This window comes from Melanotaenia boesemani, chromosome 6 (genome assembly GCF_017639745.1).
Source record: "Melanotaenia boesemani isolate fMelBoe1 chromosome 6, fMelBoe1.pri, whole genome shotgun sequence".
NCBI lineage: Eukaryota > Metazoa > Chordata > Actinopteri > Atheriniformes > Melanotaeniidae > Melanotaenia > Melanotaenia boesemani.
This window is the reverse complement of record NC_055687.1, coordinates 18,000,576-18,267,102: the sequence shown is the minus strand read 5'-3', so window position 1 is coordinate 18,267,102 and position 266,527 is coordinate 18,000,576. Positions and strand designations below refer to the sequence as shown.

Below are 266,527 nucleotides of genomic sequence, written 5' to 3'. Positions count from 1 at the left end.
TGTCAGTGCACACTGAAAGCAGCACAACAAAATACAATTTAGTATATAATCTGATCTGGAAATGCATAAAAACATACACAAAGATCAGAGAAGAATAGTCAAAAGAAAATTTGAGAAATTTCTGTAGTCTCATTGCATCTGATGTTATTTGTGTGCTGATAACAGGAATAACATTTAAAATTTAAGTGTGATGCCACACTTGGAATAAACAGTAACCTGGTGGATCTAATGCCAAATCCAGCAAGTTTGCCTGCCAGTCACTTCAGTATCCCACAGTTTTCATTGGAGTGAGACCTGATGTTGACACTAAACTCGTACATACACATATGTTCTGCTGTGATGTGCTGTGCAGTAGCAAGGGCCTGTTTCAGGACCTTAACCCATCCAGTTGGACTGTCTCTCCAGTCAGTTATTTGGAGGTGGGGGGAGGGCAGGACTAATGGCAGAGGGAGAGAAGTGAGGCACGATGGAGGGAAAGATGGACGAGTGGAATGAGACTGCATGAAATGAAATATTAGTCCAGACTGAGGGGCTTAAATGAGCCAATCGATGTTCTCCAATGGAAATAAATGAGCGTTGGGAAGGAGGGAATACATGAAGGCTGAGTAGGGGAAAGGATGGTTTTAGAAGCTGTGAGGGTAATCAGTGTATTATCAGTTTGTAAGTCATAGTTTAAGAATGGCACCATTGCACTCCTGTTTTTCTTGCCTTGATGCTAAGTAAGGTAATGTGATAGAACAAACACTGTATTGCTAAATAAGAATAAGAAAACCTTTATTAGTCCCTCAGTTGGGAAATTGCTTTGTTACAACAGTGAAGGTGATATCAAACAAGAACACACACACAAATAATAGCATGAACAGTATATGGTCTGACAGGGTGAGTATGAACAGTATATAAATATGTACATAAACATGTATAGAAATATGTAAAGACAGTTGACATGCATCCATTGTAAAGTCTGACAGCAGCAGGGAGGAAAAACCAGAGCAGGCAGGGCATCCTGCAGGGGGTGGGACTCATGGTCCAGCACGGATGTCAGTTTTGCCAGGACCCTTTTATTACCCACCTCCTGCACTGACTCCAGAGAAAAGCCCAGGACAGAGCTGGACTTCCTGATGACTTTGTCCAGCGTCTCCCTTTCTGTGATGCTGCTGCTCCAGCAGACTACACCGTACAGGATGGCTGATGCCACAACAGAGTCACAGGAGGTCCTCAGGAGTGCCCCCTTCACTTCAAAAGACTGCAATCTCCCCAGAAGATGGAGCCTGCTCTGACCCTTACTGTACAGTGCATCCATGTTGTGAGTCAAGTCCATTTTATTGTTTAGGTGAACACCCAGGTACTTATAAGAGTCCACTCTCTCAATGTCCTTTCCCTGGATGTTCATAGGTGAGGGGACAGCAGACCAGCGTCCGTGAAAATCCACCACCAAGTTCTCTAGCGTGTGATGTCTTTGGCACTGGTACCACACATGAGGTCTTCCAGAGCTGTGGTACCACCTTCAGCTTGAGGCTCAGCTTGACGATGTCACTGCTATTATAAAACTCAGTATGTTTTTTATTTGAAAATGTAAGCACAGACCAATGAATCTAAAAAATAAGCTTAACTCTTTATTTATGTAATGCTTAGGCAAGGTTATGAGTGAAATTACAAATCTAATTAGTACATTTTGGTCTGCCACATGTAATCAGTTGGACTGGTGGAAATAAAAGGACTACAGCCAACAAAGAAGAATTATTTAAAATAACTTTTACCAAATCTGCACTGTCAGAATTTGGGGGGTTGGTACTGAGTTACAGATCAGACAAGTTCATATTGTTCAAACAGCTCTTCCTGTATTCAGATCGACCAAAATGAAACTATGCAAAAAGTATAAAATGCCACACAGGCCAACTGAGAACCATTAGAGCTTTTGAGCAGCTGATATGTAAGAGCCACAGCATGTTGCTAATTATGAAAATATTTGCTCTTTTATCTGGTTGTGCAACTAGTAGAGTGGCTTCTGTGGAGCCTAAAGTCAAAAAATTGGAGGGATGACACTGGTAATGAGGAAAAAAGCTCCATCACTGTCAATAAGACGTTTATTGAAGGGCTGAAGACTTATTGCTGCAGCATGTCCTTATTTTTATCTTTGCATTTATTATGAATTTATTTAAGTGGTGTGGCAATGTAACACTTGTAGTGATCAATGTTTGTGCTGTTCTCCTACATAAGGTAACTTTAGTAGCTAAATGTGCCCCACATGGCTACATGGCAATTTGGTCAATACTACATGTTGGAAAAGTAGCTTAGATCAAGTAAAGCTGGTTTTACTGTCTTTTTTCTGCCCTGGTTTCTTTCTGTTTTTTTTTTTTTTTTTTTAGAAAATGTCACAAAACTTCAAAAATCAGGCAGTGTCACTTCACTGAGAGAAGACAGCTGACTCAGGAATTCTGCAAGTTATATCTCAGTGACACACAAACAGCAATCTTGGGTAAATTTCACAAACTGTAGCTTCTTAATTTCTCAAACTATTTGTGTTTACTAATATGAGCACCTATGCTGTATTCACATCATTGTAAGCTTTACGTAAGGATGTGAGACATGAAACACAAGGTCTTTGATTATCTATGAGGCCCTTACTGTTTCTTATCTTCTTGCATCATCTTGTTTTGTCTTTTTACTCTGTCATCATGCTGATAACATGATTTCAGCTAAACAAAACCAGGCTCAGTGATGTCTGAACAGCTTAAAGACACAGGCCAACCTGTTGGGGATTGGTACATTTAGGAAAACTGGTACAGGTGTCAATAAGATCAGTGTAGGTGTGGAATTCGTGGTAAGATGCAGGAATCTAAACAGAACTGTGCTTCCTGCTGATGCTGTTGATGGGACAGCTAAATGTGTATGAAGGTGTAGATGGTAATGTTTGCTCCCATTTCACATTGTTCTTCATCTCTACAGTATGTGGATGTTTTTGTACCTTTTTGATAATTTCTATTTGATGTTATTTATCTATTTGTTTGTTTTATCATTTACAGTAACATCTCATTGCAGTTGATTCAGAGTTTCAATTGTTTTGGGTCACTTTTATGTAGATTCACATTATTAGTCTTCTTTTAGTGCTTATGGTTTCTATTGGTATTTATTTGTTTTTATTTAAGTCGCTTACCCTTTAAAGTTCCCACAAAAAAAACAAAAAACAAAGGAAAAATGTTTCTTTGCTTTTTGTAATTTCCTTGGGACAATGATAATAAGAATATATGTTTTATTTAACAATTTTTTTGAGATAACAGATAACAACATATATAGTAACATATTTAAATGGTCAAAACTTATAACAGTAATGGGTTGGGAAAACAAACACTTCTGGTATTTCAACATTAGAAATGGCATTTAGAGTTATGGTTGTTTTATATCTGACTTTAATTGTTATGGATATATTTATTGCCATTTAGTTTAATTTTTTAGTAACTTTCATGTTATTTTGGTAAATATTTTATCTTTTTATCATTAATTTGTCATGTCTTTTGTTGCTTTTTTCCCCGTTTTGGTCATTTTGTGTTACATTTTGTCTCACTTTGGTCATTTTGTGACTCCCTGGTCTCTCGACATGTCTCTCGGGTTGTTTTGCATCTGAATTAGTCATTTAGGTGGATATTTCTGGTAATTTTATGGTCATTTGTCTCTTCAAGATTAATTAGCATTTTGGTCTCAGTTTCTACTATGTTTAGAAATCTGTACATTTATATAATGGTGATAATAATATAGTTAGTTGCTATGGCTTAACATTGCAATTATCAGTAGGAAAAATGGTATTTAATTTTAGTATTTGTAGACTTATAACTTTGTAAAGATCTTTTAGAGGCAACTGGAGCAGCAAAACCTGGGAAAGCAGCAGATACTGCCTGAGAGCATTCAGCCAGACCCTGAAAGCCCAGTGTTGGATTTCATTCAAAGTGTGAAAGCAGAAATTGTTGCTTAGACAATTAAGTTATTGCACAAGATGTTCAAGAATAACTTCAGCCATTGTGAATAGTCTTTGGACTTATAACATGTTCTTCAACAAAATCCAAACTAATCAGTAATAAACTAATTTCATGGCTGCGATTCATGGCTAACCTCCAACCTAAACGGACATTAAAGTCAGCCATTTGTCACCAGAGGGGATTTTTTTTTTTCCTCTTTGTTAAAGTGTCAGGAACAGTGTGTATGAGTGGAAATCCGGCAGTGTCACAAGTCTGCTGACTGGTGTGTTTTTCAGCCAGAAGACAGCTGACACAAACACACATTCAGTCCATCAGCATTGCCACAGCACACCCTGTGCCATCATGCTGACTGTGTAAAGCTGCAGATATCCTCTAAACTCTTCAGACATCAAGTAACATGAAAAACTGCACACCCTTTTGAGCAGCACATTTAACCGACCAGCTCTTCAGTTTGGGGTGAGATGTAAATATGACCATATACCGTGTCTTTTAACCCCTGAAGAAGAGACTAATTAGTTTGGTGTGTCATATCTTTTCTGGCAGACACAGTTTCTAATAGTTTCTAATAAAGCTGTGTCAATCCGCTGGCTGTGCATGTGTTTGTGTGCCAGTGAGTGTGTCTGTCTTATTAAAAGGGCACAGTTGTTTGGAGGCGAGATGTTCTGCACTGATTGCTCACCACTTAAATGGAGGAGCAGACACATTACCCACAGCTTTCTGCAAGCTCCACCATTTATTCCCCCCACTACCACCTCCATAAACCTCCTCCTCCCTTGTACCTTTCACCCCCTGCAGTCCCCCGCTCTCTGGATTTGATTAGTCTCTCAGGCAGCAGGACCAGAGTGCTGTTTGCTACGCAGAAATCCATCTGCATATACAGCAGTCGGTTTTAGGCAGTGGGTTAGACTCCGCAGCTTTCCAGCCTCAAGTGCAATCTGAGCCATTAGGATACAGTGGAAGTAGTGTAGGGCAACGATTAGGGCATGTCTGATAGCGTGAGGCCAGCTCAGCGGTCTATTAAGAAGAGCCAGGCAGCTGAACAATGCACTTACTCATCACTTCTCTGACATTTTTCATAAATGCAGTCACTAAATGGGTGGCTTGGTGAAAGACAAAAACTGTCTCTCCATTTCCTTTTTTTAACAGAGTGGTCTTGTAGACTGTCATAAAAAAAAGTTGAGCTGCTGTGTAAAAAAGACAGAGAAACCGAATGCAATGATTTGCAACTCATTTAAAACGTTTAACTGACAATAGTACAAAGACATGTCAAATCTTGAAATTTAAATATTCTTTTTCTTTTAAACCATTTTATGCCAGTGCATGTTTGTAACACTTAATGTCAAATGTGAGGAATTTTCAATTAAATATGGGCTTTCACTTATTCTAAATACCATTCACACCATCTTCTGAACACGTTTTTCTTTTTTTGTTCAGAGTGGCATGTTATTAAGTACAATATTCATAGCATTTGTATATTTATACTTGCAAAGGAAATGCATTTCATGTCATTTTATTTCAGACTTTATATTTGTACTTGATGCTGCTCAAGAGAAAATATTGTAATTTCTACCCCCTTTCACTATTTTTCTAAGAGCAACAGTTAATTAAAAGTTTGCTGATTTAAATATTAAATGTTTTTTTGTTTTTTGTTTTTTTATATGAAACAAATATACTGCTGTTGGCCCTAAGAAGTCATGGTAATTATCTGTTCTTCCCAAGTTCATTAAAATGTCTCTCATTAATCCATCTGGAAAGAATTCGGTCATCAAATGTAATTATGACATCTGAATACTAAATACTTTTAATATGTACAGTAAACATGCTATTTTATTCATCTAGTTGTGCATTTTCTCAAGCAAATTTCTGAGTGTGATAGTGCCCTTTTTTTTTTTTTAGCTCCATGTCTTTTTCAATCAACTCTGTCCAGCTCTGTCCCTGAGGAAAATCATCTCTGTAGCATGATGCTGCCATGATGTTCCACGGTGGAAATGTTCAGGACGATGTGCTTTGTTAGTTTTCACACAGCATTTTTGCATTTAGGCCAAAAAAGATCAGCTTTGGTCTCTTCTGACAGAAGCACCTTATTCCACATTTTGCTGTGTCCCTTTCAAGCTTGTGGCAAACTGCAGATAGGACTTTTTTATGTTTTTATATTTTCTGGTCACTTTTCCACAAAGGACTAATCTTTGGAGTGCACGGCAAGTAGTTGTGGACAGATTCTCCCATCAATGAGCTGTGGCTCATTGCAGCTCCTCCAGAGTTAATGTGGACCTCTTGACTACTCTTTCCATTTTTGGATGAGATGTTCACAGATTGAGGTATTTGTTTTAATAACCTAACCCTGCTTTAAACTTCTCCACAACTTTATCCCTGACCCGTCTAATGTGTTCCTTGGTTTTCTTGATACTGTTTGTTCACTGATGTTCTCTAACAAACCTCTGAAGGCTTCACAGAACAGCTGCATTTATACTAAGAATAAATTACACACTGGTAGATGCTATTTACTAACTGGGAGACTTTTGAAGTCATCAGAGTACAGGGCGCTAATTTTTATTTGATTTAGAAAATCATGTATCACTTTCTTTCCACTTCACAATTTTGCTTTGTGTTGGTCAATCACATGAAATCCCAGTAAAATACATTTAAGCTTGTTGTTGTAACATGACAAAGTTTAGAAAATTTCAAGCTGTGAGAATGAGTTTGCAATGCACTGTAAATACATGTAAATATCAGTCACTTTATAAAATAAAAGAAGACTTTGTATGATAGCAAGGCTATTGGAAGAAATAGCTTCAGTTCATAATACCATAACTTTTTTGCCTAGTGGGCAGATTTTCATTTCCCTTCAGCAAGGCTTAGCTGTGTCTTTGCACCATGATAACAGCTTTAAGAAACATGAGTGGTATCGATCTCCCTTCCATCCAGTCATTCCTTTTAAGTAAACTTCTTCCAGCCCTCTTGATGGGGAGATGTAACAGCTGAGAGAAGAGAAAAGGTAACATTGTCTTCTGAAAAAATACAGTAAAAATGAAAAGTTCAGAAAGATATGTGGCATTAAATGTGAATATTTCTGTAAGAAAGAAATGGTTGTGATTATTGTTTTCATGTGTGTTCAGTTAGAATTTTATCAGTCCCTATCTTCTTTTTTAACAACTACCCACGTTTCCTTTACTACTCCCTCTTCTCAGCCCAATCCTCATTACTCTCTCGCTTTATTTCCTCTCCCACCCACCTGCCTATTGCGTCACTAAGAAGTTTTATGTGATTTATACAGTGTCATTTCCTGTAGCTCAGCTTTGATGTGGCTTTAAACTCCAAGGGAGATCAGAATGAGAGATATATCAGCTGGAATGAGAGCTCATCTGAATACTACAGCGTCGGCATAGCAACTATCAACCCACTTTATTATTCCTCTGTATTCTATTATTCACTTTCTCCCTCACATATTTCTCTCCTTCACATTTCTGAAACCAAACATCTGATATATGCTGCAGGTCAAAACTGTTTACCAACCTTTTCATCCAAAGTGCCGATCATTTCTCCTTTCAGTCACTCCCCTCTGCTTTCTTTACTCAAAACTCTCCGTCTTCTGCTGCTGACCACTAACCTCTGTTGAAAATATTAAGACTTGAGAAATATATACAGTGTGGCCTGACACCATTCTTATTTTCTGTCAGTTCAAATATCTCCCTAGCCCTCTGGCACACCCTTTTTTCCATTTATTCAACCTCATCGTGTTGTCAAACCATGTCTCTCTTGCTTTTTTCACCTGTGTTTTCAAGACTGAACTGAGTTGAGGTGTTTAGTTTATATACATTTCTTAATGGTAAATAAACAGGGTTTAAAGAGAGGGTTGCCTATGCTACTGTGCTGACCTTTAATTCATATAAAAATAGACTCAGGCCCTTCTTTTCTTGGTTGCTTCTATTCTTTGATAAAGACTGTTCACTCTATATGCCTTACATATTCCTCCCCACTGCTTTCTAATCAAACTACATTTTAATCAGTAGAGGTGAACTTGTGATCTTTGACCTTTCCCCAGGCTTAGATATAAAGAATTTCCAGCTTGTTGAACTGGCCTCTCTCCATCACTGACCCATCACGAATCTGCCCAGGGCACAAGCAGCACATTACTGTGAATATTCCAAGCCATGAGGAAGGAAGAAATTAAATAATCCACTGCCAGATTCAGAAAGCTGTATGTAGAAGAAGAAGAAAGATGGAGAAAACATATTGCTGTATACTGACAGCACAACCAAATATATGAGTCCAAGATTATTTCCACCACCCTTAATGGATTCCTGTCTGTCTTCATCACACTTTAGCTGTACAAATAAGGTGTTGGCATATGGCTGATGTTGCTTGGACTGTCCACGATTTTTTTTATTGATGTCTGTCAGGTTGCATAATGGCACGATATCTGACCTGTTGTAAGTAAAAAGTCTAATCCTCTCCCACACAGTTCCATTTCTGCTCTCATCCGATTAAGGTGGACAAAACAGACAGAAAGCAAAAATATGAAACAATTTAGGCCAAGTAGAATAGTCTAATTATGTAGGATTATGGTCTTGACCTTCCCATATAAAGTGCCCTGAAAGGAATTATGATTTGATGTGGCGGTTACAAATTCAATTAAATCAGAGGTATTATAATCGATATACACTCAGATGAGTTGGAATTATAAACTAATAAAAAACCGAAAAAAGAAAAATATGTTTTCATCTCCTGTACATTTCGCTCCTCAGAATAACATTGTTCTATTGGATTCATGAAAGCAGCTATCCCAATATAAATACATGGTATAGACAAAGAAGAAGAAAACTATGACCTATAGTATGTTAATGAGCACGTGCTAATAAAACATACAATGAATTCTCCATGGGGACTGAATTACTCTTTTCTTTTTTGGCTGTTCTCTTTAGAGGGTCGCCACATCGATCATCTGGCTCCATCCGCGGTGAAAAGATACGCCGAGATGCGCCCCGGGAATCTCGGCCGGGAGTGCATCGCCGCTCGAGCTGGATCCTCCCTCTCTTCTCCTGCGTCCACTTCTGCAGGAGCCTCCCGCCACCGCGGAGACCAACGCATCGAGCTCTGATGCGGTAGACTGCCCTACCGCTACCCGGAGACTACCAGCGGCTGGTGCTGGCCCTTGTGTGCTCATTGTGGGGGGTTCTACTGTCTGTCATGTCCACATGAACAGGTGCAACACTTCCTGCCACTCAGGTGCAGTACTCACTGACATTAGCCACTCCGCCCACCAACTTTCTCATCATCACCCCTCAGCTTCCACCATAGTTATACATGCAGGCACAAATGATCTTAAGTTCCAGCAGTCAGAGACACTAAAGGTGGATTTTATCAACCTCATTGGCAATATCAAACAGTTAAATAAACACTGCATTATTTCCGGTCCACTACCTTCACCCCGTTATGGAGACATTAAGTTCAGCAGCATCCAACAGCTTCACATCTGGTTAAAAGGTTACTGTCACTCCTTCAACTTCCCATACATCGACAACTTCACCACATTCTACAATAGACCATACCTTTTCAAATCAGATGGCTTACACCCAAATCATACAGGTTCTCATCTTCTCTCCATTAACATTGACCTTACCCTCCAGTCCTGAAAGCTTTTTCAGATTGACGGTCCAGCCAGTATACACCTCCCCCAATTAAAACTTACTCTCTGATATATCACATACCAGTACACATCACCAGCAGACAAAACAGACATGTCCGTCCGCATTCACATACTCTTACTGTCAGATGTCTATGTCCCATACATACAACTCCCAGTACAGAACACATATCCACAACTTCACAACCAAACTTTCCTGCAACATTTAACATGGCTCTTTTAAACATCAGATCGCTGTCAAACAAATCTTTTATTGTCAATGATCTGATCTTAGATAATAATATTGACTGTCTCTTTTTAATTTAAACTTGGCTCTGCACTGATGCTTCAGTAATCCTCACCCAGGCATCTCCTCCAAATTTTAATTTTTTTATTTTCTATCAGGGGAGGTAAAAAAGGTGGTGGAACAGCTTTGATTGCTCAACAGTCATTGACAAACTTTTCTTCATTTGAGCATCACTCATTTGTTTTTAACAACCCGCCTGTTTTATCCAGTACAATTTACAGACCACCTAACCCTCCTTCCTGTTTTATTAAAGAGTTTTCAGAGTTTTTATCAACCATACATATTAAATACAAGAAGATTATAATACCTGGTGATTTTAATCTTCACATTGATAACAGTAGTGAATCCTATGCCAGTGAGTTTCTAAACATTTTAAACAGCATGGATTTTAAGCAACATGTAACACAGCCTACTCACAACAGAGGACACACCCTGGACCTGGTCATTACCTATGGCCTGTCCGCTGGTGTGTCCTCTGTTGTTGATCTGGCTGTGTCAGACCACTACTGTGTGTTTTTTAACATCATCAGTTTTAGCCAGTGGGAGACCTCAGTGAGAACTGTGAGGAAACGATACTGTAGTGAGTGGGCATGATGACGTGCCCTGATTACCAGAGTGGGATCACCTGTGGTGGAGGGGAGTGGTGAGAGGTATGAAAAGGAACTGTGTGTGTGTGGCCAGGGGGATCTGGAGAGTGGAGCTTGGCGTGTGTCAAAGGGGAAACCCCGCCAGGCAAACCGTAAGCGTTCACGGACTTGGACTGATTGGGAGGGTGCCGATCGCAGCCAGGTAGGGCTGCCGGGGGCGAAGATAGCTAGAGGGGCTAGCGGGTTAGAACCGCCGATAGGCAGGCTAAGGTGGGTTAGATAGGGGAAACTTAGGAGCGCGACTGTGCCACTCTCCAGCGGAAGGAGGACCCCTCCTGCAGTCAGTGGAGGCGTCTCACAGCGCTGGACCGGCATCCCGGGGAATTGTCATATCTGTTGAGCCGGACCAGCGCTAAGCTCAGACCCCGGGGGAGGGTCTCGCAACCCGGGAGAGTTAAGTGTTTTGTTTATTCTTATTTGTTATCAGATGTATGTGTGTACGTGTGGGAGGGTGGGGTCTTATTAGTTTTAAATACGACAGCCGCTTCGCCCTCGGTGTGGGAAGCAGTGTTGGATTGGAGCGCGCTGGGCCTGAGGTGCGCGTAGCTTGCCTATTCCTCACAGGTGTTAGATTCTTCCGGTTTGGGGGTAGAATCCTGAATGGCAGATTGATGTGCAACCAGGGTGCGAACCACAGGGGAGCTGGGGGAGCTATAGCTCCCCTTAATGAAACATGAGCTCCCCTAGAAACAGGATTTATGAAATGTTGGGGGAGCTATATAATACTGACAATAAAATGTATGCTGATTGCTCACAAATTCACTGTAGCCTAAAGTATGACTATGGATGCTATAATTGTTGTGACCACTGAAGCGTGGCGGCGCTCCAAGTTAAACTTCCTGTAGATCTACGTTAAATACAAAATAAAAGAAGTAAATGCGTAAAAGGTAAGGTAAGACCTGCTTTAACTATTTACAATATGGGAAACTATCATTGCTCATTATATTGTGTATGGCAAGCATCGCTGTGTACATGTGTGATATGTGGGGAATATTAACTATGTAAGTTGATCTTCGCAAAAAGAGTGGTAAAATTTTTTGCACCTGTTATTTATTATTGTTGCATAAGAGTTGTTAACCATTATGTATTGGTACGCCTATGTTCTGTGGAGCAAGCTGTAATATCAGCTGGCATCATGTTCTTACTTGCTGAAAAAAGATAGGAAATGCAAAAAAGCGGCTCCCCCTAAGCCCACGGTATGGTTCGCACTCTGTGTGCAACTAATGTGTGGTGCAGTGCCTCGCTTTATAGAGGGTGGTGTGACACTGAGTGGCTTGCGGTGTACCCCAACGCAGGCTAGGTGTGTGTTTGGAAGCAGCACATCTCCTATCTGTAATACTGTGGGCTCGCCGGGCTAGCGCGAGCTGTTTTTATATATGCGTGCAAATAATAAAGTGTTGATTATTTTTTTGATCTCCTTGTGTTCTCTGCTCCTGGTATAGTAACCTTCAGAAAGGATTCCTCTAAATTACTGAGTACTACAATACATTACTTCTGAAGCGGCTGCAAATTTTATTAACATTTTAAACCAAACTCCTCCTCAGATCTTACCTGCATCGTGTGATTTTATTGTTGACCATTTTAACAGTAAACTAAAGTCAGTCATTGACTCAGCAGCTCCACTTAAAACAAAAACATTAGGAGTTAAATCAAAAACACTGTGGAGAAGCCAGGAAATTAATGAGTTAAAAAGAAACTGCAGGAGAGCAGAGAGGAAGTGGAGGAAAACTAAACTAACAGTCCATCATGAAAGTTTAAAAGAACTCAAAATCTACAATAATTCAGTAAAACAGGCAAGAAAACTTTACTACTCAAATCTCATCACAAATAATAAAAACAACCCAAAATTCCTTTTTAAAACCATTGGTCTTTTAACAAACACAGATTTTAACAAGTCCTCCATGCCTCCATCAGACATTGCATGCGAGGACTTTGCAGACCACTTATATCAGTCTGGTTTTAGGACAAACCACAGTACCGAGAAGGCCCTTTTAAAAATTGTTAATGACCATAGACTTAATTTAGACTCAGAAACTTTCTGTCCTGGTTTTACTGGATCTTAGTGCCACCTTCAATACAGTTGATCACCAGATTTTACTAGACAGACTCAGAAGTCTGGTGGGCCCCTCAGGTACTGTTCTTAAATGGTTTTACTCTCACAGATTGCTAATTCTTTGTAAGTATGGATACATGCTCCTCAAGGGTGGGGTTCCCCAAGGATCAATTTTACGCCCAATACTTTTTAATTTGTACATGTTACCTCTTGGGGATGTCATCAGGAGACACAGCACTGATTTTCACAGCTATGCTGATGATACACAGCTTTACATAGCCGTGTCTTCTGATGACTTGGAGCCAGTTAATGTCCTTTTAAACTGTATTTTAGATATTAAGTCATGGATGGCAGATAACTTCTTACAGCTCAATCAGGACAAAACTGAAGTTTTAATTATCGGTTCTGAGGGCAAGAGAGAGATCATTTTATCAAAACTACATCCTTTTAATCCCGCTCAGTGTGTGAGAAATCTGGGTGTTCTTTTTGACTCTGGGCTGGATTTTATTACACACATCAGAAATATAACAAAAGCTGGATTTTATCATCTTAAAAACATTGCCAGAGTCCGCCCATTTCTCTCCCTTGCCAGCACGAAGGTGCTGATGCATGCCTTTATTTCAAGTAGATTAGATTACTGTAATGCCCTGCTCTCTGGTCTTCCTAAAAAGTCCATCTTAAACCTACAGCTACTTCAGAACTCAGCGGCACGTGTTATGACAAGGACCAGAGGGCGGGAACACATCACACCAGTTTTAAAATCGCTGCATTGGCTCCCCGTGCGTTTCAGGATGGATTTTAAGGTTCTTTTAGTAGTTTATAAATGATGGTCTTGGGCCATCTTATTTATCAGACCTTCTTTCTTATGGTAATGAACCATCGCGGACCCTGAGGTCCTCTGGTAATGGCCTTTTAGTTGTTCCAAGGGTGAGGACCAAGACATACAGCGAGGCCTCTTTCCATTGTTACGGCCCTCGTCTGTGGAACAGTCTGCCAGAGGGCCTCAGGGCTGCAGAGAAAGCTGATGTTTTCAAAAAGAGGCTTAAGACCTACCTTTTTAGCTTAGCTTTTAACTAAATTTATTTGATCTTAATTTAGTTTACATTATTTTATTTCACGTTATTTTATTTTCATTTTATTCAACTGTGTACTAATTATTTATTTATTCATTTACTTATTTATTCATTCATTCTTAGCTGTTCTTATTGTTTCTTAAGGTTGTTTAATTTTAATTTTAACTCCAGTGTTTTCCTCGTGGGGATCCTCCTCGTCAGGGGTTTTGCCTGTTCGGTCTGGGGGCTGCTGTCTTGGTGATTGCACCTATTTGGGGTGGCTGGGGCCCTGCATTGCGGCCTTTTGGCTGTGGTGTGGGCCCCGGTCTGTCCTGATGGGGGTGGTTGCCGCTGTTTGACATGGGTGGACTGGGCCCTGGTGTGGATGGATCCCAATGACACTGATATTGTTTCCTCACAGCAGCATCAGGCCGGATGCTTATCACTTTTAGTATTTTATAATAACATTCAGTTTGAGACAGAAATAAGAGAATCATGTTTGTATAGATTGGGGAGGGAAGGCTGCTTGGCGTGTGTGCGTGTGTGTGCGTGTGGCTGTGTGAAACAATTTGGTGAGTGTTTCTATTATTATGTATTCCCACTTTGTTTTGTTTTATATGCATAAATGTTTTTAATCATGTAAAGCACTTTGTGTTGCCTGTGGCATGAAAGATGCTTTATAAAGTTTGATTTGATTTGATTTAACTTATCCTAGGCATCCTCTTCTCTTACATCTACTAACTTCATGTCCTAATTCACTAAACCATAAATATACCTTTTTGTCTCCAAGATGTTCAAACCATCTTAGTCTGGTCTCTACGGGGGACCGAATTATTAACAGAAATAAAGCATTTCTTGCCATATGTTCGGTATTTATCTTAATTTTGCGTGGTTTGCGTATGTTGCGGTTTTTCTTTGTGTCCAACCTCTTTAATCGAGGAAGCTCTTTCAACAGGTGCTATAAACGACCAAATCGGTGGCTCTGTCTCCGTTACGGAAACAGCAGTTGTGAGTGCCATGTGGATCATATTTTCTGAGGCTACACTTAAAATAATAACCCCGAAATAACCTGGGTACAATAAATCAAACATCCGTTTGGCGGCCACATTTTCCACAAATCCTGCCACCTGTTTTCAGCGCTTTTTTCGCCTCTGATGCCGTCCAATAGGAACGAACGGCAGGTCTGGAGGCGGAGAAAGGAGGCAGAGAAGTTGGTGGAGAGTGAGAGACGGATTCGGAGAGATGGGGAGCAGTAGATTGGAGTGCTACTCGGTGTTGTCACATATTGGATCACAGACTTTAATGTTAATCTCTGGACTGTTATTTGACTCCCGGGCTCTTTTCTCCCTGTATGCTGTTGTACATTTTTGACGCGCAGCCACAGGTTGGCGATTTAATCCTGTCACCATGGATTATTCCTCCCCACCTCGTGCCGATCTTCCCCGACTGGATGGAAACGGGCACCGTCGATTTACCAGAGATGATTGAGGAGGAAACAAACTGTTCATTTTAAGTAAGTGGAGACGGAGGCAACATCTGTGGGGAAGCGACGCACAATTTCGCGGGGCGAGGACCTGTGGAGGATCTGAAAGAAGACGAAGAGAAAAGATGCTGGGATGGCTGTGACAACATGAAAAAGAAAAAGTGTGTTTGTCGGTTTTCAGTCAGCTAGTAATTGAACACAACTAACCTGGGGGACGGACTGAGAGAAAAAGGTCGGAGGTAGGTAGAGGAACAGACGGTGAGGAGGGGGCCGTGAAGGTGTCTGGTTATATCATACCGAAAGTAGGTTATTGTTTTGGATCAATCACTGGCAACTCATCGCAGCCAACTTATGGTTATTGAGGCTTTAACACACTCACACTTCTGCTATGAAAATTGACAGATGTGAAATTATTATCCTTGAGTCTCTGAGCCTGATCTCATTTCCATGATGTAAAGCCAGAGGATTTTCACCCTCCTCCTGGCTAACAACAATGTAACACAGATGACATTTTATGGAAGAGATTGCTGGAAGCACTGTGGGATGTGAGAGAACAAGAAGATACTGAGAAACGGAGAGAAGGAGTGCTGAGTTAGGCTGACTGGATAGCTGACTCAAATGTGACTCAAGGAATAACATATATCCCAATTAAGACAGCTTCTCTTCTCTGTTTCCCCTCTTTGTCACACATCCTTAGCATTTGGTATTACCTGTTACCAATTCAGTTTACCAAAGATCATAGTCTTATCTCTAACATGTGTCCTTTATTACTACCATGATGAAAAATGTGTGTTTTCCATCATTTTGTGCCACTCCTCGCAGTATTTATTTATTATTTTTTGTGTGTGTGTGTGTGTTTGATTGTAGACAGGTGTGTGGCCATAGCTCTGACCATGGAGCCTCCCCCCTCTCTCAGTTTGGCTTTGCTAGGAGGAAGCGAGGATGAAGACCAGCGCTTCCTTCTTCCCCTAGGCAGCATATCTCATCCCTCCACTGCTGGCAACCAACCAGGATCAAACCACTCCAACCACATGGGAGGTTCAAGCCTCGACCGCCTAAATGGCAGCACCCCATCCCCATCACCTGCCACACCCAGCTTGCCTCCAGCATCACTCCCTAAGCTGCCCCTGTCCTCCTCTGGAGCCCAACCTCTGCCTCCACCCATTCCCAATGCTCTTCACCCCACCAGCACCCCACTCTCTTCTTGCCTTGGTTCACAGCACAGCCTGAGCGGAGACAACTCCCCAGTCTACAACGCCCTCTTTTACTCCTCCCACTCACCCTCCATGGAGCGGGAGAGGGACAGAGAGCGGGACAGAGAGAGAGACAGGGGCAGCAAACACAGACAGGCCAGCCCTCTAGTTCACCGAAGAGACAGTAACCCCTTTACAGAGATCGCCATGAGCTCCTGTAAGTACACAGGTGGAGTCATGAAGCCTCTGAGCCGCCTCAGCGCCTCACGCAGGAACCTCATTGAATCAGAAAGCAGCAGCGAAACCAAAGAGGGCGGTGTTTCAGCGGTTGCAGGGTTAACAGCTGCTGGTGGACACGACAGACAGCGAGACGCCCCACCTACCTGCTCGGTGACCCAGTCCTCCACTAATCAACCTTCGATTCAGAGTCCCCCAGAGATTGTGATTTCATCCAAAGAAGACTCACCATATCCCAGAGGAGGATATGACATCACCGACTCCACATCCAACCAAATGTCCATCTACCATCAGAACCATGCACTAGTGGAGAGCAGGCGGGCGCAGCCTGGACGGGGCAGTAGGCAGGGTGGGGTTGGGGCAGTGGGCACCACAGCCAGGGGCAGCACCTCGAAGGCTCCCAAACGAAAAAACCAAAACATTGGCTATAAACTGGGGCATCGCAGGGCACTGTTCGAGAAGAGGAAAAGGCTGAGTGACTATGCCCTCATCTTTGGAATGTTTGGCATCGTCGTCATGGTGATTGAGACAGAGCTATCATGGGGCGTGTACACTAAGGTGAGGGAATGGGCCACTGATAGAAAGCCCACTCTAATGTTTTTAGAACTTGTATTTGTTTATCTGTTATGTGGTGCTACAGTTGTTTCACATGTTCGAAGTCTTAAGAATAATCCTGAAGATAATGTCATCAGGGTTCTCTCAGCTCAGGCTTGGATTTTTTTTACAAGTGTTGCATTACAAACTGGGAGTGTGGAAAAATGTGGCGATTTATAAGGCAGTAAAAGAATGGACCACACAAACAAACAGCATTATGTGAGCTGGAGATGTTAGTGTTCTCACATAGAGGGTGATGTGAATACATGCAAAAGTGTGGAAAAAATACTCTGAAACTTTTAATTCATATTGAATGAGATGATTATTCAAGCTTCCACAAAATTATGAAAAATATTAACCTTAATGGGTAAGTAATGGCACTTTTAAGATTTTTTCAAGGAATAGATTAAAATGGGAAACATTAACAGGTACAACAAAAGTCAGCCAGTGAGCGTCAATACACCATGAAGTAGATTACAAACATTTTTTTTTAATTGCTGAATTCCTCTGATATTTTTCTCCACACATTGTTTCTGAGGTTATCTATAATTCTTTCTCTGGTCATACAGGGATGGATTTTAAACACTAAATAAATGAGAAATGCCACATCTGCTGGTCTGTGACGAAAAAAAAAAGCTTTATGGCACATACATTTGGTCTCGGTCGGAAGTTGTTAATTTATGACACAGTGGTTTGAAAAAAAGGTTTTGTTAGGCAAAAAGATTGCACATAGAAATGGAGCTTAAAGACTGCAAGCAGGTATATTTTGCCTTGTGCTGCTCTGATTTTGACTAGATTTCTGACTGTTTTTGTTTTGTTTTTAAATATGTATCCCCATTGCTCTGCAGCCTTTTGTAAGTATAACACTAAACTGCTGAAGTGTCTCTTTGATGTGACATCCAAGTCGACAAATGTCACACCAAGCAGTCACACAGTGGTTGTAGTTTCCTGCTCTCTTGCTTAGCTGGAACCTCATGCATGGACTTTGCCTCAGTTCTGCATTTGTGATCTACATTTATTTTCATTTCATTGGCAACCAGTGAGAAGCAACGCAAAATGTTGACAGGAGGACTTGTCCAAAGGTCACCAGTCAGATTTAAACCAGGAGCATTTGTTTTGTTGAGCCCCCAGGTCACTCACACACACACACACACACACACACACACACACACACACACACACACACACACACACACACACACAAACAAACACCCTGCTTTAGGTTTATTTGGATGGGTCAGTGGCCATTTTTACCAGTTAGCGGCAGTTGGCTCTGGACTCATTCTCAGCAGAACCAAATACATGTTGTTGGAGGGGGGTTGTGTATTGTAATGACCAAGCTTGACAGATGCTGCTTCCGGGTGATATAAGGCAATGATGCAGAGGACATGGGGGGGGCAGATTATCAGTGGGAGGCCAGGATCTCATTTGTCTGTGTAATGGGCAGTGTAATAAGCTGAACTGGCCCCTGGCTGCAATTGTGTGTTTATTTTCGGTGGGTGTGTTCGTGTGTTAAGGAGCCTCTGAGCATCTTTTAGTTCACCTCCCTGATGCAAACACTCCTGTCCTTGTCCCATTCTTCTTTTCACTCCGACCTATCACAGAAGGTTGTTTTTCTATAGCAAATGAAGTGGAAACATTACTTCCACTCATGCATCTTGTCACAGATGGATCATTGATCATGTGACAGAGTGGGTGGGATGATGTGAGTGGACAGATTTACAGGTAGCCTGTAGAATAGGACTGCTAGGTATGTCTCCCATCTCTCTGTTTGTGTTTTGGTTTGTGGTCCCCAGTTGATACTGGTAGCCCTGTGTTAATGTCATTGCAGGGAGAATCTGCGTGTTCTGTGCTGCCAGCTTCGCCTCTGTCTCCCACTCATTACTTTATGAAAATGGCTGTTTCAGAAGCAGTGTCTTTTTATTAATGAAAATGCATGGGTCTGAATTTCTCTTTAATCCCTCCTTGTCTCTTTTCTTCGCTTCTGTCGGCCCATTCTGCTTCTTGAAGGAGATGGCCGACACTTTAATGTTCTCTTCCTCCGTCCGTCTCTTTTTTTTTTTTCTTTTTTATTTCAACTCCATGCATGCCTCTTTATCCTGCTTCCTTTATTCCTGGATTTCTTTCATTATTTTTCCCCTCTCTTTCTCACTCCCTCTGCTCCTCTGCTCTTGCAGTGGGCGTCAAACTGGGGGAGTGTGATCGGAAGAGGGAAGCGGCTGGGCGAGAATGAAAGTCTCTGGAAGGAGAGAAAAAGAAAAAGGCGATAATGAAAAGCCTGATTTAGTTCCTTAAGTTACAGTCAATACAGTCCTCATCTAAAACTGGCTGTGTTACCTATCAAAACAAATGATTGGACATTCATTAATTCTAACACGGTGATCAGAATTAGTCAGTTCTGTCACTATATTGATTAAATTTTTAATCTTAAATGACCTTGTTTGGAGATGGATTTAATATAGAATGGTATGGAAAACATCCCAGAACCTCAGTATATTTTAAAAGAAAGATTTTAGAAGGTTAAATTATCTCTATCAGTTCATTTTAAATGCAGGTTTGATTTGGTTTGGGTCCAACAGACACTGGAGACCCATCAGACAGCTCAAACCCTCACTTACATAATTGAGGTGGATAGAAGCCCAGTGGTTGTTCTTGTGAAAAATGAATGGAGATCATAAAGATAAAAGAGAGGTCAGAAAGAGAGATGAATGGGAGGGTGGCTGAGAGAACAGTGGAGAGGTTCAAGCGGTGTTTTAAACCAGTCTAAGGGTGGAAGCTTTGAAGGATTTCTTATATTGATTACTGATAATCAGTCGCCCCCTCATGCTCTATGTACCCCCATATGCACATGCTGTACAAACTTGTACATCGATGATTGCTAACCCCCCTTCCTATTCTTTGTGCTGTATATTGACAACTTAGAGGTAGAGGGAGTGTCTGTGGCAAATTCTAATATTTAAAGACAAGTTTTCATGGCTGAAATTATGTATGATATTTGGACATTTAACATATTATGACATTAGCTATAAACTAAATGCTGCTGTACTGTAAAGTGTATACTTATAGTTTAAGCTCCTACACCACTTTTAGAAGGTCCAGCTGCTCAATCTTGCTCCCAAAAATAGAGATGAAGAATAAGAATGGAACTAAACAGGGTGGGTTGGATTGTGTGGTGTGAGTGTGTTGCTGTGTGTGTGTGTTAGGATGGATAGAGGGAGAGAGGTTAACCGTGGAAGACATTGTGTTCGTGACTGTGAGTATTGTGTGTACATACAGTGCATGTTTAAAAACAGATTTCAAACCCGTCAGCACATTATGAAGCTACGGTTGTGATTTCTCATTCATTGCTTTCATTGCTTTGTGGCCTCTATCTTCATTCATCATCTATTTAATTCCATTCAAAACCATGTCCTGAGGTCTGAGACCAGTGTGATAAGTTTTGGTTACAGGTAAAACCTGTTTTCATTTATGCCAAGCAGTGGCACTAAACTCCAGTGCTGTAAATATCCAGTTAAGCAGCTAAATTATGCAGCGAGAATATTGTATGATAAGATAATTTATAAATATTAAATAATTAAATTTGCCACTGGGTGCAACAATTTTCACACAAAAAACACAGAAGATCAAAACAAAAACTTTCAAACTGCATCCAAAAGGTAGTTTTACATCTATGTGTTTGGCCACCTCTTTTCCTGATCAGTGTTGGCTTTAACAGCAGTATTAGGACAAGTTGTCTTATCAAGAGTCTGTTATGGATTTAATTTTGAACAAGAGGCATGTCTGAGAATAACGGAGGCTTTTGGTTACTTAGACCTTAACATGTGGCCTGTTGACATCAGATCAGGGGATCGTTTTATCAAGGCCCATATGACTCCTTGTGGCCATGCTCCTCAGCATGTTTTAGGCTTGCCATGCAACATGGCTATTCTGAGGGAATGCACAGCTGTTGTTAAATTCACCTGTCATACTGCCGTGCACACCCTTGACAGGTGTGTGATGCAGAGGGAAGGGATGCCAAGAGTACTTTACCCGCTTTCCTTCCACACATGCATCTGAATACATTTTTATACAGTTTTTATGCAAGTCCCTTCCTCCGTAAATTGATTTTTTAACCTTTTTAACAGCTAGCCCCCGACAGACCTGCTAACCCATAGCTATCCTCCCCTCATTACTAACAAAACCTTCTCAATTCATGGTGGGTAGAGATTTGAGCAGTGCTAAATTAGCATATTAATAAATCCCCATTCACTTAATGAGAGTCATATCCAGTCTGTTTTAAGGCCATGAAAGTTTTTTTAATGGCAAAAACGGCTACATGTACAATTTGGAGAAACTCAGAAGAGTATTTAGGGGATTAATTACTGCTCGAGTGGAACTTCAGATATTACTTATGGGAAGGTATACAGAAATAGCTAAATTCATAAGTTCCTCAGTGTGAAAAAAACATTAAGTTGGTTTTTGCCTTAACTGAGACAAATGTTAAAGTATCACACTTTTAACTCACATTACTGATCAGTTGAGTCTGCTTCTGAAGAAGAAAACCAAAAAAAAAACAGCTGATGTAAAAGAACAATTACATTATGTCCAAATGAAAACAGATGTTTTTTCCAAGCTGCACAAACATGGACAATATTGCATGGCATGCATATAATTATACAAAAGCCTACCTTTATGTTGTTGCATCAAATGCTAGTATTAATGTAAGAAGAAAATAATAATCTGCTTTCTTAGCTGAGACAAAACACAAAGAATTGTGTTCTGACTATTGATTTACCCACAGCAGCTTAAGAAAATGTGCTTTTAATGTTGCTGGGCTACCTGCTGCCACATGTTGCTAATTATCTTAATGTGTTACAAGGGCATGTTACATTGTAATTATGGGAATGCACCGATTTTCATAAAAATGTGGCACATATTTGTTGTGAGATTATGAAAAAGAAAACCTCTTTGCAATGAAAACTTAACATGACAGAAAATGATGCTCATTAATAAAAGGAGATTTTACCAGCATGAAGTTTAGGACACAAACTGAGGACATCCACCAGTGAATCATTTAGCTTTAGCTAAGAAACTGTGTGTGACAGCATATTGGTTTGAGAGGAAGTTCACAATGTCGTTTCACCATTGACTGAGCCTCCTGATTTGACAGGGTACATACCAAATAGTTATTCATATTTAATGAAGTTCCAGCGTTGTGCCATGTTCATTAATGCACAAACCTCTCACTGCTTCGAGACACTAATGCTGCAGATATTTAATAAACTCTGAAGAACGAGATTCCTACAAACAGCTTAAAGCAACAAACAACTTCAGCTACTAGTAATGGCTTTTTGTTTGTTTCATTTTTAAAATTTGTTTTACATTTATTACTGGTGCGTTTCATTACCATAACTTTATGCCAACTCTACTTTCATTGCAGTGAATCTAAATAAATTTTATTTATTTGGTTTTATTTTATTTAAAAAAAAAAAAAAAAAAAAAAAAAACGTAAGGCAAAACTACAAAACTGAGTCGTAGTGGTGATCGATGGTGGTGCTGCATTGGGGAAAAAGCCTGATGGTAAATCTTTATTGCTGCATGTGTGCAGACCAAAATTTTGTGTAACACATACAGCAATAGGTAAGGCTCTGAGGTTTCCTGCTATTTGGATTTTGGTGAAAGGTAAAAATATCTCTCACAAAAAATGGTTAGGAATTCTGGAAAAATCAAGCATTATGATTTTTTTTCTTATGTAAGTTTTATATATATATATATATATATAATTTTCCCCTTTCCCAGCCAGAGGGACCTTTACATCTTTGGAACCAGGGATCAGCGCTCCATTGAGCTTATGCATTTGTTTCTTTTGAGTGACCTCCATGTTGTAGTCATGTGTAATGTTGTCTGTATTGCCTGTAACTGACAGTACTATACAGCCTAGCTAATTCACTCCAGGTCAAACAATTAAAAAAAATTCCAATTTGTATTATTTTAAGTTAACTTGAATTAACATTTGCAAGTGCACAAAAACATGACTGATTATTCTTTCCCATTCTCCACTTTTTCCACTTTCTTTCTCCATCTCTCTTTAGGGGAGTGTTCATGTCGCTCCTCCGGGCGAGTCTCAAATATGTCTTTATTTCCCCAAGGAGGTTATTGCCATCTCAGCAAGCTTACAAAATCTCCCTCACCCCCTGCACTTATGTCATCGCTCTTCCCATCCTCCCTCTATCTATGACATTTGTTGCGGACATTCACTGGCCGGCCTTTTCCAAACCTTTCTTCACTTGGCCACTTACAGAGGCTGCATGTTGCTTTTCAGATGGTACACTGTGATGATGATGATGATCAGGGAATTAAACTCACCAACTGACACCATATTCTCTAAAGGAGCTATCAGCAATCTCGGCACTTCTGTGCCACTTCTTCACTTCTACCTGCCCCTCCTCCTCCTTTTTCCTCCACTCCACACTCCTTTCATCACAATCTTCTAAGGCAGTGGTCTCCAACCTGGAGCTCCAAGGGGTTCCCCTAAAGAACACAGGGGGTCCCCAAGACTTTGATTGTTTAAAGCCAGTTTGATTTTAATTAAGGCCATGTCCATACAGAGACTGGTTCAGGTGTAGTCGCTTAAGTATTTTTTTTTTATCATTTGGGTGTTTCATTCACATGAAATCAGTGTTTTGGGAGCCTAGAAACACTAACTTTGCACCATTTTATTATTGAGAGATGGCGGCTAGATAGCTCATTTGGCAGAGCAGCCATCTCCCATGTGGGACACCAGAATTTGATTCCTCCAACGGATGAATAGTAACACCTTCCAGTTGGGTCCTTAAGCAAGACCCTCAATGCTCCTCCTAACCACTATAAGTTGGTTTGGATAAACGCACCTGCGAAATAATTGCAATGTAATGTCTGAGAAATGCCACAGTGCAGATGATTCATCCTTATTTTGAAAAAAGAAGAAAAAAGCAAGGCTATATGTTATATGTAATTACCTTAACTTTTGTTTTTATCAAAGGAATCAGCCAGAATGCATCATGTATGGTGAGAAACCAGCTAATGAAAGCATAAAACCAAGTATAGTTTCAACAGGAGGCGGGCAGGAAGTCCACAGCTTTTTAGTAGTTGCATGAAAGGGGTCCTCATGGAAAATGGGTTGGGAACCTCTGTTGTAAGGGGTTGTAGATCCCTCAGGTCTTGCTACTAACAGGTATAAATAAAACCATTTATTTCAGTGTAACAAGGCTAGGCTACCTCTGTAAGTGTGAGTGTGTTAGTACACATAGGTGTGTTAGCCTTGCATCATCCAATGGTAACAAAAACATTTATGTCAGAGTCTATATTATCTCCTCTGTGTATACACACCTATGTGTGTTTCCATGCCATTTTGTATTCAGCTTCATCAAAGAATCATAAATGGATGCACCTGATAATGTGTGTGCATTCACATCTCTCTTTGTCTGGATAAAACTGAGTGTGTATGGCTGTAAATGCGTGTGCCAATGTGAAGTAGAGTGTGTGTAAGTGGTGTGTGTGTGTTTATCCTGGTAAGGTGAAATCACTTCTCTGCCTACTGCCTGTTTCCCTGGAGACTGATTGCAAGAAGGCATCACTCTGACAGGAGAGAATCCCAAGGCTAAGTCATTAGAACACACACGCACACATTCATATTCATTGATATTCATCATCAACACATGTAGTGAGCGACTTATCACTGCAAGAGTAATGTGTCGGTAATCGACATGTAGTTGCATTTATATCTGTGTCAATGAAGTGGGGACAGTTGGGGAAAGCCCTCCAGTTACCTGTGTGCGTGGTTGTGTCTGTGTGGATAAGTGTGTTGCTGCCTTCCAACTGATCTAAAGAAGTTGGAAAAAGCTCATTATCTCTGCATGCTGTCAGCTGAGGCAGTGATCAATACACACTAATCGCACACTTATGTGTAGCTGGGCAAAAAAAAAAAAAAAAAAAAAAAAAAAGGTAAAAGAAGAAACACACATGCACACAAAACAAGCACACATGTACATAAAGACAGAATATTATATTATATTATATTATATTATATTATATTTAGGGCTGTCAAATGATTAAATTTTTAATCAGATTAATCACAGCTTTCAAATTAATCATGATTAATCACCATTCGCGACTATGCCTGAAATTTGTTTTTACTGCATTGTATGAACAGAACGAGCCAATGCTTACAAATATTTAGTGTTAACTGGCCTTCCCTTGGGGAAACGTTGGATGTCAGTAAATGCAGCATGTAACGTACCACATGTTGTTCTAAATCACCTCTACCATGTTCTAGATCATAATGCAGAATTCATATATCATCATCTCACCAACCATCTCCATGGTAATAGTATCTGTAATAAAACCACCAGATGTGACGACTGAAGTTGAAAAGCCAACATTGATGAGTAAACCCTGATAAAACATGTTTTTTCTTTTATCATTGAAGTGTACATGTTTGTGCTGCAGTGATAAAACTACAGAAACATCACCCAAAGTAAACACTTGTTAATAAACTAGATCATTGGCTGTTTGTTTTACTAGTTTTTCTTAAATTTTTTTTTTACATTAGATGTTCACTTTAGTTGTAATAATGAGTTCAGTATTTCATAAAATCTAGACCAAAAAAAGGTTTAATTTGTGCCCCCTTTTGAAGTGTCTTGACAAAAACAATACTTTGGGGTAAATATGTGAAGGTATGAACCATAAACCACTAGGATCCTCCTTCTCAGCTGAACGATAAACAAATGCAGTAAGAGAGAAAAGCCGATCAGCTGATCACCAACAGCTGTCATGATTCATGGAACAACATGAGAGGAGAGGAAAGAAGCAGCTGCTGCACAAACAGAGACGACCAGAGCGCTTCTAGAGCAGACACATTGGTGCAAACCTTGGTGCAGGATAAGTGCGTGTGTCTCATCTTTTCCATCTTTCCTCTCCACGTCCCACCGTCATAACAGAGAAATAACGGATTTATGGAGCTTATCATGGCACACACGCATTTATTGTGTTTAAAATATTAACACAATTAATTACATAAATTAGTTACCACCGTTAACGCATTATTATTGACAACCTTAATTATAACACACTCAAAAAGGGATTATGAGTTGTGGGTATTCTGCATTCAGTAACCTATAGCTTCAGAACCAGATGATATTATATTATATATATTATATTATATTATATTATATTATATTATACACAAAGGTTTGCAGTATAAATCTTACAACTAAAATAATAACAATATATAATAGATGATAACATAAGAACACAATAAAGAATAAATTAACAATAATATACAGTAGAGGTACAACATCTCTCAAAACAAGTTTATATAATTTGTCTTTGGTAAACAAATGGAAGGTGAAATGAAATAGGACTGGGCAATATGGCCTAAAAAAAATCTCAGATTTTTTATAACAAAATCCGATTTCCGATTTTAATCACTTTTTTTTTCTTTTCTTTTACAAAACATAAATAAACTTATTTAAAATTTTTATTTGTTTATATAGATGAATGCCAGCAAAAATAAAGCATATTATGTCATAGCTTTTCCTTCATATAAATGACTTCATATCTTACATAGAAATATGCGACACAACTGCATCCGTGATCTCTTTCCATCTGGATTCTATCATACAGGATCCACTGCAGAAATAATTCCCCTGATGAAGGTTGTCTCTTAACTAGGGTTTGTGGGTTAAGTTGACTTCTGCATCTCATACAGAGCAGCATTTCTCACTGCAGTTATACTCACAGCTAAATCCCAGGCATGACTGAAGGGTCACTTCACTTAAAATCTGTCAGACAAACACTGTTCTGGTGTGGAAGGAGGGCTAAGTCTGCTGCTAACTAAATATGGAAAAAAATCCAGATTTTCATAAAAATAAATCTCCAGGAAAATTCGATTAATCGATTTTATCAATTAATTGCCTAGCTGTACCATGAAAGGAAAAACATTAATATTTAAAAGATACAGAAATGCCTTGTCTTTTTCTTGGCACACATTTTTAAAGGTGGACTTAGAACCAAAGTTAAAAAAAAATAGCAGTCTAAACAAAGTGTAAAATTTTGGAATTCAACAATCTTTTTGACTACAGCACACATTTGTGCATGGCGTGAGTGAAGACATCATTAATGCTTACCTCTATAAAACTTTTTTTTTTTTAGCAAACTTTGGATTTTCATATATTATCAAGGTCAAGAAAATCCACCCACTGCAAGTATCACAACTGAATTGTTTCACAGTAAAGGAATTCAGACGTTACCAACGTAATGCATTCTTTGCAAATGAAAAATAGGACAAAGATAGCCACTGAGAAACTTAAATTCTGTATCAAGCAAGAGTGGGAAACCATTTTACTTTCTAAACCACAGGATGTGTTATTAATATGAAGTAAGGTGAGGTGATCCACCAAAGTGGTAAATGTGTCTTCTTATTACTTGTATGCACACACGCATACATATCGCTTCTTATTTATTTATTTAGAATGTACAGAAACGTAGAGCTGTCCCTTAAATAAAACAAAATAATTTGGACTTATAACTGATCATTTTATTGTAAAAACATGAAACATATCATGTCATAATGTGATCAAATTTATTGAACAAAACATGAAACTTATTACATTAAGATGTGATCCGTTTAGTAATGAAAACTTTGAAATAAAATGTATTAGTCTTTGAATGAGGAAACGGTGCATACAATAGATCAGAGAAATTGCCTAATTTAGCACATACTGTTGTATGTCGTACTAGGCTGAGAGTGGAAGTGGTGAAGCTTGGAGGACACTGTGATACTGTTGATGTTGCAGACAGTACTACTTCTTTGTGTCAGCATCTTAATTCTTTCAGTCCCAGCGGTGCATGTAGCCAAGGCCTATATTATTTTAATTTTAGTTTTCAGACGATAACTAGGCCATGGGCATAACTGATATATGTTAATCAAAAGCAACACACACACCCAGACACACGCAACCACCCTCTCACTGCACGCAGGCAGGTGATGTTCCGTGTTGCTGATAAATGTCCCGCATTCCTGTGTGTACAACAATAAAATCAGAGTAGAGCAATTTATCATTGACAAAAACAATAAAAAATAAAAACATAAAATGTATTTTGCTCCAATATTTGTAGTTCACAATAACATCTGCATACAATAGGTTACTTTGTGTTTAATGTTCTTACAATAGCTAAACTTAAGCTGTAACGTAATATTTTTCACATTATTACAATAAAACTTATAACGTTATAATGTATTAAAGTCCCAATTTGGCATCAGGCATTTTTCCCAAGTCACTAAAGATAACTGCCATTAAACCTCACCTAAAGAAAAGGACTCTAGATGCCTCTATAATGAACAACTATAGTCCTGTCTCTAACCTCTCTTTTATATCCAAGATTATTGAGAACTTTCGATTTAACCAGCTTAATGACTTTTTAAATGAAAGTGGAAATCTTGATAAATTTCAGTCCGGCTTCCGACCTCATCACAGCACTGAAACAGCTCTGATCAAAGTGTTAAATGACATTAGGTTAAATACTGATTCTGTTCTAGTATCAGTCCTGGTTCTGCTGGATCTCAGTGCTGCATTTGATACTGTAGATGACAGAATCCTGTTGCACAGGCTGGGAAACTGGGTTGGACTTTCTGGATCTGTCCTTAACTGGTTCAGGTTCTATTTAGAAGTTTTTTTTTTGTTACAATTGGCAGCTATGAATTGGAGTGGCCATGATTTGTGGAGTCCACCAGGGGCCAGTGCATGGACCTCTTATGTTCAACTATGCTTCCTTTGGGTCAAATATCACAGAACTTTATTCTCAATTATCACAGTTATGCAGACAATACACAACTTTATTTGTCTCTGTCACCAGACGACTGCAGCCAATAGAGTTACTGTGTCACTGTCAGGAGCAAATAAACACCTGGATGAGAGAGAATTTTCTAAAATTAAATCAACATAAAACTGAGATTATTCTGTTTGGTGGCAAAGAGAAGAGGGTCAGCATTGGCAAACACCTTGAGGTTTGGGCTCTTAAAATCACGACCAAGTTTGTAACCTTGGAGTGTTATTAGATCATCCATTCATTCATCTCCAGTAGACCAGATTGCTGTAATGGCCTTTTAACAGGACTTCCTAAAAAGAGCATTTGCAGCTCATCCAAAACACTGCTGCTAGAGTTTTAACCAGGACTAAGAGATCTGAACAAATTAAACCAATTTTATTAAATCTTTACACTGGCTTCCAGTCAGTCACTGAATAGATTTTAAAACCCTTCTGATCGTTTACAAATCCCAAAATAGTTTAGGCCCAGAATAAATCTGTGATATGGCCAGAGAATATAAACTTAGCAGAGCTCTTAGATCCAAAAACTCAGGTCAGCTAGTCCAGAACATAGTCCAGACTAAACATGGGGAATCCAGGTATAAAAAAAAAATTTTCTCATGCACCTATGCTTGAAATCTGCATAGTAACTTGTAACTTACCTAGCTTTTAATAATGTTAATTTAATTTATGATTTATTCATTTGTTATGATTACTAAGGCATGTTTGCCGTGCTTATTTGTATACGACCAGAGAAGTTAAGACAATTTGAGAGATTTGATGGTCTTGTCTGCCATTATGTTGGCATAAGTGTGTCCACATGTGCACTTGGCACCAGGACACTCAAGCCCTCAGTTTGATGATCAACTTTGTAGTCGTATCATTGGACATGTGGCCACATGTCTTGGACACTGGGGTGAAGAGAAGGGCTAAGCTGTCAACTTCATCACTTATGCCTGAACATGGTGTTCATTTTCAGGCATAAGAGTGGCAGGGATTGTCCATAACGAGCACAGAAGTCCAATAACAAAACACCACTTGGATTCAGATCAGGTTCACCTCCCAATCACGCCCCTCCAGGTCTCATTGTCATTTCCCACGTGAGCATTGAAGTCCCCCAGCAGAATGAGGGAGTCCCCTGACGTGTTGCTCTCCAACACCCCATCCAAGGACTCCAAAAAGCGTGGGTACTCTGAACTGCTGTTTGGTGCATAAGCACAAACAACAGTCAGGACCCATCCCCCTCACCTGAAGGCAGAGAGAAGCTACCCTCTTGCCCACCGGGGTAAACCCCAATTTACAGGTGCCAAGTCAGGGGGCAATGAGTGTGTCCACACCTGCTCAGCTCCTCTCAGCGGGAGCAACTCCAGCGTGGAAGAGGGTCCAGCCCTTCTTGAGGACAGTGGTTCCAGAGCCCAAGCCGTGCATCGAGGTGAGTCCAACTATATCTAGTAGGAACAGCTCAACCTCGCACATCAGCTCAGGCTCCTTACCCGCCAGAGCGGTGACATTCCACGTCCCTAGAGCTAGCTTCTGCAGCCGAGGATCAGACCGCCAGGGTTCCCGCCTTCAGCCACCACCCAGCTCACACTGCACCCAACCCCTATGGCCCCTCCTGCAAGTGGTGAGCCCACAGGAGTAAAATAATTAACTATGAAATTAATCTGAATATCTGTGATTATGCATCTTTTATTTTGCACATTTTTGTCTCATAAAACCAATTTAAATCACATTAATGCAATTTCCTTCGACATTTAATTGACAATTAAGACATTTCTTTTTTCATCAAAGACCAAAGATACAGCAAAGCATGTTTTTCAGAAGTTAAGAATATTCCATCTTAGTTACTTTACTGGTGTGCAGTAACTTGTAATCTTATACATATTATATGTGACCAAGTACTATTTAACGCAGGAAAACACAAAAATAAACTGGAACATGAGACCACTATAAAAACAAATTATTTATAAACAGAATAAAATCCTTTAAAAACTTGAATGTTCCGGATGTTGGACCAACAGTATAAGGAGGGTGGACAGTATTTCTTAAGAGTGGGTGAAACAGTGGCTAGCACCTCGATGTCCTGGAAAAAGAGCAACAAAGAAAATGGAATTAACATAAAATAAAACTTAAATTGACAAGACAATTGACTTTTTCATAGAAGCACCGGTGTCCACTCCTTTCTCTCTGGCATGCAGGCACATGCAGGTGATTAAAAACTGTTTAAAACAATATTAAGCATTCTAATTAATAATGAGGTCATTTGCTGCTGCTGCTTAGGCATGCCTTGTATCCTGGTTAAAGCCGCCACTCAAGATTTTATCTTGAACATTAAATTCCACCACACAAAGCCCTCTGCTGCATGCTACTCTCAGGTGCAACACGGAGAAAGACCTAAGTGAACTTTCCGTCCCCCTTACATAGACTCTGCCCTCTTGGCTCAACTCTGCCATCTATGCTTGCAACTCACCATCCCCCATATATTTCAAAAGTAACCCTTTCAAGACTGCATATGGTAACATAATATTAGAAATATTTGGCAACACCAATGGCTGGCTAGTGGCAGCTGCAAGTCCCCATTGGCTAGCAGCTGTTTGCTCGTCCCATCTCAGAGGAAAGTGGTTAACGCTTGCTCAGTTAGCCTGGACTGCCCCTGTTAGGCTCACATATCATTTAAGGGGTTCCTCCCGTTACAAACAAAATAGCTGTACAGCTTGATCCCACAAATATTCAAGGCCTGTTATTCCTGTCTTCTTTGTGACTTCACCTTTTTTGAGACTGTAAGTGGCTCTCTGCAGGTTAAAAACACAAATTCCTTTGACAGAGAATGTCTAACTTGGTCAAATAAGTTTTATTTGGCCAGTCACTATGACGACAGACCTGCTGTACAATGGTTAGCATTGTTGCCTCAAGGCAACAGAGTTGGTATTAACCTGTTAACCAGCTGGGGATTTCATGGCTTTCTGTGTATGTTGCATGTTCCTGTGCTTGCATGCTTTTTCTCCCCCAATAACCTCAAACAGCTCCGGACATGTATATTAGATTTATTGATCATTTAAAAATTTCCGTAGATGTTTGCATGCATGGTTGTCTATCTCCATGTTTTCCGCGTCTTGAACTGGCCCATTTTACCTTTCCTATCACCCATTGTCAGAGAAGTTGCTCCTCTGCACCATGCCTCACAACGAAATTTGTGTCATAATTTTACTAGGATATCATACTAGCATAAACTATTTTTTACATGGCTATGAGTGACCATATATCAGAAAAGTAAAAGTAGTTTTTCATCAGTTTTTATTATCTATCTATGATATAACTGTTGAAGAAAAATAAATTGAAAACCACCAGGAAAATTTGTTTAAATAAATTAGATGTCATGTTGTTTAGTCTCATAATATTAAAGAAGAAAGTAAGTCACGTGATGTTTTTTTCTTGAAAAATCTGCTTGTGAAACCACTGTCATTAATTAGTGGATTTTCAAGGTGCTGGTAGGTGACAGGTTTTTGAACTTTGCACACAGCACAACAGCTTTTTCCCCAGCTTCCAGTCTTTATGCTAAACTCCTGCTCACTCAGCAAGACAGCAAAGATATTTCAGATATTGTAAAACTTTAATTAATTAAACAAATACTACAGTTTCCACCTGGCTCAATACGAAAAGATGTTTTTTTTGTTTTGTTTTTTTGTTGTTTTTTTTTTTAAGTGCGCCAACAGCAAAAGAATCAGATAGTATATGCACATATTTGAAGGGCATATGCACAAATTGTAGAGTAGGAAGCATTTGTGCTGTCTGCATGCAAATCTACAACTGTCCACAATCCACATCTGTATTTACTGACAAGAATTTAATGGTGATCCATTCATGTAGAACAGCTTGACCAAATGAATCAGATATGTCTGCTGATGGAAACTAATAGTCCATCTGCAGTCCATTAGAATGGCATATTTGTGATAATTGTATTATGAAAAGAGAGACATAGTGCTAGTGATAGCAATTTTTTAAAAAGATTTTAAAGGCAAAACAAAGAAAAGAAAAAAAGAAAGAATGGTCAGCAGACAGTAGAGAGGTTGAGAAATTAGCCGGTGGAGAGAAATGACATGAACTCAAAGCAAGTTACATTTCAGCTCACCAAGTGTGATGTTTTAACCAGAATCACGGCTGAGAGCCAACGCTGAAACCTGCATTTTTCTCATTAGCACAACAGTGTTGGCTTTCTTTGCTCCTAGTTTGCTTCGGTGAGTACAAATGAGAATTTAGCAGAAGGGAGATTGAGAGAGGACAAGCCTGCACAAGCAAATAAAGAGCAGAAGACAGATAGAGCTTTGGGTAGGCTGATAGAAGAAATCAGTGAGAGCCAAAGCGTAATGGTATTTTACCCAGTATTGCGCAGTGGCCCATAACCACACTGATATTAGCAACAAATGTGAGTGTGTCTAGATGTGTTTGTCCATTTTTGTGTGGTATAAGTGGTGAAAAAGCACACAGGTACTATTTAGTTATTTCTGATTTGAATAATTATAGAGGAAAAATTAATACTGAACCAAGAAGTGTGTCTGTATAAAAGAACAAACTAGACCCTGTCTGTTTGACTGTTTGTTTGATGTTTAGTTAATACTATTACAGCCAAGGCGTATCTACAAACTCTAAATAAACACAGTAACACACTAACACCCTATTTTCTTTGAGGCTGACTTGTAATATATATTCATGAATCCAAAGTGCTATGTGGATTCTGCTTAATAATGTCATGGAGGAAAGGCTGAGTAATATGTGTCTAAACTCAGAGTGCAGATTAAGGGAGTGTTTGGTGATGCATGCTTAACAGCCATCCTATTTAACCACTGACATATCTGATATGAAATGTAGTAATCTTAAGGTGTCTCTTGAGGAGGATATCAGGCTGCAGCACTCATTGTGTGACCTTGCTGATCTGGAGGATGAATGTGTTTTGGAGGTTTTTTTTTTTTGTTTGTGGGGGTTTGAGTGAATTGATTCTGCAATTCAAAACATGGTCCTTGAGCTGATGTGGAAAAATGAAGCAGTTTAGCAAGTATAACGTCCAGAAAACAAAACGCTGAATTCTAAAGACTAGCTTAATTTATGAGACACAGAAGCTTTACTTGAACTGAAATGAACCAGACGGTGCTTTGATGAATTTGGTTAAATAACAAGATCTCAAAAAATGTTTCAGGAGAAACTTGTTTAGCAAACCAACATGAATATAAACCATATTCATTATTCCTCATGTCTTTCCTCATTTTTAGAAAAAGGAATAGACCGTGATAAACTAATGTTCTATGTAAAGATTATGCAGTTTTGTTTGTCAGTGGCCTGTTTTGGTTTTCTTATGACTAAGGATGAATTAAATTATATATATATATATATATATATATATATATATATATATATTACTGAACTCTGTGTCATTCATATTGACATGATGGCATTACCATTTTTAGCATAAAAACAGATTATTTTATTCACCTGTAAGTTGAATCTCATCACTTTGGACAAGGTTTGTTGTACAGGCAAAGCAGAAGACTCAGTGGGGTAGGTGTGGCAAAAGCACACGCACATTTCTTTTAGACTGGATTATAATTCTGGATAAGAGAAGGTTGTGTTCAAATACAGCTAACAAGATAAATCTGTCAAGAGCAGAGCTTAAGCTTTATATAGTCATAAACCAAAAGGCTAGATTGGGGGAAGATGTTTACCTGATAATAGGAACTGATGGATGTGCAGGGGTTAAACTTATTTTCATTTAAACATCTGGAGACTATAAACATCTGTGAGAACAAAATGATGTAACACTGTTCTTGTGATTTTGAGAACAAGAAAAAAGTTCTTGCTTCTTGCGGAGTGTGTAACAGTCTTAACAGACTGTGACCTGCTCAGTGTTGATTGACCAATAGGATCTGCCCCAAGGACACACCTTGAAAGGCTGACCCCCTTTATTACATAATGAGGCAGAAAACATGCAAATGTAAAAAAAAATAATAATAATAAATAAATGGAGGAAGGAAGTTCAAGATTGGAAATAATGAGGACGTAAATATGATTGAATAAAAAAGTGTAAAATAAATAAAATTTTAGATGAAAATAAAATATAGAAATAAATAACTGTAGAGATAAGAAAATGTAAAAGGAACATAATACAGAAATGAATACAGCCATAAAAATAAAGGAGGAAAAAAAATGTTAAAATTCAGCAAATAAAAAAATAAATATAACTGATGGAAAAGTTAAATATATACTAATGTTGTGTTTTATAAGTTTCTTAGTGGAAAAACTATTTACATTTCTTTTTTATTTATTTTTTTTTTGTATATTTATAGGCATATCAGTTTGTATACTGATACATTTTTATATTATTATTTTATATGATATTTTCTTTTATTAACAATCAGCTCCAGGGGCTCCAGGGTTCTACAGACTACAGTTTGGGGATTTTCTTTGAGTCACTGGCTCTGATGCTGCTACCTCAACAGACAGCTGCAAAGAAAACAGCACTTTCTATCATAGAGACCAAAACATTTTCAAGAAATAAAGTTTCATACAAATTTTCATTGTACACCAATATTAGCCAAGCTTTTCCAGTCTGGGCCAAAGTATGGTTACACCCAACAGACAGACTGATTGACAGACGGCAGGGCTTTTGGAATGGCAATGCCCCAAGCATGTCTCTGTACTTCCTCATGCATGACGAAAATGGATGAGATGAGCAAAGAGTAATAGCACTGGAGTGAAATAGTATGACATCTCCACCATTTTCCTCTCTCACTGGTATGCCAGAATGCTTCAGAGGATAAGATTTAAAATAAACTCTTATATTATATTATAATAATATATTCAACATAGTCAGTACACGTAGGCCTACACATTGCTGGTTAGGTGAGTTTATCCAATGAGAATTTTGTGGGGCATCATTTCATTATTATTACCTAAATTTAAATCTACATTTAAAATAATAACCATAAAAAAGAACTATAACTGTTTAATAAACATCAGTTTGCCACTCAGGAGTCTAAATATCTCACGGCCATCATTTCATAGTAGAAATACTCTGTTTCATAAGTAAAACATATGCAAAGATTTTTTTCTTCAAGCCCTTCAGTGTTTTTTCCATACTGGTTATGTTGTAGAACCTTCCTTCCTTCCTTCCTTCATTCCTTCCTTCTTTCCTTCCTTACTTTCTTCCTTCCTTTCTTCCTTCCTTCCTTCCTTCCTTCCTTCCTTCAGAATGAATTACCAATCATATATATTCTGAACTGGCTAAAGTTAAATCTTGCAGACGTTTTAATTCCTTCTTCTAGATCAGGTTTGTGCAGTCCTGTGTACTAATGTGTGAATGTGTTTGTGTATATGTGCAAACATGCGTATAATATCTCAAGTAAGTGTTGCTGTGCTCTGTGTAAGGTGAACAGGTTAAGGAAGCCACTGAAGTGTTATGAGCTGTATTGATTGGAAGTTCCCCAGTGCATTGATTATAAGCTCAATCACACCAGACAAGCAGATGATTTAAAGCTAAACTCCAGGCAAATGTTGATGGATGAAGTACTGCAAATCTACTTCTGTTTATACTGTTCAAACTGTTGAAATGTTTTAAATGATATGTAGCTTTTTCCAGTGTTGAGAAAGGCAGGTGTCCTACATTTGTTAATATAGCAATGCTAAAGAATATAGTGAGTGGTACAGTTTTTTAAATGAAACCCACTACTATAACAGAGTCCACCTCAAACTTGTATTCATGAAGCAAGTCTCTGATTATAAGTATGTCTATTTTCTCTCTGCAGAGCTCCATGTATTCCCTGGCCCTGAAGTGTCTAATCAGCCTGTCCACAGTCATCCTGCTGGGGCTCATCATTGCGTACCATGCACGCGAGGTTCAGGTAAAACCATATACATACAGTACATCTGCAGGCATATGTATTATTAGAAACTTGATTTATTAAACTGTGTAAATTAGCTTTTGGTTCCATTTCTGAGGGTGTGCTAAGATTATCTGGTATGAACACAGGCACATTTAAATAATGACCAAAATCATCCACCAAAAGCAGGACAAATAGGCATGGAGTCACAAACAAGCAGATCTTTTGATAATCTGGGGTAGGCAATAAAATAACAACACACGCACAGCTTGTTTTCTGCATAAGCATAAACATGACCCTGCTAATTGACCCTTTTTAAGTTGCCAAATTGTGTGGTATGCTTTCAGTGTTCAGCTTCATGTTTCTTATTGTTTCTTTAGAGTTCGTGCCTAACTTGCACTTACATTCCTCATTAGGGCTCCAATGATTAGTCGACGTTGTCGACAATAAAAATAGTCGACAACGAATTTACCCATCGACTATTGTTGGCAAAAACAAAACAAACCAAAAAAAAATCCTACAGAGTGAGACATTGTCTACTTTCCTATCTCTGCTGAGAGTTGCTCAATGCACATATACGTATATATGCAAATAACGTCTGCCAGGGACCGACCAGGGAATAAAACGGCGGCAGAGGATGTTAAAAGTCTGAAATAACTTCACGTTAAACTTACAAAATAAATTAAATACATGTGAGATTTGTAAAGCAGACCTTTACCACGAAAGTACGTCTGCAATGCTCGAACATTTAAAGACGAGGCAGGTCGGACTTACATAAAAATCTCATGCAAGATTTCAAAGCAGAAAGTGAAATAAGATCCATTTAATAATTATGAGATACATAATCCGATTGGTCGACTAGTCGTTTTAATAGTCGGTGACTAATCGACCATCAGAATAGTCATTAGTTGCAGCCCTATTGCTCATTAATATCGGTCCTCACTTTTACCCCTCACTGAATGAAATGACCAGCTGAATGACTGAATGTAAATGGTTCAGGACCATAGACAGTGCACAGGATTGTGATGATTATTTACGTTTTATATTAAATTGTAATTTGAAATAAATAACAAGAAAAGAATACATGCCCTCAATGAACTGAGTTTATCAGTGACTGGACTGCCTTTTGGCCATTTTGTGTACTTTTCTGCACTTGGGGACAATCCAAGTAAAAATGTGAACAATACAATCACAGCTACAAAGTTATGGTAGGAATAAAAGCAAAAACAAAAAGAAGAATTAGAAAATAAAGAAAAAATCTTGAATAAGTGCTGCAGGACTTGTTCTTTTATCACTTCTCTGCTTGAGTTTTGCTTTTTTTCGTAAAATTTTTAATAGAGTTAAGAGAAGTGCTAAATAAATTATGTGTACTATTATCATCATTTTTGTTATAATTGAAGAGTTGTCTTAGACTTTCTGCGGTACATTATGATTAATGTGTCTTGGAAATCAGTATGTGCTGATAACAGCTTCCTCTACCATTACAAATACATTACCAAGCATGAATCATATTCTCTGTCCTCTACCACATACTCTCTGTTCCTGTCAGCCATTGCAGCCATATGAAAAATTTATTATTTATTTATGTTTTATTCTTGCAGTAAATAATAGCACATGGTTTATTTAAACACTCTCCAAATCTTGAACTCTAAGAGGGAACTCTGTCATGTGACTGAAGTATTGACTTAAAAAAATCCTGTATATTTAGATATATGTCTTTTCCTTTTATAATGCCCAGAATAAATTTATTTATCAGAAATTAATCCACACAGATGAACAGATTAATTATTTGATTTTGGTGTCAAAATATCAGAACAATAAATGTTAAATTAACAGACATGATCAGTGTGATGGTGTAGTTGCAGCCAACAGTTTGTAGACTTACAGGTTTTAACCCATTCATTGGTAAAATAGCTGCATGAACATTTAACATGACAGATGTACAAACTTACCCCAAACATAAGGTAAACACCGATGTCTGAGAGCTGGTCAGCAGATTGTAATGATCTAACTTATTAATTAGTGTTTTAGCATCATAATGACTCGTCACCTCTCTTCTGAGCTACTGAGGGGATATTTTAGACATTTTAACACAGTTTATTCATGAGAAACCTGATAATGTAGACATAAGCAGTAGCCGGGTGTCCCCAAAATGGCACACAAAGCTGCAGTGACTACTTAACTTAGGTACCAATAGGCAGGTTAAGGCACTGTTTCCACTAACAGGTCGGGGTAGGTACATGACTTATTAATTTATTTATTTATTTATTGCATTTCTACAGTCAAAAACAAGCATGCCAGATCCTATATTAAGGGTCAGATCTTACCAAACTGTAGTTGTCTGCCCTTGGTTTAGGCCCTGTAACTGATTGGTAATGTTTAGGTACCATGCTTGCTTGGCAGAATTTAGGCACCAAAACTAACCAGATAGGTGTACAACTGCTTTTACAGGATATTTTTAGGCACCAATGCTACTCAATTTGGTAGTATTTGCAGTAGGTTTAGCAATTGCAATTTTTCAGTAAGGTTTATAAAAACATTATGAGTGAGGTTAAATTATAATTTTACCAACAAGCCAGATGGCACACTATTCACATTTCTATTTTTAAAAGTACATTGTGCTTGAAAAAACAGGTAAAGCACTCCTGTCAGAGAATCTGTATTATGTAAATAGGATGTTATAATGAGTTGGACAAGGTCTTTCCACCCCACCTGCTCTCTGTACGCTAAGCAATCAGTAGGTAGTAGAGAGTGTTATCAAAGTTGTCATCTAACTCTTGGTAATATATTAAATAAAAAAATAACTTCTTTTTTTTTTTTTTTTGCCTTTTATTCAGGAGTGATTTATTTTAAATACAAGCCCATCTGAGGTCCATCTGAGCTCTGTCCACATTGTACACATTATGTTATCCCTCAGGCTCCAAAGATAAACCCAGGACCCAGGTGTGTGTCGACTCTAGCCAATTAATGGCATTAATGAGAGTCTTAGTGGGATCGACAAAGCAGTCTGAACGGCTTGGCAGCAAGTAGACACACACTGAAAGGTAAATACGTGTTCAGCCAATAATAAAACAGTCACTCAATTGATGAAAAAAAGAGTGCACATCAACCTGTAAACATACAGAAGTCACACACAGTTTCAACCTCTTGTAAGGCTGAAAGAATCAATCATAAATGCTTTCATGCTTCATTATATCTGTTTTGCTGCTTGTCATTTGACTAATACAATAGTACCACAGTCATTTAGCTGGGGTTTTCATCTGAAGCCATTTGCAATCGATGCACATTGACTATTTATGGGAGCCTTACGGGACCTAATGAGTGCACCCACATCAGCTATTACTCCCACTAGCTAAGCCATGGAGCCACACTCATCTATCTAACTGAATGTTAGCCTAAAGCTTGGATTTTTATCTTGATTTCATCATCACAGCTTTGATGTTGCTGGAAATATCTATTGAAGTACCAGAGAGCATGTGATGGAGATCCTGGTACATTCTGTTCTGTGGTTCAGGCTCTGTTTGCAGATCACTAGCCATCTTATTCACTGTCATACACTGATAGACTGATAGAGCCATAATCAGTCCATAGTGGGGAACTGTTGTGTATTAAAATTCATGGGAAAGGCGGCGCCAGCTAAGAGTTTGAACATATAGCCCACATACATAAATTTGTATTTTCATATATGGTTTATGAACAATTGATAAAAGAGCTCTTGTGTCTGCTAATCAAGTTTGATGTCACATTTAAGCACAGTCAGTAATCAACCCACGCACACTGTGGCTGCTGCACGTGACAAGGAGGCTAATACCAACATGAGATTGAGAGCATGAAAGGCCAACAAAAAGAGACAAAATGGTCTTCGGTTAATCTACCTGAGAAATAATTCCTTTAGATTAAATTAGTTAAGAGTTTGGGGTGGGCAATGTCAAAACATGAGTGGGAATCCCAGCAGGCTGGGGGAAGTGATGTTGGGATTTAACCTCAAAGCACTTTTAATAATAGCTGGCGTTAGGAAGGTGATAATATGTGAGTGTTATTGCCCAATCGCAGATGACAGCTGGACAGGATGATTCCTGTTTACAGGTTGAGTCTTTTTTTTTTTTAATCATATTTGTTGGTTGCAACACTTTAGTTCCAAAACTGAATGAGATTTAGAGGATTAAATAGGCTTTTAATTTAACATATAACTTTATACTAATTATTAAAACAACCTTATTAGTTCAAAGCATAGGTAAGGACCTCTGAGATACTGGTTATAATTGAGTAGTGCTGAGGAAAACCATGTTTCTGCTATACGTAAGCCTGGTTAAAAAATAATGAAAATGTCTATTTTTCTGCAAGTCTTATCTAAATAAGTTTGACCAGTGTCAGCTGTTTATAGCTGTTGCAGTATTATTAGTCAGCTTTAGTGAATACAATGTTGAGAATGGTGAAACAATGCCTGAAAAACACTGGAATGACCAATGCAATACATAGAAGGGGCAGTAGAAACTATTTCTGAACAATAATATAGCATTTTTTAGGATGCCACGTGAACTGATAAAGTTAACTGCAAACCTCCAGCAGATATGAAGCAACTATAAGCAAAAAAAAAACCTAGAAGAAAGAGGCCTAGAAAGACAAAACAATAACATGGTTCAAACTTTCCACAGACACACATAACTTTAAGTAATGAATCCTCTGTATTATTATCTGAAATACAAATTTAGATCTGAAATTCAAATTCAGATCTGAAATACAAATTTAGATCTGAAATTCAAATTCAGATCTGAATTTGAATGGAGAGAACTGAAACTGAACTATGAAAATGAATTAGGGAATGAATTTTTTCAAATACAAAAGTTTCAACTTTACCAATATACACATTCAAAAAACAAAGATTCAATATCAAATATGGTCATTTGGATTCAGTTTTTTAAAGCAATTATTCAAACAGGCATATTCAGATTCAAATTGAATGATTCAAATTCAAATATAAAGAATTCAGATTCACTCCCCAGTGGCACAAAGTTTATCCCATACATACCTTACACTTGTTATAATAAAGATGCTATCTTATCATTCAGCAACTGTTTGCCAGTGCCACCCCTGTTTACTTATATGCATGACCAGCTTAAATTTGCCTGTTATTCGTTGCCATTGTTAGACAGTTCAAACACAAACATATCCACAATATAAGAAGCAATGCTATTTAAAATGAAAGGCATTGTTTACTAAAGCCCTCGCTCGCAGATTGGACATACTCCGCTGGAGCACTTTGAGCTGCATATTACTAGGGATGGAAATCCAAAACCGGCTCCACTCAGGAGTCAGTTCCGCCACTGGGCTTATCAATTCTTCTATCAGTACCAACAGGTGCTGGCCAGCTCACTGACTACAAATAATGTAGGACATGCGCGTCTGTTTGTTGCTGGAAGAGGCGGTGTGGCTACAATTCATTGAGAAATATGAAAATGGCACAAACTCTAATGTCTGTATTAGAAAGACCCATAATAGTAACAGTTCATAGTCTGTAAATCTGCAAATACAGTCATTTGCAGGTGCTTACCTCCAAAGCGACTTACATCTGAAGGTGGTTAGGCAGAAGCGTTAAGGGTCTTGCCCAAGGACCCAACTAGAAGGTGTAAATATTCGTCCCCTGTGGGATTCGAATGGGAGACGGATGCCCTGCATTGAGCCATCCAGCCTACTCTTGTGCTAAAGAAAAGGTCTAAAAGCTGGCAGAGCGCCACCCTAATATAATTGTTGGGAATCACTGTGATGAAAAAGCATTCAGAAGCCAGATGTTAGGATTTTGCATCACTCATTTGTTCACATGAGAAAATTTGTTTCCATTTTTGTATTAATAACCATCACAATACAATGTTAAGTGTTTATTTTATTACATTCTTGGTTGAATTTATGTAAACATCTACAGAGTTTATATTAAGTGATGTATTATTTTCCCTTTTTCGGAACCAATCTGTAGTTTTGGTATCCATATCAGTTTGGATATATTATTGATCGAATGGTTTTCTTCACATTGTTTGTGTGAAGTTGACAAAGATTCTCAAAGTTGACTTCTTTTAGATATTAAACAGTCAGACAATTTTTTGACACTATAAATCTGCATTGTATACTTGTTTCTTGGTAGAAAATTGGGTCTGGAATTGTTAAGGGGATTGATAAAGAACCGGATCTATAGGCAGACTTGAGGCATTGATATCAATAACAATGTAGCAACGTTGCTACGTCAAGGTTCATCCACCACAGCAAACACAACGACTCAGTAGTCAAACTTTTATTATCAGGGAATAAAATCTGAACATCTCTCCACTCTGCCTTCTTCTTCCCCCTCATCCGAGGCCTCAGCGCACTAGTGCAGATAAAGAGTTCTTGATTAGACATGTGTTACAGCTGTGCCAATCTGCTTCACCTGCTGCTCCCTGAACCACCACCTTACCCATCCTTCCCACAGCTGAGCCGGAGCCACGCCCACCACCACAAACACCTTATTAATTTCCATCCTCATATGCAACAGGATATTTCTTGGATATGCACACATACTACATGCATGTATTTATGCGGTACATTTATTCTTTAAACATCAGAACAATATTATGAGATTTACTGGCATTTATATCACCTCTCTTTCACTCCTTTCTTTCTCTCATGTCGTTACATCTTCTGTTTCACAGTAGTCTGTTTACCACCATCAGTATGCTTCACTTTGTCTATCTTTCTTCTTTCTTTCACCTCCTGCTTCTCTGTCATTATTAGATTAGATTTGTCTCCCTTTTCCTCCATTGGGCCTCAATTCAATTTTGATGCTGAGTTTTACATCCTTTCTTCCAGACTGTTCTACTCCCTTGTTACACGGCAGTCAGCGTATTACCTTTTCTCCTTTTCTCCTGATGTACTTTTGTCCATGCCTCTCTCAGAAAAAAAAAAAAATCTCCCTCCTTTTTCAGTTTTTATTTTTTCTATATTTTCATATTCTGCTGTAGTCACTGGGGATAGGGACTGATGAGATCTTACTGATATGAATGTTATTATCAAATCTGCCTATAGATCCGGTTCTTTATCAATTCCATGTACACAACATGGATTTAAGGTGTCAAAAAATAGTCTATATGCTGAGTGAATTCAAACAACTTGCATGTAGGAGAGGAGTAGGAGAGATGTACCATCAATCTCAGACTGGCACATTCTCGACCAAAGCGGCAGCACATACACATGTTTCCTTTACTCAGGCAGGTAGATTAGAGCGACACTATTCAAGTCAATATAGTGTCAGTAATTTATTATTATTGTTTGAGTAAAATTTTTCCAGAAAAAGCAGGAAAAAATCCATTAATTTCACTACTGGATTGAATTTAAAGAAAAAAAAATATCACAGCTGCATATCAGGCAGACCTCCAGCAAGTACTCTACTTTACTGACATAAGGAGCACGGAGCAGAGTAGCGATTAGGCTGCAGACTCCTACGTGCAAGGATATAGGTCCGTCCTATAGATCTGTTACTGTCTTTGGTCTTTCGAATACAGACATTGGAGTTTGTGCCATTGTCATGTTTCTCAATGAAATGTATCCACACTTTTTATCGCCTCTTCTGACAATAAACAGATCCGCATATCAGACATTGTTTGTCTATAGTCAGTGAGCTCGCCAGCACCTGTCGGCACAGGTAAAGGCATTGATAAGCCCAGTGGCGCACGATTCCCATGCCTTGGAAAATTTGAAACAGGCTCCTTAGTGGAACTGGTTTTCGATTCCCATCACTAGTAGCACCTTGCATATTTCTTTTCTCTGTCCACATTTTTTCTCTTCCTTCTCTTCAGCTTTACTTTCTTATCCGATCTATCAGTGGACAGCCCAAACTAAATTGTGCTCAGCATGAAAAAAATAAAATAATCCATCTGGTCAACAGTGCGCAATTTCTTGGTAACCATCACAGTTTCCAAAGGGTTGGTTTTTCATGGCGGTTAAAGAAAATAAATTGAGGTCTTACTGGTTTCTAATAGTCTCGTTAAATAAATATCAGCGAACAATGTGACACTGGAAAATATTAAATCTGAGAAACTGTTGTGAATTGCTATCACGTTTTGATTCAGCTGTGGTCAAAACTGCCATCCAAGTGAAAAGAGGATCCAGTGATTTGGTTTTGTTTTTTGTTTTTTTGTTGTTGTTGGTTTTCTCCTGTGTGGGACAAAGGGTTTTGTTAAGCCAGCAATGCAGTGAAAAGTGGCAGTGATAAGTGACAAGAAGTTGACATGAGACATGTTAGAAGTGTGATCTTTGCAGTTTTGTGCTCCATCATCTGCATTACTGACACTCCAGTCTTAAACGTGGGGTTATAAGTCTAATGTGAATGACTTTCAAGCAGTAAAATGGCATACTTTTCACCTAAAACAGTTAATTAGTCAATTAGAGTTAAATAAATAAAGGTTTAGTCTTCTCTTGCTGAATCCTGTTGGCTTATAAGTAATAAGTAAATAAATAGGGAAAAGAAAAAGGAAATATATAGAGAAAATAATAATTAAAAGAACAGAGAAAAATGCAAAAGAATGAAATTTTGTAAAAATTAAATCAGTGAAAAAATATAAAATATCTGAATTTGTTTTATGTATTAGTCTAAACATTTCCTCATTTATTTCCTTATTCTTTTCCAGATATTTTTGTGGCACTCCTATCATCCAATAGGTCATCACAGAAACTAACGAACAAACGTTTACCAGGCAAAATGAAACAGGTTGAGTTAAACATGGAGGAGTTAAGTTTTCAAGCAGTATATTTTAGTAACTAAGCAGGTGAAAGGGATCGCATTACAATATCTGACATGAAACAACACTTTTCAAGAATTGATAGACAACATTTGTCCCCTCCCCCACCCCATCTCTCTTTCTCTCACCAGATGAGTCCTCAAGTGTTTTTTGTTGTTGGTTTTTTTTTTGTTGTTGCTTATTTGTTTTTCTGGTGGTTATTTGTGTATCATTTCTGGTATTTTCAGCCCCGCTGCGTGATTTGCATGTAACAGAAGTGCTGCTGACACTGGCTGTGAAATTATATCTAAGCTCTTAAAAGAATTGTTTGTTCCTCTGAGCTGACATGTATTCAGTGTGATGTTTCATAAAGTTTTCTGGCAGTTATTTCATTGTCTCTTTAACAAATAACTGTACTAAGTTAATTAAACTTCTAACACTTGTCTTAGTTAGTATCAGTTGCCTCACTCATGATTTGATTAGACTCCCATATTAGACCAATTCACTGACTTACCTCTCTATTGTGTGTCTTTGCAATCAAATCTCTGTTTTCATGTTTTCTCCTGTTGACATTTTTTAATTAATTTGCTTTATTTGTCTTTGCACAGTGCTGATGCTTAAATGATAAATCATGCAACACACTCAAAAGAGGATTATGGGTTGTGGAGTATTCTGCATTTAGTAAACTATAGCTTCAGAAACAGATGATATTATATATATATATATATATATATATATATACTTAGTATATTACTTTGTCTGTTAATTCTTCCAGTAATCTTTGTCAAATGTTGATGATTTCTGATAATTTACATTTAGCACTAACAAGGACCATTGCTGTTACGGTCACAAAAGGATCAGCTCAGACACTGTTACTATGGCAACAGTGCCATGTGACAAATCATTTAGTGTTGTATCTGCCTTAGGTAAGAAAAACTCAACAGCTCAATAGAAATTTGGAGAAGAAAAATGAGAACCAAGAGTGACTCAAGTACAAAATGATATGAGCTTCTTCTCCATAATCCTGCAACATCAAAGTTAGTAGAGTCTGATTTCGGGTTGACCCCGTTGACGGGGTCTTTCTTGAAATCACTTCAGTGTTTGACAAATAGTCTTCCTCTGATGTGTACACAATTTGACTTTTCTTATTCTCTGCACCTGTGTTTAGAACAATTTAAAAAAGTTACAAACTTTAATATTGATTTGCAGCAGCAATTGTAAGTCCCTCCATAAACCAGGAGACATTTTGAGTTTAGTGATTGTCTGGCCTGTGAAATTACTTGCCATTAGATTTAACAGTGTTTCCAAATGACTAGGATTGCTCAGACATAATGGAGAGAGAAGTGAAACACAAAAGCTACCCAAAGATCAATCAATTAAAGCAACCCGCAAGACAGTGGTTGTTATTTATCGATTATTAAGGAGGTAATTAGAGAGATAATTCAAATGGTAAAAACTAAAGCAGGCTAAATGTTTGTGTGGCATTCAGGATCCTGAATGCTCCCATGCTGGTAGCACCACCCCCATGACCTGTTAATTATTTGCCACACCTGGGAGTATATAAGGGGCAGACAAAGAGTTTGCTTGGAAAGACCTAACACAAGTCAAGGGAGGCCAGCCACGACTGAATTACAGATTTAGTTGTGAGCAGTTAAGGGAGAGAGCTTTTAAACCAGAACCTTACACAGAAATCTGCTCAGCAAAACGACTGGCCGCTACTGTTTCTCCATTTTGTACAATTTTGATTTTTGCCAGTCTCATTTTTATTTACGTAAAAATGACAACTTGAAGGACAGTATGTTTGCTTTTTATTTTTAATCTCTAGGCCTCATCTAAGATCCTCTTTTTGTTTATGGTCACCAATGGTTTTAATAGTTTTTTACTGGTTTAATCTTTTTAGAGGACAAATTCATTTTGGTTTTAAACAGAGGCCCATGTTCATGTTCATGAGTTCTGCTCTTTTATGTGTATCCTAAATTTGCCAACTCACAATAGGTCATGCCTTCTTTTCTTCACACATGCAGACACACACGCACACACACACACACACACAAACTTTTACATGCCCAGCAACAACTTTAAAGCAAAAGGGTTCATTTTAACCCATACATCTGAAATAAATGCATACTTGAAAGGCAAAAATTGAATTGTTGTTAAAATTAATCTAATAGAAACTCTAAAAGAGTGTGTGAGAAGGAGATGTTTCTCCAGTCCATTAGTGCACTTTAAGCATTAGTGACTTGTGTTATTCAGTTTCTTTTGGAGGGTTTTAGAGGTGCTCCATTGATCAAGAAGACACCAGATTGGCACTCACAGCCACTCCAAGGCAGGCGAGAGGAAAATGAAGCATGTGGTTGTCTTCCAAGTGGGATCCGTCCTTTCATTTAAAGTGAACTCCAGTCTGGAGATGGATCATTCTTGGACTGTCATTTAATGATGTCATAGTGCATAATGTATGCTTTATTCGCCTCTTAAATGATAATGGAAGCGAAATATGCCAGAGGAAAACCGCAGCATCTGCTTTAGACTCTAAACATGAATAAAGTATTTCATTCACTTATTTCCAAGAAATGTTACCTTATCGGATGCCATCCGTCTCATGCTTGCCTCTGGCATTTTGGTAACACAGCTTATCTTTCATATTTGCACTGAATGAAGGAAATTCCCGGTCTCCAGGCATCACTAGTGGAATCCTCTCTCCACTCTCTCCTAGTTACTGTTTTTAGAATTTCTACTGGTATACCGGGATGCATAACACATGCACACACCCCAGTCATGAACCTCTCCTCATATTCTCACACTTTCCAGCACTTCCTTTTCACTTCACTCTCCCCTTACTTTCTACTACATGCGTACAAGCAGCCAGAGGGGTGTTCCCTCAGAGCTGCAATTACAGTCAGGGAAAGTGTGTTATCCTCCTTGAATATTCATGTATATCAGGGTGTGTGAATCTGCGCTTGTGTGCTGAGTATGTGTGTGTGTTTGAGTGTTTGGCTTGCCCCACTTATTTTCTTCCTGTTCCAGGGATTTCCATGCTGCAGGATCCAGACATTCCCTAGAGTTGTGACTATGTGTGTAAAAGACTGTGTGCATCGTTTCATGCTCTGTCACCATCCCCTTCAGTGATAAGGACTGTCTCTTTTTCAGACTTAGGTTTAGTCTGTTTTCCTCCCTTGGGAAATAGAGACTTGAGCCTTATTTGTCTGCATCTGCCTCTTTTTTAGTCTTGACGGGGCTGTCTGAATTCATATGTGCGTGCATGTCCGTGCTATCGTGTGTACAAAACTCTCCCTGTGTGATTCTCTAGTTGGCTTTAGCGGAATCTGGCCAGGACTTTGTTTGGTTTTATAATGCAAAGCATTTGCAATCAGGCACTTAACATGATTATAAAGGTGTGATGGCCTCTGAGAAACCATAAGAGGTTACATGTTGAAGGGCCACAAATTCCTCCAGCAGGCTGCAGATGTAGCATCAGAGCAGAGGAAAATGCCTGAGAGTGTCTTGTCAGACCTCACACCTTAAACCGTGTAGACACCTCAGCCTATCTTTCGTGCTTATCATTTTCACACACTTATCCTTTTTTTTTCCTCCCTCTCTCCTGTTGCTTTCACCCTTATTTTGTCCTCCTTCTGTCCCATCTACTTTTCATTGCCTTTCCTTGTTCCTAGCCCTCTGCTCTGTGATGCCACAGTTTGTTAAAATGAAAGAAAATAAGACACTTTTTCCCCCATGATCTTGTTCATCCTTCCCTGTGGGCTTGTTCTTTATGTCAAAGTTGATTTAACAGTTATCTGACCTTCACCTCTCTTTATGTGCTCTTTAAGTTCTCTTACACAAACATGCACACATAGATAGACAACTCCTACGGACTTTTTACTTCTCATGCCCTTCTTTATTGAGAATAACTAGTTTTATAATGGTCACATATGTGTAGTTGAAATACTTGTTCTGTATTTAATGTCAATGGCCAAATGTTTGCCTGTTGTAAGCAACAGCCATGTATGTGTTAACAGTGTATGATTCAAGAGTGTGCCCTCATTAAGCACTGTAAAAAACTAGGACATCTGGTATTCCTGTGGATTTATAAGTAGTTTCAAGCTAGCTCTGCTAACACTTCGCAGGATGTCCCAGTTGCTCAGGATCAAATGTTAGTAGAAATTGACATAAGTAAACACATACACTTTGCAATAAGAACAATTCATCATAGCTGTTATATTTTTTAAGGTTATGCTTGATAATGTTATCAGCCTCTCTGGTGCATTTTTGTGTTTCTCAGATAACAGTTTAATAAGAACAGATCAGTTGTACACATTTGCAAATCCCAATTTTGATCTTTATATGTTGTAATATACATTTGCAACCATTTTTAGGCAAATTTCTCTGTGCAGTCTTTCATCATGCTGTGCCTCTGTCCTGTTCATGTAGGGGTAATGGCACTCACTCATTCCCATTGACAGATTACTCTCCTAATGGAATTTAATTATTTATCCCTTCCTCATGGCGATTTAGCCAGGAAAAGACCAACAGCAAGAGTGTGTTAGAGGAGGAGGGAAGAGGAAGGGCGAAGAGTCATTTCCTCCAGTGGCACTGGAAACTGGATCACCTCCGTTTTGATTTGGAGAAATGTCATTTTGTGCAGAAATAAACTGGAGTGAAAGATGTTGGAAGGAGAAAAAAAACAGAAACCTGGACAGAAGGGGAGCATGAATGAATATAAATATATTTAATATAACCAACACACAGACAGGAACTTATTTTCGTCACATAAAAGGACATAGCAGTGACACAAACTGGACTTACCTAAAACTTAACCATTGACATTTCAAACCTTTTGAAGCCAAAAAGAAAGAACGCTAGACAACTAAACAACACTAAGCTTAATGACTGTAAAATGTAGAACACAACACAAAAACATGTATGATGCATAAGTTGTTGGGACAGCTTCTTGTCCCCAAATGTGAAAGTGTGAATAGATTTTTCTCAACAAAATACGAGCAGCCACACATATGTAAACCTTTGCAAATCTCTGTAGAGAACACAAGTGTCAGACAACCTGTGCTCTCTGTACCTCTTCACTCACTGTCGTACACCTTAGGTTTTTTTTTTCTTGTTCCTTCTTTTTCCTCATCTCTCCTTGCAGTTCTCTCTTTTTGACTCTCTTTTTCTCCCTCACTAGGGATCCTAATTAAGCTTGGCTGCTCTTTGATGTTGTCGCCTTGGCAACAGTCACCATGACGAGGCTGGGTCTGCGCACTCTCTCTCGAACTCACTCAGGCACATACAAAAACACACAATTACAGTATGTACACACACACACATGCAAATGCATGCACATGAATCCTCTCCGAAATCATTAAAGAATGCATTCAGCTTTTGACCCTCTGGTTCAAATGATAGCTTACACAACAGCTCAGGTGTGTGTATGTAAGCTATCATGTGTGCACACATCATTGCCATGTGTGCACACACATGTAACAATAGAATAACAAGGATAACACAAATACCCTGCTGTGCAGGATATAAATAATGATGAATTCTGTAGTGTGTACTTTCACAAGTGGTTGAGGAAGTGGCAGGGCTGCAGTCTGACTTCATCATGACAGCCATCAGTTGGCTTAGACACACAACTGTCATGCCCACTTGCTCTGAAGCTTGACCTGTTTTTGTACTTGTTTTGCTTTCCTAAATAAATGTTTGTGTGGGTTAAAAGCCCTTGAGATGAATCATGTTGTACAGAGCAATTGTTAGAGCACTGGCTGTATCTCCAGGCAGTACAGCATCTGGTAAGCTCAGCTGATTTACAGCAGGGGAGTTCCTCATTTCGCTCCCTGTGTCCCGACCTTTCTGTTTGGTCTCTGTTTTCTGCTTCTCCCACTCTATCTTTAACCTTTTCTGTCCACACCGATAATCTAACTTAGAGACATTAGATTTCACAATGGAGTTGTAAAGTTCTGATTTAATATAAAAAATATAAATATAGTCACGCCACAGAATTCCAGCCCATATCCATCCCACATCTGCATGGCTAAGAAATATTGTACAAATGTTTTAATTTATTTGAACTTTTGTGATGCCTTTGCAGAAAATCCCCAGATTACTTTAGATTTTTCCTTTCCCTGATATTTCATCATTCCTATATATTTCTTCATTTTCTCTGCACTTCATCCATCTCTTTCCACTGCCCTCTCCTCTCATCAGCCCCCCTACCATCCCCTCCTTCTCCCCCAGCTCCTGTCAGCACCGTCTGGAGGAGGGCCCCTGTAATGAAACTTGTTCTTACCACTTCCTTATAACGGCAGCTTTGGTGACAATATCAAGAGTAACCACAGCAATTACGAACACAAAACATCCACATACAAGGAGGGAAAACTGCAATTAAAGTAACGCTGCTGGAGAGAGTGGATATTTAATTTCACTCTGGGGAAGACAATAAACAATACATTTTTGCAAGATCAATTCCTGCAGGGAACATAAAAATACTGTTCATCAAATTGAATTAACCCTTCCTAACTATATGTCCTAATCTATGTATAGAATCTACACATGATGGATTATACATATATATATATATATATATATATATATATTCATTATAATTTAGATGATTATGGCTTACAGCTTATCAAAACCCAAAAATCGAAATCTCTGAAAATTGTAATATTACATTAATACAAAAAGGATTTTGAATGCAGAAATGTTGACCATCTGAGGAGTATGGTAATGCATATGAACTCAGTTTGGTTTGAGCCACTTTAGCATGAATTACTGCCTTAATGTGGCGTGGCATTGATGTTATCAACTTGTGACACTACTGCGGTGTAATGGTAGACCAGTATGCTTCAATAGCGGCCTTCAGCTCTTCTGCATTGCTTTGTCTCATGTCTTCCTCTTGACAATGCTCCATAGATTTTCTATGAGGTTCAATTCAGGAGCATTTGCCTAGGCGATGGCTTGGCTATTTAAGTGTACCACTGTCCTTGTCCCAGCACGCAAACCTTTAGGTGGAATTGACATATCAATCAAAGTATGTTTGTCCTTAAACTACAACAACATGGCAGTATGCCCTCTGTCTTCTTTTTCTTCTTGTCCTATTAGATCATGGACCAAAACAATTGACAAACATTTATTACTTATTGTAATTATTACTATGTAGAGAAGTGAATTTAAATATTCTGTGCATTTAATATGCTATGTACACTTCACTTTTACATATGAGATGCACATTATTTAAGATTATTATCAACTTCTTGTCTGTATGCTGTTTTTTTTACTACTTTCCAAAATGCACTTATTCTACATATGTCCATGCAAGCAGATAGAGACTACTGTTACATTCAAACACTATGCAGCCAGCGTGGGAAATGGTCAAGTTTGGTCATAATGTGTTGTGTTTTCATCAAACCTTTGCAACCAGTCCATGGTCATGGTGTCCATATGACAGCAATGGCTGCATTTTTAATCAAAATACACTTTAGTCCAAGTTACTGTTGTTTTCTGATTGTATAAAAGTTATTTTTGTTTGAATGCAACCAGGAAGTAATAAAAGTATGAATGTAAATTGGTGTATTGTTACTGATGAACATATGTTGGTATTGAGGCATGTGCCTAAATGCCTGAACCCCTTCATCCATCCACCCTCCTTTTTGCAGACTTTGTGGCTTGTTTAAACAATAGATTTGACCAAGATGACTGCTCCAGTGTCAAAACACATTTATAAGAAGCTTTTTTTTTTACTCATGCTGCTTGTAGAGACAGTACTCTACATGATACTATTATTAGTCATATTTAACGGTGTAGAGAAATGACAGATATGACTGCTTCAGTTAGTGGAATAGTTGCTGTGAACAGATAGATGCTAGAGAAACTCTGAGCTACATTATCTGGCTGTGTTTTCCTGTTTCGATAAATTCGGTCTAGGGCAATTTCAGTCAGACAAACCCATTTAGGTATATTTTAACAGACCTGAGATTTTTTTTTCTCATGTTACTTTAACATAATAACATAACCATGGCACATATTTGCATACCTGCCTTCCTGAAAATTAGTGGAAAACTCAACATTGAATGACGCTTTTATTTATGGCTAGTCTTTGTACCACCAAAGACATACAAACATGACACAATGTGGCATCTTTGCTTACAAACAAGATTAAATCATTTTAATGGAGCAAACAACATGCCCTGTGGTCACAGTTTTGAATGTGTATTCTGTTGCTTAAAGCACAGAAAAATATCTTAAGGTTTGGGGGCTCATAAGAACTAGACCAAGAAGGAGGGGGGCTTCTGGACCCTCTGCCCTAATCTATTCATAACTGGTAGGCTTGTGCCCATGAGACCAACAGAAATAATAGCGCAGTGGTAGTTGTTCTTATCTAAGAAATAAATAAATAAATTTAGTTATTTTGGTAATTAGAAACCTGTTTTACATAAGAGTCAACGCTCCAGATGACTCAGCATCTCTGATTTAATTTTAGTGGGACAAGCCTTGCAGGTTAAATGAAAACGAGCCAAAGATCTGTATGGCAAGTGAACTGCTGATTAAACAGATTTGCTTTCCATTTCAGGAAAGACATTTAGTCTGATTTGCTGCAGGTTTCTATAATCATTGCATCAGTCCCACCTTATTCAACAGAGGACTGTGCCAACAGAGGATCATGATGAAGTTTTAACTGGGACGTATTAAAAGAAGTGCTTCACCTTTACTCGTTTGACTCTTCTCATCCCTGCAGCTGTTTGTCATCGACAATGGGGCAGACGACTGGCGTATTGCCATGACGATGGAGAGGGTTCTTTTGATCGCTCTGGAGCTACTGGTGTCTGCGGTGCATCCTGTGCCTGGGGACTTTAAATTTCAGTGGCGGGCACGGCTGGCATTCTCATATGCACCATCACAGGCCGAGGCTGACCTGGACATGGTGCTGAGCGTGCCCATGTTCCTGCGCCTCTACCTCATTGCCAGAGTCATGCTTCTTCACAGCAAACTCTTCACTGATGCCTCCTCTAGGAGTATAGGTGCCCTAAATAAGGTCAGAAGGGGTTTTTGTTCTGTTTTGTTTTGTTTTGTTTGTTTCTTTGCAGGTGTTCATTATTACAACATGCAGTCGAGATTGCCATTGTGAAAGGTTTAGCTGGAATGACTTTAGGAGTAAAGGTATTAACAAGAGCGCCTTCCTCTAAATCCAGTCTGTTTATTTTGTCCCCTCTATTCTGTCTTTAAATATCATATAGTCCTCTCTCCTGTCCTTATAGACTGCTTGTTTCTTTTCATCTGACAACTGAAACCTGTTCCTCTCCTTTTTGTTATTGTGCAAAGCGACTTAGATGTAAGCTATGGTGGATCTTTCATAATACAATATAAGATAGTAGTGTGAAATGGGAGCATGATATTGCATCTGCTCAAATGGGCCATGAAAAGAAAGTCTAGAATGAAATTGGAATATGAGTAGGGAAAAAAATGTGTACAAGTCATCCAATATTATTGTAAGATTAGAGTGTAGGGATGTAGCTCATTGTAGAAATATGCAAACTAGTTAGAGAGGGGAGAGCAGCAGTGGAGATGGAATAGACTTAAAATGAATAATCTAGAAGTTTGCTTGTATATGTGCAGTGGCATTGCTCTGACCCTCTGGCTTATGATGACAAGGAGAAAAGTTAAAGCTGCCACTGAAGTGCTGCTTTAAAATGACAACTCATTTATCAGCTGTTTTACCCTTCAAAGGCTCAACCATCAAAGAATTCATCTGCCAGAACTTGATGGTTTGCTCTTATTGACAACTGAGCCACGTATAACAGCTACTATAAAACAGGCAAATTACTCAAAGACACTGTGTAGCTTAACCCAAGTCCGAGGGCAAGATATGATCTTGACCCCAATTATAGGGAGAATCTTTGAGTTCTAGCTCCATCAAAAGCCACTCTGAAGACTTAATTAGTAAAACTTTAAGTCTGTACGAGAAAGAGCTCTCTAGATGAGAATTCCTGGGTGGACTTTACTATTACTACAATTCACATGTGTGAAACAGCATAATTTATCAGCACCCTTTTACTGAGTGTGCATGTATGTGTGTATTTCAGGTCCATTTTAACACACGGTTTGTAATGAAAACCCTCATGACTATCTGCCCCGGAACGGTGCTGCTGGTCTTCAGCATCTCTCTGTGGATCATCGCTGCTTGGACCGTACGAGTGTGTGAGAGGTCAGTGCAGAAGCTGGACCATTTTAATGTGTGTTGGAGTTTGATAGGTAAGGTGTTCAATGAAGCAATTACATGTACCAAATACAGTATACTATCTGACAGTATTACCTATCATTTTACATGATGTTCAAAATGCTCAACATGTTATGAGTATGGTTGTTAACCTTTATTGTTCGCACTAAGGAAACAGTAATGGAAATGTTTTTATTTGCATTTTTTTCTTTTCCTTTGGACAATAATAATAAGAATCAATGTTTATTAAACAAATGCCTGACATGGCAGTTAATAATAAAGTTAAATGTAGTTAAATGTAGTAAAACAGTTAAATGGTTGAAATCTGAAACAGTTATGGGATAACAAACACTTACTTGGGGTATTACATACCCAAACCAAGTGGCAGATATTTACCTCAGACAGGCTTACTTCCACAAATGTTTAGCAAGATTTATTATAATCACTGAGAAATTTGCTGCTCACAGCTAATCACAAAAAATGCTGGACCTTGACCACAGCAAGCATCTTTGTGGGTGCATCCTGGATTTTCTCAGTGAACACCCACAGACTGTGAGATTCAGTCCCTACCCCTCGACAACACTTAGTACGGGAGTAATTTGCAGATGACAACCGTGGTGTGCCGCATCTCAAATGGGAATGAGGTCGCTGAAAGAAACGTGATGTTCTCCTAACAACCTCTTCCTAAACATTAAAAAGACCAAAAAGCTTGTTATTGATTTCAGACGGAAAAGGGTGGAGCTCAGACCATTGGACATGGGGGGATGTGGCAGTAGAGAAGTTACCCGTGTTTTTTCTGGGGGTGAACAGCGAGAATCTTAAATGGTCTAAGAACACTGCTGTTGTAAAAAATCAGAGGCTCTACCAGTACTTCCCCAGAACACGGAAGAAAGCGCATTCGCCTTCAAACCGTCTACAGTCTTTCTACTGGTGCTCAGTGGAAAGTGTTCTAACTAATGCCATCACCTGCACTTTCACTACCTGCAGCTGACAGAGCTGCTCTTCGGAGAGTGCGGAAAACAGCCCAGAAGATCATCTACCCTTCTCTGCCCCTTTCTAGATGACATCTACCGCTCCTGAAGTTGCAGCAGATCTCTTCTATTGTTAAAGACATCTCCTACCCGTTTCACTACCTGTTTACTCTGCTGTCCTCTGGTCAACAGTAAAAGTCACTTAAACACACAATGTTAGCCTCTCAAACAGTTTCTACCCAGCAGGAGTAAGAATACTAAACTCTCTCTCCTCTTCCTGTTCCCCCCATGCAATACATTACACCAACAATAATAACTGATTAATGGCACAAAAGTGCAAAATGTGCTACTTTGCACTTACGTTTAACCTCATGCTGCTATGAGGTAAAACATAGGTGCAAACATCTACCTCAGTTTTTTGCACTTACCTAATTTTCTGTTAGTTTATTGCTGTTATTGTCTATTTTTTTTTTTTTTTTTTTTTGCTTTTATTGTTTGTTAATGTTTTTTATTGTTTATTTTTAATGTTTGAGATGGGGGGGGGGTATTATGTGTGATTATTTGTAGGTGACACGGTGTAATTTCGTTGCATGTGATACATGCAACAATAATAAAGAGCATTCTGATTCTGATTTTACCAAATGGTAAAGCAGGCAGTTAAATGGTTAAGAGCAGGGATAACAGTGCTGAGATAGTACACAAAGGAATTTGTCATATTACATTATCAGCTCAGTGTGAGGTCTGCTCATTGAATAGAAAGTTGTATGTTGATGTTTTAAAAGAGAATTGTTAAAGAAAAAAATACCCTTTTACCAGCATATTACAATGCTGTTATCTTCAAAAAATACATTTTCATTTCATCTATAGATCCTAAAAAGTGGACCAGTGGGATTCAACTAAAGCATCTACACACAAAGGAAAAATATTGCTTTTTTCTAGTGTTAAAATCTTGTTTTTTTTATATTAGTTTTTTTTTTCTTTTTTTTTTTTTACATGCAAAGAAACTCATTGTCCTTAAAACAGCAGTAAACATATGGCTGTGCAGACTGCGTACATATCGACCTGTCTTTGATCCAGCAGCCAGATAGAAAATGAAATAACCTGCAAACATATGTCTCTCTGTTTTTGAAGAGCACTGTTGCAAACAATCACATTGTTCTGTTACGATTAATGGTTCATAAAGCAATTTTTCAAACTTCTGAATGCTACTGATGCACTATCGTACAGAAGGCAAAATATGACTCACTCTTCTGATGCGTTCAAATGCTTTTGGAGATAATTTAGGAAATTAGGGAAAATGTCAGTAGCTTAATATGCTTGATTACATTCGACATTGGCCATCTGCTGGGAAGCCTTTGTTTGTTCTACTATTGACTTTAATTGGCATTTTCTCTCCTCTCATAACCAAAAGTAAAAATACAATTAAATGCTTCAAACAAGTTGTTTATACAGGACTTTGGATCTAGGTCTCTTTGTGCCAGAGCTTGGAGAGTCAATGTATCTATTGCTAACATTCAAGGCTAAATTTTTCATTTATCTATTGAATGACTTTTTTTTTTTCTTTTTCTTTTTTTTTTTTTTTTTTTTTTTTTTTTTTGAAAGAACAACTTTGTCTCATCGGATCTGCACCAGGTTTGGTTGCTATGGTAACAGTGTTGTGTAGTGCAGGAATGATGGAGGCAACAGATACAGTTATGTATTATGTTCTTTATCTGAACACGTGTTTTAGTTGTGACGCCCACATTTGCAGACAGAACCAGTGGGCCATTTGTTTTCTGTTATTATTTATAACTTTTACTATTGGCTGACTTTATTCACTAAATGCTGGGGGGTATTTCTTTGTAGGTATCACGATACTCAGGATGTGACCAGTAACTTCCTTGGAGCCATGTGGCTTATCTCCATCACTTTCCTGTCCATCGGCTATGGAGACATGGTTCCTCACACATACTGTGGCAAAGGAGTCTGTCTGCTTACAGGCATCATGGTCAGTACATTTCCTCTCCCTTCTCTTCTTTCTCCCTCACATTCTCCCTGAGGCGGTGTCCTCGCCCTGTCCAAAGGTCAGCAGATTAGAGAACATGCTGTCATTTGCAAGAGAAATTCTGCCTTGTGTAATTTAGGCAATCCTTTCTGAATTAGCTTACATCTGTGCTTCTGTGTGTTTTGAGTGTGTAGGCGTGCAAACAAGAGCCTGTTAGTAGTTGATGTGTGTTTCTCTGTGTGTTATTTTCTTGTCTGTCCTCATTGCATAATGAAGGTCCTACCTTTCAATGTGCCATGTCCTCCCACTCTCACTTTCTCACTTTTTCTGTCAGTCTTCCTTTCTTCACCACTATCTACCTCTCATGTTTTATCAAATTTTTACTCTTTCTCTATCTTTTCTATTCTCCATCTCCCTTTCCCAGAGGGCACATGTTTATTTCTATGTACTGTCCATCTCCTTGTATCAGTGTTTAAGCGGCTGATTTCCCTGCTTGCTTCACTTCATGGGGGTTCCTCCCCTCATCAACTATTTCTTTCATTTTAGATCTTCCTTTATTATCTTTCCCATCTACTCTGTCATACAGTCTTCTTTTTTTATTTTTACTTCTTTCTATTGGCTTTTGGCAGTTACTGTATTTTCAAATGTATTATAATTAGATTTTTAATGGTTCTGCAGCTGAATGTCACATAATCTCATATTAACTATGAGTGTGGTAGCTTTTTGTTGTTTTCTTTATAACTTCAGGGAGGAAAAAATGAGACCCAAAACGTACATGTTTCCTGAGAATACTTCTCAGAGGATGGTGTATTTGCATGATGTAGCACTTGAGTGTATTCGAAGACTGAGTCTTCTGTCCAAGTGCTCATTTGACAGAGTGGAAATGTTTAATATTATAAAGCAGCTTGCTTGAAACATTGGAAGCATAATTTAAAAAAGAAAGAAAAAAAGAAAAGAGAAACAATAAAACTATGAATCAACATGAAGACAAAGGCATTGGTACATTTGCGTGTGAAGACTGCGATGCCTACTGACTGTGAGTCAGTTGTTAGACTATTATAAACTATTTAACAAACCCTTTTGAAAAATATCTTCATTAACAAATGGAAAATTAAAACTAATCACTTAAACAGTTCACATCAATTAATATCAATATGCATTGTTTCTTAATTGTAATTATTATTTATTTGTTTCTTTTGTAATTTCGTTGCACTTGTTGCAATGACAATAAAGTTCTAGTCAAAAAAAAGAAGATAATAATAAACTTAATTGGTACATAGCTGCTGGACTTAACCTAACTTTAATGTGTCCTAATCGAGCCGAATAAAATAAGTATATAAAATTATTAGACCCCAATCACCCAGGTTTTTAAGATAAACCAACAAAAGAAGGTAATAGTCTAACATAGTGTTGACTGCTGTTACCATTACTGCAGCAATTATTGTATTTCATTTGCAAACTTACATAAACTTCACTTGACTGTTGTTTGATTGCACCAAAAATAGTGAGCAATACTGAAAAGGATTCAAGAGGATTGTAGAAAATACCTACAATTACTCTAAAATAGAAAACTCCTGTCATGTTTAACAATGCATCTTCCACTGTGTTTGTTTATCTTTGAAAGCATTCAGTTAAATAAAGATAGATGATTCAGGTGGATTTCTTGGCCCCGTAACTCCTGTAATCTGCATGTGTATTCTTTCATCTTCACTGAGTCCAACCTCTTTATATTTGCCAGCTCACCTACTTTCTTCACCGTGTGGTCCATTAAATGTGTGAATAAACACACACTTTCACAAAGAAACACACAGACCCCCATTTGCTCGGTGAATCATCCAATGAATGTTTGAGATAGAGTACATCTCTAACTGTAACACACACAGACATAAAACAGGGGGTGGATACAGAGAGTCCCAAACCCACTGCTACAGACTGCAGCCCCCACGCAACACTGACACAGAACTTGACATACACACTCATATTTCTCCCACACATGCTCTCCCCTCATGTCACACACAAACACAATGTCCTCAGAGTGGTCAGAGTGTTTTATTTTTGTTGATCGTCAGATGGGGAGTGGGGATGTGGATAGACAGAAAAAGATGTAACTTCTGCTTGAGAGAGACCAAGTGCAGCAGGTCGTGGAAAAATAACATTGAGGTAAAAAACAAGATTATCTTTTTTTCAGATGAAAGATAATTTGATGCTGGGAAGACAGGTCAAGGCAGAAAACAGGACTTGACTTTTTTTTCCTTTTTTGGTTGGTTGGTTGGTTGAGAATTATTGTAATGACTTCCTATGAGTGAAATCCTCACTGATGTTTCTATGACAACCCATTACGACCAACATTGTTAGAATATACCATTGCCTTGAGGCTACCTGGGGGTGTTCCGGGTGTTAGTGTGTACATGTGGGTGGCTGTGAGTTGTTGTCAGTGCATGGATGCTGGTAGGGTAGACTGCTACAAAATACTGTGAATACAATTAGTTATATTTTGCATTTACATCCTGCAAAAGGTGAATTTCTAAATTGAATCATATTGGATAATGGTGTTCTGTTGTAAACATATAAGTGCTTATTAATGCAACTGTCAACAACATGTGCACCAATAAGTAGGGACAGGTGTGTGAGCACATAAATCAATGACCATGTGGTTGGATGCAGTTGTTATAGGGAGGTATGCTTGTCTAGGAGTTATACTTACACGTAAACCCTGATTATTACAGAAAATTCTAAATTGAGGCTTCATCAGCCGTTGCTTAAATATCCTTGGACTGTATGTAAATGCTAGAAACGCAGCTCAAACAACCACTCCAATGAAAATCGAGTTCTGACTTTGTCAATAGGTCCTCTGTGGTGTTTTTCATTAAAGCCTGATGAAAATACCAATAAGCACATCTTAGCCTGTGTAGATACTCTGAAATTTGTGTTAACTCTAGTTGTTTGGCAGAGAGGCTGGGATATTGTTTAAACACTCCCTGTACCATCTGCAGTATTACATCTGAACAGGTTGTGGTGTGGAGTCGAGCTGAGGCTTCTAACTAATTTGTGAAATATATACATTGATTAAAAGCTTTATAAACAATCCAATTCTTTTTGCTTTTTAGGATAATTCTAACTTATTGCATGTATATGTATGCATGTATAATTTTATGAAGAATGTCATCTTTTATGTCAATATCATAAATTTTAACTCCCTAAAAATCTGCATCTTATCAACTCCATGGATACAGCGTGTGTGAAATTAGCAGTTAGGGTCATGGTTGAGAATTTCAACGGCATGCTGAGGAAAATTACCATTAAAATCTTTACTTTCGATTTAGTTTGAATTTTGTAAAACACTAAGAAACCAATCAAGTCAAGTTGCAAAAGCCATGACAAAGTTGACAGCATGACACACGTTATATTCAACATTAAAAACCTGTTATTGGCTGTTTGATAACACAGTCATGAGTGTGTTTGAGATGAACAGAAGGTAAAGTAGGGTTAATTTCAGTATCAATATATGTGCACATATTAAATGAAGCAAAGGTGAAGGGTTTAATCTACTTGGCCTGAAAGCATAAAGGATTTATTTTGTTTTTAAATTTATCAATTTCATAGGCAGAGATTACTTTTCAAAGGTTTAATTAAAGTGGGGGAGTGGGAGTATATATAAAGTGTTTCTATGGCCTGTGTGTAAAAGATGGTGACGACACCTATTTCTTTGTAGACTACAATTTTAAAGAAAATCAGAAATTATAAGATGTCAAATTTAGGCATGCATATAAGGTAGAGACTTGTAAATTTGTCAATTGTTTTCTCTAAATGGGACCATTTTTTACAAAAATTAACATAGTAACCTATTAATGACTAGCAAATGAGGCACTTAACCCCTTATGAAAATGTTTACAGAAGAAACAAATCTTGTGAAAACTGAGGTTATATTCTCATAGAACTTTTAATAGTCAGTAATACTTTTATCCTCCTGTTGAGCAGGTTCTTTAATTTAATATCTTTAATTTGCTGTGTTGAGTTTGAAGTTGCACAATAAAGGAAAACATTTTTAGTGTGAATACCCACCCCAAATCCCCCTTCTATGTCTCCCCTCTGACCTGTTTTGAAACTATTTTCTGCTGTTTGTTCTTCTTTGCTCAGTGCAAAAGTTGAAAGACTTTACCTGGAGTGTGTGGATATAACAGATAAGCACAGATGGGTGATTCCCCATTTTCTGACAGCTAGGTAGAAGGCTGTGCTGCACTGGAGGAAGTGAAGGAAACACCCAGACAGGCGTAGGAAACAAATCACAGCAGCACAGCCATCGTCAGCCGTGTCACTGTGTGGAGATTGTGCAGGGAACCCTGCTGGAATTAAACGGATGCAGGCGTAGACACAAACACACACACACATACACATATATATGTGTGTGTGTGTGTATGCTTATTAACACAAGCATGCACATACATACAGAGCTTGTCTTGATCAATCAGTCTCCTACTGTTTCTGACTGAGGAGAACCATTTTGAACACATGCACAGAAACAGTGACTGCACGTGTGCATGTTGCACTGCTTGTTGATTGAGGGATTTTTTTTCCTTAAGCACAGTCTCATATGAATGCTCTGCGGGTTTTCCTTTGGCTCTCATCATATTTTATTCATAGTTTTCATATAAACACAAATAGACTGGGTGAGTATATAGTCGTGGGCACTAATGCCTGTTTGTGTGTTGCATTTCACCGGACCCAACTTATTTTTGGCAAATCTGCGTTGTCTTTTCAGAGTGTGCACGATAAAGTCTTAGCTATTTTTTTACACATTTCAAGAAGGATGCATGCTCTATTGAGTTAGTTCTCTAACTCCTGTTTTTCTCTTTATATGCCTTTTTTTTCTCAAACTCTTTCTCTCCCATTATGAGATGCATGCACTTACAAGCAGGAAGGATGCCACTTATGCACTTTCATTAAACACTCTTAATCTTAATTCATTGCTTATCAGGAGATATGTGACCTCATTAACATTGACTTCTTCTTCATCTTTCTCTCCTTGTATTGCATGCACGCATACCCTCGCCTCCTGCATTCATCCCTCTTCTCAACCACCCTCCATGTTTCCTTCCTTCCCTATTTATATTTACTCACAGCTCTCCCCTCTCTTCATCTTTTCTTCCCTTCTTTCTTTCCTCTCGGTGCCTGCTCCTTCAGAGGAACCTGTGAGCACTCAGCAGCCCCATTCAAAACAGTGTCTAATCTGAAAGTTAATTAAGTCTGTCTTCCTCCTTGTGTTCCTGCTCCTCTTTTCCTCTCAAGCATGTCTTTCTGGTTGAGAGACTGCTGTCACTCTCCCAAATGAATTTGCCATATGTCCCATGTGGGTTGAGTTGGAATACAGACAAACTGCTCTGTGTTTTACACTTTTGCACGTCCTGTAGGCCTCAAGCCTCTGGTGAGAAGCGAAAACTGACACCATGTAATTCAGATCGACAGCATATAATTAAATGAAAGTAGGTGGTGTCAATCTTAGATTATTTTTTTATCTATAATGGGCATATTTTTCAGCTACATATAGAGGCAATGTAGAAGGTATCTCACAGCAGATGGATTGGTAATGAAAATAGACTTGGCTTGCCTCTCAACATGAAGAAATGTGGATCTGCAACAGAGCTATCCCTCATAATCCTCTCCTCTCTCCAGTCACTTCTCCTTCTGTCATTCGGATCCTGTCCTTAAAGTTGTCCTTGCTTCCTGAAATCATCTGGGCTAATTCTCTATCCAAAACTGACTACTGACTGTTTTCTCCTCTTCTCCTTCTCCCACCGGCTTCCCTTTTGTCTCGTAGGGTGCGGGCTGTACGGCTCTGGTCGTTGCCGTGGTAGCCAGGAAGCTGGAGCTGACCAAGGCTGAGAAGCATGTACATAACTTCATGATGGACACACAACTTACCAAGAGGGTGTGTAGGCTTTTGTGTTGTCAGTGGTGTGAATGAGGCTGCTACACTGTAGCTATTAGTTAGAGCATACATACTTTTGGTGTTTCTGCACTATATTTTTGTATTCATGTGGAGTTGAGAGCCTGGTTGAACTGATTGTTCACCCTCCCTGACCACTTCATCACGCTATCAGCCTGTGTTGTTGTGACAAAGTGCCATGCTATTTGAGTGAGCGAAGGCAATAAAAGGTCATCTCTATAAGGCTCTTTCTGTGCTGTTCTCACTTACCATCTCTCTTTTTCTTTCCATCTACGATCTTTCTCCTCCCACATGGCCATCCTTCCACCTTCCCTTTCCTCTGACATTTGTCTCTCTTACAGTAAATCCTTCTCTCTCTCTCCTTCACTGTCTCTGCCACCCTCTGTCCTCTCCTTTTCTTGCCCCCTCCCCACCTCCCCCCCACCATCTCTCACTCCCATCCTCCTCCAGTCCTTTTCAATTTTTCATACTGCTGAAAGACCCAAGTTTTAAAAATAGCTCTCATATCAAATATGTAGGGTACATTATGGCAGCAGGGTTCTCTGGGTGACAGAGAGGGGAAGAATGATCAATAATTTGAGTGTGGATAAACTATCGACAGAGGAGCCGAATGTATTTATTGGAGTCAGACTCTCACCTCATCTGCTGTCGCTACTCAGATCAAACAAAGTCTGTTTTCACAAGACATTTAACACCCATAATAATGTGCTATATGAGTGTGTGTTTGTGCACATGTTTGTGTGTATGATCTGGTATTTAATTATATGTAAAGCAGGGGTGCTTTTCTAATGTTGACTGTAAAAATTACAACAAGTAATTACTGCTACCTTTATAGCATGTTGATTTTAGCCTTTTAAAGTGGAGTGCTATTTTTCCAAATTGTTTCTATTGGTGAAGCCACTGGTCCACCCCTTTAGTCCAGGATTTCTGCCACTATCTGTAACTTTTTTGGCTTTTTGATAGATTTTTTTTAAACAATGAAAGGATTTAGCCTAATATGTAATTTTTATTTTTTGCAGTTCAACTGATGTTTAGAAGTTAACAATATGTTTAACATATTGCTGTTTGACCTGACAGACCAGATGGTTTGCTACATCAAACCATATGGAAATTCACTGTTGAAGCAGCTTGAAATTAGGCAGTTGTTCTGCAATATTTTGCAGGTGAAATACAGTATGTTAATCACCCTTTATATCAGAATATTTTAATACTAAAACCTTTCATTACACACCTGTCAGAAGAAAAGAAAAAAAAAGCTTTTTCCAAAGAATGATACGCTCACTGTTTTTGCTTTGCTTTTTTCAACTAATAAAATACTATCCAGCTCTTATAAAAGTAATGCTATATCATCTATTATAACATCCATATAATAATCACTGTTCTGTGTCGCGCCTGAAATCCATCCATAGCGGCTGGTCCCCAGTATAGTTAGATGCACAGCTGAGTTATCTCTATAGCTTGTCATGGCCATTTAATTGGACTATCATCCTTGTCCTGATTTACATACATAAAATGGAGTTATTGACCGAAGTATATACCCAAGTACATTCATTCATCCATCCATCTTCTAATGCTTATCCGAGGTTGGGACACGTGCAGCAGCTGAAGTAGAGAAGGGCAGATGTCCTTCGCCACTTCTTCCAGCTCATCCAGGGGAATCCTGAGGCATCCAGGAGGCCTCCTAACCAAATGCCACCTAATCTGGGTTTTTTCAAAGTGGAAGAGCAGCAGCTCTACTCTGAGCCCTCCTGGATGACCTAGCTTCTCACCCTATCTCTTAAGGCGATCCCAGCCACCCTGCAGATAAAATTTTGGATGCTTGTTTTTATTCTTTTGGTCACTACCTACAGATCATGACATTGACTAGGATGGGAATGTAGATCAACTGGTAAATTGAGAGCTTCCCCTTTTGGCTCAGCTCCTCTTTCACCATGACAGATGGATGCAGAGCCCAAATCACTGCAGGCGCTGCACCAATGATCTCCCACTCCATTCTTTCCTCCCTTGTGAACAAGACCCCGAAATACTTGAACTCCTCCATTTGGGGCAGGATCTCATTCCTAACCCAGGAAGGTCATTCCACCCTTTTTTGACTGAGGACCATGGTCTCAGGATTGGAGGTGCTGATAGTTTCCCCAGCCGCTTTACACTCAGCTGCAAACCATTTCAGTGAGAGCTGAAGATCACAACTTGATGAAGCAAACAGGAACACATTAGCTGCAGAAAGCAGAGACTCAGTTCTCAGTCCACCAAACTAGACCCCCTCAACACCTTGACTGCACCTAGAACTTCTGTCCCTAAAAGTTATGAACACAATCGCTGACAAAAGAGCAGTCGTGACTGAGTCTAACACTCACCAGAAACAGTTCCCACTTATTGCTGGCAATGCAGACTAAGCTCTGACACTGGTTGTACAGAGACCAAACATCCCTTATGAGAAGGCCAGGTACTCCATACCCCTGAAGCACTCCCCACAGGACTCCCTGAGGGACACAGTCCCTTTTCCTTCTCCAAGCAAATCTATAGTTTAAGGAGATATTTTATCTTTATCTGAATTGGGTTTGTCTGCCATCTCACCTGAAGTAAACAGTTGCCATCTAAATCTGGAAAATTAGGGGGAAATTCAGACAGGGGAAACATTAAATACTCTTATTAAGGGGTTTGTGCTAATGCTATTCATTCTGTACATAAAAAAATAATTTATCTTTTTATTTATTATTATCACTAGTTTTCAGTTAAGTTCAACTAAGGCTAAAGAGGTGATTGTGATATTCTCAAGCATGCAGAGACAACTGGCAGAGGCTGTTACCACCACTATTCGAGGGAAACTGGTGTAGATAGTGGGGGAGTATGTGGGAACAGTCTTTGATGGTCTTCTGAGGTTTTCCACAAACACAGAGGAGATCCTTAAGAAGTGTCACCAGAGACAATATCTTCTCAGGATGCTAAACTCCTTCAGAGTAAAAAAATATATTGCCTTGACCTTTTGTCATTTGTGCTTTGAGAGCATGCTGACTTTCTCTTTCATCTCCTGGTTTTTCTCAGTCAGCCTGCAAGATCGATCACATTTACTCAACATCACTACTATTTGCTCTAAAATCACTGGACACCTTGTCAGAGCTCTGGTTGCCTGTAGCCGACGAACAATGCACACAGCCCACAGGATTATACAGGACCCATCACATACCCTACACTCTTCTCTGAGTGGCTCCTGTCAGGCCGCAGGCTGCGTTGTCCACGCTGCAGAACACAAAGGAGAAGGTCCACCTCTGTCCCCACTGCAGTCCAGCTCTTGAACACTGACCCCACTCTGTTCAAATATTACACTCCTGCTCCTGAATGCACATAGTACTTCAACCTAAGCACAGGACACTTTGACACTGACAGCTCCTGGAATGGCTATATTCTGATTTTAGCATTTTCTGTATGCTTTTAAGCATCAGACACTGTGTGTGTTGTCTGATGTCCTGTCTGTCCTTTTAATCACACTGCTCCTTATGCAATTTAATTTAATTTAATTTAATTTAATTTAATTTAATTTAATTTAATTTAATTTAATTTAATTTAATTTAATTGTCATTTTGGCTGTGCATATAAGGGGTGGGACCAAGTCATAGTTTTCTAAGTGGTAAGTCTCAAGTTTCAAGTCAAGGCAAGTCCAAAGTCCTTATTTTTTTTATTAAAGACTAAAATTTTTTAATCCCAAACAATATGCTTCTCACCAGGCAACAGTATACATCAGTAACAGATTCCAAGCTACATTTAGAAATTAGTCATTGATTTTTAAAGGATTATAATTTCCAACTGCTTATCTGGCTATCAGTAAACCTGGATACACTTGACTGTATTTTGGCCTCAGGCTTAAAACAAATTGGTTTAATCAAACATACAGTAATCTGGCGGAAATGTTTTTTTACTCCTACTTTTTCATAATAATTTCTCCGATCATTTCCTTTTGAAGGCAGTTTTTTCCGTCTTGTTTTAGCAGCGCTCTCTCTCAGTGTTTTTAAACTCAACTAACTCTTTTTGTATAATTTCAATTAAAATTTGATGAAGCATCTTTTTGACAAATTTTGCATTATTAATAATTGTTCATTGTTAACCACCTCCCTTTTTAATTTGTATGTTTATGAGCTATTGTACAGTTTTTTTTTCCCCCCATACCTTTTGGCAGTTAAATACAAATACACATTGTGGTACACCTCACTGGGAATCACTGACATTAAGATCAGGAAAATTCACCAGAAGTCCAGAGGTCTTTAATTAGTTTCTACAATATTAAATATTTTCTAAGGTATATATTGCAAAAATGTAGAAAGTACTGTCAGTGATCACATTATATTAGTTCATAAAAAGATTATATCTTCCATTTTAAACTGAATATCATGCTTAAATGAGTAAATTATGATCATAACAAAACCAGTCACCAAGTCACGGAGGTGTCATACAACAATATAACATAATACAATTTGCATAATACAACAATAGCTTGGTGACATTTCCTTGAAAGGGTCTACGGTTTGTGTAGCTGTAATTATCTCTTTCCTTCTATCATTTACAGACCAATGAATAAAGCTGTTGTGTCTTCATTGATATACATTACAGGGACCATTCTTTGCCATATCATCGTAACAAGGGAGCATAATCAGTCCAAGCTTTGTAATGAATAATGTAACAATAGCACCTGCCATCATATGTGTGAGCGCACATAAATAGACAGAAAAACACACACACTGGCTTTCTACCTCAGTGAAACGCTGTCACATTCCCTTTGAAGGATTAACAGGAATGTCAGTTAAATGCCAAAGAGGGAAGCATTCAGCTGATCTGATCAAGGCCGTTGTGTAATGAGTCTTGGGTGTGGCTGTGTACCAGCACCCAAACTGCAGCAAGCCAAGCCACCCTGGCTCCCTCATCACACCACAAGAATAACTTTTTTTCCTATATTTGTTTAGTAAACTGATCATTTCTAGTTGAAACACGTGCAGTTTTTTTCTTTCCTTGACACTGGCTGACACAAACTTCAGAATATTTTCCCTTTGAATCATTTGAGTGTTCTGTGCTTTCATCCTCAGATCAGATTTTAAGACATCATGAGAGAAGCTGAAAATTTAAATTCATGTGCAGTGCAGGCGGTAAACGGAATAACTGATAACCTTATCAGAGAGGGTGATGGCTCATTCAGAGTTCAATGCACAGGGTTAAATTTCAATTAGCGCTCACTCAGGCAATCTCCCTTGATGGAATTAAAAACAATGTTAATTAAACAACAGTTAATGCAACTTGTCAGTCTATGAGGTATGAAGTGCTCATGTTTGATGTAAAGACTTGTTTTCTTCAGGCTCTGCGTTCAAGGTGTGTTTAAAAGGCAGTAGCGTTCTGTGTCTCAAGCTTATACTATTGGTTATTTCAGAGCTCTGCTGGATGTCCATCTGCAGAGATTACCTCAGACATTCACAGAGCACACTCCACGCTGGAAAATAAAAGCAGGGCACACTTACTGCAGTTGCCAAGTCATCTGAAAGCCATGTCCATCCTTTTCATCACACTGCAGTGTTTATTAAATGTATCTCATTGAAGCAATGAGCCAATTGACTGAATATGACAGAGTCAAGCTTTTGAAATGTTTCTGAAAAGGTGGAAACGGTCTATTCAAGATTACACACAGAAATGTATTCCACTTCCACAGTGGACCATTGGTTAATTTGGAGCACATTTAGACATCCCTGTGGTATATTTAGGGCTGCACCCTCTCTGAATATTCAGAGAGTACTCTGGGCTCTGGCCAAAGAGGAGGTGCTGCAATGCTTTCCAATGTTTACACCACCAGTCAAATGGGAGCAATCTAACCCCTGAAGATTTCTTGTAAGCTAGCTTCCACTTCATACTGTAAAAATAACTCCTCTTTCTATAGCTTTTCAATTCACACTCAAGCCAGATGAATCACAAGTTGCATAGACTGTAACACACTATGAATGAATTCATTCAGCTCAATTGATGTTTCCAGTTTTTCCAGACAGAACCTGTGTTTACTCAACACTGTGGGGGTTTATGTAGCTTCTTTATATGGTGCTTTGGAAATTACCTAGTATTTGAGTTTTTACTAAATGCAGTTAAATTATTGGGTTTATCTTTGATTTGCTTTTAAATGTATCCTCCTGCTCTTTGCCTCAGATTTGGAGATATTTTCCTTTTGTTGGCATGCACAAACATGTGACCAGTTTTGTTTTCCTAAAGGGTTGTGAGACCTGTCTCTTCTGTTTTTTACCACATCAGTGAGGGGAAGGTCAGAGCAGGTAAGGCCACGTGTCACTATTGCACATGGATGAGGTTGTTTCCACGGTAATTGACCTGTTTGTTTTTGTTTTTCCTCTCCTAGAAAGCACCATGACACCTCATTGCTAATTGCACGCACAGGCTGTTAAGGCTTACATATGTCAGAAGGGTTTATCACCTTAACTTTTTCTGTGCTGATGTCTTTATTTAAAAAAAATTCTTATTTTGCTCATTATTTCTTCATCCATGATAGTAGTATTCATACAATTTAAGTCCATTTAGGAGTATACACAAAACATATATTGTTACTATTGTTACTGTTTTCTGTTACTACATCTTTAAAAATTTCTCTATTTGTACTGATTGATTTATACTCAGCAATATGTCATCAAGTGCCTAACAAGCTGAGATGTGGGAACCCCTCAAATAAACAGATTTCACATGTACCTGCCATAAGGTGTGCTATGTAGGGGAGCAGCCAGAACAGATCTTTGACCCAAACCGACCATATGGCCACAACTTGGTTGTTCAAATTCAGTCCATATGGTGCAGGAATGGCTGCTGCTGCCATCGTTTGGTTCCTCACGGAGTATTGTTAGCACTTCATGTTGAGTCTTTCATTTTCATAAATGGAGTTGCCATTTTTGCTGCACTTTTTTACTCTCATTCCCAGGAAGAGAGAGTAAATAAGTAGTGTGGTAGTATTGGCGAGGTGGGGGGTGGGTATCTGGAAAATGCAGTCTGGTGTTATCAGTGACTGTTATTTGCACATGAAGCATGTCATCATTTATCATATTTCTCTAACCCTGCAGCGACTGATCAAGCGATAGAAATGAGCTTTGCAAGATGAAAGCCGTTCGGTGGCCTTACATTTCTGTGATGCACATTAGATGCACATTCATTGTCTTGGAATTCAAATTTAATGAAAATACATGTACTGCAGTCACTATTGCTGGGCTATATAAGTTTATCAGGACTCACTTTATTGTTGAACAGATACAGTATTCTCAGAAAACTCTAAATGAAGCCCGTTTTGTCTTTCTCAGAGGAATGTATGAGTGTGCACTGTTAAGTAGTTTTTAGGTCTAGAATTATCCCTAATGTCCTGAAGTACCATACATTGAAAAGAATTTTTTTCTGGTTCGTTTGTTAAATTTTTAGACCACCATAACTAATTAATGTAACACAACCAGGTGAGCATTCAGTCGTCTTTGAGGTCTTTTGTTGTCTCAGCAAGCAATTCAGAAGCATCTTTTAATGAAATCTTGACTTCCTTAAAAGACTTCTATCTGTATCATTGTATGAAGAAAGTATATTCCAAATAACTTGCAGCAGATTTGGGAGTTGATCTTCAGTCCATACTTAACCTAAAGAGGTCCAACAAGCTTATCCTAAAGGGTGGCACTCTTCCTCTCTTAAGTGTTGCCCATTGTCCATTAGTGATCAGCTACAGATGCATCCGTCTGCCCTATCTAGTCACTCTCATGTCATCTGTTCATAAAACCCTTCAGAAAATCTGTTTTACACATTTTTTACGTAGTATTGATACTTCAACTTGTGAATCTTATTCGGTGGAGGTCATGTTTTATCCTTTAGTTTGGCCATGTCGCTAGACACTTGTATGTATGGATACTCCAAGCAGGCTGCTGCAGTGACTGTCGCTGGAGTATAAACACTGCAAAGCTGGAAGATTCACATTTTATGATTATCAAGTCTTCTGTTTGTAAGATCATGGTGTTTACTATAGTTATTTTCTCAAATTCTTAACTATCTCATGAGCAATAAATGTGTCTGAGTGGTAGTCTACAATTTTACCTTGCCTAATGATTATGCACACCTTGGTATGAGGTGTTAGTCACATTTGGTCACACCTTCCCTCGTCACACACATACAGACTAACTGGATCTTCATATGAATCGGTGTTATAAAATAGTAATAGAAATTATTTTATTTGTTTTGATAAATAAAATATGAAAACATGAAGAAGTAGCTGAATGAGGATTTACACTCAAAATATCAGTAGAACAGCAGCTCCTTTTTGGTTTGACATCCTCTGTGTCATTGAAAACACATCTGCAAGGCCCACGGCCTTCTACGCTCTTCATGTGTCGCCAGACGTGTGTGTATGTCTGCATGTGTGTATGTGTAGGCGTGTATATGAGTGAGCAGTCCTTGACTGGGGTGTATGGGTGCTGATTAGCCAAGCTGCCGGGGTCTTTTGTGCTCTTCAGACGGGGGTATAATTGTTCTTTGTTCCGTGTTCAACATCTCTTTGAAGTCTCTCATTCAATTTATGTTCTTACAGTTTCTTTGTGCCTTCTCTCTTCACTATAGAATACACCCTCGCCTTCTTCGTTGGGTGTCAGACCCTTGTGTTGTAATTATGTTGCACCCTATAGATACATACTACATGAAGCGGATATGGATGTACGCAGATTCATGTTAAAGAGTCTTGATTCTTTTACACAGATAGTGACCTGGTGTTAACTTGGAAACTTTGAATCAGTTTTTAATTTTAACACATTTAGATGGCCCAACTAAAAGCACCCAAAGTGCATGGAAATTGAGAAAAATAGCCTCTTTGGACTGGCTTTTCATTAGACACCATCTTTTTATTGGCCATGTCTCTAATTTTTCTTCTCAGCAGGGATGAGAAATGTCTTTGGCAGGTAGTTTAAGAGCAGTGACTCAGCCACATTAGTTTCTCTTATTTGTAGTTATGATTAAACAGGAGATCACTGGTTTTAATAAACTATGATGGGACTATGGTGAATTACCTAATCCAGCCTAGATAATGCTGTCCATCCAAATAAGTATAATCTGGCATGTAGACATAGCAAGAGAAGAGAGGAGTGTGTGAACGAGGGACTCCTGTTGGTTCTTATTGCCAATTTCCCTAAGGACAGAGCTGTGAATGCCCACATAAAAAACACTGGCAAGCATGCTGGAATATTTATTTGAGACAAAGAGAACAAGGGCAGCCTCTGAAAAGACAAAAAGATAGTTCAGTGTTATTTTTCTTTGCAGAGACAATAAAGGAGGCAAAAAGAGGGGGAGAATAAGACCAGGCAGACCTGTTGCCTGCTTTGGTTGCCAAGGACTACCTGTTGCTAATAAATGTTTTCATACATGTTTTTTGTCTGGAGACAGATAAAGAATGCAGCGGCTAACGTGCTGAGAGAGACCTGGCTCATCTACAAGCACACCAAGCTGATAAGGAAGATCGACCACTCCAGAGTCCGCAAACACCAGCGGAAGTTCCTCCAGGCTATACATCAGTGAGGCGACACCTCACACACACCCACATCCACATGCTTGTGTGCATATAAGCACGTGAACACAACTGTGCATGCCGCTGAGCAGATGAAGCCTTTGAAATCAACTGTACTTTCTGTCCGCCCACAGTTTGAATCCACACTGATAATCAGATGAAATGCACTAATCCCCACACACACTTGCAAACACAAAATTATTCATTATCTACTAAAGGGCAAGTTCACTCTAGCCAAATACAATTGTGCGGCTGGATGGTCAGTGCGCTGTACTCCATTAGAGGCACTCTGATCATTATCATCTGTAACTATGAGCGTGAAAGATACACGTACATACATCAGAACTTAATCACACACTTTACTAACATGTTTCACTGATCCCGTTAAATTCTAATTTTGCTAAAAGATGCATAAATATGCCCAGTCCTACCATCTAAATTACATGTTCCTTTATTATATCTTGCTCCTTTCATCTCTAACAGTTTCAACACATAAGTAAGTGCCTTCAAAAGCCAGAGTCAAGAGACCCAAGTCTGTTAATTGTAACACAGAAAAGCTGCTCCTGACACATGTGGACTGTAGATGGGAAGAAAGCTCTGTAAGCACAGTAACAGGTTGATTTTGAGGGTGAATACTTAGCATTAAGTACATTTTCAGGTTTCAACCTGTCAGTAATAAAGAAAAACAAGCTCATGGAGGATCAGTCTGATAAAAGCACTCTTCACTTCATTATAATGGAGGTCACAGGGTTTGATGAAAACATAGATTGAACCATTCATTATTGTACTGTGTTGTGAGTGTGAGACATGGTCTGTTTTTAATTGGACTGAGGTAAGATGATTTACTGTATTTAATTTCACTCCCGTAGTTTATTTCCCTGAAGGCTTTATTCCCCTTTAGCTTTTTTTTTTTTTTTTTAAATCAACCTCACTCTTACTGTCGATGTTGACATCTGTGTCTTATTCCTGCATTTTTTTTTCTTTTTATATTTATCCAAACATTAACGTTATCAGAGCACGTTATGTGCTTGCTGTGTTTCTGCATTCAAATCCAGGAACTCTGCAGGTAGAAATGAGGTTAAACTAGGCAAGGTGACCGCTTGTTGTCTAGACCCAAAGGGATTAACTCTGCAAGCTGACCACTGTGTATTTACAGGGCTTCAACTCTGTGTGTTTTATGTGTGTATCTGTTTGCAGATTACGCAGTGTGAAAATGGAGCAAAGGAAGCTCAGTGATCAGGCCAACACACTAGTGGACCTCTCAAAGGTGAGACACACATATTGTACACATCAGGGCTCCTCACTAAGCTTACAGGTTAGTAAACCATACCTAACATGCCTTTGCCCCCAAAGAATATACCACGGCATTCCTCTGTTTCCATGCTGACCTGCCCATTTCTGTGGCTTTGTGTCTCCTAGCAACCAGAACAAGTGTTAAAGCAGGGATGACTGAGTGAGAGAGAGAGAGAGGAGGAAATGAGGGGAGGGAGGGGAGTGCTTGTGTTTTTCTGTTACTGTGTGGGTGTTTGAGAATGTGAGCGAACATGTATGTGTGTGTTTGTGTGTTTGTGAAAGAGAGGAACTCAGAGGAGAGTGAAAGAGATACAGGATTAAATAAGAGGTAGACAAAGATTGAGGAAGGGTGTGTGAATGTGTGGGTGTGAGTGAGCATGTGCAGCTTTCCAAAAAGCTATGTCTTTAGCACTAAATATTTTGCCATTATGGCATCTCAATGACTCCATCTGAATTGGCTACTTGCGCATTTACCATGGTTACAGAGAGCAGAATAAGCAAAGCAGGGACACTGTGCTGCCTTCCTTTTATTCTGCAGCGACTCTCCTCTCACTCTTCTTCAACTCTTTCTTCGCAGTGTTATATCACCATGCCACTTCTTCTTTCTAGCTTCTACTCCCTGTTGGATTTTTTTTTTGTCTTTTGTTGAGTGCCTTACTAAACCTAGACAGCTTAACACTAGTAAAATAATTGTTCAGATGCTTTACTGAAGTTAGAGTACCAATACAGCAATAATAGCCATCAGAAGTAAAAGTACTGCATTAAAAGTACAAATGTAATGCAACATTAATTATAAATTTTCAAGTGTAAGTGTGTATGTGGAGGAGGTGTACATGGTTTTATATACAAGGACACCAGATAAATCTGGAGCGTTGCATAATGATTAATATGAGCACAAAGAAGAAAAACAAAACTTTCTGAAACATAATATTGATTTCAATGTTTGAACTTTTTCTCTAGTCAGATGTTTTCATGAGATGTCAGATTAATTGAAGACTCACTGAAATAAAACTATTTTGAGAAGTTTGGAGGGAAAATTACTATTTTTTTCTCCCACAAATCCCTTTAACCTGTGCAATTATAACAATGAGCTGTGTAAGGCCAGAGAGCTGCATTTATCTGAAATGATTCACAAAAATGTCAACAATGCTCGCACTCTGTTTGCAATGACTGACAAATTTACAAATCCTCCTTAACAGTTCAGCCCTGAGCTCCTTTCCACAGAGAAATTCAACAAATTTGCCAACTTTTTAACAAACAAATTTAAACAATTAGACTAAATACTAATGCCACACAGTCAAACAAGAAAGCTAGTCTGTGTCCAAAATCTAGAAATAACTCTGATGTTGTGTCACAATTTAATATGGTTGATTTAAAAATCCTACAAGAAATAGTTTGGCATCTGAAACAACAACATGCACTCTGGACATGATACCATCTGACTTTTTAGAAACAGTTTTTACCTCAGTAGAAAGTGATCTTCTACTTATAGTTAATAGTTCACTGGCATCAGGCATTTTTCCCAAGTCACTAAAGATGGCTGCTATTAAGCCCCTCCAAAAGAAAAGGACGCCGCTATAATAAACACCTATAGATCTATGTCTAACTTCTCTTTTTATAGCCAAGATTATTGAGAAAGTTGTGTTTAACCAGCTTAATGACTTTTTAAATGAAAGTGGAAATCTTGATAAATTTCAGTCCGGCTTCCGACCTCATCACAGCACTGAAACAGCTCTGGTCAAAGTTTTAAGTGACATTAGGTTGAATACTGATTCTGGTCAAGTATCAGTCCTGGTTCTGCTGGATATCAGTGCTGCATTTGATACTGTAGATCAGTGGTTTTCGAACTGGGGGTCACGACTCAATTTCAAAATATATAGCCTACATTTATCAAATAAATTTGGGATTTTCCCAGGGCTGTCAAAATCAAACCATTAAAAAATAGATAAATCTTTGAAATTAGCTAATTAAGTTTTTAACATAATAATGCATAAACAACCAAGTTAGTACACAGGCCATATTAAAAATATGAATTTGACATCATTGCTTTCTGGATTGGTTCAGGTCCTATTTAGAAGGCCGGAGTTATATTGTTACAATCGGCAGCTATGAATCTCAGCGAGTGGCCATGACTTGTGGAGTCCCCCAGGGGTCAGTCCTTGGACATCTTCTGTTCAACTTGTATCCTTATAGAACTTTGACATCAATAATCACAATTATGCAGACAAAACACAACTTTATGTGTCTTTATCACCAGATGACTGCAGCCTGAGAGTAAATCATATTGGGCAGCAGTCATCAGGTGATAAATCTGTGTCACTCTCAGGAGCAAATAAACACCTGGACGCGAGACAAATTTTCACAACTAAATGAACATAAAACTGAGATTATTCTTTTTGGTAGCAAAGAGAAGAGGGTCAGCATTGGTAAATGTCTTGAGATTCAGGCTCTAAAAATCACCGACCAAGTTCGTAACCTTGGAGTGTTGATAGACTCAGATCTGACTTTCAGCAGCCACATCAAAGCTGTCACTAAGAAGCTTTTTACCAGCTCAGAAACATCAACAGAATTAAAAGTTTAGTCTCCCAGACTTAAGTAAACCAGGAGAAATGCAAGTAATCTCCAGTAGACGGGATTGCTGTAATGAACTGTTAACAGGACTTCCTAAAAAGAGCATTAAACATCTGCAGCTCCTCCAGAATGCTGCTGCTAGAGTTTTATGAGATCTGAACACATCACACCAGTTTTATTAAATCTTTACACTGGCTTCCAGTCAGTTACAGTCTAGATTTTAAAACCCTTCTGATCTTTAACAAAACCCAGAACAGTTTAGGCAGAATACATCTGTGATATGTTCAGAGAATATAAACCTAGCAGAGCTCTTAGATCCAAAGACTCTGGTCAACTAGTCCAAACCAGAGTCCAAACTAAACATGGAGAAGCAGCATTTAGCTGTTATGCTGCAAACAAGGGGGAACAAATTACCAGTGGAGATTAAACTTTCACCAAATGTAGACACATTCAGGTTACAACCATTTCTTTTATAATGCACCTATGCATGAAAACTGCATGGTACCTTTCAACTTGTCTTGCTTTTAATAATTTTTTATTTAATTTATTATTTTATTATGATTTTTATTGTGATTTTTGCTATCTGTTGCTAAATGTTACGTTTTAATGCTTTCTTTGCACCATCTGTAATGTTTTTAATGTTTTATATAACACGCTTTAAATTGTCTTGTACAATTGCCTTATTTAGGGCAAAATAAAACATGACTACACATCTTCCTTTTTATCTTTCTTGTTTTTTCTGTTTTTATTTATTTATTTATTTATTGTTATATATAATATCCAAAAGGTTTTTAAAAAATCTGGTTACATTTTTATTCTTTCTTCTTTTTTTTTTAATAAATGGAAATTACGAGAAATAAGACAATTTGTCCATTAATCCAAGTTAGAAGACTGGCTAATAGGTTTCTCCTCCACTTTTGCAATCTTTGATGCCCTATTTATTAAAAGAGAAAACAAAAAACTTGTTGGTTGAGCTCACTCTGATATTTAGATTTAATTTCAAAAGTTTGACTTAATCCAGGAAAGCTTATTCTCATTGCAAGTTAGACTTTAGAAAACTGAATGCTGAATAATAAAAAGAAAATTCTTTGTCTCATCATTTTTATCCACTGTAGCTTTGATCTTCAGCTGTACCGCATTGTAAAACCTTGTTTTTTCATTCATTCATTTAAATATAATTAGTGGTGCTATAGTGTTGAAATGGTCGTTTTATGATGTACAACAAACAAAGTAAAATACGAGTATTTGCAAACTGTAATTGAATTTTTTACTCCGCTACATTCTGTCTCTACTGATTTGTCTTTCCCACTTTGGCATCTCTGTCTTACCACATTTACTCTCTTTTTAGCAAATCCCAAAGATTTTTTTTTTAACAAGCAGTAATGAAACAACCCTCCAAATGGTCGTCTTTGCACACATGCTTTCTGTCTGCTGGTCTTTTCAAATCGTTCTTGATGCACTGAGACATCTCTGACTCTTCTCCACAGATGCAGAGTGTCATGTATGAGCTCATGTCAGAGCTCAACGATCGCAGCGAGGACTTGGAGCGACAGATGCTGTCTCTGGAGCAGCGGGTGGAGCAGCTCACTGCAGGCTTCAACGCTCTGCCTGCACACCTCTCTGCCACCCTTAGCGCCCAGCATGCTGCCCTGGTCCACCTGCTCCGAGAAAGGGATGCAAGGGATGGCAGAGGAGGTGCAGGTGGAGGAGGTGCTGTGGTCCCGCTGTCCCAAGCTGCGTCTTTAACCAACGTGCCAGGTTCAGCTTCTCCAGTCCAGGTCGCAGCTCCTCCTCCGCCCCTAACACAGGTCTCTACTTTGTCTTTAGAGTCCCCTCTGTCTCCCCCACCCCTGAGCCCAGAGGTAAGCCTGGAGGCTAGCCCCAACCCCAACCCCTGCACCTCTAGCTGCTGAGGACAGCTCTGAGAAGCAGCAGAAGACAAATATGGGAGCAAAACAGGGAGAGAGGAGGAGGAAGGTTATTCCTCTCACATCAGACTAAAGGAGAGAAATAGGGGAAATCTGTGGAAATCTTTTGAAACTTTCACTCCATGAGAACAGGATGAAGATGGCAATGTCAGGAGAAGTAATGGGATAAAGATGGACCACAGTCTTAAGGGATGAGACATGTTCAGGATGTTGGAGGAGCTTTTTTTTTTTTTTTTTTTTTTTTTTTGATGAAGGCAAGAGAAGAAAAATGGAGACAAAATGAAGACTCTAAAAGGTGTGAGGGGGAGGAAGGATGTCAGGATGGTGAGAAATGGAGGTAGAGAGAATGAGGAGGGGGTTGAGACAGGAGGAGAAATAACTAAGAATAATTATACGAACTCCTAAATGGAATCCTCTCCAATAACTGCAAAAGGCCTTTTATTCTCTCTCTCTCTTTCTCTCCCTCTTTCCCCTTCTCTGAATCTCTCACTCCCTTCATCAGGAATTAATGACCATGACTTTTTATCCTTATGATGTATTTTCTATCTGAATGCTAATTGTGTGTTAACAAGCATCCCTTTAACAGAAGGTTCGATCAATACGACCGTGATGCTAAAAAAAAAAAAATGAAACTAGCGGCATGCACCACACACACACACACACACTCTAACACACACACAACATGCAATACAAGTTAGTGCAGACATAATTACACCATCTCTCATAAAAGCAGGCCCTCTTTCCACACACACACACACACGTAAAAATGCACTAGTCCACGTGATAACACTAAAGCCTATACTGCCAAGCACTTGATGCACTGTCTATCTCCATCAAGCACTGCCACACTGTAAAAAATGTTCATCCAAACAACGTTTCTCCTGTGGGTGTGAGCTAATGCAGCAGTTTAGACTTACGATGCATAGTTGTGACATTTTAACAACTCAGCTGGGAGAACTGGAACCAGTCACTGGGCAACACAAATTACAGATGAAGCTGAAATAAGCAAAAAGAACGTGAGTCATCAACCATTAGTGACGTTGAAGATGGTAGCAGATGGTGCAATAAGATAGCACAACTACAACAGGGCTTTATTACTGCATTTACTAAATCACACATGAACTTAAGTGATGTTTAAGTGTACCCATATGTTTGTTGTACTGAGATGAGACTTTGATGGTGTTTTGCAGGGTGGCCATAGAAAATGGACAATTAATAGTTGTATCAAGTGCATTAATTTTTAGGTGGTTGTTGGAAGAAAGAAGCTAAAAATAAATTGTTTATGTTTTTATTGCTTATTTAAACCAGTTCTCAAAATATTTTCAACTGTTTCAAAGATATGAAAAATACTGACTCTGCAAGTCAGTTCTTTGCACAGACTTGATGCTCCACATCTAGTGTGAGTTCTTACTTGTTATTAAATTTACAATCCAGAGGTCTACAGCCAGTTAGCATAACAATCAAAGCTCTCTCTAACTATAAAATATTGTTTAATTTCTAGTTATATGAATTTAGAATGACTGAGATGCTTCAGAATATTTTACTTCCTTTGTTCTCTCAGATAATGTGTGTAGAATGGCCTAAACATTGACTTCACACAGACTATTTAACTGACTTGATAACAAAACAACACTGACTTAGCTGTATTATTATAAGTTTACATGATTAAAATGTTTTCCATGCATGGCTTTGGCCATGACCCTCACTTTACTGCCATTCTTGTCAGACTTGGAGTCCCAAAAACAGCTCACTGTTATCATGAATGTATTCTGTGCAAAGAAAAACACTTAGAAATACACCTTTGCTTGCTCGATCATGTAAACTAAGACGCACATACACAGCTATATTCACACACACACAAACACATCACACACATCAACAACCAAAGTGCTCTCTCTTAAATGGACTTCAATAAAAGGCAGGGAACGCTGCTGTCACTGGGGACAAAAGATAGCAGAAGCAGGCGTTGCAGATATCTTTGACAATATTTCTGAGGGAATAACTGTGAAAAAATGGGCATGGACATGTTTGAGTGGAGCACATGGACTGCTCTAGAAGGAGGTGGACTACGGATGATCATAAGGGAACACAAATAAACCTTTCAAAGGATCAATGGCCATGAAGGAACAGCTGTTCTTGAAATAAATAAGATTTATCTGAAAGGAATTCTAAGGGTGTGATGGGAAAAGAGACAAAAATATTTTGCTTTGGAGACAATACTGAAAACTATCTTATAGCGACACGCTGTGGCCGGAATACTGAATTACATGCGCTTGGAATATTGTACAGTATGCTCTTAACAATTTTAGCTTTGTATTGCTTAGTCTTTTCTACCATTATGATTAAACAGTTTCAGCTGATATCTAACATTATTAAACTATAGTATTCTTCTCATTCGTCATGACAATTATGATATATGTATTATCAATATATAAATAATTATGAACAAGGAAAGTGCCGTTTGAGGTTGAAATTATTTTGTAATTTTATTTTATCAGAGAGAATTAATAAAGTATATATCTATAACATAATAGCTTCCATGTTTTCTGAGTCACAGTTATTTATTCATCTTGGTTTTTATTGTTTTTAATTTTTTTTCCATGCGTCATATATATATATATATATATATATATATATATATATATATATGTATATATATATATATATATATATATATTTGTCAGAAGGTGCGCCAACAATACGCACATTTTGCCTTAAACAGGATATATGTGCTTCTCTGTATTGTAGACACTAAATTTTGAATATCTCATTTCTGGAGGACACGTTTTTTTTGTTTGTTTGTTTGTTTTGTTTTGTTTTGTTTTTTTGTTTTGTTTTGTTTTGTTTTGTTTTTTCACTTTTTTAATTCATGAAGGAACTGTTTGCTTCATGAGGGATATTTTATATTATTGGGTTTCCATGGATTTTATCTGTCCAGTTTTTAACTTCCCTGCTCTTTTTTCCCCCAAACACATCAGCCTTGGAAAAGTAATGGTAAGTTAGAAAACTGTGTACACATCAGCAAGCCATAGTGTGTTTATCTGAATTAATAAATACATGTTCAGTAACGAGGCAATGACATTTGGCTCGCTAGAAACTACAGCCAAGTAATAAGCAAAACGCAATTAAAGATTAAAAAGTTTGGATAAGCTGTGCAAGTAAACATGCTGGCTCAAATGCAATTATTTGTAATAATGTAAATTAAAATTAATTGATTTCAAAGTGTGTCGGATTAATTTTAACTGAAAGGACAGTCATGTTGTGTAAATAAAAATTGATTAAGTGTTTGTGGATGAGTGGGTGTGTAGCTGTTTGTGCTTGTATTAATCTTTGTGAGGTTCAATACACAAAGTTTTCTGACCCTTTAAACTCTTAATAATGTCTCTGAGTCTGTATATGTTTTACATGTTTTTCTCAAAAAAAAACAAAAAAAATCAAGTTTTATGAACATTGTTTTGAAATCCCTTGCTAAAGACAGAAAAATACTATTTAAATAAGTATTCACAGCCTTTATACATAGTTTTAAAAACAGTTATGTAAACATGATGTCTTCTTGTGAATTGTCCTACAAGCTTGGACCACCTTTCAAACGAAGGCTTCTTCCATATTTGTTGGCAGAAATAATTAAGGTGTGCCTAGATGGATGGGGAGTGTTAGTGCAGTAATGTGTTCAAACTCTGGCTGGGTTAGTCCAGCACCTTTACAGTTTTCCTGAAACCATTCCAGTGTTTTTATATCTGATGCTACAGTGTGTATCATCTTGAACTGTGACCCTGAAAACAGCTTTCACTAAGGATTGCTGTTTGTTTTTCTATGCCTGTTGGCCCCCTGTCCTGACTTTTTTCTAATGTCTTGTCATTAAAAAAACAAAAAAAAAAAGAAAGAAAGAAAAAAAACATCCAGACACAATCATGCTGCTATCACCATGTTTGACTTTTGGGATGGTATTACTGAGGTTTAACTATTACTACACAAGTTGTCAGGAATTATAGTAGCTCAGCTTTTGTTTAATCAAATAAGTAGATACTACTTTCAATAGTCTGGGAGTCATTTAAATGTCCTCTTGTGAAGATCCCAACAGACCAGTGTACCTTTTAGAGAGATCAGCATTTATCCACAATAAATTAATGATTGTTTGAGTGCTGCAACAACTGTCCTTTTGTAATGTCCTCCTGTCTACACACACACACACACACACACAAAGAATTTAATCAGTTTATAAACGAGACTGACAGAACAAAAGGAAGAAACTTTAAAACACAGAATCTTAACCCGTTAAGGCCCAGCCCATGAAAAAATGGCAAGAAAAGTCCATTTTTTAAAAATATGAGGTCTTTATTTGGCCATTTAACAAAATGTAACAAAAAAATTTACATTTTTTTTGGGGGGGGGGGGGGGGTTATCTATCATTTATTACCATGTGATATATTAAAAATATTATACTATGGTTTTCTGCTTCTTAGTATCTATTAGGGGACAGAGGACAAGTATCAGATTGTGTTCAACGGGATTTTAAGCAAAGTTTATACCATAAATTGAAGCAAAATGTCTCAGAAACTGTATGTGACAAAAATGTCACGTTGGGTTCTTATGGGTAAACAGTGAGCGTTACTGACATCCTCAGATGGTACTCCCATCCGAAGGTTCATCCACCCAGTGTGTTATCATGATACCCCTGATGATCCACCTCATCCCACCATAAACTTTTATTAAATCATTCAACTCACATTGTTGTCATGTGGTCTTTGCTCACGAACTCCTCTGTATACTGTCGTATCCTTGAGTCAAATGTCTGTATGATGACTAAAGCTTGGCAAAATTTGAGTTGTGCAGTGGGACCATGGGTCTCATTCACACATATTTTTGCAAAATCTTCATACGTTTATTCTTAAATTGTATTTAAGATGTTTTTATAGAAACCCCTCGTGAGACTGGCAGTCCATGAACAAACATAGACAGAGAGGAGGAAATATAAGCAGATGAATGAATGTAAATAATAATAAAGATGTGCACTGAAACTTGTTTGTCCTCCTTTTTAAAGTGATGCACATGGTTATAAATAATCACACAGTGACAATCAAATTATAAAAAAGCAGCTTTATGTTGCCAATGAGCGATTAATTGCTCCTGAACATCAGACAGCAAGATTACTGATTGGTCCCATCAGCGATTCAGGGCGCACAGCTCAACGACAAAATGGAAACCATAGAATATATTTTCATCTCGTTTTACATATTATTCTTTCTATAGTTTGTAAAGCAAGTTACCACCTACTGTGTCCAAACACATGCAGCATCCTTTTCATATGTGGTGCACCGATGAAGTGAGCGCATGCATCTGATGGAATAAAACCTCTAGGTGAGTCTGAAGGTTGGTCAGTGGTGTGATTAAGGGATGGCAAGGCAAGTTTATTTGCATAGCACAGTTCATGACCAAGATAATTCAAGGTGCTTTACATTGGCGATTTTAAAGTGGGGCGCATAAAGCATTAAAAAGTACATGAAAAACAAACTTTGAAAAGAAATAAAATCAATTAAATAAAAACAGAAAAGGGGAAAACACAACAAAGATTAATGCAAATCTTCTTGCACCAAATGAAACCAATTATTATAATAAAAAGCCATTGTTGTAATAAATGTTATTAATTGAAGATCATATTCTGCGGGTGGATCTGGGAGTTGCAGATGACTTGGACATTTATGAAGTGATATTTCCATCTTTATATCTGTTGAAGAAACAAATATTGGGAGGGAGCTTTAATGCACAAGTGTATGCAGTCCACTGCACCAGTGGTGAATTCTGTGTCTTTTTCACCTGACTAGGATTTGTTTATTTATTGTTTTAAGAAGATCAGTTTTATCAATAACTGTTGAAAAAGGTTGAAATCTGTTTGCTCTCTACTTTAAAACTTGTTTGCTTAAAAGAGTTCTCACTTTTTCGTCAAAACAGACTAACCAACAACTTTATTTTACTGAGATTATATTAACAATATATTAAGGACAAGCAATAGAATTAAATCCCCTCTTGACTGCGACTTATTCTTTAATTAATTAAATGAATGAACAATGTTAGGACATGATTTGCAATATCTTGTAATTTATTGTTAAATAACAAAAAAAGCTTTTCAATTTACCAAAAAATGCTGTATTTTAAAAATCAGACTAAAAAGAACATTACTGTAATTTTAATATGATGCCATCACTCAGATGTTTGGAAGAGCATTCCTGGGTGTCTGTATGATATTTTAAGAACAGTAGAAGTAGATGGATTTAAAAACAAATTTGTTCATAAGAACAGTTGGTAAAGTATTATATCAAGTCTACAATGTGTTGCAATGATGTTTTGTTTTACATGAAACCTTAGAAATAAAAGAGGGTTTATTTCTTTTTCACATGACTATAATTTATATATATATTTTTTTTTTTCAAGGGTGTCAATTTTGATATTGACAACTGTTCAAAAAGGTAGAAATCAGTCTGCGCTCCACTTTAGTTTTAAACCTTTTTTGCTTGCTTAAAGATATTTTTTCACATTCTCATCAAAACAGACTTACTGTATAACTGTATTTTTTACCCCAAGTGTTTTATGCAAATGTTCATGTGGGAATTAATTCACTTGAGCGTGAAAGCATCATCACAATAATTAAGATGACTCTTCTCAACTAATGCAATAGATTATTTTCAATGAAAACAAGCTTCATATAAATCCAGCCTGTTGTGTGTTTTGCTCAACGTGAACAGAGGTGTGAAAGATATGCAGCCTGAGGTGTTGCCATCATCAAGGCAACACACATACCCATGTGCGATGTGCTTGTCATCTATGCTATTTACTGGCAGGTACTGCTGCCCCCCCGGGGGCTTTCATCATCTCTTATCAGGCTATGTGAATTTTCATGATTGTGCTCTATAATTTAAAAGCCAGGGTAATGTCCTTATTGGTCTCTGCATCTCTCTACGTTGTTCAGGAAACCCATTTACATTCTCAGGATTGCTGTCTGAGCCAAGACGAGCAACAGATGCAGATATAATAATGGAAATTGGGAGACGGTTTTAGTCATATTCCAGCCAAAAATAATTAGATTACGTCTACTGGAAAACTTTATTACACAAGAACATTTTACTAAAAGCAAAATGAAGGAACTGCCAAGAATATGACATCAGAAAGCACATAACCAGAGTGAAGAAAACACACTCTTTTTTTTAGGTTTTATTATGAAAGAAAAAGCGCTAATGAAGCTGATCACTTTCCAAAATTAATTTAGTTACATTTTTCAGATATTGGCAGTTGTGGCTCAAAAGGGGCAGGTTGTGCACTGATAACACAGTTTGCAGGTCAGTCAACATATTGAGTAAGACAATAAACCTCAAATGGCTCGTTGCCATAGACGCAATGCCTGTGGGTGAATGAGAGGCAACACATTGGATAAAAGCACCACACTGTAGAAATACAGTCTGTTTAAAAACATCACAAAAGACTTTGAATAAGACATTAAACCTGAGAATGACACAGGTAAACTGTCTAGACAGAATGTGCCTATCCTCATCTTCATCTTCATCACGAAAACCCATTCCTGCAACTTTTCTCCCCTTCTTTGAGGATTCTAGTGGTGGAGTTATTGTTATGCATTGCACTAAACCCAAGGTTAATGTGTTTGAATGTGGCAGAAGAACAAGTATTTTGAATACATTTTAAATACATTTAAAAAACAGATGCTACCCTTGTGATAAAAGCTTAAAAAAAAAGAAGGCATGGCGGCACCTGAAAAATAACAACTTTACTAACAATAAAACCTGCTAACCTCTACACTGCTTTCTAGGGATGTTTTTTTAATGGTATAGATGTCAAAATTCAATTCTTAAAGAACATTGGAGCATTTAGTTTGTGCCAACGTTTCTTTAATTATTAGTTTACAGTTCTTGAAAAATCACAGGCTAATGTTGGTTTAACATTTTGTGTGTGCTGTTAAATTATGAGGAAAGATTTTATTCTCCCCAGGATAAAGGGTACAAGTGTTGCTCACATTTCTGAAAACATTTCTGGCAGTCTTCAACAGACTGCTGTTTTCTTTAGTCTGCTATAGGGATAATGTTGCCCCACATTCCTTACATTTTTTTCTGGGTGAAAACTTTGATGCTTATCAGTATAAATGTGTGGTGGCTGTAGCTCAGGCGGGAGAGCAGTTGTCTGCCATCCAGAAAGTTGGTAGGTGAATTCCAGGCTTCCCCTGACTCCTGTTAACACAATAAGTCCTGAAATAAGTTTTCCATACTGGGATCATTAATCCCAATAATTATCTGACGGCTGTTTCAGTTGGAAGGTTGAGTTCAACAGTTCAACCCCCGCAGCAGACTAACCACTTACATTTCTGTAGGTGGGTGTTTTTTCTATGGTAGCATTGCTTCACATGACTGTAGCCACAACCAGTGACTACTAGAGTCACACATGCATGGTGTTTTGCAGTGCAGACTTGAATTCTGGGTTCATTGCTCTGGTGGAGTATTCACTGGAAAGTTGAGAATAGTTAGATTGATTGCCATCTGTATGAATCCTGCCTTAAACTGTGTAGGACTGTGCCATGTCGAAAATGTGTCCTTGAGAAAGTTTCCATTGGTCTACAGCTTCTAAAACACCCAGTTTAAAACATTCTCTTGCCAATTACTTAAATATTTTTAGTGAAAGGAGCTCCAGCGCATATGGAAAGTTCAACGGGATACACAACACAACCTGTAAACAACCATGTAATTTGAACATCAAACTATTTTCTGCTGCTTGCTAAAGGATAGACAGCTGCCATGAGTTTGGTTTCCCTGTGTAGAAACAACAGATAGAAAAGAGACTGTAAAGATAAAACACACTATAAACTCAAATGGCATTATCACTTTACTTCCTGTCATCTTGGGATTTTTTTTAAATACAAATTTGCTAAATATAAACAGGCATGTGAATTATGGATTAAAAACGTTTGGGTCAGTCTCAATGGCTAATTGTGGCTTGTAGTAGCTTGTCATTTCATCCATTCTGTAGAGCACATGCTAAATAGTTATACAGTCCCACTACCATCCCTCCCAGTGCAAAAACCTCCACTTTTAAAATGATAATGGTGGAAAACGGATGTGCAAGCTGTAACTAGGTTGCAATGCCTGTAGAATTTGATATTACAAGGAAATCTGGGACAGGTTGTGAAAAAAAAACAGCTGTCGACTCAGAGTTTGGGCCTACTGGACAGATTTAAGACAGAAAACATGAAAAATGTGCCATGTGTCCTTTTGTTTGTGGTTCTGTTCTGCTTTCCCTCTATGAAGACCAGTTGTTTTTCAGGACTAAAAGCAGAAACCTAGTCCCACAGGCCTGCTGTGTCAGTGAGGATTGCAGTGAGGGTCGTGTTTTTGTAGTGTTTTGTCTAACATGTAAGCAGAAGAGGAGGAACACATTTGGTGTTAGAGGTTGGCTTCCATTATCGCTTGCCTGTGCTGCTCTGATCATGTGGTTTACCTGTCAGATGTAATGTCATCATTTTTACAATCAGCCTAAAGGCCACCAGGAGACTTATCACAGCTGTATCTATTACCTCTGACTTCACAGTGCTCAGCTGAGCTGTGCTAGAAGTCTCTTCTAACTCTGTATAATATAGATCTTTAAGCAGTTTGGCAAATGCAACACATGAGAACTCACATGTATGTTTGTATCTCTGTATATATACTGTATATGTACAGGTGCATCACTAAGATTGTGTTCATTGTTCTCATGTGTGTAGCTGTGGATGTGTTACTAAGTGCCTGAGCAGGTAGTGTGGAGGTTTCATTGTGAGCTGGACTGTGGTGTTACCGTGGTGATGATGAAAGGAAAAATACTGTTATAGTAAGAAATGAAGCTGCAATTCACAAAAGCAATGCACTAGACCCTCAAAAAACCACCACAGGATGGTTGCATGCGCCATACACACACAAACAAATAATGTGACAAAAATGTATTCCTTCAAACAAATGCAAAATAAATATATCTTAAAAAATACTAATTAAATAGATTTAAGAAATGGTTTGTTAGTCTTTTCATCAAAAGCGCTCAGATGTTTCTTGCCCTCCTCTGCAAGTCACCTGATGCTTCTGCCAACACACGTCCCCATCATCAAGAGTATATGTGCATAAACTATTCTCTCCTCTGTACCATTTTGTCTTTGTGTACTTAGCTTCTACCATTAATATGCTCCATTAGAGTCTCAACACCTCCACACTTTTAAAGCTTTTCTTAACCTCAGCACTTTAACTTCTTACAATAATGCTCACCATCACTCACTCACTCACTTCAATCCTCCTTTCACAGACAACCGCATAGACATTTTCACTCCTAACTTGGAACTTATTGTGCAAAATAGATGAGTAAGGAGTTTGTAGGAAAATGCTTTCAGCCTTTCTTTTTGTTCAATTAACTTTTTTTGTGCTAAGTCCATTAGCGATATAACTGGATCAGTGTAACTCTGTTGGAAGCAATGCTTTTAAAGTTCTTGAAACGTTAACTTGCGCTTTTGTTGGTGTAACCAATCAGTTTGCAAGCTCTTGAATATTTACTCCAAGCTTTAGTTTAGTGTACAGTCAGCTTCCAGAGCATTAAAATCTAACACACTGTAACAATACTGCTGAGCCTTTGATTTTTTTTAAATCGATAAATGTTTTATGTAGTTTTATTGCCAAAACTAAGAAAGCCTGATCTGCAAATAAAAATTCATACAGACATGGAGTGTGCATATATTTCCAGCCAGGCACTGAATTTAAAAGGATAATGGCTCCTAGAAATTGAAAGCATAGTTAAGGGATACTCATCATCTCTATGGGGAGCTGGTTTCTACATGACTACAGTTTTTCCCCTAAAACTAAAAATGACGTGATTGTGTGTGGTTCAGGTTCCTGTGTAGACAGCAGCAGTGGGGCCAAGCCATACCATTGTCACCTTTAGCTGGTACAGTTTTGGCTCCATGGCAACACTGACCACCCACACTCTCCTCAGGCTGCATAAAGAGGACGTGACGGCATGTGCGTGAGGCACTGAGCATAGGTTGTGATTTAACCTATTTTTTATGCTGTTCGTTTAAATTGGGATGAAGGGAGAGACTAGGTTTTTAATGATACCACAGGAGATTTAAGCTTTCCTTCGTCGTCTGACAGGACTTCCACTGACATAACTGGGCTATCTATTACTTCACTGCATATTAAACTCACAGCCAGGGCACAATGTCATTTACATCCTAAATTCTTAGCTTTTCTTTCCTCTCTTTTTCATGCTTCTCACCCAAGAGATTGTATTTGAGGCAGGTCTTGTAAGAAGCTGCCGGCTGGCTGAAATTGAGGCATTCAGCCAATTAAAGATCAGGATTGGTTCACCACATAACAGCAGTGTTGCCCATCTGGCTTTCTGCATCCAGGTGGGATTCTGGTATATAGTTCAAATGGAATGAGATATTTTAAGCATCTTAGCCACACTCGGTGTGTATGCCTTTGGCTGGTGTTTGTCAGCTCCAAGGCAACATCAGTCAGAGAGAGAAGAAGAGGTTTGAAAGTGGTGGAGCTTCCTTGCTTCTTCACCTCTATCCAATATACTTTTTCCAATCTCCCCTTCCATTCGACCCATTCCCTGCTCTTAGTCCCAGGACCCCACAACACAGTAAGCTTTTTTCATTTAGTTAAATTTTTTCACTGCTCTTTGCTATCTTACCTTTCTACAGCTTGTGCTATAACTCCCTCTGCTTATCACATTTGTGCACTATTGCCAGATGCTCAGACATATCCATAGACACACACACACACACACACACATTCAGTAAAGCCTGACCAAACTTGGTCTGATAAGTAATAAAAATAAATAAAACTGGCAACTAATTAAATTCAGTTAAATTCAGATTATTTTTCATATATCGCCAATACACAAACAATTTCAAGCTACTTTTAAAGATACAGTCCAGTTCATAGCAATCCATTTATATGAAGTTAACTTGTCAGCTTAGGTTCTGGAGCAAGGCCACGCCTGAACCCCTCCTCTAATCACCCAATGAGTTTTTTTATACCTGGTTTACCCACACAGCACTGTCTATTGATCCCAACTTTTATTTCTTTCCTCATTCATCTTCCTTCATCTACTTATCCTCCTCACCCATCCCTCATCCATTCATCCACCTATCCTCCCTCCCTTTCCTTTGTCACCCCCATCCATTCAACATTCCATTTTATCTCCCCATTCATTCATCCATCCAACCATATATCTATTCTCCCCTTGTTAATCTATTCATGACTCCATCTCTTTTCATTCTCCTTCCCTCCCTCCCTCCCTCATGCATTCATCCATTTGCCCATCTTGCCCTTTCCCTCACCCCTCCATCCATCTTCCCTCACCCCATCCTGAGTCCCCTCCTCCCAGCCTTCAAATATAAAACACCCCTGACAAGGCAACCAGACAACTTTAGAATATTTTCTAATACCTTTTATTAAGCCGGTAAACTCACACTGCTCTGGTGGGTCTGTGCTAGTAAACATTCAATTTGATAAGTCAAGACAATCCAAAGTAACGTAATTCAACTTATTATAACTATTTTGAACAATGCCAACATTGCCATCCTGAGCATGTACTGACAGTGAAGATAAACAAATCAGGTCTTGTAACCCGAGGGTCGCCGGTTCGATCCTCGGCCAAGTCGAGTTCATGTTGAAGTGTCCTTGGGCAAGACACCGAATCCTTAATTGCTTCTGATGGGTCGTGGTTGAGCACCTTAAAAATTCTGCCATCAGTGTGTGAATGTGTGAATTGAATGTATGATGTAAAGGGCTTTGGGTATTGTTATACAGACCATTCAGGAATAAGAAGAGGTGCTTAGTGCATCATAGAGGGGTAAGCCTCCTGGAACTGGTGCTTCTAACCCAATCATTTTGTTAAGAAATGTACAACTCTTTTAGTAAGAAACAAACGCATTCATTTTTGTCATTTAACAAAATAAATTAATAAAACCCAACAAAATCCATTTTCTTGGTCTGAACAGTAATTTAATATGATTAAGAGTTCGATCAGAATAAAAATGCCTTGGGGATAAATTTCTGTTTAGATTAGGCTCATCAGAATGCATTTTTAATAAGATTGAAAGGGATGGAGTAAATGTTTTTTTAATCTAATCCACTGAAAAATATCTTACAATGTTACACTTAACCTAATTGTTTCTCAGTGACTGGAATAAATGTGGTTTTTCTGCGCAAGCTCAAGAACATGCTTGTGTAGGTAATGTTAGTTGATAATTTAGCCTAATTTTGTGTTAGGCAAACATTTCATATCATCCTGACTTAAATTCTTTTACAACTCTAAGTAAAAAACTAAAAAGTAAAAAAAAAAAATATCCTGCAGCATTCCATTTCCATATGAACCTGACTGTCCACTCATTTTTCTCAACATCTCCAGCTTTCATGTTTAAAAACAACTCAGATACGGTGGACACGCAGAATTCTGTCCATAGGAGAGGCAACTAAAGGATAATTATGAAAATATGACTTTTTCTATGCTCATAAGCACACAGTGGCTTGCAAAAGTATTCACTCACTTTTTTACATTTTCCTTATTTATGTATTTATTTATTTGTAATGCAAATAGAGGGGTTTTATGTTTAAAAAAAAACTTGGAAAAAAAGTGTTCATTAAATTATTTTTAAATTTTTAAAACTAAATAAATGCCTGGATTTATATTCACCCCTTTCCAATGATACCTGCAAATAAGCACCTGCGAAGGTGTTAAATGATCTCAAGAGGTGCCACCCAGCAAATGACATAATGAAAACCAGGACCAACTGTTTTGCAAGCCACTGTATATTTAGGTCCATAAAATAAAGAAAGGTTGGAGCTCACTTTTGCAGCATTTAATAGTGCAGCAGTGCGTGATAATGTTTGCATCTTCATTTTTACAGTAAGTCCCTACTAGTTGGTGTAGTCAAAGTTCTGTCTCCATCATGTAGGAAAAAACACACACACACAGATGCACACACACAGGAGATTACATTAGTATTTCATATTCATTTCAACTCTGCATTGCCCTTCTCTCGCTGCCCGCCAGTTATTTTACCTGAAAAGGAAAGTTGGTTTCTATAGCAACTGTCTGTATCTGTCATGGAGAAGAGTTTCCAAACACAGACCAGAAAGGATGTTCAGCACGAGGAGTCACAAACACACACACATATATATATACATGCATGCATGTATTTGATAAAACTTTTGACTAAAAGAATCACTGTCAATGTCACTCTGAGAGATTATTTAGATGGAGTCCAGAAAGAAATGTGGAAAACAGCAAGCAGAGGAATTAACACAACAAACCGAACATTCATGTCTAAATGTTTTTTTTTTTCAGTGACATAATGTTTGAATCCCCGAAAAAGTCAAAATAAATAAAAAAGTAATTTTCTACTTGTCTGTTAATTACAGAAAATGTAATACAATTTGGGTTTGATTATAAGCCACTGGATAAATAACATTGATTTTTAAATCCCGTTTACAGAACAGTCTCTTGGTTAACACCGATTTGATAATCAATCATGTTTTCTGTGTGTTCACATGCTTATTGACATACTTAAGCCCATGCCTGTATTGCTGTCTCACTTTGCAGAGGAACGTAGGTCAGGTGGACTAGAGACTGTAAATTGTCCGTTATGTATTTTGTGCTCCCTGCCTTCTATGGCAGCATGGAAATACCCCAGACATTTCTGACCCTAAACAATTCTGTATGTAGATAGACAATAGCATGAATGGATGGATAAGATGAGCAGATGAATGGAGCAAATTAAGCATGAAATCAGGCCTACATAGCTTTGCTGAATTAAACAGGATGTCCATTCACATCATTTACATATGTTTTTTTCACATTGCATAATGTGAAGCTCAAATAATTTAACAGCTCAATTTGTTTTTTTTTAGATTTTTATTAAACTATTTTCTTTAGTTTTTTTTTACTTTGCAGCTCTTCTGCTGGTACTTGGGAACGTCTTTATACAAAAGAACTGAGTGGCATGTGGCCATACAGTTTATTGACATTTTCTGAGCCTCTCCCTCATGTTAGCCATTGACAGCAATCTTTATGCATCATCTGTCTCCTCCTTTAGAAGCTTGTTTGCTGTTATCTAACACAAGCAGGGTGGACAAGCATCCTAAGTGGCTTGAACAGCCTGTGTTTACACTCAAAATTCTTTATCTGATTTCTCTGTCCTGCTAAATTATATGAACAACTGTAGAGTTATGGCTATTAATTAATTGTGGTTGTACAATAAAATCACCATATTAGAACAGTCCTTTCCTCCCAGGATAATACAGTCAGGGTGCAGAGCTGCAGCTAGCAAGATACAGTTTTACAGCCTAAGATCTCTTTCACTCATCAAATTGCTGCTCATGAACCTCATAAATATACTTTCAGACGCTGTGCTTATAGAAAAAAAATCACAGCTTTCAGACTATGTAAGCTGCACAGTCAGAATAATTAATGCAGGAAATGATCACAGACACATGAATGATTAAGGCTCTGACAAACTGACATGACTGATTGTTTTTACCAGGACACCAGGCTTTTAAAGCTCATGGCCATTCAGTAGGCGCATCAATCACAGTGGCTCTAACTCCCACAGAGATGTGTGTTTCTATGCATGCATACGAATAGTGCAGATATCTATGTTTCGTTTAGGGTATGTTTAATAATTTAGACTTTCTGACTGTAGAGAGTCAATAAAACTGGTCAACGGTATGTGCTGCAGAGCAAACCAACCATGAACCTTTACAACTTCTGACAAGTGACCCATCGTGGTCACATGTTTATGACGCTCATATTTCATCATATTTCTCATCATTTTTACATTTTACTTGTCCATATGCGGTATCCTTCTCTAGCCGACTATCTTCACTTTGTGCAGTGTGACAGCACATCTATCTTTTTTGCTCCTCGTTCTGCTAAACCTGGGCTGCATGTAGACAATTTTTTAAGGTGCTGCTTGCAAAACAGTGTATGTTTTTCATAAACATTCAAATCTCACAGTTTTGACACTTGATGTGTCAAATTGTTGCTGTTTTCAGTGTGTATTACTTATATTTTACATATTGTCACAACTTTTTAAGAAATACCGTTGAAGGTTGAGTGTTCAGCATTTAGTATTATTTTCTTTTTAAATCCATTTGACGATAGTTTTTTATATTCGAACTGAACAGAAACAAATTCTGTGTATTTATGTTAGTGTTTATACACTGGCCCCTGTCTATTAACATGTAGGTAAGATAGCTGTAAGTAGTCATTGACAGTTACTCCCTGTTTGTGGTTGTGGAGGGATTTTTAAACTAACAAAAAGAAAAGACAAAACCTTTTTGGAGAAAATTACCCAGAATTTTGACATTATATGTTATGCATGGTTGTCTTGTTTATTAGAGATGCCATGTGCCCTATGCACCCCACTCTGTGTCAATGCGTGTGGCAAGACACAGCTTTTTATTGTAGACTCCAGGGGACGCTGACAAATGACTCTGCTCTGCTGGAGGCTGTCGCCATGGAGATATCTGGGGTCAGCTAGGCCCTGCTCACTAATGCTAAGGTCAGTTAATTATAACCTGGGTATAAATCAAGTTTAAGGACTCCGTCTTTGGATAAACTCAAACTGAACAGTGTGTGCAGACAAATGATTTCATGAGTATGCTTTGTGTTTTTGTTCAGTTTTCTCTCCACACAGAATGGGACCCAGTAAGCTGGTCCTCTCTCAGAGGACACAGTTTAGCAATAACTTTGGTCAGTTGTGCTGCTTTCATGATACACCCTCACACAGTTTCTTGTGCATTTGTAAACCTTCTGCACAGTTTTTGATTGTGGCTTTTTCTTTTTCTACTCTCCTTCATGACAAATTTTCATTCTACAGCTCTCATTTTACCAGATTTAACAGTGGAAAACGAATACAAGCTTCTCAGATCAATACTGTTAAAACTCATCTACCATGTCTGAAAGAATTTTCTGCCATTTAGTATTGATCCTTTCATCCTATTTTCTTCTTTTTCTGGCTCATTCAGAGAGGACCTGCGACTTTGACATTCAGTTTGGTGTCTAAACTTTGACTGCAGAACATAGAGTTTGAATCCACCCTGTGAACACCTTCTTCGGTGAACCAATATGTTCCTGCAGTTTCTGTCCTACAGCATCCAGTTAGACAGTCAAATACAGTGTTCTTTAGAGCCACACTATAAAATGAGCCTAGATTAAATCAAACTGCATCCTGGGGCAATGAAGCTCTGCAACAGCCATTACTGTATGTGCAATGCACTTTTAATAAACCACGATCATCTTTTGTCTTCCTATTTCTTTTCTCGTGCATTAAGTTGTACCTTTAAATGTTAGTCTTTACCACCCCCTAGTGACAGTTTAACATTTTACACTCAGCTTTAACATCTAAACCCTTTTTAATCCATGGTTTGATAAGCCCTCGTGTTGTGTCCCTTTGCCTTTCATTCCCTACAGGTGTGTCCAGATGTCAAGTGTGTCTGTTCTCAGGAAGGGTTTATAAGCAGCTGCTCCTGTTGTACTCTCATCTTAGGCTCTTTGGGGGGTCAGTCTCCTCTCTTTCACAGCTGCTGTCTGATGTCCCAGAGACAATGTAGTGCCTGCTGGCGATCAACTGCTGTGCTGGCCCTGACCCAAACAAGCCTTCAGCCTGGCAATGAGTTTACCACAATGAGGACAGACCTCAGCACACATGCAGAAGGAAAAACATTAAACTTCTGAAGTCCTTTATGGTATGCGTAAAGACCGTTGACCTGTTATATCTATACATCTGGTAATGTGAATTTATCCATTTTACAGACCAAAAACCCCTAAAACTCACTACCAATTAGCTTAGTGATAACATTTGACTTCTTGCTATTCAACAAAGAAGATTTTAAACTACAATCATAGTCCATTTTTTGTCATTTATGTTTTGTATGCGAGGCAACAGAACATTGTCTTTTTTCAGTGTTACCAGCAGTGAAGTGCATTTGCTTCAACTGATTTGAAGTTTTATAGTATGCACCTCAACACCACCTGGACATGCTGTAATGAAGTAACTTTATTAGAGCAACTGAACAAAATTATTCTTAGAAATATTAGGTGTTAACCCTATGCATTAAATAATAAGGTGGTAGAGCATGTTAACAGGACTTTGAGACCTTGCATTGGCAGCCAGTGTTCATTTCTACAGCCTTATGCTAGATGATGTAGTCTGAGCTCTTCAATAACCACTTTGCTGTATGGAGTTCAGACAGTGTGTGTTCCCTTGCAGCATAATTACCCTGACCAGTAGATCATCAAAACAGTGGCCTTATGACAGCATGAACACATCAGATGGTGACGTTAAAAAATTGTAATTATCTGTTTGGTCTAACAGGCAGGAAAGCAACAAACCCATCACTACATTTCTCCAGGTCCTAAATATTCAGTGCATTCTCACCACTGCTGGATGTTGACCTTCACTGTTAATTATTGATAAATCTTCCTTTCATTCTATCTTAACCTGGGATCAGTGTTTTGCTAACATATGAATGATAAATAAAAGGTTACTGGAAGCTGTACTTTTAAGCTATTAACTCAACTGTAAAGAAGAAAGGAATTCATAATAAAGCCCCTAAGTTAATGATTAATGAACACAAGTTTATTCTGCATTAGTCAACCAATAACCACAAGAAAAATACCAGTTTACTACCATTTTATTGATAAATTGTATCCAATACAACAAGCAAGACACAAGAACTATGTAACCATGACAACAATTTAGTTGTCATAGAATCACCCCCTCCTCATTAGATTATTCTGTGTACACCTGTAGCATAGAAAGGCAGCAGATGGTCTACATGCCCACAAGCCCAAACAAAAGGTGTGAGCTGCTGAAGGTCACAAAACTTCAGAAATTCAGATTTCTTCCATTATTTCCCCCCCATCTCCTCCAATACTATTTTTGCAGCTTTGCAATTTATTCCACTCATTTTCACAGGATGTTTGCAAGCACAAATTCATGACTATGTGCTTCATTACCATGCAGTGGTACACCCTTGTGTGCCATGTTTTGGAAACAGTAGCACAGAGGACTCCCTGAATCTGCCTTTAGTCAGACTGAGTGGGGACTGCATCGACGCCACTGACGACGGCCCTGTCTACAGAATATACAATGCTGACTTCACTGTTACTGACCTGGAAAATATTAGTGTCTCGATTTGTTACCAGTGATGCTTAAACAATAAAATTCTACAGCAAAGAGACATTCTCCAATTTAATTTGCAAATGTTGTGTCATGAAAAAATGTATAAATCTGTTAGACTGAGAAGCTGGTTCAATTTCCTGCAAATTAAAGCTTAATGAAGGGTGCAATACACACACACACAAAAAAACACCTGCCACAAAAGTCCAGATTTTTATGCTATAAAAATACTTGTACTGTACATAACAATGTAAGCTGACCTGGTATTTTACTATTGACAGTTCAGATCCAAAAAACCTTCAAAAGATCAAAAGAGTAAGAAATTGGATGACAAACATCTAAGATTAATCAGAAGAGCCCCAAGTTTATTTAGAAAACAATTAAAAGATAAGACGTGTTGCTGGGGTCTCAGCAAAGCCTGGCATTTCTGTGAGCATAATCTATAGCTAGACCACTTCAACATGATTTAATCAGGTTATCCATTTCCTTTTCCCTATGTCACGTCTTTGGCAGTGTCACTTGATGTCCAAGTTTTCTTTCTCATCTTTGTGGCCACATCTGGTCAAACTAGTGCTGCTTCCTCCGGAATGAACATCCTGGATAAAGGAGAAGGACATTTTTTGACATTTGCAAAAATAACTAAGTAGACATCAACAATCTTTGGTGGTGATCAGCAGAGCTGGTGTGTAAACTGACTCATCAACGAGGTGGTAACAGATAAGATAAACACTTAAAATTCATGTTGCTATCTGCCTTTTCATAGACTGAATCACTTTCCAACAAGTGCAGTTTAAGTGCCAAGGGTTGCAGCTGCACCCAGAGTAACTTGGAGCAGAGCAAACAGAGAAGCCGTTGGTTACCACGGTGGCAGAACACAGTATAGAGTGGGTGGGATGGCAAGAGCTTCAGTAAAAACAAACCTTGACCTCAAGCTCAATCTATTCAGTAACACACTAAACCATGTATGAAAAGTTCTCTTACTGGAGAAGCATTTCTTTGTCATCTTATCAGACAGAGCAGATTGCCTATTAATCTGAAACTATTACACTTGTTAGAGATGTACCTGCAAATAAAAAAGCAAGTCGCATTTGTGCTTGTGGCCGATTGTGTAGAAATAGATCAATGATGATGAATTCCTCTCACAACCACAAGAATCTCTGTATGCCTTAATCGACACCCTGTTCATGGTAAACATCATGAGAGGGCAACACAAAGGCAAATGTTTAGGAAACAGTCATGGTGGTCCCCTCCACCGTGATGGTCTTTCTGTTTAAAAACCCTCATCCGCACATCAGGAAAGTTTAGCATTTCTCTCTGTGCTGATTGGTAGTCAGTTTCACCTATAAGTTGCTTTTACTTTCTCACAAATTCAGTTGAAGTCTAGGCTACATAAGACTAAAGGCAATACCAGATTGCTTTCTTCCCAAACTGGTACATGCCAAAGCATGCCAGATGGGCAGAGGCTGCACATCATTTAAGAACATACTTTATATGCCAAGGCCCAATCACCAGCAATGCTGCATATACACATCTAAACCATATGGCAAACAGTAGTTTTGAAGCCAAGCAACAATGCAGTTTGACAGTGATGGATGAAGTCCAGGTGCCTGCTTTGTGCCAAACTCAATATTATCCAGAAGGAAATTGCAGGTATAACTTCTTCCCTATGGCACCGTAATCTTGTTGACAATTAAAACAATAAACCTTGAACTCTGGCACGCAAGCTTTGCTGAAGGCAGCACTTCCGTCAGCAAACAAAATGCCATTATACATGTAAAGTTCGTCCCTGTGCAAGAGGAAAGTCTTTTGTGTGGACTGATAATATTACATGTAAATTTAGCATAAACAGAGCTGCAGGTTGTCTTGTACCTTCTGTCAGGCGAGCTTTCCCTCCCGTTGGCTGGCAAAGGACCGTGGAGCAGCCAACACAAAGCACTACAGTTTGAGCATGACTGAAAACTGTGGTGATCTTGTAGCAACCTGCAAAATCAAAGGACTTTAAATTAATCTTCCCAAAAAAGGATATATATCATCAGAGGAATCAGGATTTCTGCATGTTAAGACAAACTAGTTCAAAGAAGTTTTTAATGCCACTTTAGACTGTTACATTCTTCGCGAGAAGCGAGAGCTTTGTGTCCTTGTTCTCGCGGATAGGATTGGGGATATCTTGCAGCTTGTTCTCAACACATTATCCAAGCAGAACTTTCTTCTAGTGGGACTCCAAGAAGTATTGTGTGATTGGTCAGTCATTTGAGGTGGGCGTGGCAAACATGGGAAAGTGTTACAGGAAAATTTGTTTTCTGTGTTTCTGCTGGTGCGAGGCTGAACGGACAGCTTTAATTAACAGCTGATTGAGGTGGTGAGAAAGTACGAAAATAATACAACACGTGGTAAATAAAGACACGGACGAAGTTTCTCGTCAAGTATGAAATGACTAATAACTAATTTTTTATGCTATAGTAGTTGCTATTGCATGGATAGGCTGTGATCAACAGCCTCCGAAAACAGACAAAATACATTTTAATTTCAGCTTATTTAAAAAAAAAAAAAAAAAAAGTAAAAAAAAAAAGATGAATTCAGGATTTTGAGACAAATGACGGACATATTTTTCTTTTACAAAAACGTTTGAGATTATTCAAGGATCTGCAGAAACGCTGGGTATGCTTGGCATGTCCATGTAGTTGTTTGTGTAAATGAGTTTCTTTAAATCTCATTTCGTAGACAACCACAACCATCACTGTATGCCTTATTTGACACCCCAATCACCACAGGAACAGTGAAAGGGCAACACATAAAGGCAAAAAGTACAAACTGTAGCTAATTCAACACTGAATCACACACACAATATATATATATATATATACACACACACGCATGTATTTACTGACCTGGACATTTAACATCCATGAAATATGAGTTAGGACTCTGTACAAGACGTTTTTTCTTGTGTCTCCTCTTCTCCTCCTCAGGGGTGGGTTGCAAGAGATCTTTTGCAAGCTGTAATAAAAACAGATACATCAGACAAAAACTTTCTATATCACTTTATAAAAAAAATGTGTGGGGGATGGGGACTAGAAAGAAAATAATTTACACACGACAGCGGGTTGAAACTGGTTTACTGTTAAACTTGAGGCAATTATAAAAAATAGAAAGCAAAAGTAAATAAAAATGGCGCAATGAGACCACTCGGTTTTTACACTACCAAATAATAATAACTTGTTTTGTTCTTATAACCAGGAAACGAGTTTAATCATCTTGCATCCATCCTGAATGTGGTACTAAATGCTAATATTAACAGTAAATAGTTAGACATGTTACAAACTAACATGCAACCGCGTGGGCTTCTTTCTTCCACACGTGTTTCGCCATATTGCATTTCTTCGGATTTCAATATTTAAGCAAAGGTTACAACAAACTGCTCACTCTCACGTGAACAAAGCACACAACCAAGCGATATAATGATGTAAAAACACAATTAAATTACTTGTGTCAACTCCATAAAAGGTTTTAGTTTTCTGTTTATACTTACAGGCATGTCTGCGTAGTCAGGCTCTCAAACGGAAAAAGCCACGTTCGCCACGTACCGGAAACTGCTGGCTGACGAAGGGAAGAGGAGATGGGCTCGGAGGAAGTATTTACAAAACAATATATATATATATATATATATATATATATATATATATATATATATATATATATATATATATATATATATAAAGTGTGTGTGAGTGTGTTTAATTGTATGGAATTGTATTTTTTTTTTTTTTACAGAGATTTTTGAATATGTTAAAACTACACATCCTACTTTTTGCGTAACTCCACCCACTGCCGAATTTTGGAGTGGGGTGGGGTGATCAGGCAGCGGAGAGTGGGCTGGTCGGGATACACCACGGGCAGAGATGATTGACAGACAGCAGCTCAGCTCACTGGCAAGATGCAAGTCGAGATTCACAAAGCACCTACGCCACAGAGCGGTCTTTGAGGTGGAAGACTTTTCCCCTCCTGAATCTCCTCAGCTACACATGAACAAGGTGGTCCTGAACCGTATCAGTCTGAGCCGTTAGCGTTGTTATGTTGACCTGTCAGCAGCTCTGGAAAGCTGCGGAGACTCTGAAGGTTGTGGTAGCTGCAGGAAGTGCTGCTGTAAGTTGCCGTTGCCACAATTTGAGTTGCTGTCTGTTGTCAGTTGAGGATCAGCAGGTAATGAAAAAAGTGCGGTGTTACCTTTACACACATCAAAAGCACAAATTTAATCAGAAACTCTGTGAAAGAACATAAGCCTGAAGCTAGCAAATCTACATATTACGTTCACATCCCTTCATATGCGTTGGTGGGTTTTCTATGCCTGCTAGGTAGGACCATCTGTTTGCATCTGGAGGGTGGAGCTGTGGGGTTTTTAAAATTTTCTTGTGGCGTAGATACCTCTCTGTGTCACGACAAACATAATCTGGTACACTGTAGAGGGCGTTATGTGCCATTTTTTTATCCCAAAAATCTGTTTTTTTTAAAATACATTTTTAAAATACTAATTTTATCAACAGTGTATGTAGTTTTCATCACAACTAAGTAATACCGAGTTGTTGACAGTCCAAAAAATACATTTTTGGGTGAACTACCCCTTTAATTGTTCATTCAACGTTCAGTTTCTGTTCAAATGCTGCCACCTAGTGTCCAGATCGCACAGCTGCAGGTTCACTCCCATTAATCACTCCCACACTACGTAGCCAGGCCGACAGAAAGTTTTTTGCTGGCTGGAAAACACGTAGCCATCCCGGTATGTTTGCGAACTAAAGGCAGTGGAATTATTTTTATCACAGATTTGGCCATCAGGGGCTGATTTGGGATTTACAATTTGACTTTGGATGGAGTTTATTTCTTTATTTCGCGCAGTCCAGAATCACTACAGAAGCACTGACGAGGATCGGAATTTACCGGTGACAAGTTTGTGAGGAGTGAAAAAGTGAAAAGAGGGATCCACTCGTTGCCACCATAAAAGAGAAAGGGAAGATTTACAGTGTTCGGTCGATAAGAAAGTTCCTGGATTAAAGAGACAGTTCTTATTTACCCTCTTTTGATTTCTTCCTTTAAGAACAGCTCCAACTATGGCGAAAAAGTATGATTTCCTATTTAAACTGTTACTCATCGGGGACAGCGGTGTGGGAAAAACATGTCTGATCATACGTTTTGCTGAGGACAATTTCAACACCACATATATTTCGACCATCGGTACGTTATTGCAGTTTGAATTACAGCCTGCGACATTTCTGCATTTGCCTGGCCTTTCTAAAACTTGGGACATGGCAAGGCAGATGCTTGCTGACGTTTCAAAATCCGTCCTTTCTCTTTTTTGATGCCCGTAATCTGTGCAAACTGGTTTCCCACACTCATTTTCATGTCTCAACTGGTCTGAACTCTCTCATTTTCTTTCTCTTCTTCCTTATTTATATACACCCCCCACCCACCCTCTATTTTTTTATTTGCTGTCTTTCTCAACCTTCTCCAGATCTCATTCCTCTCGCTAAGCTTATTGAATTAGTCATATTTAAAAAACAAAAAAGCAGTTAAGGTAGTGCAACTTGTTAAAAATGTGACTATATGACTGCGTTTGTTAACTCAATAAATTTGTTTAAAAAAACTTTCTTAAGGTCCACCCACCCTCATTCCTATCTCTTTTACCATCTCTACGTTCCCAGAAGAATGGCTGGCTTTCTGGCATGCAGAGTTTTGCGCAGGACTTCCTCAGCCCCTCGTTCTCTGTCTGTCTGTCAGCTTGTCCATCCTTTGTGGGGTGGGGGACATGACTAAAAGACAATCAGCTGTGCAGGCATGTCTGTCTTTTTAGCCTCTTTGTGAATGGGAGAGCACTCAAAGTGGAAATGACTATTTTCCACCTGACCTATATATTCTGCATTGTGAGGGATTTGATTTCCATTCAGAGGTATTTAGCTAATGTTTTGTCCCTTCTTTGCCCTTTGCTGTCCTCTTTTTTTTCTTATCTCCCAGGCATCGACTTTAAAGTAAAAACAATTGAGGTGGATGGGAAGAAAGTGAAACTCCAAGTCTGGTAAGATGGCATTTGGATGCTTCCATGGAAGTGTTTTGTTTTGTGAGTTGGTAAAGTAGATAACACTTGCCACCTCCTCTTGTTTGTATAACAAGCAAACAGACATAAGGGTGCTGTTAGATCAGTTCCAGCAGTGTCAGATGCACATTAAACGCATCATTCTAAAACATTTCAGCATCTCGTTAAAGAAATTGCTTGCTTGTGACTTTGAATATGCATGTACTTTGTTTAGGGACACAGCAGGACAGGAGAGGTTCAAAACTATTACAACAGCCTACTACAGGGGAGCCATGGTGAGTACACAGAACAAGCGCAGTGAATAATCAGGCCGATACCTATGGAGAAAAAAAATCAACTCAATATCATTGTGTGTTTGTGTGTGTGTGTGTTTGTGTAATATGTGATTTGTAAGATTTCTGTGTAACTTTCGGTGCTGGTATGTGTAATATATGGTTTATAAACCATTTTGTGTGTAAACTTGGGTACATGTAAATGCTGCCTCAATGCACACACAAATATATAGAAATTATACACAAAATACATTTACACATACACAAATTTAAAATATGCATACACATTATTTTACACACATTTTTTTTACCTTCAACCTCACGAATATTATAGTTTTGTGTAAAAAAAAAATGCTCCTACACAAACGCATGTTAAATATGTGTGCACAAATCACCTGATGCACACGGACAAACCTGCATTCACTCCCATCAGTTTAAAGGCCCATTCATGCTTTATACAAATACAAATACAAATTGCATAATTTGGTCCGTTTTTAGGGTCGTTGCAGATTCATACCCTGATAGAACAAATGGAGTAGTAGCACCAGAAACTGTTGGAGCAATGTTGAGCAGTCCACAAACAGAACAAAGAAGATGGCGAAGAAGCTGCAATGTGTTTAGTGATAGATAGATAGACAGACCATATATTACGCACACAATGATACTGAGTCAGTTTTCTCTCCATAGAAATCGTCCTTCTCTTTGTTTTTGCTTTGTAACTTTGCTTAAATTGTTTCTCAGTTGTGTCTCTTTTCTCTATATGTCAGGGCATCATTCTGGTGTATGACATCACAGACGAGAAGTCCTTCGAAAACATCCAGAACTGGATGAAGAGCATTAAAGAAGTGAGGACGTTTTCATTTAGCCTTGACAAATATAATCAAGGCTTTAAAAAGAGCATGTCTCTCAGTTCCATGTTAGTCCTAAACCTTTATTCACATAGAATTTAAGAACATAACAATGATCTCAAAGGAATGGAAAGTTGACTTTTTTGGGAGACGTACATGATTTTCTTTTTTCCTTTGTTTAAAAAAAAAGAAAGTTCAAGAAGAGTAAATCATCTCTGAGACAGTTATCTCCTATATGCCATCAGTATCCTGTACTCACTTTAAAAAATTAGTTGATAATATAATATAATATAATATAATATAATATAATATAATATAATATAAAATAAAATAATATAATATAATATAATATAATATAATATAATATAATATAAAATAAAATAATATAATATAATATAATATGAGTTTCTTTGCTCTGATTGGCAGAATACAAGGTAGTAGGATCACAGATGCTAATGTAAATAAAATTCTAAAGGTACAGTTGTTTGCAAAAGTTTGGGCACCTCTGCAGAAACCATTTTCATAAAGAAACCATAAAGAGCCAAATCATATAATTATAAACTTTATTTGTAAAAATTTGGAATAGCTGACTGTTTCCTTTACATAAGCTTGTTTCCTTGAAGTATGATGGGAGAATTAAATATGGACAACAATATACTCTGTAAATATAATGTTCTAAGTCCATATGTGATGAAGGCTTGAAATGTTGTAATTAACGGTTTTTCAAAGCACTATAATTGACTTCTTACATCGGATTTGGGGCACAGGAACTCAGCCAGTAGAGCAAGTTGATGGCTGGAAACTCCTTGTCTGTCATTCTCCCATTGTGCCCTCGAGCAAGACACTGTACTCACCTAGCCTGTATGTGTATGAATGTGACTGAGGAGAGGTTGTTGGTACGAACTTGCAGCCATGTTTCCATCAGTCTGCTCCAAGGCAGCTGTGGCTACAAAGTTATGTCCTTTTCCCTACCATCAGCAGCCATGGCTTCTTTTAACAGCTGGCCACCATATAACAGTTAAAATAACTGATGTGATAATAAGGATGCTTTAAGGGAAAGTGTTTACTTAGTGGCTGTTTTCTCAGTTTGCAGTGTAATTATGAAATGCAGTTAACAAGCACACTGAAGGTCAAGCTAAAAGGCTGTTTTTAGAAAACTGCTTGTATGATTACAGTTAAAACAAATGACCAGTTTGACTGCAAAAGACCGTCAGAGAGATTTAACAGACCGAGTGGATTTGTTTGTATTATACTCTTTTTCTCTTCAGCCACACGCTATAAATATGACCTACATAAACAGATCATTAGAATAAAACATTTCACCACAAAATTCGATGTCAGAAGTTTGCAAATGAAAATCTCCACAAGCCAGATTTTAGCTAGAAAACAAGTAATGTGAACATGCAAAGAGAAAACAAGCAAATATTTCTTTGGAGCAGGATATTTAATGTAAAAACAACACCTCTCCATTTCATGGGATCAGACAAATCATGATTTGTTGCTCACTAGCAGAAGCTGAAAAGTGGGCAGCTTCTACAACAGGATGGTGTATCTATGAATAGATCTCAGCAGAAATCAGACTGACGTACATACAAGACAGCTTAAGAATCTTACAGAACGGGAATGTTTTTTTTTCACAGGAACAAACATAAATCTCCCAGGGTTACTTAGTACTTAGCAAGCAGGCTGCCCAAATGTTTGTTACTTTTACGCAACTTTAAAACTGGAATATGAAACCAGAAAACTGTAATATTGTCTAAAATGTGAAAGATTAACCTGTGACTCTTTTCTTTTTTAACTTTATACATTTTGGAAGTCAGTCCATTCTTGACTTACAGTTAAAGATGAGTCAAAATCTTAAATTCTATTTTATATTTCTGCACTTGAGTCATTTAAAAATACTTAAGCATCCAAGTAATTTTATGAGAATCAAAACACCTTTTCAAGTGATATCTGTTACATGGTTATTGTTTCTAATCACATCAGAAAATATTCAACAGGACTTTCAAAGTCTTTAACTTTAATTATTACAAACACTGTTTCTATTTCTGAATTATTTTTATGTGACCCCTCTCTGCACCAGCCATTATTGCTGGATAATATAGACTTTTGGTTTTGTGGTTGTAGAAATTAGTTTCTAATGCCTTTAAATGTTATGTAACATAGAATTAGTGCACTCTGTGGGAGAGATAGTTTTAGTTTAACCTTCATGAATATTTGTAGACCACAGGGTGGTTTTCAGACATCAGTTTTTAGTCATGTGTAACTTGTTTTAAATATTCATTTATGCATTTAATCTTGTACAGTGTGTGAAGTCGTTTAAGGCTTTTCTGGGAAACATGTCATCATTCTGGCTGTTCAGGTTTAAATTGATGTTAAGATGAATCGCTTGTTTGCAGTTGAAATGTTTCAGTCAATTAACTGCAGCTCCTCTTTCCCAGAATGCATCTGCTGGGGTCAATCGGATGCTGCTCGGCAATAAGTGTGACATTGAGACAAAGCGGAAAGTTTCCAAAGAGACAGGAGAAAAGGTGAGATGTTGTCAAGTGTAGTTTTGAAGCAGAAATTCTTCTTGAACAGCAGTAATTAAGTTAAAGGTTTCATTGTAAGACGCAATTTGAGTTTGATAAATTTGAAGTTTGAGTCATTTGTGGAAGGGGCTGAGAAGGTTTCTGATGTGCCAGCTTCATATTTACTTTAGATAAGAACCAGGAAACGATTATTATCCTGACCTAGTTTAACCACTGCTGCGTCTGTTGTTGACAGCTGGCAAAAGATCATGGTATCAGATTCTTTGAGACCAGTGCAAAGTCCAGCATTAATGTGGAAGAGGTGAGTTGTGGTAAAACCACTGTGACTTTCTACCTCACTGAACTTTAAGCTTGATTTCTTGTGTTTGTTGTGTTAAAGAGTTGTGTAACTCTGCTTCTCTCCTTCCTTGTCTGACAGTCTTTTCTGGCTTTGGCACGAGACATACTGTATAAATCCAGCAAGAAGCCGGTACGTCGCAGCAGAATAGTTTTACCAAATATTTCTAATGTAAAACAATTGCTGCTATTTGAACAGAAGATAGTAAATGCATGTTTGTAGTTTTATTTTCTTTGTCCTTTTGTCCTTGTTTTACAGGCCCAGACAAGCCGAGAGGTGAAAATCACCAGCAGTACAGAGAAAAAGACCTCTAAGTGTGTTCTTCTCTAGATATGCCAATATATCACACAGAAATATAAGAGCACATCAGTGTTTTTAAGGAAAAACTGCATAATGGTTTGTGTCTCCATCTGGTGGGCCAAAAGGTGAATGCATCAGATGCTTCGAGTCTGTTCTTATACCGAAGCATTTCTTTTCTATGTTTGGAACAGATCTTCCACTGTGGCCAAATTAATTTATACTTTTGCAATAGTGTCTGTATTCTAAACTAAACATGTTTCCTGTGATATCTACTGTTTTTAATGTCATGAAATGCCCTCCAGCTCCCTCCATTATCCACACATCTGTTTCCACACTGTATTTTTCTGTCATATATCTTCATTATCGTTTATGTACCAGCACCATCTCTAAGGACCACATCTGTGTTTTAATGTAACTCTTTTGTTCCATTCTTATGTGTGTGCACCTGTAGTAGATATGTATAGGAGCTCTGTGGCAGAGGAGGAGTTTGATGTAAAATCTTTGGACACATGTACATACATGATGCACTGGAAGTTCCACGTTGACCCAATTATCATTTTTCAGCCCAATCTCACCAGGAAATGTGTGATAGTTGTTTTTGTCCATTGGTCCAAAGTGCAGTAGTGTCACAATCCTTGGTTCTAATTTGTTAGGTGGTTGTGTCCTGTTGGGGTGTGTCCATGAGAAACAAAAGGAATTAAGATGCATGAATGCATGTTGATTTAATTTAAGTTAATTCCTTTTTTATTTAACTCAGACTGCACAGTAATTTTGTGGTTAGTACTGTTAGCTCACAGGCAGAAGGTCCTTGCTTTAAACCACAGCTGGGGCTGGTCTGTGTGGAGTTTGCATGTTCTCAGCCTGTGTGTCGACATGTGTGGGTTCTCTCAGAATACTCTGGCTTCCTCTGACAGTATGAAAAAAACTAAACATGCACATTAGCTTAATTGGTGGTTCTACATTGATCCTAGGGGTGAGTAGTTGTTTGTCTCATTTCTCTATGTGTTGGCACTGTGATTGTGTGGTGACTTACCACCTAATCCTACCCATCTGCCAGTAGGAGTGCAGTAAAAATATTGGGAATGATGTGTCAGAGGGGAAAAGTGTAAAACTTCATGCAGAATGAATCTTGAACTCATTTTAATCTTACGTATTTAATTCGATGCCATCTCTGACATGATGGTGCTCAGAGTGCCACACATTTTGTGGAAATAGTGCCTTTCATCATCCTTTACTTTCTTACTCTCCACAAACATTTGTGACCACACTACTGTAACATTTAAAATACAATTTATAGGTCTTTATTGTGAACTGTTTTGCACTGTGGACCAGTATGGCCATTTCACATTCTGTCATGACATTGGGTTGGATGCATTTAGTTAGGGGTCCATGTACACTTCAAATATTGTGTTATATAGTTTAAGCGCAAACAGGAAATACTAAAACTGAAATGTTTTTGGTTAACAGTAGATGCTGTATTTGTCTAATACATCACAAAGAAGACACTCCAGTCCTACATATGACACATTTTGTTGCCATGCAGATACATTGTAAAAATGCCCTCGACTTGACACTCTGCATTAAATGTTCATGTTACGTCTGTCACCAGTTTCTGCTCCATTCAGCTGAATCCAATGGGGATAAAATACCATTAAATTTAAAACATCCTAAGTTTATAACATGGAGGCATCCTGGTTTCAGTCTAAACATTAAAAATAAATATTTAATGCTAATGAATATGAGATGGCCTTCAGTGGAATCCACAAGACACTTTGTGGTGAACTCGTCTGGTTTTACTTGATGAATGGATTGAGAATGTTGAAGGTGGAGAATAGACATAAGTGCAATATGAGGAGTTGAGTGATGAGATGAAAGAAGAATGAGTAAAGCAAGTGAATAAACAGGATGTGAGAGCCAATGAGGTAGCACTGTGCACACACCCCACACTCTGAAATGATTTAGTGGATCTAACCTTTTATCTGAAGTGCCTAAGCACCACCACTCATTAGCTACATCTGGCATGTCAACCTGCTCAGGCAATTTTCCGATCATTCAAAATGACTCTGATTGTAGTTTTTCCATCTGATCCTGACAGTTTCTTTCTTTTTTTTTTTTTTTGCACACAGACACGTTGAATTTTCCTATATTCCCTTCATACAATGGAATTTGTTTTTCTTTCTAGACTTGGCTAAAATGTTGTATGTAGTTTACAGGCCTGGTGTTTGATAAATAAAAATAAAAAAAAAGGAAACATAGTGTTTTTCTTGTAAGTTTCAATTTTATTTGGATTAGCTTTTGGTCAGTTTCATGTATTAAGCCCAATAATTACAAAGTTTGCCTCAGAGAGCCTTACAGTGATTACATCTATCTTTGGATTCACAGCGTAGATATTGAAGTAATCCCCAAAGAGCCAATTCAAGTTTCACAGTTATCAATTCCCTGAGTCACAGGTATTTATATTTAGAGTACTTATGCAACTGTGTTTTGTATTTGCTGCTCTCTCTCTCTCTCTCTCTCGCTCTTTGGCTTACTGGTAAAAGAGGTTCTTAATCTCAATGGGATTTTTTTTCTGGTTAAATAAAAACAAAAAAAGTGAAAATTTGGACCTTTAAAAGATTTTGCTGCCAAAATGGCATGCCAAAACATATGCATGTTATTCCTTGTTCTGTGAGGGTGATCAATAAATATGGCAAGTGTCTGCCAGGCCCGGACTGGTCCTCAAGAGAAGCAGCCCAGGACCCAAAAGTGGCCTGACTGGCCTGCTTCAAGACCAGGCTTAAAAAAAATCAAGGTGCGCTACATCGATGTGGCTGATTTGTCTGCCTCACACTGACACCAGTACACAGACAAAATCATTTGTGCTCGTCAGCTTACACTAATTATGACTGTAGATTAATTAGAAGCAGAAAAACGTGGTGGTGAAATGAACTTTGAATAAAAAGATGAACGGGAGAAGACAGATGAGGAGGAGGCAGCTAGTGTCTGAAAATTTAAAAGAATATTTTAAAATCAGCAGCAGCATCACATGAGTTCACTGTTTAATAAATTAGTGATAGAGGAGTGATGGCTGGTGAGTTACAAGCTGCAAACTTAAGATGAGCACTAGCTGAGATTCTCTAGCTGATATTATTATTATTATTATTATTGTTATTATTATTATTTTTATTATTATTATTATTATTAGCCTAGTGGTAACAGAGGTGGGCTTTGTTCTGGAGAACCTGGGTTCAAGTCCCCGGGCTGGCAACTAAGGTAAACTTCTGTGGGCCCCTGAGCAAGGCCCTTAACCCTCAACTGCTTCCCGGGTGCTGGAATCTTGCAGCCCACTGCACCTAGCAACTAGGATGGGTTAAATGCAGAGAAAGAATTTCCCAGCTGGGATTAATAAAGTAGAAAACACAGGAAAAAAATTAAACTAGCCATTGACAGACATGCCAGCTATTGTTCACTTTACCTCAAAGATAAATGGTTAGAACAGCATTCAAATAAAATAAATTAGTGGTAAAACCAGCTGAGATAAAATTTGTAAAGCAACCCCCATCCGAAAAATGGATACAGCAGACCCATGTTCACTCTGGTAATTCTGACTGGACATTGCAATATCTCCAGATAAACTAAATTTATTTATGTTAACATATTTAGATATAAAGTATCCCAGAATATGATTTCATGCCACTGTAGTCAAAAGGAGAATCTGTCATGTCTTGTAACTTAGCAATCAGAGGAAAACACACCAGCTTCTCCTGGTGTTTACTGGCTTCTCATTTCATCAGTCTCTCATACCATATGCAGATAAGGTGTATAGTCCCACCCAGCATGTAGTCAAGATTCTTTTTGCAGATGTTCTATGTTGAACGTTTGGGTTGGCTGGCCTTGCCCTGAGGGAGACAGGTGGTGCTTTAATTGAGTGTGTTTTTCCTCTTTACATTGGAAAAAAAGGAAAACCTCATTAAAGAGCAATAAAGGACCAACACTATATGCAATGGAAAATCCATAGATAGCCAGAAATGGCAAAATGCCTACAACAATTATGAGACATTCACGATCTTGAATCTTGAATTTTGAACAACATTGAGACATCTGAATTAGTCGGTGTAATATTAAACTGGACAGAAAATGGCAGATTTCAAACCTTCAGTGTATTACACCTGCCTGCCCTGCGTGTGTGGCAGGGGCGGAGGTCTCGCGATGTTACACCGTGAGAGTTGGAAAGTCATGCCTGTCCCTGCTGCTCCCGTGTTCTCCTCCTTCGAGTACTCTGCCTCACTGCTGCCTGGACCCTCTCCTACAATTGTTACTACCATCTACTGTCCTCCAAAACATAACAAGGACTTTTTAAATTACTTCTCTAACCTCCTTACACTTTTCTCATCTCTGTCTTCAAACACGATTATTCTCTGTGACTTTAATACCCCTATGGACAATAACATTAATGCTCTCTCCAAAGACTTTTCATCTTGTCTAGAAAGTTTTGGTCTGCAACAATATATTACTTTCCCAACTCACTGTAAAGGTCATATCTTGGATTTAGTCTGCTGTTCTGGTATCACTCCTATTGACTGTAAACCTCATACAGTCCCTTACACTGACCATAGACTAATTACTTTCAATGTCAACCTCCTTCTGCCCAGAATCATTCTCCCTGTACCATCTCATTCCGTAGTGTTAAGGACATCCACATTGAGACTTTTTCTTCTGAAATCATCAATTTTCCCAGTCCACCTGCCAACTGCTCACCTGATGACCTGGTTTCCCACTACAACAATAATCTCCATACTTTTCTGAATGCTCATGCTCCACTGAAAACCAGATCCGTCTCTTTCATCCGCTCTGCATCCTGGTTCACACCTGCCCTCCGTCAGCTCAAATCCCAAGGAAACTGGAATGACTCTATAACAAAACTGGACTCACTATACACAAAGAAATGTACAATATTCATGTTATGCTATATAAGGACAGTCTCTCCTTAGCAAAATCCGCTTACTGCTCTGGTGTAATTCAGTCCAATCAACACAACTCCAAACTCTCTTTTCCCTCCTCACCAATATTACAAAACCACTTGACTCTCTTCCCCACCACATGCAATCCACCGACTTCTGTAACTTACTCATGTCTTTCTTTGTCTCCAGAATCTCTGACATTCACCAACACCCAGCCTCGTGGGGAGCTGCAGTCTCTGGAGTGGACTTCACCGCCCCCTACTCATCCCCCATAAGCACATTCTCCAGTTTTATTCTCCCCTCCGTCCAAGCCGTATCTGAATTTATCCTCAAATCCAAATCCTCTACTTGTCAACTCGATCCATCCCTACAATTGTTAAAAGCTGCCTCTCCTCACTTATAATAATACTCACTCTATAATAATAATAATAATAATAATAATAATAATAATAATAATAATAATACGAGAAATGTTTCTGACGACAGCTTATCGGACACATATTCTCATTACAAGGAACCCCTGCTGCCTGCTTTTAAACTAGTGCTGGTACTGTTTTGCTGCAGCAGCAAGAGCCAGAACCTGTCGCTAGGCAACCAACCCTCCTTCCCAGCATCAGCACCATGACTGTGTGCGCGCAATCTGCCGCATCTCCAAGTTGCCTGGACGTTCCGCGTGCCTTGTCATCACGCAGGCCAGGTTTTCGTTTGCAAACACATATCCCTGGCAGCGTCAGAGTTCTGCCGAGGAGCAGAGCAAAAGGCGTGAGGGCAGCAGAGGGCGGGGCGCGTGAGAAAGAAGAATTAAAGACGAGCATGGATGGATTTTTGTTATCTCGGATATCCAGACTGAACGACATAGGCTATGTTGTTATGGCCATGTGAATCCTAGTGAGAGGCAGTGAGGTACACGTCAGGGATATAGGCTACACACATACACAAATGCACGAGCTGAACGGGATGCCCGCGTGACTGCAGGGAGGGAAGATGCGGAGAAGGAGGGGAGTCTAGGTGTTTCTGGACCACCGCAAAAACCCTAAGATGGACTTTTTTTAAAAATTAAAGAAAAAAAAATTAAATTAGCCTTTCCAGCTTGGCAACTAATTCCGATTTACATTGAAAATCGATGAAAGATCTCGAGGTAATTAGTCTTCGCCACCTGAACGAACCGATGTAATCTTGTGGCTTTGATCTTCACGTTGTCTTTTCTTCTCCGTGACAGGACGAGGAATTAATTTAAGGTCGCGGGAGGGGGACGGACGTTGTTCTTCCTTACTGGACGCACGGACTGACCGCCGTATGTCACTTGTCCAGAGATCGAAAACAACGAGCGATCAGCTGCTTTCTTTGGGACGCTTTAGAAATTGCGGCCTGCTCGGGTCTCCGGTTACCGCAATGCCACACGGGCGAGAGGAGAGAGACGTGGGAGAAAGAAGATGGAGAGAAAGAAGCTACAAAAAGCTAATGTGCTTAGCGATAATGTGAAGATTTCAAAGAAAAAACAAACTTGATCCATTTGTGTGATTGTGTTTTAATAGACCTTAGCGGGAGAATGGCACAAACTGTACTTTGTGAGCTACAGTGGCCTGTGAGCTGCAGGGGGTGAAAGGACACTGCATTCAAGGAAGCAATCTTAGTACAATAGCCGAAACGTCAAATGAGGTGAGTAAGGCGGTTGTGACGCTGTTGTGGCTACTCAATTCTCAACTTTCTGCTGACAAAGTTCTTGGACTCACTGACTGGACTGTAGTGCACACCATGGGACATTGCACAGGAAATATTGCAATTACCAGTGGAGAGTTTGGCGCATAATTTTGATAGACTGGAGCTCTGATGCCAGCATTTATGTCTCTCCCTCCTCTGTTTCTGCCCACTCAACTTGTTTTATGAACTCAGAGTAAGCGTGAAACCTCTCCCAGCCTCTTCCACATACACACAAACAAGTCAAACATGCCTTCACCTTCAGATTCCAGCAGCGTGGCTTCAGCCTCTGGATCTCGAGGTTGGTCAGACAGCCGCAGAGGCATGTCAGGCCGGGGACCTGGAGGGGCACGGTTGCTCCTGTACCTGGGGCTGTGCCACCTGGGCCTTGGGGCTATGGTGCTGGCCTTCTCCTTCACCAGCATGGCCTTCACCTCCTCTGCTCGTGTGAGGCAGTCCTGCCCATTCTGGGCTGGCTTCTTTGTAAGTATGATTCTGACAGAACACACCCTAAAACATAAAGACACCCTAAAGGGGGTGTTTGTTTCCAAACACAAACATGTGCTGTGTTTCCAGGTGGTGGCATCAGGGATAGTTGGAATAATATCCTGGAGGAGACCTTTGACTCTGGTGGTATGTGCATTATTGCATTTAAGGAGTGTTTGATCCACATTGGCTTAAAAACAGTATGTAAACTGTATGTAAAGCATAAGTCAAAAAGCAAAAGGTAGGTCCTATATTACTCTTTAATATTGTAGGACCTTTTTGAGAGGTTTCATATCTATGTGTAGTTTTAAAGATTTATAAGTTTCTTTAGAAAAAAATCCATGGTTATCCAAACATTTTATTGTGAATATTCCCCTATAAATGAAAGAAAATAATTAACACTTTAAACATAAACTGGACTTTTGAAGGGTTTATAATTTCTGGCCTCCTTAAAACTAAATAGTCACTGACTTCTTTCTCCTTTCTGATAATGTAATTAATAAAGCCCCCTTCTCTACTCCGTAACTTAGTTGAAAAACAGTTTTGACATCCTCCTCCAAATGTATCCTTGTCCCTCCACAGGTGTCACTATTTATGTTGCTGTCTGCAGTGTGTGTCATCCTCAGCCTGGCTGGCTCAATGCTCTCCTGCCAGAATGCACAGATGGTCAAGTCTATGCTCACCTGCCAGGTATGCAAGCATTGTCTTTTACCATGTGCTGATTTGTCCTTCTAGCCAGATGCCAGGAATAGTTTGAAAAATGTTTTAAGTGTGCAGATCGGTGCATCACTGAGTATGGTAATGTTTGTAGGTGGAGAACAGCCGGTGTGTGTGTTGTGCACTCTCTCCCACCTGCTCCATAGAGGAGGAGGATACTCTGGTCCTATCATACAGCCCCGGTAACACTAAATGCCACTCAATCAGACATCAGCTGAAGGTAGATACAATGTGTAATGTCTATTATAGGAATTTATTTTGAACATAAGAATATATATGTTTCAACAATTGAAATGCAAAAAAAAATAAAATAAAAGAAACAAGAAAGAAAGAAATAAGAAAAACATGACATGACATTAAGATTTTTTTGAATGCATATTTCTCTACAGGACCTTTTGTTCAGTGCATGTGGGCTCAGCATTCTCTCCACCATTATTTGTACGCTGTCTACTGTGACTTGTAGTATCCATATTTTCTCCCTGGACCTTGTGCACCTGGTGAGCTCAGACGCAGCACTTTACATTAAGTGACTGACTTAATTTTTTTATTTGTTTATTTTTTGTACAATGCAAGTAGCCTGCAGTTCAGCTGCAGTGCTGTATTTCAAGATTAGAATGTATGGGTTTAAGACTTTTCACAAACAAACCTTATTTATTGTGTGACTTTCATGCACCTTTCATGGTTCACACCTAGCTGGCCCCACATCGCTCTCGGTCCGTCAATCCAGAATGCACCACTCCCCAAGATGCATTCCTGACCAACATCATGGATTTTGAGGAGTTTGTTCCACCCATCCCTCCACCCCCCTATTATCCTCCTGAGTATACTTGCAGTTCAGAGACAGATGCCCAGAGGTACAATATTTTTTATAAATTGTTATCACTTTTGTTTTGCCATGCATCAATATAACTGCACAGTAGAATGTTAGAGAATGACTTGTATGTAAGACAATAACTTGTTTGAGAATAATATTTAATGTATCAACTTTTAGCATCACTTACAATGGCTCAATGGAGAGCCCTGTTCCTTTGTACCCCACTGATTGCCCCCCGCCGTATGAAGCTGTGATGGGACAAAGAGCCGTTAGCCAGGTGAGCATGTGTGTATACAAAGGGGTGTGTAGATATTTGGGAACCCCTTGTCAATATATATTTCTCTTGCTGTGAATATCTAATTGAGTAAAAGATGACCAAAGGGCATAAAGTTAGAGATGACAAATCATTGATAATCAGGTATTGCATTTTTTACACAGTAGAAAAGTACATCAGCATTCAGCCATAATTTTTTTATTTGTTTGTGTGTGTGTGTGTGTGTGTGTGTGTGTGTGTGTGTGTGTGTGTGTGTGTGTGTGTGTGTGTGTGTGTGTGTGTGTGTGTGTGTTTTCTAATCCTCAACTTGACTGTTCATGTTCCTGTCCAATAGTATTTCTATATCACATTATAAACTAAAGCAATATCCTCCTGAAAATCTTGGTCATCTTCATGAAGCCTTCTTTGTGGGTTTTATTTTCAGATTGTCAGGCACCTGTTTTAAGGGGTTTTTCAATACTGATTTTTGAGGCTTTAAGAATTGGAGTATGCATGAAGCTTTGAAATCTGCCTCACCTAGACTTTCCATCAATGCCTGTGAACAATTCAGAAGCCTTTACAAAGAAATCAAGGTTTAAAACAATAGTAAAAGTTGCATGTGCTTTCAGATTAACTCTTTCTTGACTCATTTTGGACTCTTGACAGTGAATCACCAAATTTTTTCAAGCTACTGTGTAATTACAATGTATGCTATGTGGGATTACCTATTGACCATGCTCATTATTGTTTTTTTTGTTTGTTTGTTTGTTTGTTTGTTTGTTTTTTGTGTGTGTGTGACTGTCAAGGCAACAGTATTTGACCTTCATGGTGCTGAGCAGTCTGGAGAGAGAGGAACTTCTACAGCTTTCAGTGGAGAAGGTGCAAAAACTGATTATCTTGTATTAATTATGTTATTGTTAAAGACCCAGTGTGCAGGATGAAGTAACATCTAGTGGCACACCTTGCAAACTGCAACCCAACTGAGTGCCCACCCCACAACCTACCGATTACAACCTATGCAGAACATTACTTTTTTATGTAAAGGCTTTCCCAAGTTGCTAACATAGTAGTCACAGTAAGCATCACCCAACAATGTGGAAAATGTCAGCAAAGCTTTCAGTTATATGTATTTAATTGTGTATTTGAATGTCTTACCTTAATGTTTTTATATCCTTTACCATGTATGTTTACTGACTAGCCTTAACTCAGTACTTTAAATGTGTAATAAAGTAGTAAGGTAGTAGAGAAAATGGAGTCTAAATTAAGTTAAAATAAATACAAAGAAAAGAGGGAGTAAAAAAGCAGAAGTCTCAAGGTTGTATCAAGTCCAATCCTTGGAAGTCAGGTCTCTTGCCCCCTTCCCTCTCTGACCTCATGTTTCTTGTTGATAAGCTATCTCAATAAAATGATGTTTTCCTGTGACCATTGAGTGAGGCACCACCTGTGACAGCAGTAAATAGCAATGAGGAAAAGTACTTCTCCAGAGCTGACTTCCCAACAAGTATCATTGACAGCATTAGGAGTGAAAGGGGGACAGACATGTGGCTCTCAATCAAGGAGCTTGTGTTTAAGTTCAACTTGGGACGGATGTTTATCACCTCCTTTGTTTTGTTCTTTATTTTGACATCCTTCAATCTGCTACTGTACTATTCTTTGACATATCAAAAGTTATTTGGAAACATTCTGTTAAGATTGCAAAGAAAAAAAAACCTGAAGTTTTGCCAACACTTTTCACTTTACCATATTACTTGCTCTGGAAACTTCTCACTGGCATATCAGACTCCTGACCAAAAGAGCAGAGAGTGAAAACAGTTTGTTAAAAATCATACAATAAGTTAATGTGGACTTTTTCCCTTTATAGTAAACAAAAACATTTCTTTTAATAGTGTCAATGGACAGTGGATCTCTGTTGATGTCAGAAATTGTGGACATCCCAGATGATTCCTCCCCTTCTGAGGACTCCTGTCTAATGGAGGTTGGGCTAAGGAACCATGGGGAGAGGAGCAACAGGATGTCTAGTGATGGGGGAGATGCAGGGGAGTACATCAGCTTTCGTGGTCCACCGTCTCAAACACCAGAGAGTCCCCTGGCAGGAGGACCAAGAGCCAAGCGATTCATCAGAGGAGAGAGGTCTAACTCCTGCTCCTCACCCAGCACAGCTACCACCACATACAGGTGAGAAAAAAAATATGGTAACAGGTAATTCTGTGGTGATGTAACAAATACTTACTGAACTTTGTTAAGCTTAAGGTATGATTTTGAATAATAGTACAGTCAAATAGACATACCATTTTGTGCTATACTATTTTGTTGCCCAGGTCTCCAGTATTGCGTCGCCAAGCTATGCTAGCTAGTAGCTGTTCCCAGCTTGAAGCATTAGGGAGTTTAACTAATCAGCAGCAATCGTCTGTCCCTGAGATTCGAGTTCAACCTTCCACTCCCTCAAGCCAAGGAGCTCCGGCTTCCTCTGCTCCACCTGCTTCATCCCCCTCAGCTGTCAGTGAGCATGGGAGTGTATCACCTTTTCCTTACCAGTCCCTCTGCCTTCAAAGAAGGGCTGGAAGAAGTGAAAAATATGGAGAGAATGTGAGAAGGCACAGTGAAAGTTTCCTACGCCTTGTGAGATCACATAGTGAACCAGGCCTCAGTTCTTCGACAGACACAGGTGAGTCAGACTGTCAAGAAAACATCTCTGCAACAAGTTTGTAATTACCATAACCTGCTCTTTTATGTCTTCTAGTTGACTTTGGCTCCGGAGGAAGCAAAGCATCTACAGAGACAGGTAAGGGTTACTCATATATCTACAGGGCTTATTCGTGTGATGTTTAGGTATTTGATTATTTAAAGTGTAAAATATTCTTGATTTAAACCTGATTGCAAACCTTTTTGTTTGTCTTGCTGCTCCCTTGCAGTTTCTCTTTTTTCCATTAAAAGAGAGAATGTCTAATTAAGCCCAAAATAAAAACACATCAGTAATGTTTTGATGACATATATCTCAGCATATTACAGCTAATTATTTTGATTAATCAAACTCTCTTGGCTCTAATCATCAGATGACACCTGCAAATGTGTTCCTGTAAAATGTTCTCTTGAGGTGAAACTATTTTATGATAGCTACATGGCAATAAATTAAATTCTACAGTGGAAGCATCCCTCGCCAGCTTGATATTTTCATAATAACTTTAACTGGCCCACCCCGATTTATGGATGTTGTCATTGTCCTATTAAAAGGTTTAAACTGCAAAATATAATAAAAAAAATATTTGCCACAGTTACTGGATTTTCCAGCTGTAGTCATGTTACACAACAATGTTTATTGTGTTTTAAGATGGTCTAATTAGTTATAGCACATTATTGACCATTACATTACAGAAAATATTTTGTTTCTTGCAATGCATTAGGAAATTTATCACTTCTCAAGAACTGATGCGTGAGCTAAAGAGTGAACTGATTAATGCGCATTATGACAAGATGCAGCACTTCAGAGCTTCTTGCCCGTTTCTGCAGTATGTTTATCTGCATGTATTTGTCTATATGATGTCTAAGTTCCCATGTAAAGTTACGTACTGAGCAATTTTTTAAAATCACTACTTTTACCTGTTGATACAAATCTCAGCCAGAGAAAAGATGCATTTTTTTCTTCTTCTTTTATGTTATCTTGCTAGTATTGCAGATTTATTCCTAATCTCTTCAGGGCTAATTAAACACCATATATGCAAGTATGCTGTAATGCAGATGCAGTGAGGCTCACAACTGAATTTATTTTGCCATTACTATAGCAATACAGCACTTTAAGGGCAGCAGTGTATACCGTATAGTACCCTAGGAGTCCTGACATATGTGGTGTTCACATAACATAAACATCAGTGGTATTATATTTATAATTTTACATATACAGGCATGTATTATGGACTCATCACATCTTTGCAGTATATATCTAAAATGTATTAAATGAATCTGAGACATATTGTGACAAAATGACTAAATATGATGCATTTTAATGAGCAATGTTTTCTTTGAGCATCTTGTTTTGCTAACCTTTTATTCAACAGGGGCAGGTTGAATTGATGGGCTGTCTTTAAATTTTATTTGTTTCTATGCAAAGATTTGGGGGGAAAAAAAGCTTTTAAAAGTGCAAACTGCTTGCATTTTTCCTCTAGTTCTTTACTATTCTCCTCTTCTGTAGATCAGCCCATCTACCAGTATTATAGCCTATTAAATGTGTGGTAAAATCTTTGTCTTGTTTTTTGGTTCACAGGTCCATCTTCTGAGGCATGTCTGTTGCCTTGCACTCCTTTGCCTCCTGCTGCAGCTCTCCCTAGTAAAGGCAACATGAAGTCAGCAGCCACAGGGGTGCAGGTGCCCTCCAAACCTGCACACACCTCACCACTACGTTTACCTAAAGACTGCCACCGTTCTCTTGGAGACCTTAAAGTAAGTCAGACATTGTTAACAGTAGATACAAAAGTAATAAACACAAAAACATTCATATCCGGTCAGGTGGAACATAAAGTACATCTTAAACCTTTACATTGTTATTACATGAGAAAAAAATTGCCTGGTCCTTATCAGATTTTAAAACAAGCTTAACATGGCTTAAGATGAAGAACATATGACATATCACAAGTTATTATTAATGTAATAAAAGCTGAGTAAACATACAGAAGTTGTGTGGATAAACTTTGTTCATCTTTACTGATTTAATAGGAATTAAGAGGGTAAATAGAAAGCTCTGTTAATAAAATGCAGCTGATTAATTGATTATTGGCAAGTGTGAGCACTTCTATAAAAGCTGAGATTTTGGCAGTTTGTTGGTCTGGATTATTTAGATGTTTGTTTACACAATTCCAAGGAGGAAAGAAATTGTCAATTATTTTAGAGATTGCTTTAGATAACTACTGCCCATCAGTCTGGGAAGGGCTAAAAGGATATTTACAATTTGGATTCCATCATTTTGCAACAAGAAAGACAAGCAGCAAACATTAAAGACAGTTTCCAATCTTCTAAGGAAGTGGACATCTCACCAAGTTCACCCTAAAGTCAGAACATACAATGCCCAGAGAAACTCCAAAAGACCCAAGAGCTGCATCTCAGCTTAGAATTGCAAAGTTGCATTTGAACAAACTACAAAATCGTTGGAACAATTTTCTTTGGACCACACTTGAAATTTTAGCCATAATGCACCGCACCATGCTTGGTGAAAGGCAAACACAACGTATCACAACAAATATCTCATACCAGCTATCAAGCATGGTGATGGTTGGGTGATGACTTGGACTTGTTTGGCAGCAACAGGACCTGGGTACCTTGCCGTTAGCAAGTCAGCTATAAACTCTACTGGATACTAGAGCAACAGCAAAAGCTTGGATGAAATTGGGTCATGCAACAGGACAATGATCTCAAGCACAGCAGCAAATCTACAGAATTGTTGCTGCTTCCTCTCCTTATGGTACTGCATTATTTTATTCTCTTCAGGTTACCCGAGTTCTGGTGGCTCGCTTCCTGCAGCGCTCCAAACGTAATCTGTCGCCCTCCTCCGAGCATGCTGGGAGCACAGGACAGGGGTCTAAGAGGAGGAGTGGAGCCGAGGGGGCTGCCACCAACCACTTACCATTGGAACAAGTATGATTACTACCTCTAACTGTGTCCAGACCATTACTTTTAGTATCCCCTTTTTCTGTCTAATTTTTGGTTTGTTTACATTAATCTTCAGGTCTTGCGGACCCCTTGGAGCACCAGCCGAGGACACCCCACCCATCACTCCCATCGTCCTCACCACCGTGGACATCATCATTCTCACAGTGACAGTCGACACAACCGCCATCACAGTAGCCGGGCGCCAGAGGGGATCCACCTGCGCAGCTGTGGAGATTTAAGCTTCTCCTCATCTGCATCATTACGGCGATTAGTGACACCTCATCCACCACATGGGTCATCAGGGGCTCTCTATTCAGAGTCTGCACTGTGATGAGAAGAGGAGGGTGAAGGACAGACAGGGGAAGAAAGAAGGAGACACCACACAAGATGGCAGGATTGTGGCAAAAGCCCAAAATGAACACATTTTATAATGAGATTTTAAATGTCTTCCCCATTTGTTTGTCAACACCATTTCCTGAAGCCAGCTGAGCAAATTACCTTATTTATTGGTGCTCAACATTATATGAACATCATCCTGGAGCTCCTTATTTCACCAACAATCAATGGCCATAGGATGCACATTTCTGACAGATGTGTTTCCCCTTCAATCAGAAAACATCCAAGATTCTTTGAAACCAACGTACCAGAAGCATCTTTATTCTTGACCTCCTCTCAGTTCTCACCAGGAGAAAAAAGCTCAAGACAGGAGACAGAACTCATCTGGCATTCATTCCACTACTGCTTAAATGAGCATTCACTCTGTTAGAAAATCATGGATTGCAAAATGATTATGGCCTTTTTGTGTATTGCTGTTAACCCACCAGATCGCTCAGGTGAAGCGAGTCATGGGTATACTTATTTTGTCTTCCATTTATATGACAAAATGCTCCAATAAACAAATAGCCAGCTGACTGCAGTGTAAGATAAATTGATGAGATTGTACATGAGGACGGATCCTGCCATGTACGAAACCCTTGATGAGTTGTATTTCTCTTTTTAATGGAGTCCCACTTTATTTTACACCTACATGATGGCTGTCACAAAACAAGGCAGTCAACAGACATTGTTGCACACTACAGACACATGTTCAGCCTTTGGAATGTACTCTCTGGATGGACACGGTGGTTTCAGTTCTGTGTGTGCATGTTTTGCTACAGCTGTGATACAGCAGGAAAAAAATAGGTGCATCCAATCCTATCTGTGTAACTAAGTAATAAGTGCTCAGAATGTCTTTATCTGCATGTTTGCTTCTTTCATTTCTCCTCTTACACCCAAGACCTAGGATAGTAGCCAATGGAATTGTATTTGACTTAAAAGAAAGCTGAGAGGCAAAGGTCAAGGACAAAGATTTGTCATTTCTATAGAGATATTTGAGATGTAGGTTAAAACAGCCTGGTCCTTGTAAGATAAAGAGGTGTAAACTACTGTGGAACATGAGTCTTTAGCAGTAAATGTACCGAGAAATTTATCATGTGGTCAGGCTGCACACTGTGTGTTGGCACACGTCCTTTTGGACTTGCAATAATTGTTGAAGCATGATTAAAGGAAAAAATTTAAAAGGATATCCAGAAGCTCTCTTGACATTGAACAGATGGTTGTTCTGGCAGCTCTGGAAAAGTTTTGAAGGATCTTTGTAGTGTACAAACTTTTTTTTTTTTTTTGGAAGGTTTCTGGTGTGCTCACTAACTTTAAAGATTTTTTTGTCTTTAAAGTCTTTAAAGATTAAAGACTTTAAACACACATTCACCCACATACTTGTACACCCCCTAATGAAAGGCACTGTGCTGTGTTTCTACCTCCTGTCTTGCAAAAAACATTATTTATTTGAAGAAATTGTATCTGTATTGCAGGCTTAACAGGATACAGCCTTGGAACCTGAATAATATGTATTCTAAATATGACACTTACTTCAGATATGAAATAAATTATAGACAAAAAAAGACATTTCCTTCCAGTTGTGTAAGTGTTATGAAGGACAAGATCTTGCCACTCTGAAATGTAATACAATTCTATTTTTTATGTACTTTTCCAGCTAAAACCCCGCCTCGCCTATTGGTTAAACCATAGGAGAGCTCTTGAACTAATATAACAGACCAATGAGAATAATTAATAGCAAATGTGCAACTTTTTAGAGCTATTAAAGTCAGATACTATGTAATAAAATAGCTGCAGGACTGAATGCTGCTTTGGGGAGACGTTCACTGAAGCTCAGCAGCAGGAAGCAGAAAGGTGGTTTACAGTAAGAGAACAGTGTCATTATGGTATGTATACACATATACAGTATAAACAAGCAAAAAAAAAAGAAAACTAGAGCCAGACTAGATATGCTAGATGCCAAAACAAAAAATGTAAAATAAACATGAAGGTAAACATCTCAAATGATAAAAGCTGGTTTTTCTCTGTCAGTTCAGCAAGTGACAAACTTCACAAGTGCGACTGTATGATGATTAAAAATATCTAAAGTTGAATGTAAGTGTTACTAATGTAACATTTATAGCAGAAAAAGTATATTTGAACAAAATATAAGATGTAGAAAGCAAAGCATTGTTTTACTCTCTTAACTTTCTTTTATATTTTACACTATATATAATAATACCAAGTCAGACAGAAAAAGTGATGGTGCCAGAGATCAGTGAGTAAAAGTGACTAGCTGACTGTTCCAACATGATACATTCCCAAAACAGCATTTTTCTGTATCCTGCATATCAGGGGACTAATTGTTGTTACATTCCTGTACATCAGTGGAAAATGGTTAATGTGAGATTAAATGTTTATCTTACTCATGAACACTTTAGGTCAGAGCTGCTGCTTACCATATTTATTTTACATAACCATGAATTCATGTTTATTTATTTATCCAAGGATTTATTTCAAAGGCGTATGTATTTACCTAACTACTGTAAAATATTTATTCTTAAGTGTTTGTTTGTTCCTTTATTCAGTATTGATTGAAACTGAACTCCATACCTCTCAAGGCTGAGGCACTGATTCTGAAGGATGTTTTACTGTGTTGTGATTGGTTATTTCATCAGGAAACATTGGTGTCGAGCTCACACACATTTACCATCCTTTGTGCTGATGGTGCATTTGGTAACAACTGGGAACTTCCCCAGAAAGGCAGCATGAGAAGTATATGTATGTTAAGTCTTTCAGTTGTTATTTACAGTTGATTTTATTCATTTGAATAAATTTGATCACATATCTATTGCTCTGTTTGGTGTCCTTGCATGCTTCTTCTTTTTTGGATTTTTAAATACCATCACTGTTGCATATTTGCTGATTTATTAAAGGGAAGGTGAAGTCCTTCCATTCACCTGGAACACAGAGACTAGACCATAACTCACAATCCAACATTTTTTCCCCCTTTCCATGATTGTTTCCTATTTTTTACCAAGTAGCTTTGATTTCTGCCCCGAAATTATGTTATTACCTAAACCCAACCAGAAAATGACAAAACTTTCAAGTAAAATCTTGTGTTTACATGTAACCTTGGTAGCCAACAGAATTGCACCCATGAAAGGGATGGTCATGTTGTAAAAAGATTCAAATTTAACGATAACTATGATTGTTTTCTTGCACTAACCAAGTAGCGTTGACTTTGTTGTGTCATTTTTTTAATCCAAAGCAAAAGTATTTTAGCAAAGTGTTGAAAGTCCTGCACATAACTTTGTCATTCATCCACCTCCTCTCTGTTTATTTGGGTTTTGCAAGTTTTTAAACAGAAGACTTAAGAAGGATATCTACTCTGATGTTGAAAAAAAATTCAAATGTGTGGTATTTACTTCTTGCAAGTTGTATGAATGGTCCATTACAGGCCGCTGTAATTAGTCTTATCTTAAGGTATGAGCTAACATACCTTAACATTTGTTGGTTTTAATTAGAGGACTTGATGCAAATCCTGCTAGTTACTGAAATGCAAACAGATCTCAAGCCACTTAACTGTGACATAAATTCCAGCTCAGAGTTTTGACTTCCAAGCAAAGAGAAAGAGTCTTCTATAAATTTCAGGGTTGGGGTCTAGCCTGTTGATTTTGGGAACCACTGCCCTAGGAGACAAGAGTCCGGGTGGCAAAGAAGAAAGGATTCACCTAAACTAGAGACTGTCAATGCCAAAAACCATGCCAGCTAACAGAACTGAGAGGAAAATTTAATGTAATACTTTCTCCCATTACCTTTGGTACGTTCACAGAAAGGCTGTCTTCATCTTAGTCCAAATTTGTGCTTATTTTGCTTACTTACACCTATTAATACCTGCATGCTGACTCAAAGACTAAACAACTGTTTTGTCACATAATAAAAACATGATAGGGTTTCACTGTAACTTCACCTCACAAGCACAGACTCATCCTGACTGTTGTTATGATACTTTTCAGGGAGCGTTGCGTTTCCTAATTTAAGTGTGACTGCTGTTATTTGCAGGTTCAGGGATTTTTTCCTCATGGCAGATGACATCATGGATGACTCTGTGACTTGTAGAGGACTGCCCTGCTGGTACAAGAAGGTAAGAAAACTAAATGTTTTATTGTAGTGTAAGGATTTATTTTTAGGGTTAATGATGTATTAAAGTTTGTTTTTTTGTAAAATGTGTCTGTTTTTTTTTGTTTGTTTGTTTTGTTTTGTTTTTGTTTTTTGTTTTTTTTTTCAAATGAGGAAATAGGTCTGGATGTTGTCAATGATGCACTTCTCTTAGAAGCATCACTCTACAGATTACATTGTAGACACTGCAGGGATCAGCCCTATTACGTCCACCTGCTGGAGCTTTTTATTGAAGTCTTGATTTAATGGCAAACATTGTTATTTTCTTTTTATTCTCACTTGTGTTGTAATAATGATAATATTCACTTTATTATTCCTAATTGGGAAATTAGCCTCTGCATTTGACCCATCTCTAGATTCACATGTGAAATACCATGTTTTGGTGCCCAGGGACTAGTTTTGAGGTTAAGGGCCTTGCTTAGGGGCCCATGGGGGTTCATCTCAGCAGCCAGTCTGTGGACTTGAAACTGGGTTCTCCAGCCCCAGTAATGTAAGTACATTGCTATTACACTATATATTTTATTTTCATGTCCCTTTTCAGGCATGCTATGGTCACAGTGATGAAGCCAGTGTGTCAAAGGTGAAGGCATTGTACTGCACCCTGCAAATGCCAACATTGTATCACAGATATGAAGCGGCAACTCCAGAAACTAATTGCTTATCATTCTGGAAACCATCCTCACTCAGTCTTTCTCAGTTTTGCTTAAAAAATCTACAAGAGGAACAAGTGAAAAATAAGGGTTGAGAAAAGGGTTAAGACTTTGACCTCAAGACCTTCAGTTGTACAAAGCAGGTTAGAAACAGCATTAAAGCACCCTTTAGTAGCTGACTATATCTATGATGGATAATGTAATGTGTTTTATGGGCTTTGAGAGACTGACTACATGGATAACGTTTTAACCCAATAAAATTAACAATAGATTAAACATGTGCCATGCAGACACCTAAAGAGCATAACTTAATGAAATGTTGCAGATGGGCTACTTCATACTGCATGACAACATTTTTTTTCTGCAAAATTGAAATAGTTTTGTTTGTACAATGTCAGAAAACACCTTCACAGTTTGCCTGTTTTGGTATCAGAAGTTTTGTTGCCTGTAATCTCAGTGAGTACTGTTCAATTAAAAGGGGAGAAAAATATCAAAAAGAGACCAAATCTGTTATTTTGACCAGAAAGTTTGCATGTTTTGATGACAATTTTACAGCTAATGATTATCATTTCAAAACTACCTACAAACTAATGGAGTTTCTAATACCAGAGGAGAAAGTCAAATCTGTTTCCTTGTGAATGTGATTTATGAATTTTTTCTACCATTCTAAATGAGCAGTGATTTGATTACATAATGCTAAATTATATTAGCGAAAACAATGTGCCTCACTGGCTTCTTGTAGATTTGGATGATGATATTCTTGGATTTCTGAGTGTTGCGATTTTTCCTTCCTTTTTTCTATATTGCTTATTCCCCCGAGTCCCAGCACTTACTAGGCAAGAGGCAGGGTACACCCTGGACAAGCTGCCAGTCTATTGCTGGGTCAACACAAAAAGACAAACACTCCAAAGGATAATATGGAGTGACCAATTAACTTAATGTCTTTAGACTGCAGGAGGAAGCCAGAGTACCCAAAGAGAGCTCACACAATCACGGGAAAACATGCAAACTCCACACAGAAATGTCCCTGTTCAAGATAGCCAACAGAACTCTTGTTTACTGTAGTTTAACTTGTGTGTGCATGATTTTGCTCCAGCTATGATACAGTAAGGACCTTGTGCATCAAGTCATGACTGTCTGTTACTGAATAACAAGTCCTGCAAATGTCTTTATCAGCATACTCTAAGTCTTTGCTAAAAAGCAAAAGTAGAAACAAAATATTTAGATAAAGAGATTTGACATTCCTCAGCATGTTTTTTTTCCTTTTTTATTTATCATTCAAAACCTGTGACATTAAACAACTTGTGTCATTGAACAAAGTAGACATTTGGAATGTTTTAATGGATAACAAAAAGGCAAGGTCGAGGACAGAAATGCCATCAAAGTCTGGAGCCAGATAGCTCCAGTCATGCTTTAGTCTCCTAATTTGACTTTGATATAGTCTGAAAATGTTTCAAGAACACAGGATCTGTAACACTGGCTAAGACATAGTAATCCTATAACATAAACAATTGTAGACTGTGTTATAACTCTGATCAAAGCCTTTATAAGTATATATAGATATATCTATTGTGTTATTGTGCTTTATTGTATTTTTCTAAGAAAAATCATCTCTGTTCTACTGATCCACTAGCCAGTTAGGTAGCTGTGACTAAGGCTCTTGCCATCTGTGTCCGTTTAATGAACCTGTAATCTAAGTTAACTGGGTCCTTTATCATATAGAGTGGATATTAATTTTCTAACAGGTTGCCCATAACTGGACGAAACATCAGATCACACCCCCGCTCTCCTCAGTGAGCCTTAAGTCCCCTCGCGCCACTCCACTCCACTTGAACTCCGCCTTTTGTCAATTCTTATTGGTTAACAAACAAGAAAACCCATCCTGGTTCGATATAAACAACCAATGAAAACATTCAATGTCAAATCGGTACGTTCAAGTCGCCGCCTACTCGCTAGGAATGCCGGGACTTATAGTCTGGTAAGTCAAAGATAAAAACAGCATGTGCATGCCGGTGAACTACAATCTTAATATCCTGGTACGAAGAAGCGTTCAAAGACCTCAGTTTGACAGTAGAAATAGAAAAAGAAAACGGAATATATTGTTGAATTACATCGTGAAAATTGGAATAAGAGGACAGTGGCATTATGGTACGTAAAGTCATATGAATGACCCAAAAAACATTTTGATTTGTAATGCTTTAATTGGCTTAGTACTAAACTGGTTGCAGGGAAACTATGTAAGCTAACGCCAGCTAACGCTTCTTTTTGTAGCAAGGGAACTTGCTAGAGGTTCTCCTTTCCATAATCCTTACACTAAGCGAAAGTGAGGCTACGATTTAAACCACATTGAGAGGTTTTCTCAACCGGGAAAAGTTTTACGCGTCATGTAGTCTAGAATTAGCAACATTTCACTAGCGGAATCTGACTGACTCCAGTCTCCAGGCTTTAGTCGGGAGATTTTGACTGGTCAAAAATGAGGCGCCTGCTAAGCTATGTTATTATTGCACCTAGAATACTCCGTACCATGTGGGTGACAGTGTCCCCGCATAAATTAAAGAGCCCTTCTGTTATGATGTGCACCTCGTCTTTTCAGGGAGACAGTGTTTGCAATGGGACGCAGAGCAAAAAGCCGTTGCTGTCGGACCCGCAGCTGTTTGAAGCGCAGTTCAGTGAGCTGGTGGCAGAGCTCACCGAAAGAGACTTTAAGGATCCCGACTTGGCTGATGCTTTGGACAGGCTGAGACAGGTATGTGTTGTCATACCACATAACTCAGGTCTTGTGACAAGTTTGCTCATTTGACGTTATTAATGTGTCAATCTTGTTCTTCAGATTATGGTATACAATGTACCTGGAGGCAAGAAGAACCGGGGTCTGTCTGTGATTGGTTCACTGCGGGAGCTTCTCCCACCGTCTCAGCTCACACAGGACACTGTGCAGCGGGCTTTATTGGTCGGCTGGTGCATTGAGATGGTGAGGATTTAGCGATTTAGTCTAAGCTTGGCGATGTTTAATGTCACAGGGCCATCCATGCTAATATAGTCACACTCTGGTGAAATCTATCCAGTCCAAATTATTGGTCTTTCATTGAAAATTGGCATGCAAAACAAATGGGGAAAGTGAAAGAGAGCACTGAGACACCAAGTGGGAAGTTGTTGGGATAATCCTCTATGGGCTTGTTGACATTAAGAACAATACCAGTATGTTGAAGTCAGTTAGGAATAAATGTGAATAGAAGCTATATTTCCAGTCTTTCAATTTATGTAATCTCCTTTTTTATCATAGCTAAACCATGTAAATTCAATTCTGATTTTATCCTGAGTTTGGCCCAATCCAAAAATTCCTTTCTTTGGCCATACTACTTTGCCCTACTTTTTCATTTAGCAGATGTTAGGTGCCCATCTTCTTAGGGAATCAAGAAGTAGTGGTCATCTAGCCCTTAAGCTGTAACACTGAAAACAGGATGGTCATTACTTCTTCATTTCTCATAGTTATGTCTTGCTCATTGTATTATTAAAATTTCACCTCCCTAGCAATGACTCTTTTAAAGATTATTAACATTTTGTTGTTTAAGTGTTGCCACTATGTTTCTGTTTCTTGCAGCTTCAGGCATTTTTTCTCATGGCGGATGACATTATGGACGGATCTCTGACTCGAAGAGGACAGCCCTGCTGGTACAAGCGGGTGAGACTTAATATATAATCCAGAAAAAAAGCTAAAATGTCTTTTGACAGTGCAGTAACAAATGCTTTTCAATTATTAAGGATATTTCCGTATAACTTTTGCTCATGTCCTTTTGTTTTATGAAGGATGGTATAGGTTTGGATGCCATCAATGATTCGTTTCTTGTGGAGGCATCAATCTACAGACTACTGCGGCGACACTGCAGAGATCAGCCCTACTACGTCCACTTACTGGAGCTATTTAATGAAGTAAGTCTTTCTCCATGAAAAGCAGTAATAAGGTATACCAAATCTGTCCCAACTCTTTTATTCTGCCTGCTTAATCACAGGAAATGTGCAGCTTCTGCCATAATTCATAGTATGTTTTTCTTTTACACAAACTTAAAGCAAATTAAAAAACTTAGACATGGAGTGGAGCACAAAAGGTGTATGCCTTCCCTCCATTCAGCCACACCAGACTCTTATTAACTTGTCTGCTGGTTGCTGAAAACAAGGAAGTGTGACTTGGTGGTTGGGATTAAAAAAACGAAACCAAACATGAGCCAAGCAAAAATAACTCAGATATGCTTAACAAAGAAAAATGAATTCTTTGCGTGTTTCGTTCAGCCAGCCGTTACAAAACAAATACATAATAATCAAGATCAAAATTCTCTGTCATTTCACCTGGTATATAAAAATACACAGGCCGCTGATTCTCACCAGCTCCCAACAGTCCACCCCCTTAAAACAATGCAAACAAACAATGTAATAAGTAATCAAAAATAAAGCAAAGACAAATAAGCATAAAAATCACTACAGTATATACATGCATAAATAAACAATATCTTTTTTTATACAAACCAACTGATGATGGAAATGATGACAGATTGATTATCATCAGGCTATGTTTCAGGTCTAATGCTGATGGCTTTGTTGCATCTTTTTGTGTTTCAGACGACTTTCCAGACAGAGCTCGGTCAATCTCTGGACCTCATGACTGCTCCACCTGGTCAGATTGACCTCAGCAGATTCACCATGAAAAGGTAAGAAAAGATGTGAGTAAATGTGTAAGATTGAAAAATGCTTTTAAAAAGTGTAAATTACCTGAGAAGGATTTGGATTTTATTTTTTTTTCTTGTCGTTCAGATATCAAGCTATAGTAAAATACAAGACAGCCTTTTACTCGTTTTACCTCCCAGTGGCATCTGCAATGTACATGGTGAGCATGTTTGGAAACTCAGTAGGCATTATAGTGATGAATGAAGAGAGGCAGTGAATTAGACTGCAGAACTCTGCTTGTGAGCAGACACTCTGGGCTCATGAAGTCCACTCATAACTTTGGTTCTTTTCCTTTTGCAGGCAGGAATTAATAGTGAAGAGGAACACAGTAATGCCAAAAACATCTTACTTGAGATGGGCGAGTTTTTCCAAATACAGGTCATTACTTTTGCACATTATCAAGGTTATAATTCTCCAGATTTTTACACGCTGCGAATAATGAGTTGGTGACTGTGATTGTTGTACTTTGTTTGCAGGACGACTACTTGGATTGTTACGGCGACCCTGCAGTGACCGGAAAGATCGGTACAGACATCCAGGATAATAAATGCAGCTGGCTGGTAGTGAAAGCTCTGGAAATCATGAGTCCGAAGCAGAAAGCAGAACTGGAAGTGAGCCTCCGTTTTGGTTGGACTTTCTTAGTTTAAGTATTGTAGCTTTTAAAATTAAACCTCTGGTATATTATTACTTTTACTGATAGAGCAACAGTTATTTAACTGAACTGGCAACAGATTCTGATTGGCTTTTCTAGTCATGTGCTTTGCCCTGCCAATATAGTATTTTTTTTTCTTCTAATCCAAAAATGAAACTTCATGCCATTTAGAGTTGTGATTGTTAATGGTGATTAGAGCACTTGTAAAGCAGAGTTATGTTATTCTTTGTATAAATTCTCTTGGAAGTCCTTGTCTGCTCTTGGTTGTGATTGTTTTCATCTTCACAGTCTGGCCCTATAGCCACTTACTGGCGTTAAAAGCTGATGTCATTTAAATGTCCTCCACAGGCTTGTTACGGGCGTGATGACGAGGACAGCGTGGAAAAGGTCAAAGCACTGTACAACACCTTGCAAATGCAAACATTGTATCACAAATATGAAGAGGAAAGCTACCAGCGGTTGCAGAAACTCATCGCTCATCATGCCCAGAACCTTCCTCACTCAATCTTCCTCAATTTTGCCAAGAAAATCTACAAGAGGAACAAGTGAGGGATCATGCTGTTTATTAGAGAGTGTATAATTAGTCTCAGATGTAGTGCATTCCAGAGGGCTTTCTGTTTCTATCTGGTTTTATTGAGCATCTGCCTTGTAACCTTTTTCTTTTTCAAAAAGGGGAAAATGAATACTGCAGGGTTTGTTTTTATTTAGTCTTCTTTTTTTTAAGACAAGCTTCTGACTTCAATAGGGCTGTGATTTTGAGAATGTCAGTCTATTTGATTCCGTCTGCTATTTATTAAACCAGCTGCTTACTCATACTGTATGTAATTTGGAATGAATCAAACAGACCTGGATTTTATCTTAGCGTTTGCCTGATCTGATTAATTTCATGGCTAGGCGACAAAATGCTGAAAATACTCCCATGTATAGATTTACTTTTTGATTAGGCACGACAGGGACAGTACATAAAAGTGGGTACATCCTGGCACAGTATTTCTATATACTGAATGTTTTTATATTGGTGCTATAGTCTGTACTGGCCTGGATGTTATTTCTTTTAATAATAAAATTATTTATGCTAAATACTCCTTGCATTCTGTTATTTGTGTGTCAAACACAACAATACTGATTGGTAAGTAGTTTAGTATTAATTGCATCAACAGCCATGTTTTCCTGTGTCATATGACAGCAAATGTGTTTTTAATTTTGGACTGTAGGTTGTGAAAGGCAACGTAAAGAAATAAATTTAGACTAAAACAAATAGTTTCTAAACTCTAAAGAATTCCCTTTAGGACTAGTCAACAGATTAATTTGGACTGGGAATAACCACAAGCATAGCTGACAAAAAGCTTGATATATTAAAGTGCTTATTTAGAGAGTTAATGATACAGCAAAGGAAGTTTGACTCTTTCCTGAGCACTTGACACTAATAATTTAAAGAAAGTTAGGCTAAAGATTAATTAAATGTGCTGATAAATCAAATAAGGGGTGTGGTTTGTGTGGTTGAGTTGAGAGAAGAGGAGGGTTGGGCTGCAGTGTTCTCGCGAGAATACAGATACTGAGGCTGTTACCGCCGAGAAGATACCCATCCTCACGGACTGAGACGTGAGAGAGCCTGAGGAGATGGAGACCTTCATCCATCTTTACCCCAATCTACTCGTGAGTCTTTTTTATTTTTAAATCAGATTTATTTTATGTAAATATGTATATCTGTATATATTGTTTTGGAGCGAACCCGCATTAACGAGGCGTGCGAGAAAATTATCGTGATTTCCACGGAGGCTGCGCAGGTTAAAAATTCCGATTTCATTATTGAAATATGGAACATGGATATGATAATACGTAGGAATTTTAATTATAATTGTTCATCTGAATCGGGATATAATATGTAGCATGATATTTGACTCATACATGGGGCTTGTGGCCTGTGTATCGGAGCGATGCGGTTGGACGTTACCCCCTCCTCCTCTTCTCCTCCACCCATCCACCTCTGTCTCCATCAGTTCTCCTCTTTAGGATCAATACAAGCAGGTTTCAACACTGAGCACAGGACGGGTTAAATACACATTAGCTATTTTTTGTTTGTTTGATTTCACGACATTCCGACAAAGGCCCAGTGTAAACAGGCACTTGAATGACTAGTATTCTGGTGGTGTGAAGGGCACTGTGGAGGAAAACTGAAGCTTTCAAAAGGCGGACTCGGTGCTGTTCTGTGCTGATTATTTCACGCTCCAGTTAAATGTACGTTATGTTCAGTCATTGCTCCAGGTATGGAGGTTTTTTCTTTTTTATGGTTTTTTTCGGTGCAGATCTTACAACCTTTTGTTAGTTTGTAACGGTGATGGCACAGATGGACAGCTTGTGCATATCAGTGATGCTGTGGAAACAGATGATTAGTGGCAGATAAATTAGCTGAGAATTATAATCATATGGACTCATGTCTTGTGTGGCTCTGGAATTTGAATAGTTGGGATTGCATCTGAAACAGCAGATTAACAAGGTGCACAGTCAAAGACGTTATAGAGACCATATTTTCAAATAAAATTATGTCAATAAGAATTTGACTGAAAAGGAAAAATAAACCTTTAAACTGAACAACAGACTTTCTATTAACAAAGAATTCAGTTGTCTTCAAATGTTAAAAAGCCAAATATGTTCTGTTTATTCTCACAACTATAAAATAAACAAGTAATATTCACAAATGCAATTCAAGATATACAGTTTTTTTGCCACTAAGATGAGTAAATGATTATTCAAGTCATTGCTGATTAATTTTTTTACCCAATCATCACATACCTAATAGAATCAGCTGTTCTTGGAGGAATATGGCTGTTATAATTAGATTAGACAAAATAAATAAATAAATATATCCCTATTGTAGCTGATTTTAAATAAAAAGTGAGGATGATGAGTTCACTTTGAACATTTAATATAAAAAACATGTGTGGACTTTGAAACTGGCCTTCGATGAGTGGGGCTCATAGTCTTTATTCACTGTGTGTCTCCTTTGATGTTGCAGGATCTTGGGAGTCAAGCCAAGATGTGACTGTCACGGTGCGTCATAGTTTGGAACTGTCCAGCTTTTACAACACTTGTTTCTATAGCAACAGAAATATCTCACAATCCCAAAACGTCCTATTCTAATAATGCAGTCCTCCTCTCAACCTCCAAAGCCACGGCGTTTTGATGTCAGGAGGCGGACTAATACCATAGCTGGACCAAAGTCTAATGGCCCCGGTGTTCAGAAGGAGGATAAAAACATGAACACAATCACCACATCCTCCCCAAGGCGGGCTACCAAAGGCCCCATTGCTCCCTCCAGAACGAGGGTGGGTATACAGCCTCGAGCTCCAGTAATCCAGCCCAGGCTGAGCTCACAAAAGCAGGCCTCCACCATTTCCAGATCAGCTAAACCCAAACCTAAGAGTGCTCGTGCATCAACGGGACCCAAGAGCGCAGAAGCTCCTCCTCAGCTCCCTTCTGTTCTCCCTCTTGACCCAAACTGCAATGAGCCGAGCCTCCCGTGTCTGTGCTGTGATGGGCGCTCTCCTCAGGACAGTAACAGTATGTTCAACCATAACCACAACAATAACAACACCATTTCTATCAGACAGCAGCTGCAGCTGCCACCTCCTCCAGCTCAGTTGCCCCAGAAGCACGATGGGACAGGGGACAAGGAGCAGCCTCTGTCACAAGCCCAGGCCCAGCTGGATCCCCCTGCTCGCCCCTCTGCCAGTCTTGAAAATAAAGAGAAGAATGCAGATGAAAATGCTGATCTAGACAACAAGAAAAAGATAGAAGAGGAAGATGATGATGAAGAAAGCAGTGGAGATATTGATATTGATGATGAAGAAGAGGAGGCTGACAATGATGATGATGATGATGATGATGACACCCTGGTGCCCTCATGCTGTGACGGCCCCCCATCCTTCTTGGAATTCTCGCTGTCCTCCTCTACCTCTTCATCCTCCACTTCCATCAGCTCCTGCTCTGATCTAGAGTCTGACTATGTAGATCAGTCCTCCTCCATCTGCTCCTCCCTTGATCACGACAATCTGTCAGCTGCTTTGGCCCCCAAAAACCAGTCTCTTTCACAAGTCCCAGAATGCCAGCCTCCCTCACGTTCACCTCCATCCCTCCCTCTCAGCCGAAATCCTTTCTTAACATCGCATTCACCAGTTGCTCCTTGTTCCCCTGATGAGGGTTACCCCTCTGCACTAGACTCACCTTCTCCTGACTATTTAGGCATCAGCAGAGACTCTGAAGTCACCAAACTGGATTTGCTTGACTTTTTAGAGTCAGTGGGGGAGTTTGGAAAAATGGAGCGCTTCAGCCAGGTGATCCAAGTTGCTCATTGGGATCTGGAGGGGGAACAACACTGGGATGTTCTGCGGGATCGGCTAGATCACTTGGATCGTTTGGAAAAGGTGAACAGGGAAGTGAAACTAGCCTACATCGCTAGACTTCATGAGAAGGGATTTGATCTGGGAGATCTGGAGGAGCAGGACCTTACAGATGTTATGGATGAAATGGGCAACATTGATATTCCTTGGAAGTTATATAAAACCCATGATGGAGCAATGGAACAGTCTCAGGAGTTTTCAGATGCTGGGGTCGATCTTACTGCTCCATCAGATTGTGATGAGCCTCTCGTTCCAGAATCTCTAACCCCGTCCCCTGTGGAGCCTCCACCCAGACCCCCTAAACCTCCAGCACGTCATGCCAGCGTGAGCTCAGACCTCCACACCTACATAAACATCAGCAGAGAGACCACTTCCATGACTGTCACCACTTCACCCACACTGTCTACGTTTTCCCCTAACTCCTCATCCCCCACATTCACCACTTTTAGATGTGGGAAACCCCTCCCTCCATCTCCACCATCTATTTCTCCTCTCCCTGCCTCTAAGCCAGTCCCTTACCTCACTCTCTATACCACTCCTTCCCCACCTCCATCTATTCCCACCCCAACCCCTCCCATTCCTCCTCCTCGAAGGCGACACCTTGCCAGGAAAGAAGCTCAGCGCCTTGCTGCTCTTCAAGCCGAACAGGAAAGTACCCCTGTGTCTCTCCCACCACCCACCACACGCCCTCCACCTCTCCCTCCTCCACCTGTCATTTCAGTTACTTTCTCCTCCTCTCCACCCACCATACCACCTCCACCTGCACTACCTCCTCCTCCTTCTTTCCATGCATTGGATGTAGAGATTCGGAAGCTGCTTATGCTTGCTGGATTGACCCAAGCTGAGCTCCTTAAACTCAGCCCAGAGCTCGGTGTCTGTGTTGGGGAGTTAGAGGATGAGGAAGATGGAAATAATCACATTTCATATAGATCTCTTGAGTCAAAAGAGTTTAGACTACAAGACAGAGAGGAGGAGAATGAATCTGACAGAAATGGATGGAGCAAGTTTGATGGAGATCGAAAAGCAGATACAGTTAAAGAAGACAAAAAGAAAGAAGAGAGCAAAGACACACAAAGAACCACGTCATTTACTGAAATGGCAAGAAGAAGAAAGAAGAACACTGGTTTGACAACTGACCATTACTACAGCACCAGTTGTAGCAATACACTTGAAACTAAAGCGAAGAATATAAGCATCGGAACATTCTGCTATCCTACAGAGTTACCAGATTCACCCCCACCTCCCCCTCCTCCTCGACCCTTACCACCAATCCCCCCTTCTTTGCCACCCCTTAAAGTCAGCACTTTACCTGCCAATTCTGAGCAACCTGAGCGCTTTGATTGGCTCATTGCATTCACACCTGAATGCGAAGCGCCACCACAGCAACCACCCCTGGAAAAGAAGAAATCTCACGTGGAAACCTCTCTTAAGCTCAGTTCTTCAGGTTCATCTCCGGGCTCAGCTCCAAAGATCACAACTTTTAAAGAGCTGCGTTTCCGCAACAAGAGCGCCTCCCCTCCGACAAAGTTAATCATCGAGCCTGAACCCGACCCCACAATTATCACACCCGATCCAGATATACTCTACAACTTGAAGTGGAGAAGGGAGAAGGCAGGCAGCGATGGTCACCAGTGGGAGTACACCTCACAGGCTCAGGCCTTCTTCATGCAGCCACCTCCAGCCCTCACCTCCATGGACGCCCTGAAAGAGATGCTCCAGAGAGCAGATGAAGAAGGTGGAAAATTTGAGCTGTGCTCATCACAGAAGATTGGCTGTTCAGTCAGTGACAGCAACCTGCTGACCATGGACAGAGAGTGGAAGGGGGAAGCAGTTAAAGAGGAAAAGAAAAGGAAGGAAGAAGAAGAGAAACAGAAAGTGGAGGTGAGAGGGCGGGCTGATGGAGGAAGGACTCTGGAATCAAGAACATCAGGTGGGTATGTTTTTTTTATGGTGAGGTTATGAGTAATAAATATAGCAGTTAGATATGATCAAAATGTAGATGGCTAAGTATGCATAGAGGAAAATAAACAACTATACAAATCTGGGACGGGGAGATCCTGAGAAGGAACAGATGGGTAAAAGACAAGCTCACAGAGATTTTGCTCATGGTCTCACTCATGCACAAAATATTTCCTTAGACAGTGCAAGAGAAAGAAACAGAAAACCAGGGGGGGAGGGGGGATGTAGTCTCATTAATGGTAGTGATACATGGCATGAGTGCAAATAGATGGAGGACAGACATGAGTCACAGAAAGGGATGATGCATTATATGATGGATGCTCGATGATGAGGGATAAAAAGAGAGTGGTTTCCAAGCTGAAGCAAGAGAGCTAATACTATCGACAGTAGGGATAGTGAAGGACATGAAGAGAAAGAGGAGCTTGGAAACTTTCCAGTCAGTATGTCCTGTACTGGTTATCAGAGTGTGTGTCATTGTAACCTTATTTAATTATTCATAGTCTCTATATTGAGGGAAGGGGGATAATGGAAAGCCTACTGAGGATTCCTGTCTTTTCCCCTTTTCCCTTTCAGCTTGAAGTTTTTTTCTTTTGTATCTACTTATTTTTTCCTACCATTGTTTCTTAAAATCTTCTCCTGTTCCAATCTCTTTGTCTTTCTTTCTTTCTTTCTTTTTTTTTTCTTTTTTTTTTACCAGTTTTTAATCTTATAAACTTTGGGATGTCTATATGCTTCCTGCCTATTCTGCCTCCTGCCTTACCCACCTCCTCCACCCTAGAGTGGTACAGATGGCTCAGATCAAGTTACTTATCTAATGCAGCGCAGTAAGCCACACAGAAACTCAGGTTTAGACCATCAGAGTACATAACAGAAAGTGGAGTGTTCAGTTTAATGCCAATCAACTCCTGATTTTATTGGTGAAATATTTCTTGGATAAATCTGAGACTGATTTGACACACCTAATGACTTTATGTGCACTGAACTTCCTGTTAAACTGAAGCAAATTGATAAGTCAGATGCATCAAATCTGTCCTCAAAGTCAGCGTAATGAGGTACTGTATGGAGAGCAAAACAGGAAAAGGTGTGTACACCTTTAAGGACCCAATGGGTGGATCTTAACACATGGGCCAATTGCAGGGAGCGTATGTCAAGAAAATAGGAAATGCCATGTGGTGACTACAGATCAAAGACAGCTCAATCCTTTACAAGGTATGGCTCCTCTCTCAAGCTCCTTTTCTAGCCCCTAGTCTAGCAGAAACATTGTGGTGACACTCTGAGTCTCCACAGCGGCAGGCAGGATGATTGACCAGGAACAGACTGACTTCTGCTATCTGTCCACTGACTCAGCATTATACTGTTTGCTGTGCTGGTGGAGAAGGGAGGAGGGCTGATGAGGAGGAAACTAGAGAGAGATAAAAAAAAACAAAGGCAGAGAACTGAGAGGCAAGGTGATCCAAAGGAGGGGATGGTATGCACTGCAGTGGCGTATAAAACATATGAAATGGCTGTCATTGTGGTGTCTTATATTTAATATACCCACTCAGTACAAGAAAATAGAAAGTGAAAGCAGATTGTCATAAAGAGCATCTAGTCCATAGGGTAACTCTTTGTGATTGGTTGTGGCATTTAATTATGATGAGTACTTAAGTAAGAAAACCTGAGACTGCCAGCTTAACTAACTTTTTTTCCTGGCATGTTGAGGCTGTATCCAGACTAATTTTAGGAAGCCTGGATGGCAAAGAAAGGCCTTTATAAAATCCACTCTTTGTAAACCAGATGGTCTTTTGAAATGCGATCAGATTTCCAGTGGATGTTCTCACTATGGAAATCTATGAACAAATTTCAAAGTGCATTTTGAATCTCTCACAACCTGACACAGCAACTTCAAATCCAGGTTGATGTCAGGGAAGAGTGGACTTCTTGACACCAAAATATCTGCTGGCACTTACAGGCAAATTACTCTGGAACTCTGTGTCACAACTGTAGTTACCACAGGTTATGTACAATATAATGATATTTACATATAGATGTGGTTATGTCATCCATGGGCTTTTTCAAACTCACATTTGAAAGCTCAAGTTCAGTGTTTTGATGTTGCCATTTTAGTGAAAACACTGAAATCCAGCTGAGAACTCTGTGAACTACAAATTGCCATGTGGCTCTTTGTTCTCCTCATACCAGCCAGTGAACAATAAAAGCTTTTATTGAAGAGATATCTCATGGTAAAATTGCAGATTACAACAAACTAAGTACTGCTCACTAGACCCTGCTTTTTAGGGGTAGCTGTAGCTGAGGAGGCAGCCCATTTGGGATATAACTGTCTGCTAAATGAAGGTAAAGTAATGGAATATGGCAATTTATCAATCACAATCTAGCACCACTCCGGATTTATCAAAAGTTTTACTTTAAATGGGACCGTTAACTCACAAAAATCAAAAAGTTTATGATCATAAACTCATTAAGAAATGTTTTCTGGGTTATATATCAAGTGAGAAATGTGACTTTTCTCTATAAACCTCTATAGAAACCCTCAGGTTTTAGGTACTTGTTCACTGTCTTGTTCAGGTACATACTATCAGTAGTAGTGACTGATTTGTTGTTATGTAGAAACACATCTAAATTGCCTTTCATCTAAACATCACAAAAGTGGCAGATTGAGTATTTCTACTGAGAAGCTGTGAGATGGTTTGGCTATTTTTCTTTTATAGCTAGTGTATCATTTCCTGTTTTATCAAACCCTTGCTAAATGGAGCTCTGCTGGTAGTACTCTTCATAAATCAGTTCCATTTCCTTCCATACGGCGTCAGTGTGTAACTGTCAATCTTACTGAGATGCTGTGTTCTGTTACATGTTGATGATTTCTGCTGAATTACTCTCAGGAATGTACTTTTCTCTCAACTGACACTAACATTTTCTGCATCTCTCTCTCCTTCCCATTTCTTTGCCACATTTTCTTACTTTAATCTTCCTACTCTTTCTCACCTATTCATCCCACTTGGTTGTTTCCATTGTTTGTCCACTGGCTCCGCTTTGCTCCCTCATATCACTTTGCTTATGCGTTTGCCCCCTTCCTCTCCCACACCTGACAATTTTTGGCCTTTTTACCCCTTAAACTAAGCAGTTTCCTCACCCCCGCTCTCCCTTGCCCAGGCCTCCCAACCCTACTTCCTGCATTCTGCCCTCCCTTCCTTTCGTCCAGGCTACTGTAACTCACAGCCCCTTGCATATCCCAGGCCTAGCAGCCATGTAGGCCAAGAGTCTTCAGACAAATGCAGCAACACACAGTGGGCCCCTGCTGCCAGCTCAGCTAGTATTCACAGGGATGATTCTCTGGTGGATTTTGGTACAGACTCTCCTTGTGACAATGAGGATATCTTCAAGCAAAACACACACTCTGCATATCACTACATCAGTGATTCCAAAGCTAAGAAAAGGGAGTTTGTGTCTGACTCAATCTGCAATTTCGACTCCCTTTACAGCAGTGATTCAGAGAAGCAGATGGACACCCACACTAAGTCTGACACACCTGTTAGTGGTACCATTGAGCCAGCAGGTTGCACCACACCATATAAGAACATAGATGTTCTGCTGTCGTATTCAAACAGCATCAGTGCTGCAGATTCATTGTATTCAGATAAACGCTTAGTCTCAGACAGCAGCAGTACCAAGGCCAGAACATGCAAAGAGCTCCCTCCTCTCCCCACCTATTACCTGTACCACCCTAAGAACTGTCCTCTTCATCGGGGTGCACCTCCTCGCCTCTCACCTATCGGAGCCCTCTCCCCTCCCCAGCGTTCTGGAGTACCCCCTCCAGGTGCAGCAGGCCCTGGCCTCAGTTCCCCGCTTTTTCCCCGCTCGCGCACCTTACCCGCTTTAGCTGCTCCCCTCTACTATCCCAACCTGTACCCTCCTATACCCCCCACGGCGCCCCCCCTACCCCCAAAACTCTACCAGGCTCCTCTGCAGTCACACGTGGCGAGTAAGATTTCTCTCTCTTTCCCTACATCTTACATACTCTTTCTTTGACATCATGCTTGCATGTCTGTCTGTCTGTCTGTCTGTTTCTGTTACTGTTTACTTTGAAGAGGGTGGCCTGTGGGATTTACGGATTTGTAAGAACTGGGTAAAGCTAGCTGATTTTAATATCAGTAGGCCGCTCCCTGTAGGTCATCTTATATGTCTTATCTACACTAGCCTTTCAAATCTGCAGAGGGCTTTCAGACAGGTAACAGCTGCTCCTGTCACAAGGTGTCTGAAGTCACTCTCATCACTCTGTCTCTCTTTGTTCTCGTCTGTTTGTGTCAGTCTTGTCTTTCCATGTTGTGTTTTTGTTGTTGCATAGTGTTTTCAAATGGATTCATGCATTTCATGCAAAGCACAACTGATGATGGTACTAAAAAGGAAAGAAAATATTAAGTTTGATTATTTAGAGTTAGCTGTGTGCAGCCAGCCATTCTCAATGCAAATAAGGTCCACAGCCTCCTGTCCATTACATGTATTCATGTTTGCTTTCATCTAACATGTTTATATAAATCCACTTATATTAACCTCACAGCGTACACAGCACCTGTTCTTTGTACACATTATTTAATCTAACCTGATTCTTATGGCAGCTCCTTCACTTGGTTTCAGCTCTTTAGTTCCTCCTCTGTTCACTTTTGATTATTTTTAGTATGTGGACCATTTCATGTCAACTCAGCTAAACTTCTGAGCTCATGTCATGGATTTTCTTGCAAAAATCTATGGGGGAGTACCAGGTGAGAATGGAATCCTGCAATACTGCAAAGGTTCGCTCTTAATATTCCTGTACTGTAAAAAATACTGCTTTACTAATGGGTTTTATGTTGAAATTTGTTCAGAATACCCTAAAGATTATTTGTAACCAATTAATGACAGCTGTAATGCTTTATTATTATTATTATTATTATTATTATTATTATTATTATTATTATTATTATTATTATTATTATTGGATCTGGAGAACCTGGGTTCAAGTCCCCAAGCTGGCAGAGCGCCCTGAGCAGTTGGTGGGGTGCCCGAGAATGGCAGCCCACTGCTCCTAATGTAACTAGTGATGGGTTAAAAGCAGAAGACAAATTTCAGTGTGTTTCTTAAGCTATGTACTGACAAATAAAGTTAACTTTAAACTAAAAAACTTTAAACTTAAACTAATTTTCTTCTATTAAATGTAGATGTTATTTGCACAATAAAAGAATAACAAAAACTGAATGTCATAGATCTTAATAAATATAGCTTCAGAAAAGAATAATTCTATTCTATTTTGGCTTTTGATTTTACCGAAAAGCCGCTTTTTAAAATGAATTAAACATTAATTGCCGTAAAGTGTTGATATGCCTCAGCAGGGATCAGGTCAGTTATTTGTACGTGTGTAGTTTGTCACTGTGATACCTACACTCCCTCACTTCAGTAGTTCCACCTGTGAAATCAAAGGCAATCCAATCCAGTATATCAGATTCTGCTTTTATAAGCAGAACTTCATAGGTTCTGTTTTCCTATAACATCAACCAAACCTACACTTTCAGAAAGTTCATAACACCACTTTATTTATTATATCCATAACAAGTTTTGGTTTACTGGACTATAGTACTGCACCAATAGTTAAAATGTAAAAAAAAAAAAAAAGTAAGGTCAAAATAAAACATTTTTAAAAGTGTGTTTTCATCTATAGAATAATATTTTGCATTTGGCACTCAGGCTTTCTGTGTGCAACCAAATAACTTTAGCATTTGTTAAAATTATAGGAGTACTTCACTGAGTCAAATATAGTAGAAAACTAATTGAAAAAGTATATAATTACATACCAATTCTTTTTTCTGTAAACTGTAACATGCTTGTGTTTTGCATCACATGAAAGTGTTAGAAATGGGACATTGTGCAAGTATTAGTTGTTCTGTCACACTAGAAAATCAAGTTAGATCCCCATCTCACCCAGTATTGTCCAAAGACTTTTCACTTTTCTAATTTTGCTTTTAGCTACTGTTGGAAAAGGTTAGGCATTAAAAAAAGGTCATGTTTGGATAAAACATGAACAAAAACATGGCTGCCCTGTGCAAAAGATGAAGGGTAATGAAACATATTATCTCACAATTTTTGTCTGTATTGTAAAAAGATTACATTTTGGACATGTGGAAAAATGTAAATATTAGACATTTTCGTATGAAACTGGGCTGAGTGGAGACAGGACTAACTATTGATCATTCTTTTGAGTAATTAAATATTTTTAATTAGATTATTAGATAACACTGAGCACTTTGTTTTGCTGTTAACTTATACAGTTTTGTGGATGTTTAATATAAATTTCAACTTAATGCATTGGATGGTGTACAATTAATGAGAGTTAGTATCACAAAAATTATTGCATTAAGTTTAGAGAACTAAAATAAAAAAAAAGACATAACTGTTACAGTAGCTGGAGATGAGCTTTAAAAATTCCAGGAACTTAATAGAAGTTTTTACATTAATCTTTTTTTTAATTCCCAAAAAATCCATGAAATAAAGTGGAAGGAACAGGTGAGTTGACATAGAATGACCCATGTGTGTGTGTTTGGATCAATGTATTTGTGTGAGCTGAGGTTAATGCATGGGATTCTGTTTAGCTCTCATGCAGACAGGAAGCTGTCACCACAAATGCAGAGTGGAAAGCTGAGCAGAGCAGACCAAGATTTAACAGGATGTGCTCACACACTGTTGTCATTTTGCACCATCTGCTTCCATCTGCTTAATCTTACTAATAACTAAGATTTTAGTTTGGATATTTCAATGGTGATTAATTTTGCTCAAGTGATGTTGAATTTTTCTGTTTGTGCAGTGAATAATTACTGTTTTGTTGTTGCTGTCAGCTGTCCGCAGCGTCTCATTCGCCGGCTCTGTACAAAAGATAGACAAACCCTGGATGGGCGAGGATGTTAAGCATCCATTGAGGGGTTTCGGCCTGTCCTCTCAGTGCCTGCTGGAAAAGAAAGGTGTTTATGCTTATTTGTTTGTCTCAGCATGTTCAATTCAGCGGAGTAACTGTTAAAACGGCTGCAACTCCTGTGCTACTTTCTTTATTATGGCCTGCTTCTCTTCTCTTCAGCCCTGGTCAGTGCAGTCAGCGTAGCAGTGGAAGCCATCTTGGCCCAGTTCAGTTCTTCTCGGACTGTCGTCCAGAAGGTTAGTCACCACTGAGCTGAGAGCACCAGTTGATTTTTAACGCTGAAAAAATTCCTTTCTTTTTGTGTTTGTCGCTGAATGTCGTGTTATATTAAATGTACTGTTTATCTTTAAAAATGCTTTCTTACATCCATCTTATTTTGACTTTTCATATTCTGTTTGTGTCTCCTCAGTCTTTCTCAGTTAACAAGGTACAAGAATAACCCAGTCTTTAAGTCATAAGAATTTCTTTTAGAAACTAACTCCACACTCCCCCAAATCATCTCTCCTCACATCCTGTCAACCCTCATTGCCCAGTGTTTCCCTCAAACACTCATTCATGTGCCCTATTTTCCTTGCCGTCCTCTCTTTTTTGAGTCATCCTTTTCAAACCCCTGTCTCTTCCAATCACTGCATGTTTCTTCTTCTTCGCCCTTTCCCATTTCCCCTTACCATCTTCCTCTCTTTTCCCTCGTCTCAGGCATTATCAGGAGACAGCACTATAAATCCTTCTCTGGGCCGTCTGGTGCTGCAGTGCTTCTGCCCCGCCCTGCACAGCTTGCTGACTGATGGCTTGAAACCCCACCAGAGTGACCTGATTGCTGGCAGAAGACCAAACTCTGCCTGGGGTCTGGTCCAGACCACAACAAAAACAGGTAGAATGCTACACATTAAAAATTTGAACAGAAAGAAGCAGTTTTTATTGTTTCTGTGGACATTTTGCCCAAACATCAATCAGTACTTGCTTTTATTGTCGAAAATGCTGAGTAAAGTGAACTAAAGACGTGGATATAGACTGGTTTTATGAGCGACTAGCTTCACAGAATTTTTTCATTCACCTCTCTAAGTTCATTCTCGTCTTTTTCCTCTCTTTTATCCTTTTCTTGTAAACCAATTTTTCAAGGTCCTAAAACCCAAGCCTTGTTCAACCTATATGTGCGAGTTGGCGAGCTTCCCCAACTCAGACAGAGCAAACACAGGTTCAACGCATTCCTCCTTGGCCTACTGAAGTAAGAATGCCTTTTTTTATTCTCTAATCCCTACTTGAAGATTTGAAAGGGTTCAAACTACTGGTTTAAAATTCATGTTAATTAATTAATAAAGCTGCTCATAATTGATATATTTTTATGCTTTGTGTTTTTTATGTCTTATGTTTTAAAATGTGAGGAATGATTGTACATGTCTGCCGTAAACCAAATTGCCTTCTTGAAGAGCAAATTAATAAAGTGAAGTAATTAATTGCTTCACTCAGCTCCTCTTTGAATTTTCTATTTTCCCTTTTTCTTTAGCACCAAGCTTCTTGACTCTTGGATATCTCACCTTCAGTCTTCCACTGGTAAGGTTCCAGTGCTTCCAGCTCTTGCTGTACTTATAAGCAAGTATGTAAAGTAGTGTAACAGTGATTTCTTTTTATCTCAGATGTTTTGGAGGCCTATTATTATCCCACCGCTTTTATGCGTCTATCACTGAACGCCTGCCAGCCTCTGTTTGAAGAACTGCTCCTTGTGTTGCAACCTCTAAGCCTGCTCACCTTCAACCTCGACTTGCTCTTCCAGCACCACCATTTAGAGCCAGACAGTCACAGGCCAGAGATCCCCAGCCCACCCTTTCAGGAAGCTGGGTTCCAGCAGTCACTGAAGGGAACATCCAAAATCACAGGCAGCAAATACATGGAGAGCCTCACAGAAGTAGATTTTGGAAGTCCAGAACATCCAGTAGCTATAGATACAAAGTCTTCACCCTTTGCCAATCTAAAGAGTGGAGGATCAGGGCCATCTACAAATACAGATGCTGCACCTGTAAAGGCTTGTATGTCTCTCGGTCAAACAAGTCCTCAGCTGTTATGGGTTCAGGAAAAGGAAATTGGAGATTTACCTCCTCCGAATGTTGAAGAGGATAGCTTTGCGCAGCAGGCAGGACAGGTAGTCACACATGCTCTATTGTTCAGTGTTTTTAGTCCATTATAATCGTATAATTATACAAAGCTGACTTGTTTTTTATTTTTATTGTAGGTGATCCAGCAGGGATGGGGGGCTGTGATGCGCTGGGGTGGCCGCCTGAGCCAGAACCTTGCTGATCTGAGTCTGTCTGCAATGAAAAAGGATGAGATTAAGACTGATCTACCAGATCTCCAGGCCCAAGCAGGAAGTGACTACACTACTGTCAACAGCACTCAGGTTCCCTACGGTCTGGGCCGACTGTTTGGAGCCTCTAAAAGCCCCAACAGCCCATCTGGGCACTCACAGTCAACCAGGTCAGCCACTGAAAAGTACAATACTTATGATATGGTACTGTAGTACTGCCACTGACAGGGGCCAGGTCATCATAAGCAACCTGTAACTGTGCTGTTACATGTCAAATTTATTAAAACTATAACGCTTCTCAATTAGAATAAAAAGACTATTCCCTCTTATGATAAAAAAAACAAAATACTTAAAAAACTATGAAAAATACAGACCTGCATGAAAAGAAAAATGTAGATGAAGATAAACTAGAGGTTTATCTGTTCTGGACCTAACTGCTGTATCTAATCTGCATCTGTTATGGCTCCACCTGGCAAAGAAACCTCAGGACCTGCAAAAACATGATTGATTGCAAATGAAAAAAGATGAAGACAAGCAAGATAAGTGGAAACATGACTGCAGCAGTATTTAGCAGATATTGACTAAACACACAACTTCACAGACTAAACTGAAAATGTGCAAAGCAACCTGATGGATTTTAGCAGCACTTTCTTTGAGACTGAGATGAATTTGTAAGTTTGTCCTATGTCTGGCCATGAGGACAATAGTGAAGCACAGAGGAGTATGATGCTTTAGTTCATAGGCACAGTGAGATGACATGTATAAATGGCACCATGAAGGTCTGGCTGATGTGAGAAGTCCTAGGTCTTTAGAAGTTTGGCAGGAGAACATTGCAGTGAGATAGTGATTCAAAGCACAAAGAAAAAAAATTACACGAGAGAGCTTAAAGAGGAAAAAATGACAATCTATAACTTGGCCAAGAATGTAGCCTGAGATGAACCAATAGAGCAACTTGGAGTAGAGGTGGACGACCACAGCTCGTACATTAGATTAAAAAGTAAATAAATGAAAATCTGACTGCTGATTGCTTCATTTATCTTTCTACAGATTTTTAATCCATTATTTTTTTTTCTTTCTGAAGACTCATGATTATGCTTTTGCAGGTCCTAAGGTTATTCTTCACTGGGTGGAGCCATAATACAGACAAGCTTATTAGATGCAGCAATCACACTGTCACTGTTTTTTTCTAGAAATCTTTGCATGACTTGGATCCTCTTTGTCAACAAGGATCGAGTCCTTCATCTAAAATATACAAAGTACGGAAAATGAATCTTTTAAGTGTAGTATCTCAGTATTTAAGCTGCACAGATGTTTGTTCCTCTGAATTCCCATCATTTCTAATGTTATTTATTTGTGTTGTGCAGTTATTGGGGCGTTCCTTCATTTTTAATTAATTTAAATAACAAATTTGAACCACATGAGCTGCACTGGTCTATGACATTATCTTCATGTGATTGCTCCATCTCCTCCGCCCTCCCAGACGTCCTTCTCAGTGGCTAGCTCCTGGTGTTACAGCTTTGACCCGGATGGTGAGCAGCAACTCTGCCCCGATGCTACGAAGGACTCCTGAGCCCCAGAGAGGAAGGGAGCTAGAGTCAGAGAAAGATGACACACTGGATATTAAGGACAAACCCAGACCACTCAGGTACGACAGGCATGAAATAACGAAAATAAATAATAATAATAATAATTCACACAGTTACTATCAGAAAGAATGTTAGGTTTTTACACTTTTTACAGACTTTAGGAATGACTCAGATTGTCTCAAAGATTTAAAGATTTAAAACTTTTAAGTTAAACCTAATGACTCAGACCACAACAGCCTAAACTGACAAAACCAGAAGATGGTGCTATAATCTCAGGTCTGAGTTGCATCGAGACGGTTTTATATGTATAATGACATCCACTTACCCTTTAAAATCTGCCGTGCTAACCTTGATTTGACAATAGAGGAATGCCAAAGTTTAGCTATATGTCATAGGAGCTACACCGTAGCTCCTATGACATATAGTAGCTGGTGTTTGGATAGGTCCAGTGTGAAACTGGATGATTAAGTAAAACGCCATAAATAAATGAGGGCGGTCTCCGTTAATAGCTCCTGACATCATTTTTGTCTTTGATGACTGCAACTGGTGACTCACCTATCTGACTGGTCCTGATTGTGACTCATCCAGTCCCATAATTTGCTGACATTTTTGCTTGTGATCGTTGTATATGTTGTCTCAGGTCCGTTCGAACGCTGTGCGACCACACTGGAACCGGTTCAGAGCTCAGCTTCTGTAAAGGTGAAGAGCTTGTGGTGTTAGCAGGCGTCGATCAAGACTGGATTCGCTGTCGACAGGGAGACAAAGAGGGGCTGGTACCTATCGGATACACCTCCCTCATCATGTGACGTTGGCACTTATAACTGCTGCTCCAAATAAAAGAATAAAGAATAAATACATATTAAATATATATATATATTAGGTGAATATTGAGAGGTTATGGTGAGGTTGCACTACTCTGAAAGGGATATTTCATGCATGGCTTGATTATAGTTTAAGTTGATTGCACCATCTGCTTGGCTTTACTTTCATCAGGAGCAATCTGCAGCCTTCTCCCGTTATGAACATATGGGAGATTTTCCCATCATCGTCCATCCAGTCTGGTAGCATTCAGCTAATGGATTTTAGCAGCAGGAATCCAGCAGATGGTGTGAAATAATGACTTAACTCAAATTTAGACCATCTCACACAAGAAGCCTTTAGATCTTTGTTTGAAGTATCCCTTTAGATGTCTTTTCCTCAATTGTTGTCCTTCTTGTCAGCCCCAGATCTCAGATTGATCAAAGGGGAAATTCTTTGCCGCTGATTTCCGACAGATTTGACCTCTTTGGGATCAGCGGCTGTGTTTTTAAGGAAGCGAGTCGAGAGACTGAATGCAACTACGCCAACTTCTCTCTGTCAGTCAGCTCCAGAGAGTCGTGGCTCACGAGTCATCAAGTGGAGAAGACATGTTAGAGTACTGCGCCGCAGCTCCTGTCGCATACTGCGTATTGATGTAGTGAATTGTAGCTGTGTAGATTTGTGTTCTATTTGACCTTTTCACCCTTATTGACCTCTCAACTTTCTCGCCTGGTTTGTGTGTGTTTCTGCTACTATATTTGACTGTAAAAATATATTTAAAAACTCTATATGTATAGGTAAACAAATTGAGATTGATGCTACTGTAATAGAAAGATAGATAAACAAGAGAAAGAATATAGTGATAAACAGGCAGTGGCAGAAGACTGTGGCTTTATTGTGGGAGTGATCAGAGATAAATGGATTGATCCATCTCTATGTGCAGTTTGCCTCACACATCAAGTGGTTGTTGTACATGCAAAATTATGGATTTATTTTAAGTATGAAATCCAGTAATTTCCCTTTTGCGTGCTTTATGTGTTGCTAATGTCTTGACATAATCATATCATTATTATACATAACTCATACCTTTATGCCTGTATGCATTTGAATGTGCCATGAATGCTTTGAATTAATGAAAAACAAATATATCCCCACAGCTGATAGAAAACAACAGCAATCTGTAGTTAATCTAATAGTAATAACCTCACAAAACTATCCTCAGCTCTTGTTCAACGCTTTCGGAACTGAAATGAATGCAGTGAGAAAATCTCCCATCTTCCCCTCGCACCTCAGCTTCCTCAATCATAACCATTGATGTTAAGGATATTGGTGGAAGTGGTACTTTGGTTCTGATGTTTCTCATATGAAATGTGTTGCTTTGTGTCATATATTTATTAGTTAATCTCTAGATTCTGTATCGATGACTATGCATATGCTGTAATGTTCAACTCTTTTGTTTGCTATTAAGTTGAGATTTGAGTTTGACATCTGAGGCATTAAAGAATAGCTTAGATTATAAAAGTTACTATGTAAAAATACATAATATTTGATTCATCAGGAATATTTTTTTGTTGTCGACAAATCAGGGAAAGCTCAGTTCTTCAAAATTGCCTCGTATTTTTCCGGCGGTGCCGTGTAGCATGGAATCACTGGCACCGTGGCGACAGTCCAGTAGCAGTAAGTCAAACCACTTCTTATGACATCTAAGTTATGATCGCGGTAAAATGCCATCAAATTGATAGTATTAAGAAAAATGTTGATATTCAGATAGAATAATAATTGACTCAAAGCTTTTTTTTTCAATAATGTGATTGAAAACTGTTGATTTATTGGATGTACTATTTATTAAGCTCAAGGCGTGTGAAAGGGACAGCTCTCTAGCTGGGTTCTTTAAGTGAGAGTGTGCACATGTATGAGCGTGAGTGTGGCAGTGAAAGTAGAGATGAGTGTAAACACTTTCTGCTTTTACACCATGTCTGTCAATAAGTTCTGAACCTCCTGCTCCTCTTTTTTCTCTCTCTGGTGTCACGTAGCCTGTAGACATTTCTGTGTCCCACTGTTGCATATAGTTGGGTGCCCATCTAGTGTCAGTCACTGTCCAAATCCTGCATGTGGTTGTTTGTAAATACACCAAATAAAAAAATGAGCTGTATAAACCAAATCTTCTCAGCTGTTTGAGTCACATTTTGCCTCTACACCTCATGTGGAAAATCTCTAAGGAGTTTGAATGTTAAAGTATATAGAGACACTTTATTAACATTCAAGTTTACAAATATGGTTTGGAAAACATTGACTGAATACTGTATTACCGTACTGTATTGTACTGTAATACAAAAAAAAGATTTTGAAGCTTAGCAATGCTTTTTCAAAACCATCTGCTCATTTAAAGTGTGCCCTTGCAACCCTGCACTGGAATAAGTGGGTGCAGAAAGTGGATGGATAAGCTTAAGAATATGAAAACTACAATTTCTTTATAATTTTACTTCTTTACCTTTAGGCATTACTTGACTTTCCTGGTCTTGTGTTGAACCTTCCCCAACTTTCTTTTTCAATATATTGTTTGTATTGCACTCAGAATGAGCATCTTTTTTTTTTTTTTTTTTTTTTCCAAAAAATAAGGTTAATTTTTAACATTACCTATATTGATTTTGTAATTTTTTCAAATCATAGTTAGATTTATTTTATTTTTAAAAAGTGTTTTGCATGTGTTATAGGAACAAATTAAGTTAATAAACTAGTCTTTTGTTAAACACCCACATACTTAACTGCAAATTTCCATCTTTTTTCAAGCTCTTGGGGAATCTTTCAGACATCTCTTACCTCTTTCTCTCGGTTTAAATGTTCCCAGGAGGCTGTCAGATGTTCTGAGGGCCGATAAAATGCAAATATCTCTCCAGAATGAGCTCCACCCCTCCCCCATCTTGTAATCGAGCTCCTTTGATCATGCCTTCCTCCATTGGGGGTCATTATGGAGGACAACACAGATGAAATTTACAATCTAACACCACTAGATAGCACTGTTAGCTCAAGCTGATTAACATTGCTGCAGTACTCCATTCAAAATACACACAAGAGCATGCAGGAGGCCTTGTGGCTTTACACGAAGGATTTCTACGATTTAGTACTAGTAGACATAAAATGCTTTTTATTATTATGGATATAGAGGCAAAAAGTTTGAGCGGACATTCTATGGCATTGAGTTATCACTGTTTTTTGATGTTTTTTTTTTCAGATGCACACCATCAGAGGCAACAGGCAAAGGTTACATATCATGCAAACTAGATAAATAACTCTTTATGTGTACCTTTGCTATAAAGTTAATCATCCACTGGCAATAATGTAGTGCTCTTAGTTTAAAAAAAGGAACGAGGAAAAAATATACATACAGTATGTAAACAGTCAAAGAAATTGCACTTTCTTGGCTTATTATAAAAAGCCACACTACTGAAAGAGAGCAGGAATTTAACACTGGAAAAACTAATTCACTGTCACTGATTGTCTGACCAAAAACAAACGTACTCAGCTAAAAAATAAAGAGACAAAATATGTAACTACAAAAAATCATATACAATCATAGTCACTTGTAAAGAGAAATGTCGGATATATTGGTCAGCTGAATAATTTGTTAAAAATATCTTAGTAAAATGAAAGTGTGATAACTAGCTTTTATGGATAATCCAGATAGTATTGTCATGTATAATACTAGTTTTACACGCTACTGCTGATGGAAGAAAAACAAGTCTCTCTATGTACTGTACATTCACATGAAACTGAAAGCTTACTTCCACTAAGTGGGTTTCCCAGATGCTCTAAAGATGATAACAATCTACGTTTCATTTTTACAGAAAAATAACCTCCAACCCCCAAATATTCACAACAAAAAGAAAAAAATGAACAAAAAAAAAGAACAACAGAAGTTCTTTTATAGTCCTTATCAGAGAAGATATTGCTTTTAAAGACTGTATGAGTTTGCTTAGGTACGCACACAAGACAACATGGCACTTCTACAGAGCATTTGGGGTAAATCAGTTCTAGTTTCCATTCCCTTTCCTCTCTGCTCTCGCCCTCTGAGGACATTCTGATTGTCAATGCTCAGAAGCAAAGAGTGAAACATTCTCAAAGGCAGTCTGAAGTAAACAAAACCACTTTACACACATCCATGTCCCCTCTCTCAGAAGCAATACTGAAAATAGGTAACAATAAACATTTCTGTCATGAATATATTCTGTCCATTTCTATAACAGGCAGCACTCAAGCTGTCCCTTTTTGTTTTGTCGTTTTTTTTCCAAAAATAACCTCTTTCTTAAAACCTAATTAGAAATTCTCTTGCAGCGATGCCAAAATTCCTATTGCTAAGCCCACCCCCTCCCCAGCCTGTTCAGTGGTACATGGCAGACACTGTCTTGTTAAAGTGAAGCAAAACCCCAACACTGTCTCAACAGTTTTTAACTGGCTCACTTCTCTTTATGCCATCTCCCAAAGGTGCAATGTGACTTTGAAAGCTTAACAAGTAAATGAGGGTTCAAATTTGACCTACTTAGGGCCCAGGCTACATTCACGTTCCCCTGGGCTGCTTGTGAGCTCCTTGTCTCTTGGAAACTACGGAGCCAAAATGCTGTGTACCATATATGTCCACTTTCAACCTCCCGTGCAACGTCTGTCTTTCCTGATTTGCTTAAGGTGCCGAAGTAAGAGCAATCAAAGTGTATGTGTGTTTATAGTGTGTCCACTCAGCGTACATACAGTCTTTAGTGTGCTTGTTCATCCAGCACTAGTGCAAATTCATTTCAGCTGGTCTGTTTCTTTCATCCAGGACAGTCTATCTCTGTTTCTCTCATCTCTCGTTGCTCGGACAAAAGATGTGTTGCCATGGTTTCATGCTTGGTGTGATGCCCTTCAAAGCGCAAGGTCAACAAACTCATCTATCAGTGTGCGAGAAGTCTTTCTTTCATTTTCAGCCGATATCATTTTCCAACTCCCCTTGCTTTTTCTCGCATGTTCTCTGGGGCGCTACTACTGCTGATTGCAGTGCTGTGACATCAGTTGTTGTCCATCTGTCCAGTGGTGGGGCTGGTCCCTTTCTTAGAGCGGTTCCGCCTACATAAAAATAGGATAAATCAGCAAAACTGTGCACACGCTTGTGGATCTCCTGTTTCAGTAGCTGATGCTCCCACTTACCTCCGTCTGTGTTAGCTTATGAATGCTGCAGGGTCAAAAGTAAATCATTCAGCCGTTTCCTCCTCTGTTCTCTGCTGCAGGCCTCTCCTTCCCCTTGTTTTATTTCCTCTCCCTCCTCCTCTTGACTGTTCTGGGTTTTGGTGGGCTGGAGTGAACAAGCATGCACAACTAATTGCAAAAGCAGATTTTTTTTTCTTTTTTATCTTTGCATTGTTAAAAGATTTTCTTTTTATGTGGGTGGTGTTAGGGTATTCAGGTTGTTAACTTACATAGGGACTGGCAGTGAGCGAGCTGGAGGTGTCCTGACTTTTGTGGTGGGGGTCACTGCTGATTACCGTCACCTCCACCCCCACGGACTGATCTAAGGGTCAAGTATTCTGTATGTTAGTAAAGAAAGGAGGTGCAGGCAGAACATTATGTCTTTTACAGACACATCTAATTATGTGTTCTTATTTCCCCTTGATTTTTATCTGCAGTCAGTCTGAGAGTCATTGATGGAAAGTGTGTGGTTTCACTGCTAATGGGGAAAGTTGATGCCTGCCGGGTTCTTGGACACCAGCAGTGGATGACAGAAAAGGGGAAACATTTCTGCAGGCTGCATTCTGTGGTTGGAAAACCACTTAGTTTAAGCTGCTGAGTATGATATGGTGAGACAAGCCAAACATGAGCACAGTAGACACACATACATGCACACACTGAGTATAAGACACAACACTGGACACCAAAAAAAAAAAAAAATCTCACGCAGATGTAGAGTAAAAAAAATTAAATGTGTGAAGTTCAACCACATATGCACAAACACCTACAGAAACAAAAACTAACACACACACTTGCTTCATGGACCTGACTTGATGTGGCTGTCGTCCCCATTGGCTCCATCACAGGACAGACTTTGCGAATCGCCTTCCTCTCCTTCCTCTCCCTCCTCCCTGTCCTCGTCTCTCTCCCTCTCTCTTTCTATCCTCATTTGGATCTGTCGGTCTCTCACGAGCTCCCAGTTCCTCACGAGGAACACGTGGTGTTTTACTACAAAGCTCCTGGCCCAGCAAACAAGAAGAGACATCAGTTGCGGGTGCAGTTGCAGTGCATCAAGTTTACTATGAAACGTGAAAATCCATACCTCTCACTGCTGGTCAGAGGCTCCATGTCGAGGTGTGGGAAAAGGCTGGTAATGTCACTGGAGCTCTCCTCCTGTGTGGTAAAAAGGACACATTGAGATGCATGGGAATTTTACAGGGCAAATTATCAAACCTCAATTAGAACAAAACAACTTTAAGCTGCAAAACTCACCACTGTCTGCAGGGAAGATGCAGTCCTCTCTTTCATGCGGCCTGAGTGAATTAGATATACAGTATGATAAGTCACTAAAACAGAAATTAAAAATTACAGTAACACATCTAATGATGGTAACTCACAGTAACGTCGTTTCCTCTTCAGGGGAACAGCAGGCTGCCGGTAAAGCTATAGGCAAATACCATGAGAATTACATCAATTAAATCACTTTGAACAGCTACACTTTTTTTAATGCTTCCAACTCACTGATTTTGTGTTACTGAGCCCAACTGTACCTGGTTGTGCTGCCACAGCCACATTACATCATAGGGCAGCTGAAAATGAATTCTCTTTAGCCTCAAGTACTTTCCTGGAGAAGATAAAGGGAGTTTGAAACAAAGATTGCAGTAATAATTAACCATCAGCAGTGTTATGATATTCTTCTCTACGCACCAACATGTATAGGAGCAGGTAAAAGACTGTACTCATGCTCCCCTGGGGTGTACTCCATACTCTCGCTGCAGTTCTTCTGGGAGTGGGAGGGGGGACTATGGAAGGCAAAATAAATAAACTAATAAAGCCATGGAAAAAACATGTTACAGCAATGTTTTTTTAGAAGTTTCCTTCAACTCACTCTGTAGTTTTGTAATCATCAGAGTAAAGCCCTGCCTTCAGAAACTTCTTCCAGGGAGGACCATCAGCTCTCTCTTCTCTCTGGATGGTTAGAGACTGGAAGGAGGCCTGGTCAACATCTGACTGACATTCAGGGGGGTTGTCACACTCAGTTTTATCCATGTTGAGACTAAAAGGAAAGCACAAAAAGAGAGGTAGAATGATAGAGAGGAAATAGAGAAAGAAAGAGACGGCACTGGTTTAGCACACAGTGCTGAAAACAATGGGTTAATATAAAAGTAGTGAGTGGTTGTATTGAATATTCAAGTCAACCAGCTCTGGTGTTTACCTCTGATGACAAGATGAGTCACCATGTTTTCTCTTCCGTCCTCTCTTCCTCTTTGCCTGCAACTCCAGTTCTGTCACCTGCTGTATCATGTTGCCCCCTCCTCTCTCTGCCACTGTTTCTTCTCTTTTCCCTCCCACTTCTCTCCCATCTCTGTTGTGGCTGCGTGCTGACAAGAGGTCAGCTGATGACATGGACGGAGTTGCAGAAGAGCGATTGGGAGAGGGTGAGGGCAGTGGGTGTTTCCTGGGTCGTCCTGGCCCTCTTTTGTTTTTCACCGCCACATTGTCTGAAGTTGGCACACTTTTCTGTTGCCCACGGCTCCTCGAGTCACCTTGTAAACCTGCAGTCATTGAAGAAAGCAGGAGGGAGATGGTGAGGCAGACAGAGTTGGGGAGGGGGCAGGGGGTGTGAGTGGAGGAGAGGAAATGAGACAGATGTGGATCAGTGATTGAGCCAGCAGGAGGTGTGAGGTGAGGGCAGTCCAGGCTGAGTCATGCGGATGGACCACAGATTAGGTGAGTCACAACATTTCCTCTGACCAGATCACTTCTGGGAAATGCATTAAAAAGTGATTTATGAGATGAATACACACATACAAACACACACAACAAACACAGTGAAGCGTGCATAGCTTTTAACTGAGGATGTACTCATATGCACCCTTCCACACTATTTGTTTTGCACATTCAAAGTGCAACACAAATCTGGGAATGCAGAGCAGACAAAATAAGAAATAAAATGTTTTGTAATATATTTTACTTCAAAACACATTTTGTTCAATACAGAATAAACACATTCAACTTCTTTCAAAAAATTTTCCTTCACAAACTCTCTTTGCCCTGCTTCTGACCTCCTTCCTGTTCCTTCATCCTACCCTCCTGAGGTCATCCATCTTTTTGTTCCATTTTCCACAGCTCCTGACAAGACTGACCACTCTTTCCTTATTGGATTTTTCCAAGTCAAATAGGCCCTGTTGGCCAGCAGTGAGGAATAGGCCAAGCTTTAAATAGCCAATGTAGTGGTTAACTAATGACTGTGTTCACTGAGCAGCCTTGGGCCGCGACAGTGTGCGGTTCAGTGCACACCAGGAAGATTTCAAAGATTTTCTAGCAGATTCCCCTCAAGACGCTGCCTTCCAGCTAGAACAAAATTCTTAAAAATTCTTCCAGGAGTGGCTGCAGAGTAGTTCTGTGTGTCTGCCACCACCCCTGCACAGCAGAGTGAGTCTGAAACTGGCTATAAAAAGAATGGAGTCTGATTTCTTCTTATACACCCTCTAGGCTTTTATGTGTGGCTCAACAACACCTGGGAAAAAGCAGTGCTGTCACTATAATGGGAAGACTATCTGTGGCAAAGTTTCATCTCCACATTGGGCAAATAAAGGAAATCTGTCAAACTGTGCTATTGAAAAAAGGCTCTCAGCATAAACCTATTATCTCAGCTAGCTGTCATAATTTGGTGGCTATTGTCATATTTCAGTGGTGTTAAAGTTTTTTTTTTTTATCTAGATTACTGTCATTATTCGATATATACTCACATTTTCTGCCAAAGAAGCAATCACAGCACACAGCTGTGCATACATAGAGCTCGAACAGCAATGCTTTCAATTGAGATTTTTGTAGCATTCATCAGCAAACAGTTTCTAGCCAGAAAAATATGATCATGCTAAAATAGCTTCCTTCTGAGCGACAGACCTGTCAGTCATCACACATTTACATGCTTACTGATCATATTATTCATGCATCCTCACCTGCCTCCCTCCGCTCTGTCCATGCTGGTTCATCTCTCCTCCACGACCCCTCTCCACTTCCTGGATTCCTACCAAACAATCCACTCCTCAAACCCCGCCCCCCTGTTGCCATGGCAGCAAAAGTGAACAAGTTGGTATGTGACGGAGGTGTGGACGTCTCGTATAGGTGAGACTCATGAGCATCCTCGTCATCTTCATCGTCCTCATCTGATACTGTCAGTCTTCCTGCTAGCTGGTCGCCAGTGAAGCCTCTCCAGCTGGGGTTTGAGTTCCCAAATGCTGGGCTACCAAGGTTTCCAAATTTTGTCAAGCTCTGGCCCAAGCCACCCCAGCCGCCTCCAAATGAAGACAGGTGAGAAGAACCCAGCCCCAGTGAGGTGAGAGATGTATGTTTGTACCTCTCTGCTGAAGATGAGGAGGAGGAGGAAGCAGTGGTAGAGAATGGAATGTTTCCATTCTGACGTAACCAGGGTGATTCTTTAGACAGCATATTCCCTGATCCTCTTGCAGCTTTCCTTCTTCCTTCTCCTTGCCCCAAAATGAACCCTGACCGTCCTTTTGAACCAGCCAACATCTCTGGTTCCTCCTCGTCCTCATGTAACTCCTCTTTATCATCCACATCTCGCTCACAGTGCCTGTGGCGATGTTTATGTTTGTGTTTGTGTTCATTCCTCCCACAGCCACAAGAGAGGCTGGATGTGAACCCAGAGCCTCCTCCTCTGCTTCCTCCCCCTAGATCTCCCTCGACCTCTCCCCCTAAAGCTCCCTCCCTTAGCAACCTACTCCTCCGCCGGTGGAATCTGGCTGGGTTGAGGAAGAAGTGAGCGTGATGAGGTTGATGGGGGGCATACTGGTGAGGGGGTGGAAGTGGGTAAGAAGCAGGGAGGTGGTGGTAGAGTGTTGGGGGCACTGGGTGATAGCTGCTATAAAACCCCACATTTTCAATTGTTTCCTGAAACTTTGATGGACAGCCACACTGCCTGCTCTCTGGCTTCCTGTTGCAGTGGCAGGGGTAATAAGACTGTGGGGTGAAGGAGTGGTTGGCAGAAAAAGATGATGGGTGAGGCGAATAGAAGCCATTTAGATTGATCCTGAATATGTTAGAGCGGAGGGAATGAGAGGAGGAATGGTGTCGCCTTCCTCCAGCAGCACTCCCATCAAACCCCTGACCCAGTCCTACCCTCGCCCAGCTTCTCCGGCCGATGTGGATCTCATTAAACTGAGCAATCAGATCATCTAGCTCTGCCAGAAACTCTGGATCCTGCATGAGCAGCTGCTGGTGCTTCTTCTTATGTTTATTTTTCTGCCTCTTCAAAGCAGTGTGCCCAACGCAAGGATAATAGTCCGTGTGAGTGCACTTGTTGTGTCCCGGACAGGGGCAAGGACACAAGCAGGTGTAGGAAGAGGAACAGTCATAATCCCTTTGCCTATGCCGGTGTCTGTCTCTGTGCCGCTCCCCGATGTTTGAACTACTCAGAGGGTTTGTGTGCCTAGGCATATGAGCGAGGGGGGATGAGACTGGTGAAGGTCGGTCTACAAGAGAAGAAGATAGTCTTTGACCCCCTAGAATCACCCCTGACCCCTGACCCAACCTCAGCATTCCTCGAGCTCCCCTCATCTCCCCTCGCTCTGAGACACTGTTGTTATCTGTCCCAATCCCGCTGTCACTGGGCAGTGTCTCATCGCTGTGTGACTCACTCCTGGGGGAGGGGGTGGCTTCTTTCAAGTGCCCGGGAGAGCCAGGTGTGTGATGGACTGGAGGGGTGGCACAGGAGAGCTTACATGACGACTGGTGGAAAGGGAAGTGATGCCTTCCCTGACATGGACAACTCTTCTTCACAAAGGGGGAGAGGGATGAAGAGGAGGGAGGACGGGGGGATGTGCAGGAGGAGGATGGGGAAGGGAGGGAGAAAGGGTGAGAAAAAAGGAGGGAAGGTGTCGGTTCTGTGAGGCTGCCTTCGCTGTAAGGGCTCTGGGCTCCACTGGAGTGGGTAAGAGATGGGGAAGGAAAGGGATGAGAGGGAGGATGCTGTGGTTGGTTAGATGCGAAGAGAGATGTTTCAGAGGAAGTGGTAAACAGAGATAGTTGAGTGGAGTTTTGAGACCTGGAATTTAGGTAAGCTGTTTGAGATTTAGGCTTGCGTCCTCGTCTCTTGCCCATGTAGATGGTCCCTCTCTTGCTCACATTGATTTGAGGGCCCAGCTTGCTCCCAAATGAGGAAGACAGGGCTGAAAGTGTGTGTACTGTTGTAGCTTCAATCGATTTACACATTCTCAAAGAGGTTTTCCCGTCTGCTGCCTCGCCTCCCTTTCCCTCCTTTCCTACATAACCAGACAGAATAGCTTTATGAAGTCTTCTTTTCTTTCTTTTCTTCATCTCATTAATCAGTCTCCTTATCTTTAGCTGCCGATTCCCCTTTTCAGGAGGAGAAAAATCTTTACTCCTTTCCATGTGATCTGTGCGATTCAGTGCATCTCCACTCTGGTCCTCAAGAAAGTGGCGTTTGGGAGGACGGCCACGCTTCTTGGGGCTGGATTTAGACTGAGCAGCACACTGCAGGACTGGACTTGGCTCTAGCACAGGGGCTGTTTGAACTCGATCGCACCCCAGATGAGGCACCTCAGTTGGGATATCCGTTGGTGAAAGTCGAGGGGGAGGCTCATCTATACTTGAGCTGTGAGATTTTGGTCGACCCCTTTTTCGAATAGTGTTTACAGGGACTCTGGATGCAGAGGGGCTTGAATCGGATGTAAGTTGATCCTGCTTTGGAGTTGGAGGTTTGACTCCAGAAGACAGAGGAGAGGAGCTGCTGAATAAAGAGCTAGACTGTGCTGGGTCTGACTCGTCAGTCTGCTGAATTGGGGCTTTGGCAGGAAGGAGCGTCTTGGTGATTTGGGGGAAACTTTGAAAAGAATTATGTAGAGAATCCGAAGGGGATTCCTGATTTTCCAACCTCTGAGCACGGTGCACCAGCTTGGTCCAGCTGGGCCTTCTGGCTTTGCGTTTCTTGAGCGGTCGGCTGTCCTGCTCAGGGGGCGATGAAGGGGGAGAAATGGGAGCATGGGCAGAAGGCATGGGCAAAGGGGGAGGAGCAGAAGAAATAGAGTGGGTTGGAGGCACAGTTGGATGTCTTGAGATGTCTTGTTCTTTTGATTTACTGGTATCACCTGTTGTTGCTGGTTCCGCTTGTTTTGCTGGCTTGCAACTGTCATTTGTCTTCTCTTTCTCGTCTAATCTGCTAGGATTCACTGCTTTACAGGTTTTATCTAGTTTAACATTACCAGCTGTTTCACTGCATTTTGTATTATTATCTTCAGCTTTCTGTCTGTCTGGACTGAGCTTTTCTTTTCTTTTCTCAGACTGTAGTTCATCCCTCCTTGAATCATCACATCTGTGTTTGTCATCCTTTTCTTTACTATGTCTTGGTTTTCCATCCTTCCCCTTCTCCTTTTTCTTCTTCTTGACTTCTTCATTTCTGCTCTCACTTTTTGTTCTATCAGCATCCAGTCTATCTCGCTTAGATTTTTTATCTCTCCTTTTCTCTTTCTTAGCTTTCTTCTCTTTCTTTTTCTCTGGTAGGGGCTGTAGAGATGGATCCTGGCCTTGCAATTGAGCAGGGGAGAGATCCACAGTGGAGGATGACTGTTGCTTAGGGGTAACTGGGTGATAAGAGGGAGAGTCTGCAGAGCTGGAGGAGCCTGGAAGCCTTGTTGAGGAGTTCATGGAAGAAACAGAGGAGATACTGCTTTGTTTTCCAACTTTGTTTTTCGATGAGCTTGAAGTACCAATGATGTTTGCAGAGCTTCTCCCATTTGATAGTCCCTTCTGTTTGGCTGTCTGAACCAAACCATTATGTTTCTTGGAGCTTTTCCCATCATTCCTGGTTTCCAGTGCGGAAACTGTCTGCATGCACGGGGTGGACGGAGTGGTTGAGGCTGTTGGGTCTGCTGTGGGCGAGCAAGATTTGGGTCCTGCAGGGACAGGCTGGCCATTGACACTTAAAACCTTGTCTTTCTTCACTTTCTCTGATGAGCTATTTGAATTCTCCTCTGCCTTATCGGCCAGCTTGACAGGAACCTGGGGAATGCAAACACGCAAGCTCTGTCACACAAGGCAAAGGCTTTGACATCCATTAGTTTACTGTTGACAACAGTGAGGTACGAGAGGAAAGAGACAGTAACTGAAATGCTTTTGTTATTGTCTGCCCATTAAAAGAGTACGAGAATAAAATGACTCAATCGGGCAGAGAAATGAGGGCATACTGAGAAGAAGAAGAGAGTGAGGTGATGGAAACAGGAATGGGGATGACACAGAAAGGAGAAATACAAAGGCAGAGAAACACAGAAAAAGGAGTGGGACAGGGACATAGGAGGGAGTGAAAGATAAATGAGAGCAGGTAGAGAAAATAGGGGATTTAAAAATAGAATAGAGGGACAGATATAGAGAGCCAAGCAGAGAGTGAAAGAGAGTGGGAAAGTGTTGCTATTGGTAGTTATAAATTGTCACTAATACCAATGAGAAGGCTTGGCTTTCTATACTTGTTCTATAATTTTGCGATGTTGCTGCTTGAGTGGCATTTTAGCAGCTAAAGCTATAAGCTTCCCCTTGGGTGATTAGCATAAGGACTGATGGACCAATGTTTGTAATAACTCCAAGTGGTTGCTGTGCTGTTGTCCTATTTATAGGTCTGTTAATTCTAATGTGCTGCTTAGGTTTCAGTATTGAGACAATAGCTCATTTTACAAGACAGCGTAAAGCTGGGTGACTTTGCATCATTTAGGCTCATCTATAAGCCTGGGGGTAAACTGTAAAAAAAAAAAAAAAAAAAAAAAAATCAGAGCAACAGCACATGTGCCATTAATAATTGATAAAGACTTTCAGTAAATGCACTTCATGATGCTTTTTCTTTCCTTTTCTCTATTTCAACCTAACGTAGGGGCAGATTGACTGCTTGCAGGTGACAGAAATGAAGCTTTATGTGTGTGAGGTGAATAACCCTCATCCTTCACCTACCTGTTTGACTGTCTTGGTCCCTTGGCTGGTTACGGCAGGGACCGAGGCCGGGGTGGAATCTGTAGTAAATGTTGATGATAACGACAGACTCTGTGCTGACGAGGATGATAATGATGATGTAAGTGGTGGGGAAGCAGCAGATGCAGTTTTTTTGGATGTGGTCTGGACAGCATCCAAGTCTGAGCGTTGCTCTCTGTTTGCTTCGTCTGTGGTAGAGCTGCTTTTACTCTGCTGGCCTTCTCCATCCGCCCTCAGCAGTCCCCCCCTGCCTTGTCTCTGATAGGTCCTGATGGTGGGCTTGCAAACGTAGCTCTCCAAAATCTTGGGCGGTTTTTTGGTGCGCTTGGCTTCAAGTCCAATCCGGACTCGTACATTTCCCTCAGGGCAGCTCGCCTCTCTGCCAGAGATCGGAAGCTCTTGCTGCCCTATGCTTCCACAACGCCCCTCGATGAGCAGCTCCAAAACTGTCCCCTTGTCTCCTTCCCTCTTTTTTCCTGCTCCTCTTTTCTCCTCCTCTTTTTTCCCCACACTGCCATTCTCCACCTCCCCTCTCCTCTTCTTCTCTGGCACTTGGTCCGGCTCAGAGTTTTCAGGTGCAGAAGCTGGGTCCAGTGTGGAGGTGGTGGTTGGAGGGGTTCCCCCCTTCACTCTCTGTTCCATCAGAGAAGTCAGGGGGGAGAAGCAGGGTGTTGTTGGGGTCCCAGTATAACACTTTTAAATCAGCTTTGTCGGGCTGGTGGGGTGAAAGGTGGAGAGCAGAATGCAGGAGTAGATCAGAGGGTTACAAAAATAGATCCTTTAACGGTCCAAGTATGGTTGGGTGCTTTCATACAGAAAGGGAAGGTCTCTCTCTTGTCCTGTAGGCGTTAGCCGAGTAAATCTGAAGCAGAAAGAGAGGCAAAGAGACGACAAAAACACAGAGAGGCTGTGATTAGTCATTTCAGTGAGCTCAGATGCTGAATCGCAACAGTACAGGAATTGAAGGGAAAGTCCCCTTGCTGCAGGCAGCTGTAGAGAGGTGCTAAAGTCTGTGTCCACAGAGATGATCTCATCATACAGAAAACCCAGGAGTCCAATCAAAGTCGTAGATTCCCAGAATGTCTGCACTAACTGGAAGACTTACTCACATTCTCCAAAAACGGCTTTGGCAAGTTTTCTTAAAAATCAGCAAATAATGATACCTCTGAAAGCCAGCCAACTCTCCTTAAACCTGTCCACTTATACTGATGTTCTAATCCTTAGTGTACCTCTCTCCAAATCAATATATCAGTCAATCAGCTCCTGACTAATTCAAACACTTGATCCAGTCTCCTCCCCTCCTCTCCCCAGTGTCTTTGCGCCTTCTGTTCTCAGCTACTCCCACAAGCACTTCTCCTCCCACCCTTCCCACTGCTGTACTTTCTTTTCTCTCTGAAACTCCCTTTTTCATGTTTGGCTGTAAGCTTTTTTATGCATTCTCTATTAGTCCCATCCTCTCTCTTCCCCTCTCTACAGACCACACAGTAAAATAGTCAACTCACACACTGTGTAGATGTTAATAAGAACCATATTTCCTCCTCCGAGTTGTTCTTTTCCTCCTCACCAGCCTAAATCCCTCCATTCACAGTGCAACCATTCCCCTCCTCCCCTTTCAGTAGTGGTAACACAAATCCGTAGGAAAGGGTAAAACTTATTTTTGGAAAGGAGTGCAAATTCCTCCTCCTCCCATTGCTTCCTTCAAGTCAAGTAAGCTTTTCATTGACCCCATTGTAAATGGATTTTTAATGTAACATTACAGAAGAGAAACACACCCTAAAATAACATTCTTCTCACTAGAGAAACTTTCACTCTCACTCAAACTGTGCCCAGACGATTTAGTATTGCAGCATCTTCTGTTATGCTTCCTTTATTATTTTCTATCTTTCATTAAGGGACATACTCACTCATTTTCTAATAAAACACACCCTGCCTTTCTTATAAGAGCCTCTTGTGAAAAGCTCATCTGTCTCTCAACATGCCAAACTGCCCCCTTAAACTTACAAGCGCATCTCAGATAATGTTTTCATTTAAGAGCTCAGTGGGCTATCTCTGCTACCTCTTGGTCCCTCCACACCCAAACCCTTTTCCTTGAATCACACAGAGCACGAATCAACATCTGTTCCCGTAACTGCTCTTATGTAACAGTATTGGAAAACATTTTCAAGGGCAATCCTACTTATAATAAAATAAAAATGAGCAAGGAGGTGGACAGTGGTCATCTTAAATAACTGCAGCCACTTTTCTCTGGAAGCCTGGCATGAATAAGGGAGACAACCAAGTCTGCATGTCCACAACCAAAGGAGCAGATTTCAAACTGAAAAGGGCAAGCCCATTCAGCATCAGTCAACGAGTATACTAATAGCTTTTAGTAGAGCTTTACCTCTCATACATAACTCAAAATTATTCTAACATTAGGGCAGAAGCTATTTCCAGTGACAAGATGATGGGTGGACTTGACACTGTAGTCACGGCGGTTCCTCTGGAGCGCTGAGGCCACGATTAAATCATGATAATGGCCCACAATATTTCCAGCCCATCATCACATCCCGTGACGGCGTTATCATCGATAACTACAACACTACTGTCATCTGCCTGACAACAGCATGAGCACAGTTGGAAATTGGGCCCCAGTGATGGCATCTCCGAAGCCTCGCAGTCTGAGCTGCCACACACACACTCCACCTTTTCAGGGAACTTTCTCACGTGAGTCTCTACTCACATACACTTCCCTCCAGTTAGTGTATTATAAGTGTATAGCTCGAACATTTTGTACCCAGGTCGCAGCTGCGTAGTTTTAAATGATGTTGCTACTGTAGATACAGTATAGACACTGGGGGTGTTACCGCACTGGAACGACCTATCACTGGTTAACTGAAGACGTCAACAGGAGCTTCCTTCACCATAATGACTTTGCGCACCACCTGAAAAGCACCATCTGTCTGATGCTGTCGCACTTACAAATGAAACACTTACGCACGTGTTGTTGTCGTCACTCATAATCTCCGCTATAAAAATTATAAGCGTCCTAAAACATGCACAGCTGCGACCTAAAACTCAACATGGAAGTAGAAGGCTACGTAGTATCAAAATGTGCCTTCAGTTGGTGGTGTTTGTGATGTGGATTAATCCCGAGCCACCTTTTTTTCTCTTCTATCTGTCCTCTGCCAGTCCCCTTGCTGGTGTCAGCAACATTGAAAAAAGAAATATCACCATGCAAGAACAGAGGGGAAACATGGTCAGCAACAAGGCGTAAAATTAGCGCAAAGCGGATGCACAAAATTCTCTTTAACCTGCCGTGCTTTGGGCTCGCTCATGATGACAGGCCTGCACACACTGATACAGACTGCCATGACCATCTGTAATAAGGCTACGTAGGCTACTTACCCGAGAGCGCGTCCCAAAGCCAACTGCGTTTCGGCAGGAGGTGAAGGTGTTGCTGTCCTGCTCTTCTCCTTCGCACCAACAGCAATCCGTCGCTTTTGGTGCATTAGATGTTGCTTTGATTACATAACTAAGGCCAGCGGAGGTTAAAACACCCCCCAAAACCGAGTTTCAGTCCCAACAGAGCGCAGAGCCTACTGTGCAACAACATTAGCGCGGGTGTTTTCATAATCATACAGTCGACAGATCTACGTCGGCGCGTCTCCGCAGCTAGGTGGCGGACTGGTTACACTCACTGGATCTTATTTTGCCCACTTCTATCGGGGAAAGTTACATCGCTCCCGCCAGTTCTAATGGCTTGTCTCGCTCTCTTATGCATTCAAGCTGTCAGGAGGACGGAGCGAAAGCTGCAATTTTGCGTATGTGTGTCTGTGTGTGCGCGCAGGGGTACAGGCTGACGGTGCAGAGGGGCTGGTTGGTGGATGTGCGGGAATGTAATTGCGTGGCCATTTTCATGTGGCCAGAGGAGGAGATAAAACGGCGAATACAGCACAGGATCTCACTGCGGTTCATAATAGGCGATCGGGGAGGGCTGTTTAGGTGCTTAATAAAATGGCGACGACTTGGCTGAAGTAGGCTGCTGGTAGGGTTTGGGGAGCAGCTCAGAAGTTGCAGTGCGTCATGTGAGATGAGATTCAGCACACACTGGAGGGGGAGGCAGATGGGCCATAAACACTTTTTTGAAAAGTTAACACGAGAGCTGTTTAGCATTCATCAGTTAAACATAACACCCCAATCTAGTGTTTGTCCCAGACTCACATGGACGAGACAAAACATTTTATGCTTAATCTTAAACATAAAGCAGTTGGTGTTAAAACACCATTATGAACTTGAGATATAGGACTACCAATGTTTTGTAATATTAAAGTTATTATTACAGTTTTGAGGTAGTAACCGTAATGTAATTTGTAGGTCCATACAATATAATAAAATGGCTAATTGTGAGCCATTCACATACAGGAACAATTTTGGAGCCTTGTTGGTTCCCATTGCTGGTCTTTGTAAGCCACGGGGCCAGAATGATTAGTCAAAACGTCATAACTGCCTTCAGTGTTTTTAAGATTTGGTTGAATTCCTTGAGTGAAACCAGCTGCTTAAGTTTAACTTGATTTTTCATTTGATTCCAAGTACAAGATGCAATATATTTAAATGCCCCTTTCCCCAATTTAAGATGGGCTTTATGGGGATATAAAATGAACAATTTGTAACGAAGACAATAACTTTTCCTTAAAAAAATGTTGCTGATAAGTTGGGAGCAGACATAGAATAGCTTGATCAATGAGAATACACCAGCATTTATGTCTATATATAAAAGAGATAAAAGAGAACATCTGAGCTGAGTCTGCAATGAGCAGTGGTGTATAAGGGTTTTAAGGTTTGTGATTGTGCTCCATGATAAACAGTATCCATGCACAGCACAGTAGCACACACATGAATAACATTGCCAAATCCAGGACAGTCGATAAAGTGCAGATAACAGCTCTCTTTGTGGCCATAAATAAGAGACAAAACTTTCTAAAGAAAAGAAAAATACCTTTATTTATTCATTTTTGTTTGAGTTCTGTTTTGCTTTAGTCCAGAATGCTAGCAATGTGAGGAACTTGGATTCCTAAGTATTTGTATTGAGGTATAGACTCAACTGAACCCTTGACCTCTTCACATATCTACTGTATTTTTGCTGATTGCATGCAAGCAGGTCATTCTGAGAGACATTTAGCCTCTTTTTGTATGCTTTTTAAATTATTGGTTACTTGCCATTCTTGGTATATCACAATGTGTTACATTTTATTAAAGCAAACAGTGATTATGTATGTATATATATATATATATATATATATATATATATATATATATATATATATATATATATTTATATATAGGACAACACACATTTGTGATCATTTAATTTATATGGTTGACAAGTTTTTCTTTTCTGGTAGGAGATGCACTGGACAACTCTGACACCGATCAGGCTTCATCCAATGACAATGGGACTCTCACTGAAGAGATGGAGCAGCATGTACCAAGCCAAGACTTTGTTTCAGATGGATTACCCACCACCTTAAACACTAAACACTCCTGTTAATGTAATTGAAGATGTGCCAAGCAGACACATCTACACCATGAAGAGGACATATCTGATGATGATGATGATGTCATCACCGATCCAGACTGTGCCCCATTCTGTGATGATTCCTCTGCCTCTGAAAATGAAGACAGCCTAACTTTGGTGAGAACAGCTGCAGAACAGCAGGATGAGGATGCTGATTTAAACAACAGAGTCAAAAGGAAAAGAAATAAACACCCTAGTCCAGCAACATGGAAGCAAAGTGAATCCAAGGAGAAACGACAGAGTAAGGGCTGTTGAAATACGATATTTCTCAGAAGTGTTCCATGAAGGAAAATATTCCATTTTCATTCCACGAAAGGATCAGTGTAATGTTTGTCTTTCATTCAAGCATGGGAATATCAGCAAGGCTGAGTATGATAAACATGTCTCCCAGTAAGATTAAGCGAGGCAAGAGAAATCCCATGGCAAGGATTCTGCAAATAAGGAGAAGTCTGTTTGGACAATGGACTTGCAAGCTGTGCTCTTGTGTCCAAAACCCCAGCCAGCAGCCTGTATTACAAAACAAAACTGCAGGTCCACAAGTTCAATCTTTTAATTTGGGCTTAAAGGAAGGTTACTACTACATTTAGGACAAATGTCAGGACAACCTGGAGGTGAAGCATTTGCACACCTCTGCCACTCTGAAGTCGAGGAGATCATAGTGGGTACAGGTGCCAAATGAGCCAATAGCATGGATAAGAATGTTTCCATGTACTCTGCCAATCCAGGAAGGAAAGTTCCAGGGTCTCCAGTCAATGAAACGTCATGCCAACTGAGCCTCCTCACTTCTTTGGCAATTTGCCACACTTATAGGCATCAGTGAGGAACCCTGTAAAAAAGAAATGAAGGAAGAAGTGATGAGATAAACACTCCGCCTCAGCATCACATTTAGTTTGTTTGCTGGTAATGCTTTATTGTTAACCATGTTGAAGGTTCAAAATGGCTTAAGTCACAAAGGCATGTTAAAAAATTTCCCTAAGTCATTTATTCTTCTCATGTTGAGAGACATTGTTTTAATGTCAGTAGTTATCTATTGTCACAACCATTTGGAAGAAATTGCTAATAAATGTAATATATTCAACATTTTGTTCATATTTTATGTGGGTTTTGTGGAAAAACCTAAAAAATTACATAGGCCATTATTTTAAGAGGGTGTTGCATATAAGTATTCTTCTAGAATAGTTCTCCAGGCTTTTTGATGGACACTCAAAAGCTCATCTTTGGATGGTAGTTATCTTTGGTTCTGTAACAAAATAACACCAAACTGCTTAAATCATGTTGAAGTTCAGGTTCTGGGATGAATTCAGCACTCCAAAAGACCTGTTGCCACTGATTTTCAGTCTTGTTCTTGTGCAGTCTGGCATATGTCAGTCTTTTTCTGATTTTTACCTTCCTTAAGAATGACTTCTTAACAACCACATTTCCATGAAGACAATATCTGATGCTGTGTTGGTGAACAGAGGTACTAGATACATCTCTTGGGTCCTGTGTCAGGTCCTGTGCTGGATTTTTTTTTTTTGCTATTTCTTAATTATGTAATTTTAAGATGCTGTTATACATTTTTGTTGAAACAACTGAAAAAAATGGGAGGGTGGAATATGTGTAACACATTGTAATAAAGTACCTAAAATACTATTTAAAATGGGTTCTTTGCTGACTTATCTTCTATGTTAGACACAACAGAGGTTGAACCCTTCTCTTAGATGTATAAATAATTCATAGGTCAGTGTCTTATCAGTTGTTACCTTTAAAAAAGACAAAATAAAGGAATACAATTCAACCAGGAATGGTCAAGTAAGAGGACTCAACTGAAAATGAATGAAAATGCAGCATGGGAGGAAAAAATACTTTGAAAGACCTTCAGAAAACCAGGATAACTACTTTTATAGACCACTTTGAAGATCAGGCTAAAAGAACATATGGCTTCTTTGAGGCAAAATATAAAAACATTAGTTGTGGCTCCAGACATTTGGACTGTACTGTAATTATTATATGCATTTGTGTGTTTACGTATTCTTAGAACAGTGATTGTTCACTTATTTTAATGAGACTTTTTAAGAAGTTACTAATTCTACTCATCACTTGATGGGGTTTTATTTCTTAGAAAGACAAGTTTATCTTTCTTCTCTTTGTTTGATCTGAATAAAACAAACAAAACACTATTAAAATGCACATTTTTCAAAAGGCAGCGTTTTGTGTTTTGATCATAATTCTAAGTGCTCAAACCTTCTGTTAAGATATCAAAACTATCAGTTGAAAAAGGAATAATATTTCAGATCTGTATTGTCATTACGCAAGCACAATGAAATTTTAAATTATCGGCGTAAACACACTAATAATTAAGTATTAAATAACACATTATTAGTAATAAAGTACCTAAAATACAATTTAAAATTGGTTCTTTGTTAACTTGTCTTCTATGTTAGACATATATTTACATAAAATGAGAAAGAATAATAGCACACATTTAGAAACTTTCGTTTTAAACTATACATTGGGATGTTAGAAAGTTGTGATGTCAAAACATGTAAACTAGGCCTATAAAATGCCAAGTTGCCATATGTAATGCTATATCAACTGAGATTTCATCTGTTGGTTTACAAAATCAAGTCTAACTTAAAGCCTTTAAATGGTCATTTTTGCTTTCACCATCTTGTTCTTTTAAATTTGCATTTTAAGACTCTTAAACTGAAACTTTAAAACTGGAAATCATAGCTAAGAGACTTTAAAATACACAACAGTTGCAAATTAGTGGAAACATGCAAGTAAATTTCTGTAAAAATAAATGGCACACACTACCATGACAATAGAGGCATTATTGGATAAAATGTTATAGCCTACATTGGTTAACCCCTCTACAACTACTACACCTCTGATGGTTGACTGAGCTCATAAATTTGAAAGTATGTATGGTTTTAGTTAGTGATTCAGACCAAAACAACAAAAGTGCCCAAAATCTTGTATAATTTCATTAAAACATTATGTGTTTGTTGCTTTTAGAATCTCCACCCTGAACACATTGCTCTGCACACTCACAATGTTTCCCAAACTGTCGTAAATCTGACATTATTCATTATTATTAGAGGAAAATTTAGCCAAACGCTGTTAAAACTCAATTTTCCACATGTGTCGTCACTATGGTTGTACGATCTAATTGGCTAATGACGACAATAGGTCACTTCCTGTAATGCGTGATGGCGTTGTCCATGACATATCTGGCACGTTGACTTCGACTGGGGATGTGCATGCTAATATCTCTGCGAGCTAAACTAGAGGTTTTATTTGTAGATAAGTAAGTAGACATTTTCACCACGCAATATTTGACGAACTGAGCCGCAGGTGAGCAGCTCTTCCAGCCCACACAGCTCTCTGTTTTGATGTTACAGGGAGCTACAGCTAGCTGTTAGCTAAGTGTTTACGCAAGGTTACAGGACACTGCAGTTCAGGGTTGTGTTATGTTCGCTTTGATCCCAAAATATTTCTGAAATGTGACCGTGATTCACAGTGGCTGTTGTGTTTCAGGTCATGGCCCTTCACAGACTTACCCTCAGGCTACGACCAATAGTAAGATCGATCTTTAATGCGTTCTTAAGCTCAATTTCAGTAATTGCATCACCATAACCTGAACAGTTTGTTCTACGTTATCCCTTTTGAATATTTCTGATATATTTAAAGTGTGAAGTTTTGAATAGGGGAGATTGAATAAATTGACATGAATTGAATAAGTGTTTTACCTTCGAGCTGTTGTGTTGCAGGTAACACATATAAGGCCTCTTCATACCAGTGGATGTGGTCAGCAGCAGGAGGCTGTGGCTGTGCAGCCAGAGCCAGATTCCTCCTCAGTCTTCAGGACACAGGAGAGCGATCCGGTATCAGAAGCTGGCTTATAATGGGATTCAAATCAGGCTCTTGGATTGATGTCATTTGGATTAATTTAGACATGCAATTAAAACAAGGCTAGATTGAAAATGGGAAAACTTCAACATAAACATTCACCAAGTCTCAACTGTTAATTAGCCTTTAACAAAGTGATATAACGACACTGCTATTACTGGACCAGCTTTAAATAATTTTGACAGCAGCTTTAAAACCATTTTCTCCCTAAAGACTATTTATAAAAACTGCAGTCTTTATAAATAAATACATCTGAATGTGTTATCAGTTGCTCTCTGCATTTGTAGTTTTATCAATATTAACTAGTGATTTTTGAGTCAGCTTCGGTTGCATGAAGGCAAACCAACCATGTGGAGGCAAAAGATCCAATATAAAATAAAATGTTTTAAATTTGAAAGACAAAGAAATAATGACCAGTCAATGAAGCATTGCCCCTTTTATTTGATATATTTTGTTTGTATTATTATCTAACTGGATACTGTTTTTATTTTGCACTATTGAAGCACTTAAACTGTGTGTCAAAATGTACCATTCAAATATAAATTTAGGTTATGATCTTTTTTTAAATGTCGATCCATAAGCTCACTTTTGTTTTCAGGCTTGTCAGTCAGAGAAACATGTGGGACAGTTCTACACTCTGCCTTCTGCACATGTCCGCCCTCTGTTCCCACATGGCCTCCCCTGGCGCTATCAGCAACAGGCAAGTCTTTCATTGGATGTCAGGGGAAAAAAAAATATGGAGTCAACAAATCACACTTGTCTAATTAGTTACAGTATATGTTGTAAATTGAAAATAAAAATACCTATTTTGGGTAAACATATTAATTCTCATGTCTGGTTCTAGATAAAGACGTTTAATGAAGCCTGCATCATGGTGAGACAACCAGCTCTGGAGGTCATCTCTTACCTGAAGAAAACTGATTACAGCAAACCTGCTCTTAGATATTTGTTCTGTATCCTTCAAACTACATGTGTACAAAGAAAACTGAACACAGTCTTATTTTCTTTATACAGAATAATCCTGTTGTCTTCCTTATTGAGTGTTTTTCAGATGGGTTGAAGGGGACTGGGAAGACAATGTCTCTTTGTCACACAGTTCATTTCTGCTACACACAGGGATGGCTGGTGCTGCATATTCCTGATGGTGAGATAAACACAATCACACATGCCAGATCTTTGGCTGCTGACCAGATAGAACCACACACAGTGATAATGGTAACCCCTCTACATTTCTTGTGTCTTCTGTTCAGCCCACCTCTGGGTGAAGAATTGTAGGGAGCTGCTGCCATCATCCTTTAAGCCTTCACGCTTTGATCAGCCATTAAAAGCCACAGCCTGGTTACGCAACTTCAGAATCACCAATGAACCCTTCCTCTCAAAGGTAAGAACTTGGAAAAGTTTTACAGGCATTAAAAGGCACTGACTGTGGCTTTTTAACATTTTATGGCACATGTTAATGACACTAATATCACCTGAATCTCACCACATATGCAGAAAAGGAAGAGAAATCCAGTTGGTGATTCTTCTCTTTAGCATGTGACTTGTTACTATTACATGATGTAACATTTTAGTAAACAGCTACCTTACTTGTTATATTTAATTAGGTAAATAACTAAGAAAAAAAGTAATCATTGCAGACCGTCTAGGAAAGAAAATATGCTCAGGACTCCCACATGAAATAGATTGGGCAGTTGTGATGCAGCTCTTTGGATGCACTGTATATCTCAAACCTGTAACTTGTATTATAAACTAACATTTTCATGGTGGCAAATAAAAGCCAGCATCCTAAAAGGACTGTAAAGGCAGAAAAGATACAAAAAAGAAACTTCTAATTGTAACTCTGAGAATAAAAGCAAAGCTTTTGCTTTAAAAATGTGAGTCAAGTTTTTAGTCTTGATTTGAAGTTGACAGCTTTTAGTTCAATTTCACTGACAAGTACTTCTGCAGGAAATGAGGTCTTTAAGTTATTTTCTTGATCCACCTCTATTTCTGCTTCAGGAATCAGGGACTAAACAGTTCAGAGGGAGATATGTCTCCCTTTAAGAAATGTCTCTAAATCAGGAGGTAGTAATGTTGAAATTACCAGGAACCTTTACCGAGGTGGGAGTTTAGTGGAGAGGAACAAAGTTAGCATTATATTTCCACCTTTCTGTCTCAGTCATGTCAGGTTTAATATCCACAGTAGTCTATGAAGTTTGTTAAATTTTTAAGCTGCAACGAATCAGTCTGCTTCAATCAGCTGAGAAGATGCAGGGCCCATTAAACACACAATAAAAACATGGAAATAATATACTTCCTTGTCTATTAGGAACTCTGATCACTGCATCAGTGCTGTCTCCTTAGCAACATCAATCATGCTTTAAAAACAAGCTGAGATTGAGAGCAACAAAACATTGATCTTTGATTGTTTCACAGCAAAAGTTTGTAATGCAGAAATAAAAACATCTACAACCATAATTAAAATGTATTACATGGACAGATTTAGGATAAATACAACTGAAGGGCACTTTTGGTTTAACTCTGATCAGCTCTGCACCACTTCATTTATGACTGCTGGGAGGGGGCGATACATTTTGGTAGGCTTAGTCTAATCTACCTGTTATCTCAGACACCAGTTAAAATGCACAGACCCAGAGCTGCCAGAGGCTGTTTAATGCATCTTTTTTATCAAGATAATCAAAATTATTATTTGATGATATTCATATGATCACCATATGCACTCATAATCATCTGATTGCATGAATTACAGTAAATCTGAGAGGAAATTAGCTTTAAATCTTTAAGTGTAATTCTACACCAGATAACCTCCCTCTGCATGTAATTGTCTTCATGCAGTTGACAGACTTAATGTAAACTTTCAATTACTTTTATCAGGAAAGAAATACTGGGAATTTTAAACAAATCCAAAACAGAAATAGTTAAACAGTCCTGTTTCCTTCCCAGATAAAAATAAAGCACCGCTACGTGTGGACAAAGAGGGAGTCCACAGAGGAAGGATGTCTTTTAGGAGAGCTTGTGGATCAGGTGAGTCATCTCACTGTACATCTGTATTTTATTTATTTAAATTAGAGATGTGGTTTTAATCTCTGTCAGGAGTCTTGAAAGTTTTAACTTTCCCATTCTTGGTAGTGATCAATATCCAGTGAGCTGAGCACAATGATGGATCAGCACAATATTGTTGCACCACACACGGACTAATGAGGACAAACAGGAGCAGTGGATTCATATGTAGCCTGTGAATTTCTCTCCTGCCAGTCTTTATCCTCTTCAGTGGTTTTAGTGGGCATGTTTTGTTTTGACTTGCCAGTAAAAGTGTTTTTTATATGTGATTAGAGCAGAAATTGATAAACAGCCATCTGTCTGCCTTGCCTCTCACACACCTCCTGTTTTGTTATCCATAATACAGTTGAACATTCAGAGGCTTAAAATGAAATAAATTGCGCATGAAATTACTCTCTTCTGCTCTGAAACCATCCTACTTACACTTTTTAATTACAATTCAGCTGCTTGCATTATTTCTTCCTTCCACTGGTGTTTGATTTGTCTTCATAATTCACAGTCATCAGGCTTCTGATGGTGTTTTCTTCGCTGCAGGGCATAGCTCGTGTGAAGAGCAGCAGTGATGTAGTGGGGGCGGTGATGAAGGAACTTAGGCTGCAAAGCGGACAACCGGGGGCAAATTTTCGCTTGGCTGTGGCGGTGGATGGTGTCAATGCCCTGTGGGGAAGATCCACCATCAAGAAGGAGGATAGGAGCGCTGTGAGGAAACACATTAACAGTGCTGCTGTGCCTTGAATTCAGTGTTTCATCTTCAGTTGCCACAGATAAAAAGTCTTATGTGACTCATTTTCTCTCTGTCATCAGGTGGATCCAGAAGAACTCACTTTGGTTTATAACCTGAGAAAGCTGATGAAGAATGATTGGGTGAGAAGAATGTGATTGCTGAAAACACCGTTTCTGTAGACTGTTTCAGAAAGTTTTAATAAGTGGCACCTCTCTTGTCTTAGATTGGAGGTGCCATCATCGCCACTCTCTCTCAGACGGGGTCTCTCTACACTTCAAAATCTGCCTACTTGCCTCAAGAGCTGCTTGGAGAGGTCGGAAGGATTTGATTTTATTTCTGTATTTGTTGCGCTCACCTACAGGCTGCTACAGCAGATTAGTCTTTAAATCTCATTTCTAACTTTGGCTCTTTATGGAGCGATTTTGTTGTCCGAAAGCAACTAAACACAGTTTAGCAATATTGCCAGGAATCAAGTTTCCGGCTGTATTTGTAAACAAAAAAAAAAGGTTCTCATGTTCTGTTTAGTACATAAGTGGGATATTTTACACAGTGGAGAAGCATATAAAGGGCGAGCCCCTGTTCTGGTTATTGCTTTCAGGTTTTTCTCTTTTAGTATCACTTTGCCAGCAGACTGAGTTATATCATTTTACAATTTCAGTTATACAGTTATATTTGTCTTATGTCTGCGTGTCACAGAATCATTTCACTAATGGACAAATAAATCCATCACTATCAGTGTCTTCTACTCTCTAATACTTGTTCTTGGCTGAAATTAAAAAATAAGACTCCAAGCAGGATCATGTAACACTCTAATCCTGTGCATAATTTTTTATTATAACTTTTACTTCTTTAGATACTCCAGACTGGGTTTGAACTAGCCTTTTTTTCCACTGTGTTGATCCACTTTTAAAACATGCATTATTGATTGCTCCCCTCTGTGAATCTGAATTTTATAAATATTGATGAATTTGTTTGAATATTCTTTCAAGACCTGTAGTGCACTTAATATCATGCCTGTGTATATTTTTTTTGTTTAATTCAATGTAAAGGAGACTGGCCTTGTGGTCTTAACTGGGCATGATATTAAAAGGGATCATGCTAAACGTTGCTCATTCCTGGAGACAATAGCTTTAATGTGCTGTTCTGCAACTTCCTGTCTGGTTCTTCAGGCGGGGTTTGACAGCATGGATCCATTCATTCCATTGTCGGTGCCCAACTATAGCGAGAAGGAGTTTGAGAGCTGTCACCTCTACTATATGGACCGCCGCTGGCTGCAACATCCACAGAGTAAGTGATGATGATGTTGCTGCTTTGTTATGACATCACAATAATGACATGACAAGGATTTCTCACTGTCTTTGTCTGCTTCCATCAGGTCGAACAGAGGAAGGGAAGAAAGAGCTCGTCTTTTTGTGCAACAGGAATCCATCCATGTTTGACAGAATTTCCAGTTCTTTATGAAGTTACATAAATATTTTTAACACAAAATGAAAATGTAAATGTCACTGCACCAGAATTACATATGCATACAAACATCTGTGTCTTATCCTTTATCCTGCTGTAAATTATAACATGATGTTGCTTTGGTAATAAAATGTAAAAGTACAACTGTGCAGTTTTTCTCTGTTAAAACAAATTAAATCTGTAATTATGATTTATAATATTTGGTAACAACCTTAAAAAACTACTCTAGAGCAATACTGAGCTCTGGCTGCTGTTATACATGCAGATAAGCATGTTCTCCCCCAAAAATGTTAGCTGGATGGCACAATATGCTGCTTTGAAACTGGTATACATTCTTTAGCACGTAGCATCCATTGTCTTCTAAATGAATTTAATTTTTTTTTTCATCAGACCACAGGACAGTTTTCTACTTCACCTTCAGTCCATCCTTAATGAGCATGAGACTACAGGAGGGGGTAACATTTCTGCTTTTTTTTTTTTTTTTTTGTATTTGTATGGTAGAGATTTAAACTTGCATTTGTATATGCAATGAACTATGGTCATTGAATGTGGTTTTCAGAAGCATTTCTTAATCCTAACAGATTTCTGTCACAAAGATGTCACCTTCTAATGCACTGGCACCCGAGGACCTGAAGATTCAGACTGTTCAGCTCTGCTTTAAAACAGATTTACTGATTACATTTAAAAAATTCTCAAGATTTTGTCAGCATTAAATTAGAAATACACAGATAGGCAATAAAAATAGTATTTGTTGTCTTTGTACAAATTTCAGTCAGTAAACCTTTACTGGATTTTGCAATCACTGTATTCCTAATTCCTTCCATGTCTTTTCATTCCTTGCATGAAAAGCACTTTCAATTATCTTGTGCATGACATGCTGTACATATTAACTTTTCTTGCCATACTATAGTACACAATAGGGCAATTGCGTTCCTTTCCAAGATTAATAAAATGTGTAATAAAACAATATTAATGTAGTCAATCAAACTGTATTGGAAACCTGTAAAAACAACTAAAAATGCCGTAAAGAACAAATGAACCTAGAAAACTTTCGCCTGTTTTGGTGATGCAGCACCACCTGGCGGCTGGTGCAGGTTATTGCATGGTTGTTCATGTGACCGTGTTTTCAGTCACATGACCAGTGAAAAAACTACTTCAACCCACATTGGAAGCCGTGATAGCCATAGTGATCGTTGAGTTGACGGGGAACGTAAATACGTGAATCTCACCTTCAGGAAATGCCTGACTTCCGGTCAGAATCTTGTGAGGTGAGATAAGTCTTCTGAGTGAAAAGTGCGCATGTCAGCAGAGGCTGAGGGAACAGCAGCCCGGTCGTTTTTTTTTATTATTTTTTTATTTTTTAAAAACTTCTTTCTAAAGTTTTAGTCTAATTTAGTTTGTCTTCAAATAAGATGGCATTTCCATTGCCACCATCTGTTGTTTTGGTGTTTGTTTTCATCGCATCAGAAGTGATCCTCTGTTCAGGTAAACACAAAGACAATAATGTATTAAGCTGTTGCTGTTTCATCATAAAATACTTCTAACGTTGTGTCTTCTCCCTCTAGGTAGCAATAAATGTGTTGCCAGAAACTTTGGCCATGACTCCGTTGTGTGTGAATGTAATTCTACCTACTGCGACAGTGTTGGGTTGGCCACCCTTCCTCCACTCGGCCATTATTCCTCCTACCTGAGCAGTATAGCAGGCAGCAGGTTGGAGGCCAACCAGGGTCAGGTGCAAGTAAACACAACTGGAGCAGGTGAGCGGAAGAGAAAGACTTTATTTGACTGTCTGTGGTGTTGGTGCACTTCCACTGTTCTTGATATGTTTTCTTCTAGGCCTCAGGTTGACAATCGTTCCCTACCAGAAGTATCAGAGGATCAGGGGATTTGGTGGAGCAATGACAGATGCAGCAGCCATCAACATATTCTCTCTTTCTGATGGTGCACGAGAGCAGCTGCTGCGCCAGTACTTCTCAAATGAAGGTACATTATATAAACTGAAATATGTTGCCTGTATCCAGAGAATAGACCCCATCCCTTTGCAATTCACGGCTTTTTCAGTGGTTGAAAGATTCCCTTTCCAATGGAGACCTGATTCAGGTAGAAGAATGCAACTTCAGTCAATAAAACAATACTAAAAAGTAAGAAAGGTGAACGAGAGGTTGCGAAACAGTTTTAAGTGTTACAAAAACTACAAGGAGCTAAAACAAGTAGATTTTTTATGAGCTCAAGGGTTTTAGTTTGTTCAGATTTCATTGCAAAGGTGTTTCTTCTAATTACAGTAGAAATGCATGAGCTCATTTTTTCTGGAAAACTTATGTCCTGCCCAGTTATATCCCTAATAAGCATCAAGAAATAATTGAAAACAGACTACAATAATATCTTCACTCATATGCAAGAAACAGTTAGAGATGATATAAGCTTTGCGGGATGGTTTATTAACCACTAGTCATTACATGATAGTAGGCTAAATAAAGGAGTGGTCTTATGCTGTCTTTAAATGGAGCTTGTGAACTCAAAGCTTTCCAAAAACATCAGTTTCTGAAGTTTTAAATCCCACATGAGGGGAGTGTCCATGGAAACACTGTAAACATGTGTCCACGTGGTCAGCTATATTACTCAGGACAGCTGGAGCGCTTAAATGATGAGCTGATAGCTCACAGAACACACATGCATCAAACCAGGAGACTGCCAGCATAGACCTAACTAAGCAGAATGAGTGCTTGGTTTTAGGCTGTTATAAACTATGACTTAACCACCAAATGGTTGCTTCCGAAATCTACCAGTCTTGCTTTTTGTAGTGTATTCCTGCTGTGATCCATCTGCCTCAAGGTTGTTGTGCATTCAAGGTTGTGTGCTGGTAATGAGTGCATTTATGAGTTACTGTTGCTGATCTATAAGCTAAAACCATCTCTGACCATTGTCTTTTCACAGCAAAATAAAATATTTGTATAATATGTAATAGACATTAGGTTAATTGATCACTCTAACTCCCAGGAGTCAGTGTTTCTTTGTCTCTCTGTGTTGGCCCTACAATAGGCTGGTTACCTGTCCAGAGTGTACCTGCCTCACACCTGCTAATTGCTGGGATAGATTTCAGCTTCCCTGCAACTCTGATTTGGAATAAGCGATATAGAAAATGAATGAATGAATGACTAAAATATTTCTTTTTTGTTGCAGTTTAACATGTGCACATATGAAACATGTCAGTTATTCATCTGCCTTTGTTTTTTTATTTTGTGTTGGCAGGTATTGGCTACAGTATTGTGCGTGTCCCCATGGCCAGCTGTGACTTCTCAACCCGCCTTTACACTTACGCTGACAAACCTGGAGACTACAACCTCAGCAGTTTCACTTTGGCCCCTGAGGACATGAAAATGAAGGTATATACCTTTCTTTTCACACAAAGATATGTACATCTTTCCATCTTTCTTTATTTCTGTCCTCTTCTTCGTCTCAGATCCCTCTCCTGCAGCAAGCCCAGGCCATGTCTCCTAATTCCCTCTCCCTGCTGGCCAGTGCCTGGAGCGCCCCTGCCTGGATGAAAACCAATAATGCACTCACAGGAAAGGGCTCCTTGAAGGGCCAGCCAGGGGGAAAGGAGCATAAAACATGGGCTCAGTACTATATAAGGTGACTTTCATGACTTTACCTTGTGGTGATATTGCATGAAGGAGGGGTTTGATACAAAATAAACTATTCTGACATCTGCTTTAATTCATCCTCTCAGGTTCCTAGAGGAATATGCTAAATATAACTTGACCTTCTGGGCAGTGACTACAGGAAATGAGCCCTCTGCAGGATATATGACAAACTACAGGTCTTTCCTCACAACTTGAGAACTGATTTAATCAGTAACGACATGTAGCATCCATGTAACTTCAAGCATCTTTTTCTCTCTTTAGTTTCCAGGCTCTGGGATTCACTCCTGAGGAGCAGAGGGACTGGGTGGCTATGGACTTGGGCCCTGCCATGCATGCCTCATCATTCCCCCACACACACATCCTCATACTGGATGACAACCGCCTGCTGCTTCCCCACTGGGCCAGAGTGGTGAGTCCAAGGATGGAGAGATAAAGTAGTTGGGAAGGTCATAGCTAACTTTAATTTATCTGAAGCTACACTGATGCGGATGAGAGATCATGAGTGTCAGCATAAAATCACAAGTTAAATAAAAAATGCAGCTTAATACATTAAATATAAGGAATATCTCTCTCTCTCTCTCAACGTATGATAAAAGTGTTTAGATATTGGGAAAAGCTTAAAAAACAAAACAAAAAAAGCTGTCATTTAGTTTGCAGTTAATTTAGTCACATATTTGGCCTTCAATCCACTGATAGGAGTCAACTAAGATGTTTGTCTCACCTGTATTGAATTAATGAAAAAAAATACACATCATCAACAGCAGTCCTCAACATTCATGCCTAATAATAATATCACTAAATACTGTAAAATACTGATTCCTTAAAATTTTACATGCCCATGCTGTGACGTGCAGTAGTAGCAGCACTTGTGATAGAAGTGTGAAAGTCCATGGTAAAGTTCATAGCTGTAAAATGGGTCCTGACAGCCTCCAGTCACATGCATAATAACCAAGATTACTCACAACAGCTAAGAGGTGCTTTTAAATACTTCATTGTTGAATGAATTAAGTATTTGACTTTATACATAAATACCTGCAGATGCTCTGACAAAGGACATTGGTGATCCTGTTATCCCGCTATCCTGTTGCAACTTAACCTTTTCAACCTATTTACATGATTTACTCATTGGGGCCATTCTGGAGCAGGCTCCATGACCACATGGAAAAACACAGTCTACTGACCAGTGAACTCACTTAGAAGGGAAACAAAGAACATCAAAAAACAAAGTGTTTGGATAGTTAGTCCTCTCTCCCGTCTCTTTAAATGAAAGAACTGCTGAAACCAAGATGAACTGAAGCACTACAGCTTTGATATAACTTAAGGATGTAACAAGTCCAGATGAGGCTACAGAGGAAAATAATAGATTTAGCTGTTATGTCAGCCCTTTTGCACTGATCCTTGGACAAAATGAATATTCATTTTAAAAATAAATTAATGGGACCATATTTCTGTCTGTGCTCGCTGAATTTCTTTGTATTTCACATTGCAAAATTGAAACAAACCCTCAAAACTCTTAGAAATCTATTGATCCTGTCAAATTATCTAGTCTTTAATAAGTAAATTTTTCTAGCCTTGACGTCACAGCCAGTGGACATCTGCAGACATTCGGCCTGCTGATTTGAAATGTGTCTGTGTTGTTTCTCTATAAGCATAGCAAGATTTGAGCTGACAGAATGAAGTGAATACATAAAACTACACAAGTAACATGTTAATTATCAGTATAAAAGCCAGGTCTTTTTCCTTTGTCAGCTTTTCTTCAGGCTCTCAGTGCAGATATTCTTGTTAGAAATATGCAGCTTCATAATCATGTTTGCTTTGGTCATCTGGTGCCATCACCTCCCCTTCAGCATGTAGCTGGTGCACAGCCAAACAGCAGAAAGTAAAGTTGAAAAACCCTGAAGATTGTACCAAAAATGTGAGATTTGTGGCTTAGAAAGTTGAGTTTAAAATCAGATTTTTTGCTAGATTACCATGGCAACTTAACTCATAACAAATTAGACCTTTTTAGGTCTAGATTTTATGAAATATTGAATTGATTATTACAGCTAAAGTGAGCATCTAATGTAAAAAAGTGAAGGAAAACTTCCCAATGATCTGCACAAAGACTTAAAAACCTGTTTTTATCCAGATCATCAGTTTTATCAGAGTTTCTTCACCAATGTTGGCTGTTTAACTTCAGTCTGCTGGGTTTTTTTTATTTTTTATTTTTATAATTATTATGATTTTTTTGAAATTCAGAATTATGATCTAGAACATGGTAGAGATGTTTTAGAACAGCATGTAGAAGTACATTACATGCTGTGTTTACTGACCAATGGACATCGGACGTTTACCCAGGAGAAAAACAGGCAAATTTCAGGCATAGTTGTGAATGGTGATTAATTGTGATTAATTTATTTGAACGCTGTGATTAATCAGAATAAAAGTTTTAATCGTTTGACAGCCCTACTATTAATATTAGTCATTTTAACCTAGAAGACATTTTCATAGCAAGTATCACAGCCTGTTTGTCTTCTGAAAGATAGTTAAAGGATGCATTTTATTATCAGATGGAGCCTGATAACAGCAGAGGGACCTCGAGGATTAAATACATTTTTTCTTTGTCTTTACAGGTCTTAAGTGATGTTCATGCAGGGCGATACATTCATGGTGTGGCTGTCCACTGGTACCTGGACAGTCTTGTCCCTGCTGAGATAAGCTTGGGAGTCACCCATCATCTCTACCCGGAGTATTACCTGTTTGGCACTGAGGCATGTGCTGGCTGGAACCCTCTAGACAGGGGTGTGAAGCTGGGAAGCTGGGACAGGGCTGAACAGTATGCCCATGACATTATAGAGGTGAGATCATCTGATCTTGCTGCATGTATGAAGGTTATGCTTGTTGAGTCAGATCCACTATAACAGATGTCAGTTTAACAAGCTGTGAACTGTCCTCAGAAAGGTGAGTCACCTCCCTTCATGCTGCAGTGCAGGGTGCAAGTTACACTCTGCTGCACACTCTCCACAAAACTGCCTGCAAGCCAGCAAAGCAGGCTGGAACTGGTGTTTTGTTTCTTCGTTCTTCACTCTCACTCAAGAGAAATTGGACTCCTTCCATTCAATCCATTTTGCATGGGCTCATTCAGACTCTAGACATATCCAGAATCAAGAGGAAATTGATCATGCAGAAGTGCTGTCCCTCTGCATTTTAATTAGACACTAGGCCCCATTTCAATAGATGCTCTTGATGAAAAGACCAATACTACCGCACAGTTTCGCAACACACAACGCAGTAGATATTAAACTCTGTCTCCTCCCCCTCTTTTAGGACTTAAATCATTACATGGTGGGCTGGACTGATTGGAACCTTGCACTGGACCAAACTGGTGGGCCAAACTGGGTTAAAAACTTTGTGGACAGCCCTGTTATAGTGGATGCAAAGCTCGATGTTTTCTACAAGCAGCCAAGTTTTTATAGCATGGCCCACTTCAGGTAAACCTCTCTTACATCATCTTTGTTTATGTTATCTATTCCTTTTTTAGAAGGTGGCAGTCTTATGACTTTTTTTTTTTTTTTTTTAACATAGTAAGTTCTTGTGGGAAGGGTCTCAGAGGGTGGGGGTGTCTGCCAGTAAAGAAACAAAGCTGGAATTCTCTGCCTTCATCAGACCAGATGACTCAGTGGTGCTCATCATACTAAACAGGTACCGTCATTAAATCAGTTTTAATACATGCAAATGACCAGTCGATATAAAACTGTATGTGTGTGGTTTTGCAGATCACCATCAGAGATCCAATTTGAAGTCTGGGATCCTGCAGCGGGGTACATTCCCTGCACTGCTCCGGCTCATTCACTGCTCACACTTGCTTGGAACACACACTGAGCTTTAACACAAATTCACATACTGAACATTTGTCTGCACATTTCACATGCAAGCCAAAGTTAAAAAAAAAAAAAAAAATCATACTAAAATAATCCAATTTCCAAAACAAACCCCCCTTTTTTAAACAACTGATGCAATTTCCTGAGTTAAATGTTAAATGTCTGCGTGACTGTGACCTTTGGTTAAAGTACTACAGACAGTACATCAACTATAATATTAGTTTCCACCTTTTCAGAGAGCCTATAATTTAGGCCTCTGCAGAGTCTGCCTCTTTTGAGATTGTTAGTACTCAATCACCCTTTAAACAAATTAATACCACGAGCATACAGTAAATAGCCTGAGGCTGACAATACCACACACAGTAGGCCAATCTGATTTCCACACACCAAACTAAAAATGCTAGTCAAGTATTTTTCTAATGCTTAATATTTTCCTTATTGGCAGTTTAGCAATGGCCAGTGAATGTTTCCTCTTTTAGGTGCAATCTTGACCAGTCATGTGTTGAACTGGCAGAACAAGAGATTTGCAACAGCCAGCTGGCTGGTTAATGACCCAAAACATGTTGTTCTAACTTCCACTATCATGTCCATATTATAGGACACACACAAAAACAAATAATAAAACAAACTTGTGGTTATTTGAGCAATTTTTTTAAAAGTTAAATTTATTTTAGTAATGTTGAAACTCCTAAAAGTGTTTGTGGAAAAGCAGATTATTTTTAATTTCCCACTTCTGAGGTATAGCAACTGAAGCACAATTTATAACTGAAAAAGAAAACTGACTGAACGGCTACTGAGTCAAAGATTTTCAAAGCCTCTAACAAAGTGAGCTTTTTGCCAGATTAGCCTGTACAGCAGCATCACTGGTTCCTTAATTCTCAGCTTTGTGTCCCCACATTTCACATCACTGGATAAATAGTTGAAATGATGTACAGAATTTGTAAATGGCTTCTGCTTTTGCTATTTAATTTTATTGTAAATAAAGCACATTGTTCAAAATGGTCTGTATCAACTTTCTGAGTGCAGAGGGAAAAAATGCCACATTAAATGGGCTCTCACCAATTAAACATTACAGGTTTCCTTTTTGTCAATTTATTAATACATCATAGACCTTTTTTAATATATATAATATACAGTTTGATAACCATGTATTTTATATTTGCATCTCAATTCTCAATGTGTGTTTTTCTTTGCAAACCTTAAGTTGGACTAAAATTATTTACATCAAAAGAAGTGATAAAAATGCAAAACAAAAGACAGTAATAAACAACAGAATGACATAAGGATGCCTTTTTTTTATAATATATACATGAGGAGGGGTGTGTGAAATCTAAAGCATCAGATAGGGGGCCGAGCTCAGATTTAATTTCATTCCCTTGCTGGTATGTTTATAGTTTCAGACTGAGAAAAGTACTGGAAGGTGCAACAACTTCCTTCCTTTCATTTGAAGTCACAGCTTCTGCTTGTGGCCATTTAGTATGATTCCTATAAAATACTTAACTTTCTTTTTAAGCACACTACAGAGTGCTGACAGAAAGAGAACTTCTTTCCAAACCAATAAAACATGACCAAGTCTGTAAATGAGTTCAATCAACATCCTCCTGGCAAAATCCCCTACAAAAAAAATGATAAACAGTATTTATCTCTTTGGGCCAATGAATGTTTATGTTAAGGTCCTGTCTGTAAATTTAAAGGGTGAATGTATCTAATAATATTTTCCATGTGCCTTATGGGGCTCAGTTGCAGGATTTAGCTCATCCTTGAGTAAAGACAACATTGTATACAATATAAAGTCTGGCATTTCCCCATCATAGTGTATTGCAGCAGTACATTTAAAGAAAGACCTAGATGGAGTTTGCTTAAGAGTTGGAAGTGAAAATGATCTGCTGGATGAGCATCAATCTAGACTGGTTTGTATTAGGCAGAAAACAAAACAAAAAAAAAGACATGGATTAAGCAAACCACAGTGGATTGTTAAGACATCTGTATAGTACATGGTTGAGGAAAAAAAAACAAAAATACAGGAAGTCAAACTGAGATGATTATGACTGCGACAGAGGTGAACGGAGGGAAGTGTGAAGCGTTCTGTTGGATGTAGGCAAGAGGAACTGAGGGATGAGACGCGTGGGCGTCTCAGAAGGACCATCTTTCCTGCGTGCGGGGGTCCACAGAGAGGGAGGGGGACTCTGATGGGGTCTGGCTGCTGCTGTCTTCTCCGTTCAAACTCATCCTACACACTGGACATGTGTCATGCTGCATGGCGAAACAACAAAATGCACACATTAGCTTACTGCAGTAACTAGGGGGAGTTTTAGCAGTAGATCCCTCATGTTAGTCCTATTTTAAAAAATGATCATGTGTTTTGGGATTTAGGTGCACTAATCAAATGTGACAACTAAACATCCACAGTGAAGATCAAGAGAAATGCAGCAATTTATTATCGGTTACATTAACCCTTAAAGTACCATAGTATGAATGACAAGTGGTATTTTCTATAATTGGCGATGCAGTAGGACTTAAAGGGTTAAAGAGATCTATTTATCTAACTGTAAGGGATGTGTTAAGTATACATGGATGATTCTGTATATACAAACATATAATGATTTTTAAAGTCAATAGAAGTATGAGTCTCCTTAAGACATTTAGGAGTCTGTCAGGAGTTGTATGACAGCTTACTACTGGCCATTATTTTAACAAAGATGAAAAAGATTAAGTGTTGTAAGGCCTTTTGTTCATTTTTGTTTGGAATTATTTGGGTTAGACTAGCAGAACTTTAAAGCTGGATTTATGCTCGCGTGGCGTGTGCTCAAGGTCATTTACGGCATCACTGCCTTGTGTGCCACAAAGGTCAGCGGAGGCTTGATGTACACCCCTTCCAGACCTGACGTGCACCTCTGTTTGCAGCGTGGTTATGTGGAAGTACGCCCTTGTGATTGGTTTGTGGTTACGTGTTTCCGGATTTCTGGAGCTTCTCGCTGAATTTGTGCAGTAACGGTGGAAGAGAAACTGCAACACGATGCCACAAACCAGCTTAAGCTACGTTGGCTCTACCGTACGCAGACACCACACAAGTATAAATCCAGCTTAGTCACTGCAGAGAAGCTACAGAATACATTGTTCAGTCAATATGCCACATACATTATTTGCTTGGAAAAAGTAAACAAATGACTGATACAACACTGAAATGGTTTAATATTACTTTATACTGGGTTCAGCTGAACTGCCGTGAAATTTTGGCTTCAAAACAGTAACCTTAAATTAGCATTAAATGTACACTTTGAACCAACTCCTTACAAATGTTAAATATATTATCTACTGTATTTGAATTTGCTTTTGAACACTTTTCTCTAACATAGCAATACAAAAAAGAAAATGGAAAAGCTTTACAAACTACTCAACGATAGTTCAAAAGAATTTATAAAAAAAATGCCTTTTCCCCTTTTATTTCTAACTTCACTGGCAGCAATGTTTCAAATACATCAGCACACTGAACTACATTTTTGTAAAGGATATGATATAAAATGTATACAATTAGTAGAAAGGAATCCCAACATTCTGCAGTGTTTACCCTATCTTTATATTAAGAGGACACCCCGCCATGTCAACATATTTTTTTTTACGGTGCAAACTATATTCTTTTTGACTCACCATTTCCAGCCACGGTACTATACAGTCTGAGTGAAAGAAGTGGTTACAGGGTAGCTGTCTGACTGGCTCTCCCACTGTGAAGTCCTCTTTGCACACCGGACATTCCATACAGCATTCTAGAGGAGTAAACATGGCAATGTGTTTAAATCTATTACTATATCAGATCCTCCAGATAAAAAAAAAAAAGAAAGACAAAAGAAAAAATGGAATTCCTTAAATTTAGTGCATGGCCCTGTTTCTTGAAAAGCCAAAGCTGTGTTTGCATGATTAAGAGTCTGAGCAAAAAATTGAGAGAATGTAGTGGAAAAGATACAACCTCAGTGATGAATTTAACACATAAAGAGAAAGAGTTATATAAAAGCCAGGCTACACAACCAGTCTCATAGTCAAAGCACTGTGGTAAAATAGGACAGCATGCACAGAAGAAGTGGAGAAGAACCATGGAGGAGGGTGATTAGAGAGATGTGAAAGACATCAAGTCATTTATGGAACAAGCTGTTGATACTGTCAAGGTTAATGGGCATTTTCTCCTGAAAAGACAGTTTCAGAGGATTTTTTGAGCACACAGCAACAGCATACATTTATGCGGTTTCCAAATAATGTCTCTCAACCCATTAGAGATTTGGCATTTTCTATTTTTTTTCTTTAAAAAAAAGGAGGTAAATGACTAATTTCACGACACTGACAACCCGTTCCAGATATGCAGCTAAGTTGGACCACAAAGAATGGGATGATAGGGTAACTGCTTTGCAGTTTAAAAGTTATACAACAGCTTGTTATTGTCTCCAAATTACTGATTGCTTTGTGAAGATCCTGAGTTTACGGTGCGTAAAGCAAAACTCTGCTGCAACGTCATGTGGCATCATGGTGGAAAAAAAGTTGTATAGTACAGTTTCTCAGCCTCATGACGCAGCTGGGCAGCAACCTTCCAGAAAATAACACAATACATGCCATTTGTCATGACTTATGGAAACTTTAGCCATGGCTCAGCTAATGTTTTTACTTTAAAGGTGTAAGAGGAAACCAGTAGGACTGTGAAACAGGAAAGGGGCAACAAGAATGAAATGTGACTGACCTGCTTGTTCCTGAGAAATATTGACAGTTGGGAGAGAAGAGATCTTCTCTTTTTCTGCTGGAGGAGGTCCTGTGTTCTCCAACTGTCCTAGTAACTACACATACACACATACACACTTATAAACTCAAGAATAAACAAATGATAACAGGAACACAGGCTTTGTGAGAAGTTGAGTTTACCTGTGTTATCACTGCATCTAACCCTCCCTGTCCCCATGCATAATCCCCTGGGTTAGAGTGCAGCATCCCTGTCCTGGAAGAAACACAGAAAACTAAAGATGATGAAAAACTATTTTCAAGTAGCATTAACACATTAACATGTTACTGCAATGTCATTTTACCATGAGAGAGGAGGCGAGCCAGGGACTCCAGAGTTGGCAAAGAGACCAGCAAGAAACTGCTGTACAATTCTGACAAACAGAAAAAACACTACAGTTAAAGTTGTAACCAAAACCTAGAACAGCTTGTACTATAGCCCATGGTTTCTAAATGCTACTGTGGCTGTATTACAGCTACAAAAGGTTTTGCTACATCCTTCAAACAGCTTTGTTTAATCCCAAAAGCATTTTAAAAGCAGTGTATATCTACACAAGTCACACAGAGTCAAGCAAAATCAATAGGCCTATTTCTGTAATATTTAATAACTAGGTTACCCATACAACAGTCCTGCACATGATTTCAAAACTTGGTCCTCTGTGGTGTTACCCTCTCTAAAAACACAATTTGTGGAGTCATACAACACCCTATGTTTCCTAACTGCTGGACCTCTCATTTTCCATAGATACACAAAAAGAAGAAAGCTGAATTCTGGCCTTACGTCACAAGCTAATTTGGAATCAGATATGCCATACATGATATTGAGTTTACACATGGCATTTCACTGTATTTCAAAAATGACTGAAGCAAACACGTGACGTCTAAGCCAGAGCATGTTGCAACAGATCGAAACAAGCAGTAAGAGCATAAAAAGCTTTGTCATTATAAAAGATAGAATCCATCAAGACAAAGGACAAAAATGCTGAATCAGCCAACTTACCCTTCCACAGCGGGTGAGCGATCTGGCCTACTGCTGCCTCTGGACCGGTATCTCCTCTGAGTGTGCAGACGAGGCGGACGCCCCAGTCCCCATGGTTCCCCGGCTCCTAGTAGTCCCCCCATAGTTCCTCCTAGACCTGCCGGGACAGATCCCCCGATTGGTCCACCTCCCAACCCTCCCAGATCACCGAATCCCCCCAGACGTCCTCCAGGGAGCCGAGGTTCTGAGTCAGGAGTATCACTGTCTGTTGTGAACGGCCGCTCCAGTAACAAGAGGTGCCATAGCTACAGGGATGTTAGGAGTGGTGAAGAGGAGAAAACAAGCAATGATAGAATAACAAACAGCAAAGAAGAGGGGATAAAGAAAAGGTGGGAAGAGAAGACGACAAGACAAAGTTTTAGTTAATCATGATATACAATTATTTCTATCAGACTTCATTCCTTTCTTAACTCCCAAAAACCCTTCAGATCAGATCCATTCATACCTCTGCAAACTGTGTAGCTGTGTCATCTATCCCGTTTGCGCCACCCTCTAGGAAACTGGGGGAAACAGCGCACAAGGGGACAAGACACATTATTAGCAATATGGACTGAACCCTCCACATATGTTCCATGTTAGTGTTGGTCTTGAACAAGACTGCATTATGAGTATTATAATCAAGCTGTAAGAGTGCAGCATCAATATTGTTCTTGCTCCAGACAAAAACTAAAAGGCTTTAACGTCACGTGCTGTCTGGAAATGTGAAGTAGAGTGTTAAACTCTCTCACCTGGAGTCTTCTGTTACTTCCTCTATGAAACCCGAATCACATCTTGGACAGATGTATTCCTGGAAAAAAACCACAACAATGACTGAATTAGGATTCAAACAGGTGGGAGAAATGCTCACAAAAGGGAGAGCTGATATTTCTATCAAGACAAACACTGTTTCAGTAAATGCTGCCATATTCATTGATTTATTTTCTATTGATTTCAGGCAAACTTAAGATAATTTTAACACTATTTGGGAGGAATATTTATACAAATTAATATTACAAGATATTTTTGATTAAATTAAAATTCTAAGGCTTATGTTTTAAATTTCTGCAAGTATTATTCATTAATAAGTATAACACTATATTTACCATATTGTGATTTACTTCCTACCACCTGAAAATTGTCACCATGCCCTAAAAGTTAATCATGAAAACATTAAGGATCTTTTCCAGACTAACTTGATCAACAGAGAAAAGATTATGACAAGTAAATATCAGACACATATGAGGGCCAGTGTTTTATGAATGTGGCCTAGGAGGTAGAGCTGGTCTGCCAGCTACACCTAAAGTGCTGAGTGCTAAAATCCACATCAGAATGAAGAAAACACAGCTGCCAGCTTGTGCAGCTAGATCATATGTTGTTTTCTTACTGAAAGTCAGGGCCTCTCAGCTATGAAAACGGGATTTAATTTGAGTCATTTAATATAGAGAGAATATTGAGTCATATTGCCAGTTTTTAATATTAAATGTTACAGGAGGAAAACATAATACAAATTACTGACAGGCTCAAACTTATATGACGAGTTAACAAATTCTATTAGCTTGATTTACACAAGTTTGGGGATCTGAAACCAATTTCATGCTCAGAATTGGTTAAGAAACCCCACGGTAAGAAAAAACAAGCTGTATTTTTCTCTGTTTATTTTTCTGTTAAATGGATACATGACTGAAAGATGGTCCTTGGGATAGAATGAAGTGTAATGCAATAATATTAGGTAAAGCAGTCATTTGGCCCAGAGAAGACATTTAATAGGACTGAGTGTTCCTCAGACAGCAAACCTATTTAGAGTGACAGGGTATGCAATAAAATAAAGATCCAAAAGACAGCTAGGGTAGTAATTATATGATTTTTTTCATGGGAGTTATTTATAAAACAAATACCTCAAATCATCTGATCTCCTTTTATGACACTATATTTATGTAAGATTAGCTGTTAGCCTGGTAGAAACTGTTTTTTCCGTAAACCTGACAAATTGTGTCCTTCAAGGTGTTGGAATGTTCTTTTTCATTTGGGTAAAAAACAAGATTAACCTACAGCTGCACTTTTGCGTTTCAAAGAAATCCCTGATGTTAAGGGAATCTCATGAAATGCAGCTGGCAGCACCTGGAGGTGTAAATTGGTGGCATAACAGAAGAGAGGGACACAAATGCTGGAAGACAACATGATTAAATGTGACATTTCTGCTAGTTTCATCCAGCCTTTGTACACAACTGCATGGAAACAGCTTTAATTATGAAACAAAATTATTGTAGTTGGCTCAAAAACTATGACAGGCTGTGCTACGATAAAATAATTGGGTTGACGTACTTATGAGCTCTGTCACTGATAGGCCAAGGATTTCATATCTACTATTTAAACTTAAATTATTAAGGCAAGAGCTTCTTTTCACTTTGGTGTGTCATGAAAAAGCTCCCATTGGGGTTTGCATGTTTTATCCAACCAAAATTATTAAAGTAAAAGAAATCTCTCATAAAAGGACTGCAAAACAGCAAGCCAAACACAATATGGTTTCACAGGTTCAGGTTACTTTATTTGTATCTGGTGGGTTAAACAGTAGATGTGTTAACAGCTCGGATTTGGCAGTGATAATCAATTAAAACCTGTAAGACACAGCTCTACAAACTACAACTTCCTCAATCATCGTACGGTTGGATATAGATTATTCAGTTATAACAACATTACAAGCTTGTTGAAGATATTTACAGCAAAGCTATTTTATCTGCACATTTAGAAAATAATTCCAAAGCTTTCTCGAATAAGGTCTGTCAATATGTCGGTCATGTTTGTTTCTAGATAATAACTTCTGATCTTGATTTCAAAACTGAAACTAAACACGACGTGTGTAAATATATGTTCCAGAAATTCCCCTAGCAGTCCTGTCAATGGCATGTTTTACCAGAAATAAAAACTAAAAACAAAAACTGACAAGTATCAGTCAACTACTGCTATTTATGTGACTTTGGATAAAATGGTTGAAACACACATCTTTCTCAGTTGTTTTGTCATTTTGTGTAAAGACAATATAACCCAAAGTATTAGACCAAAACCTTAACAAAAGCTTTGGCATTACCGTGTTAGACCTTCATACCCAACGAAAACTGCCAGTGTTTGCTTTAAAATCTACTTGCAACGAAAGAATTTTCCTGAGTTTATCTAGTGAGTTTACGACAACAAACGCTGCTAACTGCTAATAAGCTAGCCATGGTTTAGCTGTACGAAGCAGGCTACACAGACCGATATTTTCCGGAAGACAGACTTGTCAGCTGCATGTACTGTACAGGATTTTTATGATTAATGAACCACGACCATCTGACTTACCGGGAGTTTGGGGTTTACTTCTCCCTTACAACAGTGACAGAAAAACCGATGCGGGGGAACAGCCGCAGCCTCCGCCATCTTCCCCAAACCAGCACAAACACTGACGTAGGTCCTCCACAAACTAAAGGCAGCTGTCCGCCTCCAGACCGACATGCACCGCGGCGTTGCTGACAAATCCCAACGAGTAAAACCGACAAGCGGAAGTGTCCGTCTGTTGACATCGAGGATTCGCATGTGTATAGTTTTTGTGTGGCATGCATAGTGGAAAGCCTCGCGTCAGTCTGGAAACCAATCTGTCAGAAAGGTTTGTACAAAAAGAAGAAGAAAACATAAACATACTAAGATAAATTAGTCAGACAGTCCAGCTTACCATGTTAAACGGTCGCCTTTAAACTAGCTAGTATGCTTCTAGCCGAGCGTCAGTAAAGTTAAGCTAATTCAGGTTCGTGTGTGTTTGTGACGTGTTTATATCAGTGGTTCTGCAGGGCCCGATCCCGATACCTCACGCACCCCGATGCTTACAAAGAAACAAACGAAGAAATGTGCAACGAAATATGTTTTTATTTTATTCGCTGCTACTTCGTTAACTATAGTTAAAAGCATGTCTGTGGCTGAAGGAATGATCAATTCATCTGCTATAGTGTGAGATGTTTTAAACCAGGAAACCGTGCAATCTACAGGTGAAACAAAAAAAATTAGAATATTGTGGGAAACATAATTTATTTCAGTAATTCAAATTAAAAAGGTGAACTAATTAATAGAATCGTTACATGCAAAGTGAGATACATCGAGCATTTATTTGTTATAATATTTATTATTATGGCTTATAGCTTATGAAAACCCACAAATGTAAATCTCAGAAAATTAGAATAGTGTGAAAAGGTTCAGTGTTGTAGCCTGTAAGTGCCACACTCTAATCGGCTAATTAATCCACCTGCAAAGGACTTCTGAGCATTTAAATGATCTCAATCTATTTCAGTAGAAATCACAGTCGTGGGAAAGGTTGCTGACCTGACAGTTGTGCAGAAAACCATCACTGATACCCTCCACAAGGAGAGAAAGCCTCAAAAGGTAATTGCAAAGAAGTTGGATGCTCTCAATGTGCTGCATCGTAGCACATCAATAAAAAGTTGAGTGGAAAGAAAAGTGTGGAAGAAAAAGGTGGAACAACCAGCAGGGATGTCCGCAGCCTGGAGAGGATTGTCAGGAAAAGGCCTTTCAAAAATGTTGGGTAGCTTCACAAAGAGTGGACTGAGGCTGGAGTTAGTGCTTTGAGAGCCACCACACGCTGACGTGTCCTGAACATGATCTTTAAATGTCGCATGCCTCTTGTCAAGCCGCTCCTGAACAAAACACATATTCAGAAGTGTCTTAAAGAAAACATTAACTTTTGTGTTGAGCAGTGATCAAGTGCTCTTTTCTGATCTCATCTTTTCTGATGAGAGTACATTTTGCATCTCATTTGCAAATCAAGGTCCCAGAGTCTGGAGGAAGATTGGAGAGGCACACAATCCAAGCTTTCAATGAGATGGAGCCTGCTTTAATGAAACAACAGCCATGTACAACACTTGAGTAATTTATTTCTAAAGCAATCAAAAGGCTTTTCTTTGTGTTCAAGGTGAGAAGTCCCTATGTAGCGTTGTATATCTAGCTTCATACAGTCTGATGCTGATATTTTGAGACATGCAACACACTGTGATCTCTCTTAGTTACCCACCATTACCATTACTTAACCATTACCTGGTAAAGCCTAGGTCAAGATATGTCTCATCCATATTTTCTTGTCCTTTTTTTGTTAGATTCATCATCGTTTGCCCATTGCTACTTTCACAAATTTCTCCATGTTTTGCTAGCAGTGCAAAAACTATGTTTTATTTAGCCTTGCTGTGGCTTCCATGTCATAACTCTGGGCCTGCCCCCCAGTTTGGGAGCCACTGGTTTATACCCACATGGCAGCTGGCTAGCATGCCAGATAACATTTTCTCATGTATCATGCTGAAATGCAGGAAAGCGCTGCACTGTATATGGGTCTTTGTTTATTATATGTTCAATATATTATAGACCATTGCAGTTTTGGACCCTGGTTAAATGACAACAGAGAAACATGAGCAACACAGTAGTTCAGATTATAGCACATTGAGATTTTCTAATACTAATATGTATAAGCAAAAATAATAATAATAATGGTCATTTGTCTATGTTGGATGATTATCCAGTATTACATGTCTGTGAGTGACCACATGTATGCATGTATGTGAGCGAGCGAGTAAATAGTTTACCTTATGAACACAGTGTGTAAAAAAACAAACACCTGAACAGTGTTTTGATGATTCTTGCATTGATGTTGGTGTTTATTATAGTTTGATTTAAAAAAATATTGGAATTGTATGTTCCCGTTTATGTGTTCATGCAGATGACATCCCAGGAGGTTCGCCTGTGTGGTCTTCTACTTCGGGAGCATTTTGGGGAGGTGGTTGAGAAAGTGGGAACACACATGCTCAGAAATGGAGTCCAAAATTTAAGAACCATCGTTCATGAGACTGGTATCTCAGTTGATCTGGTAGGTCTGCTAAGTTTTTTTTCCTGATATATATATATATATATATATATATATATATATATATATATATATATATAAACCATTAATAATACCCCCCAATCCCCCTTTTTCTCTTAATCCAGGTAAAGAAGTCTCTGTGTGTGCTTCTGCAGCATGGGGCTTGTTTGTTCACCACGGGTCGGAAAGGACTCGGGAGCCCGACAGAGTATCAGGCCTACTGTCATCGGATCCTGAGAATTCTGCGTTACCCACGTTACATCTACACTGCCAAAACCCTGTATGGTGACACAGGCGAACTAATCATAGAGGAGTTGCTACAGAGGGGCTACATGACGATGAGCAGTACGGTTAAGATAGTCGCAGACCGTCTCACACAAAACATGGAGGGTAAGTTTCCATTTTTGCCAAAGACTGTTAAAATAAATGTGGATATCACATGTGATTTTCTGAAATGTTTAGAAGCCTCACTTTTGGTTTGCCTGCTACTACAACAACTTCCTCCATGTTTGAATGTATGGAAAGCTTACAGGATTAATTACTGTTAAACAGTTTGATATTTGTCAAGCAATGTAATAGTTCCTAAAACTCCTATAATTTAGTGCAAAATATACATAAACACATACACTAGTTTCACAATTCAGACGTGGTGGCTTGTGCTGGAAAAGAACTGTAATTGTGATGGGTTATGTGGAAGTTCAACAAACTGCAAAAAAGTGTTACAGCAAGTCTCTGTTTTATCATTGTAGAGGGGCATAGCGTGGATTATAGTGAAGTGTCCTCTTCCTTTTCCAAACTGGTGGAGACCCATTTTCTTCAGCGCTGCCCTCCGTTGGGGGGAGCAAAAACAACAGAAAGCACAGCATCCAGTGCAACCTCTGCCGCTCCTGCTACTCCTGCAGCCAGTGTCACCCTGCCCACACCAGAGAGCTTCCCTGACTGTTACAAGGTACCTCATGTGACACTTGTGGGACGAGGAAAACGTCAACTTGCCAGTGAGGATGGAGAGGAGCAAAGGAGTGCAAAAAGAGCTAGAATGGATTCAGAGGTAGCAAAGGTTGCACTGATTTTACTTCGAACACATTTGACAAATAATGTTCAACTTTCCTTTCATCTAACAAATAGCTTATAAGTAATCATTTTATCTTTCTATACGTATCTGTTTTTCATGTACTCCTTTGCTCAGATGCATGGTGATGAGGGGATCTACTGGCAGGTTAATTTTGAGCGGTTCCATCTGTACTTCAGAGACCAGGCAATCATCAGCGCTGTGGCTAACAAGCTGGATCAGGTTGGGTTTCTCACACAGAGGTTAAAAATGCAACATATTTTTAAAGAAAGAGCTTAGTTTAATTTAAAGAGGTATATGGTCTATAAACAAACAAGGAGATGGAGCAGTTATTGTGATGGAAAATGTTGCAATCAGAGCAGAAATAACAGATTACCTAAATTTCTGCTCTATTTTCGTTGCTAGAACAAATAAACAAACAATGGTTCTTTATGATTTTAATGATTCACAATCTTTTTGTATCCTTACAACTCAGACTAGCAGTGAAATAGTGAGGACCATGTTGAGGATGAGTGAAGTTACAACTTCACCCACAGCCACCTGCACAAAGCCCCTCTCAGCCAATGAGATCTTCAGGTCCCTTCCAGCCAGTTACAACATTCCCAGACAGATCTTGGACCAGTACCTCACTCTGCTGGTAGATGACCCGGTATGTCCCTCTTGAGGCATGCATGCTGTCTGATTTCAATCTACTCAAATTGCTTTAATCATCTTCCTGTTCTTATTTGTTAGATGGAGTTTGTGGGGAAGGCTGGCGAAAGTGGAGGAGGAATGTATGTTGTCAGTATCCTTTATTTTTCAGCATTTAAAGATGCAAACAACCCTCTTGTTTAACTCATGAATCCCAAAGAAAAGCTGCTTTTCTAAACTCATTACTCAGATCTACACAGAGCATTAGCCAACCTGGCACGAGCCACACTTGAGTCTGTAGTACAGGAAAGGTAAGTCAATGTGTTTTAACTGTGTGTACATGCTTCTGCTTCATCATCAGGAACTCATTGTTGAGTAATCCACATCTAATATGTCATCAGATTTGGCTCCAGATCTGCTCGTATCTTCCGTCTGTTGCTCCGGAAACATCATCTGGAGCAGAAGCAGGTGGAGGATTTTGCCATGATTCCAGCAAAAGAGGCTAAAGACATGCTGTACACATTGCTTTCACAGAACCTGGTCCAGCTGCAGGTATACATGAAGGATTGTGAATGGTTTTAAAATGACGCAATAAATATAGGGTGAACTGAAAGTTTCCAGCATGCAAACACACAGCATGGAAAAATAGCTAAATTAGCCATCACTCCTAATTGCTATCAGACTGCGGGACGTGTAGAAGCATGATGGCAAAGATCAGCCGGGTGGTTCTATGGATGGACATGAGAATAAACACAGCATTAATAGAGCAACAGATGTCACCTCCATAGAGAATGTGTTTTAACACAAACACTTTTGCCGGTGAGAGGGTTCCACACCCGTACTTTTCCTGCGTTGTTTTTTAGACGTATCCTGCGTTTTGCACCAACATGTCTGCACTAGGGACTTTCTGGTCATCTGTTTGTGCGGTGATGGCTGTCAGTGATCAGCTGATCGGTTTAACTCTCTTGTTGCATTTGTTTTTCATTCAGCTGATGAAAAAACTAGTGGTTCATGGTTCACACCTTCACAAATTTACCCCAAAGTATTTTTTTTTTGGCAGGACCTTCTCTAACACAGTAGTTGATGAAAGGATGTAGCTGTAAAAATGATTTATACTTCAGCTATGCAGGGGCGGGTCTAGAAAAGTTCTGATGAGGGGCCAAGCAGGAGCACTGACCAGGAAATGGGGGGCACAAATGACTTTTTCTTTAGGTCTAGATTTTATGAAATATTGAACTAATTATTACAACTAAAGTGATCATATAATGTAAAAAAGTGAAGAAAAATTTGTTAAAAAAAAAAAAAAACAGCCAATTATCTATTGCATCAGCAGTTGTTTGCTTTGGGTGATGCTGCTGTGGGACTTTCATCACTGCTGCACAAACACTTAACACTTCAGGGATATGAGGCATCATCAGTTTTATCAGAGTTTCCTTATCAATTTTGGCTGTTTAACTTCCGTCGTCACATCTTGTGGTTTTATGACAGAAATTGTTACCATGGAGACGGTTGGTGAGATGATGATATATAAATTCTGAATTATGATCCAAAACATGGTAGAGACGATTTAGAACAATATATAGAAGTACATTACATGCTGCATGTACTGACCCGTAGACATCTGACGTTTTCCTTTCTTTCCCACCTGACGACACAACCGTCTCAATGCGAATATCAGCATACTTGCTGATATCTCCGCATGGATGAAGGATCGCCAGCTTCAGCTAAATCTGTCCAAGACCTTAAGACCTTATTGTCTTTCCAGCCAATACTTCCTTACCGCCACAGATAAGCGTGCAGCTTGACTCTATCACGCTTGTGCCTACGTCTTCTACCAGGAATCTTGGTGTCATGGTAGACAACCAGCTGACCTTTAAGGACCATGTTGCTCTCTACAACATCAGGAGGATCAGACTCTATCTGACTGAACACACGGCACAGCTCCTGGTTTAGGCTCCGGTCATTTCATGCATTGACTACTGCAACACCTTACTGGCTGGCCTGCCTGCATGCTCAGTTAAACCTCTGCAGATGATCCAGAATGCAGCAGCACGTCCGGTCTTCAGCCAGCCCAAAAGAGCTCATGTCACTCGGCTGCTAACTGCTCTTCACTGGCTTCCAGTTGCAGCACGCATCAAATTCAAAGCTCTGCTTCTGGCTTACAAAACAATAACCCAAACGGCTCCTGTCTACCTTCACTCCTTAATCCAGAGCTACACTCCCTCTCGACAGTTACGCTCTGCCAGCGAAAAACGCCTAGTGCTCCCACCACAACGCGGCGCAAAATCAGTAGCTAGACTCTTCTCCTCTGTTGTTCCCTGTTGGTGGAACAATCTACCAAACTCCGTCCGATCCGCAGAGTCCTTATCCACTGTTAAAAGCAAGCTAAAGACTCAGTTGTTTAAGGAGCATTTCCACATTTAGCTTAACTCTTCCACTTAACAGAATGAGTTAGAAAGATTTGTCCAGCTCTTTGGCTCAACCAAGTACTGAATAAGTTGTGTGGACTTATGCCCAAGCTGATATTGTTAGATGAAATTGTGGTCTTGTATTAAACAAAATGACTTACAAAAACTAGAAAAAAAACTAAAAAAAAAAAAAAAATTTATATGCACTGCCTCTAGCACTACATGACAGCACCTGGGTCCAACTGGACTCAGAGCAGTCTGACTATAACATAATTATGATGTCCCATCTTGTTTGAATTTTTGCTTGTGTTGTTCTTACTCTCAAATGTGAGTCGCTTTGGATAAAAGCGTCTGCTAAATGACTGTAGAATAGAATACCCAAGGGAAGGTCACTTAATATTTGTAGCATTGTCTCATTCTGTTGATACAATATAGTAAAAACTCATGATTAATTTGTAAGCTGTGATTAATCTGATTAAAATTTTTAATCATTTGACAGCCCTAATATATTTACTTTAGTCCTAAAGCCAGTTTTCTACCATCACAAGCTCCTGCCTTAAAAGAGATTATGAGAGGAACAAACCTACTTTAAAAACTATTTAATCTAGTGTATTTTTTTTTTCTTTTTAGTCTGGGTTGTTTTATGAGCAGCAACAGAAGGACAATTTAATCTTTGGAAAAAAATGGGTACAATTTAATCTTTAATGTCTCTGAATAACTATTATATATCCTCCAGGAAATCCCCAAGACACCAGACTACGCTCCCTCTCGCACGTTCTATCTTTATAATGTCAACCAACTCCCCACAGCAAGAATGCTGCTACAGAACTGTTACAAGGTGAACCATTAAACGCTAATCTTCAGAGCTCTTTATTGACTTCTAATGGGAGAATCTTTTTGCTTTAGATAATGGTTTTGACTTCAGTCACATTTTGTCTTCCTCTCTAGACGATAGCCAACCTCATTGACCGACGCCTTTTTGAGAGCAAAGAGAGCAAGTGGGTCTTTTGGTAATATTGCATTTAAAATACCATGTTATAGAGGAACCAGCTGATTGGTTTTGTTTGGTTTACAGACGCCTTCTGGAGAAATCCCAGCGAATTGAAGCCATTCTGGCATCTCTGCAGGCCAGCGGCGCTGAGCCCGAACAACTGACTGAGGTCGAGGAGATGATCACCGCTCCTGAGAAGCAACAGCTGGATAGCTTGAGGCTTCATGTTAACAAGTAGGAAGACTAAACTAAAACTTACTTTTTGTTCAGATAAAGCAGTATCTCAGCAGTTTCTTGATGTGGCCTGTTTTTATCATTTTTTCCTTTTCTCCTCCAGGTTAGATTCAGCAGAGAACCAAGTAGATGAAACCATTTTTCTTCTGGAGTCCTACATCAGCTCCACTGCAACATCCGCAAGTTGAGTCAGACTCAGGAGCATCACTATCCACTCCCAGTTTTCTTAAATTTTTTTCTCATGATTAATGTCAGATAAAACTGTAACAGTTTGTAAATGAGATTTTTCATAGTTAGGGGTAAAATTTCAATAGATTTTGTTTTTCCTGTTTTAATGATGTGTCGACAATAAAAAAAACAACAAGAATACTTTCAAAGTTGTTTAATTCCATTAAAGGAAAAATAAAAAAACAACACATATCCTGTTGGGCCAAGTGACTGAGATATAAAACCGTGGAAAAGTGCAAGTTAAATATTAGAACTGTAGTTTAATACACTTTGGTTTTCCTTAAAGTAAAAAAAAAAACAAAAATATTTACATAAGTGCCCCCGACCCTGGAAATAGTGGGTAGTGCATTTCTGATAGACCCTGATGATGCTCTCTTCGGTCCTAGAGATCTCTTGCATCTCTTGTGTCCTCAGCCCCATCCTAGGACCCCCCTTTGTGCCTGGTGGGAGGCTAACTCCACTCATCTGGTGGTTTCCGTGGCAAATGACTGCTCTCATTGGAACAAAATATGGGTTCAGTCCTCATGGTTTTCATCCTCTCCTCTGTGTTTGCGTGTGAAGAATCCAAGCTGACAAAAAGATAACTTAGATTAATACCCTATCCTTAAAACATTTAATATAAAGTCAGAAGTTGAATTTGGTAGACTACCTTCCACAGTATGAAAATAATGAGGGCCAGTAGCAGCAAACCTCCTATGATGCTACCAATCAGAATCCAGAGTGAGATGGGAATAGCTCTACCTTTCAGCATCTCTAGAACAGTCTAGAGAAAAGAGACGCAGGGAAAGATTAGAGCAAATTATCTTTACCATGACTCTGCTGCACAAAACTTTTCTGCAGTCTTACCTCCCCCCAGACTGTTCCTGTGCCTAGTGTGATAAGGTTAGTCTCCTGAGCTGTGACGGCATAGGTACCTATTATCCTCACTGACTTATATTTGGCCTACAAACAGAGACAGACGGTTGATGACCAAAGTTTTAGCTCATTAAACATCTAATCATCACGATGGTGCTCTGTAACTCACTTTTCTGAAGAAATCCTCATGAACTCTGCGGCTGACTCGAATGATGGCATCATGCCCAAGCTGCTTGATCTGACACACAACCTCTGTGCACCAGGACCTGCTGCAGTTCTGCACATGTAGACATATACACAAGTCATATTAGCATCTATGCAAGTCCTTTGTAGTGTTAATTTTCTGTGATTAATTTGACCTCACCAGTATTTCATCATGCATCATATCCTCAGGATGAAGAGGGCGTACATCTCTCTGTCTGGCATTCAGTTGGACTGCATCGCTCAGCACACTGCAGTTTACTCCTGTCGCCTGTGGGCCAATTTAAAAATGTCATATATCTGTGAGCAATTAAAATAAAATGCACACAAGGCCTACTCACATTGTTTGAGGAGACGTCAGTAATGGTCATGAAGACTTTGTCTTCTGCAGCCACAGAGGGCAGATACACTCGCAGCTCCAGATTACTCACAGAGTAACAGCCGAGATTCTGCAACTACAAACACAAACAGCTTTAATTCTTGCCTTTTGTTGTCCTTAAGAGTGATGCCCTATTCATGTTTCTTTGGAAATTGTACAAAGTCTTAATCCCTTTAAGGGTGTCTCACATGATCAATAAATAATTTCCTTATATACTGTCAGAAAACTGGAAATAGCTGCAATACTTTATTAAAATGAGCCAACATGAATGAAAATATAATATATAATATATATTTACAATTTGTACAATTCTTACAAAAGTTTAATATCTGGTATAACGTGAACCCTCTTAGATGAGCTTTATTATAATTTTAGTAATTTCATTAGCTTCAGGAATAGTTCTGGCTTCATGAAGGACATTGCAAAGCTGTTTTTTGTTTGTTGGTTGCTTTAATATTACATTTTTTTTTAAGATGATCTCACATTGCTGCAGTAATGTGAAATCATCTAGGCCATGCATTTAGATCTAGGCTCTGTGAAGGATTCATCACTCCATATGACCTGTTTCACTCATTCTTAGTTCCATTTATGTATAATTTGATTTACCCGAGTCTTTACTCTGTGTTTCCCTGTTAGAAGAATCACTTCTTGATCAGTCACCCTTACACAGATACTATTTATCATGAGGCTTTCTCAGGAATTAACTTAATAAATTATCTTTCAGTTTTTGTATATGTCGGTCAGGTCTATGCTGGATTATGTATGTTTTCATTCATTTATTCATTTTCCACACCACTTAATCCAGTTAAGGGTTGTGGGGAAGCTGGAGCCTATCCCAGCAATAGTACCAGGCAGGGTACTCTGTATATTTTACAGACACTTGATATTTTGTCGAAGGTTTTTTCCTGGCCTTTTTACTTCTTAATTACACTTCCACTAACGATTCATGGCTATTTTTCAAAACCGCTTTAAAAGATTACTGTTTGGCTGTAAAACAGAAAGAAAGAGTTTGTGGCTTTAAGAAGACTTTATGCACAGTTCTATATTTTTTTTATTTTATTTATTTATTATTTTTTTTACCCAGATGTGTGTGTAGAATTCTGGTCCAATTGCTTCTGACACTGTCCGTGTGGGGTGGACCTCATAGCGGTTCAGATTAGAGTAACTGCACAGAAAAACAAGGGAAAAAGAGCAGTTTCTGATTAACTGCAAAGATTTTTATTTTTATTTATTTATTTTTTTTAATGAAGGTAATGCTGTAAACACACACCTGCTAACAAACAGGTCTGGCTCATATTGAACAAAACTCTGCAGCTGAACGCTGTTGTCTCCCAAGGTGTCCTCTCTCTCCACACTGTCGCTGTAAGACAAAGAGGAGGGTTACATAAACTCAGTCTATCAAAAAAAAGAAGAAACTGTAGAATCCATGTTTATTCTCCAGCATCTAAAACTGTGTGTGATATAAACATGAGTCAACAACCTGGTAGCACTGAGCTTCATTTCCACTTGTCTGCGCAGAGACATACAGCTAAACTCGAACTCCAACATAAAGTTAACCTGCAAACAGAACAGCCTGCTGAAATGACACATTTCACCTGGAGGGGGAGAGCTGTGGGTGGGCTGAGTTGAGAGAGTGGTGGTGCTGTTTTTACAGTGTAAGCATACCTTTGACTGAGAGCGAAACACTGGATAGCTGACATTGCACAAGTGATTGTTTGAGCCAAGTGCTGTACACTCTATCTTAAAGTGGGCATCTCCCTATTTTGACAGCAAAGAAAAAATACATAAGACAAATGAGAATTGTTACATGCAGGTGATGCTACAAGTGTTATGGAGTATATGAGTGTGGTTTACCCTGATGCTAAGGCTGGAGAAGTGGAGATTGCGTGAATAGTTTAGCATCAGGCTGGTGTTGTAGGCGTTTTCCAGTCTGTTCTGAAGCTGCACTTCCACCGCCAGCCGCCTACGAGGGCTGCGAATCACATAAGGCTTCTGTCTGTGGAGAAAGCAGACTTACTCGGATGTAACAACCAAATAGATGTTTTGGTTCACTGCTTCAGAGATAAAAGTAAATAAAGAAATATCTCAAATCTGCACCTTGTCCCAGAAATGTCCATGTTAGCCTGTAGCACCAGATCTGTTGTGCACACATCATCCTCACCACAGTCTTTAAAGAACGGTATCTGGACAGGTGTACATGGAGGAAAAAGCATGTTGTAATGTAGAAAATGTAAAGCAATCCAAAAGAAGTAATACTAACTTTTGTGCCACTCACAAATTTCTTGACAGTGGTCGGCCAACCTTCATCCAGAACTGGACCAGACTCTGTGTCGTTGATCTTAAACCGCAGTGAGAAGCTGATTGGACGGATGTAATCGGCTGTGTCCTGCATTTAAGATAAAACAGTAGCTTCACTCTTTTTCTTTCTCCAGGTGTGTGATCAAAACATGTACAAACACTCACATATACATGAAAGGGCAGTTTGTAACATAGAGTTTCTCCAGTGTGGACACGGATTGACATCTGGGTCTGTCGGTGGGAACTGTCATCAAGCAAAGCCCTCGCTGACAACTTTCTGTCATCCAACATGGCTGACACCCATAGATCTTAGGATAAAGCAGATAATGGAGACGTTGAGGGATGATTATAATAATATGTTGGCCTGTTAATACTCCATTGGATCCATACTCCATATAACATAACTCAATTAGAAATGAGTGTTTAAATTGCAAGTGGGCTATACATGCAAGTTTTATGAAAAAAAGTTTTACCAAAAGTGTTGCTGTTTGGTCCAGGAGAGCGTGAGACAGCTGTGAAGCAGGCTGTGGCGTTCAGGCAGGCGGATTCTCTGCCTCCTCTCTTACAAGTCTTCTGAATTACATTGATGGAGTGCGGTTGGAAAGACAGACTCACGTTGATCTTGACGATGCTTCGAGAACTACGAGAGATAGTTAATAGAAAACATTTACTTTTGTGACATTGCACAAAGGAGTTGCCATTTGATCACTTGCAAATAGCTTGTTTCTGCTTTTACAGTACTGCAGAAAAGTCTTTGGATACGAGTAATTTTCCTTTATATTTTGTTTCCAAGGGGGCAGGTATTTTTTGCCATTTTCAAAGTGATCTTAAGCAATAGCTCTCCAGACTTTTTGTAAGCTTTTTAAAGTGTTGCTTTGGATATTGGTTGCTTTTTCATTAATTTTCTGTCCATTCTACCAACCATTTCAGAGAATTTTTTTATTTATTTTTTTTTTTGCCATTTGTAAATTCATTGAATGCTCTGTCATGGCGTGGGGCTGCATTTAAACCAGCGGTGTTGGGGAGCTTGAGGAGAAATCCACATTTTTTTATATACTGTAGTTTGAGATCATCTTGACGAGAAAGGAATAAATGGCAGGAAACATCCAGAGAGGTTCATTTGAATGTCCTATATGAAGTTTGGAAAACTACACCAGAAGACTGCTTAGAGAAATAACAAGAGGGTTGAAGATAGGTAGTCATACCAAATACTGATTTTCAAGTTTGTACAATAGTTATTTAGTTCTGTAATTATACTTTTAGTTTACACTTCCAGTTTTCTTGACAATATACAAAGAAATGAAGGGTGGACCAAGGCTTTTGTACAGTGTGGTAAATGTGGAAACTAGCTGTATATAGAGCACTTAATCTGCACCAGCAGTGAATTTCCTTCCATGTCTCTGCCCACCTGAGCAGCACAGCACTACCCTGTGCTCCCACTGCCAAGTCTATCAGATCATCTCCATCCAAGTCCAGCTGAGCGCTTACGCTGCGGCCAAAATACTGCAGGGAGGGGGAAAGCGATGACCCTGATATATGCTGTGAGAACGAAAGAGGCAAATATTAGTTTGAGTGAATTCTGAGGAGCACCAGTGAATTTGCAGGAGTATATTAATTGAGAATACCTGTTTATAATTGTGGATAATGTGAATACCATCCCCATGGTAAATATAGATGGCCCCTCTGTGCTCATCCTCCAGCGGAGCTCCCACCACCAGATCAGTGAAGCCGTCATGGTTCAGATCTGGAGCGGCTGCCAATGCGTAACCAAACCTGGCATCCTGGGACTTTTCCTCTGACTTTAGTGTACCATTACGTATAAATACCTGCTCCTAGGAAACAGAACATGGAGGGAAAGAGATGAGTTAAAAGTAACAGGATATACACTACAAGGTAATTTTTGCATTTGGTTATGTTTTGACCACTGATATCTTACCCCACTAAGGGTGTAGATGTAGACTTTACCAGCCTCTTTGTTTCCTAAGCCAAGGTACATTGGTGCCGCAATCAGAAGGACATCAGTGATGCCATCCTGATCGATATCCAGACCACACACTTCACTGCCAAAATAAGACCCAATCTAAAGAGAGAAACAAGTTATTTACTCTTACTAGCAGTAGGTGGAGCTCTTTCTTTAAAAATGAGATCCTTGCAGTTTTTGTCAGAACAAGCTGAGTAAAGAGAGAGGGGGGAAAGTCATGAAAGAGCTTTACCTGTTCTCCATTTAATGCTTGTACAATGTCCACATCACCGTCATTACTGAGTTCAAACAGAATGACTTTCCCTTTGTGTTTAAATCGAGGAGCGCCAGCAACATACAGCCTCCTCCAGTCACCAATGACCACAGATGATACTGTGTAACCTGAAAATACATGGAAGATAAATTTTAGCCAACAGTGCAAAACAATTTGTTCTTGTTTAATAGCTTCATCCAATACTACAAATAAATTTTACTTAAATCACTGCTTTGGTCTTTTGACTGTGAGTGAAGTGTTGCATGTCTAAAGAGCTCATATTTCAGCTATGTTTGCTTTATGTTAGGTCATTTGAGACTGTAGAGTGACAGTAAATCATGACATGAAAAATTTCATGGATCACTGCAACATATGTTATTGAGCTGAAAGAAAAGCGTTAGCGCACCCACAAGTTATGTTTTCACCTTTTAGGAGCTAAATAAGGTGTTTCTGTTTTAAAGCCTCTCATTAATCACTTTTTTATGTATCAAATGGAATGTTATGCATTTTGGACAATAAAACAAACAAAAATGTCATTAAAATAAAAAAAGGAAATATTTGTTTACATTTCTAACAAAAGTTGATGAGTTAACTGTAATTAATATTGGCCTTTTCAGAAAATAGTTTTGTTCAATAACTTTTTTTCAGCGGCTGCATGGTGATGGGGTGGTTTGCACAATCGCTTTACAGCAAGAAGGTTCCTGGTTTGAACCCCATCTGAAAACTTTCTGTGTGGAGTTAGCATGTTCTCCCTGTGCATGAATTATCTCTGGGTTCTCCAGCTTCTTCCTACAGTTCAAAAACATGCTTGTTAGGCCAACTAGCGTTTCTAAATTCTCTCTAGTAGTGAGTGTGAGCATGAGTGGTTGTTTGTTTCTGTGTGATGAACTAGCAACATCTCCAGGGTGTACACCCTCTCTTGGGATTGACTCTATCGCCCCCGACAACCCTGCATAGAAATAAGCAGCATAGGAAAAGGGTGTTTACTTGCTGCAGAAATAGACAAAATAAATAAATAAATAATAAATAAATAATAAAAACACAAGGGATTTACTGTGAATAATACTTTTGTGCATTTGGGCCCTGTTTATATCATGATATTTTTCCATATTAATAAATATTTGTGGCATGTCAGGTGAGAAAGAGGTGCTTTAGAGAATGTGGCTAGAGTCTCTTTTTAATAAGCAGGTGTAAACAATGGCTGACTTTCTGTATGTGCACAAAAAAAATTCTCAACAAGTATTTATAGATAATAAAAAGAGATGTATGAGTGAGTGCATCTATGAGCTGTGCTGCTGAATACAGGGAAACTGCATTGTGGGCAGCTACTAATTTAAGACCAGCTTCACACATGGCATTGCGTCTGCTTTGATGACCTACAGCATTTGTAGTCCATGGTTGCCATGGTTAATATGACACATTCATTTGCTGAAATTGACTGAAAATTATTTATCAATCATCATAACAGCAATTTCTCCTGAGATTAAATTGCAAGTTCCCTCTGGGGTTAATAAAATATTTTCGTTTCATTTTCATTTCACTTCATTTCGTAACAGGTAAGCTGCATTTATGCCTGTGACATCACTCATCACCACACGGTAAAAGCAGGCACCACACTGAAACTTAAGGAGGTGCATGGCTGCAACGTAGCTCAAGCCACAGCTGAGATGAGTATTCTCATTCAGCTGGTGTTGATGCTCTACTTTGTCAGTGTGGGACCTAAAAATCTTCATATTTCACAGAAGTCACACAAACTCCACCCTCCTGTTGTGAAGCTGGTGTAAAACTACACCCATTAATATTACATTAAAAAGTTAAAGGTACAGTATGTCTAAATGACTGACATTTAGTGATAAAGATGGGCATAGAAATCAAATGCCAAGCACAGTTGTGAATGGATGGTTAGTTAGTGGCTAAATTTTTTCCAGACATAAACACGTTTGTATCAGTGGGTACAGTCCCCAGGTGCAACAATGGCTGCACTACAGGTAACTACTTCAAAATTGTGTAAGTGTACTGTCTTCTTCTTTGTGTCTTTTAATGTATTATTTGTCTCAAACAATTCCTAACACCTACCGAACAAAGCCAGTACTGCAGTTTGGGCTCTCTCTCTCACACACACACACACACACACACACACACACACACACACACACACACACACACACACACACACACACACACACACACACACACACACACACACAGCTGTTTGTCCATTCAGAGACACTATAGTAAAAATGGTGGCATAAATAATGAACCAAATCAAAGCTCTGCCACCAAAACAGATGTAAATTGTTCATTCTAAGAGAATCAAAAACACAAGTTATTTTAGTTAGGTGATTAGATACCAATAGAAACACAGCTTTCAGTCTCTGATTTTGTTAGATGCTGCATCTTTAAATTAAATGACAAATACTGCATTGTTGTTATTCTACATTATATGTACTGTTTGTCTATGTTTGTGGGTGTGGAATGAGCTTTGACTGGCCCTGGTTAACTGAGTTTGTTTCTAAAATAATGGAAAGATTAAATAGTGATGAGGTTAATCTTGATGTGTGTATTTTTTAAGTTGTAGTTTTACACAACACACAAGTATTCTATTCAATAAATTAAAGTAGATCAAAACAATACAACGCAATAACACGTATCTGGGATAGTGATGCATCATTTTAGGTGATATGGCTTCTAAGTACCTAAATAAGCAGCATGATTCTTGAGTTCCAGTGGAAACTCGCTTTCAAAGGCCTCTCTGGGGGGTATGATTCTTCCATTGGTCCCTTCCTTCAACACTCCACCATCCCAGTCATAGGCGCCCACCATCCCAAACAGAATGCCATCCTGAGGAAGGGAGGAGAGTAGAGATGAGTTGCAAACTCAGCTAAATGTTAGCACACAGATGGTAACAGCAACAGTTAGGACTCACATCCAGTGTGTGTGTGGAGAAACCGATCTGAGACATCTCCATGTGGAATGAGCTCTCGTTGTAGCCCAACGTACCTAAAGGTGGACAACAAGTCAGTTCTCTCCTCCTGTTTCTTCACACATCTCCTCCCTTCCTCTTCCTTCCTCTGCTTCTCAACATCTGATCATTATCATCATAACATTGCAGAAGACCGCAGGTGGGAGACATTTGCTTTCCTCCTATTCCTTCCTCTTTGATTCCCCTAAGCATTTAAGGGTGGCATCACTTTTCATCAGCCTTTCTCTCAAGTTCCTGCAACTACTGTGATAGCTGTGCATGCCTGTTTCCCCTTTCTTGCTTTCTCCAACTGGTCATAATCTCTCATAGATCCAATGTTGCTTCTTTCTCTTGTATTAAAGTTTGGTGTTTCAGAATTGCAACAGTATTTGAATTAGGGAGATTAATATTATCTGCATTTTTATGCTTTTCCTTGTCATCAACAACATAAAGATTGCATGAGTGATCATTTCAAATTGAGACCATGTGAAAAAAAATCCTGAAATTTAAAACAACATAAAGAATCCCAGCTGTGTTCCATAAATGGCATACTGGCTCTCTGTTTTAACAGTCACCTTCCAGAGTGAAGATTCGGTCTCCCAGAGCGTCCACAATGTCATTCAGTGCAGCTTCATCAGTAACATTAAAAAAAAACTTCTCATCTGGGTCGCTGGCGATGTACTTGATCTCATTAATGAATGTTTCTGGATCCTGCTGTCTCCGGATATAATGACCCAGAACCTGAAGCCCAGAATGAGAGAGGAAAAACACTTTAAAAGGACTAAATGAAGAAAATAAATTAGTTGCTAACAAAAGGCAAATACAACTGGAGGCAGAAAAAGGGGTAAATGTGAGAAAATCTGAGTATAAACTGAAGGTATACCCAGACAAGTATTAGAACAATTAAGCCATACTTCAAGGCAATAAATTAAGTGGAAAACATAAGATGGGAGGAAATGGTCACCATCAGAGATTTACAAATGAGGAGCACAGACACAGCTAAGAGAAGTGAAGACATGACTGATGCAGAAAATCTACTGCTGCAGCAGCAGCTGCTGAAGGCTTAATGCCTGAAGTACAAATGAGAAAATTCCATAAGAGAAACCAAACCCAAGGAACTCCCCTTGTGACTATGCTTGCCAAGCAAACTAAGGAAATCCTCTGTTTTGAAAAGGTAGGGGATGTAACAGAGTGTAGTGTGTAATGTGAAGAGTGCCTGCTTATGACTGTGTACATCAAGATCCTACAGAAGTTGAAAAATCCCACTGAACACAAAAACTGTGCTGACTTTTGAAGGATCATGAAAGAGATTACGAAAAAGAAAACAGAAAAGAAGTTTTATTTGCAAAATAAAGCACAGTTCCCGATGCTTACAATTGGAAAATGTAGTTAAAGATTTAAGTCTCTATACACTATGTGCATAAAATGCTCACACACTTTGACACATTGTTTCTCTGTCCTGTACTGATGTACAAACTACAATCCTTTTTGCCTGGGCAGTAGTTTTGGGAGCTCTGACCTTGTGAACCATTTTCACTCTGCATACACATTGTCTAAATCTATAGAAGCAATTCAGAATGCAACATAAAAATATACTGACTGTTACCAGAGGTCATCGCACTGACGTTTTGTGCAACAACTCTACCACTTAAGCCACCCCTTTTTCTTCTTCATCTGTTTTCAATAGTTTATTTTTTCATTTAAAGTAGCGGCCGCATATATCTCTGCTCTACCTGAGGTTTGGCTTTTCTGCTAACCATGCATTTTCTTGTTTACATGTCTGGTAATCCAAACTGTTATTAATGTTATTATAATACTATTAAAAGTAGATTATGGTCTGCATGCTTGTAGCCTACACCCTGTTTCTACCAGGATGGTCAGAGATTAGACCCTAGAGTAAGACTTCCTTTAAAATAAATGATTAACTTCATGTAAGTAACAAAATATTGTTTTCAGTTTCTGCAGCTACACTGTGATAAAAATGGGCACTAAATGAGCACCTTTGGTCCTCAAAGCATTAGTAACTATGAAGTCTGAATAATTTAACAGCAGCTTCAGAAATGAGTATAGAAAATCAATGGATGGATCATCTATTTGTAGCTCTTGAAGTCTCAACTATTTTAGTCATAAATCTGAAAACTAGTGAATGGGCAGCCTTGATATCTGTTTTAGGGTTCAAATATTTTCACAGCTAAAAAAATCCAAACTACCCTCACATGTACTTGCACATGTCAGAACGTTGACACTAAGAAGGAGAGCAGAGAAAAGTGTTTAACTATAATTCTTTATCACTCCTATTTTGTCATGCTACATTCAAAGTACTATTTCTATGCCTGCAGAATGGTAATCTTGTTCTAAGTAAATCTTAAAATCTCTTTGGAAACCACAAACACAAAGCAGAAATATCTACAGTGATCATATCATTCAAAGTGAGGCATTCTTCATAAACGCGGTGGACTTAATTTCCCATATTATCTTTAATGAAGCAGAGGCATGGATACAGTGTGTTTTCAGTCATATCTGTGATGCAGAATGTGGACTTCTTTCACAGACTTTTTTGCCAGCATCTTCATCCACAAGTTTTTAGTGGTTCTTCAAAGCACTACAGTGTGTTTCTCATGCTGCTGGTGCTCCTCGAACAGCACATTACTGGATGCAAGTGTTTGATTATCTCATACTATCTGGGCCACAGCCACCTCCAGGTCAGTGCGTGCAGTCTTTGTTCTTACAATTGCACTTTGCTACTCTTCTTACATGTTTGGCTCATGTTCTCTTCTTCTGTGGCTCAAGCAGAATCTGAAGGTTCCTTAGCGTTTCATGTGGACTAGGGAGGAGTCTGAGTCTGTCTGCCTCTGTGTTACTTACTGCTCAGGATGTTACCATTCTGGGTGTTTCTACATGTTTGGTGGTGGGACTGGTCAGGAAGTTTTGTTTCCATTTGGATATTTTAGTAGACCCAAGGGATTCATTTAGTAATTTGGCAATGTTATTTTGGAGTGGTGGTGATATTGTGTGGTGGTTGTGGGTATAGACAATGACTATACAACATTTACACAATACATATATATATATATATATATATATATTATATATATACATGTATTTGTGAGGAATTTCAGTGAAACTCTGCAGACCTCATTGCCAGAAGTTTCACTGGTCAGGAGAAAAAGACAGGAGCTCCTGAGTCAACAATTATAATGCCATGAAGCATAGGCAGTATAAACATTTCAGGGCTGCACTTGTCCATACTTGACAAAATGTACTCACAGCAATGGCATATCTGGTAATGTTTCTGCTCTCGCACTCCTCCAGAGCGTCCGGCAATTCCTCCCCATCATGTGACTCTCCGTCTGTCACCACAATCATCACCTTGGTGGCGCCCTCTCTCGCCCCACGCTCAGCACTGAATGCCTCTGTGCTACAACAACAGAAAACAGGACAGATAAAACTGAAGGATATGTAATTCTGTTATGGTGAACCTGCTTAACTAAGTTTGATCTGAAACAGGAAGCAGGAGAGAAAAAGAAAATCAGAAGTTATTTATGAAACAAGTGACAGTGAGGAAACTAATGAGTATCCAATCACTTCTTGAGTTCTTGAAATGTCTAATAAACATAATCTGTGAGAAAATATACAGTATCAGATTCTTCTATGAAAAAACAAATAGCTTTTTAAACACCAAGACAAATGATCAAAGTTTTATCTCATCAAGCATGATATAAAAGGGCCAAGACACATCTGAAACTTTTAACATCTTTATTAGTGGCACGCATACCTCAGCTTCCAGTTGACTCAAACTGGTTACTGCATGCAGCATGCATGTGTCATTGCACACAGCAGCCACATCTGTCCTTTCCCTTTCCTGTTGTGCTATGATCTAGAGAAGAGACCTAAATGACAAATGCTTGACCAGACTCAAGCCACACCCTGTTTGTCTGCAGAAAACCTGTTCTCACTGGGACCTGCTTCAAGCATTGAATAAGGTTGGTAAACCTCAGACCAACACATTCACACACACACATACACACACAGTGAAAGAGGGAGAATAGTCACTGCAAGTGATCTCAGTCATTTTCAAGCCTAACTGCAGCCCTTGCCTAAATATAACATTATGGTCAGCCACAAGAAGCTCAGAGTTAAAAACAACTGTTTCCCCTATGCAGTCTGCAAATTACATAGGATACAGTGAAGGAAAAGAGGAGAAGACCAGAGGAGAGAAGGTGATTCAAAGAAGAGGAACAAATAACAGAAGAAAAGATTGATAAAGATGAGAGAAAACACATCAGACAAACTATAAAAGCTTTAAAAGACGACAACCACAGAAAAGGGAGAGAAAGGAGAAAAATGAACTAGAAGAAAGCAAAATTAAGTCAAAGATCATAAAGTGTTAAGTTTTCTGCAGTGTGATTAATGATTACAATTTCATAAACCGCAGCATCACATCTATAACAGAGTAAAGCAAGTGACAAAGACAGAAACAGGTTAATTCACATGAATAATTAGGGAAAGAAAAAAAAGATGCAAATGGATTCAAAATGGAAAATAAAATAAACAAGAAAGAAAAGATGAAAGAACAGAGAAATTGAGTGGAGCTAATTGGGAGGCCTGGCTGTATTTACTACTTATTTTATGGAGTCATAGCAGTGTGGTAATGACACAACCCAGTGGTCTGACTGTGTACTTTTGTGTGTGGGAGAGTAAAAGTGTCTCAGACGGGTGGAGCAACAAAGACATCAGTGTCTAACCCAAGTGTAAGGGGTTGTTTCATGTTAATAAAGCAGTCAACATGTCTGCATTCAAATTGTACTCTGCAGTATTACTCTTATTTATCTGGTGATATTACACCCATCACTTTTATTACAATGAAATACTAAAGTGCACAGGGAAATTGTGTCAAAATGCATGTTATTTTTCTTATTTGTGGATGTGTACCAGGTTGTTTTCCATTAGCTAAGTGTAAGGAGTACTTCCATGTAACAATTCTTTTCTTAAAATCTGGACTGGTTTCATGGAGAGATAATGTATGGGGTAGCTGTACTGGAAGCAGTCTTGTGATGTCCTGAAGCCATGAACATATCATAGAGTGGCAGCCTGCTCCTGAGAAAAGATTGATGGAATGCCACCAGAGCTTGGGAAAGAGTTTGAACGAACCGTATTGCACCATATGAAAAACAAGCACAATTATGCTTTCAAGAATCCCATCTTTTTAAATATGCCAGAGTACCCACAAGCAGGTTAGCGACCAAATCATTTACCCCTTAATGAAACCAGTACCAGACACCTTTTTCTTACCCCATTTTATCTTGTTGGCACAATAGACTGAATCGGGCTCTTCCCTGTCATAACATTAAGTAGGGGCTTGTTTGATTAGAATCAGTTAGTGGGTTTATACATCCAAGCATTCTGTTTATAAGAAGTAGCACACTAGAGTTGTATTCAGCTCGAGAATGGCTGCTCAGGTTTAGAGCAGGCTAGCTGCACAGTGCTAGTATCTCGCTCATTACCTCTGTCTCCCACTTGCTGAGGCTTCTTATGAAACTGCTACATCATTTTATATTGTCTAAAATTTAGCCTAGGTATCTGTTGCTATGTTTTAGCAAAGCAGGAGGATTAAGGAAATCTTTGACATAATCTGAACTATCCAAATAGTTAACGATTTAAGAAAAAAATCATTCATTCATTATTTAAAAATTAAAGGAGCAGTATTCAGGATTTTGTGACATCTAGTGCTGGTATTCCAGATTGCAGCTAGTGGAATAACCCATGTCACATCCGCTACGTGTAGAGAAAAAAATACGGTGGTCTCTAGAATCACTGTTTGTCTGGTTTTGACCACAGTAAAAACACAACTCCAAGAAAGAGAGCCCAACCTATCACTTGATATGACTGAAGTGATTAATACAATGATTTCCATGTGAAGTCACACCTATGAAAAGAAAAGCTCATTTTGAACTGAAGGTCTAGCCAGAATTTAATCGTTGACTTCTGAAGCTGAAATTACAAGAAGTCATAAACTGTAAATATTTTTGAGAGACCTCTTACACATGGATGAAAGAAAGAATGTTCTTTGTCCTAAGATGATGATGATGATGTTACGGATACCTAAAACTTTCTTTTGAACACCATTAGCTGAATTAAAGACATCTGCAAAAGCCCAGTTCAGCTTGCCACATGTACTGACAGAAGATACACTATCCTGTAAAATGTGGTGAGTGTTGGAGGGGTTCACAGTGTGACCTGCTTTTAAGTCTTTTGGGAGTTCAGGTTTAAGTCCGATCCATGAGAGGAAGTTCAATTACCCTCCTTAAATCAAACTTTTGAAGGTCTTTTATGTATGTGAATAATGGCAAACTCCAATTATTTTGCCCTCTTGTGTCATTTGTCTGAAGTTGTATTTTATCCCCACACATGGTTGGATGAAATCAGAGGTTACTTTCCCATGTTCAAATAGTATTTTAAAGCTCATTCCTTTCAAGTTTACACATGACTATTATTTATTAATATTCCATTTTCTTTTCATAAGCTTGGTAGAAATTGTTTCCACCAGTTTTGGTGTGAAAGATAAACTAATACTCATCCTGCCATCTTCCTGGAAGTCTCAAACAGTCAAGATTCCAATCAATTTATAGTAAAATAATTATTCCAAATTTTTTATCCATTAAGGGTGTTAGAGTCTAAATTTATAATCCTCTGCATATCTGCAATTAACAAAACTCTGATTATTAAATATCCTGCATGGTGGAAGAGAGAAGAGACTGTATAAGTGTTTGGTCCATGGTTAGGTTTATAATAAGGACAAGGTTAGGGTAAAGGTTAAATGTCAAACATGCAATAAAAAGGGTTAAAGTTGAGGTTACGAGGTCTGAGAATAAATCCTATGAATGCTTGCCCCTGAGAGTACATTTAAAAGGCTGCAAACGTGAATTTAATGAGTAAAGTATGAGTCCCTGATGTCTGTGTAGATGTTCATTTGTGCTTGTGCGTACTGTACGTGTCTTTGTGTGTATTTTTACAGCTGCAGGAGCTCTTCTTGGCTGACCAGGCCGTGCCACACCTGCAGGCGTGCTGAGCCAGCAGCCAGCTAGCCCAGCTCAGCTAATCTCACTGTTTTTCTGCCCTGTCACTTTTCTCCTCAGCGCCAGTGATGCTATCTGTCCATCTGTGAATGTGTATGTGTGAGCATGAGTAGGTGTGTTTTTAGAAGTAAGTAAGTAATCTTTTGATACTTGGATACACCAACTGTATCTTTATTTTAGTTTTTTTTTTTTTTTAATCTGACGTAAACTTAAAGTGGATGCGTAAACATTCATTTCTGTAATCTATTTTTTATTTATTTATTTTGTATTATTCTTTGTAATAGAACGGTTAAATCTTCTGTCTTGTTGCCATCTGGCAAGGTGAGAAAAGTGACAGTGAAAGTTACAGAGCAGAGCGTGTTGACTGGTTTACTCATCAATGTGTTTTCAAAGCCACAGTTGTATCTTTTTACTGGTTCCATTTCCAGCCACTGCTTTTCAACTACCCTTTAAATGTTTCTCCTAAACTTGTCCAACTTTTACCTTTTTAAATGTGCCGGAAAACAGGAACTCTCCAATTACCTGTGTGGCTGTGTGTTAGTGTACTCTTTGTATATGTGTCTATGTGTATAGAAGCATAACGTTGCTCTAAGACACACATCACAACATGGCAGTTGTGGCCACACATCAGGTCTGGGTGTGGTGTGCTATGTGGGTATGACTTTAATAAAGCAAGAATTTTATTTTCAAACGAAAGAGATATTTTAAGACTGTTCATTTAGTGGAGCCTCAACCTAAAGACTTGTTTCTTTAGACTTAAGTTACCAGCTTATATTCCTGCCAACATATTTTTATAAAGATAAATTATGTAGGTGTGGAAACCTGCAGGAACAGGGTTTTTTTAAGCTTTGGCCCTTATATGAAATGACTTGTGTTTCATGTGTAGGCCGTTTGAGGGCACAATGTGGAAGGTTGAAGGCTTATGGTTGACTGTGTAGCTTATGTAAGGCTGGGTCTGCTGGTGTGATGCTTAAACAGCAAGTGGTGACTAAAAGGTGTGGATTTGGAAAAGGTTGATTGTTTTCTTTGATCTGCTTGGCTGGTACAAGGGAAAAAAAAGTTTGAATTCTGATTTTAAACCTGTGATTTTATAGCTGAAATGGATCAACAGTTCTCTGGGCAAACATTAAAGGAGTCTCAGGAAAAGAAAAACAATTGTAACTCAGTTTGACAACCTTAGTATTTGTTTGTTCAAAATAAATAAAGAGAAAAAGCAGTGAATGCTGCAACCATTACATTATGTTCTATTTTTAAGCAGAATGCAATTTATTCTATAATTAAAATATAAAGCCCCATTTCTGGAAAAGGTTGGAGTGCTATTTGAGTTAATGTAAGAATCTTATTTGAAAATCTGATCAACAGTTCATTATTTTCAACAGAACGTAGAAAACATGCCTAATGTTGAAAGTGATAAGTTTAATTTAACCCATTTCATTAAAAGGATCAACTTAGGTTGCATTTGATGGCAGGAACATGTATAAAAAGTCTAGAAAAGTAAGTGGTGCTAAAAAAAAGAGCTAGAGGAACGTGCTAGCAACAGGTCAGCGACTTGTGTGGGTATAAAAAGAGCACCATAGAGAGGCAGAGTCTCAGAAGTAAAGATGAGCAGGGTTTCAGCAATCCACAAAACCGTATCTACACACAGTGGATTGATTTCAGAGTCATTCCTGATAATATTTTTGTGCATGGGGGACCAGGTCAAATAACAGATGTCCATGGATTTCACAGGTGGCCCCACATAAAAAAAAGGCATGACTCTGTAATTGAAATCATAATCTGTGAACTGTTTACTGCAGGTTAAAGCTCTATGATGCAAAGAAGTCATATGTGAGCATAATCCAGTAACACTGCAATGTTCTCTTGACCAAAACTGTATTTAAATGGACTGAGGCACAAGAGAAAACCATTGTTTGATCAGATAAATTGAAATTTTTTCTCTCTTTTTGGAAAACATGGATGCTGTATCCTACAGATTAAAGAAGAGAGGGACCATCTAGCTTGTTAACCGTGCTCACTTCAAAGGCCTGGATCTCTGATGTTATCAGGGTGCATTAGTGCACAACTAAAATCCAACATCAAACAAGGGAGGGAAAACATTCCTCTTTCAAAGTCTAACAACTGGTTTCTTCATTTACCAGATGTACATAAATTATTGTTTAAAGAAAAGCGATTGCAACTTGGTAGTAAACATGACCAAGTCACAATTTTGCTGATGCATCACAGTCATCAAATTTAAAATGAGCTAATATTTTGCTTTTTAACTAAATAGTAAAATGTCTACCGACCAAATGTCTTTCAACATTTAATATACTTTCTATGTTTTATTAATTAAATATTAGTTCATGAGATAGGCAAATAATTGTTCAACAAACAATCCCAACTTTTATCGAACTGGAGTTTTATAATATTTCCTTCTAAAATGTACAATGGAAAAGAAAAAATAAAGTATAAGTATGTAAGATGAAACCAAACGACCTTGTCTTTTTTATATGGTGTACAGTGTTTAGTAGACTAGTTTATTCAACAATGCAACAGCAAATCAAAATAGGCAACCCTTAAAAATTACTGACATCTAGTGGTAAAGATGGGCATAGAAATTCCTTCAAACGCCAAGCACAGTTATGAATGGATGGTGGCCATTGGTGGCCAAAATTCTTCCAGACATGTTTTCATCTGCAAGTGATGTAGTGGCCTCAGGTATAGTGATGACTGCACTACAGGTAAATACTTCAAAATGATATAGTGTTTTCTTCTATGTAAGCTCAGAGGGTTCTCACTTCATACACAGAGATTTTTGTCCATTCAGGACCCACAGCTAGTAGGGACAAATGTCTCATTTTAAGACAAGAAATCATTTTAGTAAAGTTATTAAATACCAATGAAACCACAGTTGATATATTAAATATTTCAGTCACTGGCCTTTAATTTTATTAAACCCTTCACCTTTAACCCATTAAGGCCCGACCCATGAAAAAATGTTAAGAAAAGTCCAATTTTCTTAAGTCTTTATTTGGCCCTTTATCAAAATGTAACAAAAAAATTAACATTTTTTGGGGGGAGAAATCTACCATTTATTACCATGTGATATATTAAAAATATTATAATATGGTTTTCTGCTTCTTAGTTTCTCTTAGGGGACAAAAGACAAGTATCGGATTGTGTTCAACAGGATTTTGAGCAAAGTTTATACTATAAATTGAAGCTAAATGTCTCACATACTGTATGTGACAAATATGTCATGTTGGGCTCTTATGGGTTCAGCTGTAGCATTGACCTTTCTATGGTACATGAAGTTTTAATGTTCTTCAGCACCTACATGGGTTTCTTTCCACAGTACAAAGATATCAATTTAAGGTTAATTGATCTTTGTAAATTGACTGAAGATGCAAATGTGAGTGTGAACAATTGTCCAAGATCTACCACACCTATTGCTCTGTTAGCTCAAACCTAGTTTTGTCAATACCAGCATCTGTGCCCTAATTATTATTCCACTTCTGCTTTAGCTTTCTTTTATAAATCAAGAGCTACAATATCTTTTGTGTGAAGCCACAACAGGTACTTAACAGGGAAATATGTCAGTGTTTTATTTTATTATCTGACATCTTGGTAGGGCATAGATCAAAAGCAGCACACAGCACGGAGAGAACTTGCTCTCAGAAAATAAACCTGACTGTCATTTTAGCTACAAATTGTACAGTGTTATAGTTAGAGACAAACCACAAAGAATGTTACACCAAAAGCTAAATGGCAAGACACTTTCCAGTTAGCCAGCCAAATCTACTGCATGTTTAAGAATGAGAAGGATCAGCCATTAACTGTGACTGACAAGCATACCAGGCCATTTGGATGGCGTATGCAGTGCGCGTCTCTCGTCCCTCCTGCCGGCTGATGTTCTTGGCAGCCTCCACAACCTCCTGTGTGGTCTGGTAGTCTTTCAGAGACCACTCATGAACTGCTACCTCACCATACTGCAGTATGCCAACCTGAATACACAAACAAAAACAAGCTTTTTCAACAATGCCACATGTTCATGGTTACACTTGCAGATAATTATGGGAAGCATCATCTGAGTTTTGTGTTTCCGGGATGAACTACATCTTTAAGTACCAATCCTGTTTTTAAAGCAAACAGCACACTTGGGGAATTTTTGAATTCATTCAAAAACCAGAGGAATTTCCTCTTCACCTCACATTCCCTGCTAACCCCCACCCTCCCTTTTCATAACACAAACCCCCTCGCACTCCCCTTGTTGTGTGGCTCAGATTAATGCCCCTACACACTTTCGCTACAACTTCCATTCCTCCTCAACCTCCAGGACTCATATCCCTTCATATTATTTCAGCAATTTATTCTGGCCATATTTGACTAATTTCCTCTTAAAATGTCACTCCATGTTTTCACTCTAAGGACTAACTTGTTTTCCTGTGCTGGGCAACTGCAAAGGCATTCCAGTGATTTCAGTGAGAGACTTACTCAAGTTCAAACCCACAAGTTTCCATTACCAATGTAACTAATATTTACAGGCAGAGCTAACACATATCAACTTGCAGTTATACCTGCATCTGGTCCGAGCTTATGTGGAATTTGCTGAGGATGTTGCTGAGGAAGTTCTGGACCTCAGACCAGGGGTAGATACTATTGGAGCCATCAAGCACGATCACAATGTCCATGTATGTGGAACACCCTGCCAATATTTCAGTTAGTTAAATCAGGCCTTTGCAGCACAACTCTTTGCCTCAGTGTATGTATAAGTGTGCAAATATGTGGTTACTTTTCACGGTTGGAGCGATGGTCTCCCTTGGTTCTAGATCATCGCTGACAGAAGCACAGATGCCAGTGCTGAACATAGATGTACCGCACTCCTGTGACCAAAGTGGGGCGCATGCCTGCCAAACAGAAGCACACACAAACACACAACAGCATCTGTTTATCAGTTGAAGCAATTTCAGGAGTATCTACGGTTAATTTGAGTAGTTTATATTTCAAAGTATATGTTTTGCATGCAAGATCTGGTGTTTTGGTTGTTATCACAGAGTTTAAACACACACAAATGTGGCTCAGTGTCCCACACACACACAATAACAGCAGAAGGGAACAAAAAGAAAACAAGTCATGAGAGGGAATAAGTCATGGAAAAACTACAACAGTGTGGTTTTGAGGACAAAATGAGGGAGACAGAGAGAGGGAGACTATTGTTGACATGCTGGCAGTCACCGTTGTCAAGAGTGGTTTAACAGAGCTGGAACACAAAACCAGCAAAGCAATTTAATTCTGATTGTGCTAAATGTAGGGTGGGTGAGTAGGGGGGTTTAGGGGGCATCCTATAAAAATATTTCTGTCTTCAAAGCATATTGTATATTTGGTTTTCATACTCAGAGGAAAGAATGAAGGGAGAATTTGAAGGAAGGATATAAAAGAGAAATTCAGCCATAGAAAGACAAAAGAAGCAGACTGAAAGTGGGGGTGAAATGGGGGTAGAATGACAGAAAGAGAAACATCCTGGTTTTTCTCGCCCTGTCATTATGGGTGGGTTTCTTCTCTGGCGCACAGACAGGCAGTGAAGACGAGATGGAGAGAGAGATGAGAAAAACCACGGAAGGAGAGGATGGAGAAAAGCAAAAGAGGTGCTATGGCTTTTGGTTAGTCTGTCATTAACAAAAGGCTGGAGACGCATTCCGATCCTGTTATAGACCTGACCACTGGGGTTAACATAAACACTCATGGACACACGCACACACATTTAGACACACTCACACTAAAGTGGCCTGAGCTGGCAAGCATTTGTGAACTGTACACGACTCCACACCCGAAGTAGCACTAAAATCCTGGCAGAAACTGAAACACGAAAGCGCACTTGCTCAGCACATACTCACACACTACTGCCTCCTGGCTAAGGCTACCCAGAAGGTTCATGATTGGATGAATTAGAACCAGAGAGCTAAAATAAGTGATTATCAGAAGTATGAACTTGAAACTTCAGCTTAAAATGGGCTGGTGTCATAAAACAGTGTTTTGCAGACTTAAGTGGTTTGACTGACTTCCCACATACCAACAAAGGACCATATCTATGCACCTAAAGCAAAATTAGAGCCCTGAGTGTAGATGCACAGCCCTGATATGTGGCCTATGTGGACCTGACCAAACTCAATAAGTGAAACCTTCAGCTGAAATTTTACATAAATTGAAACTGTAAGTTTAAATAATAAAAAAAAATAATCAGCAATAATTTGGTAACTGATCAATAATTGTAATCAACAAGCTGAATAACAAACCTCTGGTTCTAGCTGATAAAGAGTGAATATTAGTGCAATAATAGAGTACATTTGAGTTTAAACTCTATTAAATGGATAATCCAAAGATACATTTGGACCCTGGGGAATTTATTTATGTGACTTTTATTTTACCAGGCAAAACATTAAAAACAATTTCTTATTTACAGTGTTGGGCTGGCAAACACAATTTGTTTATAGGATTTTAAATTATTGCCAGATATTTATTTTAAGGTTTATTGTGTTAATAGATATTTTAAAATTTATTTTATTCATTTTCATTCATCACAAAAGAAATATTAATATATTTACCAGTAATATAAAAAGTGAAACCACTGTGGTATAATGGTGTACCACTTACCGCACAATGCAAAATGAAAATAATTTTAAAACGTCAAAAGTCCATCCATTTTTCTTACCTGCTTAACCCAGTTTGGGGTTAAGAGAAAAGTCAAACATCATATTTACAGAAACAAATCATATTTCAGTCCATTTTGGCTCATCTATTGTGGTAGGTGAGCCATAAAGTTAATTTTGGACGGTAGAATTGCATATGTAATTTTATCTTTTTGAATAATTTTGTAGATGTGGTTCATGAATACATAAAGGAATTTGCTTTCTGTAAGAAAGTTGTTACTTTTTCTGTTATACTTTTAAATGTGTATATGAATCTCAAAAAGGAGGGGAAGGAAGTGGAAGATTTAACCACTTCACGTAAGTTAAATAGAAGCACACCATGAGAGCGGATTCATTAAGCTTCTTTCAAACAAACAAACCTGGTCTAACCACTTTTCTTCAGGCTACCACACACCAGCACAGTGCCTACGTAGCAACATCAAAACCCTATTTTCAGTACTTGAAACCACTTACCAGGAAGCCATCAGGTGATTCTGGTGTTAGGGTCATTCCCAGATGAGAATTTCTCAGATTTTTAGAGATGTTCTGGAGAGCAGTTTCACCTAAGACAGGCAGACAGAGCAGCTCAACACTTTAGTGTTTACAAATGTAAATCTTAATCATTTAATTTTAGAGAAATTAATTTAAATCAGGATTTCTTTTCTATTACCTAGATTGACTTTGGTACAGTCTGAGTTCTTCACATCTCCTACAACACATTTGTACACATCTCCTTTCCTGTTGTTGGGTGGCCCATCCCACGGAGCACCAACTAGCATCCTTCAAAAAAATGGATTTAATTATCATCCAGACATAATCTGACCTCCTTCTTTAAAAATAGTGTCTTATTCCTTTCTTTTAGTTATTTTTTTCCCCTCAAACACACTTACGATTTCTCTCCATCTGCATCATGCTGTAAGACAGAGAAGCCAAACAAGGCATCTTTTGGGCCGGTGAAGATGCGTGGATGCTTTACATCAATATTGAAACATTGACACAACTCTGCAAAATGCAACAAAGAAAGTTAAAGTATTACCCAGGTTACACATAAACACATTAAGTTAAAGTCAGGCATTGATGTATTTCACAGAATGCCTTGATTTTGAGCAGAGATACCAAATATGTTAAATATTTTTCAAGACACCTAGAGGACTTATATTGGTGCTAATTTCAGGGAAATTCTTGAGGAAAACCTGTTTTATTCTTCCAGATTTGAGACTGGTATGAAGGCTCAATTTCCAGCAGGACAATGGTGACCCTGATTTTTCTGCTAAAGCAATGCATAAGTTGAAATGTTTAAAATCGAAACCTCTACAGGACTGCAGATGAGCATGCCGTGTCACACTGTTTTTTAACCATGCAAAAATCTTTGCATAAAAATGGCATGCTGCTGTAATTTGGGGTTATTTCTTGATAATTTCATATTTTTGATGTAGATGGAATAGCCCCATCTTCTCATCAAATTACTGGCGAGAAAGCAAATCCATATTTCTTTAGATGTTCTTTCTTTGGAAAAGAGTTATTCATCAGCAATTAAAATTGGTGAAAAACTGGCCAAAATATCAGGTTGGAAACTACAAAACTGTGGTTCATTCTAGTGCTGAGTCAGATTATTATTTTTATGAGAGGGAGGTTGAAGCAAGAGAGAGGGGGTCAAAAACATAGATAAACAATATGACCAAAGACAACCTCTGAAGAAAAAGGGAGTTCAGTCTGAGGGGAAAGAGGGAGAAAAGAGAAGCAAAGTGAGGAAGGGTGTGGGTTAGAAAAACTCAAAAGTATAGTACGTTCCCTGTTAAGACACATAAGCCTGCCCTTCATATGCACTGAGAGACTGAAAGCAACATGATGGAAGGCAGATTACTGAGCAGCAAACATTAAGCTGAACCGAAATGTTGGCATACATGTATTCACAGTTTGTTTTGATGATCAGAACAAAACAAAACAGGGAATAGAGGCTAATTACTTTAACAGTACATAATTGACTGATCACTAGCAGCAACACAGACATTGATACTTATGATAAATTTGCTCATGTCATTTGGAAAATGACCCATTCTTCATTCACACTTCAAGATTACCTCATTGATCCATCACTGCTTTGCCGTAACTCATCAACTTTATGATGGACAGCTTAAAAATTGATGCACAGTTCAAATAAATATTATCAAACTAATTTCTATGCAGTCAGTAGTCCTCTTCAGTACCTGAAGCATGAATTACCCACAATGCAACTGGACCTCAGGCCATTTGGGATAGGCTTGTGCTAGCTGTGATTGATTATTGTGGTGAGGGTAAGTAGGGTCTGTCACCACACCTAATACAACCCAGCACGACCCTCCAGATTTGAATAGGTTTGGTTTTGTCAATAACAGCTAATGTAGCTTTGAGCTGCCAGCCATAAACTGAAACACGCTGTAGGCAGATTAGGTCCAGCACCTTTAACTCTACATTTCCAGAGTCATTTTTGATTTCAGAGTTGTAATCTTTAGTTCCCATCTCAGGTCCATCTGATGCCACTTATGCAACCCAAGACCAGAAAATAGACATAAATGTGTAAAATTAGTTTCCTTTTAAGGCAGTCTGGCCTGCATTAAGATTTCATAGCTTGTCTGCAGCTTTTGACCCTCTTCTCTGAAATAACCATGAAGTATTTTACAAAAACAAAGCATTAAATGGTCATCTGAAAGTGATGATTCTCAAAGGAGGACATATGTTGCTTCTCAGATTCCCGAAGAGCTCCCTGTTTTTTCCATTTAATGGTCACTTCATTGTGGAAAGTACTTTTGAACTCTTTTAAGCTATGTGAAGAGTGTAATGGTGGCAACCTGCTCTAAATCGCACTAGGGTCTGTGCTTCACTGGGAGTTCTCAACATGAGGAAATATTTTTAGTATTAAGGTTCTTGCATGTGTTTTGGTAATGAACAAAGCAGAGACTTGCTGGTTTCTGTTTGAATCAAAGATTATTATGAAAGGGAAAGTAATCAGACAAGTCAGGGGTTGCTAGTGCTTTCATCACAATTAGTCGGCCAGTCTACGAAAACCAGGTGAATATGTACATTTGTCCTATTTGAAACCTGGTAGATCCTTCAAATTTATATAAAAATAAACACACAAAAACATAATGTGCCCAATAATCCAATTTGAAAGTCCCTCTTTCTCTCTTATCCCAGCTGTTGGCTAATGTTCGTAGCTGTTGCAAACATCCAAATAGTTAGTCTGCCCTGTGTGTTTTGAGTAAGTCTCCTGAGGCATGTGGGTGTCTGCCACTGTATTGTCCTTTTACCACTTCTATACTTGGCAGCCATAGGCCAAGGTCTGTCACCAGGCAGGCAATGATGGTTGCCCTTATGAGAAATACACTGCATGCAGTCGGGACCACCCTACCCACCAGATGACCCTGCTTCCCAACACCATTTCCAGCCAAAATCATTAATTCCTCCCTGCTCTGAGGAATTGGCCTTGGGGTGAGTGTAGATGGCAGAAGAGAGGTCTCCATCCAGTGGCTTCTCAACGTGCACAACCCATTGGCAGTCAAAGCCTGCCTCATGGTTTCTGCATCCACTTGTGCACAAGGTCAGTGTGACCTAAATTTCGTCATGCACACCAATCCACAAGGGTCCACTTGGGCTCTTTGTGACTGACCTTGTGCCACAAGTAATAAACCAGGCAGAATTTGTGCAATTTGCTTTTAAAACACACACACATGCATGCACAGCAGAAAAATAAGAGAAAAACGAAAGGAGTAGAAGAATAACATGTAAGCCTATTTTGGGGACGAACTCAGTAGGATAATTGCTGTTATTCACACTAAAATTTAAATTATTAAAAGCACATGCATGGAAAGCTGCTGACCCAAACCATAATATTAAAACCATGTGCAAGTCCACAGAGTCCCAACTGGTTTGTGTGCACGGATGGGACTGTCATGTATTTGGCTTTAACCTCAGCATGGTGTGATGGTCTCATTCTAGCCGTACGCCTGCATGCTTGTTTCTTACAGCTTGGGTACAAATGTTTGTTTTACACCTTATCATCTTATTGCTCATGTTTGTAAAAAGTTTCCCTTATTTATGAGTTGTGGTAGCTTGCTGATTGGTGACAGGAGTAGTGTGCATTTAAAAGTCACCCTCATCCTCTCCCCCACCCTCTCTCCCAAGGAAGTATTATTGCACTTCCCCCAAATCTTCTCACTTTCAGGAGGGTGCTTCCTCTGAGAAAGAAGCCTTATCCTGTGGCTTTGGAGCTGCAAGCGGGTCTTTGGACCTTCCACACTGGCTCTTAATAACACTTCTTAAAAATGATAGAACAAACTAATTTTTAAATATACATATTATTACAACTGCAGGTTTTAGATTGTTTTTTTATCTTCATGGAATACTTGCATTGAATTTCCAAAACAATATTTTTTTCAGATCTATTTTTCTTGTTATTAGGTTGGAAACAATGAGTTTTCTTTTAAATAACTTTCCACAAATATCTACATTTTATAAAATACAATGTATACAGTATATCACCTTTTTGCAAAGGTTTATTTTGTTTTTCTTTATTTTAAAACCTTAAAGTAGAAATAAGATTGTGGTTCTCAAAAATGGCAACACATTTCCAATTGTAGATATTTATAAAATATTATAAATAGTTGTTTTTCAGAAGGTCATATAACATTTGTGGCTTTAAATGGGTTTTAATTGGCTGGGCTGAGGGAAAAATGACTCTTTGGATTGTAAAAGTTGCAGACCTCTGCTCTGGGAGAAAGATTTCCCTTGATGTGAAGTAATTACAATGTATTTGGAGTTATGGTGGGTGCCAAGATGATCTAAAGGGCATCAAGGTTCAGAATAAAATTAATGGAAAGGATCATGCCATGGCTACTTTTACTTTTTCCATTTGTGCGTTTACTGTGTGTTATATTTTGCCCTGTAAAACAGTGTGTGCATAATGTTTTATTACCTCTGCCAAGGCGGAGGTTATGTTTTCATCTGTTTGTTAGCACCATACCTCAGAAAGTAATGGAAGGATTTTAAATTTTCAGGAAATCTCTGAAATGGAATAAGGAACAAGTGATTAGACTTTGAGGATGATCCGGATCACCACCTGGATCCAACTTTAATACATAAATAATTAATGGATTAACATGGGGGATTTTGTCTTTCAAACAGAAAATGTCACATACTTATTAGCTTACAACATTCACCAATGAGCTAACAAATAACTAAGTAAATCATCTTTTCAAATTTATTTATATTTCTGTCAAATATTTTAGGGGGAACAATTAGCCAAAAAAAAGCATCATATAATGTTGAAGTAAAGAAACAGAGCGCTGGATGTCAGCTGATATTGATTTATTGTATGGCACATTGACAGCTCAAAAATGAACACATGCTGGGTCATTCTGGCATCAACGTAGTTCCAGTAGAGGACCCAAGCATTTACTGCAGCCGGCACAGACTGGCCCCCTGGCATGCCGGGCGGGCATTTTCCCTGTAGTTTGACATGATTTTTGGGATGACATCATTTATTTATTGGTCTGACTGGTCCAAAAAAGTTGGTAGATCGGCAGCCCAGCTAACTAACGCTGACTCAGATGTTTGTTCAACCACAGCAGAACCTTCATCAGCTGCTGTGGATGATGATGATGGTAGAGGCTCTGGTAAGCTGCTCTGCTTTCACATCACTGAGGTTCTGTTATGATATAGAAACCCATTAAACCCAGTAAGTCTGATCTATGAGAACGAGTTAGGGGGGGAACAATGGTTAGCAGGGAACTCTTTACAAAGTTATGATGAAGTGATGACAACACGTCAATAAAACAGCTGTTTTATTAGGTGGTTAATTGGTTTTCTTCAGTGGTTAAAACAGCAGATCTTAAATTTAGCCCTTTAACATCTTTCTGAACAAAATCATCTTACAGTTTTTGTCAATTGCTAAGACACATTTCTCAAAAGCTTCTCTCCTTTTCTCTAAACTGAACCACAAAACCCACTTTTCAAGCTACATTCACAAAACCTCAGACTCTTCTTGCAAAACCAAACTCTCACCTCAAAACAGTTTAATCTGTGCCCAAAACTGAACTATGTTGTCAAATCGTGCCCCGAGTCAATCAAAATTAAAAACATGACTGAGCAGTCACTAAACACTACATAGAAAAATAGAAAACACAATGCTCAGGACATGAAGCTGTAGAAATAAATGTTTATTGTTTCTAGCAGGCTAAATGGCTTATGTCAAGAGCATAACAAAAACCTGCCCATTTCGAGGTTATTAGCCAAGGGTGAAATCAATTTTGAGTTGTTGTGTTCAGCGAGTGACTCTTGTGCTTTAATTGTGTTTGACTTTTGCCACCTGTGCTCACCACTATGCAACACAGGTGCATCACAATGAAAATGTGTTGGCAAGTTGTGTCTAAACACATGAAACATGCTTGTCATGGATATCTACTCCTAACTTGGTCCTGTTGTAGTAAGAGGAGCTGATAATTCCTCCCTCATCTGAGTCCTCCTCATTCATTTGTTGGAACATAGTCAGAGTTTATTCTGTATTCATTCTTCTGCTTCTGTTCATTTTTTTAATGTTTTTGACAGCGTTAGTTTGTTTATCTGTCTGTAGCAACATAACATAAGAAGTTATGGACAGATTTTGATTACATTTTCAGGAAATGTAGGAAATAGAAGAAAGGAACAATTGATTACATTTCAGGGGTGATCTGGATCACCATCTAGATCTAGGAATTTGTTTAAGGATTTTTTACTATGGGGAGATCAGGATAATTTTGCCATTACAGCTTCTAACTCATCAGATAATGCCCAGAATCATTGGCAATAAAAAAAAATACTAGATGGCATCATGGTAGATGTTGTTTGACCTGGATCATGTTGACATTCTGGATCTGGTGAAACAAAAGGTTGAAAATATAGGGGATACTGGGTGGGCTGTTGGGCATTTTAGGGGTTTTATCAGGTGAGTGACCCTATGGCTTGGTGGAGGTCAGCGCTCTCTGAGGGCTTCTAGTTAATATAATGGTTTCTAAATGAATTCAACCTGACCTAAAATTTAGCAGTCTTCCAGTGCATCATCCACTACTGTCTTGTTGTAACTCTGTGATTTAACTGGAGAAAAGAAGTCTAGGGCTGGGAACACAACCAGATCACTGCTGCTGTGATTATGCACCAGCTACTCAAGCACATTTCCACAAATACACACTGAACACACACACACAAACACAGTTACCTCATCCAGGCCAGTCAGAGGGGATTCTACTCTGTTTAGAAGGAAACTGGATATGTTTGAGGTTTCTTTTCCATATCTGCTCCTGCTTTTCTCACAGTCCAGTTTCTTTTACCTGTTCTTTCACTTTTCCTTGCACTTTTTTTTTTCCTGGAAGTCTCATCAAACTTATTCAAGTAAGTCATAGTAATTTCTCCTTGTCTCATGTCCTGATTTTCTCATCTGTTGATTCATAGCTACAAAGATGGAGTTTTGAATTACACAGAAACACAGCTCTAGAGATAGATATGGAGGCCTGCTTTTTCAGTCCACCTTGATACAGATGAAGTTTCACAGCAACTATAAAGTGAATTGCCATGGGACTTTGAGATTAACATTAATGATTTATACTTAACTTGATTGCTCTGGTGGGTAACTGTAAAGTTTCATATTTTTTTTCATGTTTTCCCTCAAGACAAGTTACTTTGATGACCCCCTGATTTTCCATCTTGTGCTATCATTCAGTCAAAATGTGTGTGACATGCAACACATGCTGAGGTTAAAGCCAAGTACATGTCCAATTCTAACAAACATTTCTGTTTTAAATTCATGCACTACATAACTAAATGCACACACAGCACTAAACAAGTATCAGAATGAAACATAATGTCAGAGAGTCTCACAATGTTAGCATGCCAGTATTAGCATTTTGCGCAAGTACAAAATCACAGAGCAGCTAGCATGGCAATTTGTCTGTTTAGTGTCACTTTAACTCATGATGCAGATCAGTATTAGCTTCTAAGTCTCCTTTACTTTATATCTAAACCTCGAAAGACAATTATAAGATTTATACAACTATTTGATTCTAAGCAAAAGGTTAGTGCACTTAACCAAGTATTAACAAGGACTGAATAATTCTTTAATACTAAATCTTTTGTTTTATTGTCAGACAGAATAAAAATCTATCTTTCCATCCTTTCTGCAAGTAGTTATTCTCCACTGTTGCACCCACCACCCATATTATAAACACTGTCGTAAAAAGTTTCTGTTTTCTCTTGTGGTAACATCACCCACACTTCAATTCCAAATTTCTTACCACAACAAGTCAGGCCTCTGATAACAACCCCTCCTACTGATTTGCTCTTTTATCTTTCTATTCGCTCATTCTTCCATACACCATAAATTGCTCCTTTTAGTTTTTCTCCCACTTTTATAACACACATGCAGATACGCTAACTTCACCACAAGCCCTATCCTTCTTCTCAAGCCTTCTGGCTTTTACCAAACAATAGCATTGTTCTCTGTTTTCCTTTTCCTGTCCTTTGCCTGGTTCCATTTTCACTGAGGTTTGTATAAGACACTGTGTGAGTCTGTGTGACCAGTCATTGCAATGACAGATGGTGGCAAGAATTCATCATGCCAAACTAAGTCCAGATTCCCTCAACCACATGCTCGTCTCTGGGTGCTACTGCTGCTGGATGCGAATGGTTGTGATTGTGTGGCATGTTCATGTATCTGTGTAAATATTGAGGAAAATTAACTTTACTTGTCATTATTGTTTAATGCACTACAGAGAAAAGACAGCGTTTGTCACCTTATGCACCGTAATGTGCATGTATAATGCCTTAATTGGATATTTTCCATGTAAACAAGTCTTTGTATGTTTCTTAGTCTCATCAACCTAAACTCCTGACTAAGCAATGTCCTGCATTGAGATATCTTCTCTACTGTCTGTTTCTATCATCTATTAATGACTCATAATGCTTCCCACTCACTCCTCTGTACTTTTACCTCCTTTACAGGCTTTCTCACCATTATCTCAGTCATGTTCTGTTCTCATCTCTGTCACCCTCTCGTGGGGAATGGGGGTGGACAATGAAGGGGGAGCGGGATTGAGAGCGATCAAATTATGGGAGAGCAAAAAACCAAGAAGGTAGCAGAGAGAACAATAACATGGATCTTTGAATGGCTGCTGAAACAAAGTTAAACACAAACACAAGCGCACACACCTGTGTTTGACATCTCAGTAAAGCATAACAGACATGGGAGGCCTGCTGTCTGCATCAGGGGAGCTCTGGTGAAACCATTAACATTACACGCATACTCACTCACCTACATGCTCATGTATGATACAAACCCACATGCCTGGCAAGAATACAAACACTGAAATTATATAAGCTACTGTGCAATTTAAAGTAAAATGTGTTAGCTTGTTCATGCTTGATTTTAACAGGTAATGTAGTGTAATGTGTAAAGTCTAATCACACGCTTTATAAGGCATCTCGTGTTTCTAAATAAGAATATGTGCCTGTAAGTCCAAGTACAGTATGTACCTCAGTATATTCCTTTGTTTTTTAAAATAAGCATTAAAAAGACCAGCATGAATAATTACTTGACAATTTGCCACAAATACCAACAGTTCAATCTACAGATTAACTTTAGAGACCAATTGTCATCTGGAGCACTAAGAAAATGAACATATCCTTAACATACAACCCAATCTGTCAGGCAGTTGATCTCATTCTGTTTCATGGCTGAATGCTATAACACAGCAGCCCCCCACTTCTTATCAGTCTCACTTTGAAACAGTTTTGGTAGACAACAATAGTCTTTTTATTCACTTTCTTTCTGGCTAGAGGGAATGGCTCAATGAGGTGTTTGAGACCGGTCTGCCGCAGTGAACATGAGCACTGGAGGGCAGCTGATCTTCGCGCTCCATAGCAAAAACACACATGGCACAAGACCCTTATTACAGGAACTTTAGACTTCAAGTCGAAGCGATGGAAAGGGATGATAAGATCGGTGAGGTCCTGTTTCACAGCTGCCAAGGTCTGTCAGCTGTAAGAAGAGATGAACTAGTAACCTTTTGGAAGAGGATACATTCACCCCCGTTTCCAAAAATGTTAGGATAGTATGTAAACTGTAAATAAAAACACAGCACAATGTTTTGCAAATCATTTAAGTATCAGATTCAGTAAACATAGATCCAAATATTATATATATATATATATATATATATATATATATATATATATATATATATAAAGTATGTTGTATGTTGTTGTTTTACTTGTTCTGTATATAAATAAACATTGTCTGAAAAGTTGGGTCAGAGCACGTTTACCATTGTGCTGCATCATTTCTTTTTTAAACCATGGGCATTTAAAAGTATAATCTATTGCAGGTTTGAAAGCAGGTCCTATTCAACAGTTTGACTGTTCTGTGCTTTATTTTTGTTTCATAAATGCCAAATACATTTAAAACCCATTACTTTTACTCGACAGACCTGCTGTTGTAATACATGCAAAATGTGGTTTGGCATTGTCTTGCTGAAACAAAAAAAGACCTTCAGTGGAAAATGTCATCTGGTTGTCAACAGATGTTGTTTGTCAAATTTTGTAGGCTCTATGTCACCATTAAAGATGCTTTTATTGACTTTTGAACTGTAAGCGAATGTTGTGGTCTCTTGGTTTGTTTGTTTTTTTTTGTTGCCTAGTTTTTTTTTACTTTAAGATTACTGTGTTTTATATCACTTCACTTTACCTCCAGTTTACTTGACTTCTGTCATTGTATTGAATTTCTTTTGTTATTACCAGTTAGCTTTTCTTCTTGCTCTTGCTTCGTAACAGCTTTCCCTTACTGACCGCCACTCACCTGTTTTGTATTCATTACTTCTCTCTTTATGTACATGTAAACATTTTCTTTGTTCATCACCAGATCCTTGTTGTCTCTCCCAGCTTGTTTTATGTCCATTTATGTTAGATTGACTTCCTGTATCCGTTTCTTTCAACTCGTCATCTGGGTTTATGCCTACCACAACCTGTTACACCTGAGCCTCACCGGTCCACTTACAGTATGTCACCGTCCGCCACATGCAAAGCTCATGTCAAGTTTCAATTTAGCACTGCCTGAAGATTAAGACTATTCAGTATGTAGTTATTGAATATCTAGATTAAATATAGTTAATTTGAAATACAGATTTCTTCCTTGTAAACACAGATTTCTCCTGATGTAATTGCATAGCCTGTGTACCAATACAATCACAATATCACTGGCACCTTGACCATCAGTAAACTTATCACTAGCTTGCCTTACTATTAGTCTATTATTGTGTCAAACTACTAAATATCTTTGCTATTAAACAATTGTTCTGTTACACAAATGTAACTAAGGGTTACTTTGTTACATTTTCTTAATGTGTCATTACTGGCGAGTTAACAACATGCATGTATGCATGCATTTTTCCCAAAACAATTCTCAGTTTCAGCATTTGATATGTTGGACCATCCAACCATGTGTTTGGGGAATTTGCAAAACGTTGCGTTTTGTTGTTATTTATGTTTCGCATAGCATCCAAATCCTTCTGGAAATAGTAATCTATCTCTTCCAAACATCCTCTGGTAGCTGAAAGTCTCCAACAAAAGTGAAATATGTCCCCATGGCTTACTTCATTGACAGATTTACAGAAAGATCAGACATTGACCCAGAAACCGTTAGTTTGCTAGACTCAGTTTTCTATATGTTTGAGCTATCTGGCAAGTGGAGTGTGGCCAGGTGTTTTACTGTGCATGCCTGCTTTTCTTCTCTACACAGACTTCTAAGGAATGTCTGGTCAGTGGTTTACTGTCACAAAATAAAACTCTCTGGTACTCAGGAAGACACATGTGACACCATTATTGACACATGTTGTCTGTTAAGGTTGGACAGGTTAATGACCCACTGAGACAGTGCTGAGGGGCAGAAGAGAAACTGGACAATGAAGAGGCATTAAGCTTGAACAAGAAGTTGATTTTACACAGTTTAAACAGTATTTTTTAACACATTCAGTGCTTTTATTCTTAGATATAAATTATTACCATGCTTTGAAAATGAAAAAAATGTCAAATTCTGAAAAGGTGACTCAAAAACCTACCTTTAAGAAGGAGAATAAACTCCAGGCACAAGAGGTATCGGTGCAGCTCCATTTATAAAGACCAAATGAAAGCAGTCGGTCTTTACCTTCCCTCTTTTTTTCTTCCTCTTCTCTGTTTACAAAGTGGTCTCCCTCGAGTTGGTAGAAATGCAATGCGTCTGTGTCCAAAACTTTTCAAACTTGTCTTTCCTCTAGAGATGAGTAAAATCCAGTTAAAAGGTGCTGCATTGGCACGTTGACTGTAAGGGTATGGCTCACTTAAAACTGCTTGTTTACAGAAATGGTTTTGAGTTATTATAACTTACATAGAGGGGGGGAATATTTTAAGATAGTCAAGAGGCCCCTTTTCGGCTGTAATGCCGCTGAATTTCCCCAGTCTGCATTAAACTGTCTTCATGGTTCAAGAAAGGAGTTGTTTTTGACACTTCAGTGATCCATGATTTCACCATGAAAATCCCTGCACCTGTCCCATCCAACAAGTTCCGCAGTTCAGTCAATCAACCATTCCACGTGTGTAACACCTTATTGAGGGGAAACAAACAAACAAACAAAAAAAAAAAAAAAAAAAAAAAAAAAAAGAGCAGAGTTTATTCCTCACGAGTCCCGGAGCGCGTCTTTGAAGACCAAATATTTTTAGTGTCTGAAACTCCGCTCCCTCAAGCCCGAAGTTTGAGCTGAACTGCTGTGCGCGGTTTCCCCGATAACTTATTATCCATGATTCGGTTCGGGTAAATTCTTGAGTGTCTTGTTCAGTGAAAAGGTCTAACCCCATGCATCTCTGTCGGTGTAAATATGTGCCCCCAGTAACGGATTTCTATGTCATGAAAGGGCGCATTTATCCGCACAACTTCCCTCCCTCCACCCGCTCACCTCCATCCACCAGACTGCTGAGTATAACTGGTTCTTACTGACAAACCTCAAACCCACATCTCCCTCTCTCCCTCCTTCTCACACTCAGTTTTTAAAATAGCCTCTCTACAAGTTTTTAAGGTCTAGATTTCTTTCTTGAAGACGGGATCTTGACAGATAAAAACCTCATATTTAGACTTTTTCTAAGGCAGTCTGTCTACATGCTATTTCAAACATGACATTAATAAAACAGCCCCGTATTTTCAAACAAATATCCATCATTCTTGATTTCTAGTTGCCTTTTAGATTAAAAAGTGTCACGCTGGAAGTTTTTTTGTCTAAAACTAGTAATTCGGAAGAGGGGTTTGGTTGCATGCTCTGTACAGTGGACTATCAGCCTTTGGTTCAAAACATATTTTGACTGACAGAAAGGGGGATTGTACAGACATGAATGCTAAACACCCACTGCCTGGACAACACAGTTGTGACTGTCTGACCTAATGCAACCATGTGCTTGATAATCCTGGACCTATGGCATGAGTCATCTAAATAGCTCCTGAGATTTTTCTGCAATCACAAGTTGAATTGTATGTTGTCACAAAGGCCCAAAAATGTGATTCATGTGAGAAAATTAGGGGAAATTAATTCAAAGGTACAATGCTGACAGATAAAAAAAAAAAAAAAAAAAAAAAAAACAACAACAACGAAAAAAAAACTTAACACACACAAAAACGTTTACTATCAGTGCTGTGCTCATTTGCATTCAAGAGAACTGAGGAATATTCATTTAAAACTTGCATGTAGTTAATCTTTTTTTTGTGATTTTTATTGTCATTCCATGATCACATTAATACTATTTTCAAGTCCTACGAGTTCCGATGGATCTTTTTCAGAATTACAATGGCTCCATCTACAGGGCACCAGCAGTTACTACTGGTGCCCTGTAGATGGTTTTGTGATGGAAAAAATTAAGGAATCACATGTTGACATTCTGGCCTGAAACGTCAGCCACTCTCAAAACACCAGATTAGAAGACAGACAGTCATGTTTGGAAGTGTAGAGCTGCCACCAGAGGAAACAAACTGGACCTATTCATTAATGAGTCTTCAACAGAAAACAATGTAATTAAAAACCTGCAGGACAGTGGCCATCAAGGACTGACACTACATCTCTGTTGTATACCTTCACTGCCTACTGAAAACTAATAGAAAAATTATGTATATTATGTAAATGTACCACAGGGAGAATAAAGGTGCACAGTCCTGTCTAGGGTGAAACGTTAGCCTTATCACAGTGTCATCCAAGATGTAACAGCAGAATCTCTCCATGTTTCAGTCCTGTATAAAGCACTACCTAATCAGGTTTGTAAATTATAAATTTGTCTGATTTGCTGCACCGTTTCCTCATTCAAGATGAAAAATTTAAATGTTTTATGTTTCACTTTTACAATAGCTTTCACATTATAGCGTGATAAGGTACAATTTCTTTCTATTAAACAAACTACAGCAAAGACTAAAGTAATTGGTATAGTGCTAAATAGTAGGCTCTGAGGAAAAGAAAACTTAAACAAATAAAAAACAGAAGGCCCCTCTGCTCTGGTCTAAGTGGGCCACTGCTCTGTCTGCTTTGGCTATCCTGGGCTTGGTGCTCTGTGGACCTGCTGGGCCTTTGGGGCCTTGGGCTCCCCCTGTCCTCCGCTGATGCTTCATCATGATGCATGATCATGGCACGTTCACGTGTGCATGCTCACAAACGTGCTTGTCTCTCCATCTGCTTCTGACTAGATGTTGCTGATGTTTTTGTTGGTACGTTTCTCTGCAGGTGCGTTTGATTACTACTGTACTTTTATATATCATCATTATCCTATTTTCTTTATGTATCATGTAGTACTGTGGTAGTTTATAAAGTTTTTTTTGTGGTGTGTTTTAGGCAGCCTAGACAACTATTATTTACACATTTTAATCCTGTCCTTTTCTCCCTTTTTTCCCCTCTTCCTCAATCTCCCTGTCATGTTCGGCACTGACATATAAAGACTAAAGAAAATAAGATTACAATAAAAATAATAAAAATATCAAGGGCAGCCATGTATATAACATGTCTCCCTTGGTAGAGCAAATCTGTCAAGCAAAATATGACACACAGACCACCGTTCTGTATGTTAGGATGCCGGACAGGACAGGATAAAAAAAATAAAAAAATAAAAATAAATAAAACTTTACCTCCCACTGCTTTTAATTAAGGTAGCAAGTTCTTTTTCTTTGTAAATTAAATTTCTAGCATATGTACATTGGTAATAATGATGGTGTTGATGATGACAAAGATGATAATGAAGATGCATTTCTCATTGGCGTCTGCTTGCATCATATGTACCCTACTGTATGTATGGTTATCTATTTCTCTCCATTTTAAATTCAATTCAGCTTTTTTGTATAGCACCAATTCACAACATCATCAACTCAGGGCACTTTACAGACAAATCAGTTTGAGCTGGTTTGTATTAAGTTATGAAAACCAACAGAATGCATCACTATTTTTCAGCTTGTTCTCTCTTCCATATCTTCCATTCTTTTTAGTTTGTTTTAATTCTTTTGTTTTTCCATCTCTTTTATTCTTTTTAGTTTCTTTTAATTCTCTTTGTTGTTTCTTTTGCACCTTGCTTGAATGTTTTGAATGTCTTTCATAAAGCATTATAAGTTGTCCTGTACATGAAATGTGCTATACAGATACAATAACCCTGCTTTGCCTTTACCGGTGTGCTTCTTATAGGGATATAAAGTAACAAACAAAGTACACTGACAAGTATATGAACAATTTCATGCAGAATACACCATGTTTTTAGAAAAGATTATATATCACCACCCTCTTGTCCAAATATGGTCAGTTCTGATTCCAGAAAGACCAGAATAATATTACCTAAAAATACTGAACCCAGGGCTTCAAAACAGCACTTCACTTCACAGTGCTTTCCATGCTTTCATCTTTAGTCGGCTTGATTATTGTAACAGTGTAACAGGTCTACCTAAAAAATCAGTTTGCAACTTATTCAGAACTCTGCTGCTCGAGTCCTCACTAAGACCAAGTAAGTGGACCACATCAGTCCAGCTCTGAGGTCTTTAAAGTTCTGCTGCTGCTCTATAAAGCTCTGAATGGTTTAGAACCAAAAGACATCAGTGACCTCTTGACCCAGTTGGAACCTACCAGAACCGTCAGGTCATCCGCATCATGTTTCTTATCAGTTCCCAGAGTCAGAACCAGACATGGAGAAGCTGCATTCAGCTCCTATGCTTCACATGTCTGAAACAAACTCCCAGAAAGCCTCAGATCAGCTGAAACACTTAGTTTATTTAAATCCAAGTTAAAGACCCACCTGTTCTCTGCTGTATTTCAATAGTTTTTATTTTAAAAAGTCCAACAGCATCTCTTTCTTTTAAGCTCGAATTTTTAAACTTGATTGTGTTTGAACACTGTTTTTATCCAGTGTTCTTTCTTTTCCTTTTGTTCTTACTGTTAAATTATGCTTCTTGTATTCTTTAAAGCACTTTGAATCACCCTGCCATTGAATTGTGCAGTACAAAAAAAATAGCCTTGCTTTGAGGGATATATATATATATATATATATATATATATATATATATATATATATATATATATATATATATATATATATACAGTCATGGACAAAATTGTTGGTACCCTTCGGTTAATGAAAGAAAATATCACAATGGTCACAGAAATAACTTGAATCTCACAAAAGTAATAATAAATAAAAATTCTATGAAATTTAACCAATGAAAGTCAGACATTGCTTTTCAACCATGTTTCAACAGAATTATTTAAAAAAATAAACTCATGAAACAGGCCTGGACAAAAATGATGGTACCCCTACAAAAGACTGAAAATAATGTGACCAAAGGGACGTGTTAATCCAAGGTGTGTCCACTAATTAGCATTACAGGTGTCTACGATCTTGTAACCAGTCAATGGGCCTATATATAAGCTACAGGTAGTCACTGTGCTGTTTGGTGACATGGTGTGTACCACACTCAACACGGACCAGAGGAAGCAAAGGAAAGAGTTGTCTCAGGAGATTAGAAAGAAAATTATAGACAAGCATGTTAAAGGTAAAGGCTATAAGACCATCTCCAAGCAGCTTGATGTTCCTGTGACTACAGTTGTACATCATATTTAGAAGTTTAAGATCCATGGGACTGTAGCCAACCTCCCTGGATGTGGCCGCAGGAGGAAAACTGATGACAAATCAAACAGACGGATAATACGAACGGTAACAAAAGAGCCCAGAAAAACTTTTAAAGAGAATAAAGGTCAACTTCAAGCTCAAGGAACATCAGTGTCAGATCGCACCATCCGTCGTCGTTTGAGCCAAAGTGGACTTAATGGGAGACGACCAAGGAGGACATCATTGTTGAAAACAAATCATAAAAAAGCCAAACTACATGTTGACAAGCCACAAAGCTTCTGGGAGAATGTCCTATGGACAGATGAGACAAAAATGGAACTTTTTGCCAAGGCTCATCAGCTCTATGTTTACAGATGGAAAAATGAAGCATATGAAGAAAAGAACACCGTCCCTACTTTGAAACATGGAGGAGGCTCTGTTATGTTCTGGGGCTGCTTTGCTGCATCTGGCACAGGGTGTCTTGAATCTGTGCCAGTACAATGAAATCTCAAGACTATCAAGAGATTCTAGAGAGAAATGTGCTGGCCAGTGTCAGAAAGCTTGGTCTCAGTCGCAGGTTATGGGTCTTGCAACAGGACAATGACCCAAAACACAGCTAAAATCACCCAAGAATGGCTAAGAACGAAACATTGGACTATTCTAAAGTGGCCTTCTATGAGCCCTGACCTAAATCGTATTGAGCATCTTTGGGAGGAGCTGAAACATGCCGTCTGGAAAAGGCACCCTTCAAACCTGAGACAACTGGAGCAGTTTGCTTATGAGGAGTGGACCAAAATACCTGCTGAGAGGTGCAGAAGTCTCACTGACAGTTACAGGAATTGTTTGATTGCAGTGATTGCCTCAAAAGGTTGTGCAACAAAATATTAAGTTAAGGGTACCATCATTTTTGTCCAGGCCTGTTTCATGAGTTTATTTTTTTAAATAATTTTGTTGAAACATGGTTGAAAAGCAGTGCCTGATTTTCATTGGTTAAATTTCATAGAATTTTTATTTATTATTACTTTTGTGAGATTCAAGTTATTTCTGTGACCATTGTGATATTTTCTTTCATTAACCGAAGGGTACCAACAATTTTGTCCATGACTGTATATATAAATAAAATAAATGTCAACCACAACAGCTTTCCTCTGCTGTTTGTCCATCGCCACAATGTCCGGCTGGTTTGACATTACCATTTTGTCGGTTTGGATCTGGAAGTCCCACAGGATCTTAGCTCGGTTATTCTCTACCACCTTCGGAGGTGTTTCCCACCTTGACCTCGGGGTTTCCAGTCTGTACTCCGCACATATGTTCCTGTACACTATACCAACCACTTGGTTATGAAGCTCCTTGTAAGCTTTCCCTGCCAGCATCTTACATCCAGCAGTTATGTGCTGGATTGTCTCAGGGGCCTCTTTGCAAAGTCTGCACCTGGGGTCTTGTCTTGTATGGTAGATCTGGGCCTCTATTGCTCTAGTGATCAAGGCCTGCTCCTTTGGGTCTAAAAATAAAATTTAAAAATAAAACTAAAAGGACAACGCCACCTGGGGACTTTCACCCAAGGAAATCTACCTAAAAATATAGAAGCACATAGGTTTGTTTTTACATATGGTAGGAGACAAGTTCCATTTAAAAGAATATGTCATGAGGACTGGCCTGCATTGCCTGCAGCTCACACAATCAGGCTCATCTGCTCCACCTGGGTCTCATCAGCGCTCACTCTCCTCACCTGTTCATCACCCTATATAATCCCTCCTCAATGTCTGCTTCCCTGCCAGATGGTCATTTGCCTTGCCTGTTATTCTGTAGTAAATCTTGTCTTGTTCTAGATCCCTGTCGCTGACCTCGCTTCCACTCACGGACTCCCGATTGCCTGATCCCTGCCGGACTATCCTGAACTCTGCCCACCTGGATTTGACCTTGCTGCCTCTCACGGACTCCCGATTGCCTGCTCCCTGCCGGACTATCCTGAACTCTGCCTACCTGGATTAGACCTTTTTCTGGACCGACCTCCGCTATCTGCCTAGCCCCTCTTCCTGGTCCTGGTTGCCACACCTGCCGTCCGTTAGCTGCTCTGTTGCATCTATTAAAACTGTTAAACTCATCACCGTGTGGGCTGAATTTCCGGGTCTCCCAGAAACGATCATTACAGTACCATCTGGCCAACATGGACCCGTCGCCTACACACGAATGGCGTTCTTGTGTCGAGACATCAATCACCAAGTTGGAAGCTAACATGCAAGATCTTTTAACCATGATGACTAACCTCTCCACATCCGCAGGTGTTCCCGATGCTGCGACCTCTCACTCCTCCACGGTTACCTCCATGCATCAGACTCGGCCACCCCCAGAACCACGCCTCGCTCCACCAGAGGTGTTCACAGGACAACGTTCTCAGTGTCGTCCGTTTGTGACCCAATGTGAGATCCAGTTTGAACTCCAGCCATCATCGTTCCCCTCAGATCGGGCCAAGGTCGCCTATATGATTTCCCTGCTATCGGGAAAAGCGAAGGTTTGGGGCACGGCGGAGTGGCAGAATGACTCAGCAATTTGTTACTCTTTCAGAGACTTTTCTGCAGCCCTCATTAGGGTTTTCGATCCTGTGTTGCCCGAGAGAGAAGCGGCACGCAGACTTCTGACACTGAGGCAAGGCGATAAACGTGTGACTGAATATATTATTGATTTTCACACTCTGTCTGCAGAAAGCTCCTGGAATGACGCAGCACTGTGCGACGCCTTCTACCAGGGATTGGCGGAGGAAATAAAAGATGAGCTGGCCACCCGGGACGCTCCCAAGAACCTGGCTGAACTGGAGGTCCTCGCTACGCGGATCGATCTCCGGTTACAGGAGCGGCATGGGGAGAGGAGGTTTCTTCGCCGGAATCGCCAATCCGAAACCTGGAGCAAGCCGGCACATGACCCGCCCACTTCCGCTTCCGGTTCAGCCTCCCTTTCTGACGTCGGGGAACCCATGCAGCTTGGTCGGACCCGTCTATCCCTCACGGAGAAAGAAAGGCGGTACAAGGAAGGACTGTGTTTTTATTGTGGCGGGATGGGGCACATCGCTCACCGGTGTCCAGTGAAAAGACCAGACCCAGTAGGAAATACGAGGAGCCTACTGAGTCAACGGCAGTCATCGGAGACCTCGGGTATGTTTTCCATCACAGCTCAACTGACATTAAAAGACATGACAAGACCTTTGTCCGTTTTCATTGACTCAGGGGCTGACACAGAGTTTCTTGACATTGGGCTGGCTAAAGAACTCAACCTTGCAACTCGTGCCACGTCCAAGACCGTAAAGGTGATAGCATTAGATGGACATGTCCTACACCACATTACTCAAGAGACTGTTCCCCTGGAGCTGGTTATCGGGGGCAACCATCACGAATTTGTCTCATTTCTATTGATACACTCCCCTGTGGTTCCAGTCATTCTTGGAGCGTCATGGCTTGCTAAGCATAATCCTCACATAGACTGGAGCCAAAAGGAGATATTGGGATGGTCACCAGACTGTTCATCCACATGTCTTCGTACCGCTGCTCCTTCACCCAGGAACTCAAGGGCTGGGATTGATGATTATCCTAATCTGGCTGAAGTTCCCCCAGTTTACCATGACCTCAGAGAGGTCTTTAACAAGCACCGTGCAACGTCTCTTCCACCTCACCGCCCTTACGACTGCTCCATAGATTTGTTACCAGGAACGTTCCCTCCTAGGGGACGGTTGTATTCCTTGTCCGGCCCTGAGAACCAGGCTATGACTACATACATTGAGGAATCCCTTCAAGCAGGGATTATTCGCTCTTCCTCATCCCCAGCAGGAGCCGGATTTTTTTTTGTAGAAAAGAAAGGCGGTTCCTTACGACCCTGCATCGACTATAGGGGACTCAATGACATAACTGTTAAGAATCGTTACCCCCTGCCTCTCATGAATACCGCGTTCGACCAGATCCAGGGGGCCACATTCTTCACCAAACTAGATCTTAGGAACGCTTATCATCTTGTTCGCATCAAAGAAGGAGACGAATGGAAAACCGCATTCAACACGCCCTCAGGGCATTATGAATACCTTGTCATGCCATTTGGGTTATCCAACGCGCCTGCGGTCTTCCAGGCGCTAGTGAACGATGTCCTCAGGGACATGGTTGGTCAATATGTTTTTGTCTACCTGGATGACATCCTGATCTTTTCCAAGGACATTCAGTCCCACCAAGAACACGTCCGCACAGTGTTACTCAGACTGTTACAGAACAATCTCTATGTTAAAGCAGAGAAATGTGAATTCCACCGTCGGTCAACTTCGTTTCTTGGGCACATAATTTCTCCGGACGGTGTATCCATGGACCCAGCCAAGGTAAAAGCTGTTGCCGATTGGCCAACGCCATTTAATCGGAAACAACTGCAACGCTTCCTTGGATTCGCCAACTTTTATAGGCGTTTTATTAGGAATTTCAGCTCCATCGCTTCTCCGTTACACGCTCTCACGTCCACCAAAAACAGATTTACCTGGTCAGAACAGGCGGAGAGTGCGTTTCAATGTCTTAAGACTTTATTCACCACCGCCCCGGTTCTTTTCTCCCCAGATACATCCCGGCAATTCATTGTGGAGGTTGACGCATCTAACACCGGCATAGGGGCAGTTCTCAGCCAGAGGTACGCTGACAACAAGATTCACCCATGTGCTTTTTATTCCAGGAGTCTGTCTTCCGCAGAGCGAAACTACGATGTGGGCAACCGGGAGCTGTTGGCTGTTAAATTGGCTCTGGAGGAATGGCGGCATTGGTTGGAAGGGGCCGCCAAACCATTCATTGTCTGGACCGACCATAAAAATTTGGAGTACTTGCGTACGGCAAAACGACTAAACCCCAGACAAGCCAGGTGGGCTCTGTTTTTTGGCCGGTTTGATTTCTCCCTGTCTTACAGGCCGGGGAGCAAAAATGTGAAGCCGGATGCCCTGTCTCGGATCCATGATTCCCTGGAGGACGACCACATTGAGGATCGACCAGAGTACATCCTGCCGCCCTCCGTTCGTTTGTTCGTGACCAGGACCGAAATCGAGCAGTTGGTGATGGCGTCACATCAGCAACACCCGGTACCGGCTCAGTGTCCCAGAGACCGCCTTTTTGTTCCCGGACAGCTGGTCTCTGATGTCCTGTCCTTCTGCCATAACTCACGCCTGTATTGTCATCCAGGGGTCAGCAAGACATTGTCTGTGGTTCGTGATCGGTTCTGGTGGGGCACGCTGGCTAGGGATGTCAAGGACTATGTGCTGGCCTGTCGGCACTGCTGCCAGGCAAAGTCTTCTCGTCGTCCGCCTATGGGGCTGCTGCGTCCGTTGCCCATACCTAATCGGCCCTGGTCACATATTTCCATGGATTTTGTTACTGGTCTTCCTCGTTCTGACAATTTCACTGTTCTGCTCACTATTGTAGACCGCTTTTCCAAGATGGCTCATCTGGTTCCGCTCCCGAAACTTCCCACGTCAAAGGAACTCGGGCTCATCCTCTCAAAGGAAGTATTCCGCCTCCATGGACTTCCGGCCAGTATTGTCTCCGATCGGGGTCCTCAGTTCATCTCCCGCTTTTGGAGCGAGTTCTGCGCCCTCCTGGGAATCAAGGTGGACCTGTCTTCTGGATTTCATCCCCAGACGGATGGCCAAACTGAGAGGGCCAATCAGGAGGTAGAGACTAAACTGCGCATGTTGTGCGAGCAGGATCCGGCTTTGTGGTCCCAGAACCTGTCATGGGTGGAATATGCCTTGAACTCTTTGCCTTCCAGCGCCACTGGATTGTCTCCATTCTATGTTGTCTACGGTTACCAGCCCCCTGTGTTCCAGGTTCAGGACCGGGAGGCTCGAGTCCCTTCGGCCCATGCTGCAGCCCAGCGCTGCCAACGGGTCTGGCGGCGGGCTCGTCGGGCACTGATGACCTCCTCCGTTGTGTACTCTAGGACGGCCAACAGGCGTCGGGTTCCTGCCCCTGGTTATCGGGTTGGTCAAAAGGTTTGGCTCTCCACCAAGGACCTTCCTCTGCGGTTGGAGAACCGTAAATTGGCTCCCCGTTTCATCGGCCCCTTCCCTATAGTGCGGATCATCAACCCGGTGGCTGTGCGCCTTGGTCTGCCCCGTACACTCCGTGTTCACCCTACGTTTCATGTTTCCAGGGTCAAGCCTGTGTCTCTGTCGCCTTTGGCTCCCTCCTCCAGGCCCCCTCCTCCCGCCCGGTTCGTTGCTGGGGGTCCGGTCTACTCTGTCAGTCGCATCCTCCGTTCCCGGCGGCGGGGCCGCGGGGTGCAGTATCTGGTGGATTGGGAGGGTTACGGCCCGGAGGAGCGGTCGTGGATTCCTTCCCGGTTTGTGGTGGATCGCTCCTTGATCAGTGCTTTCCATCGCTCTCGTCCGGGCATGCCTGGTGGTCCGTCAGGTGCCGGCCCTTGAGGGGGGGGGTTCTGTCATGAGGACTGGCCTGCATTGCCTGCAGCTCACACAATCAGGCTCATCTGCTCCACCTGGGTCTCATCAGCGCTCACTCTCCTCACCTGTTCATCACCCTATATAATCCCTCCTCAATGTCTGCTTCCCTGCCAGATGGTCATTTGCCTTGCCTGTTATTCTGTAGTAAATCTTGTCTTGTTCTAGATCCCTGTCGCTGACCTCGCTTCCACTCACGGACTCCCGATTGCCTGATCCCTGCCGGACTATCCTGAACTCTGCCCACCTGGATTTGACCTTGCTGCCTCTCACGGACTCCCGATTGCCTGCTCCCTGCCGGACTATCCTGAACTCTGCCTACCTGGATTAGACCTTTTTCTGGACCGACCTCCGCTATCTGCCTAGCCCCTCTTCCTGGTCCTGGTTGCCACACCTGCCGTCCGTTAGCTGCTCTGTTGCATCTATTAAAACTGTTAAACTCATCACCGTGTGGGCTGAATTTCCGGGTCTCCCAGAAACGATCATTACAGAATATTTATATCAAAACACAATAATAAAATAAATAAATAAAACCAAACCAGGATAAAATAAAATGCAGCAAGGCCTCCTGATTGTGGAACAGGCCTAAAGTTTAAGGGAGTCTCAAAAACACAAGAAAAACTAATTAAACTCAACCCACAACAACCCACTCACTCAGTGCCACCTATACCGGTTTGTGCACACAACAATAAAATGGAGACGCCACCACCAGCAGGGCCTGTTCACCACCAGGGGAAGGAAGCTCAGCTGCAAAGAAAAATAAAAACAAAATATATAAAATTAAAATACTACAAAAAGTAGTTAAAATAAAAATAATAAAAGAATAACCAAAAGGCTTCAGCCTTTTAAAACCCTTGTCCAGAGTACAGAACTCAAGTTACCAGGCAATCACCAGGGCGTAATTTGACAGGCGGGCGGCCTGCGAGACAATCACCAGGGCAAAGTTGACAGTCGCACATACAGTGTTGTGGAAAATGCAGCGTGTTTCCACTGCAGAAGCAGCCGTCTGCCTAGGTCCTCTGTGTCGATCAGAGCCTGGGAGGAAGCTCCCTTGCCACAACCTACTGACTGCAGTCAAGCCACTTTCCTGGGTATCGGACAGGAAGAGATCTTTGTGAGATCAGCTTCAGTCTTCAAGCATTGATCGGATTCAAACTGCTTACTGCTTGAAGATCAGCTGTTTATATGTGGGAGACACTGCACTGCCATTGGCTGAACACTTGCAATCATCTCACCTGGACCTAATTAGGCAAGCTGCCATTCCACCATACACACACACACATATATATACATACATATATATATATATATATATATATATATATATAATTTTACTACATTTTTCTTTAACTAGTTCTAACAATAACATAGTCAGCACTTAACATTAACAATTACAGTTGCTAGTGTTAGCTAAAATAACAGCGATAAGCTAGCTATGAAGATTAAAGCTTCTTTCACTTCAGCTAAAAACATCTAACTGTCTCCTTTCCTGTTGTTAATAACAGTTGCTTAGTTATTCAAGAGAATCTTGTTTAGAGGAAGCAATTAAACCTTTCCTTTTGTCAACTTCAGCTAGTTGGACCAAAATTTGCATTCGGATGTTAGCGCTGTTGCTGGTTGCTAGTGGTGAGACATGTTTTGATCTCTTTCCTTCTCTCTTTCAGGTGTAACCTGTTGGTAGTAATTGCTGGGTGAAGCAGACAGCCTTATATTTAGACAGTTGTCCACTCTTATATGTAAGTAAGGTTTGTTCAATTAACATTTGAACATTGGCACAATAAAATTTTTCATGTATACCAGCACAATCAAGTTATAATAATAGAAAATAATAATAGAAAATAGAAATAATTGCTCATTGAGTGAAAAGTTATTAAGTTGATTTGTAGAGCTACATTTGGCATTGAAAGCTAGTGCTGGAACCTGCAACAGACAAAAAGAGCTCTAAGAGATAAATGGCCAAGCTTAGGCTGCAAAACCAACACATATCTTTCGGGCAGATAGGAACATTAGAGGTGATCACGTCAACAGTTACACCCTGAGGGAAACAAATGATGATAAAAATGCTAAACTTGACAATATTTATGGAGCACTTGTGATAACAGACTGACACTGTGTAGTGAACAGCAAACTGCTAAAACTATTTTCTCACCACTTGGTGTCACTCTGCTTCTACTAATGTACCTCCCATGTTTGGCTCAGCAGTGCTGCCGTGTGAGAGGAGTATAACATCTCTTCTAAATGGTGGGATGTCTGTTTAGAGCTAATTGTAAAGATCATCCAAAGTTAGCTTGCCTCCTGAATGCCAGTTTAAACTCATGATGGTCAGCTGATGTGAGATTCAAACATGGGAATTTCTCCTTTCACAGCTGTAAGAATGACAGAATGTCTTTTGCTTTCTCTTGCAGCCAGGTTACTCAAGACTCAGGACAGAGAGAGCACTTGGTTGGAAGAGTGGGCTCATAAGTCACTAACATGTCTTATATTGAAAGGAATTTCATTTGTTTTGATCTATGGCTCCAGTGGGAGAAAAGATTGTGGCTATTGAAGAACTGACCTCAGTCTCACCATCATTTCCCCTATATTTAATACATAATTGACATTGATCTTCATAAGTGTCCTTGCCATTATTGCCTTCATCTTTTCGTCTATCTACATCTTTTTTCTTTGGCTTCCACCCAGTTCTTTCCCATTTCATCACAACCACAGGTAAGCTAAACTACCTGTAGTTAATAACTTAAAATTAGATGGGGAACTGCCAAAAAATAAAGAATAAAATAAAAGCATGTTAACTGAATAACATTTAATTAATTTATTCATGTATTTATTTATGTATGTTTTTATTTATTTATTTATCGCAGTTAAATTAGCATTTTTGGCAAACACTGGTTAGTATAACTCGACTGGCAGCATAGTCGTGCTGACTGGCAGCTGCATGTAAAGTCTGATGCACTTGCTCACACGCAACCAAACCCCATTGTACACAACCACAGATTCCTGCACTTAGGTGGAACCTGTGGGTGAGCCAATATACACACACTCTCTTTCTCACACACACTAACTGTTTCACACCAGGAGGAACTATGCAGGGACCCATTAACGTCAGGCGTAAAATCGAACTTTGCAGAGTCTCACTACTATAACAACACAACTTACATCAATGCAGAGCTGATGACTTTTACAGCTTTTACAAAAGTCACATAAGAGTGAATGTTAGTGTAGACTATACTTTATTCTCTGTGTTAACAAGAATTTAAATATTTATGTAAACTTATTTTATGCTCTCAAATTTTAATTTTCAGTCGTGCACATCATATTAATATGTATTTTTTTCTGAAACAAAAGCAGTAGGTAAAACTGGTTGATGTTCACTATTCAGGGTGTCTGCTTTCTCCAACAGGCAAATGTACATTTCAGGATGAAATGTCCACTGGCCCTACCAGTACTAGTTGGTATGTTCATGAGGTATTTTGCCTTTTGCATGATCAGTAAATCAAAGTCAAACATAAAGGATATCTGTGTAGACGCATAGATTGAGGGCATTAAGAGATCACAGCACTGGTGTGTCACATTTTATCCGTGCAGTACAATAACTGTGATTTGTTGGATACATTAGACGGTAGTGACAGTGTGGTGTTAGTAGACAAGCCTGTTTTCCTTTCAGCCATCGGGTACTCCTGAAACGTCACTCATGTTGGGTTTGGCAGGAGCTATGCCAGCATTTCACAAGTGTGGTTGTCATGATGATTTTCTGTCAGTGTGTTTGTACTCTTAATCTATTCCTATGAAAAATGCTAACAGTTTGGTTACAGTTATGACATGTTGGTCTCCAGTATGTTGGAAAATAGAGAAAGAGAGTGTAGGCTGAAATCCAGACATTTTAACCGTCCAGTGACATGTAAGGGTTTGGCAAAATTTCTGTTAATGTTAAAAGTTAATTGAGTTGAGGACCTGGTCTCTTTTTGCTTTTGCAAAGGGAAAACAGGTTTTTTCCACCTTTAAGAAAGGGATAAGTAAAAGTTTGGGCTTCTAATAAGGTCTTAGACCTGAATTAGCTTGTTAGGTTTTAATAAGCATGATATGGCTTGTTCACAATCATCTTTAGAAAAGGCCCTATTTATACATACAAAGTCAAAATTTTTAAAAGTCGTCTTCAATTTCTGGCTTTACTCTATATGCCGACATGTGTGTATTGGGTTATGAATATGTGCGATATGTAAAAAGTACATAGTATAACATAATAATATAGAATTTGCAGTCCACCATTATGGGAAGCTTATTCTTAGGTAGAAACATTTAAGATGGGTGCCAATCTTTATAACCCCTTTATAAAGATTTATAACAATCTTTATAGCCCCAATGTTAGACTATTTTCTGATAAAAAAAAAGAAAGTTCCATCTCAGATGCTACAGGCCTCAGCTTGCATGTTAAAGTTCACAATAGTAGCCTGCTTTTCGAAAGCCAGAATAAGTAGCTTGTTTGTAAGGGTTGCCAGGAGAAAGCCTCCTCTCACTAAAAGTGAACATGGCAGCACAGCATGGTTTGTAAAGTTAACCCTGAAAAACCCACAAGACTTCTGGAACAATGTCCTCTAGGTAAATGATATCAAAGAAAAGATATTTCATGCAAGAGGACAATGATCCACTACAAGGTGAGACTCATAACATCACACAGAAAAAAAATACTTCAAGTTATCACTCCTGAAGGTCTGTTTATAATCTTTTGAATCATGGGGTTTATTTAGTTTTTTCCACACTACTTTTGCATTTTAACTACATTTTTGTATCATCAATAACATGGTGGAATGTGTTATCTCTTTACTCACCTGAGGTTGTGCTTACTTACTTTCAAGACCTGATTGCCACCAGATGATTTTTTTTTTTCTTTGTATCCTGATTTGTACAATTTAAAAATTGAAAGAGGCTGTCATTGTTCTTTTAAATGACTATATCCATCCATTAATTAATCCATTTTCTACTGCTTATCTGGAGTTGGGTCACGGAGGCAGCAGCCTAAGCAGGGAAACCCTCTCCCGGCCACATTCACCAGCTGGTCCGGGGGGGATCCCAGGCGTTCCCAGGCCAGCTGAGAGATGTAGTCCATCCAGCATGTCCTGGGTCTTCCCCGGGGCCTCCTTCAGGTGGGATGTGCCCCGAAAACCTAACCAGGGAGGCGTCCAGGATGCATCCTGATCAGATGCGTGAGCCACCTCATCTGGCTCGTCTCCATGCGTAGGAGCAGTGACTCTACTCTGTTCCCCTTCCGGATCACCGAGCTTCTCACCCTATCTCTAATGGAGAGCCCGGCGACCCTGCGGATAAAACTCATTTCGGCCACTTGTATTTGCAATCTCATTCTTTTGGTCACTACCCACACCTTGTGACCATAGGTGAGAGTAGGAACGTCGATCAGCTTGTAAATTCAGAGCTTTGCCTTTTGTCTCAGGTCATTCTTCACCATGACAGATCAATGCCAAGTCCACATCACTGCAGATACTGTACAGATCCGCCTGTCGATTTCCCGCTCCATCCTTCCCTCACTTGTGAACAAGACCCCAAAATACATGATCTCCTTCACTTGGGGCAGGACCTCATTCCCAACCTGGAGTAAGCACTCCACCCTTTTCCAACCCATGGTCTCAGATTTGGAGGTGCTGATTCTCATCCCAGCCGCTTCACACTTGGCTGCGATTCGCTCCAGCGAAAGTTGAAGATCACTGCCTGTTAAAGCGAACAGAACCACATCATCCACAAAGAGCAGAGACCCAATCCTGAGGCCACCAAATTGGATCCCCTTAATGTTTCAACTGGACTTGGAAATTCTGTCCATAAAAGTTATGAAGAGAGTCGGAGACAAGGAGCAGCCATGGCAGAGTCCAGCCCTCACTGGAAATGAATCTGATTTACTGCCGGCAATGTGCACCAAGCTCTGGCACCAGTCATACAGGGACCAGTTAGCTTGTACAAGGGGGTCCGACACTTCATACTTTCAGAGCACCCCCCACAGGAGCCCCTGAGGTACATGGTCGAACGCCTTCTCCAAGTCCACACAGCACATGTAGACTGGTTGAGCAAACTCCCATGCCCCCTCCAAGACTTAAGGGGTTCAGAGTAAGTCGACTATTCCACGACTGGGATGAAAACCACACTGCTCCTCCTCGACTATCCAACAGACCCTCCTCTCCAAGACCCCTGAATAGACCTTACCAGGTAGGCTGAGGAGTGTGATCCCCCTGTAGTTAGAAACTACAGGAAACTACCTACCACCCCAGTCTGCCAATCCAGGGGAACTGTCCCTGATGGCGACATGATCCTGCAGAGGTGAGTCAGCCAAGACAGCCCTACAGCATCCAGAGCCTTAAGGAACTCTGGGCGGACTTCATCTACACCAGTGGCTCTACCACCGAGGAGTTTTTTTACCACCTCAGCGACCTCAGCCCCATAGTTAGGAGAGCCAACCCCAGGATCCCCAGACTCTGCTTCCTCATTGGAAGATATGTTGGTGGGATTGAGGAGGTCTTCGAAGTATTCCCTTCACCAGCTCACAATGTCCCAACTCGAGGTCAGCAGCCCCCCGTCCCCACTGTACACAGTGTTGATGCTTGCTTAGGAGTCCCACAGGCCAAAAAGGCACGATAGGACTCCTTCTTCAGCATTCCTCACTGCTGGTGTCCACCAATGAGTTCGGAGATTACCACCACGAAAGGCACCGACAATTTTACGGCCACAGCTCTAGTTGGCCACCTCAATAATAGAGGCACAGAACGTGTCCCACTCAGACTCAATGTCCCCTGCCTCACCCGGGACATGGTTGAAGCTCTGCCAGAGATGGGAGTTTATATTCTTTCTGACAGGGGACTCCACCAGACATTCCAAGCAGACCCTCACAACACGTTTGGGTCTGCCAGTCCCCCACCATCTGAGCCAACTCATCATCAGGTGGTGAGATCAGTCCCTCTCTTCACAGGACAATTCATGAAAAGCACAGAAGTCCAATAACAAATACACTACTCGAATTCAGATCAGGGGGCTGTTCCTCCCAATCACAAACAGCCGTCAGGACCAGTCCCACTCACCTGAAGGCAGAGGGAGGCTACCTTCTCGTCCACCGGGGTAAACCCCAACGTACGTGCGCTAAGTCAGGGGGCAATGAATATGCCCACACCTGCTCAGTGCATCTCACCAGGAGCAACACCAGAATTTAAGAGGTTCCAGCTAGTGTATATCTAGCTGCAACTGCTCAACCTCACACACCAGCTCAGGCTACTTCCCCGCCAGAGAGGTGACGTTCCACATCCTTAGAGCTAGCTTCTGCAGCTGAGGATCAGACCGCCATTGGCCGCTTCCCAGTTCACACTGCACCTGATCCCTATGGCCCCTCCTGCAGGTGGTGATCCCACAGGAGGGGGGCCCCATGTCACCGTTCCAAGTTGAGCTCACCTGAGCCCCATGGGCAAAGGCCCGGCCGTCAAGGGCTCACCTCCAGGCCTGGCTCCAGAGGGTGGCCACGGTGATCCTTGTCCAGGCAAGGGAAACCTGGGTTCCATAGTTTTTCATTGTCATAGGGGTGTTTTGAGCCACGCTTTGTCTGGTCCTTCCCTTAGAAACCTGTTTGCCATGGGTGACCCTACCAGGTGCACAAAGCCCCCGACAACATAGCTCCTAGGATCGTCAGGATGCGCAAACTCCTCCCCCATGGTAAGGTGGCAGCTCAGGGAGGAGACTAAAATTGATGACTATAATTAATGAATGACCATAAGTAATAAATAATTGTTAACAGGTACAGTGGAGGTAAAATTTAAATATGAAATTTCTAACAAAACTTCTGAGACAACTAATCATACAAATGTTAGAAAGCAAAACAAAACATTGATTTTTCTAAGACTTTCAGGAGGATTTGTCGGACTCATGCTTCATTGTTTTGCTGTTTAGTGATACTTGCAGAAGTATAGCCTTCACAAAATACTTATAAGGAAAAAACATTGCCTGCATATTTACTGTTAGAATTCATCGCCAGAGTTTGCAAATTAAACAAAAACTAGCCTGAATAAAACCTGTGAGCTGGTGAGATTAAAGTGGAACTTGGCTGCAATAATTAAAGAAATGAAAAGGGTTTCAAAATTAATAATTAAGATGAACTGATCAAAGACTGAATTTGTGTTGCATGCCAGTGTCAGTGACAACCAATTCACTTTTTGAAGAAAGAAATTACTTCAGTTGAATAGCTAGTATTGTAAGACATCAGTAAATCCTCTGAAGAAAAACTTAAAATGAGAATAAGACATTTCTACATCTGCAAAGTTCTTACGTTCAGACGTCAGAACATCAGCGCATGCAGAACAGCCAAAGAATCTCACACAACTGGAAGCACAACGTGCAAAAAGACTCTTAGCTGTTATAAAAGCATTTATGAGTTGCGATACTTGCCACAGGGGATACTACCAAGTACTAATAAACTTTTGCTTTCACCTTTATGTTTTGTGTTACTTCGAACCCATAAAATGAGGAGATAATAAAAGAATCCTTTTCTTAAAACTTTGTAGGAGTTTTTGGCCTCTTTAATTTCAACGTTATGCTCTTTGGAGGTCAGGTCATCTTTTAGTCCCTTGGCTAATAACAGAAAAATTACCTAAACTTTTGCATGGCTAGATGACCTCTATAAAAGCTGCAAAATAACTGCATGAAGTCTGTTTGCTGTTTTAGTTTTTTTTTATGGTTTTGCTTCTTAACCTATTCTCTTCAGTGATAATTTTAGGTTTAAAAAATTGAATTTTTGACAGTTCTGCTTAAATATGCTGCTCTTTATTTATTAATTTCTTTCCATTTGTGTGTGTGTGTGTGTAGTTTGTTTATGAGACTTTGCAATAAGCTTATCCAAAAAACAAGGACTGAGGGACTGACAGGACCATTGAGGTGTCCAAGATGGTCCTTCTAGACACCTTTACAGTCCCTTCTAAAATCTAATGGAAAACTTTCAGGGAATGTCAGTCAACCTGCTCTTATTTTGGAAAATATTGGAAAATTGTACTGCAATAGACCAGCTTGAAACAAGCTGAAAAAATGTGTAAAATCCACAATGTGGGATTTACTCCAACCATTACCAAATTGTTTTTGCTCTTTTGGATGAGGAAAATTACTCTTCGGTTGCCCTTTTACTGAGCAGCAGTTAGTATGATAAATCTTCCATAATTCTTAAAACTGACAGTGCACACCACTGTTGAAGTAACAACAAACAAATCACAGTAGGGTTAAACAACTCAAATATTCAGTGTTGACTGGAAAAAGTACATGAATTCCTAGACTGATGATATAAAAAAAAATAAGTGAAGTCAGGAGTTAGCAAAACTGGACTTGAATGGAAGTGCCCTTTAATTTTGAATTCACTCTTTGCGAAGAAGCCTTTACTTGTGGAAGCCATGCCTCTTAAACAGGTTTAAAGGAGACTGTGCATCATGGCAGTTTCACTTCAGCGCAGCAAATCCAACACTAGTTCCATGTATTACCTAAAACAGATGGTACCAAAGCAGATCTCACCGCTGGAACCCCAGGGGCTAGCTTATCCGTTTTAATAAAGAATAAGTGAAAGCAGCAGCAGTGTATGCCTCTTTCATTATGTAACATTAAAAGGCTCTCAAAATTGTCAAAATGTCTTAAAAGGCGCCACGGTAGACCCATATGCACATGCCCTGTCACCATCCTCATAGAATACTTGAATGAAATTAGAAGTAAACACTCAAATTGTTTAAAAATGCGGTCGCCCAGCTTAGATGAGCACTGCAAGAAGCCCAAAGTAAAAAGCAAAAGATTAAGAGTAACTGGAAATGATCAATATTTCTGTCCATGAGTGTGTTGTATGAAATCATTAGCCAAAGAAGCAGCTGTTCTCCATACCAGCTGTACAAATCCACTGCAAAACAGTTGTGTAGAGTGATCAAATTAAGGTTGGGAATATGTTAGAAGAAAGGGCTACGCAAACCAACATCAAATCATTATCTGAAAACTTGCTTTCAGCCATGGGGGCATCAACACTCTGATACTGATTTGTTTGATAACTTGCCATTACTGGCAGGGAAATAAATTTCCAGGCAAAGGGAAATCAGTTTGCAGCCAGTGCGGCTGAGTGTTCATCCTACCTCTTAAATTAAAATCACACTTTGTCTCGTTGTCTTCTGTCTTTAACACTATCTTCAGTTTTTCAGTCTTCTCTGCTATGCTCAGTTTATTCAGAGTTCAGCGTTAACGCTCTGTAATCAGATTTGTTATTACATTTTTCACAGCCACAAAGACTTCATTCAGTCCACTTCTAGTATACTGTGAGACCATTGTCCTCAATAGAGGAGATGAATGAGTGAGCTCATGTCAGACTGGTGATATTAGTTTGGAGAACCCCCCCCCCCCCCCCCCCCCATCCTAAATAGCTGTGTAACCAGGTGCAAAAATTAACCTTTGGGTTCTCTGTTTATAGGTGAGAGTTGTCTTTTCTAATATTAATCCAGAAGTTAAAGGGAAGGGTTTATATTTACCTCACTCTTCCTTTTTAACTTAACTTAACTTCTTCATCTTTCATATCATTTTCCCTTATGGAAGAATTTGTTGCTCAGATGTTGCAGTGAGAACATTTTGAAGGGGTGCTGGTCAGACTGTCCCATGTGCCTCAATGGCCCAAAATGCCCTATACTTTGGATTTGCAGACATCTTTAAATATCTTTACTGCATACCTTCCACACTCCCTCATGTCTTTCCTGTGGCTTCTTGAAACTCTGAAACTCTGAATTTGATGGCAAAAGGGAAACTTTGAGTGGTTTAAGATCACATTTAATCTTAATTTTCATCCTTAGCTATGCTAAGTGTATAAAAGTGTTGGGTTTTTTGTGTCAGGGAGGCCAGTGTGGTTTCAGTGACTCGTTTTTTCCCCTCTACTTTCATCTTTAAACCATGATATAAGAGCAGGAGTTTTTATCGGTCATGTGTACTGACAGATGTTTTACAAGAGGTCTCAGAGGCTCCTTGGTGGTCTTTTTGTGTTTGCCACCAGAGATTGGTGGCTTTTACCTCTGTTAGTGTTAGATATCAGTTTGCACAGGTGTGTGTGGGTGTAATCAATATGCAGAGTCAACGCCAGTAGTCACACAGCCACAATCATGCCTTTTCTATAAAAATGTGTGTTGATGCAACAACACACTATCATGAAGATGTGATGGGAGTGTGTCCATCACACAATCCTGCTCAGCCTCCTCCAGGGCATTATCCTCTGAGGCCTCCCCCTTCTTAACAATCTAACCCAGAATCCACTTGACCCTTTCGCGCATAGTTGCTTCAGCCAGATACAAATCACTTGTCTTGACTTTTGTGACATACACTCAAGTATGCAGACAAGTACTCACACTCCTCCTCTCCTACCTGCTCATAAGTCATCAAGCCTGAGTCAGCCTGTGGCCCTGGGGCAGCTAAACTAACCTACTCTTTCACAAATGTCAGATGCACAAACATTAAGTTTCTGTTTTAATAAATGCCAATTGCCCATGGTTACCTTGTTAGAAATAGTAACACAGTGTCGCATTTCTGACGAATGAAGTGGCTTACCGATTCATCTTGCAGATGGTTTTTATTTCATGGATGCTCATGTGAGGTGTGTTTTAAATTTTGCCACATGTATGCCCATTTTCATTTCTTGACTTTCAGGGAGTGTGATGTAGTTTCTTTCCCTAATGTTACATTTTCAAAGCCATCGACCTGCAGAAAAAAATGATGCAGTCTGGACATCAGTGTGCTAAGTCTGATGGTCAAATCTTCTTGTGGCATCATGTCTTTGAGACATTTTCAGGTTTTTGTTCACCCAGCAGTTTGGCTGTTCACCTACTGGTTTAGCTGTGCTTTGTGAGCTGCATGTACAGTGTGAGTGTTTGATGATATGTGTGAACACCTCCCAGAATGTGTGTTTTTAGCTTGGCTTGTGAATGTGTGTGTTTTTATATGGGTCCAGTTCAGGCTGGGCGTTTTGAAGGGGGCCAGACAGCTGCCTTTTACTGCCACAGGGGGTAATAAACAAAGAAGGAGGGGTAGTTATTTGCCCCTTTTATTAGAGAAGGAGGCAGAGGAGGGGACTTTATTGGGGTCACATTGTAACTACACACAGCTGCAAGGCAAAAAAAGAAATAAAGAGGAGATACTTCTTAAAAGTGGTTTTATCATCACTAAATTCCTCTGTCAGGATTCCATCCTTTTCTAGTTTTTACTTGTGCTAGTCATCCATCCCCCCCCCACCCCCCACCCCCCCATTTCCAGGACCCTTAACAGCCTGCTAGCTGTTAAGCACATCTGCTGTCAATAAGCTGTACCCTGTAATCTAACTGGCATTTCCTGCCTCTGGAGACGTGCCCACTGACCTGCACTCTGACCATTTGATGACTGGTCAACTGGTTCACAGTCCGACTTGCAAGCTGACCTTTATTTGTCCTATAATCTTCCAAGGTTGTCATAACAACAGATGTTCCATAAATGAGGATTTTCAATGGATTAGGCTGAAGATGAGAAGATCAATACCACGCTTGCGTCTGTATGATTACATGTACAGATGGGTGACAAATTAAAGAAGCCATCTAAACCCTTGACCATCTGAGACAGACGGGGGAGGAGGGGGTTGTATGATTAAGGTCCACATCCAAAGACTATGAGGCATCAATGAACTGTTGTTTTATGAGGATGGAAATAATGTGAAACCAAACTGGACATCTATGGGAATCTGTAGATTAATCATCAAATGATCACTCTTTCATTCTTCAAGTAGAGTTTCAGAAATTTCAGTAGCATTGAAGCTATTCAGTCAGCAAAACCTTTGAAAAACACTTGACTGTGCTTTTTCTATCCTTCTATAGCTCCAGTGGACAGTAGAGGCTTGACCATAAGCAAGCAGCTAGCCTGGCTTTGTATAATGGCAGCAACAACCCGGCAACACTAGTATTGTAAAGTTCAGCAAGGGCCAGTCGATGATGTCATGTGCACTCTCTGTTGGTGCTTTGAACAGCTCCACAAATACATGCTTAGGTTATATTATTTTTTGTGCTATTTGGCAACAGTTTGAAAAAATTTGGGGAGCAATCTAAGTTATGGGTTATTCCTGTTTTAGTGCTGTTGGTTTTTGAGCTTTGCTCTGCTGCAGAAAACCAGACGTCAGTGTGGGCAAAGATCATCGCTGGTATGCACCTAGAGAGTTTAAAATACCTAAAACTGACCAATGAAGCTGTTTACGTTTACATTTTCACCTGTGCTCCATCATTATTATTTTATTTAATGTAGTTTCCTTTTTGTGATGAAATTTGCTGCGATCATACCCCTTTTGGGTCAAGTTAACTTTCAACCAATCAACATTCATGTATCAAATATGTCAAATGCTGTTAGCTTTTATGGAAGACAGCACACAAACTCTTTTGTTTTGACTGAATACCTCAAAACCTTCACTCTGCGTGAGGTTAATACCAGAATGAACCCTGGATTAGACGGTGTGTTCTGTGTATTTTATCAATTGTCAGACAAGCAGCAAAGACTAAAATGTTTTGGTCTGCAGCAAAAATAAATATAAAAGAAATAGCTCTGCACATCACCTGTTGCAAAACAGACTTGTCATTATTACTTGTTTTTGTTTTCTGAATTAAATTAAAAATTGCACATGTGCTGACTGGACAATTTTTCTATCCTTTGATTGTTTCGGATAACTGTTTCTTATTGTTTTTACCCTTCTCAGATAACAACCTTCTGTTTCTAGCTATGAATTTACCTCATATGTCATATGTCATGTCATATGTTGTTAATTTTTCATTTAGTTTCCCACAAAAAGTGAGTATGTGTGTTTGCTAAAGAACAATATGGCCTATTACTTTAAACAAAATAGTCTTTAATGATATTAATACATGAATTATACCTAATTTACTTGCAATTA

The 266,527-nt window shown here is 39.4% G+C and overlaps 13 protein-coding genes and 2 non-coding genes across 32 annotated transcripts; 9 read left to right on the top strand and 6 right to left on the bottom strand.

Annotated features, from left to right (window-relative positions):
- Window positions 1–14,906: 14,906 nt before the first annotated feature.
- On the top strand, window positions 14,907–80,290 carry kcnn3 (potassium intermediate/small conductance calcium-activated channel, subfamily N, member 3). The gene is made up of 10 exons (XM_041988821.1): window positions 14,907–15,375; window positions 16,004–17,124; window positions 36,779–36,874; window positions 54,326–54,622; window positions 55,671–55,792; window positions 58,621–58,762; window positions 64,575–64,685; window positions 74,130–74,257; window positions 75,448–75,517; window positions 79,602–80,290. Exons 2-10 carry the CDS (start codon window positions 16,030–16,032, stop codon window positions 80,025–80,027), a joined length of 2,487 nt encoding a protein of 828 aa, XP_041844755.1. The 5' UTR covers window positions 14,907–15,375; window positions 16,004–16,029; the 3' UTR covers window positions 80,028–80,290.
- Window positions 80,291–98,743: 18,453 nt separating this feature from the next.
- rps27.2 (ribosomal protein S27) lies at window positions 98,744–102,880 on the bottom strand. Its single transcript, XM_041988481.1, has 4 exons — window positions 102,779–102,880; window positions 102,138–102,246; window positions 101,119–101,229; window positions 98,744–99,845 (listed from the first exon to the last, which is right to left on the bottom strand). Exons 1-4 carry the CDS (start codon window positions 102,782–102,784, stop codon window positions 99,817–99,819), a joined length of 255 nt encoding a protein of 84 aa, XP_041844415.1. The 5' UTR covers window positions 102,785–102,880; the 3' UTR covers window positions 98,744–99,816.
- LOC121642509 lies at window positions 100,336–100,467 on the bottom strand. The gene has a single exon (XR_006010903.1). It is a non-coding gene; the product is annotated as a small nucleolar RNA SNORA13 (small nucleolar RNA).
- On the bottom strand, window positions 101,923–102,049 carry LOC121642517. Its single transcript, XR_006010911.1, has one exon. It is a non-coding gene; the product is annotated as a small nucleolar RNA SNORA13 (small nucleolar RNA).
- Window positions 102,881–103,958: 1,078 nt separating the features above from the next.
- On the top strand, window positions 103,959–111,870 carry rab13 (RAB13, member RAS oncogene family). Its single transcript, XM_041988010.1, has 8 exons — window positions 103,959–104,475; window positions 105,253–105,313; window positions 105,546–105,606; window positions 106,371–106,448; window positions 108,893–108,982; window positions 109,218–109,283; window positions 109,401–109,451; window positions 109,578–111,870. Exons 1-8 carry the CDS (start codon window positions 104,352–104,354, stop codon window positions 109,647–109,649), a joined length of 603 nt encoding a protein of 200 aa, XP_041843944.1. The 5' UTR covers window positions 103,959–104,351; the 3' UTR covers window positions 109,650–111,870.
- A 3,373-nt stretch (window positions 111,871–115,243) lies between these two features.
- fam189b (family with sequence similarity 189 member B) lies at window positions 115,244–127,371 on the top strand. 4 transcript variants are annotated; one of them, XM_041989006.1, is made up of 15 exons: window positions 115,244–115,697; window positions 115,779–116,740; window positions 116,834–116,890; window positions 117,326–117,433; window positions 117,555–117,680; window positions 117,850–117,957; window positions 118,154–118,314; window positions 118,452–118,551; window positions 119,334–119,406; window positions 120,414–120,702; window positions 120,846–121,192; window positions 121,268–121,309; window positions 122,786–122,961; window positions 124,003–124,149; window positions 124,241–127,371. In XM_041989006.1, exons 2-15 carry the CDS (start codon window positions 116,507–116,509, stop codon window positions 124,493–124,495), a joined length of 2,223 nt encoding a protein of 740 aa, XP_041844940.1. In that variant the 5' UTR covers window positions 115,244–115,697; window positions 115,779–116,506; the 3' UTR covers window positions 124,496–127,371. The 4 variants fall into 4 exon arrangements, with proteins under 4 accessions (XP_041844940.1, XP_041844943.1, XP_041844941.1 ...); XM_041989009.1 differs by having other exon boundaries at window positions 115,244–116,218; window positions 116,523–116,740; XM_041989007.1 differs by having other exon boundaries at window positions 115,244–116,218; window positions 116,453–116,740.
- A 3,977-nt stretch (window positions 127,372–131,348) lies between these two features.
- Window positions 131,349–135,803, top strand: fdps (farnesyl diphosphate synthase (farnesyl pyrophosphate synthetase, dimethylallyltranstransferase, geranyltranstransferase)). 2 transcript variants are annotated; one of them, XM_041988633.1, is made up of 10 exons: window positions 131,349–131,498; window positions 131,944–132,096; window positions 132,181–132,321; window positions 132,952–133,032; window positions 133,158–133,280; window positions 133,965–134,053; window positions 134,157–134,229; window positions 134,370–134,447; window positions 134,546–134,680; window positions 135,070–135,803. In XM_041988633.1, the coding sequence occupies exons 1-10, from the start codon at window positions 131,496–131,498 to the stop codon at window positions 135,268–135,270; spliced, it is 1,077 nt and encodes a 358-aa protein (XP_041844567.1). In that variant the 5' UTR covers window positions 131,349–131,495; the 3' UTR covers window positions 135,271–135,803. The 2 variants fall into 2 exon arrangements, with proteins under 2 accessions (XP_041844567.1, XP_041844566.1); XM_041988632.1 differs by lacking the exon at window positions 131,349–131,498 and having other exon boundaries at window positions 131,559–132,096.
- A 489-nt stretch (window positions 135,804–136,292) lies between these two features.
- LOC121641407 lies at window positions 136,293–138,717 on the top strand. Its single transcript, XM_041987515.1, has 3 exons — window positions 136,293–136,377; window positions 137,738–138,543; window positions 138,701–138,717. Exons 2-3 carry the CDS (start codon window positions 137,865–137,867, stop codon window positions 138,715–138,717), a joined length of 696 nt encoding a protein of 231 aa, XP_041843449.1. The 5' UTR covers window positions 136,293–136,377; window positions 137,738–137,864.
- On the top strand, window positions 138,557–154,861 carry LOC121642219 (RUN and SH3 domain-containing protein 1-like). Of its 2 annotated transcripts, XM_041988817.1 has the most exons (11): window positions 138,557–141,051; window positions 147,941–148,063; window positions 148,177–148,253; window positions 148,427–148,444; window positions 148,714–148,888; window positions 149,137–149,242; window positions 149,522–149,568; window positions 149,652–150,154; window positions 150,245–150,486; window positions 151,797–151,961; window positions 152,543–154,861. In XM_041988817.1, the coding sequence occupies exons 1-11, from the start codon at window positions 139,038–139,040 to the stop codon at window positions 152,706–152,708; spliced, it is 3,636 nt and encodes a 1,211-aa protein (XP_041844751.1). In that variant the 5' UTR covers window positions 138,557–139,037; the 3' UTR covers window positions 152,709–154,861. The 2 variants fall into 2 exon arrangements, with proteins under 2 accessions (XP_041844751.1, XP_041844752.1); XM_041988818.1 differs by lacking the exon at window positions 148,427–148,444.
- A 451-nt stretch (window positions 154,862–155,312) lies between these two features.
- On the bottom strand, window positions 155,313–170,646 carry LOC121642217 (histone-lysine N-methyltransferase ASH1L-like). 6 transcript variants are annotated; one of them, XM_041988812.1, is made up of 14 exons: window positions 170,278–170,642; window positions 166,876–167,755; window positions 161,862–165,939; window positions 160,112–160,451; window positions 159,785–159,952; window positions 159,604–159,698; window positions 159,447–159,520; window positions 159,294–159,339; window positions 159,169–159,209; window positions 158,999–159,069; window positions 158,722–158,915; window positions 158,148–158,239; window positions 157,879–158,023; window positions 155,313–157,797 (listed from the first exon to the last, which is right to left on the bottom strand). In XM_041988812.1, the coding sequence occupies exons 2-13, from the start codon at window positions 167,533–167,535 to the stop codon at window positions 157,895–157,897; spliced, it is 5,988 nt and encodes a 1,995-aa protein (XP_041844746.1). In that variant the 5' UTR covers window positions 167,536–167,755; window positions 170,278–170,642; the 3' UTR covers window positions 155,313–157,797; window positions 157,879–157,894. The 6 variants fall into 6 exon arrangements, 4 of the variants coding, with proteins under 4 accessions (XP_041844746.1, XP_041844747.1, XP_041844748.1 ...); XR_006010857.1 differs by lacking the exon at window positions 155,313–157,797 and having other exon boundaries at window positions 157,882–158,023; window positions 158,727–158,915; window positions 170,278–170,643; XR_006010858.1 differs by lacking the exon at window positions 155,313–157,797 and having other exon boundaries at window positions 158,002–158,023; window positions 158,709–158,915; window positions 170,278–170,643.
- A 4,995-nt stretch (window positions 170,647–175,641) lies between these two features.
- On the top strand, window positions 175,642–181,726 carry dap3 (death associated protein 3). Of its 2 annotated transcripts, none has more exons than XM_041988820.1 (13): window positions 175,642–175,736; window positions 175,967–176,008; window positions 176,200–176,313; window positions 176,937–177,038; window positions 177,183–177,291; window positions 177,390–177,482; window positions 177,589–177,719; window positions 179,282–179,362; window positions 179,933–180,097; window positions 180,203–180,262; window positions 180,346–180,435; window positions 181,292–181,409; window positions 181,498–181,726. In XM_041988820.1, exons 2-13 carry the CDS (start codon window positions 175,970–175,972, stop codon window positions 181,581–181,583), a joined length of 1,188 nt encoding a protein of 395 aa, XP_041844754.1. In that variant the 5' UTR covers window positions 175,642–175,736; window positions 175,967–175,969; the 3' UTR covers window positions 181,584–181,726. The 2 variants fall into 2 exon arrangements, with proteins under 2 accessions (XP_041844754.1, XP_041844753.1); XM_041988819.1 differs by having other exon boundaries at window positions 175,642–175,783.
- A 1,019-nt stretch (window positions 181,727–182,745) lies between these two features.
- On the top strand, window positions 182,746–189,702 carry gba (glucosidase, beta, acid). Its single transcript, XM_041987192.1, has 11 exons — window positions 182,746–183,071; window positions 183,152–183,343; window positions 183,423–183,569; window positions 184,836–184,969; window positions 185,047–185,219; window positions 185,317–185,406; window positions 185,492–185,639; window positions 187,843–188,067; window positions 188,537–188,700; window positions 188,795–188,911; window positions 188,986–189,702. The coding sequence occupies exons 1-11, from the start codon at window positions 182,999–183,001 to the stop codon at window positions 189,089–189,091; spliced, it is 1,569 nt and encodes a 522-aa protein (XP_041843126.1). The 5' UTR covers window positions 182,746–182,998; the 3' UTR covers window positions 189,092–189,702.
- A 340-nt stretch (window positions 189,703–190,042) lies between these two features.
- Window positions 190,043–198,328, bottom strand: rnf115a (ring finger protein 115a). Its single transcript, XM_041987193.1, has 9 exons — window positions 198,200–198,328; window positions 195,616–195,674; window positions 195,333–195,387; window positions 194,849–195,132; window positions 194,154–194,222; window positions 193,993–194,065; window positions 193,814–193,907; window positions 192,739–192,854; window positions 190,043–191,343 (listed from the first exon to the last, which is right to left on the bottom strand). The coding sequence occupies exons 1-9, from the start codon at window positions 198,275–198,277 to the stop codon at window positions 191,224–191,226; spliced, it is 948 nt and encodes a 315-aa protein (XP_041843127.1). The 5' UTR covers window positions 198,278–198,328; the 3' UTR covers window positions 190,043–191,223.
- A 55-nt stretch (window positions 198,329–198,383) lies between these two features.
- On the top strand, window positions 198,384–206,436 carry polr3c (polymerase (RNA) III (DNA directed) polypeptide C). 6 transcript variants are annotated; one of them, XM_041987189.1, is made up of 15 exons: window positions 198,384–198,503; window positions 199,182–199,270; window positions 199,674–199,817; window positions 200,613–200,759; window positions 200,882–201,146; window positions 201,506–201,813; window positions 201,943–202,047; window positions 202,301–202,474; window positions 202,558–202,609; window positions 202,706–202,766; window positions 202,857–203,007; window positions 205,600–205,701; window positions 205,812–205,861; window positions 205,939–206,088; window positions 206,192–206,436. In XM_041987189.1, exons 4-15 carry the CDS (start codon window positions 200,613–200,615, stop codon window positions 206,274–206,276), a joined length of 1,650 nt encoding a protein of 549 aa, XP_041843123.1. In that variant the 5' UTR covers window positions 198,384–198,503; window positions 199,182–199,270; window positions 199,674–199,817; the 3' UTR covers window positions 206,277–206,436. The 6 variants fall into 6 exon arrangements, with proteins under 6 accessions (XP_041843123.1, XP_041843121.1, XP_041843124.1 ...); XM_041987187.1 differs by having other exon boundaries at window positions 199,179–199,270; XM_041987190.1 differs by lacking the exon at window positions 199,674–199,817.
- Window positions 206,437–206,483: 47 nt separating this feature from the next.
- Window positions 206,484–241,936, bottom strand: itga10 (integrin, alpha 10). 2 transcript variants are annotated; one of them, XM_041987185.1, is made up of 31 exons: window positions 241,408–241,936; window positions 241,103–241,293; window positions 229,877–229,988; window positions 229,657–229,766; window positions 229,461–229,549; window positions 227,093–227,207; window positions 226,878–227,005; window positions 226,156–226,304; window positions 218,513–218,663; window positions 215,821–215,986; window positions 215,210–215,283; window positions 214,980–215,124; window positions 212,263–212,411; window positions 211,986–212,129; window positions 211,675–211,881; window positions 211,458–211,588; window positions 210,523–210,689; window positions 210,215–210,357; window positions 210,027–210,137; window positions 209,849–209,934; window positions 209,606–209,747; window positions 209,417–209,509; window positions 209,232–209,308; window positions 209,022–209,111; window positions 208,832–208,916; window positions 207,714–207,827; window positions 207,536–207,643; window positions 207,341–207,448; window positions 207,163–207,258; window positions 206,966–207,079; window positions 206,484–206,885 (listed from the first exon to the last, which is right to left on the bottom strand). In XM_041987185.1, exons 2-31 carry the CDS (start codon window positions 241,152–241,154, stop codon window positions 206,832–206,834), a joined length of 3,510 nt encoding a protein of 1,169 aa, XP_041843119.1. In that variant the 5' UTR covers window positions 241,155–241,293; window positions 241,408–241,936; the 3' UTR covers window positions 206,484–206,831. The 2 variants fall into 2 exon arrangements, with proteins under 2 accessions (XP_041843119.1, XP_041843118.1); XM_041987184.1 differs by having other exon boundaries at window positions 241,103–241,936.
- Between the last annotated feature and the right edge of the window lie 24,591 nt (window positions 241,937–266,527).

Coding starts and splice junctions, on each gene's coding strand:
- fdps (XM_041988632.1), top strand. CDS start 131,824: ATGAGGCGCCTGCTAAGCTATGTTATTATTGCACCTAGAATACTCCGT. Junction 134,054..134,156: donor AGCAGATTCACCATGAAAAG/GTAAGAAAAGAT, acceptor CTTGTCGTTCAG/ATATCAAGCTATAGTAAAAT. Junction 134,681..135,069: donor AGCAGAAAGCAGAACTGGAA/GTGAGCCTCCGT, acceptor TGTCCTCCACAG/GCTTGTTACGGGCGTGATGA.
- LOC121641407 (XM_041987515.1), top strand. CDS start 137,865: ATGCAGTCCTCCTCTCAACCTCCAAAGCCACGGCGTTTTGATGTCAGG.
- rab13 (XM_041988010.1), top strand. CDS start 104,352: ATGGCGAAAAAGTATGATTTCCTATTTAAACTGTTACTCATCGGGGAC. Junction 105,607..106,370: donor CCTACTACAGGGGAGCCATG/GTGAGTACACAG, acceptor TCTATATGTCAG/GGCATCATTCTGGTGTATGA. Junction 109,284..109,400: donor CCAGCATTAATGTGGAAGAG/GTGAGTTGTGGT, acceptor CTTGTCTGACAG/TCTTTTCTGGCTTTGGCACG.
- gba (XM_041987192.1), top strand. CDS start 182,999: ATGGCATTTCCATTGCCACCATCTGTTGTTTTGGTGTTTGTTTTCATC. Junction 188,068..188,536: donor ATGCCCATGACATTATAGAG/GTGAGATCATCT, acceptor CCCCTCTTTTAG/GACTTAAATCATTACATGGT. Junction 188,701..188,794: donor TATAGCATGGCCCACTTCAG/GTAAACCTCTCT, acceptor TTTTTAACATAG/TAAGTTCTTGTGGGAAGGGT.
- LOC121642217 (XM_041988812.1), bottom strand. CDS start 167,535: ATGGAACAGAGAGTGAAGGGGGGAACCCCTCCAACCACCACCTCCACA. Junction 159,699..159,784: donor GATGATTACAAAACTACAGA/GTGAGTTGAAGG, acceptor TGCCTTCCATAG/TCCCCCCTCCCACTCCCAGA. Junction 158,024..158,147: donor CGCTCACTGCCAGTCCCTAT/GTAAGTTAACAA, acceptor TGTTCACTCCAG/CCCACCAAAACCCAGAACAG.
- LOC121642219 (XM_041988817.1), top strand. CDS start 139,038: ATGGAGCGCTTCAGCCAGGTGATCCAAGTTGCTCATTGGGATCTGGAG. Junction 148,889..149,136: donor CCAGACCACAACAAAAACAG/GTAGAATGCTAC, acceptor CAATTTTTCAAG/GTCCTAAAACCCAAGCCTTG. Junction 149,569..149,651: donor TCACCTTCAGTCTTCCACTG/GTAAGGTTCCAG, acceptor TTTTTATCTCAG/ATGTTTTGGAGGCCTATTAT.
- dap3 (XM_041988820.1), top strand. CDS start 175,970: ATGGCCCTTCACAGACTTACCCTCAGGCTACGACCAATA. Junction 176,009..176,199: donor CCCTCAGGCTACGACCAATA/GTAAGATCGATC, acceptor GTTGTGTTGCAG/GTAACACATATAAGGCCTCT. Junction 180,263..180,345: donor AGCTGATGAAGAATGATTGG/GTGAGAAGAATG, acceptor CTCTTGTCTTAG/ATTGGAGGTGCCATCATCGC.
- fam189b (XM_041989006.1), top strand. CDS start 116,507: ATGCCTTCACCTTCAGATTCCAGCAGCGTGGCTTCAGCCTCTGGATCT. Junction 117,434..117,554: donor AGTCTATGCTCACCTGCCAG/GTATGCAAGCAT, acceptor TAATGTTTGTAG/GTGGAGAACAGCCGGTGTGT. Junction 121,193..121,267: donor CAGTTCTTCGACAGACACAG/GTGAGTCAGACT, acceptor TATGTCTTCTAG/TTGACTTTGGCTCCGGAGGA.
- rnf115a (XM_041987193.1), bottom strand. CDS start 198,277: ATGGCGGAGGCTGCGGCTGTTCCCCCGCATCGGTTTTTCTGTCACTGT. Junction 195,133..195,332: donor CAGCTACACAGTTTGCAGAG/GTATGAATGGAT, acceptor ACATCCCTGTAG/CTATGGCACCTCTTGTTACT. Junction 193,908..193,992: donor TAGATGCAGTGATAACACAG/GTAAACTCAACT, acceptor GTGTATGTGTAG/TTACTAGGACAGTTGGAGAA.
- itga10 (XM_041987184.1), bottom strand. CDS start 241,154: ATGGAGCTGCACCGATACCTCTTGTGCCTGGAGTTTATTCTCCTTCTT. Junction 212,412..214,979: donor GAATCATGCTGCTTATTTAG/GTACTTAGAAGC, acceptor ATGTATTTTCAG/GTTACACAGTATCATCTGTG. Junction 207,259..207,340: donor ATGAGGATTTCTTCAGAAAA/GTGAGTTACAGA, acceptor CTCTGTTTGTAG/GCCAAATATAAGTCAGTGAG.
- polr3c (XM_041987186.1), top strand. CDS start 200,613: ATGACATCCCAGGAGGTTCGCCTGTGTGGTCTTCTACTTCGGGAGCAT. Junction 202,610..202,705: donor AGGAGGAATGTATGTTGTCA/GTATCCTTTATT, acceptor CTCATTACTCAG/ATCTACACAGAGCATTAGCC. Junction 206,089..206,191: donor TTGAGGCTTCATGTTAACAA/GTAGGAAGACTA, acceptor TTTCTCCTCCAG/GTTAGATTCAGCAGAGAACC.
- kcnn3 (XM_041988821.1), top strand. CDS start 16,030: ATGGAGCCTCCCCCCTCTCTCAGTTTGGCTTTGCTAGGAGGAAGCGAG. Junction 55,793..58,620: donor ACCGTACGAGTGTGTGAGAG/GTCAGTGCAGAA, acceptor ATTTCTTTGTAG/GTATCACGATACTCAGGATG. Junction 64,686..74,129: donor ACACACAACTTACCAAGAGG/GTGTGTAGGCTT, acceptor GTCTGGAGACAG/ATAAAGAATGCAGCGGCTAA.
- rps27.2 (XM_041988481.1), bottom strand. Junction 101,230..102,137: donor CATGGATGTTAAATGTCCAG/GTCAGTAAATAC, acceptor TTGATTTTGCAG/GTTGCTACAAGATCACCACA. Junction 99,846..101,118: donor GAAAGCTCGCCTGACAGAAG/GTACAAGACAAC, acceptor TCCTTTATCCAG/GATGTTCATTCCGGAGGAAG.